Here is a 288,358-nt window from a genome sequence, read left to right on the forward strand (position 1 = left end):
CTTTGGATGGCGGCACAGGCCTCCATGTGCTCGCCAGAGGTAGCCTGACTGCCATTAGGTACCGAGATGATATCCTCAGACCCCTTGTGAGACGATATGCTGGTGCTGTTGGCTCTGGGCTCCTCCTAATGCAGGACAATGCCAGACCTCATGTGGCTGGAGTGTATCAACAATTCCTGCAAGATGAAGGCATTGAAGCTATGGACTGGCCCGTCCGTTTCCCAGACCTGAATCCGATTGAGCACATCTGGGACATCATGTCTCGCTCCATCCAGCAACGTCACGTTGCACCACAGACTTTCCAGGAGTTGGCAGATGCTTTAGTCCAGGTCTGGGAGGAGATCCCACAGGAGACCATCCGCAATCTCATCAGGAGCATGCCCAGGTGTTGTAGGAAGGTCATACAGGCATGTGGAGGCCACACACAATACTGAGCCTCATTTTGACTTGTTTTAAGGACCTTACATCAAAGTTGGATCAGCCTGTAGTGTGTTTTTCCACTTTAATTTTGGGGGTGACTCCAAATCCAGGCCTCCATTGGTTAATAAATTTGATTTCCATTGATGATATTTGTGTGATTTTGTTGTCAGCACATTCAACTTTGTACAGAACAAAGTATTCAATGAGAATATTTCATTCATTCAGATCTAGGATGTGTTATTTGAGTGTTCCCTTTATTTTTTTGAGCAGTATAAATATATATATATATATATATATATATATATATATATATATATATATATATATATATATATAGATAGACTACCGTTCAAAACTTTGGGGTCATTTAGAAATTTCATTATTTTTGAAAGAAAAGCACATTTTTTTCCAATGAAGCTAACATTAAATGAATCAGAAATACACTCTATACATTGTTAATGTGGTAAATGACTATTCTAGCTGCAAACGTCTTGTTTTTATTGCAATATCTACATAGGTGTATAGAGGCCCATTTACAACAACCACCACTCCAGTGTTTTAATGGCACATTGTGTTTGCTAACTGTGTAAGAAGGCTAATGGATGTTTAGAAAACCCTAGAAAACCCTTGCACAAGTATGTTAGCCCAGCTGAAAATGGTTTGGCTGATTTGAGAAGCTATAAAATTGACCTTCCTTTGAGCTAGTTGAGAATCTGGAGCATTACATTTGTTTGTTCTATGAAACTCTCAAAATGGCCAGAAAAAGAGAACTTTCATGTGAAACTCGACAGTCTATCCTTGTTCTTAGAAATGAAGGCTATTCCATGTGAGAATTTGCCAAGAAACTGAAGATTTCCTACAACGGTATGAACTACTCCCTTCAGAGGAGAGCACAAACAGGCTCTAACCAGAGTAGAAAGAGAAGTGGGAGGCCTCGCAGCACAACTGAGCAACAAGACAAGTACATTAGAGTCTCTAGTTTGAGAAATTTATGCTTCACAGCTCCTCAACTGGCAGCTTCATTAAATAGTACACACAAAACACCAGTGTCAACCTCTACAGTGAAGAGGCGACTCCGGGATGCTGGCCTTCAGGGAAAAGTGACAAAAAAAAAGCCGTATCTGAGACTGGCTAATAAAAGGAAAAGATTAATATGGGCAAAAGAACACAGACATTGGACAGAGGAAGATTGGAAAAAAGTTTATGGACAGACGAATCAAAGTTTGAGGTGTTTGGATCACACAGAACATTTGTGAGACGCAGAACAACTGAAAATATGCTGGAGGAGTGCCTGACGCCATCTGTCAAGCATGGTGAAGGTAATGTGATGGTCTGCGGTTGCTTTTGTGCTGGTAAAGTGGGAGATTTGTACAAGGTAAATGGGATTTTGAATAAGGAAGGCTATCACTCCATTTTGCAACCCATGCCATACCCTGTGGACAGCGCTTGATTGGAGCCAATTTCATCCTACAACAGGACAATGACCCACAGCACACCTCCAAATTGTGCATGAACTATTTAGGGAAGAAGCAGGCAGCTGGTATTCTATCTGTAATGGAGTGGCCAGTGCAGTCACCAGATCTCAACCCCATTGAGCTGTTGTGGGAGAAGCTTCCATACTGGAAGCCTGTGCTAACATTTCTTCTGCGGTGTTGCTATCAGTGAGTCAAGAGTGGGAGAAGAGGGTTGCATTGACAATCCAACACGATGGGCAGCACTTTGAACACATTTCATAAGAGGTCATAAACGTTAAAACCAAGCACACCATTGTTTTTCTTATGAAATTCTCAATAACATTGATGTGTCACATGACCCTCTTCCCATTGATAAAAATAAAGTTGGATCCAAAATGGCCAACTTCAAAATGGCCGCCATGGTCACCACCCATCTGGAAAAGTTTTCCCCCTCCCATATACTAATGTACCACAAACAGGAAGTTGATATCACCAACCATTCCCATTTAATTTAGGTGTATCCATATAAATGGCCCACCCTGTATAATATATATAATGTTATATATATACAGATATACAGTGGGTATGGAAAGTATTCATTGTAGCCATTTGGTAAATTCTAAAAAGTTTATCTTTTTCTCATTAAAGTACACTTTGCACCCCATCTTGACTGAAAAAAAAACAGAAATGTAGAATTTTTGCAAATTTATTAAAAAAGAAAAACTGAAATATCACATGGTCATAAGTATTCAGACCCTTTGCTCAGTATTGAGTAGAAGCACCCTTTTGAGCTAGTACAGCTATGAGTCATCTTGGGAATGATGCAACAAGTTTTTCACACCTGAATTTGGGGATCCTCTGCCATTCTTCCTTGCAGATGCTCTCCAGTTCCGTCAGGTTGGATGGTGAATGTTGGTGGACAGCCATTTTGAGGTCTCTCCAGAGATGCTTAATTGGGTTGAGGTCAGGGCTCTGGCTGGGCCAGTCAAGAATGGTCACAGAGTTGTTTTGAAGCCACTCCTTTGTTATTTTAGCTGTGTGCTTAGGGTCATTGTCTTGTTGGAAGGTGACCTTCGGCCAAGTCTAAGGTCCAGAGCACTCTGGAAGAGGTTTTCATCCAGGATATCTCTGTACTTGGCCGCATTCATGTTTCCTTCAATTACAACCAGTTGTCCTGTCCCTACAGCTGAAAAACACCCCCATAGCATGATGCTGCCACCGCCATGTTTCACTGTTGGGATTGTATTGGGCAGGTGATGAGCAGTGCCTGGTTTTCTCCACACATACCACTTAGAATTATCACCAAAAAGTTCTATCTTCGTCTCATCAGACCAGAGAATCTTATTTCTCATAGTCTGGGAGTCCTTCATGTGTTTTTGAGCAAACTCTATGCGGACTTTCATATGTCTTGCACTGAAGAGAGGCCTCAGTCGGGCCACTCTGCCATAAAGGCCAGACTGGTGGAGGGCTGCAGTGATAGTTGACTTTGTGGAACTTTCTCCCATCTCCCTACTCCATCTCTGGAGCTCAGCCACAGTGATCTTGGGGTTCTTCTTTACTTCTCTCACCAAGACTCTTCTCCCATGATTGCTCAGTTTGGCTGGACGGCCAGGTCTAGGAAGACGTCTGGTGGTCCCAAACTTCTTCCATTTAAGGATTATGGAGGCCACTGTGCTCTTAGGAGCCTTGAGTAATGCAGAAATTCTTTTGTAACCTTGGCCAGATATGTGCCTTGCCACAATTCTGTCTCTGAGCTCCTTGGGCAGTTCCTTTGAGCTCATGATTCTCACTGGAAGATCTTATGGCCGGATATAGGCTCAACTCTTTATCGCTCATGCCATCACCCTTCTCCTCTGATGATATCACCTACCTATCACCGCAATCTAATTACTAGATCCTGTTCACCACACAATCCTCATCAATGTTATCATCATCCCTAAGTTGTCTGACAGTTGTCACATTGTGCCCTGACTGGAGCGGGTAAACAAGTGGAGGTTCTTCAGCCGGAGACCTGTGTGAGAACACTTGGCACTGTGACGATGGAGGAAGAAGCAGAAGATGGGATGACCGATGGTTAGTGAGGGGGTGCTACGCCAGATGACCTGGCCTCCACAGTCACCAGACCTGAACCCAATCGAGATGGTTTGGGGTGAGCTGGACCGCAGAGTGAAGGCAAAAGGGCCAACAAGTGCTAAGCATCTCTGGGAACTCCTTCAAGATTGTTGGAAGACCATTTCCGGTAACTACCTCTTGAAGCTCATAAAGAGAATGCCAAGAGTGTGCAAAGCAGTCATCAAAGCAAAAGGTTGCTACTTTGAATAACCTAGAATATAAGACATATTTTCAGTTGTTTCACACTTTTTTGTTAAGTATATAATTCCACATGTATTATTTTATAGTTTTGATGCCTTCAGTGTGAATGTACAATTTTCATAGTAATGAAAATACAGAAAAATCTTTAAATGAGAAGGTGTGTCCAAACTTTTGGTCTGTACTGTATGTGTCGCACAGGTTGCTAGCCTGTGTGAACTGAAACCAGTGGACTTTCTGCCAGCATGTTATATGCTGGTGGGTTAACTCACTTAAAGGACGTGGTTTTAGGGGAATGACATAGAGATGGGATGGACGTCATTTCTCATACTTCCACCTCAGGGTGTGGCTGAGCATCGTTTAAATGTTCAGTCCTGTTTTTTTTTTTCTTTGAGTTGTTTTTGGAGAGGCAAGGTCTCCAGACTGGACAGTCATAGCTCAGGAGGGAGCTGAAGGCTGGACATAACTTGTGTGTGCGACCCGCACACACATATATGGACTGTGCTATAGTTTATCTTTTGTTTTGTTGTTTAGCCAAGTAAGGGTGTATTTATTTTGCTGGAGTGCTGAGCTTTATGCTGTTAATAAAGCCTGCAAAGAAAACCCGGGTTCCTGAATCTACTTCCGGAAGTAGCTGAGCGAGTCGCCCTACCACAGGACTCACAATAAAACATAGAAAAACGAAACCAAAGTGTATTTTCCTGGGAAATATGTTGACTGTGCTATAGTTTATCTTTTTTTTGTTGTTTAACCAAGTATTTATTTTGCTGGAGTGCAGAGCTGTATGCTGTTTTGGTCTGACATGTACTGTGAGCTGTGAGGTCTTATATAGAAAGGTGTGTGCCTTTCCGAATTAAGTCCTATCAGTCTAATTAAGCACAACTTGACTCCAATGAAGGAGAAGACCATCTCAAGGAGGATCACAAGGAAATGGACAGCATGTGACTTAAATATGAGTGTCTGAGCAAAGGGTCTGAATACTTATGACCATGTGATATTTCAGTTTTTCTTTTTTAATAAATTTGCACAAAAATTCTACATTTCAGTTTTTTTTTCAGTCAAGATGGGGTGCAGACTGTACTTTAACCCCTTTACCCCCGAGGGTGGTTTGCACGTTAATGACCGGACCAATTTTTTACAATATAACGCCTCAATGGATCCCCCAGATTCTGAGATTGTTTTTTCGTGACATATTGTACTTCATGATTGTGGTAAAAGTCCTTCAATATCACTTGCATTTATTTGTGAAAAAAATGGAAATTTGCCGAACATTTTGAAAATTTAGCAATTTTCAAAATTTGAATTTTTATGCTCTTAAATCAGAGAGATATGTCACACAAAATAGTTAATAAATAACATTTCCCACATGTCTACTTTACATCAGCACAATTTTGGAACCCAAATTTTTTTTTATTAGGGAGCTATAAGGGTTAAAAATGACGAGTGATTTCTCATTTTTCCAACAAAATTTACAAAACCATTTTTTTAGGGACCACATCACATTTGAAGTTACTTTGAGGGGTCTTTATGGCAGAAAATACCCAAAAGTGACACCATTCTAAAAACTGCATCCCTCAAGGTGCTCAAAACCACATTCAAGAACTTTATTAACCCTTCAGGTGCTTCACAGGAATTTTTGGAATGTGGAATAAAAAAATTAACAATTAACTTTTTTCACAAAAATGTTACTTTAGACCCAATTTTTTTATTTTCTCAGGTGTAACAAGAAAAAATGGACCCCAAAATTTGTTGTGCAATTTCCCCTGAGCATGCAGATACCCTATATGTGGGGAAAAACTACTGTTTGGGCGCACGGCAAGGTTCGGAAGGGAAGGAGTGCCATTTGACTTTTTGATTGTAAAATTTGCTTGAATAATAAGCGGACGCCATGTTGCGTTTGGAGAGCCCCATATGTGCCTAAACAGTGGAAAACCCCCACAAGTGACACTATGTTGGAAACTAGTCCCCTCAGGGAACTTATCTAGATGTGTGGTGAGCACTAGTGTTGAGCCACCCCCGTAGTGTTCGGGTTCGGTTCGGTTCGTCGAACACCGGGATGTTCGAGGAACTGTTCGTCGAACTGTTCGTCGAACACCTTAGAACACCGTCGAACACCGTTAAAACCAATGGCAGGCAAACAAAAACACATAGAAACACATAGAAAACACCTGCAAAGGTGTCCAAAAGCTGACAAACTGCTCAGAAGACACTCTGTTTAAAAAAGCCGGCCGGCAAATTCAGCAGCGGCATACACCGGTACCCGACAATTTAGACAAGAAGGAATAGAGCATCACACATAGATTAGATAGATAGAAACATGTCAGTCACACATATAAGAAGCACAGTGACAGTGTTGGTTACTGCATTTGTCATTTAGTGTAAAGGATTTATTAAAAAAAATATTAGTGTTTTCATGCACCGTCTTTTTAAAAAAGCCGGCCGGCAATTCAGCAGCGGTACCCGACAATTTAGAACAGAAAGAATAGAGCTTCACACATAGATTAGATAGATAGAAACATGTCAGTCACATATATAATAAGTACAGTGATAGTGTTGCTTACTGTACTTGTCATTTAGTGTAAAGGATTTATTTAAAAAAATAATAGTGTTTTCATGCACTGTCTCTTTAAAAAAGCCGGCCGGCAATTCAGCAGCGGTACCCGACAATTTAGAACAGAAAGATAGAGCATCACACATAGATTAGATAGATAGAAACATGTCAGTCACATATATATGAAGTACAGTGATAGTGTTGGTTACTGTACTTGTCATTTAGTATTAAAATAAAGGATTTATTATTAAAAAAATTGGCGTGGGATTCCCCTTAATTTTAGGCTCTAGCGGAGGTTAAGCAGACGGCTGGGGCAGATGTTTGAAGCCTGGGAAGGGGGTAATACCCACGGAGCTTCCCAGGCTACTAATATCAGCCCCCAGCTGAATACATAGCCTTTACTAGCTATTAAAATGGGGGACCCCCCCAAAAAAATGACGTGGGGTTCCCCCTAATTTAATAGCTAGCAAAGGCTAGGCAGACAGCTGGGGGCTGATATTAATAGCCCAGGAAGGGAGCCATGAATATTGGCCCCCTCCCAGGCTAGAAACACCAGCCGTCAGCCGCCCCAGAAATGGCGCATTCATAGGATGCGCCAATTCTGGCACTTAGCCTCGCTCTTCCACGCTGCCCTGGTGCGGTGGCAGGGGGTAATAGGGTTGGGGTTGATGTCAGCTTATAATGCCAGCTGACATCAAGCCCAGGTTAGTAATGGAGAGGCGTCTATAAGACACCCCCATTACTAACCCCATAGTCAAAGTTAAAAAAAACACAAACACCCAGAATAAAGTCCTTTAATTGAAATAAAGACACAATCCTTTATTGTTCTAAATTAAACCATACCTACCATCACGCCCATTCCAGCTGAAGCCAACGATCTCCTGCAATAAAAGAAAAATAATAAAGCAACCTCATCCTTACCTTTCCATGGTTCCCACGACAGCTTCAGCTCTGCTACATCGAGATGACAGGCTGGACCGCAGCAGAACGCTGCCATCCAGCCTGTCATCCCGCAGACACTGAGAAGCGCAGGCTTGCTTGCGCTGCTCAGCGTCTCTCTGTGACGACATCCAGATGAGCCGAGTTCATGTCCAATGAACTCGGCTCACCTCATGCACGTCACTGACAGCGTGGGAAAATTCTCACGCTGAAGCGCTGATTGCAGGAGAATTTTCCCACGCTGTCAGTGACGTGCAGGAGGTGAGCTGAGTTCATTGGACATGAGCTCACCTCATGCACATCACTGACAGCGTGGGAGAATTCTCCTGCACTCAGCACTTCAGCGTGAGAATTTTCCCACGCTGTCAGTGACGTGCATGAGGTGAGCCGAGTTCATTGGACATGACCTCGGCTCATCTGGATGCCGTCACAGCGAGACAGTGAGGAGCGCAAGCATGCCTGCGCTTCTCAGTGTTTGCGGGATGACAGACTGGATGGCAGCGTTCTGCTGCGGTCCAGCCAGTCATCTCGATGTAGCAGAGCTGAAGCTGTCGTGGGAACCATGGAAAGGTAAGGATGAGGTTGGTTTATTATTTTTCTTTTATTGCAGTAGATCGTTGGCTTCAGCTGGAATGGGTGTGATGGTAAGTATGGTTTAATTTAGAACAATAAAGAATTGTGTCTTTATTTCAATTAAAGGACTTTATTCTGGGTGTTGTGTTTTTTTTAAATACTTTACTAGAAATTCATGGCGGTCATGTCTAATACTGGCGTGACCCCATGAATTTTGGGCTTGGGGCCAGCTGATAATACCAAGCTGGCCCTAACCCCTTTATTACCCAGTGAGCCACCGCACCAGGGCCCTGGATGAGTTGGGTACAGCGCCAGAAGATGGCGCTTCTATGAACGCGCCATTTTCCGGGGTGGCTGCGGACTGCAATTTGTAGCGGGGGGGGGCCCAGAAAGCTTGGGCCTCCCTGCGCTGCAGATTCCAGCCCCCAGCTGCCTAGTTGTACCTGGCTGGACACAAAAATAGGGCGAAGCCCCACGTACTTTTTTTTTAATTATTTCATGAATTTCATGAAATAATTAAGAAAAAAAGGCCTTCCCTATATTGTTGTGTCCGGCCAGGTACAAATAGGCAGCTGGTGGTTGGGGGCAGCCCGTTCCTGCCTGCTGTACCTGGCTGGACACAAATATAGTGCGAAGCCCCACTTCAATTTTTTTTAATTATTTCATGAAATTCATGAAATAATTAAGAAAAAAAGGGCTTCCCTATATTGTTGTGTCCGGCCAGGTACAAATAGGCAGCTGGTGGATGGGGGCAGCCCGTTCCTGCCTGCTGTACCTGGCTGGACACAAATATAGTGCGAAGCCCCACTTCAATTTTTTTAAATTATTTCAGGAAATTCATGAAATAATTTAAAAAAAATTGACGTGGGGCTTCGCACTATATTTGTGTCCAGCCAGGTACAGCAGGCAGGAACGGGCTGCCCCCAACCACCAGCTGCCTATTTGTACCTGGCCGGACACAACAATATAGGGAAGCCCTTTTTTTCTTAATTATTTCATGAAATAATTTAAAGAAAATTGACGTGGGGCTTCGCCCTGTTTTTGTGTCCAGCCAGGTACAACTAGGCAGCTGGGGGCTGGAATCCGCAGCGCAGGGAGGCCCAAGCTTTCTGGGCCACCCCCGCTGCAAATTGCAGTCCGCAGCCACCCCGGAAAATGGCGCGTTCATAGAAGCGCCATCTTCTGGCGCTGTACCCAACTCATCCAGGGCCCTGATGCAGTGGCTCACTGGGTAATAAAGGGGTTAGGGCCAGCTTGGCATTATCAGCTGGCCCTAAGCCCGAAATTCATGGGGTCACGCCAATATTAGACATGACCACCATGAATTTCTAGTAAAGTATTTAAAAAAAACACAACACCCAGAAAAAAGTCCTTTAATTGAAATAAACACACAATTCTTTATTGTTCTAAATTAAACCATACTTACCATCACGCCCATTCCAGCTGAAGCCAACGATCTCCTGAAATAAAAGAAAAATAATAAAGCAACATCATCCTTACCTTTCCATGGTTCCCATGACAGCTTCAGCTCTGCTACATCGAGATGACAGGCTGGACCGCAGCAGAACGCTGCCATCCAGCCTCTCATCCCGCAGACACTGAGAAGCGCAGGCTTGCTTGCGCTCCACAGTGTCTCTCTGTGAGGGCATCCAGATGAGCCGAGTTAATGTCCAATGAACTCGGCTCACCTCATGCACGTCACTGACAGCGTGGGAAAATTCTCCTGCACTCAGCGCTTCAGCGTGGGAGAATTCTCACACTGAAGCGCTGAGTGCAGGAGAATTCTCCCACGCTGTCAGTGACGTGCAGGAGGTGAGCTGAGTTCATTGGACATGAGCTCACCTTATGCACGTCACTGACAGCGTGGGAAAATTCTCCTGCACTCAGCGCTTCAGCGTGGGAGAATTCTCACGCTGAAGCGCTGAGTGCAGGAGAATTCTCCCACGCTGTCAGTGAAGTGCAGGAGGTGAGCTGAGTTCATTGGACATGAGCTCACCTTATGCACGTCACTGACAGCGTGGGAGAATTCTCCTGCACTCACCGCTTCAGCGTGAGCATTTTCCCACGCTGTCAGTGACGTGCATGAGGTGAGCCGAGTTCATTGGACATGAACTCGGCTCATCTGGATGTCGTCACAGAGAGACGCTGAGCAGCGCAAGCATGCCTGCGCTTCTCAGTGTCTGCGGGATGAGAGGCTGGATGGCAGCGTTCTGCTGCGGTCCAGCCTGTCATCTCGATGTAGCAGAGCTGAAGCTGTCGTGGGAACCATGGAAAGGTAAGGATGAGGTTGCTTTATTATTTTTCTTTTATTGCAGGAGATCGTTGGCTTCAGCTGGAATGGGCGTGACAGTAAGTATGGTTTAATTTAGAACAATAAAGGATTGTGTCTTTATTTCAATTAAAGGACTTTATTCTGGGTGTTTGTGTTTTTTTTAACTTTGACTATGGGGTTAGTAATGGGGGTGTCTTATAGACGCCTCTCCATTACTAACCTGGGCTTGATGTCAGCTGGCATTATAAGCTGACATCAACCCCAACCCTATTACCCCCTGCCACCGCACCAGGGCAGCGTGGAAGAGCGAGGCTAAGTGCCAGAATTGGCGCATCCTATGAATGCGCCATTTCTGGGGCGGCTGACGGCTGGTGTTTCTAGCCTGGGAGGGGGCCAATATTCATGGCTCCCTTCCTGGGCTATTAATATCAGCCCCCAGCTGTCTGCCTAGCCTTTGCTAGCTATTAAATTAGGGGGGACCCCACGTCATTTTTTTTGGGGTGTCCCCCATTTTAATAGCTAGTAAAGGCTATGTATTCAGCTGGGGGCTGATATTAGTAGCCTGGGAAGCTCCGTGGGTATTACCCCCTTCCCAGGCTTCAAACATCTGCCCCAGCCGTCTGCTTAACCTCCGCTAGAGCCTAAAATTAAGGGGAACCCCACGCCAATTTTTTTAATAATAAATCCTTTATTTTAATACTAAATGACAAGTACAGTAACCAACACTATCACTGTGCTTCTTATATGTGTGACTGACATGATTCTATCTATCTAATCTATGTGTGAAGCTCTATTCTGTCTGTTATAAATTGTCGGGTACCGCTGCTGAATTGCCGGCCGGCTTTTTTAAAGAGACAGTGCATGAAAACACTATTATTTTTTTTGATAAATCCTTTACGCTAAATGACAAGTACAGTAAGCAACACTGTCACTGTACTTCATATATATGTGACTGACATGTTTCTATCTATCTAATCTATGTGTGAAGCTCTATTCTGTCTGTTATAAATTGTCGGGTACCGCTGCTGAATTGCCGGCCGGCTTTTTTAAAGAGACGGTGCATGAAAACACTATTATTTTTTTTGATAAATCCTTTACGCTAAATGACAAGTACAGTAATCAACACTGTCACTGTACTTCGTATATATGTGGCTGACATGTTTATATCTATCTAATCTATGTGTGAAGCTCTATTCTTTCGGTTCTAAATTGTCGGGTACCGGTGTATGCCGCTGCTGAATTGCCGGCTTTTCATGTTTCACTGTGAGCACTGTTCCCATCGATTTGGGCAACCACTGTAATGCCACAACCACCATGGCTGTGGCATTACAGTGAGTGGCAGACAATCCCTGCATGATTGGTGCTCTAAATAGCGCCAGACATGCAGGGCACGCTTTTGGTGCACGAACAGTTATCGAACATAACCTCGAACAGCCGAATTTTTTGCAAATCGTTCGGGTTCGTGGAACAACTCGAACACCGCCCAAAACAGCTCGAATTTGAGATTGGCGAACAGTTCTAGTCGAACACCGCTCATCTCTAGTGAGCACCTTGAACCCCCAGGTGCTTCACAGAAGTTTTAGAACATTGAGCCGTAAAAATAAAATTTTCACATTTTTGCAACAAAAATGTTTTTAGCCTCCAATTTTGCATTTTTATGAGGGTAAAAGGAGAAATTGCACCATGCAGTTTGTTGTGCAATTCTGCCTGAGCACGCTGATACCCCATATGTGGGGGAAAACCACTGTTTGGGTGCACGGCAGAGCTCGGAAGAGAAGTAGCGCCATTTGACTTTTTGAATGTAAAATTTGCTTGAATAATTAGCGGACGCCATGTTGCGTTTGGAGAGCTCTGATGTGCCTAAACAGTGGAAACTCCCCACAAGTGACACTATTTCGGAAACTATACCCCTCAGGGAGCGTATCTAGATGTGTTGTGAGCACCTTGAACCCCCAGGTGCTTCACAGAAGCTTAGAACATTGAGCCGTAAAAATAAAATTTTCACATTTTTCCCACAAAAATGTTTTTCAGCCTCCAGTTTTGCATTATCATCAAGGTAACAGGAGAAATTGCACAATGCAGTTTGTTGTGTAATTCCTACTGAGCACGCTGATGCCCCATATGTGGGGGAAAACCACTGTTTGGGCACACGGCAGAGCTCGGAATAGAAGGAGCGCCATTTGACTTTTTGAATGTAAAATTTGCTTGAATAATTAGCAGATGTGCCCCTGATGTGTCTAAACAGTGGAAAAACCCCACAAGTGACACCATTTTGGAAACTTGACCCCTCAGGGAACTTATTTAGATGTGTGGTAAGCACCCTGAACCCCACAAAAAAAAACCACAAAAATGATGTTTTAGCCCCAATTTTTTTATTTTCACAAGAGTAAAAGGAGAAAATGGACCCCAAAAACTGTTGTGCAATTTCTCCTGAATACGCCAATACCCCATATGTGGGGAAAATACAGTGTTTGGGCACATGGCAGAGTTCAGAAGGAAGGGAGCATTGTGTGACTTTTTGTACGCAAAATTGGCTGGAATTGAGAGCGGACGCCATGTCGCGTTTGGAGAACCCCTGATGCCTAAATAGTGGAAACCCCCCACAAGTGACCCCATTTTGGAATCTACACCCCTCAAGGAATTTATCAAGGGGTATAGTGAACATTTTGAACCCAGAGGTACGACACAGAATTTGATTACATTAGTTCATATTATTGAATAAGTTGTCATTAATCTTGAGCGCAAGTGCTCGCTACTTGAGTTTGCATCAGGTACACGGGTGTGCACCATGTATCGCGTGTGCTCGAGTGACATGCTAGAGTCCCCGCTTGCATGTTTCATGGTTGTTAGACACCCAAAAAAACATGCAGGGATCGCTCATGCATGGCAGGCAATCCCCGCGAGTTTTTTTTGGCCGCGAAGCATATGGGGCGGAGACTCGAGCATGTCACTTGAGCACCCCCAATACTCGAGCATACCCGAGCACCTGATGCAAACTCAAGTAGCGAGCACATGCGCTCAACACTAGTCGCCATATCGTCATCTTTTTTTTTTTACTTTTGAAAAAAATTCCTAGCCCAACCCTAGCCCTACCCTTACCATTGTAACATCCCTGGTGGCATGCTAGCATGGCTTACCATCTCCCACCATGCAAGACCGCCAACTTACCTATCACTCCATGCTGCACACTTTGCTCCATTGCTTGCTGTGTGCATGTCTCTTGTCTGATTGCTTAGGGCGGTGGCCCTGTTACTTCCTGATTCTTAAAGTTACAGTGTGCGCAGTCCTAATGCGTCCCCAGGCTATTGCTGTGAGTCACTGGATACTTAAACCCCCTCCACCCAGTAGGAGGTGCCTGAGCAACACTTTCTTTCAGTGTGTTCTGTGCAACTGAGTTGCCAGGTCCTGTCCTGAATCTTGTCTGTTTCTGCCACCCTGGGGGCAGAGTACCCAGACCCGTTACCTGTATCTGTGACTTATAGTCCTTCCGCCTCCCTGGGGGCTTAGTACTCAGGCCCGTTACCTATATTTGTGACTTCTAGTCTGTTTTCGCCTCCCTGGGGGCTGAGTACCCAGGCTCGTTCCTGTATCTCGTTCCTGTCTGAACTGTGTCCTAGCCTGTTCCCTGTTAGTCTCTGTATCCCTTTTCCTGCAGTGTCTGAACTTCTAGCTAAGTCCAACTCATTGTCTCTGTACTTCTGTTTGTGAGTTTTGTGTCCACTCGCTACTTCATTGTAAGTACCTTGTGTGTATCTGGTTCTGCTTGTCCCATTTCCCTGCCTTCGTATCTACCTTCTGTGTTCTAGCTATCTTCCTGTGTTTTCCAGTCTGTTCCATGTGAACAGAGCCCTGTCCTGTCTGCCTGCACCTGCGGCTCTGCTTCGCTGTGCTCTGCTCCTCTTGACCTCTGCACCTACAGCTTAACTCTGCTCTTCTCCGCTTGTCCTTCGCGCCTGCGGTTCTGCTCTGTTCCGCTTGTCCTCCGTGCCTGCGGTTCTGCTCTGCTCTGCCCCGCTTGTCCTCCACGTCTATGGTTCTGCTCTGCTCCGCTTGTCCTCCGCGTCTGCGGCTCTGCTCCGCTTGTCCTCTGCGTCGGCGGTTCTGCTCTGCTCTTCTCCGCTTGTCCTCCGCGCCTGCAGTACTGCTCTGCTCTGCTCCGCTTGTCCTCCACTCCTGCGGTTCTGCTCTATTTGTCCTCCATGCCTGCTGCCCTGCTCTGCTATTCTTGTCCACCGCACCTGTGGCTCCGTTCCTGTATCCCAGTCTGTACTGGTCCCTATCCAGCCTGTTTTCCTACCTGCCAGTATCGGCCAGTCTGCATACCAGTCGTGCCTGCCAGTACCCGCCTGTCTGCATACCAGTCTTGCCTGCCAGTACCCACCTGTCTGCATATCAGCCGTGCCTGCCAGTACCCACCTGCCTGCATACCAGTCGTGCCTGCCAGCACCTGCTTGTCTGCATTCCAGCCAAACCTGCCTGTTCCTGCATTCCCTGGTGTGGGTCATCAGCTGTGACCGGGGTTTGACCTGGAGTAGCACCTGGGCCACCTCCCATGTCCCTCCTCAGACCACGGAGTCGATTAAGCCGCCGTGTGTTTATGGTCGGATATGGCGAGGCCCCTAGTCACGCCCCTCCAGGCACTCCTCGGTTCGTGGCCCAGTGGGACCACTAACCACGCTCACGCCAGTCAGTCTGGGTGTGAGCGTAACAACCCTAACACAACCCTAACCCTGGAGTTTATTTTTTACGCCGTTTCTCATGCGGTAAAAGTGATTAGACTACTTTATTCTTTGGGTCGGTGCGATTACAGAGATACCAGAATCATATCGGGTTTTTATGATTGACAGCTGTCACACACTAAAAGACGCATTTTTTTGCAAAATCTAGTTGTTGCATCACCATATTTTGAGAGCTATAATTTTTCCATATTTTGGCCGATGTAGTCATGTGAAGGCTTGTTTTTTGCGGGATGACTTGACGTTTTTATTGGTGCCATTTTCAAGCATTTGATATTTTTTGATCGCTTTCTATTCTGATTTTTGGGAGCCAGGATAAACAAAAACCAGAATTGTTTTTATGGGGGTTTTTTATGCTGTTCCGCGTGTGGTAGAATTGATAAGGCAGTGTTATTCTTCGGATCAGTACGTTTGCAGCGGTACCACATTTATATATTTTTTCTATGTTTTGGCGCTTTTACACAATAAAAGCTGTTTTATAGAAAAAAATGTTTTTTTGCATCGCTTTATTCTGAGAGCTATAACTTTTTTATTTTTCAGCTGATGGAGCTGTATGGTGGCTTGTTTTTTGTGGGACAAGATGATGTTTTCAGTGGTACCATTTTTATTTATATTCGTCTTTTTGATCGCGTGTTATTCCATTTTTTGTTTGTCGATATGATGATAAAGCATTGTTTTTTGCTTAGTTTTTTTATTTTTATTTTTCACTAAAGGGGTTAACTAGTGGGACAGTTTTATAGATCAGGTCGTTCCGGACGTGGCAATACCAAATATGTGTACTTTTATTGTTTTTTTTTCATAATAATATTTATTGATGGGTACATTATATTTTTATTTTTGGTGGATTATTATTTTTATTTTTTTTATATTTTTACAATTTTTTTTTTATTTATTTTTTTCATTTTTTAACACTTTTTTGACTTTTATTCTGTGTCCCACTCTGGGACTTTCACTTTTTTTATTCTGATCGCCTGTATAGCACAGGAATGCAGCACCATCCCTGTGCTATACAGGCTGTCAGTGCTGCAGATGCAGAAGATATTTTGGTCATGCACTGCGCATGACCAAAATATCTTCCTGCTGTCTGGTGACCCGGATGTTGTCAAGACGACAATGGGTCGTCATATCAACATCCGGGAAACCGCGGCAGACAGCTCTGGAGGCCGGGAGAGGAGGTGAGTATTACGATCACCTCCCCTTGCCCCCGCAATTGAGGGGGTTAATGTGCCGAGAACGTTGCGGGACCGCTCCCAGCACATAGCACTGGGTGTCAGCTGACACCCGGTGGCGATCGTCCCGCACCGCTTGTGTGCGGGCGCGTTCGCCGTATGACCTAATAATACGTCATTGTTCCAAATGGCCCAGGTCACCATGATGTACTATTAGGTCATATGTCAGAAACGGGTTAATGAGAAAAAAAATGAACTTTATAGAATTTACCAAATGGCTGCTAGAAACAAAAAGTGAAAAATTTAAAGGGGTCTGAATAATTTCCGTACCCACTGTATATAGGACTGCTTACCATATGCAATTCCAATGACTTGTCCCGAAAATCTTACATAAAAAATGTAGAGATTTATTCTTGAATTGTCCATTAAAAAGAATAATTGCAGAAGTTACATAAAATAGGTGAAATAGTTACAAAGAGGTTCATTCATGAATGTCCATCTTTCCCTGGGTCCTGAATGGTAATTTCCGTCTGTCTTTGTCAAACACATGTCTGGATGGACCATGTGTCTGGGCCTTGTCAGCTGTTTCCCCAGCATCTAGATCCTCCGTCTGATGTAGTGTGAAGTGGTAAGAGAGAGAGAGCCCCTCCCTTTGTCTCACATGGGTGATATAGGCCCCTTATAGTACCTGTTCTTCTACATATGGTACTAACTCTTCTCTAAGCTAAATGTAAAACAATAGCCTGAATGTCTTGTCAGCTAAAAAACCTAGCACAAGGCTGATGCAATGTACAAGTACAGAATTCAGATTAATATTTGAATATGTCCCGCTGGGGGTCTGTATGTAGGGGAGACAGGGCAAAAACTTAGAACAAGGATGAATTCTCTTTGCCACACAACAAAAGAAAAAAGAATAGATTCTGCCTATGGCAAAACATTTTTGTGTCCCCGATCACAGCATCACGGATATGAAATTACTGGTATTAAAAGGTAATTTCAAATCTCAGAGAGACAGAAAAGTTTGGGAATATAAACTCATGACACCCTTTGACACCTTCAGAGCAGGAATGAATGTATCGCATGGATTTATGTCATTCTACATCAACTAATGAATGTGCTTCTCAGACGTGTGGGGGCATCCCTGCCCCGGACCAGACTTTAGTCACAGGACAATAAAACTTTCACACTTCTTATCTATGAACTATTCTGATATTTACGGCCACAATTGTTTATCCTTCTCCCATAGTAATAGTTCTGCTTTACGTCAGTTGTCTCATCTATTGCATTATCTATGTGTCTAGCTGTGTATAAATATAGTTAATAAAGCCTGCAAAGAAAACCCGGGTTCCTGAGTCTACTTCTTGAAGTGGCCGAGCGAGTCATCCTACCACAGTTGGTGCGAAAGTGCGTGCAAGATTCCAGGAACATGTGTACCTGCCACAGAGACCAGTGGATGTCCTGGGTAAAGGCCGCCAGCCAGCCAGAGAAGTCCGGCAGCATGGAGGAGCTCATTAAGCACCTGGTCCAAAGCCAGCAGAGCATGCAGCAACTGCACTTACAGACCCATCAGAGCATGCAGCAACTGCACTTGCAGACCCAGCGGAGCATGCAGCAGACCCAGCATAGCATGCAACAGACCCAGCAGAGCATGCAGCAGCAGCACAGAGAGCAGTTTCAGCAGCAACGAGAGCAGCAACAGGAGACAAATAAACTCCTGATACAGCAAATCCAGCAGCAGCAACGACAGATGGAGCTCCTAGCAGGGGAGATCTGTGGCAGGACATCCACTCCACCCCCAAATCCAGGTGAGGACGCACACGTCAGGAAAACGTTAAGGAGAACCTTAAAGAAGATGACCCCGGAGGATGACATTGTGGCGTTTTTGACTGTTTTTGAAAGGGTGGCGGAACGGGACAGATTACCTCATGAGTAGTGTTGAGCCACCCCCGTAGTGTTCGAGTTCGGTTCGGTTCGTCGAACACCCGTGTGTTCGCCGAACTGTTCGTCGAACTGTTCGTCGAACACCTTCGAACACCGTTAAAACCAATGGCAGGCAAACAAAAACACATAGAAACACATAGAAAACACCTTCAAAGGTGTCCAAAAGCTGACAAACTGCTCAGAAGACACAACTAACACATGGAAAAGTGACAAGTACATATAGTCATGCGAAAAGAAAAGAGGTGGAGGAGTAAAAGGAGGGGGAGACACAGATATAGGCATGTCATGCCCTTCTAAAATCCAAAAAGTGAGAAGCCGAGACGGCCAGTCCGCTCCTGCCCGTGCCACCTCCGTGTCGCCGGGTTTGTGCCAGAGCCGCGGTGAACCCTGACGGCCAGCCCCCCTCTCCCAATACTGGTGCCTGTCCGCTGGTGGGTCGAGAGAGCCCCCCTGTGGTGGAGGCAGCTCTAAGCTTTTTAATTTAAATTGTCCCTCTAATTTGAATGAATACACTTTAAATCCATTTACAAGGATCTATTGGAGGGCAAGTCTCATGCCAGCAGCCGCGTAATTCCAGCTCCAGTAGCGTCCACTAAAGCTGCTGCAGTTAAAAAGCTTTTATAAGGATCGAGCTCGGCTGTCCACCGCAAGGCATCCTAGTGCCAGTCCCAGCCCCTATGCCTTGGGGTGCCTCCTGATGCTCTTCACTAAGTATCCCGTGGTCCCGAAGCATTTCCTTTGAAAAAATTAAGTGTCCAAACTACAGGTGGTGTAGCTTGCTTAACAGCCGGGATAATCCGCTGACTAGCAGACACTGCTACTAGGCACAAAGTATTTCCTGGGCTAGATGCAGTTAAAAATTTGTAAGTAGATACTCTCGTTGGATGCTGAGAAAACATTCCATAGAGTCTCCTGGCACGCCATATATGATTCTCTTAAAAAGCTTGGGGTAGGGGTCTAGGGGACCCTTTTATAGCCAAAATCACGGCCCTGTATCACAATACGTCACCTAGGCTGAAGATAAATGGAACTGTAGCACCGAGGGCTCGGTTGCTACAGATGTATTGCACCTCACCCAGAGGTGTGATATCTCACTCTCAGATAAGGATGGAGTGTGGATCAGGACCCGACACCTGCATGCATTACACCACATTGCCGTGGGGCAGGGCGACCAATATGCCCCTGAGATGGGCACGACAGTCCCTGTCCCTGGCTGGAGTGGGGGGAGGGAACACTGAGGAAGGGGAACCCTGCAGTGCAGGAGCAGGGAGGAAGCAGTTCCTGGGTGCATTGAGAAGGGAGTATAAAAGGTGGGCACCATCTTAGTTCAGTGCAGAGAAGTCTGAGCAGAAGTGGCAGGGAGCAGGGGCTCTGCATGAGCTCTGCTCCGGAGGCGGGCCTAGTAACAGAGGCCCAGGCCTGCAAGAGGGAGAAGGAAGGAAGAGGAGCGGAGAAGGCTCCAGGAACGAGGAATGAAGGGATCCCAGGGGTGCGGACGGGCGAGTCGCCACCGCACGCCCGAATCCACCTGCGTGGAGGGGTCAGGCCAAAGGGGGAGACCGGTCCCCGAACTAGTGGAGGCAGGAAACGACCCTCAGCTAGAAACCGGAGGCTCTGACATTTTATGTGGCGCAGCCCCTTGCTCCACCCGCTAGGAAGGCACCACATAGGGTCAGTGAAACTGGCGCCAAGTTTACCAAGAGGAGGCCCGAGGCAGCCGGACAGAAGTGTTGGTAAGAAAGGCCAGACAAAGGACACACAAAGGGGGTCCTGTGAAGCGCTCCAAAGTTATCTGGGAGTTGTCTGAGCCCCTCACCTGGTGAGCACAGTACGACGTGGGCAGCCGTTACCTGCAGACGTGGTCTGGATAATAAGAACTGTGAGTAAAGGCCCTGAACTGCATCACTGACTCCGTGTCGTTACTGCTGCTGCCCTGCACCATCACCCCCATCCTCCGCATACACTGCCCTGAGGCTATACTCCTCCCGTGGGGAGTTATGCTACGCTCTGCTGCACCCACAACACCAGCCTTAGCGGTCTGCCCTGTAGCGGCGGTTCACTCTGACCGCAATCCACGGGTGGCGTAGTCGGACATTTAAACATCAAAACCACATAAATAGTTCCGCCACTGGTTTGACCGCCCTGAGCCACGGAACCGGATCGCCGCCACGAAGACTACAACCACCAGCATCCACCAAAAAGGGTCCGGCTCCGGGTGTCCCAAGGCCCAGGGGGTGCGTCAGAACATTTTCATCACCTTTCACAATCACCAATGGGACAAGGCAGGGATGTCCTCTGTCCCCTCTCTTATACATCCTAGTGACGGAGCACCTGCTCTCATCAATTCGCCATAACCCCAATATTAGGTGGATTGAGGTGGGAGGCACCGAGTACAAGTGCTCTCTATTTGCTGATGATGTCCTAGTATATATCACTCAATCACATATATCCATCCCTGCTGTTATGGCTGAAATAGATCACTTTGTTACATGGTAAAATTTTAAAATCAATGCAGCGAAGTCTGAGGCCCTGGATGTCTCCCTCCCTAAATCCATATAGGATTCCATCCAGTCCAACTTTCCCTTTGCCTGGCCCTCACAGGGTATCAAATACTTAGGAATTCCTATTCATAGAGACCTCTCCCATCTATGTTATCTTAATTTTGTGCCCTTTATTGAACAATTCCATACAGACCACGGTTGGCAAGTTAGAACTGTAAGATTCACTACGTGAACCACTGGTGTTTTGTGGAAAAGCACATGTACACCGCGTTCCAAATTATTATGCAAAAAGTGTTTAGGAGTGATAAGGGAAGAATTTGTTTGTTTGTCAGTTAAACTCATTGATGGTGATGTGTGTCAGGACTCTTTATATCACTGTAAGCAATTGCAGACACCTGTGCTAATTAGTTTGGCAGGTGTGTCCAATGAAAGGCAAGACTACTTAAGAAGGCTCTCTCACATTATTAAGCAGCCTACATTTTCTGCCAAAATGGGAAAGAAAAAGGATGTGTCGGCTGCTGAGAAGCAACAAATTGTGGAGTGTTTAGGTCAAGGCATGACTACAATCAACATTGTGCGATGATCAGGATGAAGTGTCTTGGCAATCAAGAAGTATGTAGCTGATTCACAGTACACACGTGTGCGTGCTGATAAGGGCAAATTGAGGACTCTTTCCTACAGGCAATTACGTCAGGTTGAAACAGCAGCGGCAAAAAAGCCTTGTCATAGCAGCAGACAAGTTTTTGAAGCTGCTTGTGCCTCCAACGTCCCCCGAACAACAAGATGCAGGGTCCTTCAGAGGTTTGCAGCTGTGCATACGCCATCCTGTCGACCTCCTCTATCCACTTCACACAAGCAGAGACGGCTCCAGTGGGCCAAACATTACATGAAGACTGATTTCAAAACTGTTTTGTTCACGGATGAGTGCCGTGCAGCGCTCGATGGTCCAGATGAATGGAGTGGAGGATGGCTGGTTGATGGACACCCCACGCAAACACGGCTACAGCGCCAACAAGGAGGAGGTGGAGTAATGTTTTGGGCTGGAATCATGGGGAGAGAGATTGTCGGCCCCTTTAGGATCCCTGAAGGCGCTAAAGATGAACTCCATAATGTATGTGGATTTTCTCAAACAGCACTTCCTGCCATGGTTCAAGAAGAAGAACCGTGTATTTCACAGCAAGATCATTTTTCTGCATGATAATGCACCATCTCATGCTGCACATAAAACATCTGCATCTCTGGCTGATATGGGCATAAAAGGGGACAAACTTATGGTGTGACCCCCATGCTCCCCTGACCTCTACCCCATTCAGAACCTTTGGAGCATCATTAAAAGGAGTGTCTATGATGGCAGGAGGCAGTTCACATCTAAGCAACAGCTCTGGGAGGGTATTCTGTCCTCATGCAAAACAATTGAAGCAGAAACCATCCAAAACCTGACAAATTCAATGGACGAGAGAGTTCAGAAGCTCCTTTCGAACAAGGGGTCCTATGTGAAAATGTAACATCACCTAGAATAAAGTTTTGAGTTGAAAACTGTTTGATTTCAGTTTCTAACAACCTGCTAATGCTTATAATTTCAAAAATGACCATTTTTTTGGTCTTTATTAAAATGAAAAGGTTGATCGAAAAGTTTGGGGGATCTAAGAGTGTGGCAACCCAGTAGTCATGATTACTTCGAATTCTGACAATATGAGGGTCATGCTGCAGGTAGTGCAGCAAGAAGGCACTTATGTGTCTTGCGCATCTCGGAGCCCCAAAATTATTTTCCGGGCTAGATGCAGCTAAAAATTATTTTTAATTTTAAATCTGGTGAAGCTTATTATAGATGGCCTAATAGGATCAGTGCTGCACACTGCTACAAAGCCCAAATTATTTTCCAGTCAAGATACAGATAAACATGATTAGTAATTTGAAAGCTTAAAACGGTTGGTAGGGTGATTTTAACCAATCATCAAGCTTTTACTCTCCCCAGGATGACACAGGGGTAGAAAAGTCGTTTCGGATCCATGATTTGTTCATCTTTATGAACGTGAGTCTGTCTACATTATCAGTGGAGAGCCGCGTGCGCTTATCTGTCAGCACACCACCAGCAGCGCTGAACACACGTTCAGACAGAACGCTGGCTGCGGGGCATGACAAGATCTCCAAGGCGTAAGTGGCTAGCTCCGGCCATTTATCCAGATTGGAAGCCCAAAAAGAGCAAGGGTCCAGTGACACAGTCGTGGCTTCAATGTTTACTTGGAGATACTCCTGTACCATCGTCTCTAGGCGTTGACTATGTGTCAGACTTCTTGTCTCCTGTGGCCTTGCAAAGGATGGGCTAAAAAAGTGGTGAAATGATTCCGCAAAATTGATGTTACCAGCAGATACTGTGGTTCTGTTACGGTTTGAGTGCTGAACACTTGACGGTCCCACGGTTGGCAAGTTGGAACTGTGAGATTCACTACGTGCACCACTGGTATTTTGTGGAAAAGCACATGTAAGATTCTGCAACAGTCTCTGCTGATACTCCTGCATGCGTGCATCCCTTTCTATGGCAGGAATAATTTCTGCAAATTTACTTTTGTACCGGGGATCTAACAGTGTGGCAACCCAGTAGTCAGGATTATTTCTAATTCTCACAATTCGAGGGTCATGTTGCAGGTAGTGCAGCAAGAAGGCACTCATGTGTGTTGCGCATCCAGGAGCACCAAGTCCCTGTTGTGTTGGTGGCGAGGTAACAATCATGCTTCCTTCCTCTGTCCTCTCCCCCCAACCTCGCACAACAGAAATGTGATCAAGGTCTCCCTCATCTGATGAGTCTTCCATCAGTTCGTCCTCCACTTCTTCCTGGGCTCCTGCACCTTCCTCACTAGTTTGGCTGCTACCATGCGCCCTGGTAAAATCATCTCCCCCACCCTCACATGCCTGCCGCCCTGGTGCTGCCGACCGTCTGGACCTTGCAGATGTTAGCCCTTCCGCATACAACTCCTCCTCCTCTACTTCCTCCACCTCCTCTTGTGCCACCACCTGACTCCGAATTCTGTTTAACATGTGCTCCAGCATGTAAATCACCGGAATAGTCATGCTGATAATGGCATCGTCAGCACTAAACATCTTCGTCGCCATTTCAAAACTGTGCAGAAGGGTGCATAGGTCCCTGATCTGAGACCACTCCTCAAGCGTGATTTGCCCCACCTCTGAATCTCGTTGGCCCAGGCTATACGTCAGAACGTATTGCACCAGGGCTTGTCGGTGCTGCCACAGTCGCTGCAACATGTGCAGAGTTGAATTCCACCGGGTAGGCACATCGCATTTTAGCCGGTGAAGTGGCAGGCCCAACGACTTCTGTAGAGATGTAAGTCGCTGAGCTGCGGGATGCGAACGGCGGAAGTGAGCACACAGCGACCGTGCCCTCTGCAGAAGGCCATCTAGTCTGGGATAGTGGGCTAAAAATTGCTGGACAACCAGGTTCAACACGTGAGCCATACAAGGCACGTGTGTGACATTGCCCCGGCGAAGGGCCGCACCCAGGTTTGCAGCATTGTCGCACACGGCCTTCCCTGGTTTCAGGTCCAGTGGAGACAACCATTCATGAAATTGGTTCTCCAGAGCTGACCACAACTCCTCAGCTGTGTGACTCACATTTCCCAGACATTTCAATGTAAAAACCGCCTGATGACGTTGAGCCCTACTGCCAGCATAGTAAGGAGGTGTGCAGGATCCCTTCTGCGCAGTTAGAAAGCTTGTGGCATGACCAGACAGGCTTTGGGTGCAGGTGGAAGACCGAGAGGAGGTTGAGGAGGCAGAAGCAGTGGAGGAAAAATGACATAAAGAGGATTGACGCACAACTCGTGGGGACGGCAAGACTTGGACAGCAGCCCCTTGTCCTGCTGTCACCATAGTTACCCAGTGCCCAGTCAGCGACATGTAATGCCCCTGTCCATGCCTACTCGTCCAAGTGTCTGTGGTGAAATGCACCCTGTCACACACAGAGTTTCTCAAAGAAGCGGTGATGTTGTGTGCGACATGCTGGTGGAGCGCAGGCACACCTTTCTTTGAGAAGTAGTGCCGACTGGGCATCTGGTACTGGGGCACTGCGACGGACATAAGGTCTCGAAAATCCTCTGTGTCCACCAGGCGGAAAGGCAGCATTTCTGTAGCCAAGAGCTTGCAGATGGTGAAATTCAACCTCTTAGCTTTCTCATGGCTAGGAGGAAATGGTCTTTTACTTGTCCACATCTGAGGGACCGAGGGCTGGCTATTGTGCTTAGACGGGGTTGATAAGGGTGTCCCCGGCAAACTGCCGGTCTGTGAGAAAGATGCAGGCGGACATGTTAGGTTGCCTTGATCCAAAGGTGGTGCTATCGATGTCGGACAGCGCTCAAGACCAGCTGGTGTTACCACCTCCAAAGAAAATGATGACCTGCCAATCACGCTGGCTGTTGCGGGTAAAGAGGTGGCAGGTCTGCGCCCCAAAACAGGTGTGACTGCTGTCCCCCCAGTCACAGAGGATGAAGAGGCCGCGGATGCACAAGATATGGCAGACGGTGGTTGGCCCGGCCGGCTAGACCGCATTGTAGCACACTGAGCTTCCCACTGCAACTTATGCTTCATGTCCATGTGCCGGTTCATGCATGAAGTACTCAAACTATGTATTTTTTGGACTCTACTTAGCTTTTGCTGACAAATGTTACAGATAACACGAGTTGGGTCATCTTTATCGATCTGAAAAAATGCCCAGGCTATGCAAGGCTTAGCACCCATGCGACCTGAAGAGCCACCACGACTTGTGGTGAGAGGCAGAGTTGTGTTTGAGGATGCAGTTGTTGACGTGCTTCCAGTACTACGTCTCTGTCCAGGAAGGCGCAACCTGACCTCGTCGTCACTAGCATCTTCCTCCACCTCCTCTGCTGACCTCATCTCTTGGCTGACTGTGGGTTGACAGTAAGTGGGATCTCCGACCTCATCATCATCACCCTGTGCGTTATCACACCCGTCGTCCTCAGAGCCAACCTGTTCCTGCCCTGACAAAAAACTAAAGTTGTCGCTCCAATCAGGTATTTGAGTCTTATCATCGTCTTCCTCATTGTCTCCACCAACAGGAGTTACAGTTTGGGAATGAGGGTCTACATTATGGTCAGAACCTTCTGCGTCTGGTCCTGGATCCGACTCATAAAGATTCTGGGCATCAGTGCAGATCATTTCCTCGTCTGGATTCACAGAAGCGCTGGAGTCGACCTCTGATTCCCAGGCTATAGTATGAGTAAACAGCTCTGCAGACTCAACCATCTGTTCTACCTCATACTCAGACGGGCAGCTGGAGATTTGGGAGCTGTGAGGAAGCAAGTGCGATTTGGGTGACACCTTTGAGGACTGGAGTATTTGTGATGTTGAAGTTGATGTGGAGGAGAGCCCACTTAAAGGAGCACTTGATATCCGTTGAAGCACCTGCTGTTTTTGTGCCTCATCTGGAATTTGTAGCGATTGGCGTGGCCGTAAGAAAGGGATCTTATCACATTGTCCGCTAAAAGAAGTAGACATTTTAGTTTGGCTGGAAGATGGTCTTTCTTCTGCACCTACCCCACGGACACAACCTTTTTTCCCCTTCCCAACACGCCTATTCCCCTTTCCACCAGCAGCAGGCCTTTTTCCACTCATTTTGGTGGTTAACTAATTCACAACTCTGGAGTTGTTTGCACAAAAAAACAATGGATGGTAACCGAGCAGAGCTGAGTGGCCAAACTGTGGTATTAGGCCAAAACTATTGGCTGGGTTAGATGCAGAAAAAAATTATTTTTAATTTGCAACCTGATGGAGGTCAGTATAGATGGACTAATAGACCAAGTCCCACACACCGCTAGAAGCCCAAATATTTTTTCAGAGCTAGATGCAGAAAATTTTTTTATTCAATTTGCAACCTGATGGAGGTCAGTATAGATGGACTAATAGACCAAGTCCCACACACTGCTAGAAGCCCAAATATTTTTTCAGAGCTAGATGCAGAAAAAAATTATTTTTAATTTGCAACCTGATGGAGGTCAGTATAGATGGACTAATAGACCAAGTCCCACACACCGCTAGAAGCCCAAATATTTTTTCAGAGCTAGATGCAGAAAAAAATTATATTCAATTTGCAACCTGCTGGAGGTCAGTATAGAAGGACTAATAGAACAAGTCCCACACACTGCTAGAAGCCCAAATATTTTTTCAGAGCTAAATGAAGAAAAAAATTATTTTTAATTTGCAACCTGATGGAGGTCAGTATAGATAGACTAATAGACCATGTCCCACACACTGCTAGAAGCCCAAATATTTTTTCAGAGCTAGATGCAGAAAAAAATTATTTTTAATTTGCAACCTGATGGAGGTCAGTATAGATGGACTAATAGACCAAGTCCCACACACCGCTAGAAGCCCAAATATTTTTTCAGAGCTAGATGCAGAAAAAAATTATATTCAATTTGCAACCTGCTGGAGGTCAGTATAGAAGGACTAATAGAACAAGTCCCACACACTGCTAGAAGCCCAAATATTTTTTCAGAGCTAAATGAAGAAAAAAATTATTTTTAATTTGCAACCTGATGGAGGTCAGTATAGATGGACTAATAGACCAAGTCCCACACACTGCTAGAAGCCCAAATATTTTTTCAGAGCTAGATGCAGAAAAAAATTATATTCAGTTTGCAACCTGATGGAGGTCAGTATAGATGGACTAATAGAATGATGCTATGCCCAAAAGATTTTACTTCACTAGGTGCAGTAAAAAAATTGGTATTCTATACACAGGTGGTATATCTTGCAACACAGATAGGCTACTCCACTGACTAACACACTCTGCAATAGGCCAAAAAGGATTAGCTTTGCTAGATTCAGCCAAATGCTGTGAAAAAAACTTGCACAGCACTGGCACAGACCTGCCTGGCAAAAACTGATAGGAACTGATGTAACCTAGTCCTGAAAAGGACTCCAATTACAATTAGTCTTTACTCCCACAATCTATCTATTTAAGAGCACAGACCTGCCTGATAAAAGTCGTAGGAAATACTGTAACCTAGTCCTTAAAAGGACTGCAATCACAACTATTCCCTACTCCCAAGCTATCTGTATATTTGTGCGAAAATTGGCTTGAAATTAACAAGGTATAGCGCACACAGCAACAGCGGTGCCGTCTAACACGCAGCTGCAGCAGTGAGAAAATGGTGGCGACGGGGAAAATGGCTTGGTCTTATAGGGCAAGGACATGTGACATACACTGCCAATCACACATGCCCTTGCTTGTGTGAAAAAAAGCACTTCGCTCCGTGTGTGCGCTGCTGATAGGCTGACAGATTGCACCTCCCCACTGCAAATGCGGGAAAGAGAAAAAAAAATGGAGATCTTCATTGTTCCTGCAGAGATCCATCCCCTGCCCCTCCCCCCGCCCCGCTGTACACTCAAACGGCGTATTAACATTAATTTTCATCATTACTGAGAAAAAATCCAGTTATGATTTTGGTGCACGAACAGTTATCGAACATAACCTCGAACAGCCGAATTTTTCTCAAATTGTTCGTGTTCGCCGACCGGCTCGAACACCGCCCAAAACAGCTCGAATTTGAGATTGGCGAACAGTTCGAGTAGAACAACGCTCATCTCTACTCATGAGCAGTGTGCCGAGGTTCTGGCGCCATATTTGACCGGGGAGCCGCAGAAGGCCTATTATGATCTGACTTTACAAGATGCAAAAGAGTGCGCAAAATTAAAAACCAAGATATTGGCATGCTCAGGAGTGACAATTAGTGATGAGCGAGCATGGTCGCCACTGCTCGGTACTCGCCCGAGCATCTCAGTACTCGAGATGCTCGGAGCTCGCCGAGTATTTGTGCGATGCTCGGGCGGGAGCGCCAATGAACATGCAGGGATTGTCTGCAGCTCACAGTAATGCCGCAGCCATGTTGGTTATGGCATTACAGTGATTGCCCAAATCGATGGGAACAGTGCTCAGTGAAACATGAAAAGCCGGCAATTCATCAGCGGCATACATCGGTACCCGACAATTTAGAACAGAGAGAATAGAGCATCACACATAGATTAGATAGATAGAAACATGTCAGTCACATATATAATAAGCACAGTGACAGTGTTGGTTACTGTCCTTGTCATTTAGTGTTAAAATAAAGGATTTATAAAAAAAAAAAATTGGCGTGGGGTCCCCCGTATTTCTAGTCTCTAGTGGAGGTTAAGCAGACGGCTGGGGCAGTTGTTTGAAGCCTGGGAAGGGGGTAATACCCACGGAGCTTCCCATGCTACTAATATCAGCCCCCAGCTGAATACCTAGCCTTTACTGGCTATTAAAATGGGGGACCCAAAAAAAAATGACGTGGGGTCCCCCTATTTTAATAGCTAGCAAAGGCTAGGCAGACAGCTGGGGGCTGATATTAATAGGCCAGGAAGGGTGCCATGAATATTGGCCCCCTCCCAGGCTAGAAACACCAGCCCTCAGCCGCCCCAGAAATGGCGCATCCATAGGTTATGCCAATTCTGGCACTTAGCCTCGCTTTTCCCACTGCCCTGTAGTGGTGGCAGTGGGGTAATAAGGCTGGGGTTGATGTCAGCTTATAATGCCAGCTGACATCAAGCCCAGGTTAGTAATGGGGAGGTGTCTATAAGAAGCCCCCATTACTAACCCCATAGTGAGGGTGAAATGTAAAAAATATCTGAGTCGGAAGCTTTCGTCCTGCGAGAAAAACTACGCAATAGTAGAAAAAGAGTGTCTAGCCATAAAGTGGGCCGTAGATACACTAAGATACAACCTACTAGGCCGGAAGTTTAAGTTGGTATCAGACCATGCCCCCTTGAGATGGTTGAGGGAAAAGAGGGGTAAAAATGCCAGGGTAACTAGATAGTTCCTAGCTCTTCAGGACTTCAACTTTCACGTAGAGCATAGGCCCGGGAAGTTACACGGGAACGCTGATGCCCTTTCTAGAATTCCCTGTCTGGTATCGGAAGGTGCCCAAACCCGTGGCTTTGGGCAGAGGGGGGGGGATTTGTGACAGAGTCACTGGTATGGTATGTGAGGGGAGGTATGTGTGCACAGTTTGCTAGCCTGTGTGAACTGAAACCAGAGGACTTTCTGCCAGCATGTTATATGCTGGTGGGTTAACTCACTTAAAGGGCGTGGTTTTAGGGGAATGACATAGAGATGGGAGGGACGTCATTCTCCCATACCTCCTCCTCAGGTTGTGTCTGAGCATCGTTTAAATGTTCAGTCCTGTTTTTTTTTCTTTGAGTTGTGTTTGGAGAGGCAAGGTTTCCAGACTGGACAGCCATAGCTCAAGGAGGGAGCTGAAGGCTGGACATAACTTGTGTGTGTGACCCGCACACACATATATGGACTGTGCTATAGTTTATCTTTTGTTTTGTTGTTTAGCCAAGTAAGGGTGTATTTGACGCGCCCCCTGGGCCTGTGTTGTGCAGGGAATACCCGGAGCCGGATCGCTGGTGGGATGCTGGGGGTTGTAGTCTCCGTGTGGCGGCGACCCGGTCCGTGCCCAGGGTGGTCAAACCAGTGGAAGTCTTAGTATTATGATAATTGTCCGACTACGCCACCCGTGGATTGCGGTCAATGGGGACCGCCGCTGCAAGGCAGACCGCTGAGGCCAGTGTTATGTGTGCAGCTAAGAATGGGATGACTCCCCATGGGAGGAGTACAGCCTCAGGGCAGTTAGCGTGGATGATGGGAGTGATGGTGGAGATAGTCCCAATACCAATAGTGCCGGAGGAGCAAGAAGTCACAGACAACGTGTTGCAATCCAATGTTCTTTACTCACAGTTTGTATTCTCCAGGTCACTCTCGCGAAGCAGTGACCACCCAAGCCGTGCTGCGTCCACCAGGCAAGGGACTCGGTCAACTCCCAGGTCTTTCTGGAGTATGTCTCAAAGCTCCTTTCCGTACTTTCTCTGGCTCGTGCCCCACCAGTGACCAAGCTTATGTCCAGCTCCCGCGAGCCTTCTCTTGGGAGGGCTACGTTCCCACGTCCCTGACCCTATATGGTATGCCTTCCTAGCAAGGTGTAGCGAGGGGTCGCACCAAGGGCTGGTCACGACCTCCGGTTCTTGGCTGAAGATGATTTGCTTCCACCAATTTGGGATCCGGTACCCTGTTCTGCCAACCCGTCACCCGCAATCTCCTGGGTCCTTAGGGTTCTCTCTTCCTTCTCGTTCCTGAGCCTTTCTGTTTCACTTGTTCCTTCTCCTCTCTCTCTCTCTGGCTCCGGCCTCTGTGCTAGGCCTGCCCAGGGAGCAGAGCCCATGCAGCAGCTCTGCTCCCTGCCTTCTCCACTTCTCCTCACAGACTGAACTTCTTCTTTCTCCCAGAGCTAAGATGGTGCCCACCTTTTATACCTCCCTCTGACCATGAGCCCAGGTGACTAGCAACCAATGGGCTCCTTCCTATGCTCAGGACCCAACCCCTATCTGCCCCTACAGCACTGGGTATTCCACCCCCCTCCCCACTCCAGCCAAGGACAGATGCTGTCGTGCCTGCACTTCAGTCTAGTGGGAGCACCGTTGAGCTGTCCCTCGGAAATGGGGTGTGTGTGCTGTATGCAGCCTACTGAGCCTTGATCCATACTCCATCCTTACCCGGGAGTGGGATATCACACCTCTGGTTTGAAGTGCAATACCCCTGTAGCAGCCGAGCCCTCGGGGTGCTACATATTTATTTTGCTGGAGTGCTGAACTTTATGCTGTTAATAAAGCCTGCAAAGAAAACCCGGGTTCCTGAGTCTACTTCCGGAAGTGGTCGAGCGAGTCGCCCTACCACAGGACTCACAATAAAACATAGAAAAATGAAACCAAAGTGGATTTTCCTGGGAAATATGTTAAGGACCATCCTTTCCAGGGTAATGACTTGATATAAGGCAAAATAAATTACCAAAAACAAAAAAACTCCTCCATACTTTAGGCTACGTTCACACATAGCATTTTTGATGCGGTTTTGCACTTTTGTATTGCTTTCAACCATGACAAATGCATTCACCGGGAAATGTCATTTTAACATTTTACAACCTTATCTGGCCATGTGGTATGTGAGACATGATCAGACACATCCTGTTTCACTTATGAAGTAGGGACTCTGAAAGTCACAAAGCCTATTTTTATTGGGCCATCAGGCGGTCTTTACTATTCTTAAAAGGCCAGCAGTCGGCCCTCATTATTCTTGGAGTGCCATCAGCCGGCTATGCTATGTTGTTCCCATTACTAAAGAGTGAGTCTCCTATACTGTTATTGTGTATTCAGTGAGTGGCAGGGCTGCCCAAAATTTGGACGCACCCCAATATCCCTTTGAAAAGACTTAGAGGAGGGCCTCCTGAAAACAATGTTCCCATTATTAGGAAGTGGGTCTCCCATACTGTTTTCCTATGCAGTGAATGCAAGGACTGCCAAAAATTTGGACCTACTCCAATGCCCTTTGGAAGAGACGTAGAGGAGGCCCTCCTGAAAACAATGTTCCCATTATTAGGAAGTGGGTCTCCCATTGTGCTTGCTTATGCAGTGAATGCAAGGGTTGCCAAAAATTTGAAGGCACTCCAATGCCCCTTGGAAGAGACGTAGAGGTCAGAGGGCCTCCTGAAAACAATGTTCCCATTATTAGAAAGTGGGTCTCCCATTGTGTTTGCCTATGCAATGAATGTAAGGGTTGCCAAAAATTTGGAGTCACTCCAATGCCCCTTGGAAGAGACACAGAGGTCAGAGGGCCTCCTGAAAACAATATTCCCATTATTAGGAAGTGGGTCTCCCATTGTGTTTGCCTATGCAATGAATGTAAGGGTTGCCAAAAATTTGGAGGCACTCCAATGCCCCTTGGAAGAGACGTGGAGGTCAGAGGGCCTCCAGAAAACAATGCTCCCATTGGAAAAGACATGGAAGAGTGCCTCATAAAAAAATGTTCCCATTAGAAAGGAGCGGGTCTTCTCTACTTGTAATGCACATGCACTAAGTGTATGGGCGGACAAACATTTACCCCTGGGGGATATGCATGAACATACTGTATAACAATTTTTTTACGGGCATCATACACACCCTTTAAAAAAATTATGATAAAACGCTAGCAGCAGGGCTGGCCAGGACCTCCAAGGCGTAGAGAGCCAGTTCATGCCACGTGTCCAGCTTGGATACCCAATAATTATAAGGCACAGAGGAATCATGGAGGACGTTGGAACAGTCGGCAAGATACTCCCTCAGCAACTCCCCAAACTTTGTACTCCTTGTGAGAGTACCCCGTGCCTCAGGGCTTGTGTGATGGGAGGGGTTGAGAAAACTCTCCCAGAACTTTTGGATTGGAATTTTGTCTCTCTCTCCTGAACTCCTTGGTTGTCCAACGAACTGTGAGCTCTGCCGCCAGCGTTTTCAGATGGGAATTTTTTTAATAGTTCCGCAACAATGGCCTCCTGGTACTTCCCCATTTTTGTAGACCTGTCCACTTCAGGAATAAGAGATAGAAAGTTCTCCTTGTAGCGTGGGTCTAGAAGTGTCACCAACCAGTAATGACTGTCACCCAAAATTTGGACAACGCAAGGGTTACGAGAAAGGCAGTGGAACATAAACTCAGCCACGCGTGCCTTAAAGGTGAGACTTCTGTGTCCTGACCATGCTCTCCTCCTCCTCCCTGTCCTCAGGCCATCCACACTGAACAGACGCTATGACAGTTGTGCAGGTAGTACCGTCTATAGCGCAGGAAACTAGCTCCTGTTCTTCTTCCTCCTCTTCCTCATTGTCACCCAATCCACGTTGGGATAAGATGAGGCTGGGCTGTGTGTAATCACCCTGTATGGTTCCTTGCTCCATTTCATCATGCTCCGCTTGCAATGCATTCTCTTTGATTGTGAGCAGAGAGCGTTTCAGAAGACAGAGAAGTGGATTGGTGATGCTAATTATGGCGTCATCACAGCTCACCATCTTGGTGGAGTCCTCACAGTTTTGGAGAATGGTACATATGTCTGACATCCATGTCCACTCCTGAGGTCTTATGTGTGGAGTGTAGCGCCGGCGTCCCTGCCCTCTGCTAGGCAGGGACGCTGTTCCCCTCACCTCTCTGCTCCGTGCCCGGCGTCCTCCTCCCGCTCTGCTGGCAGCGCGCGCTCCTTCCCGGCCACTGTGCTTAGGGCGCGCGCGCTCTCCCTCCCTCTTAAAGGGGCCGCGCGCGCCGTCCTAAGGAGTCCCCGGCCAATGGCCGGAGGACTTCACCATATATAAGGCACCTCCTCCAAAATGGAGGTGCCCGAGCAATGTTGTTGCACTGTTCACTACTCTGCTTCAGCCCTCAGGTCCCGTTGCCAGTTACCTGCCAGATACCTGCCAGATTCCTGCCAGCTTGCTGTCTTATTCCTGCCTGATTATCTGCTACCTGCCTGCTAGTCTGAGGTCCGACGGTCTGCCTTACTACTCCTGTCAGTCTGTCTACGGACCAGCCTGCCCGCTCTCCTGGGAGCGCACATCAGCCACCTGCCTGCTTGCCTGAGGTCCGACGGTCTGCCTTCCAACTCCTGTCAGTCTGTCTATGGACCAGCTTGCCTGCTCACCTGGGAGCACTCATCTGCTACCTGCCTGCTAGCCTACCTGGAGGCTCCGCCGTCACGTGCTGTGACCACCTACCTGTCCAGTGACTCCTGCCCGCTCACCTGGGAGCGCTCATCTGCTGCCTGTCTGCTAGCCTACCTGGAGGCTCTGCCGTCACGTGCTGTGACCACCCGCCTGCCCAGAGACTTCTGCCCGCTCACCTGGGAGCGCTCATCTGCCGCCTGTCTGTTGGTCTTCCTGGAGGCCCCGCCGTCACATGCTGTGACCACCCGTTCATCCAGAGACTCTCGCCTGCTCACCTGGGAGCTCACGTCTATCACCAGCCGCCACAGGTCGTACCAACCCTTTACCTAGAGACTGCCCCGGTCACTTGCCGTGACCATCTGCCCGTTCATCCAGAGACTGCCCCGGTCACTTGCCGTGACCATCTGCCCGTTCATTCAGAGACTGCCCCGGTCACTTGCCGTGACCATCTGCCCGTTCATCCAGAGACTGCCCCGGTCACTTGCCGTGACCTCCAGCCCGTTCACTCAGAGACTGTCCCGGTCACCTGCTGTGACTTCCTGCCCGTCTTCCCTGGTCGCCACCCGCTCCCTTACAAGGACCGCCCCCTTGTATAGTAGCTCAGAGGTTCCGCCACCCAGACCCGTTACAGTTTGCTCGGGCCATGGAACCCGGTGGCACCCAAGCTCCCTCGCTCTCGGACCTGTGTCATGAACTGTCCCGTCAAAGGTCCCAACAGGAGTCCATCCTGGGTCACCTGCGGAATGTCAATACTCGCCTGGACACTCTGACTGCTCCACCAGCAACCTCCGCCAGTGCCATGTCTCGCAATCCGGCAGCTCCGCTGCCCACTAATACCATGGTATCCTACCCTGGACCCCGGCTTTCTGCACCTCCTCGCTTCGGAGGCGACTCCGCCCAGGCTCGGGGCTTCATAAATCAGTGCACCCTGCACTTTGAACTTTTGTCCCACCAGTTTAACTCCGACAGGGCCAAAATTGCATTCATCATGTCCCATCTCACCGGGGAGGCCCTGACCTGGCTAAATCCTCTATGGGAGAGAGGAGACCCCCTGGTGTCCAACTTGCCTGCTTTTCTCACGGCTTTCCGGAAAGTCTTCGACGAACCCGGACGGAAGACCTCATCCGCATCATCACTGCTACGCCTCCGTCAGGGAAGTCTCACCGTGGGCCAATATGCCATACGGTTCCATACCCTTGCCTCGGAGCTGGCCTGGGATAACGACGCTCTGGTATCCGTCTTCTGGGAGGGTCTGTCCGGCCGTATTAAAGATGAACTTGCCGGTCGGGACATTCCTACCACTCTCGATGACCTAATAACTCTTGCCACCCGGATTGACCTACGGTTCCAGGAGCGTGCCAAAGAGGTCACCCGTGAGAGGAGGTTACCACGTCTAGCTCCTACTTTTCAGAAACCCGTCACTCCCTCCGTCTCTACCCAGGTACACTCTCCTGAGCCGATGCAGGTCGACCAGACCAAGATGGTCAAAACCCGTCAGGACTTACGCCGTGCCGAGCGGAGCTGCTTCTACTGTGGCAGTAAGGAGCACCGGATCCGTGCCTGCCCGGAGAGGTCGGGAAACGCCTGTGTCTAGGTTCGCTTAGAGAGGTCGACCTAGACAAGAATAAATCCTCTCCATCTCTGCTGTTGTCAGTCTCAATCGTCTGCGGGGAGAACCGTTATTTCGAACTAGCCCAACTTGACTCTGGAGCAGCCGGGAATCTTATTTCACAGTCCCTGGTAGAGAAATACCGCATCCCCACCAAACCTCTGGCTGTACCCTTGTCTGTTGCTGCCGTGGATGGGGGTCTCTTACCACGCACCATCCAACTCATCACCGAATCCATAACTCTGCAGGTGGGAATGCTGCATTCTGAGAGTATCTCCTTTCATGTTCTGCCTGGACTCTCTCACGCCCTCTTGCTAGGCCTACCTTGGCTCCAGAGACATGCACCCGTACTTGACTGGCAGACCGGAGAAGTCCTTCGCTGGGGACAGGACTGCCATATGACCTGTCTGGTTCCCGTCCATCCCGTCCGTCCTTCTCCTACCCCAGCTAATCTACCTGGACTTCCGATTCCTTATTGGTCTTATGCTGATGTCTTTAATAAAAAGGAAGCAGAGACACTATCCCCTCATAGACCATACGACTGCCCTATCGACCTGTTACCTGGTACTACTCCTCCCCGTGGGCGTATTTATCCATTATCCGCTGCTGAGACCCGGTCGATGTCCGAATATATTGAGGAGAATCTGGCCAGGGGATTCATCCGGAAATCTACCTCCCCGGCGGGAGCAGGCTTCTTTTTCGTCAAAAAGAAGGACGGCTCTCTCCGTCCCTGTATAGACTATAGAGGCCTTAACCAGATCACGGTGAAGAATAAGTACCCCTTCCGCTCATTCCGGAGTTATTTGATCGTCTGAGGGGGGCTAGTATCTTCACCAAACTGGACCTCCGTGGGGCGTACAACCTGGTTCGTATCCGTCAGGGGGATGAATGGAAGACGGCATTCAACACCCGGGACGGCCACTATGAATATCTGGTAATGCCCTTTGGTCTCTGTAACGCTCCTGCCGTCTTTCAAGAGTTGGTCAATGACATCTTCCGGGACCTTCTCTACTGCTGCGTAGTGGTGTACCTGGACGACATCTTGGTCTTCTCTCCGAATCTCCAGACTCACCGGAGGGACGTTTGTCAGGTCCTGCTCAGGCTCAGGCAGAATCACCTCTTCGCTAAATACGAGAAGTGCCTCTTTGAGCAGACCTCGCTTCCGTTTTTGGGCTACATTATTTCTCAGACCGGCCTACGAATGGATCCAGAGAAACTGTCTGCCATCGAGAAATGGCCTCGACCGGAGGGGTTGAAGGCCATTCAGCGATTCCTGGGCTTCGCCAACTACTACCGCCTCTTCATACCACACTTCTCTTCCCGGACTGCCCCAATTTCCGCGCTCACCCGTAAGGGTACTAATCCCAAAGAGTGGCCGCCCGAAGCAGAGGAGGCCTTTCTTTCCCTAAAACAGGCCTTCTCTTCCGCCCCGGTGCTGCATCGCCCGGACGGCAACAAGCAGTTCTTCCTGAAAGTTGACGCCTCCTCCTCTGGAGCCGGAGCGGTACTTACTCAAAAATCATCTTCCGGGAGAATGGTAACTTGTGGCTTCTTCTCCAAACTCTTCTCCTCTTCTGAGCGCAACTATTCCATAGGAGACCGAGAGTTATTGGCCATCAAGCTGGCATTGGAGGAGTGGCGTTACCTACTCGAGGGGGCTCTTCACCCGGTAATAATTTACACTGACCACAAGAACTTGGCTTACCTCCAGCATGCCCAGAGACTTAACCCGCGCCAAGCCCGGTGGTCCTTGTTTTTTGCTCGCTTTGATTTTGTTCTTCATTTTCGCCCGGCTGACAAAAACGTCAAAGCAGATGCCTTGTCCCGATCCTTTCTGGTGTCCGATCTCGAGGAAGAACCTAAACATATCATCGATCCCGCCAGAGTAATGCAGGTGGCTGCCGTGAGTCTAAATCGTCTCCCTCCCGGTAAGACGTTCGTATCGGTACCTGATCGGGAGAAGATCCTACACTGGGGTCACTCGTCTAAACTAGCTGGCCACGCCGGTCAGAAAAAGACCCTCCAGCTTATTGCCCGGCACTACTGGTGGCCTACCCTGCACAAGGACGTAATAGACTTTGTTTCTGCCTGTGTGTCCTGTGCCCGCAACAAAGTCCCGAGACACCTGCCAGCCGGTCGCCTTCTTCCGCTTCCTGTGCCTGCTGCTCCCTGGCAGCATATTGCTATGGACTTCATAACTGATCTCCCCGTCTCTGCCGGTTGTACGGTCATTTGGGTGGTCGCTGACCGCTTTTCCAAGATGGCTCACTTTATTCCCCTGCCAGGCCTCCCATCTGCACCCGAGCTGGCTAAAGACTTTATCCGCCACATCTTCCGTCTTCATGGCCTGCCCCTCCACATCGTGTCGGATCGTGGGGTACAGTTCACCTCACGTTTCTGGAGAGCCACTTGTAAACTGCTAGACGTCACCCTGGACTTCTCTTCCGCTTACCACCCACAGTCCAATGGTCAAGTGGAGCGGATCAATCAGAACCTGACCAGTTACCTCTGGCACTTCGTTAATGCCCACCATTCTGACTGGGTGGATCTCCTACCTTGGGCCGAGTTCTCCTATAACAATCACGAGAGCGAATCCTCCTCCAAATCCCCGATTTTTGTAGTCTTCGGTCAGCATCCTCGGATTCCTTTTCCTGTCTCCACCTCTGTGGACAACCCGGCTGCGAAATCTCTCGTTAGCAAATTTTCCTCCATTTGGGAGAGTACCCGATCCGCACTCCTTCAGTCGTCCGAACGGATGAAAAGACACGCTGACAAAAAACGCCTGGATCCTCCACAATTTCGTCCTGGAGATAAAGTCTGGCTCTCATCTAAATATGTCCGACTCAAGATACCTTCTTACAAGTTAGGGCCTCGGTTCATCGGTCCTCTGGAGGTCATCAGTCAGATCAACCCGGTGGCCTATAAATTGAAACTCCCGGCCAACTTACGGATCCCTAACTCCTTCCATGTATCTCTCCTCAAACCTGTGGTACTTAACTCTTTTTCCAAGTCTACAGGTACGCCTCCTGCTCCGGTTTCTGCTGAGGACGAGTTTGAGGTAGAGAACATTCTTGCCACCAAAAGGGTAAGAGGAAAGACCTTTTTTCTAGTAGATTGGAAGGGGTTTGGTCCTGAGGAGAGAACGTGGGAGCCCCGGGAGAATATCCATGCCCCTCTTATCCTAGCTAAATTTCTGTCTGGCCTAAAAAAGGGGGGCCTAAAGGGGGGGGTACTGTAGCGCCGGCGTCCCTGCCCTCTGCTAGGCAGGGACGCTGTTCCCCTCACCTCTCTGCTCCGTGCCCGGCGTCCTCCTCCCGCTCTGCTGGCAGCGCGCGCTCCTTCCCGGCCACTGTGCTTAGGGCGCGCGCGCTCTCCCTCCCTCTTAAAGGGGCCGCGCGCGCCGTCCTAAGGAGTCCCCGGCCAATGGCCGGAGGACTTCACCATATATAAGGCACCTCCTCCAAAATGGAGGTGCCCGAGCAATGTTGTTGCACTGTTCACTACTCTGCTTCAGCCCTCAGGTCCCGTTGCCAGTTACCTGCCAGATACCTGCCAGATTCCTGCCAGCTTGCTGTCTTATTCCTGCCTGATTATCTGCTACCTGCCTGCTAGTCTGAGGTCCGACGGTCTGCCTTACTACTCCTGTCAGTCTGTCTACGGACCAGCCTGCCCACTCTCCTGGGAGCGCACATCAGCCACCTGCCTGCTTGCCTGAGGTCCGACGGTCTGCCTTCCAACTCCTGTCAGTCTGTCTATGGACCAGCTTGCCTGCTCACCTGGGAACACTCATCTGCTACCTGCCTGCTAGCCTACCTGGAGGCTCCGCCGTCACGTGCTGTGACCACCTGCCTGTCCAGTGACTCCTGCCCGCTCACCTGGGAGCGCTCATCTGCTGCCTGTCTGCTAGCCTACCTGGAGGCTCTGCCGTCACGTGCTGTGACCACCCGCCTGCCCAGAGACTTCTGCCCGCTCACCTGGGAGCGCTCATCTGCCGCCTGTCTGTTGGTCTTCCTGGAGGCTCCGCCGTCACATGCTGTGACCACCCGTTCATCCAGAGACTCTCGCCTGGTCACCTGGGAGCTCACGTCTATCACCAGCCGCCACAGGTCGTACCAACCCTTTACCTAGAGACTGCCCCGGTCACTTGCCGTGACCATCTGCCCGTTCATCCAGAGACTGCCCCGGTCACTTGCCGTGACCATCTGCCCGTTCATTCAGAGACTGCCCCGGTCACTTGCCGTGACCATCTGCCCGTTCATCCAGAGACTGCCCCGGTCACTTGCCGTGACCTCCAGCCCATTCACTCAGAGACTGTCCCGGTCACCTGCTGTGACTTCCTGCCCGTCTTCCCTGGTCGCCACCCGCTCCCTTACAAGGACCGCCCCCTTGTATAGTAGCTCAGAGGTTCCGCCTCCCAGACCCGTTACATGGAGTCTGAACTGAATGCCGACGGCCTTGTTGATGCTTGTAGTCAACAACTGCCCTCTTCTGCTCACAAATCCTTCCCAACGTCTGCAGTGTAGAGCTCCAACATGTGGGGACATCGCACACCAGTCGGTGAGCTGAAAGCTGCAAACACTGCTGAAGCACTGCAAGGACGGCGGAAGCTGTAGCTGACTTTCTAAAATGGGCACACAGGTGGCGTGCTTTGACAAGCAGATCCGGCAGCTCCGGGTAGGTTTTGAGAAACCGCTGAACCACGAGGTTAAGCACATGGGCCAGGCATGGTAAATGTATGCACTCGCCTCAGAGCTGCCACCAGGTTCCGGCCATTGTCACACACCACCATGCCTGGCTGTAGGTTCAGCGGTGTTAGACACAGATCTGCCTGCTCTTTCAGAGCTATCCACAACTCTTCAGCATTGTTCGGCTTGTCACCTAAGCATATTAGCTATGGAGGCCAGAAATGGCAGAATTTTCAGCTGACTTATATGTGATCCGTGTGACGGACGAACTACAGTTTTAAATAGCTGGCCTGTAGGTAACTATTTTTAACAGCAAACTGGGTCAATAACTTCGCTGACACACTGAAACTAAATTTTAATGGAGGCTAGAAATGGCAGAATTTTCAGCGCAATTACATGTGATCCATGTGACGCACAAACCAGTTTTAAATAGCTGAATTTTTAGTGCTGTAATATGGAAAGGACCTGGCTGTATTCTGCAGTGCCAACAAGCAAATGGCGCAGAAAAACTGTGTTGTCCGGATTGCTTTTTAAGCAAATAATCAGGATTAAGATAAAAGAAAAATTATTCCTGGCCCCTGATACCTGGGGCTATTTCTACAAATATCTGTAAAAGCACCAGCAGACAGAACTGGAATGGACCCTCTTGCTATATGCACTGCATTCTGCTATATACCCTGCTTGCCTGCCTAGCACTGGTGTACCTGCATCTGGCTTAGTCCTCAGATGGACTGTTAGATGAGAAGGATATGTAGAGAATCTTGTGGAATACCTACACTAACTAAAAAACAAGCAAATCTCTCCCTAGCTCAGCAGCACCTCTCCCTACACTGCCTTATTGAGGAGTAGACTGTGTTGAGCATGGCGGCGCCAGGTCTGATATAGACCTGATGACGCTGTGCGGCCAGCCAATCACTGTAATGCCACAACCAACATGGCTGCTGCATTAAAGTGTGTGGCAGATAATTCCTGCATGTTGATTGGCTCTTTAAAGGGCGCCAATCGACCCAAGCATCCTCCCGAGCATCTTGGAAGTACTCGGCGAGCTTTCTCTTCTCCTTCCACAGCTGCTTGGCTTCCTCTGGAGCATCCGGATCCATGCGGGCGTCTTCCTGGGTCAGCAGTTCTTTCACCAGACGGATGGCAGGGTCACTATCTTGGGTCTCGGCCCAGCTGTGGTGAGGTAGGGGATTGATCATCACGGTTGTTAGATCCTCCTCTTTCACGCGGTGGGAGTATTGAGCGGCTCCATGCCGGTGAAACGCGGGGAGTTCTACCTCCTCCAGCTCTTCTGGGTCTTCGTCACCTTCAGGTAAGTGAGGCATCCTCGACAGGGCGTCTGCGTTGGCATTGGTTTTGCCGGCCCGGTACTTGATCACGAAGTCATAGTTGGAGAGACGGGCCATCCACCGCTGTTCTAGGGCACCCAGTCTTGCATTGTCCAGGTGTGTCAACGGGTTGTTGTCCGTGTACACGGTGAACTTTGCGGAGGCCAGGTAATGCTTGAAGCGTTCCGTCACGGCCCACACCACCGCCAAGGATTCTAGCTTGAAGGAGCTGTAATTCTCCGGGTTCCTCTCGGTGGGTCTCAGCTTCCGGCTGGCGTACGCGATCACCCTTTCTCTGCCCTGTTGGTTTTGGGACAGTACGGCTCCCAGTCCCACATTACTGGCATCTGTGTGGAGAATGAAAGGCTGGCCATAATCAGGGTAGGCCAGGATCTCATCCCCGGTGAGGGCCATCTTTAGCTGGCGGAAGGACTCCTCTTCCGGTTTATCCCACTTGAAGGGTGGCTTTTGACTTCTGGACTTAGACTGTCCGATCAGGAGGTCCTGCATAGGAGCTGCCATCTTGGTGAACCCGGGGATGAATCTTCGGTAGTAGCCTACCAACCCGAGAAACTGTCTCACCTCTTTGATGTTCGAGGGGCTTGGCCAGCTCTTGATTGCCGTGACCTTGTCAGGGTCGGGTGCCACTCCTTCTGCGCTTACCACGTGCCCTAGGTACTGGACCTTTGGTTTCAGCAGGTGACACTTCGATGGTTTCACCTTCAGGCCATAGCCTGCCAGGGCTTCGAACACCTCAGCCAGGTGTTTGAGATGGTCCTCGTAGGTCTTCGAATAGACGATCACGTCGTCCAGGTAAAGGAGGACTGTCTCGAAGTTTCGGTGCCCTAGACAGCATTCCATCAGCCGCTGGAAGGTCCCTGGTGCGTTGCAGAGCCTGAAAGGCATACAGTTGAATTCGCTCAGTCCCATCGTGGTGGTGAAGGCGGTCTTCTCCTTGTTAGCCTCTGCCACAGGAACCTGCCAGTACCCGCTAGTAAGGTCCAAAGTAGAAAAGAAGTTAGCAGATTTTAGTGCGGCTAAAGACTCCTCTATTCTAGGCAGCGGATATGTGTCTTTGTGGGTGATACGGTTGATTTGTCTATAGTCCACGCACATTCTCATGGTGCCGTCTTTCTTTTTGACCAGAACCAAGGGGGCTGCCCAGAGGCTACAGCTGACTCTAATGACCCCAGCTTCTTTCATTTCTCTTAGCATGCCCTTGGCGTTCTGATAATGTGCAGGGGGTACAGGTCTGTGTCTCTCTTTTATTGGTGGGTGGCTCCCTGTGGGGATGTGGTGTTCTATCCCTTTTACTCTGCCGAAGTCTAGCGGGTGCTTACTAAAGACTCTCTCGTACTCCTGTACCACCCGGTAGACTCCTTGTTTTTGGTGCAGGGGAGTGGAGTCAGCGCCCACGTGGAGTTTCTGGCACCAGTCCTCCTTTTGTTTCTGGAAGCCATTACCCTCCGCCTGAGAAGATGGAGGCAAGGGTTCCACGGCCCTGATAGCTTTGTGTTCGACAACAAACAGTTTGGCGAGTACCTGGGTAAGTGTACCTCCCTCTCCCCAATGTTGAGGATGCGGACGGGCACCCTCCCATGATGGACATCAACCACCCCCCGTGCTGTCAAAATGGTGGGCCTGCTGTCTGAGTACACGGGTTCTACCATGGCTTGGTAGTCTCTACCTCTCAACCCGATTGCAGTCCGACACCAGATCATCATTTCACTTTTGGGAGGCATGGAAATGGGGAATGGGTCACTCAGTCTTACGCTACTGATCTCACCACCAGACAGTTCTACCTGCTGCCGTCTCATCAGGGCTTTTATCTCCTTGTTAAGGACTCTCTGTTGGCTGGAACTAGCATTCACCGCCACCTGTTGTAAGATTACAATTACCTCTGAAAGACAATTTTCAATTACGTTAGTACCCACACTTATTTTAGGGTGACTTTCACGACGGTCAATGTCCACAATAATCACTCCCTGTGCCGGTAGTTCAACTTTACCAATTTTAATGGTCATCTCCTTGAACCCCATCTGCGGCACGGGTAAGCCATTACTGGCGATGATGCTCAAGTTACTGTCTGGATACCGTGTGATATCAGCATTAGTGTTGAGCCACCCCCGTAGTGTTCGGGTTCGGTTCGGTTCGTCGAACACCGGGATGTTCGAGGAACTGTTCGTCGAACTGTTCGTCGAACACCTTAGAACACCGTCGAACACCGTTAAAACCAATGGCAGGCAAACAAAAACACATAGGAACACATAGAAAACACCTTCAAAGGTGTCCAAAAGCTGACAAACTGCTCAGAAGACGCTTTCTTTAAAAAAGCCGGCCGGCAATTCAGCAGCGGCATACACCGATACCCGACAATTTAGACATGAAGGAATAGAGCATCACACATAGATTAGATAGATAGAAACATGTCAGTCACATATATATGAAGTACAGTGACAGTGTTGCTTACTGTACTTGTCATTTAGTGTAAAGGATTTATTAAAAAATATAATAGTGTTTTCGTGCACCGTCTCTTTAAAAAAGCCGGCCGGCAATTCAGCAGTGGTACCCGACAATTTATAACAGACAGAATAGAGCTTCACACATAGATTAGATAGATAGAAACATGTCAGTCACATATATATGAAGTACTGTGACAGTGTTGCTTACTGTACTTGTCATTTACTGCAAAGGATTTATTAAAAAAAATAATAGTGTTTTCATGCACCGTCTCTTTAAAAAAGCCGGCTGGCAATTCAGCATCTGTACCCGACAATTTAGAATAGAAGGAATAGAGAATCACACATAGATTAGATAGATAGAAACATGTCAGCCACATATATACGAAGTACAGTGACAGTGTTGCTTACTGTACTTGTCATTTAGTGTAAAGGATTTATTAAAAAATATAATAGTGTTTTCGTGCACCGTCTCTTTAAAAAAGCCGGCCGGCAATTCAGCAGCGGTACCCGACAATTTATAACAGACAGAATAGAGCTTCACACATAGATTAGATAGATAGAAACATTTCAGTCACATATATATGAAGTACTGTGACAGTGTTGCTTACTGTACTTGCCATTTACTGCAAAGGATTTATTAAAAAAAATAATAGTGTTTTTATGCACCGTCTCTTTAAAAAAGCCGGCCGTCAATTCAGCATCTGTACCCGACAATTTATAACAGACAGAATAGAGCTTCACACATAGATTAGATAGATAGAAACATGTCAGTCACATATATAATAAGTACAGTGACAGTGTTGGTTACTGTACTTGTCATTTAGTATTAAAATAAAGGATTTATTATTAAAAAAAATTGGCGTGGGGTTCCCCGTAATTTTAGTCTCTAGCGGAGGTTAAGCAGACAGCTGGGGCAGATGTTTGAAGCCTGGGAAGGGGTTAATACCCACGGAGCTTCCCAGGCTACTAATATCAGCCCCCAGCTGAATACCTAGCCTTTACTAGCTATTAAAATGGAGGACCCCCCCCAAAAAAATGACGTGGGGTCCCCCCTAATTTAATAGCTAGCAAAGGCTAGGCAGACAGCTGGGGGCTGATATTAATAGCCCAGGAAGGGAGCCATGAATATTGGCCCCCTCCCAGGCTAGAAACACCAGCCGTCAGCCGCCCCAGAAATGGCGCATCCATAGGATGCGACAATTCTGGCACTTAGCCTCGCTCTTCCACGCTGCCCTGGTGCGGTGGCAGGGGGTAATAGGGTTGGGGTTGATGTCAGCTTATAATGCCAGCTGACATCAAGCCCAGGTTAGTAATGGAGATGCGTCTATAAGACACCCGCATTACTAACCCCATAGTCAAAGTTAAAAAAAAAACACAAACACCCAGAATGAAGTCCTTTAATTGAAATAAAGACACAATTCTTTATTGTTCTAAATTAAACCATACTTACCATCACGCCCATTCCAGCTGAAGCCAACGATCTCCTGCAATAAAAGAAAAATAATAAAGCAACCTCATCCTTACCTTTCCATGGTTCCCAGGACAGCTTCAGCTCTGTTACATCGAGATAACAGGCTGGACCGCAGCAGAACGCTGCCATCCAGCCTGTCATCCCGCAGACACTGAGAAGCGCAGGCATGCTTGCGCTCCTCTGTGTCTGACTGTGACGGCATCCAGATGAGCCGACAATGAACTCGGCTCACCTCATGTACGTCACTGACAGCGTGGGAAATTTCTCCTGCACTCAGCGCTTCAGCGTGAGAATTTTCCCACGCTGTCAGTGACGTGCATGAGGTGAGCCGAGTTCATTGGACATAACCTCGGCTCATCTGGATGCCGTCACAGCCAGACACTGAGTAGCGCAAGCATGCCTGCGCTTCTCAGTGTCTGCGGGATGACAGGCTGGATGGCAGCGTTCTGCTGCGGTCCAGCCTGTCATCTCGATGTAGCAGAGCTGAAGCTGTCGTGGGAGCCATGGAAAGGTAAGGATGATGTTGCTTTATTATTTTACTTTTATTGCAGGAGATCATTGGCTTCAGCTGGAATGGGCGATGGTAAGTATGGTTTAATTTAGAACAATAAAGAATTGTGTGTTTATTTCAATTAAAGGACTTTTTTCTGGGTGTTTGTGTTTTTTTTAAATACTTTACTAGAAATTCATGGTGGTCATGTCTAATATTGGCGTGACCCCATGAATTTCGGGCTTAGGGCCAGCTGATAATGCCAAGCTGGCCTTAACCCCTTTATTACCCAGTGAGCCACCGCACCAGGGCCCTGGATGAGTTGGGTACAGCGCCAGAAGATGGCGCTTCTATGAACGCGCCATTTTCCGGGGCGGCTGCGGACTGCAATTTGCAGCGGGTGGGGCCCAGAAAGCTTGGGCCTCCCTGCGCTGCAGATTCCAGCCCCCATCTGCCTAGTTGTACCTGGCTGGACACAAAAATAGGGCGAAGCTCCACGTATTTTTTTTTTAAATTCATGAAATTCATGGAATAATTAAGAAAAAAAGGGCTTCCCTATATTGTTGTGTCCGGCTAGGTACAAATAGGCAGCTGGTGGTTGGGAGCAGCCCGTTCCTGCCTGCTGTACCTGACTGGACACAAATATAGGGCGAAGCCCCACATCAATTTTTTTTTCATTATTTCATGAATTTCCTGAAATAATTAAAAAAAAATTGACGTGGGGCTTCGCCCTATATTTGTGTCCAGTCAGGTACAGCAGGCAGGAACGGGCTGCCCCCAACCACCAGCTGCCTATTTGTACCTGGCCAGACACAACAATATAGGGAAGCCCTTTTTTAAAAAAATTATTTCATGAAATAATTAAAAAAAAATTGACGTGGGGCTTCGCACTATATTTGTGTCCAGCCAGGTACAGCAGGCAGGGACGGGCTGCCCCCAACCACCAGCTGCCTATTTGTACCTGGTTGGACACAACAATATAGGGAAGCCCTTTTTTTCTTAATTATTCCATGAATTTCATGAAATAATTTAAAAAAAAAATGCGTGGGGCTTCGCCCTATTTTTGTGCCCAGCCAGGTACAACTAGGCAGCTGGGAGCTGGAATCCGCAGCGCAGGGAGGCCCAAGCTTTCTGGGCCCCACCCGCTGCAAATTGCAGTCCGCAGCCGCCCCAGAAAATGGCGCGTTCATAGAAGCGCCATCTTCTGGCGCTGTACCCAACTCATCCAGGGCCCTGGTGCGGTGGCTCACTGGGTAATAAAGGGGTTAAGGCCAGCTTGGCATTATCAGCTGGCCCTAAGCCCGAAATTCATGGGGTCACGCCAATATTAGACATGACCACCATGAATTTCTAGTAAAGTATTTAAAAAAACACAACACCCAGAATAAAGTCCTTTAATTGAAATAAACACACAATTCTTTATTGTTCTAAATTAAACCATACTTACCGTCACGCCCATTCCAGCTGAAGCCAATGTCTTCTGCAATAAAAGTAAAATAATTAAGCAACCTCATCCTTACCTTTCCATGGTTCCCACGACAGCTTCAGTTCTGCTACATCGAGATGACAGGCTGGACCGCAGCAGAACGCTGCCATCCAGCCTGTCATCCCGCAGACACTGAGAAGCGCAGGCATGCTTGCGCTCCTCAGTGTCTGACTGTGACGGCATCCAGATGAGCCGACAATGAACTCGGCTCACCTCATGTACGTCACTGACAGCGTGGGAAAATTCTCCTGCACTCAGCGCTTCAGCGTGAGAATTTTCCCACGCTGTCAGTGACGTGCATGAGGTGAGCCGAGTTCATTGGACATGACCTCGGCTCATCTGGATGCCGTCACAGCCAGACACTGAGTAGCGCAAGCATGCCTGCGCTTCTCAGTGTCTGCGGGATGACAGGCTGGATGGCAGCGTTCTGCTGCGGTCCAGCCTGTCATCTCGATGTAGCAGAGCTGAAGCTGTCGTGGGAGCCATGGAAAGGTAAGGATGATGTTGCTTTATTATTTTACTTTTATTGCAGGAGATCATTGGCTTCAGCTGGAATGGGCGATGGTAAGTATGGTTTAATTTAGAACAATAAAGAATTGTGTGTTTATTTCAATTAAAGGACTTTTTTCTGGGTGTTTGTGTTTTTTTTAAATACTTTACTAGAAATTCATGGTGGTCATGTCTAATATTGGCGTGACCCCATGAATTTCGGGCTTAGGGCCAGCTGATAATGCCAAGCTGGCCTTAACCCCTTTATTACCCAGTGAGCCACCGCACCAGGGCCCTGGATGAGTTGGGTACAGCGCCAGAAGATGGCGCTTCTATGAACGCGCCATTTTCCGGGGCGGCTGCGGACTGCAATTTGCAGCGGGTGGGGCCCAGAAAGCTTGGGCCTCCCTGCGCTGCAGATTCCAGCCCCCAGCTGCCTAGTTGTACCTGGCTGGACACAAAAATAGGGCGAAGCTCCACGTATTTTTTTTTTAAATTCATGAAATTCATGGAATAATTAAGAAAAAAAGGGCTTCCCTATATTGTTGTGTCCGGCTAGGTACAAATAGGCAGCTGGTGGTTGGGAGCAGCCCGTTCCTGCCTGCTTTACCTGACTGGACACAAATATAGGGCGAAGCCCCACATCAATTTTTTTTTCATTATTTCATGAATTTCCTGAAATAATTTAAAAAAAATTGACGTGGGGCTTCGCCCTATATTTGTGTCCAGTCAGGTACAGCAGGCAGGAACGGGCTGCCCCCAACCACCAGCTGCCTATTTGTACCTGGCCAGACACAACAATATAGGGAAGCCCTTTTTTAAAAAAATTATTTCATGAAATAATTAAAAAAAAATTGACGTGGGGCTTCGCACTATATTTGTGTCCAGCCAGGTACAGCAGGCAGGGACGGGCTGCCCCCAACCACCAGCTGCCTATTTGTACCTGGTTGGACACAACAATATAGGGAAGCCCTTTTTTTCTTAATTATTCCATGAATTTCATGAAATAATTTAAAAAAAAAATGTGTGGGGCTTCGCCCTATTTTTGTGCCCAGCCAGGTACAACTAGGCAGCTGGGAGCTGGAATCCGCAGCGCAGGGAGGCCCAAGCTTTCTGGGCCCCACCCGCTGCAAATTGCAGTCCGCAGCCGCCCCAGAAAATGGCGCGTTCATAGAAGCGCCATCTTCTGGCGCTGTACCCAACTCATCCAGGGCCCTGGTGCGGTGGCTCACTGGGTAATAAAGGGGTTAAGGCCAGCTTGGCATTATCAGCTGGCCCTAAGCCCGAAATTCATGGGGTCACGCCAATATTAGACATGACCACCATGAATTTCTAGTAAAGTATTTAAAAAAACACAACACCCAGAATAAAGTCCTTTAATTGAAATAAACACACAATTCTTTATTGTTCTAAATTAAACCATACTTACCGTCACGCCCATTCCAGCTGAAGCCAATGTCTTCTGCAATAAAAGTAAAATAATTAAGCAACCTCATCCTTACCTTTCCATGGTTCCCACGACAGCTTCAGCTCTGCTACATCGAGATGACAGGCTGGACCGCAGCAGAACGCTGCCATCCAGCCTGTCATCCCGCGGACACTCAGAAGCGCAGGCATGCTTGCGCTCCTCAGTGTCTCGCTGTGACGGCATAAAGATGAGACAAGCTCATGTCCAATGAACTCGGCGCACCTCATGCACGTCACTGACAGCGTGGGAGAATTCTCCTGCACTCAGCACTTCAGCGTGAAAATTCTCCCACGCTGTCAGTGACGTACATGAGGTCAGCTGAGTTCATTGGACATGAATGAGCTCACCTCATGCACGTCACTGACAGCGTGGGAAAATTCTCACGCTGAAGCGCTGAGTGCAGGAGAATTTTCCCACGCTGTCAGTGACGTGCATGAGGTGAGCTCATTCATGTCCAATGATCTCGCTCACCTCATGCACGTCACTGACAGCGTGGGAAAATTCTCCTGCACTCAGCGCTACAGCGTGAGAATTCTCCCACGCTGTCAGTGACGTGCATGAGGTGAGCTCATTCATGTCCAATGAACTCAGCAGACCTCATACACGTCACTGACAGCGTGGGAGAATTCTCACGCTGAAGTGCTGAGTGCAGGAGAATTCTCCCACGCTGTCAGTGACGTGCATGAGGTGCGCCGAGTTCATTGGACATGAACTCGTCTCATCTTTATGCCGTCACAGAGAGACACTGAGGAGCGCAAGCATGCCTGCGCTTCTCAGTGTCTGCGGGATGACAGGCTGGATGGCAGCGTTCTGCTGCGGTCCAGCCTGTTATCTCGATGTAGCAGAGCTGAAGCTGTTGTGGGAACCATGGAAAGGTAAGGATGAGGTTGCTTTATTATTTTTCTTTTATTGCAGGAGATCGTTGGCTTCAGCTGGAATGGGCGTGACGGTAAGTATGGTTTAATTTAGAACAATAAAGGAATGTGTCTTTATTTCAATTAAAGGACTTTATTCTGGGTGTTTGTGTTTTCTTTTAACTTTGACTATGGGGTTAGTAATGGGGGTGTCTTATAGACGCCTCTCCATTACTAACCTGGGCTTGATGTCAGCTGGCATTATAAGCTGACATCAACCCCAACCCTATTACCCCCTGCCACCGCACCAGGGCAGCGTGGAAGAGCGAGGCTAAGTGCCAGAATTGGCGCATCCTATGGATGCGCCATTTCTGGGGCGGCTGACGGCTGGTGTTTCTAGCCTGGGAGGGGGCCAATATTCATGGCTCCCTTCCTGGGCTATTAATATCAGCCCCCAGCTGTCTGCCTAGCCTTTGCTAGCTATTAAATTAGGGGGGACCCCACGTCATTTTTTTGGGGGGGGTCCTCCATTTTAATAGCTAGTAAAGGCTAGGTATTCAGCTGGGGGCTGATATTAGTAGCCTGGGAAGCTCCGTGGGTATTACCCCCTTCCCAGGCTTAAAACATCTGCCCCAGCTGTCTGCTTAACCTCCGCTAGAGACTAAAATTACGGGGAACCCCACGCCAATTTTTTTTAATAATAAATCCTTTATTTTAATACTAAATGACAAGTACAGTAACCAACACTGTCACTGTACTTATTATATATGTGACTGACATGTTTCTATCTATCTAATCTATGTGTGAAGCTCTATTCTGTCTGTTATAAATTGTCGGGTACCGCTGCTGAATTGCCGGCCGGCTTTTTTAAAGAGACGGTGCACGAAAACACTATTATATTTTTTAATAAATCCTTTACACTAAATGACAAGTACAGTAAGCAACACTGTCACTGTACTTCGTATATATGTGGCTGACATGTTTCTATCTATCTAATCTATGTGTGATTCTCTATTCCTTCTATTCTAAATTGTCGGGTACAGATGCTGAATTGCCAGCCGGCTTTTTTAAAGAGACGGTGCATGAAAACACTATTATTTTTTTTGATAAATCCTTTACACTAAATGACAAGTACAGTAAACAACACTGTCACTGTGCTTCTTATATGTGTGACTGACATGTTTCTATCTATCTAATCTATGTGTGAAGCTCTATTCTTTCGGTTCTAAATTGTCGGGTACCGGTGTATGCCGCTGCTGAATTGCCGGCTTTTCATGTTTCACTGTGAGCACTGTTCCCATCGATTTGGGCAATCACTGTAATGCCACAACCACCATGGCTGTGGCATTACAGTGAGTGGCAGACAATCCCTGCATGATTGGTGCTCTAAATAGCGCCAGACATGCAGGACACGCTTTTGGTGCACGAACAGTTATCGAACATAACCTCGAACAGCCGAATTTTTTGCAAATCGTTCGGGTTCGTCGAACAACTCGAACACCACCCAAAACAGCTCGAATTTGAGATTGGCGAACAGTTCTAGTCGAACACTGCTCATCTCTAATCAGCATCAGTCCAATACTGCTTAAAAAGTACATAAGGGATAGTGGTTACTTGTGACCCAGTATCCAGCAAGGCGCTCATGGGGATACCGTCCAGCACCACGGGTAAAACCGGGCACCCCCCAACGTACTTATTACGCCAATTGTAAGGGCCTGGTGATCTTATGCCTGGGGGTTGGCCCTCTGCCCCAGGTTGGACCCGTTTAAATTACAGTACCTGGAAATGTGTCCAGGCTGGTTGCATCGACGGCAAATGGGCTGTCCATCCTCTGCATAGCGGTCTGTGGGCCTCCCCCGGAACGACGGGATCCTCCTCTGTCGACGCCACGGGACATCCTCCGGACTTGAAGCCAGTTCGATGGGTCTTGACTGGTCCACTTGCAACGCCTGGACGGTCCTGGTCAATGCCGCGACGCTCCTGGTCAGCTCCTCGACTTGATGGTGCAGGTCTTTCGACGGGGCTTGGTTCAGGGCCCACGGGGTCCATAGAGGAGGGCGCCGCCTCCTGGTGGTAGGTGAGAGCAGGGCGCCGGGGGTTTATAGCGCCACTGGTTGCAGGTTCACGGAGCACCCTTATGGCCCTGTCCTTAAATTGGGCAAAGGTCAGGTCGGGGTTCTGAAAGAACATGAGGCGCAGTTGGGCCCTGTGGGCGCTGGACAGCAGACCTTCTATGAATTGTTCTGTTAGCAGCTTATCCGTTTCCTGCACACTGCCAGGGTCAGTTTGTTGAATAGCCCTCAAGGCTTCCTGCAGATTTAGGGCATAGTCTCTGATGCTGTCCTGTGCCCGCTGCTTACATCCATAGAACCTCATTTTAATTTCAGCGGAGGTACGTGTGTCAAAGGTACCCCGCAGCCAGGCCAGAATACCCTTCACAGTTCTTTTCTCCTCAGTGGGCCATGATTTTACCTCCCTCTGGGCTGCGCCAGTTAACTGCCCTGTTAATATGCTGACCTTCTGTTCCTCTGTCAGGGGGTAAATGTGGAACAAACTGTATAGCCTTTCCTTGAAGTCAGTTAGGGCATGGGGCTCCCCTGAGTATTTGGGCAGCCAGGCCGCTCCAGGGATGTAGGGCAGGGAAAAGGGCATCACTGCTGCTGCAGCTGCGTTGGTGGTAGTGGGCGCCTCTGTATCCGACATCTTTCTCCCCCCTAGTTAAGCATGGCCTACCTTCCGACGATCCTCTTCTGTAGGCCGCGGCTTCGCTGCTGCTGCTATGGACGAGGACCTGGCGTTGCGCTCCGATGACGTCAGCGTCGCTCTCTCTCCCTTCCAGGACCTTGCGCAGCGTCGGTGCGTGGGATGGAGCTTCGGATCTCGCGTGGTTTTGACGTCCACGCCCCTCTTCTTTCCGCGCGGCGTCCTGAAGATGGCGTCCGATGGCGGGAAGCAGCTGTGGATGGCGGGAAGACGGCAGAAAATGGCTGGAAACTTTCCAAGATGGCGTCTGATGGCGGGAATCGGCTCCGGATGGCGGGAAACTTCGCCACAGGTAAGTTACAAAAGTCTTTTTCAGGCACGCAGTACCCGGTGGTTGCGAGCACGAAATCCTGCCGACTACGCCAAAGCTGACTCGCCCCCTGGGCCGTGGGGCACTCGGATCCGGGCAATTGGGGGAACGATGGGAGTAGTAGTGACAACCCGGTTCCGTGGCTCAGGGTGGTCAGGCCAGTGGTAGTCCGTTACGTGTTGTTGGTTTTGTCCGACTACGCCACCCGTGGATTTGCGGTCATTAGGAACCGCCGCTGCAGGGCAGACCGCTGGGGCTGATGATATATGCAGCTGGGGTGGTGTGACTCCCCACGGGAAGAGTGCGGCCCCAGGGCAGTGTAGTGGATGGTGGGAGTGATGGTAGTGAGAGTCCCGGTGTTGATAGTGCTGGAGGAGCAAGGAGCACACAGACAACAAGTTGCAGTCCAGGGTCTTTACTAAAACAGGTAAACTGACCCATAAACAGTCCCGGCTAGGAGGGGACCTGGATGTCTGAGAGCAACGGGGAAATTGGCCCTGGTCAGGGTGAGGGTGTAGGCCTACCGTGCTTTCTGCGCTCCTTCTGGCTATCTCCTCCTTATAGGGTAACAGCCCACATTTCCGAGCTTTCCGTGTATTCTCGCCTGTATGGCCTGCGACGTGGGTTCCTTTCTGCTCCCAGCCTTGTACGGCTCTGCTGGTCCCTTCTGTTGTGGCAGGGCCTCCAGGCTTCTTAGGCCAAGGAATATACAGTCCCTTGCGGACTGGTTATCTGCTGGAGGATGTAGAATCCTCTCAGCCTCAGACACCAAAGTCTGGTAAATTAAGTCCTCTTTCTGCCAAGACAGGCTCTCTTCGCCTCTTGTCTCTGGCTTGTGGCTCTCCTCCTGCCACACTTCCTCTTAGGTGCAGTGCAACTGTCTGTCCCTGTTCTGCTCTGGGACAAGTCTCAATGCTGAGACAGGCCATCCAGTTCTCCCTAACCCTGCCCCCAGCACCAGCTTTTATAGGGGCAGCCAGCTCCCCCTACTGGCCTGAGACAGGAGGCATTGCATGCTAATGTTCCCCTGACTAGAGAACCTCCCCCTTGCTCTCAGACACAGCTTTAATTACACTTGTGGCATCCAGGCCAGAGTGACACAACATCATGTCATCATGTTGTTTGACTAGAGCTATCTTCAGCAATGTAGAAGTGGCACTGGGCTTTTTTTAGGAATTAGCGCAAATTGAAAGTCAATAATTAAAATTTACCAGGGACTGCGAATTTCATGAAATTTGACAGGAAGTCAATTCACAGGAAATCTATTCAATGACCGTTAACTATTTTCAGCTATTAATGAAAAGTCATTTTCACTTAATAAATTATATATATTATATATATTTCTTTGTTTTTGATATGTTTTTAACTATTATCACATAAAATGACATATTTTCGGGGGGTTTTTTAGTTTTTTTTAGCAAATTTAGTGAAAAATATGACCTTACATGCAACATTTTTTCAAAGAGAAACAAATTTTTACTAAAAAGAAAAAAACAAAATCCTTTTATTGACCATTCCAGCTCAAAGTTCACCAAGATACCTCAAAGTAATCGATAAGCTGCCATATAAAAAGCAATTCTGTCATTCTACTTGTCACATTTGGGTTTGCTGCAGATCACGTTCTTGGTTACAAATTTGTACAATATTCATTTTGTGGGAATTTTGGGTCAGATTGTGTAAAGTAGCTGAATCTACATTGGGTATAGTTTATTTGATTTCATAGAAAAGCCACAAAAATATAAAAATATTGTAAAATTGCTTAAATAGATTATTTTTTATTAATTTAAGGCATGGTTTTTCCTGGCCAGAACATCAGCTTCATAGCTGCAATATTTCTAATGTTGTTCAGTGGTTCTCTGTCAGACACATCACCTGTGTGCTCTGTAATACAAGGACTACCAGGTCTCAATGGACGGGATGGAAGAGACGGCATCCACGGATTAAAAGGAGATCCGGGTAAGAAATCTAGAGACACTAAAATTTGAAATGGTTACTCATCTTCTGTACTTCTTCTAGTTGAATATGTAAGACATAGTTCATAAAGCTTCATAAAAGTTCATTTAAAGAGATATTAGTTGGGTAGTAATCATCACTACTCTTAGTTTATTTGTTTATTTCTGTGCAGTAGGATTCATAAAAATAGTTACCGTAAATGTTATTATTTTCATTTGCAAGACAGATTGGAAAAACTAAGATATATTCTTGTTTAATATATTTTGAATATTGGTTGGTGAGTTTAGTCAGTTTTTACAGATACTCAAAGAAATTCTGAGCCTGTTTTATATAGTTTCCCTATTTTCCAACTTTCTCTTTATTGACTTACTAAAAATGTGTAATAAGCCACCTTATTTTTTTTGTTCTTTTGTTTTTTCTTCCTCTTCTTCAAAGACCTATAACTGTTTTATATTTCATTCAATGGAGCGGTAAGAGGTTTTTTTTTTTCAGACCGAGCAGCAGTTTTTATTGTTATAATTTAGGGGTGTATACTGTATGACACAGTGTTGATTTTTTTTATTGCATTTTTATTTCAAGACCATCCGTCACTGGAAATCTGCAAATCAGTTTTTTTGTTTTCTTTTTTAGCATTCAACATATACTGTATTTTAAATATTTTTATATTTTGATCGATCAGACTTGTGGACGTGGAGATTCCAAATACGTTTATTACTTTTTTATTTCTTTTTTATTAAAACTGGGAAAAGAGAGGTAATTTAAACGTTGATATTTTTAAAGTTTTTAAGGGACTTTAATCTGCATTGCTTTAATATATATTCTATATTAATGGTATATATAGTATAGTGTATGGCACAAATCGTATCCTTCTTTTAAGCTCAACGTATGCCTGCGCTTCAGGAGATTACCAAGATGGCAGTGATGGGGGCTTTCATGAGGCTGCATGATAATTAATTGGCCCATCACAACCATGTGGGAACGGTGGTCATCCGTATGAATCTGCATCAGCGATCTCACTATTTTATTGCAGCTTAAGAGTCTAATCTGACATATAGTGGCACCAACGAGCTACAATCGATGCTGTTTTGGGCAGATTTGGGCTGTGTATTATAGCTGGCATCTGCCCAGTATGAAGCGGGCACAGCTCCAAAGTCCACTCCATACACGTGCACTATGGCCATGACCTACATTCACGGATAGGTGTGTGAAGTAGTTAATGATATACAGTAATAGTAATGTGTTCAATATTATCCCTACAACATTCAATATCATAGAAGTTCTTTATTTGCAGAACATACTGATGCGAGATGTAATTTAGGAAAATGTCTTATAAATTATTTAATGCAAATTAATTCCTTCTCTGCTGTAATTAGAATCAAAAGAATAATATTTTTAACAGGAAAGTTTGATGTCATATTTGATGGAACATCATAAGTTTGAAGGTCACATATCCATGTAGCTAGATAGACAATATATAGATAAATGCCTCATATCTATCTATCTATCTATCTATCTATCTATCTATCTATCTATCTATTAATTAACAAATCCTTACATATGTCACCAACATCCAACCAGAATACTACTACTGTGATTCTTGTCAAATGATTGAAACAAACTCGCAACACCCTAGAAATGCACCATACTTCTTTTTGTGTCCTGCTTTCTTTGCACCAGGGCTGTATTTGGCATTCATGCTGCCCTAGGCCTTTAAGTGGCCATGCCCCCATACTGCCTCTTCTCTATATTGAACCCCACCTTTCTGGCTCCTCAGGCTGCCTCTTCTCTATGCTTACCCCTTCGTGCTGAACCTTCTACATACTAGGCCCTCCATGATGCCCAACTCTTTATATTGAGCCATCCATGCTGTCTCTTCCCCATACAAAGCCACCCATGCTGTCCCTTCTGCATATTGAGCCACCCGTGTTGGCTCTTCATGTTGCCACTTCTCCACACTGTGTCTCCCTTGCTGCCCCTTCTTCATACTGAGCACACTATGCTGGCCCCCACTCCCTGCAGAGCATGCTCGCATCTTCAATAATATTTGTGTCTTACAAAAACAAGTCGAAATGAGTGCCAGGTACCTCCAACCCCTGTGCCCCTCCAGAAAGATGCCAGTTTTGTTTTTGGTCTAGAAGAGATATAAAAAAAGTTCCTGTCAAGCTGGAAGCACCTTAGGCACCGGCCCTGTTCCTTCTGTGACTGAAAATTTTTAATAACAAGTGATTGCAAAGTCTTAAATACCCAAACTGATACCAATAAAAACTTTAACTTATCCCACAAACAAATCCAAATACAGCTCTGTTGGCAGAAAAAAAACAAAAAAACTTTTAGTTCTCAGAAAATGGTGACAAAAAACATTTTTTTAAATAAATGTATTCTTAGTGTATAAAAGTAGCAAAACATTAAAATCTATGTAAGTCTGGTATCCGGCTGGCACTTTGGACTGCTTCTGACCTCTGTTCTGGCAGTATCACATCTTTTTTGGTGTCTTTTAAGTGCACAAAAGCGTGATTTGTTTGCATACCTAAAAAAGATATACATTTTGTGTATAAATATATATTAATTCAGATTCGATACTCCAAGGAAAATGTCACAATAATTATTATAAAAATATAGTAGTTTATTGGTTTGTCCTCAAAAAGAATTATTGTAGCAAAATACAGAATATGTAAGTAGTTACAATGAAATAGTCCATTTGTCCACGATCAGTTCATTAGATTGGATGAAGGCAGTATCTCACCCATCTTTCCCTGTATGCTGTATTGAAGCCGTGTGACAGATGCTTGTCTGTGGCAGAGTAATAACTTAGGATCTAGCAGGGACAGGAGAATTTGTCAACCCCGGAGTGTGGACCCCCCATTATATTTCATGTGATATTACATACATGTTTCACATAGCAGTAATGAAAAGGTAGTTTTACGGCAACTCGTGAAATTGACTTAAAAAATAGCCTTTTTATTTGCACTATGGTCTCATGTTTTAAATTTTTTCAAAATAAAGGCTATTTTCTAAGTCAATTTCACGAGTTGCCGGATAACTACCCTTTCCTTACTGCCTAATGTCTCCCAAACGGGGATCTTTACAATCCGAGCACCGTGCCTCATGAGAAAGTGGACCGAGCAGGCTGACCCAGGTGAGCGGAAATATTTTTCTACATTACATGTTTCACATAGCACCTGCTGTGTCTATGTATGGAATTTTAAGCTTAAAGTTTGACTTTAACATCCAACTGGGCTACAATATATCACAAAAGTGAGTACACCCCTTACATTTTTGTAAATATTTTATTATATCTTTTCATGGGACAATACTGAAGACATATCACTTTGATACAATATAAACTAGTCAGTATACAGGTTGTATATTAGTGTAAAATTTGGTGTACCCTCTAAATAATTCAACACACAGCCATTAATGTCTAAACTGCTGGCAACAAAAGTGAGCACACCCCTAAGTAAAAATGGCCAAATTTTGCCCAATTAGCCATTTCCCTCCCTGGGGTTATGTGACTGATTAGTGTTACAAGGTCTCATGTGTGAATGGGGAGCTGGAGTGTTAAATTTGGTGTTATTGCTCTCACACTCTCTCATACTGGTCACTGGAAGTTTAGCATGGCACCTCATGGCAAAGAACTCTCTGAGGATCTGAAAAAAAATAATTGTTGCTTTACATAAATATGGCCTAGGCTATAAGAAGATTGCCAACACCCTGAAACTGAGCTGCAGCATGGTGGCCAAGATGATACAGCGGTTTAACAAGACAGTTTCCATTCAGAACTCGCCTTGCCACGGTTGACCAAAGAAGTTTAGTGCATGTGCTCGGCATCATATCTAGAGGTTGTCTTTTTAAAATATACGTATGAGTGCTGCTAGCATTTCTGCAGAGATTAAAGGGGTGGAGGGTCAGCCTGTCAGTGCTCAGACCATAGGCCGCACACTGCATCAAATTTTTGTGCATGGGCATTGTCCCAGAAGGAAGCATCTTCAAAAGATGGACAAGAAAGCCCGCAAAAACTTTGCTGAAAACAAGCAGACTAAGGACATGGATTACTGGAAACATGTCCTGTGGTCTGATGAGAGCAAGATAAACTTATTTGGTTCAGATGGTGTCACGTGTGTGTGTGGTGGCAACCAGGTGAGGAGTACAAAGACAAGTGTGTCTTGCCTACAGTCAAGCTTTGTGGTTGGAGTGTCATGGTCGGGGGCTGCATGAGTGCTGCTGGCTGTGGGGAGCTACAGTTTATTGAGAGAACAAGGAATGCCAGCATGTACTGTGACATACAGAAACAGAGCATGATTCTCTCCCTTCGGAAACTGAGCCGCAGGGTAGTATTCCAATATGATAATGATCCCAAACACACCTCCAAAACAACCATTGCCTTGCTAAAGAAACTGAGGGTAAAGGTGCTGGATTGGCCAAGCATGTCTCCAGACCTAAACTGAAGGTGGAGAAGCACAAGGTCTCTAACATCCACCAGCTCTGTGATGTCATCATGGAGGAGTGGTAGAGTATTCCAGTGGCCACCTGTGAAGCTCTAGTGAACTCCATGCCCAAGAGAGTTAAGGCAGTGCGTGAAAATAATTCTGGCCACGCCAAAAAATGACACTTTGCGCACAATTTAGCCATTTTCACTTAGGGGTGTACTCTCTTCTGTTGCCATTGGTTAAGACATTAATGGCTGTGTGTTGAGTTATTTAGAGGGCACACCAAATTTACACTGTTTTACAAGCTGTACACTGACTACTTTACATTGTATCAAAGTGTCATATTTACAGTGTTGTCCCATGAAAAGATATAATCTATTTACAAAAATGTGAGGGGTGTACTCACTTTTGTGAGATTCTGTAAGTGTTCAGAATAGTGATGAGTCAGCATGCTCGTTTAACCCTTTCACCGAGCATGCTTGGGTGCTTACCGAGTAGCTTCGGTGTGCTAATATATTATGTTCCAGTCCCTGTGTCTGCATGATTTACAGCTGTAAGCCAGCCTCAACACATGCAGGGATTGCGAGTTTGTTAGGAAATCCTCACATGAGATCATCTTACAGCCGTAAATAATGCACACGTAAGGACTGTAACATAATATATGAGCACGCAGAAGCTACTCGGTAAGCACCCGAGCTTGCTCAGAGAAAGGGTTAAACGACCATGCTCACTCATCACTAGTTCAGAAATATCATATGTATGTCAGCATACAGTGGGGAAAAAAAGTATTTAGTCAGCCACCAATTGTGCAAGTTCTCCCACTTAAAAAGATGACAGAGGCCTGTAATTGGCATCATAAGTAGACCTCAACTATGAGAGACAAAATGAGAAAACAAATCCTGAAAATCACATTGTCTCAATACTTTGTTATATATCCTTTGTTGGCAATGACAGAGGTCAAATGTTTTCTGTAAGTCTTCACAAGGTTGGCACACACTGTGGCTGGTATATTGGCCCATTCCTCCATGCAGATCTCCGCTAGAGCAGTTTTTTTTGGGGATGTCGCTGGGCAACACGGACTTTCAACTCCCTACAGAGGTTTTCTATAGGGTTTAGATCTGGAGACTGGCTAGGCCACTCCAGGACCTTGAAATGTTTCTTACGAAGCCACTCCTTTGTTGCCCTGGCAGTGTGCTTGGGATCATTGTCATGCTGAAAGACCCAGCCACCTTTCATCTTCAATGCCCTTGCTGATGGAAGGAAGTTTACACTCGAAATCTCACGATACATGGCTCCATTCATTCTTCCATGTACACGGACCAGTTGTCCTGGTCCCTTGACAGAGAAACAACCCCAAAGCATGATGTTGCCACCCCCATGCTTCACAGTAGGTATGGTATTCTTTGGATGCAACTCAGCATTCTTTCTCCTCCAAACATAACGAGTTGTGTTTCTACCAAACAGTTCTACTTTGGTTTCATCTGACCATATGACATTCTCCCAATACTCTTCTGGATCATCCAAATGCTCTCTAGCAAACTTCAGACGGGTCCTGACATGTAATGGCTTAAGCAGGGGGACACGTTTGGCACTGCAGGATCTGAGTCCCTGGCAGCGTAGTGTGTTACTGATGGTAGCCTGTGTAACGTTGGTCCCAGCTCTCTGCAAGTCATTCACTAGGTCCCCCCATGTGGTTATGGGATTTTTGCTCACCGTTCTTGAGATCATTTTGACCCCATGGGGTGAGATCTTGTGTGGAGCCCCAGATCGAGGGAGATTATCAGTGGTCTTATATGTCTTCCATTTTCTAATTATTGCTCCCACAGTTGATTTCTTCACACCAAGCTGCTTGCCTATTGCAGATTCAGTCTTCCCAGCCTGGTGCAGGGCTATAATTTTATTTCTGGTGTCCTTCGACAGCTCTTTGGTCTTCACCATAGTGGAGTTTGGAGTGTGACTGTTTGAGGTTGCGGACAGGTGTCTTTTATACCGATAACAAGTTCAAACAGGTGCCAGTACTACAGGTAATGAGTGGAGGACAGAGGAGCCTCTTAAAGAAGAAGTTACTGGTCTGTGAGAGCCAGAAATCTTCCTTGTTTGTAGGTGACCAAATACTTATTTTCCACCAAAATTTGAAAAAAATTTCTTTCCAAATCAGACAATGTGATTTTCAGGATTTGTTTTCTCAATTTTTCTCTCATAGTTGAGGTCTACCTATGATGTCAATTACAGGCCTCTCTCATCTTTTTAAGTGGGAGAACTTGCACAAGTGGTGGCTGACTAAATACTTTTTTTCCCCACTGTATGTATTCACTCCTTTTGTGATGAAGACCCTAAAAATTTCTGGTGCAAGCAATTACCTTCAAAAGTCACATGTGTTGTGTTATAAAAAAATATCCCAATCTCTGATGATCCCCTCACGCACCATTAAATCCATTATCATCCCCAAAACTCTCAGCCTGGGAAAGGAAGGCATTAATCAGAGAGCAGCACAGAGACGAAAGGTAACCCTGAAGGAGCTGCAGAGTTACCAAGCAGAAACTGGAGTACCTGTCCATGCAACCACAATAAGCCATACACTCCATAGAGATGGCCTTTATGGGAGAGTGGGCAGAAAAAAAGTCTTTATTTAACACAAAAATTGTAAAGATCTTTTTGAGTTTGCCAAAAGACATGTGACAGACTCCCTTCCTGTATGGGGGAAGGTGCTGTTGTCAGATGACACCAAAATGTAACTTTTTGGCCACCATGGTTAATGCTATTTCTGGCGCCAAACCAATATAGCTCATCACCCAAGAACACCATGCCCAAAGTGAAACATGTTCTTGGCAGCATCATGCTGTGGGGATGTTTTTTGTCAGCACAGACAGGAAAATGGATGGTATGAAATACAGGGCTAATTTTTGAGCTAAAACCTTTTTCAGTATGTCAGTGATTTGAGATTGTGGCAGAGGTTCACTTTCCATCAAGACAATGAGCCAAAGCATACACTTGGGTAGTTTAAGGGGAAATGTGTAAATGTTTTGGAGTGGCCTAGTCAAAGCCCAGACCTTAATTCCATTGAAGGTCTGTGGTCAGACTTGAAGATTGTTCTTCACCAGAGGAAACCACCTAACTTTAAGGAGCTGGAGCAGTTTTGCCTTGAGGAATGTGCAAAAATCTCAGTGTCACGCCGGGTGTGGGAAAGACTAGTGCAACACAGAGGGAAAAGGGAAAGGGAGCCCAGACATTAGGGAAAGGGGGAAGTGGAGACCTCATAGTCTGATCTGGCATCACCCTGTCTCAACTACTGTCCCTATATTGCCTCTTTAGCAATTGCCGCATGCATGCCTCGACCTACTCTCCCTGGCGTATGGCTACAGCTAGGGATAGGAGGAGATGAGCACTAGTCAACCTCCGCTAAACTCTATAGACAAGGGTGGACAAATCAGGGGAAATGGCTTAGCTTTAGATGAAGTCCAAATAAGCACAAGGCCTCAAGCTCCAGAGAGGACAAAGTACTGCTCCTGCTAAGCTTCACAAGTAGAAATGAGTATAACTGGCGACTCCCTCTCAGACACACCAGGTATACATACACCCACGCCAGAGAGCTAATTAGCAAGAGAGAGGTAGCAACTCAGTCCTAAAGACAGCCTCTTATCTAATAAGCTGTCTGCAATGCCAAACGTAGAGATCTCCTGCAACCCACTGCAGGGCGACTGTCCGTCACCTCTGACACACCCGTGACAGTACCCCCCCTCTACGAGTGACCTCCGGACACTATGAACTGGGTTTCTAAGGAAAAGAGAGGTGGAATGAGCGAATCAATCTGGGAGCATTCACCTCTGATGCTGAAACCCACATCCTCTCCTCTGGACCATAGCCTTTCCAGTGCACCAAGTATTGTAGAGAACGACGTTGGAGACGACAATATACTATCCTCTAAATCTGGAACTCCAGATTACCATCAACCATTACTGGGGCCGGTGGTAGAGGTGAGAGCTCAAGAGGTTCCACATACCTTTTGAGTAAGGACCTGTGGAACACATTGTGGACCTTAAGGGAGTCAGGAAGTTGAAGACGAAACGCTGCTGGGTTAATGATGGCAGTTATTTTATAGAGACCAATAAACCTAGGTCCCAGCTTCCAAGAAGGAACTTTCAATCTTATATTCCTGGTAGACAACCACACAAAGTCATTCACATTCAGGTCCGGACCTGGCAAGCGTTTTCTGTCAGCCATACGTTTATACCTATCTCCCATAGTCTTTAACTTACACAGAACACCCTGCCATACCGAGGAGAGTGACGAAGCAAACCGTTCCTCCTCAGGAACTCCTGAAGCTTCTACCCCCCACTGAAGGTACCAACTGTGGATGATAACCGTATGCACCGAAGAACGGTGACCTGCCAGTGGATTCTTGACGATGATTATTGATGGCAAATTCATCAATCCTCCTGATTTTCGGAGACGAAACACCTGAGGTTTGTCTTCAAGTTCTGATTGACACGCTCGGTCTGACCATTCGACTGAGGGTGGAAGGCAGAGGAAAAGGACAGCTGCACCCTCAGTCGAGAACAAAATGCCTTCCAGAACTTGGAAACAAACTGGGTACCCACGTTCGGACACCATATAGGAGGGAACCCCCATGAAGCTTCACAATCACATTTATGAACACCTGAGCAAGTGTCTTGGCATTGGGAAGTGCAGGTAATGCGATGAAGTGAGCCATACTTAACCTCTCTACCATGACCAAAACCACCATTTTGCCTGCAGAAACCGGTAGGTCAGTAATAAAATCCATGGACAAGTGTGTCCATGGCCTACTAGGGATAGGTAGCGGAAGAAGAGTACCAGACAGATTTGTATGCGAAACCTTAGAACACAAGCAAATACTACAAGCAGCTATGTGTTCAATTACATCCCGATGCAACCCCAGCCACCCAAAACGACGATAGAGGAGGTCCGCGGTTGCCTTACCCCCTGTATGCCCAGCAAGCACAGAGTTATGATGTTCCTTGATTACTTTGCGGTGCAGATCAGATGGTACATATAACTTTCCTGAAGGGCAGGAGACAGCGGCGTCCCCCTGAGCCTCCAACACATCACCCTCAAGTTCAGGATAAAGAGCCAAAATGACTACCCCTTTCGTAATATCAGGGCAGGATTCTCATGGTCACCACCATCAGGGAAGCTCCGGTACAAAGCATCAGTCTTGACATTTTTGACCACTGGACGGAAAGTGACAAAGTTGTACCTAGTAAAGAACAGGGACCATCTGGCTTGCCTAGGGTTGAGACGTTTAGCTGACTGGAGATATGACAGGTTCTTATGGTCAGTAATAACAGTAATAGGATGTACAGCCCTCTCCAAACAATGTCGCCATTCCTCAAACGCCAATTTGATCGCCAAAAGTTCCCTATTACCCACGTCATAATTTCTCTCTGCTGATGACAATTTTTTAGAAAAGAAGGCACATGGACACCATTTACCAGGGGACGAACCCTGAGACAACACAGCCCCAACTCCGACGTCTGAATCGTCGACCTCCACAATAAAGGGTTGAGAGAGTATAGGTGCAGTGGCAAAATTAGTCTTTAAGGAAGAAAAAGCCTAGAGGGAAGCATCCGACCATTTGGAAAAATCAGACCCCTTCTTAGTAGAGATGAGCGGTGTTCGACTCGAACTGTTCGCCAATCTCAAATTCGAGCTGTTTTGGGCAGTGTTCGAGCCGTTCAGCGAACACGAACAATTTGAAAAAAATTTGGCTGTTCGAGGTTATGTTCGATAACTGTTCGTGCACCAAAATCATAACTGGATTTTTTCTCAGTAATGCTGAAAATTAATGTTAATACGCAGTTTGAGTGTACAGCGGGGCGGGGGGAGGGGCAGGGGATGGATCTCTGCAGAAATAATGAAGATCTCCATTTTTTTTTCTCTTTCCCACATTTACAGTGGGGAGGTGCAATCTGTCAGCCTATCAACAGCGCACACACGGAGCGAACTGCTTTTTTTCACACAAGCAAGGGCATGTGTCATTGGCAGTGTATGTCACATGTCCTTGCCCTATAAGACCCAGCCATTTTCACCATCGCCACCATTTTCTCACTGCTGCAGCTGCATGTTAGACGGCACCGCTGTTGCTGTGCGCTATACTTTCAGTGTTAATTTCAAGCCAATTTTCGCACAAATCTACAGATAGCTTGGGAGTAGGGAATAGTTGTGATTGCAGTCCTTTTGAGGACTAGGTTATATTATTTCCTACGACTTTTATCAGGCAGGTCTGTGGTCTTAAATAGATAGGTTGGAAGTAAAGACTAATTGTAATTGCAGTCCTTTTGAGGGCTAGGTTAAATCAGTTCCTATCACTTTTTGCCAGGCAGGTCTGTGCCAGTGCTGTGCAAGTTTTTTTCATAGCATTTGGCTAAATCTAGCAAAGCAAATCCTTTTTGGCCTCTTGCAGTGTGTGTTAGTCAGTGGAGTAGCATATCTGTGTTGCAAGCTACACCACCTGTGTATAGAATACAATTGTTTTGACTGCACCTAGTGAAGTAAAACCTTTTGGGCATAGCATCATTCTATTAGTCCATCTATACTAAACTCCACCAGGTTGCAAATTCAAAATAATTTTCATCTGCATCTAGCTCTGAAAAAAATATTTCGGCTTGTAGCAGTGTGAGGGACTTTTTCTATTAGTCCATCTATACTAACCTCCACCAGGTTGCAAATTAAATATAATTTTTATCTGCATCTAGCTCTGAAAAAATATTTCAGCTTGTAGCAGTGTGTGGGACTTGTTCTATTAGTCCATCTATACTAACCTCCACCAAGTTGCAAATTCAATATCATTTTTATCTGCATCTAGCTCTGAAAAAATATTTCGGCTTGTAGCAGTGTGTGGGACTTGTTCTATTAGTCCATCTATACTAACCTCCACCAGGTTGCAAATTCAATATAATTTTTATCTGCATCTAGCTCTGAAAAAATATTTGGCCTTCTAGCAGTGTGTGAGACTTGTTCTATTAGTCCATCTATACTGACCTCCATCAGGTTGCAAACTGAATATAATTTTTTTCTGCATCTACCTCTGAAAAAATATTTGGGCTTCTAGCAGTGTGTGGGACTTGTTCTATTAGTCCATCTATACTGACCTCCATCAGGTTGCAAATTGAATATAACATTTTTCTGCATCTAGCTCTGAAAAAATATTTGGCCTTCTAGCAGTGTGTGAGACTTCGTCTATTAGTCCATCTATACTGACCTCCACCTGGTTTCAAATTCAATATAATTTTTATCTGCATCTAGCTCTGAAAAAATAGTTGGGCTTCGGCTTGTAGCAGTGTGTGGGACTTATACTGTTAGTCCATCTATACTAACCTCCACCTGGTTTCAAATTCAATATAATTTTTATCTGCATCTAGCTCTGAAAAAACGTTGGGCTTCGGCTTGTAGCAGTGTGTGGGACTTGTTCTATTTGTCCATCTATACTAACCTCCACCTGGTTTCAAATTCAATATAATTTTTATCTGCATCTAGCTCTGAAAAAATTGTTGGGCTTCGGCTTATAGCAGTGTGTGAGACTTGTTCTATTTGTCCATCTATACTAACCTCCACCAGGTTGCAAATTCAAAATAATTTTTATCTACATCTAGCTCTGAAAAAATATTTCGGCTTGGGCTTGTAGCAGTGTGTGGGACTTGTTCTATTAGTCCATCTATACTAACCTCCACCAGGTTGCAAATTCAAAATAATTTTTATCTGCATCTAGCTCTGAAAAAATATTTGGGCTTCTAGCAGTGTGTGGGACTTGTTCTATTAGTCCATCTATACTGACCTCCATCAGGTTGCAAATTGAATATAACATTTTTCTGCATCTAGCTCTGAAAAAATATTTGGCCTGCTAGCAGTGTGTGAAACTTGTTCTACTAGTCCATCTATACTGAACTCCATCAGGTTGCAAATTGAATATAACATTTTTCTGCATCTAGCTCTGAAAAAATATTTGGCCTTCTAGCAGTGTGTGAGACTTGGTCTATTAGTCCAACTATACTAACCTCCACCTGGTTTCAAATTCAATATAATTTTTATCTGCATCTAGCTCTGAAAAAATAGTTGGGCTTCGGCTTGTAGCAGTGTGTGGGACTTATTCTATTAGTCCATCTATACTAACCTCCACCTGGTTTCAAATTCAATATAATTTTTATCTGCATCTAGCTCTGAAAAAATAGTTGGGCTTCGGCTTGTAGCAGTGTGTGGGACTTGTTCTATTTGTCCATCTATACTAACCTCCACCTGGTTTCAAATTCAATATAATTTTTATCTGCATCTAGCTCTGAAAAAATAGTTGGGCTTCGGCTTGTAGCAGTGTGTGGGACTTGTTCTATTTGTCCATCTATACTAACCTCCACCAGGTTGCAAATTCAATATAATTTTTATCTGCATCTAGCTCTGAAAAAATATTTGGGCTTCGGCTTGTAGCAGTGAGTGGGACTTGTTCTATTAGTCCATCTATACTAACCTCCACCAGGTTGCAAATTCAAAATAATTTTTAGCTGCATCTTGCCTGGAAAATAATTTTGGGCATAGTAGCAGTGTGTGGTACTCATTGTATTAGGCCATCGATACCAAGCTCCACCAGCGTTGAAATTAATAATAATTTTTAGCTGCATCTTGCCTGTAAAAAATTTTTCTTCCCAATAGTGGTAGCAATAGAAATATGGGGCACGCTCCTGGCTAACAAAAATATACGCTTCATAACAAAAAACACCAGCCTAGCGCACTGCATTAATAAGATGGCATCATCATCTCTCCCAGTGCTAGGCCTACTACGCTGGCTAGCATTCCTGTGCCTAAAACACAATGTATGGGTCTGCGATAGCCCCGATGCTGAGGGGTCTAAAGCTGCTGCTAACGCTTTATCACAATTCAATTGACAGATTTTCACAGAGCTCTTCCCCAACGCCCACCCATCGGGCAACAGTTGCCCACCCTCCCTATGGGATCTAGTGGCAAATAGTTGATGCCAATAATCAGAGCGTCAGTTTCCCCGTCGACGTGGCAAGCATACGGTAAGGCATGGGAAGAGTGGACTCGACTAGTAGCAGGCAGACGGGTTGACCAATGTGAACAAGCCAGATCACAAGTCACCATAGATTTTCTCCACCAGCTAATGATGAGGGGCATATCAGGGGCGCCAGCACAGCGGTGTCTGACCGAAGTAGCATTTCACTTCCAACTACTGAATTGGGGAGATGTGACAAAGATTCATCATCAGACAATCCATAAAAGGGTGGAAAAGGGGTCAGCCTAATCAGGAGTGTAGACGTCCCGTCCCGTGTCACTAAAACTGATTTATCACATCATATCCCTAACACCATTAACATGACACTCACAATTTGAAGCAACACTACTGTCTACTGCATTTGCGATCGTCTTCTTCGGGGCGCTATGCATAAGCGAATTAGTCCCTCAATCCAAAATTACCACCAGTGGAGGCTTATTACACCAGGACGTAGTCATAGCCAATAATGCAATACGTCTACACATACGCCAATCGAAAACGGTTCCAGCGGGCAGGGGCACTTGGGTACTTCTACAACCCACAAACGGTACACTGAGTCGGGTAACAATAGTAAAAACATATATAACCATCAGATCACAAAGTAATTTCTTCCTATCACACATTGATGGAACGCCATTATCAAGATACCAGTTCCAAGCTATATTTAATAAATGCATAACATCGGCAAGGAACCACCCCAAAGATTAAGGGACACACTCATTCCGCATAGGCGCGGCCACGGAAGCAGCAAGAGCAGGACTGTCAGAAACGGAAGTTCAGAGGATAGGGAGATGGCGATCCACGTGTTTGGCAAGATACATAAGACCGGACTTGTTATCCTAACGTGGTTTCTTTCTTATACAGGTGACGCTAAGCCAACAGTGTGGGTGATAGGCCACTCGTATATATATTGGGCAGAAAAAAGGGCGAAAGTCCGCCCAGGTGGAAGGAAATTAGAGTTTCATAACACATATTTCAACTGGAGAGGTATTAGAGGCCTGCTATGGCAACAGGTACTAATGGAGGTAATCAAGGTAGGGAGAGAGGCAAGAGGTCCGGTCATCTTAGTTATACAAGCCCGGGGAAACGGTCATCACAAGAGCGCATAACTAATGGCAATAATGAAACAAGACACTGAGCGCTTCAGAGAATTTTTCACAAAACTAACTATAGTATGGTTAGAGATTGTGCCGATAGCGGTATGGCAAGGTGCGCGAGACATCACGGCCATCGAACGGACAAGGTGGGTAATAAATATTCGGATAGCAAAATTTAGAAGGGACAGAGGCAGTGTAGTGATACAACACCGACAACTGGAAGGAGATAAAGCAGGCCTCATACGGCCCGACGGTGTTCACTTAATGGATATTGGTCTGGACATTTTCCTGTCAGGACTCCAGGACTGAGTGGAACAAGCGTTAAGAGTGATGGATGGGGGTCAGAGTCCTGCATATGAGTACGCAGGATCCTCCATGGCCTGGAAATAGAAAGGACATGTTGAAGAGTTACACTTGTTGGCCAACTTGCCGGTGTGGAGACCCAGGGCATGCTGCAACAAGCTGAATTATTTTAGAAATAAAATGCCTTTCTAATGGAATGAGTATAAAGAGTTAATAAAGCTGTGACCGATCCTCACCCGTCCAGTTGTAAGAGTTATATTATTGTATTGTCAAGGAAAGGGGGGCGGTAGGGCGGCTGAGCGTCTGGGTTTGGTTGGGGGTCCCCACAGTCTGCCTAATTCTTATTAGATACACAGGCGGTGCAGCTTGCTTCGCAGTTGGGCTACTACGCCCAAAGTATTGCCTAGGCTAGATGCAGTTAAAAATTCTACGCTGACTAGCAGACACTGAAGCTTTGGAGCAGACCTCTGAGTAAACAGCTCTTCAGACTCAACCATCTGTGTTACCCCAAGCCATAATGTATGTAGTTTCTTACAGTTAAAAGGAGGGGGAGTGACCCAACCCACCTGGAATTGACGATGCCAACGACACGTAAAACACAGCAAGGGGACTGCAAAAAGAGTCTCCATTTTTTTCAAAAATTGTGGCACAGACACCACTTAAGTTGCATCAATTGCCCCAGAGTTGCTTAAAACGGTTGGTGAGGTGATTTTACCAAATCCTCAAGCTTTTAGTCTCCCCAGGATGACACAGGGGTAAAAAAGTCCTTGCGGATCCATGATTTGTTAATCTTTATGAACGTGGGTCTGTCTACATTGTCAGTGGACAGCCGCGTGCGCTTATCTGTCAGCACACCACCAGCAGCGCTGAACACACGTTCAGAGAGAACGCTGGCTGCAGGGCATGACAAGATCTCCAAGGCGTGAGTGGCGAGCTCTGGCCATTTTTCCAGATTGGAAGCCCAAAATGAGCAAGGGTCCAGTGACACAGTCATAGCTTCGATGTTCACTTGGAGATACTCCTGTACCATCCTCTCTAGGCGTTGACTATGTGTCAGACTTCTTGTCTCCTGTGGTCTTGCAAAGGATGGTCTAAAAAAGTGGTGAAATATTCCACAAAATTGCTGTTACCAGCAGATACTGTATTACTGTTATGGTTTGAGTGATGAAGACTCGACAGTTCCACGGTTTGCAAGTTAGAACTGTGAGATTCACTACTTGCACCACTGGTGTTTTGTGGAAAAGCACATGTAAGATTCTGCAACAGCCTCTGCTGATACTCCTGCACGCATGAATCCCTTTCTATGGCAGGAATTATTTCGGCAAATTTACTTTTGTACCGGGGATCTAAGAGTGTGGCAACCCAGTAGTCGGGATTACTTCGAATTCTGACAATCCGAGGGTCATGTTGCAGGTAGTGCAGCAAGAAGGCACTCATGTGTCTTGCGCATCCAGGAGGACCAAGTCCTTGTTGTGTTGGTAGCGAGGTAAGAATCATGCTTCCTTCCTCTGCCCTCTCCCCCCAACCTTGCACAACAGAAATGTGATCAAGGTCTCCCTCATCTGATGAGTCTTACATGCCCATCGCTAGTTCGTCCTCCACTTCTTCCTTGGCTCCTGCACCTTCCTCAACAGTTTGGCTGCTACCATGCGCCCTGGTTAATCCCTCTCCCCCACCCTCCCATGCCTGCCACCTTGGTGCTGCCGACCGTCTGGACCTTGGAAATGTTATCCCTTCCACATACGACTCCTCCTCTACTTCCTCCACCTCCTCTTGTCCCACCACCAGACTCTGAATTCTGTTTAACGTGTGCTCCAGCATGTAAATCACAAGAATAGTCATGCTGATAATGGCATCGTCGTCAGCACTAAACATCTTCGTCGCCATTTCAAAACTGTGCAGAAGGGTGTGTGGCGCCCCTGAGGGTTCAGTCGCCACAGAGGTACTGCATCTCACCCAGAGGTGTGGTATCTCACCCTCAGGTAAGGAAGGATTATTGATCGGGACCTTAACACCTGCATCCAACACATACCCGCAGTGGGGGTAGAGCGAGATTGCTCCTAAGGGAGAGCACAGTCCCAGGTCCCTAGCTGGTGGGAGAGTCCTATGTAGTGGGTGTGGGTGGAGAAAGCAGCTTAGGGGAGCACATGACAGGGAGAGTATAAATAGGAAGCCATCTAAGAAAGAGCAAGCCAAGTCAGAGGAGGAGAAGTGACAGGAGCAGAGGCTCTGCATGAGCTCTGCTCCGGAGGCGGGCCTAGCCTGGGAGGCTCAGGACTGAAGGAGAGAAGAGAGGAGTGGGAGCAGGAAGGCTCCAGGAACCGAAGGGACCCTAGGGATACGGGCCGTGCAGAAGGCCACCCGTACCCCCGCTGCTACCAGGAGGTAGAGGGGTCAGGCCAGATAAGGGGAACCGGTCCCTCAACTAGCGGAGAAACAGCAAGGCTCAACTAGAAACCGGAGGCTGCAGCATTTCATGTACTGCAGGCCAAAGTCAACACCAGTCTCACTAAGAAGGTAGCCACATAGATCCCAGGGGATGGAACACACGTCGCCCGCCAAGGCCCGAGGATACCGGATAGAAGTGTCACTGGGTGTGAGGTGCAGGGAGAAGGCCAGAGAAAGGACACGCAGAAGGAGGTCCTGCTAAGTACTCCGGAGCTATCTGGGGGTGGACTGAGCTCCTCACTGAGTACGCACAGCACAACGGGGGAGATTGCTCTGGTACCTGTAAACTGGACTGCAACAACTGTGAGTAAAGATCTTGGGACTGCATCACACGGACTCTGTGTTCATTACTGACTCCCTGCACTATAACCACGATCATCCACCCACACTGCCCTGAAGCTACACTCTTCCTGTGGGGAGTAATAATACCATTGCTGCAAAACCACCAGCTTCAGAGGGCTGTTCCGCAGCGGCGGCCCCTTGGGCCGCACTCCACAGGTGGCGTAGTCGGACATTATAAAACCCATATATACAAATTACCCTTGGATTGACCGCCCTGGGTCACGGACCAGGTCGCCGCCACAGTGACTACAACCCCCAGCATCTACCGGCCCGGCTCTGGGTACCCCACGGCCCAGGGGGCGCGTCAACTTCATAGGTCCCTGATCTGAGACCACTCCTGCAGCGTGATTTGCCCCACCTCTTGATCTCGTTGGCCCAGGCTATACGTCAGAACGTATTGCACCAGGGCTTGTTGGTGCTGCCACAGTCGCTGCAACATGTGCAGAGTTAAATACCACCATGTCGGCACATCGCATTTCAGCCGGTGAACTGGCAGGCCCAACGACTTCTGTAGAGATGTAAGTCGTTGAGCTGCGGGATGCGAATGGCGGAAGTGAGCACACAGCGACCGTGCCCTCTGCAGAAGGCCATCTAGTCCGGGATAGTGGGCTAAAAATTGCTGGACAACCAGGTTCAACACGTGAGCCATATAAGGCACGTGTGTGACATTGCCCCGGCGAAGGGCCGCACCCAGGTTTGCAGCATTGTCGCACACGGCCTTCCCTGGTTGCAGGTCCAGTGGAGACAACCATTCATGAAACTGGGTCTCCAGAGCTGACCACAATTTCTCAGCTGTGTGACTCACATTTCCCAGACATTTCAAAGTAAACATCGCCTGATGCCGTTGAGCCCTGCTGCCAGCATAGTAAGGAGGTGTGCAGGATTCCTTCTACGCAGTTAGAAAGCGGGTGGCATTACCAGACAGGCTTTGGGTGCAGGTGGAGGACTGAGAGGAGGTTGAGGAGGAAGAAGCAGTGGAGGAAATTCTAGATAAAGAGGATTGACGTACAACTCGTGGGGACGGCAAGACTTGGACAGCAGCCCCTTGTCCTGCTGTCACCATAGTTACCAGTGCCCAGTCAGCGACATGTAACGCCCCTGTCCATGCCTACTCGCCCAAGTGTCTGTGGTGAAATGCATCATGTCACACACAGAGTTTCTCAAAGAAGCGGTGATGTTGTGTGCGACATGCTGGTGGAGCGCAGGCACACCTTTCTTTGAGAAGTAGTGCCGACTGGGCATCTGGTACTGGGGCACTCCGACGGACATAAGGGCTCAAAAATCCTCTGTGTCCACCAGGCGGAAAGGCAGCATTTCTGTAGCCAACAGCTTGCAGATGGTGAAATTCAACCTCTTAGCTTTGTCATTGCTAGGAGGAAATGGTCTTTTACTTGTCCACATCTGAAGGACCGAAGGCTGGCTGTTGTGCTTAGACGGGGTTGAGCAGGGTGTCCCCGGCAAACTTGCCGGTCTGTGAGGAAGATGCAGGTGGAAAAGTTAGGTTGCCTTGATCCAAAGGTGGTGCTCTCGATGTCGGAGAGCGCTCAACACCAGCTTGTGTTTCCACTTCCAAATGAAATGATGACCTGCCAATCACACTGGCTGTTGTGGGTAAAGAGGTGGCAGGTCTGCGTCCAAAAACATGTGTGACTGCTGTCCCCCCAGTCACAGAGGATGAAGAGGCCACGGATGCACAAGATGGGGCAGACGGTGGTTGGCACGGCCCGCTAGGCCGCATTTGTAGCACAGTGATCTTCCCACTGCAACTTATGCTTCATATCCATGTGACGGTTCATGCATGAAGTACTCAAACAATGGATTTTTTGGCCTCTACTTAGCTTTTGGTGACAAATATTACAGATAACACGAGCTGGGTCATCCTTATCGATCTGAAAAAATACCCAGGCTATGCAAGGCTTAGAGCCCATGCGACCTGAAGAGCCACTACGACTTGTGGTCAGAGGCAGAGTTGTGGTTGAGGATGCAGTTGTTGACGTGCTTCCAGTACTCCGTCTCTGTCCAGGAAGGTGCAACCTAACCTCGTCGTCAATAGCATCTGTGATGCCCAGTTACGCTTGGTATCACAGATCCTAGAAAAGTACATTGATGGAATCCTCCACAAGAGGCCCCCATGAACTTTCACACATCTCCACCTTCCAACTCAGACCAGCAGAGGGAGCCCGTTAGGGATATAAATAGGGAAGGTGGAGCTAGGCAGTTCAGTTGCTCTGAAGAGTTCCTGCAGTAGAGAAGCCTAAGAGAGGTCAGTCTGCAGTGGAGCTCAGTCTAGTCTAGAGAACTCAGTTAATAGTTCAGCAGTGGAGCACGAGGCTCCTGATAGCTAGATTCAGGGAGCCCAGTTAGAGCTTAAGGTGTGCCGGCGCCATAAGATCGGTGAAGCGCGGCAAGTTGCTGTTAGTGTGTATAGCCTAGTGTAGGCCCGAGTAGGCCAAAGGCGAGTGGAGAGTTAGTACATAGGGGGCAGAGGAGCTTAACCAGCTCACCCCGAAGCATTAACCGGACACCGGATCCGAGCTTACCGGGATTTCTATGACCCAGTAAGGCATAACCGGAATCCCTGGAAAACTACAAGTCCCTGGATCGCTAAGGTGCTGATACGTAACAGAGCCAGGAGACGCTTAGGCCCCCCATACTGGGAACGTGAACTCCAAGACAAGGCCCTACCACAAGGTCAGCCAGCGCAGGACAAAATTAGGCCTAGCTCCAGGCAAGTCAGAAACTTACTACGCAGAGGCAAGAAACAGGAGGCCCTACACCCACTCATTGGGGAGGATCCTGATATGCACCCTTCACCCTACAGTGCTCCAGGATGTGCCTGAATTTCCACCAGTAAAAGGTACTGAAGTGACTACCGTGTCCATTCCCGTTCTTGCTCTGACCCAGCTGGGTCTCGCCTGTCCTGCATTCCCCCTGCATACGCTTTTCCGAGGCCTAGCTCCACCTGTGGGGAGCTATCCCATCGAGCTGCCTTATCACCTGCCTCAGTGGACTACTGCAGCGCTGGTGCTTCTCACCAGATACCACAGGTGGCGTCACGAACTCTTATAAAATTAACAATTATCCACCCTTTTAAAGACTGACCCCAGGGTACGGGCCCGAGAGCCGACCACCGCAACATCCCAAAGGACAGGCAAAGGCCCGGGTACCGAGTCATCCCCATCCCCTGGGCTAGTTACATCCTCCTCCACCTCCTCTGCTGACCTCATCGACTGGCTGACTGTGGGTTGACAGTAAGTGGGATCTCCAACCTCGTCATCATCACCCTGTGTGTTCTCACACCCGTCGTCCTCAGAGCCAACCTCTTCCTGCCCTGACCGAAAAGTCAAGTTGTCGCTCCAATCAGGTATTTCAGTCTCATCATCGTCTTCATCATTGTCTCCACCAACAGGAGTTACAGTTTGGAAACGAGGGTCTACATTATGCTCAGAACCTTCTTCATCTGGTCCTGGATCCGACTCATAAAGATTCTGGGCATCAGTGCAGATCATTTCCTCGTCTGGATTAACAGAAGCTCTGGAGCAGACCTCTGTTTCCCAGGCTATAGTATGAGTAAACAGCTGTGCAGACTCAACCATCTTTGTTACCCCATACTCAGACGGGCAGCTGGAGACTTGGGAGCTGTGAGGAAGCAAGTTCGATTGGGGTGACACCTCTGAGGACTGGAGTATTTGTGATGTTGAAGTTGAGGTGGAGGAGAGCCCACTTGAAGGAGCACTTGATATACGTTGAAGCACCTGCTGTTTTTGTGCCTCATCTGGAATTTGTAGTGATGGGCGTGTCCGTAAGAAAGGGATCGCGTCACATTGTCCACGAAAAGAAGTAGACATCTTAGTTTGGCTGGAAGATGGTCTTTCTTCTGCAGATGTTACTCCCCCCCACCGCTGGGGGGGCTCGACCCACCAGGGGACAGGCACCAGTATTGAGAGAGGGGGGCTGGCTGTCAGGGTCCACCGCAGCTCTGGCACAAACCCGGCGACACGGAGGTCGCACGGGCAGAAACGGACTGGCCTTGTCGGCTTCGCACTTTTTTGGTTTTAGAAGGGCATGACATGCCTATATCTGTGTCTCCCCCTCCTTTTACTCCTCCACCTCTTTTCTTTTCGCAAGACTATATGTACTTGTCACTTTTCCATGTGTTAGTTGTGTCTTCTGAGCAGTTTGTCAGCTTTCGGACGAACCGAACCGAACTCGAACACTACGGGGGTGGCTCAACACTACTTCTTAGTCTTGTCAGTAAGGGGTTTCACTATATCAGAGTAATTTTAGATGAATTTCCTGTAAACATTAGTAAAGCCCAGAAATCGTTGTAGAGCCTTCAGGTTCTTGGGACGTTGCCAGTCAAGAACTGCACAGATCTTCTCTGGATACATCCGAAAACCTGAAGATGACAACAAGTACCCCAAAAACTGCTCCTCCTGAACAGCAAAAACACATTTTTCTAGTTTGGCATAAAGTTTGTTATCCCTTAATATCTGGAGCACTTGCTTAACATGCCCCCGATAAGTCTCAAAATCAGGTGAATAAACCAAAATATCGTCCAGATAGACCACCACAAACCTCCCCTACAAAGGATGGAAAATATAATTTATGAAATGCTGGAATACTGCAGGTGCATTGGTCAAACCAAAAGGCATAACCAAACTCTTGAAATGTCCTTCCGGGGTATTGAACGCTATCTTCCATTCGTCCCCTTCTCTGATTCTAACCAGATTGTAGGCTCCCCTTAAATCCACCTTGGAGAATACCTTAGCTCCCACCACCTGGCTGAACAAGATTCTCCAGAACATAGCAAGGGATGATTTCACAATGAACTGACCCCACCCTCAGTTTTATATTATGTACAGTCTGAGTAAATGCTTTCTGTGCCAGTTGCGCTGAGTCGATGGCAAAGATGGGAATAGGTTCAGCTAAAGCACAGCAAGCAAGACCATGAGTTTTCACAAACTCAGCATCAACCATGCTGACTCCGGCTCCACTATCAACAAACACAATTTTTTTTTCCGTTTTGACCTCTCTAGTACCACCTCTGCTGTCAGGACAAAGAGGGAACTGCAGTTTGGCCACAAATGCACCCCTTGTTTATCCAACTCCAGACTACCGAGAGTTAATCGAGCCTCCTTTTGTTTAGAAATTGAAGGAAAGGTCCCAACACAGTGTCCCTTTTTCCCACAAAAAAAAACATACACCTTTTTTCTTATGAATCTCCGGGGAGATGTATGTTGTAGAGACACCCCCCTAACTGCATGGGTTCCTCCACCTCCCCCAGTACTGGTTCACCCCCAGACCACTCCCGTGGCAGAGGTACACAACCCCGACAAGAAGGCCCCGGAGAAGGTGGTCGCACCCGTCTATCCCAAAGGCGTCTATCAAGACGTATGGCCAAAGACATGGCAGCCTCCAAGGACTGAATGGGTTTCATATACAGCCAAAGCATCTTTCAACCTTTCAGTAAGCCACTCACAAAATTGACTTCTAAGGGCTAAGTCCTTCCATTTGGAATCCGGTGCCCCTCTGCGGAATTCTGAATTGTATGTTTCCACTGACCGAACCCTCTGCTGAAGGTGACGCAGCCTAGACTCAGCCAAGGCGACTCGATGAGGGCCAGAGCTCCGAAAAACCCCTACACGGATTGGAGACAAACAGCGTCCTTCGGTAACGAAAACGCCCATGACTGAGGATCGCCCTGCAATAGAGAGATCACAATACCAACCCGTTGCTCCTCATTACTGGAGAAGTAGGGACGAAGTTTAAAATACAATTTGCATGCCTCCTTAAATATAAAAAACTTGTCCCTACCTCCTGAAAATCTGTCCAGGAGGGCAACCTTGGGTTCAGGCTGGACAGGCCTACCAGCAGAGACCCCCATATTGGCAATCTGTAGCCACTGATGCTGCTGCTGTACCTCACTGCGGAGGTCATTCACCTCCAGAGACAGACGGCGGAACTGCTCTGTGAGCTCTGCAACTGAACCCATACCAAAGGAGAAAGGAAAAAAAAAGGTGCACACCTAAAAACACACAAAGAAAAAGCAAAAAACAAAATGTCAGTTCACTTTTATTTTTTCCTTTTCAAAACGTGCTTGGCCGGTTATAATGTCACTCCAGGTGTGGGAAAGACTAGTGCAACACAGAGGGAAAAGGGAAAGGGAGCCCAGGCACTAGGAAAATGGGGAAGTGGAGACCTCCTAGTCTGATCTGGTGTCAACCTGTTTCAACTACCGTCCCAATATTGCCTCTTTAGCAATCGCCTGACGCGTATCTTGCCCTACTCTCCCTGGCGTATGGCTACAGCTGGGGATGGAAGGAGATGAGCACTAGTCAAATTCCGCTAAACTCTATAGACAACAAGGGTGGACAAAACAGGGGAAATGGCTTAGCTTTAGATGAACTCCAAATAAGGACAAAGTACTGCTCCTGCTAAGCTTCACAAGTAGAAATGAGTATAACTGACGACTCCCTCTCAGACACAATAGGTATATATACACCCAGGCCAGAGAGCTAATTATCAAGAGAAAGGTAGCCGCTCGGTCCTAAAGACAGCCTCTTGTCTAAGAAGCTGTGTGCAATGCCAAACTTAGAGATCTCCTGCAAGGCGACTGTCCGTCACCTATGACACACCCGTGACACCCAGTGGCAAGATGTGGAAAGCTCATTGAGCTACTTGCAGCTGTAATTGCCTCAAAAGGAGGCTCTACAAAGTACTGACTTTAGAAGGGTGAATAGTTATGCACACTGAAGTTTTCAGTTATTTTGTCCTATTTGTTGTTTGCTTCACAATGATAAGATAACCAAATGTTCACAGTTGTAGATCCTGTATGTTCTTTACATGATCTGATGCAGACCCTTAAAAAATAAACAGTGAAATTCGAAGTTGTGAGGTAGCAAATCATGAACAATGCCAAGGGGGTGAATACTTTCGCAAACCACTGTATGTACCCAGTACAAAGTTAAAGCAATGTACTCTTTTTGGAAATTAATAATTTGATTTGACTTAATCGATATTTAACTAAGGGTCACTACCCAAACAGATGCCACATGGAATCCAAAGTGACTCCATCTGCCTCATTATAGTGAATAGATCTGCCACGGAATATCATTTTTGGAGATTTAGGAGGAATCCCGCAGTAGTGTAAGTGCTCTGAGGATAAATGTGAAATTAGACATAAAAGCGATCAAAAAATGTTCAGTACCCCAAAATGCTGCTAATAACAATTCATATGTAAAAAGTAATCCCCCATTCGGTTCCATTGTCTGTCAATGGAAAAATTCCAGAGCCATTGTGCTACCACTTTTCCGGTGGCACAAAGGTTCTGAAAAAGCAACATAGCTCCTCCCAAAAAAGTAGAGTGAAATCTGTGCTCCCAAATCCAAATGCCCCATCACTGCTGAGTCCCACAGTGTGCCAAAACCGCAGTTAGGATCTACATGATTGGCATTAATGCAGTGGGAAAAGCTCACTTAATTCATGGGGTACATTTTCTCAGAAGAAAAAGCTTGGCAGAATGTAATAGACGGTAAGCTTGCTTTTATTATAATTATCACTTTGCAATATCCACTGCATACTTTTTTTAAAAAATATTTGTGTGGCCAAAATAATTTACTGTAACCATAGATGAATTTATTGAGTTCTAATTTCCAAAATGGGGTCATTTTGGGGGCATTTCTGCTGTTGTGGCACAAAGAGAGATCTACAAATGACTTCCACAAACAATTCCAGCAAATTCTGCATTACAAAATTTAAGTAACATTCCTGTCTTCTGACCCTTGCTGAGAGCCTAAACATTAGTTTTTGATGGTTGGAATGTTGACAGAAGATGTGTAACAAATGAAGTAAATTTTCTCCTTCTGAAAATGACAAATTTAGGGCAAAAGCAGCTGGAAAATACATAAATTTGTACTTTTTTCATTTTCTATGCTCACCACACCCCTTGATAAATTTCTTGAGGGGTCTAGTTTTCAAAATGCTGTCACTTTTGTGTGGAGTCTCCTGTTTTGGCACTTCTGGGGCACTGCAAATTCTACATGGTGTACATATCATACTTCCAACCAAAACTTGTGCTTTGAAAATCAAATAGCGCTTTCGGCTTTCACTTAGTTTTGCCTTGTGACCAAAGAGACGTTCTTCACCATATACAGTGCCTTGAAAAAACATTCATAGCCTGTGAACTTTTCCACGCTACACCCCCACACCTACATTTATTTTATTGGGATTTTATGTGACATACAAACACAAAGTAGCAAGTATTTGTTAAGTGAAAAGTAAATGATACATTATTTTCTAAATAGTTTAAAAATATACATCTGAAAATTAAATAATTTGAGGGTTTTTTAAGTACTTTCATTTCAATATCACTTCAAAACTGAACAGGTCCATAAAAGTAGGATTTGAAAACAAATTAATAATTGCTGATAAATTGTAACCCCTCCAACACAGTAACAAAATAAAAGGAAGTTTGAAAAATTATGCAAATGTAAAATAGTCATATGTGAAGTGTTGCTTATTAACTAGTTTGTGTAGTATGACTGTCCGGTTTAAGTTTACAAAGTTTGAAAATTGTGCTTTTCTTTTTACATTTTTGTCAAATTTCAGATATTTAATAATAATGCAAAATTTATCACCCTAAACATATTAGCATTATGAAGTATAATACATCGCAAAAAACAGTCTCCAAATCACTGGGATATGTTGAGGCATTCCAGATTTTTTATCACATAAAGTGACACAGGTCAGATTTTAAAAATGAGTCTTTGTAAGGTCAAAATTGTTTCCATCGCTAAGAGGTTAAATAGTCAACTAGCCGACCATGTGAAAATATTTTCCGAAACATGGCCATCAAAGCGCTGGTGCAGTTTTCCATTTTCAATCTCCATTTTCCCACTTTGAGCATGTGCACACTTAGTGTTATTACTGAGCAGAAACTCTCCAAATCCTTCTTAAAAACTATAAACTCTTCATAAACTTGGAGTGTCCTCCCCTTGCTTGCGTGGGTTTCCTCCGGGTACTCCGGTTTCCTCCCCCATTCCAAAGACATACTAATAGCGAACTTAGATTGTGAGCCCCAATGGGGACAGTGCCCATAATGTCTGTAAAGCGCTGTGGAATTAATGGCGCTATATAAGTGAGTAAAATAAATAAATTAAATAAATAGGACCCAATTCATCAAGTGTTGATGAGAGGGTGTGGGGGAGTCAGATGGTCCTGATTCATGAAGAGGTGCACGCCTCCTCAGGAATTTGGAGCATCTGACAAGTAGACCTAGGAGCGCCAAGCCATAAATCTCACTCCAGTCAGGGAGTGGAAGGAGATTCTGGCATAGGGAACGCCAAAGCCCATCATGAATTATACAAGCTGTGATGCCACGACCCCAATGTGCCCCCATCCAACCAGCTTTGCCTATTTTGGTAGAGTTATGAGAAACTAGTGTGAAAACGACAAAAGTCACACAAATTTAGCTAAAACTGCAATAAAATTTTGCGACTGTTTAAGGCTTTAAAGACACTTTTGGGGAATAAACACTTTGATGAATCGAGGCCTGTGTGTGCACATGCTATTATACTGTAGAAGTAAGAGAGGGAGGATCCCTATTCAGTATTCTTATATTTTGACCAGAGTAACCAGTCATAATAATGGGTACTAATCACAATAAATAAAGAAAGAGTCCAGTCCTGCATTTCATAGTAAACCTGTTAATTAGAATGGGCACTGTGCAATTCTTAAATTTAGTGGTGCTGTAGACAGCTCAAACATTCATTGCCAGATTTCCATACCGATAACATAATTATGGTCTAAACAATTGAATTATTCATATTCTTGAATTTTGCTTATTGTCAAGTGACTAATTAGATACATTGATATTGTCCAGAGGAAGGGATTTCTAAAGGGGCTTTCCAACAATAAACAATTGATTATCTATCTGTAGGACCACATCTTGCACCCCCACCAATCAGCTGAACTCTGGCCCAGCGTTTAAAATATATCAGCAATGTATGGAGCAAACAGCAGCACCCTGCATTGTTTATTGTCTGCTGTCATCTACCGCACCTCATATCTTATTCACGTGATAAGTCATCAATTGTTGATAGGTGATAGGTTACATGATAGATCATCAATTCCTGGACGGACCCTTTAAGTCATAGAAACCATTGTGTATCACTTTAAACTTGCTAAACCTTGGTATGGCTGGTAACAATCTATCTTGACCTAGGTTTAAAGTAGGTTTTTTCTATTTCTACTGAGAGAAACATAATATAGGGTAAGAGAGCCAGATTCCAGGGATGTGTCACTTATTAGGCTGTGTGCTGTAGTTTTGTAGTTTCAATATAATCAGCGTTTTATCTAGACTGCAGCTGATTATCACTAGATGACTAGGTCATATGTGCAGGCCGGTCCAGCTAATCCGTGTAACCTCACCCCCCACAACAGATTGGTAGTTTGCTGACAATTCACGGTATACACAGGAAGTTGCCATTCTGTGGTGTTCGTGTGGTTACACAGGACTCAACATTCTCCTCCCTGCTATATCTACAACAGAAAAAACAGGAATTCAATCAAAGCTACATCAACCAGTGCAGTAAGTGATACATCTCTGGAATCAGGTTCTCAGCCTCAACATCATGGTGCTCTCATATTACCTAGCAAAAACCTGGTGAGAGATTCCCTTTAAATGATTATTCCTATTGTATAATAGTAATGAAAAGGTCTTAACAAAGCAGACATACATGTCACACCTTGATTTTTCTTAGGACCTCCTGGAGAGCCAGGGACTCCAGGAATAAGAGGTAGCTTCGGACCACCAGGAAAAGAAGGACCTAGAGGAAATACTGGATTGATCGGTAGGTATCTTAATCTCTCAAATCATTTCCCATATTTACACTGATATAAAAATGCTCTAATTACTATTATATTTTATATTAAAAATAACTTGACTCTATGATTCTGACTAGGATTACCTGGGCATAAAGGTGAAAAGGGAGCTATTGGAGCACAAGGTATGTATAGCTGTTTTAGTAATTTATCGTATTTTTCGATTTATAAGATGCACCTGATTATAAGACGCACCTAGGTTATAGGGAAGAAAAGAAAAAAAAAGCATTTTCAACAAATACTGTGCTAAAACATTTAAGAAAATAACAAAATATTATTTTAACAATGTACTGTATACATGAGTGTATTCTTAAGGATGACGGAGGTGGTAGTCACATTTACAATAAATATTACAGTCCCTCCCTGGAGTGTCTATACTAAATATGACTACAATCACCATCATACTTCAGAATACACCCATTGGTACTGTATTTTCTGAAGGATGATGGGCGTTGTAGTTATATTGCACCTCCCCTTCAGTATCTCTGCTCACCTTGTTTATAAAGTCATAGATTATTAAGGCCGACAGGATCCTTTATACAAGGGACACAATTTTGTCAGGGATAGATCACCGATTGGTGGAGGCAGCTCAGCAGCAGTTCCCTCCACCAATCAGTATCCAGACATGCTGAGGGGGAGGAGAATCGCTCTCCTCTGCCTTAAAGGAGATCCCCGGCTGCACTAAATGGAGGATTAAAAGTGGCTCTGTGACTGCCCGCCATTCCTGCCGCCACGATCCACAACTCACTGCCACGATCCAAAGCCCTCCGCTCACACAGCCACGATTCGCAGCCGTCCACTCCTGCTGCCATGTTTAACCTCACACCACTCCATCCACCATGATTCACCTCCCGTCGCTTCACATGACTGCCTGTCGTACAGCCTGTCCGCCGCCAGCTTCCCCTGGGCCGCGGTGAGTGATAATGCAGTTTCCTCTTTTCTGTAAATGTGTGTGTTCTCTTTATAAGATGCACTGAGTTTTTCTTCTCACTTTGAGGTGAAAATAAGTGCGTCTTATAATGCGAAAAAATACGATAATTATAATTCAGTCAGCATAATGACACAGTGTAGAGAGGTAAACATATAATTAGAAACTTTAGTGACTTTTTCCAACCAAAAACATTTATTATTTGTCCATAAGATACTGTCTTTTAGGAGCCGCACATTTCCTACTTCACGGTAGTATCATGCATGCCATAACTGAAGTCTGCAGCTGACTATGTGCCCATAGATCAAGGGTCAAGAGTTAGAAATGGACAAGTGTATTCAAGTTGAATTTAATTCTACTTGAATATTACAAAATCTGTATTCTCCAGATTGCGCATTTTTTTTGTAAATAGCTTGGTGAGAATTCGGAAGGCCAGTTGGCTGCCATTTTACTAAATGATAGAGGTCACAGCACACAATAAAACATCATGATTTTACAAACTTACCACACACATATGCAGAGACATCCCATTCACTCGGAAATCCAAGCTTAGGATAAAAAGTCCTGGGGTTTCAGCAGCAAGAAGAGAAACCAAGGATCGGATGGGGAACATGGAGCAATAGGGATGGCCGGAGAGATGAGCGATGAGGTATTGGTTGTTTTTTTCTACATCTTATGTTTATTATGATCTGATTTCTGGAGAGACCCCAGTGCATAAAAAGGGACATTCAATCTACAGAGTATAATTTTGCTGAAAAATCCAAGCAATTTGGCAAATTTGAATCTTTGCAAATTTGAGCATCTCTAGCAGGGGACAAAACAGCACAATATAAAAATAATGCAGTTCTTATCGCGGTCTAAAAAATAAAGTTTTTAACCTGCGGTAGGCAAACCTTCTAGGCTGTGCAAAAGAAACATTGGGATCTACGGGGTAACCATTTCTCCTTGTGGAGAGTGACAAGCCAGGCCTGCCATGTCAGAGTGAGGAGACTTATACGCCATGCATGCTCCTCTGGGAAACTGAATATTCAAATTGCATCTTCACAGAGGAAGAGGGCTAGAACTCTAGTGCCATCTTTTAGAAGTAGCAATCCTAAAAATCAATATCTGTTATGTTCTGCTACCAGAGCTAAGGAAAGAGAGGAGATCTGTCCCTACGATAGAACTCAGCTTAATCCCTACGATGTAACAGGGGACCTGATCCTGCGATCAGACCTGCTAAAGTCCTAAGCTAGTCTGTACGGAGACCTATAGATGTGGGGAAGGAATCCCTACAAGTACTAAGGACTGGGAGGAAAATGGGACACCTCCTAACAGAAATAGTAGCAGACAGACGAACAAACAAAATATATAGAACATAGAGGTCCGTAGACCAAGCAAACTAACAGAGTTAGATACAGAGCACAGGCTAGCTAGAAAGTAGTTAAACAATGAAGTCCAGCAAAGCCAGAAGGGCGGAGCAGGATTAAATAGGCCAACAAGGTCATGTGACCAGCAAAGGAAAAAAAACTAAGAACAAGGTTCTAACAGTACCCCCCCTTCTAAGAGGATCCTCCGGATCCCCTAGGACCAGGCTTATCAGGAAATCTCCTGTGAAATGCCCTGATAAGTCTGGACGCGGAAACATCATCCGACCTCACCCAAGAGTTATCCTCGGGTCCGAAACCTTTCCAGGCCACAAGATACTGCAAACTACCTCTATACTGTCTAGAGTTAAGGATGCGAGAAATTTCATATTCCCCGTCCTCCACCACCGGAGGAACAGAGGCAGAGGCGTCACAATCCGATACAACAGCTTTTTTCAACAGAGAGACATGAAATACCGGATTAATTCTCCAGGAGGTAGGAACCGCCAACCTAACAGCAGATTGGTTGACAACCTGAAGCACCTTAAAGGGCCCTACAAACTTGGGACCCAATTTCTTAGAAGGAATCCTCAACCGCAGATTCCTAGAGGACAACCAAACCATGTCACCAACAGCGAACAAAACCTCCTGTCGTTTCCTATCAAAGTAGTCTTTAGATTTTCTGTTGGCCTCCTGAAGATTACCACGCACATCCGTCCAAACTCTCTCCAAATCACCGGAAAAATTCTCCTCCTCAGGCACGGCAGATCCCAACTTGGAGAACGACCCAAACGACGGATGTCTCCCAGAACAACAAAAAAAAGGCGAACAACCAGCAGAAGAAGATGTATGATTGTTCAGAGCAAATTCAGCAAGTGGCAGAAACTCAGACCACCCCTCTTGATTGTCTGCCACAAAACAACGCAAGAACTGCTCAACATCCTGGTTTTTCCTTTCTGTCTGGCCATTAGATTCAGGATGATATCCGGACGAGAACGACAAATGAACTCCCAACCTGTCACAAAAGGCACGCCAAAAACGAGCCACGAACTGAGGACCTCTATCAGAAACAATGTCAGTAGGAACGCCATGAAGTCTGACAATTTCCTTGACAAAGGCCTTAGCGAGAGTTTTAGCGCAGGGCAGTTTGACGAAGGGAACCAAGTGACACATCTTGCTAAAACGGTCCACGACCACCCAGATGACAGTAAAACCCTCAGAGGGGGGAAGGTCAGTTATAAAGTCCATAGCCAAATGTGTCCAAGGAGCACTGGGAACCTCCAAAGGACAAAGCAACCCCGCAGCAGGAGTATGTGAGGACTTAGATCTAGCACAAATAGTACATTGGCGCACCCACTTAATGACTTCCTTCTGCCATCCAGGCCACCAAAAACTGCGACCCACCAGTCTCTTGGTCTCAGAGATTCCGGGATGACCTGCCAACCGAGATTCGTGACACTCAACAAACAAATCTCTCCTAAAGGTCCCAGGCACAAACAACCTCCCATGAGGAGTGTTAGATGGGGCATTCTCCTGTGCTTTAAGAATCTCATCTTCCAAAACGGAGTCCAAAGCAGCTATCACAACACCTTCTTGTAAAATGTTCTCCTCTTTCTCAGCACCGACTATGGGAGAAAAACTGCGAGACAAGGCATCCGCCTTAACATTCTTAGTACCAGGGATGTAAGTAACGGAGAAATTAAACCGCGAGAAAAACAGTGCCCACTTAGCCTGACGGGCATTCAGGCGCTTGGCAGCATCAAGATATATCAGATTTTTATGATCCGTAAGAACCTGAACGGGAAATTCCGCACCTTCCAAGAAGTGGCGCCAGTGTTCAAATGCGAGTTTAATAGCCAATAATTCCCGATAACCAATATCGTAATTCAGTTCAGTCTCCGAAAATTTTTTTGAAAAAAAGGCACAGGGATGTAATCCATCCCCGTTATCCTGAGACAATACTGCGCCAACCCCCACAGAGGAAGCATCAACCTCAACCAAAAACGGCTTAGTCACATCAGGCTGCATAAGGATGGGAGCAGAGGTGAACCTCTCCTTGAGATACACAAAAGCTTCAATGGCCTCAGAAGACCACTGAACCACATCAGCACCTTTCCTGGTGAGATCGATCAGAGGTTTGACAATAATAGAAAAAATTTTTATGAATTTTCTGTAATAATTGGCGAAACCCAAAAACCTCTGTATCGATTTCAAACCAATAGGCCTAGGCCATTCCTGTACAGCTTGAACTTTAACCGGGTCCATCTCAAAACCTTCACTGGAGATAATGTAGCCCAAAACACTAATTCTCTGTACAGCGAACTCACATTTCTCCAGCTTAGCAAAAAGCGAATTGTCCATTAACAACTGTAATACCTCACGTACGCTCCGCCAATGAGACTCCAGATCCGGCGAATAAATCAAAATGTCATCCAAATACACAACCACATTTTTGCCGATCAAAGGTCTAAGGATGTCATTAATAAGATTCTGAAAAAATGCAGAAGCATTAGTAAGACCAAAAGGCATAACCAGATTCTCAAAATGACCCACAGGAGTGTTAAAAGCAGTCTTCCATTCGTCACCCTCCTTCATGCGCAACAGATTGTATGCCCCTTTAAGGTCAATTTTAGAGAACCACTTGGCCCCCATTAACTGGTTAAACAGATCAGGAATCAATGGCAGTGGGTAAGGATTGCGTACAGTAATTTTGTTAATCTCACGAAAATCCAGACAAGGACGTAAACCGCCGTCCTTTTTTTTTACAAAAAAAAATCCAACCGCCACAGGAGACTTAGAGGGCCTAATGTGACCGACGGCCAAACTTGTCTGTATGTATTCCTCCAAAGCCTTTCTCTCAGGAATAGTAAGGTTAAATAAACGACTTTTAGGAAGAGTCGCTCCAGGGACAAATTCAATAGAACAATCTATGGGGAGGCAAAACCTGCGATTCCTTCTCAGAAAAAACTCTCCAAAAATCCTGAATAGGAACAGGCAATTCTCCCCTATCCAAAGCTGCAATACGCCCGTTACAACACTTGTCATAACATTTATGGCTCCAGGATTTAATTTCACTGGTAGACCAATCCAGTACAGGATTGTGAAATTTTAACCAGGGCAATCCCAATATTACTGGAGAAGGCAAGTTATTCAACACTACCAAATCCAATTTCTCATGGTGAACACCATTAATAGTGAGAGGAAATTCACAGACCTTGAGAGTAATATTCTTCAAAGGGGAACCATCCACAGAGACCACAGCAATGGGGGATGATAAAGGTTCGGGTTTTAAATTGAGTCTTTCCAAGAATCCCCCATCAATTACATTCAGAGTAGACCCACAATCAACAAACACCCGAAATTCCATTAATTTTTCCTGAGCAATCGTGGAAGCAGCTAAAAATACACCCTTGGAATTTAAACAGGCAATACGGGCATGACTGACCATTTTTTTTTCTTTCTTGATACGAAGCTCACAGTCTTTAATCAAATGACCAGATTTTCCGCAATAGAAACACAAGACTTCAGAAAATCTGCGATCTTTTTCTTGAGAGCGAGGTGCCATCGCTCCAATCTCCATCGATTCACCACTGTTAGTACACACATTCTCATAACCAGAAACTGACATAGCAGAGGATTTGCTCTCATTAACCCTTGCACGCAGTCTCCTATCCACCCGTATAGCTAATTGCATAGCCTGTTGCAAATCTTCAGGTGTAGGATAAGCAATTAGCAGGTCTTTAACCCTTTCACTGAGCCCAGCAAGAAATAGACTTTTCAGAGCAGAATCGTTCCACCCTGTTTGAGTAGACCATCGACGGAAATGAGTACAATATTTTTCCACATTACCTGATCCCTGTCTCAAACGTCTTAACTCAGTCTCAGCTGATGCGACACGGTCAGGATCATCATATAATAGCCCCAAAGCAGAAAAAAAACTATCCACTGATCTGAAGCATGTATCACTAGGTTGCAAAGAAAAGGCCCACTCCTGAGGCTCCTTGCGCAAAAGTGACATTATAAACCCTATGCGCTGGGAATCATCCCCAGAGGACTTGGGTCTCAAACGAAAATACAATAAGCAAGCATTTTTAAATGAAAAAAATTCTCGGTGTTCACCAAAAAATAAATCCGGCAAACGTACCTTAGGCTCCAAGAAATGTGCTCCAGGACAGTTACTCACGTGCTGACGGAGCTCAGTCACCTCCAAAGAGAGTCCCTGCAGGTGTTTAGCCAAATCCTGAACCGACACCATGATGGAACAGAAAAAAAAATCTTTCCTTAGAGCATTTGCTGGGCTGGACTTACTGTTATGTTCTGCTACCAGAGCTAAGGAAAGAGAGGAGATCTGTCCCTACGATAGAACTCAGCTTAATCCCTACGATGTAACAGGGGACCTGATCCTGCGATCAGACCTGCTAAAGTCCTAAGCTAGTCTGTACGGAGACCTATAGATGTGGGGAAGGAATCCCTACAAGTACTAAGGACTGGGAGGAAAATGGGACACCTCCTAACAGAAATAGTAGCAGACAGACGAACAAACAAAATATATAGAACATAGAGGTCCGTAGACCAAGCAAACTAACAGAGTTAGATACAGAGCACAGGCTAGCTAGAAAGTAGTTAAACAATGAAGTCCAGCAAAGCCAGAAGGGCGGAGCAGGATTAAATAGGCCAACAAGGTCATGTGACCAGCAAAGGAAAAAAAACTAAGAACAAGGTTCTAACAATATCGACTTTAATTTCCCAGAGGCGCATGCATGGAGTATAAGTCTCCTCATTCTGACATACCAGGCCTTGCTTGTCACTCTCCACAAGGAGAAACGTCACATCATGACTTTATTGCAGCATTCCATCCTGAATATTTATAATAGCTTCATCAAATCTTGACTAGCAGAAAAAGAGCTACTCTAGAGCAGAGGTCCCCAACCGCCGGTCCGCAGACCAGGACCGGGCCGTTGGGGTTTTTCAGCCGGTCCACAGCGCCGCTGACAGTTGTAGAGGATCAGCAAGGAGAAAGCCAGCATGTGATCAGTAGCCTATAAGAAAAGAGGAGGAGGGACTGGCAGTGAATAGATAATTAGCCATGCGGCCCTACTCACAGAATGTGCTCAGGCAGGAGCAGGGACAAGCAGGTCATGTGTGTCCAGCGCTCCTTCCCCTCCTGCTAGCTGCGAGTTGGAGTGGGAGGGGCTCTGGATGCTAATGGGCAGCTAGATATGACGTCAGGTGTCCCACCCTTATGACTCCTGTAGCTGTGTTCTGGTGTCGTGCGGCCCAGCAGCAGATTTTCTGGTTAAAGTGAAAAAAGCAAATAACAGTGAAAATTCATAGCAGCAGTGGCTGTGTCCAGTAGCATCAGTAGTGGTCATCATCATCAGATGGGACCTAGATGTGACCGTCTTGTTGCAGGAAAACAAGCCCAGTGCTCCCACTGATCCAGGGAAACAAGCCTGGTGCTCCCACTCATTCTGAACCTATCGTAAGTTGAATCACATTCTCATTATAAATGTCATAATTATATGATAAGTATGCACTAAGCTCCACCCCTCCATAACCCCACCCACATATGACCAAAGCCCCGCCCCCACCCCCACCGGGCCATTGAAAACTGGTCTTGCTTAAAGCCGGTCCCTGGTGCAAAAAAGTTTGCCGACCACTGCTCTAGAGTACTGTATTTATGCATGTCTGCATGTGTTTGTGTCTGTTTGCTGTGTTTACAGCACATAGACTTGTAAATACAGGTATGCAAGTTTGTATATCTGAAGATATTTCTCTACATTACAGACTTATTCACAAAAAAGCTTTTTCAGGCTTTTTTGTGCAGTTGTTTGCAAAATAGCTTTTGTTAAAAGGGGTGGTCTGAAGTCCAAATTCATTTTCATCCTAAATCCATGTTTATTTAATGCCATAGTCTAAACTATTTTCTAAAATATTTGAATTCAAAAATTCCCTATCCTTCCCTATCTACACGATCTAACTGCTTTGCTTTTTTTTCCACTTACTTTTTGATGATGCTTCATTTGAGAATCCCAGTTAAGGGACTAACCCAGCCTCTGAAATGAGAGTCACTAATGGCTCTTCGTTTCCAGGAGGGGGCAGGGGCTGCAGCACTGACTGAGTGACGCCAGTCAAGGTTCCTCACCTAGGTGGCACCGGTTGACAGGACGGGAGCAGGTTGGGGCGGCACGGTTCTCAGACATGTGCGCCAGCGACAGGACGTCGCAGAAGCCCCACATGTTTCAGATCAGAGATTCATGGTCGGGTTGGTGACCAGGAAGGACGTGCGAGACGGGCCGTTACCTCTGACAGGGACATATGGTACCGGGCATGGATAGAGGGAAAGGCAATAGTCAGAAAGGGACCAGCAGATGCCAGACGGCATCTCGCAAGCATATAGAGAGAGACAGGGAAAATGGACAGCGAGCTGTGATAGCAACAGAGTATTATTTTAAAATACCAGCTCCTGAACTCTAGTATATTCTGATAATATATTCTGTTATGTGATTTCCTGCTTATTTTACTGTCAAACATTGTAAAGAAATTACCATATAATATGTGTTTTATAAATAACATTAGTTGTTAATTAGAGATGAGCGTTGTTCTACTCGAACTGTTCGCCAATCTCAAATTCGAGCTGTTTTGGGCGGTGTTCGAGCCGTTCGGCGAACACGAACAATTTGAGAAAAATTCGGCTGTTCGAGGTTATGTTCGATAACTGTTCGTGCACCAAAATCATAACTGGATTTTTTCTCAGTAATGATGAAAATTAATGTTAATACGCAGTTTGAGTGTACAGCGGGGTGGGGGGAGGGGCAGGGGATGGATCTCTGCAGGAACAATGAAGATCTCCATTTTTTTTTCTCTTTCCCGCATTTGCAGTGGGGAGGTGCAATCTGTCAGCCTATCAGCAGCGCACACACGGAGCGAAGTGCTTTTTTTCACACAAGCAAGGGCATGTGTCATTGGCAGTGTATGTCACATGTCCTTGCCCTATAAGACCAAGCCATTTTCCCCGTCGCCACCATTTTCTCACTGCTGCAGCTGCGTGTTAGACGGCACCGCTGTTGCTGTGTGCGCTATACCTTGTTAATTTCAAGCCAATTTTCGCACAAATATACAGATAGCTTGGGAGTAGGGAATAGTTGTGATTGCAGTCCTTTTAAGGACTAGGTTACAGCATTTCCTACGACTTTTATCAGGGAGGTCTGTGCTCTTAAATAGATAGGTTGTGGGAGTAAAGACTAATTGTAATTGGAGTCCTTTTCAGGACTAGGTTACATGAGTTCCTATCAGTTTTTGCCAGGCAGGTCTGTGCCAGTGCTGTGCAAGTTTTTTTCACAGCATTTGGCTGAATCTAGCAAAGCTAATCCTTTTTGGCCTATTGCAGAGTGTGTTAGTCAGTGGAGTAGCCTATCTGTGTTGCAAGATATAACACCTGTGTATAGAATACCAATTTTTTTACTGCACCTAGTGAAGTAAAATCTTTTGGGCATAGCATCATTCTATTAGTCCATCTATACTGACCTCCATCAGGTTGCAAACTGAATATAATTTTTTTCTGCATCTAGCTCTGAAAAAATATTTGGGCTTCTAGCAGTGTGTGGGACTTGGTCTATTAGTCCATCTATACTGACCTCCATCAGGTTGCAAATTAAAAATAATTTTTTTCTTCATTTAGCTCTGAAAAAATATTTGGGCTTCTAGCAGTGTGTGGGACTTGTTCTATTAGTCCTTCTATACTGACCTCCAGCAGGTTGCAAATTGAATATAATTTTTTTCTGCATCTAGCTCTGAAAAAATAGTTGGGCTTCTAGCGGTGTGTGGGACTTGGTCTATTAGTCCATCTATACTGACCTCCATCAGGTTGCAAATTAAAAATAATTTTTTTCTGCATCTAGCTCTGAAAAAATATTTGGGCTTCTAGCAGTGTGTGGGACTTGGTCTATTAGTCCATCTATACTGACCTCCATCAGGTTGCAAATTAAAAATAATTTTTTTCTGCATCTAGCTCTGAAAAAATATTTGGGCTTCTAGCAGTGTGTGGGACTTGGTCTATTAGTCCATCTATACTGACCTCCATCAGGTTGCAAATTAAAAATAATTTTTTTCTGCATCTAGCTCTGAAAAAATATTTGGGCTTCTAGCGGTGTGTGGGACTTGGTCTATTAGTCCATCTATACTGACCTCCATCAGGTTGCAAATTAAAAATAATTTTTTTCTTCATTTAGCTCTGAAAAAATATTTGGGCTTCAAGCAGTGTGTGGGACTTGTTCTATTAGTCCTTCTATACTGACCTCCAGCAGGTTGCAAATTGAATATAATTTTTTTCTGCATCTAGCTCTGAAAAAATAGTTGGGCTTCTAGCTGTGTGTGGGACTTGGTCTATTAGTCCATCTATACTGACCTCCATCAGGTTGCAAATTAAAAATAATTTTTTTCTGCATCTAGCTCTGAAAAAATATTTGGGCTTCTAGCAGTGTGTGGGACTTGTTCTATTAGTCCTTCTATACTGACCTCCAGCAGGTTGCAAATTGAATATAATTTTTTTCTGCATCTAGCTCTGAAAAAATATTTGGGCTTCTAGCGGTGTGTGGGACTTGGTCTATTAGTCCATCTATACTGACCTCCATCAGGTTGCAAATTAAAAATAATTTTTTTCTGCATCTAGCTCTGAAAAAATATTTGGGCTTCTAGCAGTGTGTGGGACTTGGTCTATTAGTCCATCTATACTGACCTCCATCAGGTTGCAAATTAAAAATAATTTTTATCTGCATCTACAGTACCTCTGAAAAAATATTTGGGCTTCTAGCAGTGTGTGGGACTATTTGTATTAGTCCATCTATACTGACCTCCATCAGGTTGCAAATTCAAAATAATTTTTTTCTGCATCTAACCCAGCCAATAGTTTTGGCCTAATACCACAGTTTGGCCACTCAGCTCTGCTCGGTTACCATCCATTGTTTTTTTGTGCAAACAACTCCAGAGTTGTGAATTAGTTAACCACCAAAATGAGTGGAAAAAGGCCTGCTGCTGGTGGAAAGGGGAATAGGCGTGTTGGGAAGGGGAAAAAAGGTTGTGTCCGTGGGGTAGGTGTTAAAGCAACAGTAACATCTGCAGAAGAAAGACCATCTTCCAGCCAAACTAAAATGTCTACTTCTTTTAGCGGACAATGTGATAAGATCCCTTTCTTACGGCCACGCCAATCGCTACAAATTCCAGATGAGGCACAAAAACAGCAGGTGCTTCAACGGATATCAAGTGCTCCTTTAAGTGGGCTCTCCTCCACATCAACTTCAACATCACAAATACTCCAGTCCTCAAAGGTGTCACCCAAATCGCACTTGCTTCCTCACAGCTCCCAAATCTCCAGCTGCCCGTCTGAGTATGAGGTAGAACAGATGGTTGAGTCTGCAGAGCTGTTTACTCATACTATAGCCTGGGAATCAGAGGTCGACTCCAGCGCTTCTGTGAATCCAGACGAGGAAATGATCTGCACTGATGCCCAGAATCTTTATGAGTCGGATCCAGGACCAGACGCAGAAGGTTCTGACCATAATGTAGACCCTCATTCCCAAACTGTAACTCCTGTTGGTGGAGACAATGAGGAAGACGATGATAAGACTCAAATACCTGATTGGAGCGACAACTTTAGTTTTTTGTCAGGGCAGGAACAGGTTGGCTCTGAGGACGACGGGTGTGATAACGCACAGGGTGATGATGATGAGGTCGGAGATCCCACTTACTGTCAACCCACAGTCAGCCAAGAGATGAGGTCAGCAGAGGAGGTGGAGGAAGATGCTAGTGACGACGAGGTCAGGTTGCGCCTTCCTGGACAGAGACGTAGTACTGGAAGCACGTCAACAACTGCATCCTCAAACACAACTCTGCCTCTCACCACAAGTCGTGGTGGCTCTTCAGGTCGCATGGGTGCTAAGCCTTGCATAGCCTGGGCATTTTTTCAGATCGATAAAGATGACCCAACTCGTGTTATCTGTAACATTTGTCAGCAAAAGCTAAGTAGAGGCCAAAAAATACATAGTTTGAGTACTTCATGCATGAACCGGCACATGGACATGAAGCATAAGTTGCAGTGGGAAGCTCAGTGTGCTACAATGCGGCCTAGCCGGCCGGGCCAATCACCGTCTGCCATATCTTGTGCATCCGCGGCCTCTTTGTAACATACCTGGCGGCGTCCTTGCATAGTGGTCCATCTCCCACTGTGCAAGAGCGCGCACTTGATCTCCTGTCCAGAATGTCTCTCTGGCTTCCCTCCATGCTGTCTGTTTGTGTCTGTTTCTGCTGCTTAAGGGCGGCACCCGATCACTTCCTGCTTTTTGTACCTGCTGTGGGTCACACCCCTTGTGCGTCCTCAGCCTATTGCTGTCTGTCACCTGGTATATAGCTCAGCTGCTCCCATCTATCCCTGCCTGAGCATAGTGTTTCATTCAGTGTGTGCTTGCACTCTGAAGGTGCCAGGTCCCGTTCTGTGTTCTCTTGTCTGCCTATCCTGGAGGCTGTATTTCCAGGCCTGTCTGAACACGCTCCTAGCCTGTTCCTCCTGCCTTCTAGGGGCCGATTACCTAGGCCCGTTCCTGTATCTTGTCTGACCTGTCTGAACACGCTCCTAGCCTGTTCCTCCTGCCTTCTAGGGGCCGATTACCTAGACCTGCTCCTGTATCTTGTCTGTCCTGTCTGAACACGCACCTTGCCTGTTCGTCCTGCCTCTCTGGGGGCCGTATTCCCAGACCCGCTCCTGTATTCCGCTGCAGTGTCGGTCTCCTCCGTACACTCAGTTCCAGTCTGAACTCTCTCCTATCCTTTATCTGTTTTGCCTCTATGTCCGTTCCCTTCCTTTTTCTGCAGAGTCTGAACTCATACCTAACTCCTGCTTGTTGTCTCTGTACTCCCGTTTGTGAGTTTGTGGTCCACTCGCTACTTCTCTGCTAGTACCCTGTGGGTGTCTGGCTCTGCCTTTCCCTTCCTGTCTGTTCCGTGTGAACAGAGCCCTGTCCCCCCTACTCAGCCTAGCCTGCTCTGACTCCTTTGCTCACCGCTCCGGTGGTTCTAGCCTGCTCTGACTCCTTTGCTCACCGCTCCGGCGGTTCTAGTCTGCTCTGACTCCTTTGCTTACCGCTCCGGCGGTTCTAGCCTGCCCTGCTTCTGCCCACTTCTCCGGCAGTCCTGTCCTGCCCTGCTTCTGCCCACTGCTCCGGCAGTCCTGTCCTGCCCTGCTTCTGCCCGCTGCTCCGGCAGTCCTGTCCTGCCCTGCTTCTGCCCGCTGCTCCGGCAGTCCTGTCCTGCCCTGCTTCTGCCCGCTGCTCCGGCAGTCCTGTCCTGCCCTGCTTCTGCCCGCTGCTCCGGCAGTCCTGTCCTGCCCTGCTTCTGCCCGCTGCTCCGGCAGTCCTGTCCTGCCCTGCTTCTGCCCGCTGCTCCGGCAGTCCTGTCCTGCCCTGCTTCTGCCCGCTGCTCCGGCAGTCCTGTCCTGCCCTGCTTCTGCCCGCTGCTCCGGCAGTCCTGTCCTGCCCTGCTTCTGCCCGCTGCTCCGGCAGTCCTGTCCTGCCCTGCTTGTGCTCGCTGCTCCTGCAGCCCCGTCCTGCTCTGTTCTTGCCCACCGCTTCGGGCGTTCCCTCTCTGCTGTGGTTGTCTACCGCATCAGCGGTTCTGTGACCCAGTCTGTACTGGGTCTTAACCTTTCTGTGCTCCAGCCCGTCCTTTCGGCCAGTACCTCCCTGCCTGCATACTCGCCTGTATCCACCCATCTGCATACCTGCCGTGTTTGCTTATATCCACCAGTCTGTGCCAGCCTAACCTGCCTGTTCCTGAGTCCCAGTGTGTACTGGGTCCTATCCCGCCTGTGTTCCTACCTGCTAGTGCCTCCCTGTCTGCACTCTAGCTGTGCTTGCCTGTACCCCTCTACCTGTATTGTTCCTGAGTCCCAGTGTGTACTGGGTCCTATCCCGCCTGTGTTCCTACCTGCTAGTGCCTCCCTGTCTGCACTCTAGCTGCGCTTGCCTTTACCCGCCTGCCTGCATACCAGTCGTGCCTGCCTATACCCTCCAGTCTGTGCGCCAGCCTAACCAGCCTGATCCAGTAATCCCTGTGTGGGTCAACCCCCGTGTCCGGAGTTTGACCTGGAGTAGCACCTGGTCCCTCTGCCCGGTTTCTCCCTGGTGCACTGGCGTCGTATGCCGTCATGCCATCTTGGTCGGATCGGCCAGATACTTAGTCACGCCCCTCCAGGCACTCTCCGGTTCATGGTCCAGTGGAATCACTACAATCACACGCACACGCCGCTCAGCCCGGGCGTGTGCATAACAGCATGCTCAGGCCCTGGTTCCCGTTGAGCCCCACGGCCTTCGCTCTCTGAGAAGTTTTCCAGCGAATACATGCATTAAAATAAATAAATAAATATTTTTTTTTTTTTTCCTTTAGCTGAGTTCCAGGCGAATTACGCACCCGTCCAGATGGATCTATCTGCTCTCGTTCCCGCGGATCCGCTACGTTATTATGGGGATCCTAGACAAAGTCGTGCATTTGTGGAGCAATGCATGCTACACTTCAAGTTCTACCCTCTATGTTTTCCCACCGATCGGGTTAAGGTGGCATTCATTATGTCTTACCTGGCGGGTGATGCCTTGGAATGGATCAACCCCCTATATGAAACACAGGATCCGATCCTCCTGGACCTAATGGCCTTCCTGGTGGCCTTTCTAATGGTCTTCGATGATCCTAACCCGGAGGCTCCTGCTGAAGCTTCACTTCCCAATATCCCGGAGCAGCCCCAATGGGTAATGTGTGTGGGTAGCGCAATAGTCCTCCAGCCCAATGAGACTACTGCCCACCCAGAATCCTCACAGGGTGACTACGCTTTCCGGAATACTTCTCCCAACCTCAAGAGGCAGTCCAGACGTGCTAGACGTAGAGGCAAGCCGTCACGCCAGGGTCTGTCCTCCCTGAGACCTCCTGACCCCAACCTTGAAGTCCCTACTGAAGCTTCATCTCCCTGTATCCCGGAGAAGCCCCAACGGGTAATGTGCGTGGGTAGTGCACCAGTTCTCCTGCCCGAAGAGACTTCTGCCCATCCAGACTCCACACAGGAGAACTTCCTGCACCCGGCATCAGATGCTTCACCCACTTTAACCGGTGTGCATGTCCAAGGATGCTCCAAAGCTGTGGTTACCTCAGAGTCTGTGCACCTCTACTACCTGGCGGAGGACCCCCTGTTGCTTCCTGAATCCTCCGGGATACCACTCGATGACAAATGGAGAGAGAATTCTCTACACCCGGTACTCGATACTTTGTCCGCTTCGTCCTGTGAGCCTGACAATGGGTACCCCAAAGTGGTAGTTACCCCCGAGTCTCTACACCCCTCCGACCAGGCGGAGGACCTCCAGTTGTCTCCTGAACCCTTCGGGGTGCTACCTGGTAGCGAAAGGACAGAGACTCTCCTATACTCTGTACCTGATACCTCGCTCGCTTCGTCCAGTGAGTCCAACCTAGTGTACTCCGAAGCAGAGGTTACTCCCGAGTCTCTACACCCCTCCGACCAGGCGGAGGACCTCCAGTTGTCTCCTGAACCCTTCGGGGTGCTACCTGGTAGCGAAAGGACAGAGACTCTCCTATACTCTGTACCTGATACCTCGCTCGCTTCGTCCAGTGAGTCCAACCTAGTGTACTCTGAAGCAGTGGTTACTCCCGAGTCTCTACACTCCTCTGACCAGGCGGAGGACCTCCAGTTGTCTCCAGAACCCTTCGGGGTGCCACCTGGTGGTAAATGGACAGAGACTTTCCTGTATCCTGGATCTGATACCTCGCTTGCTTCGTCCAGTGAGTCCGACCTAGTGTACTCTGAAGCAGAGGTTACCCGTGAGTCTCTACACCCCTCTGACCAGGCGGAGGACCGCCAGTTGTCTCCAGAACCCTTCGGGGTGCCACCTGGTGGAGAATGGACAGAGACTTTCCTATACTCGGTACCCGATACCTCGCCTGCTTCGTCCAGTGAGTCCGACCTAGTGTACTCTGAAGCAGATGTTTTCTCTGAGCCTCTGCACTCTTCTGACCCGGCGGAGGACCTCCAGTTGTTTCCGGAATCCTCCGGGGTACCACCAGAAAACAAAGAGACAGTGACTTTTCCTCATTATGTACCTGATAACCCGTCTATTTCTTCCTGTGAGCTTGACAAGATGTACCTCGAAGCAGAGATTACCCCCAAGTCTCTGTCCCCCTCCAACCCGGTGGAGGACTTCCAGTTGTCTCCTGTACCCTCTGGGGTGCCACCTGAAAATATGTGGAGAGAGACTTCCTTGTGTGCTGTTCCTGGTACTCCACCCGTTTCGTCTGTTGCTAAGGGTGGCTGGATGGGAGGTAGCATCCTATCTTCCCAGAGGAGACCAGTTTTTCCGGTGGACAGGGGAAGTGATCTCTTCGAAGTGAAGAATTGGCCCTCGAATTCCCTGCGGAAGATTCTGGCAGACCTGAAGAAGAGGGGGCGTAAGGGGGGGGGGGGTACTGTAACATACCTGGCGGCGTCCTTGCATAGTGGTCCATCTCCCACTGTGCAAGAGCGCGCACTTGATCTCCTGTCCAGAATGTCTCTCTGGCTTCCCTCCATGCTGTCTGTTTGTGTCTGTTTCTGCTGCTTAAGGGCGGCGCCCGATCACTTCCTGCTTTTTGTACCTGCTGTGGGTCACACCCCTTGTGCGTCCTCAGCCTATTGCTGTCTGTCACCTGGTATATAGCTCAGCTGCTCCCATCTATCCCTGCCTGAGCATAGTGTTTCATTCAGTGTGTGCTTGCACTCTGAAGGTGCCAGGTCCCGTTCTGTGTTCTCTTGTCTGCCTATCCTGGAGGCTGTATTTCCAGGCCTGTCTGAACACGCTCCTAGCCTGTTCCTCCTGCCTTCTAGGGGCCGATTACCTAGGCCCGTTCCTGTATCTTGTCTGACCAGTCTGAACACGCTCCTAGCCTGTTCCTCCTGCCTTCTAGGGGCCGATTACCTAGACCTGCTCCTGTATCTTGTCTGTCCTGTCTGAACACGCACCTTGCCTGTTCGTCCTGCCTCTCTGGGGGCCGTATTCCCAGACCCGCTCCTGTATTCCGCTGCAGTGTCAGTCTCCTCCGTACACTCAGTTCCAGTCTGAACTCTCTCCTATCCTTTACCTGTTTTGCCTCTATGTCCGTTCCCTTCCTTTTTCTGCAGAGTCTGAACTCGTACCTAACTCCTGCTTGTTGTCTCTGTACTCCCGTTTGTGAGTTTGTGGTCCACTCGCTACTTCTCTGCTAGTACCCTGTGGGTGTCTGGCTCTGCCTTTCCCTTCCTGTCTGTTCCGTGTGAACAGAGCCCTGTCCCCCCTACTCAGCCTAGCCTGCTCTGACTCCTTTGCTCACCGCTCCGGTGGTTCTAGCCTGCTCTGACTCCTTTGCTCACCGCTCCGGCGGTTCTAGTCTGCTCTGACTCCTTTGCTTACCGCTCCGGCGGTTCTAGCCTGCCCTGCTTCTGCCCACTTCTCCGGCAGTCCTGTACTGCCCTGCTTCTGCCCACTGCTCCGGCAGTCCTGTCCTGCCCTGCTTCTGCCCGCTGCTCCGGCAGTCCTGTCCTGCCCTGCTTCTGCCCGCTGCTCCGGCAGTCCTGTCCTGCCCTGCTTCTGCCCGCTGCTCCGGCAGTCCTGTCCTGCCCTGCTTCTGCCCGCTGCTCCGGCAGTCCTGTCCTGCCCTGCTTCTGCCCGCTGCTCCGGCAGTCCTGTCCTGCCCTGCTTCTGCCCGCTGCTCCGGCAGTCCTGTCCTTCCCTGCTTCTGCCCGCTGCTCCGGCAGTCCTGTCCTGCCCTGCTTCTGCCCGCTGCTCCGGCAGTCCTGTCCTGCCCTGCTTCTGCCCGCTGCTCCGGCAGTCCTGTCCTGCCCTGCTTGTGCTCGCTGCTCCTGCAGCCCCGTCCTGCTCTGTTCTTGCCCACCGCTTCGGGCGTTCCCTCTCTGCTGTGGTTGTCTACCGCATCAGCGGTTCTGTGACCCAGTCTGTACTGGGTCTTAACCTTTCTGTGCTCCAGCCCGTCCTTTCGGCCAGTACCTCCCTGCCTGCATACTCGCCTGTATCCACCCATCTGCATACCTGCCGTGTTTGCTTATATCCACCAGTCTGTGCCAGCCTAACCTGCCTGTTCCTGAGTCCCAGTGTGTACTGGGTCCTATCCCGCCTGTGTTCCTACCTGCTAGTGCCTCCCTGTCTGCACTCTAGCTGTGCTTGCCTGTACCCCTCTACCTGTATTGTTCCTGAGTCCCAGTGTGTACTGGGTCCTATCCCGCCTGTGTTCCTACCTGCTAGTGCCTCCCTGTCTGCACTCTAGCTGCGCTTGCCTTTACCCGCCTGCCTGCATACCAGTCGTGCCTGCCTATACCCTCCAGTCTGTGCGCCAGCCTAACCAGCCTGATCCAGTAATCCCTGTGTGGGTCAACCCCCGTGTCCGGAGTTTGACCTGGAGTAGCACCTGGTCCCTCTGCCCGGTTTCTCCCTGGTGCACTGGCGTCGTATGCCGTCGTGCCATCTTGGTTGGATCGGCCAGATACTTAGTCACGCCCCTCCAGGCACTCTCCGGTCCATGGTCCAGTGGAATCACTACAATCACACGCACACGCCGCTCAGCCCGGGCGTGTGCATAACACTCTTCATCCTCTGTGACTGGGGGGACAGCAGTCACACCTGTTTTGGGGCGCAGACCTGCCACCTCTTTACCCGCAACAGCCAGCGTGATTGGCAGGTCATCATTTTCTTTGGAGGTGGTAACACCAGCTGGTGTTGAGCGCTGTCCGACATCGATAGCACCACCTTTGGATCAAGGCAACCTAACATGTCCGCCTGCATCTTCCTCACAGACCGGCAGTTTGCCGGGGACACCCTTATCAACCCCGTCTAAGCACAATAGCCAGCCCTCGGTCCCTCAGATGTGGACAAGTAAAAGACCATTTCCTCCTAGCCATGAGAAAGCTAAGAGGTTGAATTTCACCATCTGCAAGCTCTTGGCTACAGAAGTGCTGCCTTTCCGCCTGGTGGACACAGAGGATTTTCGAGACCTTATGTCCGTCGCAGTGCCCCAGTACCAGATGCCCAGTCGGCACTACTTCTCAAAGAAAGGTGTGCCTGCGCTCCACCAGCATGTCGCACACAACATCACCGCTTCTTTGAGAAACTCTGTGTGTGACAGGGTGCATTTCACCACAGACACTTGGACGAGTAGGCATGGACAGGGGCGTTACATGTCGCTGACTGGGCACTGGGTAACTATGGTGACAGCAGGACAAGGGGCTGCTGTCCAAGTCTTGCCGTCCCCACGAGTTGTGCGTCAATCCTCTTTATGTCAAAGTTCCTCCACTGCTTCTGCCTCCTCAACCTCCTCTCGGTCTTCCACCTGCACCCAAAGCCTGTCTGGTCATGCCACAAGCTTTATAACTGCGCAGAAGGGATCCTGCACACCTCCTTACTATGCTGGCAGTAGGGCTCAACGTCATCAGGCGGTTTTTACATTGAAATGTCTGGGAAATGTGAGTCACACAGCTGAGGAATTGTGGTCAGCTCTGGAGAACAAATTTCATGAATGGTTGTCTCCACTGGACCTGAAACCAGGGAAGGCCGTGTGCGACAATGCTGCAAACCTGGGTGCGGCCCTTCGCCGGGGCAATGTCACACACGTGCCTTGTATGGCTCACGTGTTGAACCTGGTTGTCCAGCAATTTTTAGCCCACTATCCCAGACTAGATGGCCTTCTGCAGAGGGCACGGTCGCTGTGTGCTCACTTCCGCCATTCGCATCCCGCAGCTCAGCGACTTACATCTCTACAGAAGTCGTTGGGCCTGCCACTTCACCGGCTAAAATGCGATGTGCCTACCCGTTGGAATTCAACTCTGCACATGTTGCAGCGACTGTGGCAGCACCGACAAGCCCTGGTGCAATACGTTCTCACGTATAGCCTGGGCCAACGAGATTCAGAGGTGGGGCAAATCACGCTGGAGGAGTGGTCTCAGATCAGGGACCTATGCACCCTTCTGCACAGTTTTGAAATGGCGACGAAGATGTTTAGTGCTGACGATGCCATTATCAGCATGACTATTCCGGTGATTTACATGCTGGAGCACATGTTAAACAGAATTCGGAGTCAAGTGGTGGCACAAGAGGAGGTGGAGGAAGTAGAGGAGGAGGAGTTGTATGCGGAAGGGCTAACATCTGCAAGGTCCAGACGGTCGGCAGCACCAAGGCGGCAGGCATGTGAGGGTGGGGGAGATGGTTTTACCAGGGCGCATGGTAGCAGCCAAACTAGTGAGGAAGGTGCAGGAGCCCAGGAAGAAGTGGAGGACAAACTGATGGAAGACTCATCAGATGAGGGAGACCTTGAACACATTTCTGTTGTGCGAGGTTGGGGGGAGAGGACAGAGGAAGGAAGCATGATTGTTACCTCGCCACCAACACAACAGGGACTTGGTGCTCCTGGATGCGCAACACACATGAGTGCCTTCTTGCTGCACTACCTGCAACATGACCCTCGAATTGTGAGAATTAGAAATAATCCTGACTACTGGGTTGCCACACTGTTAGATCCCCGGTACAAAAGTAAATTTGCAGAAATTCTTCCTGCCATAGAAAGGGATGCACGCATGCAGGAGTATCAGCAGAGACTGTTGCAGAATCTTACATGTGCTTTTCCACAAAATACCAGTGGTGCACGTAGTGAATCTCACAGTTCCAACTTGCCAACCGTGGGACCGTCAAGTGTTCAGCACTCAAACCGTAACAGAACCACAGTATCTGCTGGTAACATCAATTTTGCGGAATCATTTCACCACTTTTTTAGCCCATCCTTTGCAAGGCCACAGGAGACAAGAAGTCTGACACATAGTCAACGCCTAGAGACGATGGTACAGGAGTATCTCCAAGTAAACATTGAAGCCACGACTGTGTCACTGGACCCTTGCTCTTTTTGGGCTTCCAATCTGGATAAATGGCCGGAGCTAGCCACTTACGCCTTGGAGATCTTGTCATGCCCCGCAGCCAGCGTTCTGTCTGAACGTGTGTTCAGCGCTGCTGGTGGTGTGCTGACAGATAAGCGCACGCGGCTCTCCACTGATAATGTAGACAGACTCACGTTCATAAAGATGAACAAATCATGGATCCGAAACGACTTTTCTACCCCTGTGTCATCCTGGGGAGAGTAAAAGCTTGATGATTGGTTAAAATCACCCTACCAACCGTTTTAAGCTTTCAAATTACTAATCATGTTTATCTGTATCTTGACTGGAAAATAATTTGGGCTTTGTAGCAGTGTGCAGCACTGATCCTATTAGGCCATCTATACTAAAGCTTCACCAGTTTTAAAATTAAAAATAATTTTTAGCTGCATCTAGCCCGGAAAATAATTTTGGGGCTCCGAGATGCGCAAGGCACATAAGTGCCTTCTTGCTGCACTACCTGCAGCATGACCCTCATATTGTCAGAATTCGAAGTAATCATGACTACTGGGTTGCCACACTCTTAGATCCCCCAAACTTTTCGATCAACCTTTTCATTTTAATAAAGACCAAAAAAATGGTCATTTTTGAAATTATAAGCATTAGCAGGTTGTTAGAAACTGAAATCAAACAGTTTTCAACTCAAAACTTTATTCTAGGTGATGTTACATTTTCACATAGGACCCCTTGTTCGAAAGGAGCTTCTGAACTCTCTTGTCCATTGAATTTGTCAGGTTTTGGATGGTTTCTGCTTCAATTGTTTTGCATGAGGACAGAATACCCTCCCAGAGCTGTTGCTTAGATGTGAACTGCCTCCCGCCATCATAGACACTCCTTTTAATGATGCTCCAAAGGTTCTGAATGGGGTAGAGGTCAGGGGAGCATGGGGGTCACACCATAAGTTTGTCCCCTTTTATGCCCATATCAGCCAGAGATGCAGATGTTTTATGTGCAGCATGAGATGGTGCATTATCATGCAGAAAAATGATCTTGCTGTGAAATACACGGTTCTTCTTCTTGAACCATGGCAGGAAGTGCTGTTTGAGAAAATCCACATACATTATGGAGTTCATCTTTAGCGCCTTCAGGGATCCTAAAGGGGCCGACAATCTCTCTCCCCATGATTCCAGCCCAAAACATTACTCCACCTCCTCCTTGTTGGCGCTGTAGCCGTGTTTGTGTGGGGTTTCCATCAACCAGCCATCCTCCACTCCATCCATCTGGACCATCGAGCGCTGCACGGCACTCATCCGTGAACAAAACAGTTTTGAAATCAGTCTTCATGTAATGTTTGGCCCACTGGAGCCGTTTCTGCTTGTGTGAAGTGGATAGAGGAGGTCGACAGGATGGCGCATGCACAGCTGCAAACCTCTGAAGGACCCTGCATCTTGTTGTTCGGGGGACGTTGGAGGCACAAGCAGCTTCAAAAACTTGTCTGCTGCTATGACAAGGCTTTTTTGCCGCTGCTCTTTCAACCTGACGTAATTGCCTGTAGGAAAGAGTCCTCAATTTGCCCTTATCAGCACGCACACGTGTGTACTGTGAATCAGCTACATACTTCTTGATTGCCAAGACACTTCATCCTGATCATCGCACAATGTTGATTGTAGTCATGCCTTGACCTAAACACTCCACAATTTGTTGCTTCTCAGCAGCCGACACATCCTTTTTCTTTCCCATTTTGGCAGAAAATGTAGGCTGCTTAATAATGTGAGAGAGCCTTCTTAAGTAGTCTTGCCTTTCATTGGACACACCTGCCAAACTAATTAGCACAGGTGTCTGCAATTGCTTACAGTGATATAAAGAGCCCTGACACACATCACCATCAATGAGTTTAACTGACAAACAAACAAATTCTTCCCTTATCACTCCTAAACACTTTTTGTATAATAATTTGGAACGCAGTGTACATGTGCTTTTCCACAAAACACCAGTGGTTCACGTAGTTAATCTTACAGTTCTAACTTGCCAACCGTGGTCTGTATGAAGTTGTTCAATAAAGGGCCCAAAATTAAGATAACATAGATGGGAGAGGTCTCTATGAATAGGAATTCCTAAGTATTTGATACCCTGTGAGGGCCAGGCAAAGGGAAAGTTGGACTGGATGGAATCCTATATGGATTTGGGGAGGGAGACATCGAGGGCCTCAGACTTCGCTGCATTGATTTTAAAATTTTACCATGTAACAAAGTGATCTATTTCAGCCATAACAGCATGGATGGATATATGTGATTGAGTGATATATACTAGGACATCATCAGCAAATAGAGAGCACTTGTACTCGGTGCCTCCCACCTCAATCCACCTAATATTGGGGTTATGGCGAATTGATGAGAGCAGGTGCTCCGTCACTAGGATGTATAAGAGAGGGGACAGAGGACATCACTGCCTTGTCCCATTGGTGATTGTGAAAGGTGATGAAAATGTTCTGACGCACCCCCTGGGCCTTGGGACACCCGGAGCCGGACCCTTTTTGGTGGATGCTGGTGGTTGTAGTCTTCGTGGCGGCGACCCAGTTCCGTGGCTCAGGGCGGTCAAACCAGTGGCGGAACTATTTATGTGGTTTTCATGTTTAAATGTCCGACTACGCCACCCGTGGATTGCGGTCAGAGTGAACCGCCGCTACAGGGCAGACCACTGAGGCTGGTGTTGTGGGTGCAGCAGAGCGTAGCATAACTCCCCACGGGAGGAGTATAGCCTCAGGGCAGTGTATGCGGAGGATGGGGGTGATGGTGCAGGGCAGCAGCAGTAACGACACGGAGTCAGTGATGCAGTTCAGGGCCTTTACTCACAGTTCTTATTATCCAGACCACGTCTGCAGGTAACGGCTGCCCACGTCGTACTGTGCTCACCAGGTGAGGGACTCAGACAACTCCCAGATAACTTTGGAGCACTTCACAGGACCCCCTTTGTGTGTCCTTTGTCTGGCCTTTCTTACCAACACTTCTGTCCGGCTGCCTCGGGCCTCCTCTTGGTAAACTTGGCGCCAGTTTCCCTGACCCTATGTGGTGCCTTCCTAGCGGGTGTAGCGAGGGGCTGCGCCACATAAAATGTCAGAGCCTCCGGTTTCTAGCTGAGGTTCGTTTCCTGCCTCCACTAGTTCGGGGACCGGTCTCCCCCTTTGGCCTGACCCCTCCACGCAGGTGGATTCGGGCGTGCGGTGGCGACTCGCCCGTCCGCACCCCTGGGATCCCTTCATTCCTCGTTCCTGGAGCCTTCTCCACTCCTCTTCCTTCCTTCTCCCTCTTCCAGGCCTGGGCCTCTGTTACTAGGCCCGCCTCCGGAGCAGAGCTCATGCAGAGCCCCTGCTCCCTGCCACTTCTGCTCAGACTTCTCTGCACTGAACTAAGATGGTGCCCACCTTTTATACTCCCTTCTCAATGCACCCAGGAACTGCTTCCTCCCTGCTCCTGCACTACAGGGTTCCCCTTCCTCAGTGTTCCCTCCCCCCACTCCAGCCAGGGACAGGGACTGTCGTGCCCATCTCAGGGGCATATTGGTCGCCCTGCCCCACGGCAATGTGGTGTAATGCATGCAGGTGTCGGGTCCTGATCCACACTCCATCCTTACCTGAGAGTGAGATATCACACCTCTGGGTGAGGTGCAATACGTCTGTAGCAACCGAGCCCTCAGGGTGCTACAGTTCCATTTATCTTCAGCCTAGGTGACGTATTGCGATACAGGGCCGTGATTTTGGCCATAAAAGGGTCCCCTAGACCCCTACCCCAAGCTTTTTAAGAGAATCATATATGGCGTGCCAGGAGACTCTATGGAATGCTTTCTCAGCATCCAACGAGAGTATCTAATTACAAATTTTTAACTGCATCTAGCCCAGGAAATACTTTGTGCCTAGTAGCAGTGTCTGCTAGTGAGCGGATTATCCTGGCTGTTAAGCAAGCTGCACCACCTGTAGTTTAGACACTTAATTTTTTCAAAGGAAATGCTTCGGGACCATGGGATATTTAGTGAAGAGCATCAGGAGGCACCCCAAGGCATAGGGGCTGGGACTGGCAGTAGGATGCCTTGCGGTGGACAGCCGAGCTCGATCCTTATAAAAGCTTTTTAACTGCAGCAGCTTTAGTGGACGCTACTGGAGCTGGAATTACCGTGGCTGCTGGCATGAGACTTGCCCTCCAATAGATCCTTGTAAATGGATTTAAAGTGTATTCATTCAAATTAGAGAGACAATTTAAATTAAAAAGCTTAGAGCTGCCTCCACCACAGGGGGGCTCGCTCGACCCACCAGCGGACAGGCACCAGTATTGGGAGAGGGGGGCTGGCCGTCAGGGTTCACCGCGGCTCTGGCACAAACCCGGCGACACGGAGGTGGCACGGGCAGGAGCGGACTGGCCGTGTCGGCTTCTCACTTTTTGGATTTTAGAAGGGCATGACATGCCTATATCTGTGTCTCCCCCTCCTTTTACTCCTCCACCTCTTTTATTTTCGCATGACTATATGTACTTCTCACTTTTCCATGTGTTAGTTATGTCTTCTGAGCAGTTTGTCAGCTTTTGGACACCTTTGAAGGTGTTTTCTATGTGTTTCTATGTGTTTTTGTTTGCCTGCCATTGGTTTTAACGGTGTTCGAAGGTGTTCGACGAACAGTTCGACGAACAGTTCGGCGAACACACGGGTGTTCGACGAACCGAACCGAACTCGAACACTACGGGGGTGGCTCAACACTATTGTTAATAAAAGAAATATACTGTTGCTCCGCCTGTGTCTCTGCTGTTGTCTGATATAGACCATGGCCAAACATGCGAGTGGGGACTCGAGCACCAGCCCGAGCATCCCGGAAGTTCTCACCGAGCATCTCGAACAGTTAGATGCTCGGGGGAGTACTGAGCAGTAGCGAGCACACTCACTCATCACTACTCATAAACTTAATCTGACACATATCAATAAAACTTGACTAGCTATTGAACCTGTTCTACGCCCGAGTGGCGAGCATTTTTATTGGTATATGGTCTCCTATGCTGGTATGTGCTGCCCCCCTCCTGGTATTTGTGCTGCCCCCATCTTGTCCCCACCATCCTATTCTGGTATGCATGGCACCCATCATCCCCATCCTGGTATGCATGGCACCCCTCATCCCTATGCTGGTATGCATGGCACCCCTCATCCCCAATCCCGGTATGCATGGCACCCCTCAACCCCAATCCCAGTATGCATGGCACCCCATCCCTCATCCTGGTATGAGTGGCACCCCTCATCCCCAATCCTGGTATGTGTGGTACTCCTCATCCCCAATCCTGGTATGCGTGGCACCCCTCACCCCCAATCCTGGTATGCGTGGCACCCCTCATCCCCAATCCTGGTATGTGTGGTACTCCTCATCCCTATCCTGGTATGCATGGCACCCCATCCCTCATCCCTATCCTGGTATGTATGGTATCCCTCATCCTGGTATGCATGGGCCCCTCACCCACATACTGGTATGCATGGCACCTCTCATCCCCAATCCTGGTATGCATGGCACCCCTCAACCCCAATCCCAGTATGCATGGCACCCCTCATCCCTAATCCTGGTATGCATGGCTCCCTCATCCCCAATCCTGGTATGCATGGCTCCCTCATCCCCAATCCTGGTATGCATGGCACCCCTCATCCCCAATCCTGGTATGTATGGCCTCCTCATCCCAGAAACCTGGTATGCATGTCACCCAATCCCTCATCCTAGTATGCATGGCACCCAATCCCTCATCCTAGTATGCATGGCACCCCTCATCCTTATCCTGGTATGCATGGTTCCCCTCATCCCTATTCTGGTATGCATGATGCCCCTCATCCTGATATGCATGGCACCCCATCCCTCATCCTGGTATGCATGGTACCCCACATTCCTATCCTGGTATGTATGGCACCCCTCATCCCTATTCTGGTATGCATGGCACCCCTCACCCCCCAATCCTGGTATGCATGGCCCCTCACCCCCCAATCCTGGTATGCATGGTCCCCTAACCCCCCAATGGATGCGTGATTCTGTCTGGAGCCAGACTACGCGTCGCGCATGCGCAGTCTATCGAGGCTTAAGACAGAGACACGTATCCCCGGTTATATTATAGATTCTGCTTTGCTTCTCTGTTTTCTCAATATTTAGTCAAGCTCTAAACATTAGTGCAGAATATGTTGGCGCTATATAAATAAAAATTATTATTATAATTATTATTGTTACAGAATTATCATTAGTCAAATCATTTTAGCTGCTATGATAGGTAATTGGACCTTTCCAAACTTCCACACTCTATCTCATGTTTTCATCCTGGCTTCACAAGTCACTCCATTTTCTAAAAGATTGGCTTCCTTGGACTGTCTATCCTGTAATGTTTTTGACCTAAAAGATTTATTCTGAGCAAAATGTCAAAATATTCTTGTTTCAAATAAAACTGGTCACAGATATAAAAACAAGCCATTTTTTTATAATAATCATTACAAATTGTCCCATAATTGGATCTTTCCTTTACAGCATCTATAACAAACAGAAATAACATAAACATTGTAACACACATTATTACAATGTTTAATATAATAGATATTTGGAACTTATATTTTCTATTTTCTGCCATCTATGTAATTTTAAATGAATCTTATAACAGAAGCCCACAAAATAATATATTTGTTTCTATAATACAATGGAACTTTGTATTGCATCATTAATTTTAATTTATATTGTAGCAATAAAAAGATAAGAAAAATAAATGAATCTTACTCATCTTTTACTCTTAAACCTAGGATTGCAAGGTTCAAAGGGAGAAAAAGGTGATAACTGTGGACAATCAGGTAACTAACAAAAAAAGAAATCAAACAAAAAAACAATGATGTGTATGTATAGAACATTAAACACTACCATCTATGAAAACAACGGAATAATTGAAAAGCAAAGCATACAAATTCCATGAAAAATGCAAGTCTTTATCAAGGTAAAGGGTAACCGTGCTTTCAAGTAACTAGTCAGAATAAGGTGTTCTGTGTGTGTCCATGAGGAATAACACCATTTCTGGTCATTATATGACTTATATTCTTCATTCTCACCAGTTTCCCCCTCTGCATGGTCTGTCCGTAACTTGCAATACACTGTTTGCTGGGAGGAGATGAGCTGCTGTGATTTATCCCATAAATAGCACAGCATAGAAAGGAGAATGCCTGTTCTTCATTCACTTTTTAGCACACAGAGACAGGTTGCGCAAACAGGGAGGACATTATACAGCAGAGCTCAGCTGTATTGATCTGAATCCCCAACAAAGAGGTAAAAAATCCCTCCCATTAACTATTTTTTTCTTAAATCTGTGCATATGTGTATATACTGTAGTGTAAGTGTGTTAATACTGAGGCACCATAGACTTACATTGTGCATAAAAGAGAATTTTGGCTTACACATAGATCATTGAGTGAGCCAGATAGTTTGAAGAGCGGTGACATCACTAAGAAGATGAACAGACCTGTGCTGGATCCTGGAGAAGATGGCAAAAGCTGAGTATATTAATAAACATACTACACTACATATACATAGACACAGGTTTAAGGAGAAAAAATAATTCATGGGTGGTCTTCTTTAATATAAATACCACGATTATAGCCTCATAGCTAAAGAATAATAAACCTCACTATAAAAACTACAATAAGAAAAAAATATTTGTCAACTCATCTATATGGTCATGTAGTTCTCAGTGTAGACCAGAACCTCACACGGACCAGGGCGGAGCAGCCTTAATGAGAACACATGAAGAGATAGAAGATCCAACGAAGTAGGCTGTGAGTAAGATGCAAGTGTAAGATCATGAGTAAGAAGCAAGTCAAAATGCGTAGGTCCTATCACTAGTTCCAAATGTATATCTATGCTAATATGTGCCAATAAGTGGATTGGATTTTCATCTTAAATGGCTCAATAAAAGTTATATTTTATTATAACAAAACTCACAGCCTACATCGCTGGATCTTCTACTTCTACATGAGTTCACACTACAAAAACTGGTGCAATTCAATCAAGATAAGTCTATAGTTATGTCCAGATATTGGCAATAGAGATGAGTAGATCAGGCAAAATTTGAAGTCACCTGTTTGCGCATATTTTCCACAGAAATTTAATTTGCAGATAAGTTATTCTCCATGAATTTAATGTCCCTTAAAATGCTGTGGGGTTTCTCCAGACTGAAGTGCATTATAAATGTAATATGTAAAAAGTAACAAAAATCTTTATACTCACCTTAATACTCACCTCTCCAAACCCTCTTCTCCTCAACGTCACCTTTCTGGTCCTCAATGACTCTTGAAATTGCAGACTCTCATGCTGAAATCCCCAGGCCTTTTATAGTGGACTGGGAAGTCCGGCTTTGATGGGGCCTGAGAGGATTCTGCTCTTGCGCATGCAAAGTCATGACACATGCTATGACATCATGATACTGTGACCTTTTGTATGCTGGTGTAGATTTCAGCACAAATAAAGGAGATCTGAAGATGCAGCGAGAACCAACGGGTGATCCGAGGATCAGATGGGCCAGATAAGTGAGCAGTAAGAAGAGTATAAGGATTTTTTATTTTAATTTTAAACATTTTGATGGCCACTCTCCGCCATTTTGCTGAATCCACATGTTATTACAAAAAAATATTGATTCTGGCAAATTTGGATTTTTGTAAAATTCAATTAGAATTCAATTCCACTCCAATTTATTTGTTCATCTCTATTTGGCACCAGGTTCTATAACTTCTAAACAGCTCCAATGGTACATTATCAAAGTAAAGAAGATTAATCAAAGGCTGAAGAATCAGTAAAAATAGTAATGAAGGTGCTTATTCATGAAACATATAGAGCTTAATACATTAAGGTGTTTTGCCAGAATTTTTTGTTAGAGTAAAACACCTTAATAGGTCACAATTTTTTTGTGTAAAAATATTGTGACATATGGTATTTACACACATGGGCAATATGTGGCATGACTATGCCAGCATAACAAATTCCTGAGAAGTTTTGTTGCATAATCTACTCCAGAAGTGTACTCCAGTTGACTAGAGTATATTTCTGCAGAAAAAGAAAACAAGGAGTCCATGCTAGTGTTGAGCATTCCGATACTGAAATATCGGGTATCGGCCGATATTCACTGTATCGGAATTCCGATACTTAATTCCGATACTTTTATAATATCGAATACCGGAATCGGAAGTTCCCATAATGCCTGCGCTCTGCAGTGTCTCTGAAGGATGACAAGCTGGATGGCAGCGCTCAGCTGCGATCCAGCTTGTCATCAGAATGCCATCCCAGCGTGGGAGAATTCTCCTGATTGTTTAAAAGCCGGCGCGGTAAAAAGCCGCCGGCTTTTAAACAATCACGCAGCCCCATACTGCTTCCCCGCAGCCTCCCACCCCGATCCTCCGCTCCCCTCGCCACCTCCCATCCCGATCGTAAATTAGGACCGGGCGGGGAGCGCAGCACCAAGGAGCGAAGGACCCGGGCGGGGAAGCCGGCAGTGAAAAGACTTCACCGCCGGCTTTCCCGTTCTGTGCTGCGCTTTCCCGCCGGTTATTTCAAATGAACAGCTGAGGTATCAGGTGATGCCGATCAGCTGTTCATTTGAAGTAGCCGCGGTGCCCTCAGAGGGTTCATGTGAGTTCATGCTTGACTGCATGAACTCACATCAACTTTCCCACGGCCGCACAGGTCAGCCTCACCTCCCGGACCCGTCATGATTAGTGTGTGCGGGGTGTGTGTGCGGGTGTGTGTGCGGGGTGTGTGTGTGCGGGTGTGTGTGCGGGTGTGTGTGCGGGCAGACATAGGCCGATGTGACACTACTACTCCCATCGGCCTATGTCTGTCCCCCGTCCACTCCTGCCAGCAGGATCAGCTCGATGGGAGCAGTAGTTCCCATCAGCCTGATCCTGCTATTTAAATTGCCCTACTGTGTCCCCAATAAATGTTAAATACATGTCATTGGTGGCCAGTGGTTACCTAAAAGAAATTAGTTCATACATTACCTGTCCCCGCCGATCGCCACCTAAAATAAAGTAAAAAATAAAAAACTACACCTATACTCACCAAGACACCTAATTCCCCGAAGCCATCGATCTCCTGTAATAAAATATAAAATAATAAACCACAACCTTATCCTTACCCCTCTGTAGTAGTCCACGAGTGTCCCACGAAGATCTCCAGTTCAGAGCAGCCACATAGAATGTGACCGCTCTGAACCGCTGCCGCCGCTAGAATGACGGGGCCGTAAGGGTTCACCGGAGTTCAGGCAGCGCTGCTCCAGTTAGCTCCTTTACGGCACTGCTGTATCGTGAGAAATTCCCACGGTACAGCACTGCCGTAAAGGAGGTCTCCGGAGCTGCGCTGCCTGAATGCACTCCGGTGACCTCAGTCAGTGGCTCCCGCTGCCGGGAGTGGACGTGTTCCCGGCAGCGTGAGCTTACAGCAGCCATGCACAGCTGTCACCATCTCCAGATGTGACAGCTGTGCATGGGAGATCAGCGCAGGAACGTGGACAGGTAACTATTTTTTTTTTAGTAAACTAAGAATTAAATAAAATGGTGTTTTATTTCAAATAAATTATTTTTTTCTGGGTGTAGTGTGTTTTTTCTTTTTAACACTTTGTAGGTTAGTAATGGGGGTGTCATATAGACGGCCATCATTACTAACCTGGGCTTCATGGCAGCTGGCGCTGACATGAACCCCACCACTATTACCCCCTGCCACCGCACCAGGGCAGCGTGGAAGAGCGAGGCTAAGTGCCAGAATTGGCGCATCCTATGGATGCGCCATTTCTGGGGCGGCTGACGGCTGGTGTTTCTAGCCTGGGAGGGGGCCAATATTCATGGCACCCTTCCTGAGCTATTAATATCAGCCCCCAGCTGTCTGCCTAGCCTTTGCTAGCTATTAAAATAGAGGGGACCCCACGTCATTTTTTTGGGGGGGGTCCCCCATTTTAATAGCTAGTAAAGGCTAGGTATTCAGCTGGGGGCTGATATTAGTAGCCTGGGAAGCTCCGTGGGTTTTACCCACTTCCCAGGCTTCAAACATCTGCCCCAGCCGTCTGCTTAACCTCCGCTAGAGATTAAAATTATGGGGGATCCCACGCCATTTTTTTTTTAAATAAATCCTTTATTTTAACACTAAATGACATTTGAGGACTTAATAAAGATGCAGTCCCTAAATTGTTATTTATTTTTTAATAAATTTTTCCCAAAACTTTTGACGTGGGCTTCGCCATATTTTTGTATGCCAGCCAGGTACAGCATCCAGCTTCTATGAACGCGCCATTTTCCGGGGCGGCCGCGGACTGCAATTTTCAGCGGGGGGGGGAGGGCAGAAAGCTTGGGCCTCCCTGCGCTGCAGATTCCATCCCCCAGCTGCCTAGTTGTACCTGGCTGGACACAAAAATAGGGAGAAGCTCCACGTTTTTTTTTTTTAATTATTTCATGAAATTCATGGAATAATTAAGAAAAAAAGGGCTTCCCTATATTGTTGTGTTCGGCTAGGTACAAATAGGCAGCTGGTGGTTGGGGGCAGCCCGTTCCTGCCTGCTGTACCTGACTGGACACAAATATAGTGTGAAGCCCCACGTCAATTTTTTTTTAATTATTTCAGGAAATTCATGAAATAATTAAAAAAAAATTATGTGGGGCTTCGCCCTATAATTGTGTCCAGCCAGGTACAGCAGGCAGGAACGGGCTGCCCCCAACCACCAGCTGCCTATTTGTACCTAGCCGGACACAACAATATAGGGAAGCCCTTTTTTTCTTAATTATTCCATGAATTTCATGAAATAATTAAAAAAAAAAATGTGTGGCGCTTCGCCCTATTTTTGTGTCCAGCCAGGTACAACTAGGCAGCTGGGGGCTGGAATCTGCAGCGCAGGGAGACCCAAGCTTTCTGGGCCCCACCCGCTGCAAATTGCAGTCCGCAGCCGCCCCGGAAAATGGCGCGTTCATAGAAGCGCCATCTTCTGGCGCTGTACCCAACTCATCCAGGGCCCTGGTGCGGTGGCTCACTGGGTAATAAAGGGGTTAAGGCCAGCTTGGCATTATCAGCTGGCCCTAAGCCCGAAATTCATGGGATCACGCCAATATTAGACATGACCGCCATGAATTTCTAGTAAAGTATTTAAAAAAAACACAAACACCCAGAAAAAAGTCCTTTAATTGAAATAAAGACACAATTCTTTATTGTTCTAAATTAAACCATACTTACCGCCACGCCCATTCCAGCTGAAGCCAACGATCTCCTGCAATAAAAGAAAAATAATAAAGCAACCTCATCCTTACCTTTCCATGGTTCCCAGGACAGCTTCAGCTCTGCTACATCGAGATGACAGGCTGGACCGCAGCAGAACGCTGCCATCCAGCCTGTCATCCCGCGGACACTGAGAAGCGCAGGCATGCTTGCGCTCCTCAGTGTCTCTCTGTGACGTCATCCAGATGAGCCGAGGTCATGTCCAATGAACTCAGCTCACCTCATGCACGTCACTGACAGCGTGGGAAAATTCTCCTGCACTCAGCGCTTCAGCGTGAGAATTCTCCCACGCTGTCAGTGACGTGCATGAGGTGCGCCGAGTTCATTTTACATGACCTCACCTCATGCACGTCACTGACAGCGTGGGAAAATTCTCACGCTGAAGCGCTGAGTGCAGGAGAATTCTCCCACGCTGTCAGTGACGTACATGAGGTGAGCCGAGTTCATTGTCGGCTCATCTGGATGCCGTCACAGCCAGACACTGAGGAGTGGAAGTATGCCTGCGCTTCTCAGTCTCTGCGGGATGACAGGCTGGATGGCAGCGTTCTGCTGCGGTCCAGCCTGTCATCTCGATGTAGCAGAGCTGGAGCCGTCGTGGGAGCCATGGAAAGGTAAGGATGAGGTTGCTTTATTATTTTTCTTTTATTGCAGGAGATCGTTGGCTTCAGCTGGAATGGGCGTGATGGTAAGTATGGTTTAATTTAGAACAATAAAGAATTGTGTGTTTATTTCAATTAAAGGACTTTTTTCAGGGTGTTTGTGTTTTTTTTAAATACTTTACTAGAAATTCATGGTGGTCATGTCTAATATTGGCGTGACCCCATGAATTTCGGGCTTAGGGCCAGCTGATAATGCCAAGCTGGCCTTAACCCCTTTATTACCCAGTGAGCCACCGCATCAGGGCCCTGGATGAGTTGGGTACAGCGCCAGAAGATGGCGCTTCTATGAACGCGCCATTTTCCGGGGCGGCTGCGGACTGCAATTTGCAGCGGGTGGGGCCCAGAAAGCTTGGGCCTCCCTGCGCTGCAGATTCCAGCCCCCAGCTGCCTAGTTGTACCTGGCTGGACACAAAAATAGGGCGAAGCTCCACGTTTTTTTTTTTTAAATTCATGAAATTCATGGAATAATTAAGAAAAAAAGGGCTTCCCTATATTGTTGTGTCCGGCTAGGTACAAATAGGCAGCTGGTGGTTGGGGGCAGCCCGTTCCTGCCTGCTGTACCTGACTGGACACAAATATAGGGCGAAGCCCCACATCAATTTTTTTAAATTATTTCATGAATTTCCTGAAATGATTTAAAAAAAATTGACGTTGGGCTTCGCACTATATTTGTGTCCAGCCAGGTACAGCAGGCAGGAACGGGCTGCCCCCAACCACCAGCTGCCTATTTGTACCTGGTTGGACACAACAATATAGGGAAGCCCTTTTTTTCTTAATTATTTCATGAATTTGATGAAATAATTAAAAAAAAAAAATACGTGAAGCTTCTCCCTATTTTTGTGTCCAGCCAGGTACAACTAGGCAGCTGGGGGCTGGAATCTGCAGCGCAGGGAGGCCCAAGCTTTCTGCCCCCCTCTCTCCCCCCGCTGAAAATTGCAGTCCGCAGCCACCCCGGAAAATGGCGCGTTCATAGAAGCTGGATGCTGTACCTGGCTGGCATACAAAAATATGGCGAAGCCCACGTCAAAAGTTTTGGGAAAAATTAATTAAAAAATAAATAATAATTTAGGGACTGCATCTTTATTAACTCCTCAAATGTCATTTAGTGTTAAAATAAAGGACTTATTTTAAAAAAAATTGACGTTGGGCTTCGCCCTATATTTGTGTCCAGCCAGGTACAGCAGGCAGGAACAGGCTGCCCCCAACCACCAGCTGCCTATTCGTACCTGGCCGGACACAACAATATAGGGAAGCCCTTTTTTAAAAAAATTATTTCATGAAATAATTAAAAAAAAATTGACGTGGGGCTTCGCACTATATTTGTGTCCAGCCAGGTACAGCAGGCAGGAATGGGCTGCCCCCAACCACCAGCTGCCTATTTGTACCTGGTTGGACACAACAATATAGGGAAGCCCTTTTTTTCTTAATTATTCCATGAATTTCATGAAATAATTTAAAAAAAAAATGCGTGGGGCTTCGCCCTATTTTTGTGCCCAGCCAGATACAACTAGGCAGCTGGGGGCTGGAATCCGCAGCGCAGGGAGACCCAAGCTTTCTGGGCCACCCCCGCTGCAAATTGCAGTCCGCAGCCGCCCCAGAAAATGGCGCGTTCATAGAAGCGCCATCTTCTGGCGCTGTACCCAACTCATCCAGGGCCCTGGTGCGGTGGCTCACTGGGTAATAAAGGGGTTAAGGCCAGCTTGGCATTATCAGCTGGCCCTAAGCCCAAAATTCATGGGGTCACGCCAATATTAGACATGACCACCATGAATTTCTAGTAAAGTATTTAAAAAAACACAAACACCAAGAAAAAAGTCCTTTAATTGAAATAAACACACAATTCTTTATTGTTCTAAATTAAACCATACTTACCATCACGCCCATTCCAGCTGAAGCCAACGATCTCCTGCAATAAAAGTAAAATAATAAAGCAACCTCATCCTTACCTTTCCATGGCTCCCACGACAGCTTCAGCTCTGCTACATCGAGATGACAGGCTGGACCGCAGCAGAACGCTGCCATCCATCCTGTCATCCCGCAGACACTGAGAAGCGCAGGCATACTTCCACTCCTCAGTGTCTGGCTGTGACGGCATCCAGATGAGCCGAGGTCATGTCCAATGAACTCCGCTCACTTCATGTACGTCACTGACAGCGTGGGAAAATTCTCCTGCACTCAGCACTTCAGCGTGAGAATTTTCCCACGCTGTCAGTGACGTGCATGAGGTGAGCTGAGTTCATTGGACATGACCTCACCTCATGTATGTCACTGACAGCGTGGGAGAATTCTCACGCTGAAGCGCTGAGTGCAGGAGAATTTTCCCACGCTGTCAGTGACGTGCATGAGGTGAGCTGAGTTCATTGGACATGAACTCGGCTCATCTGGATGACGTCACAGAGAGACACTGAGGAGCGCAAGCATGCCTGCGCTTCTCAGTGTCTGCGGGATGACAGGCTGGATGGCAGCTTTCTGCTGCGGTCCAGCCTGTCATCTCGATGTAGCAGAGCTGGAGCTGTCCTGGGAACCATCGAAAGGTAAGGATGAGGTTGCTTTATTATTTTTCTTTTATTGCAGGAGATCGTTGGCTTCAGCTGGAATGGGCGTGATGGTAAGTATGGTTTAATTTAGAACAATAAAGAATTGTGTCTTTATTTCAATTAAAGGACTTTACTCTGGGTGTTTGTGTTTTCTTTTAACTTTGACTATGGGGTTAGTAATGGGGGTGTCTTATAGACGCCTCTCCATTACTAACCTGGGCTTGATGTCAGCTGGCATTATAAGCTGACATCAACCCCAACCCTATTACCCCCTGCCACCGCACCAGGGCAGCGTGGAAGAGCGAGGCTAAGTGCCAGAATTGGCGCATCCTATGGATGCGCCATATCTGGGGCGGCTGACGGCTGGTGTTTCTAGCCTGGGAGGGGGCCAATATTCATGGCACCCTTCCTGGGCTATTAATATCAGCCCCCAGCTGTCTGCCTAGCCTGTGCTAGCTATTAAATTAGGGGGGACCCCACGTCATTTTTTTTGGGGGGTCCCCCATTTTAATAGCTAGTAAAGGCTAGGTATTCAGCTGGGGGCTGATATTAGTAGCCTGGGAAGCTCCGTGGGTATTACCCCCTTCCCAGGCTTCAAACATTTGCCCCAGCTGTCTGCTTAACCTCCGCTAGAGCCTAAAATTAAGGGGAACCCCACGCCAATTTTTTTTTAAATAAATCCTTTATTTTAACACTAAATGACAAGTACAGTAATCAACACTGTCACTGTACTTCATATATATGTGACTGACATGTTTCTATCTATCTAATCTATGTGTGATTCTCTATTCCTTCTATTCTAAATTGTCGGGTACAGATGCTGAATTGCCGGCCGGCTTTCTTAAAGAGACGGTGCATGAAAACACTATTATTTTTTTAAATAAATCCTTTACACTAAATGACAAGTTCTGTAAGCAACACTGTCACTGTACTTCTTATATATGTGACTGACATGTTTCTATCTATCTAATCTATGTGTGAAGCTCTATTCTGTCTGTTATAAATTGTCGGGTACAGATGCTGAATTGCCGGCCGGCTTTTTTAAAGAGACGGTGCACGAAAACACTAATATTTTTTTTAATAAATCCTTTACACTAAATGACAAGTACAGTAAGCAACACTGTCACTGTACTTCATATATATGTGACTGACATGTTTCTATCTATCTAATCTATGTGTGAAGCTCTATTCTTTCTGTTGTAAATTGTCGGGTACCGGTGAATGCCGCTGATGAATTGCCGGCTTTTCATGTCATTCTACATTATTCTTAGTTGTTTTACTTCATGTAGAATTAACCTACAAGGAAAGAAAGGGTTTATTTTCATTCCGATATTTGTGTCCCATTGACTTGCATTGGTTTCCGGTATCGGAATCGGCGATATCCGATACTTTTTGGGTATCGGCCCGATCCAATCCGATACGATATTTCCTGATATCGGAAGGTATCGCTCAACACTAGTCCATGCTACTCAATATATAAAAATTGTTTATTTAAACAAATAGATAAAATTATCACACATAGTGTGGGTAACAGTGAAGAATAAACCCAGTATCATGGCCAGGAATTGTCACGTAAGGTGTGGGAAAGTCTTAGTGCAACACAAAGGGAAGAGGGAAAGGGAGCCCAGACTCTAGGGAAAGGGGGGAGTGGAGACCTCCTAGGCTGGTCTAGTGTCACCCTGTCTCCCCTAACGACCCTATATTGGCTTTTCACCAATCGCCGTATACGTGCCTTGCCCTGTCTTTATCCGGCGTATGACTAAGGCTAGGGAAAGGAGGAGATGAGCACTAGTTGATCCCCACTGAACACTAAAGACAACAAGGGAGGACAAACAGGGGGAAATTTCTTAGCTTTACATGACTCCAGACAAATGCACACACATCCTCAAGCTCCAGAGAGGAAGAAGTACTGCTCTTGCTAAAGTCTTCACAAGGAGTAATGAATATCGCCGGCACCTCCGTCTGCAACACAGCAGATATTTATACAGCCAGACCAGGGTGTTAATTAGCCAGAGGAAGGTAGCCTCTGGGTCCTAGAGACAGGCTCTAAGAAGATGTCTGTAATGCCAAACGTAGAGATCTCCTGGAGCACACTGCAGGGCGACTGTCTGTCACTTCTGACACGCCCGTGACAGGAATTCCACCAATCACAGAATGTTTATGATAATGAGTCAAGCAAAAACTTGTAAAGGGCTCCCATTGCTTAATAGGGGGAACGTGGTCAGAGGGTATGGCTATGTGCACACGGTGCATTTTTGGTGCGTTTTCGCTGCTTTTTTACTCGCGGAAATGGCCCAAAAACGCTAGGTAATCCATGTGCCAGCTAGTGCAATGGCAATCCTGAAGTGCTGTGCACATGAGCATAAATTTTCCTGTCAGGATTCTAATTGCTGCATTGAGTCACTGCAATTTTGTGGGTATAATTGAGCTATACAAGTATACAAGTTGTATATATACAAGTTAAGATGATTAACTGGAACTCCTTTGATATTAGAGTATATTTCTGGTGGCAGGACATGCCAGTTAACACTTGTGCCTGCCTAATTCTTTAGGTAGCATGTGCCTTTTAATGAATTATGTGCATTGTGCCCCAGTGAGCTCGTTCATTGAAATGTTTGACCCAAGTGCAAAGTACATTTTAATCAACAGATCTTGGAATAATAATAAGTTCCATAATTAGATGTATTAAAAAAATGTTCTCCTTGTAGCGTGGGTCTAGAAGTGTGACCAACCAGTAATTAGTGTTGGCCAAAAATGCGAGGGTCACGGGACAGGCAGCGGAACATAAAGTCAGCCTTGTGTGCCAGACTGCCAACAGTCAAGACTTCCCTTTCCTGACCAAGAGGACGACTGTCCATGCTTTTCTTCTCTTCATCCTCCTCCTGGTCCTCCTCCTTGTTCTCCCTTCCCTCAGGCCATCCACGCTGAACAGCCGGTATGAATGTTGTGTGGGTAGTACCGTCTGTAGCGCAGGTAACCAGCTCCTGTTCCTCCTCTTCCTTCTCAATATCATCCAATCCACGTTGAGATGAGATGAGAGTGGGCTGTGTAGCATCATCCTGTATAGTTCCTTGCCCAATCTCATCGTGCTCCGCCTGCAATGCCTCCCCTTTAATGGTGAGCAGTGATCGTTTCAGTAGAAAGAGAAGCAGGATGGTGACACTAATTATGGCATCATCACTGCTCACCATCTTAATAGAGACCTCAAAGTTTTGAAGGATGACACAGATGTTTGACATCCATGCCCACTCATCAGCTCTTATGTGAGGAGGCTGACCAACGAGTGTGTTGAAGCTGGTACTCAAAAACTGCCCTCTTCTGCTCGCAAATCCTTCCCAACATGTACAATGTTGAGTTTCAACGTATCGTAACATCGCACACCAGTCAGTGAGCTGGAAGTTGCCAATGCTGCTGAAGCACAGTGAGGGCGGCGGAAGTTGTAGCTGACTTTCTGAAATGGGCACACACGTCGCATACTTTCACAAGCAGCTCAGGCAGATCTGGTTAGGTTTTAAGAAACCACTGAACCACTAGGTTGAGCACATGGGCCAGGCATGGTACTTGTGTGAGGTTACCAAGCCTCAAAATCCCCACCAGGTTCCGGCCATTGTCACACATGACCATGCCTGGCAGTAGGCTCAGTGGTGAGAGCCACAGATGTGCCTGCTCTGTTACAGCTTTCAACAACTCGGCAGTGGTGTGCAGTTTGTCACCTAAGTATATTAGCTTCAGCACAGCCTGTTTCCGCTTGGTCGAGGCAGTGCTGCAGTGCTTCCAGCTTCCTACTGATGTGGTCATTTCGGAGATGGACACTGAAGAGGAGGAGGAGGCGCAGGAGCTGTAGAATGTGAGGGCAACTCTGATTGACCCAGGGCCTAAAAGGCAACATTTCCAGTGCAAGCAGTCGAGAAATGTGGCAGTTTAGTATTGTGGCCTGTGGGTGGCTGGCTGCGTATTTGCGCTTGCGTTTAAAGGACTGGGGTAAGAACAACTGAACGCTGCTATGGGACAAGGACGTGGACACTGGTGGTGATGGTTGCAAGTGTACAACGACAGGTGCAGGGTGGGAGACATCTTCGCCTGCGCCATAGGCGGGGGTTATGGCGTGCACACACAACAGCGGAACAGGCAGTGGTGTCATCCTGGCGTTCGGCTCAACTAGTTCGATGCTTTGCTATCATGTGCCTGAGCATGCTGGTGGTAGTCAGGCTGGTAGTTTTGCTGCCCCTGCTGATGCTGGCATGGCAGATGTTGCAAATGGCCTTTTTGGTGTTAACTAGACAGTCTTTAAAAAAGAGCCATACTCGGGAAGACCTAACAGTTGGACTGGCAACTTCCCTCGTGTTGGTATTCTAGGGAACAGTTGCCACCTTGTATCTGTGGCCATCCCACTGCTTCTTCCTGCCTGCTGTGGTGCAACAGCTCCCTCTCCTTTGTGCTGCTGTCCTCACTATGCATGTCACCTTGTCGGGTTGGGTCAGTGAGTTCATCGTCCACCACCTCGTCTTCCATGTACTCACCCTGGGCCTCCTCCTGACTTGATGGCAATTGTGTCTCATCATCATCCACCTCTTTTGACAGTAAATACATTTTCCCACCGTCACCTTCATGTAACTGTGGCTGCTCAAATATTTTTGCATCGCTACATGCGATCTTCTCATGCTCCGCTTCAAGCTGGCGGGGCAGAGACCTGAATCTATAAATGGAAAAGTGAAAAGCTCTTCGGAGTATCCAAGTGTGGGATCACTTGTCTCCGGGCACTCGGCATGGTGGGTAGAAGGAGGATCAGGGTGAGGAATATGTGGTTCAGACTCACGGCTACTGAGACTGGACCGTAGGAAAGACAGGGTGGTGGCAGTGGCAAACTGACTGGAAGCATTATCTGCTATCTAACCAGCAACCTTTTCTCACAGTCGCAGTCTCTCCAGCATATGCAAGGTGAAATTCCATCTTTTTGGTTTGTCGCATATTATTATTATTTATTATTATAGCACCATTTATTCCATGGCGCTTTACATGTGAAAAAGGGGTATACATAGCAAAAACAATTACAATAATCTTGAACACAATGTGACAGCGACTGGTACAGGGGGCACGAGGACCCTGCCCGCGAGGGCTCACAATCTACAAGGGATGGGTGAGGATACAGTAGGTGAGGGTAGAGTTGGTCTTGCAGCGGTATCGTGGAGCGGTGGTTACAGCAGGTTGTAGGCTTGTCGGAAGAGGTGGGTCTTCAGGCTCCTTTTGAAGGTTTCCACGGTCGACGAGAGTCTGATGTGTTGGGGTAGAAAGTTCCAGAGTAGGGGGGATGCATGGGAGAAATCTTGTATGCGATTGTGGGAGGAGGAGATAAGAGGGGAGTAGAGAAGGAGATCTTGTCAGGATCGGAGGTTGCGTGCGGGTATGTAACGGGAGACTAGGTCAGAGATATATGGAGGAGACAGGTTGTGAATGGCTTTTTATGCCATGGTTAGGGTTTTGAACTGGAGTCTCTGAGCAATGGTGAGCCAGTGAAGAGATTGACAGAGAGGACAGGCCGGGGAATAGTGGGGAGACAGGTGGATTAGTCGGGCAGCAGAGTTTAGGATGGATTGGAGGGGTGCGAGAGTGTTGGAAGGGAGGCCACAGAGCAGGAGGTTGCAATAGTCAAGGCGGGAGATGATGAGGGCGTGCACTAGTGTTTTTGCAGATTCATGCTTGAGGAATCCGGGAGATATTTTTGAGTTGGAGTTGGCAGGAAGTGGAAAGGGCTTGGATATGTGGTTTGAAGGAGAGATCAGAGTGCAGGGTTACCCCAAGGCAGCGAGCTTGAGTGACTGGGGAGAGTTGGCAGCCATTGACGTTGATAGATAGGTCAGTTGGGGGGGTTGAATGAGATGGCGGAAAGATGATGAATTCTGTTTTGTCCATGTTAAGTTTTAAAAATCTAGCAGAGATGAAGGATGAAATAGCAGACAGACATTGTGGGATTTTGGTTAGTAAGGAGGTGATATTGGGTCCAGATAGGTAGATCTGTGTGTCATCAGCATAGAGGTGATAATGAAAGCCATGAGACTCTATGAGCTGTCCCAGGCCTAAGGTGTAGATGGAGAAGAGTAGGGGTCCTAGAACTGAACCTTGGGGGACACCGACAGATAGGGGGCGAGATGAGGAGGTGGTGTGTGAGTGGGAGACTGAATGTCTGGTCTGTTAGGTATGAGGAGATCCAAGATATGGCCAAGTCTGTGATGCCGAGAGATGAGAGAGTTTGTAGTAAGAGGGAATGGTCCACTGTGTCAAAGGCAGATGACCGGTCTAGGAGGAGGAGGACAGAGTAGTGTCGCTTGGATTTGGCGGTTAGTAGGTCATTGGTGACTTTAGTCAGTGCAGTTTCAGTAGAATGGTGCTGTCAGAAACCAGATTGTAGGCGGTCGAAGAGGGAGCAGGAGGAGAGGTGGGAGGACAACTCAGAATGGACGTGTTGTTCCAGTAGTTTTGAGGCATAGGGGAGAAGTGATATGGGGCGATAGCTAGTCAGAGAGGATGAGTCAAGGGAGGGCTTTTTGAGGATGGGTGTGATTGAGGCATGTTTGAAGCATGAGGGGAAGATACTAGTTGTTAGTGACAGGTTGAAGAGGTGGGCTAGGGGTGGGATGAAGATAGTGGTAAGGTTTGGGATGAGGTGGGACGGGATTTGGTCAAGCTTACAGGTAGTGAGGTGTGATTTGGAGAGTAAAGAGGAAAGTTGATCTTCCGTAATGGTGGAGAAGGTGGTTTTGGAGGAGGAGGGTTGAGTAGGTGTGGGGAGGGGCTGTGGTGGCTTTATGCAAAAGCTTTGTCTGATGGTGTCAATCTTCTGCTTGAAGTATGAGGCAAAGTCTTCAGCTGAAATAAGAGGAGAGGGAGGAGGCACTGGGGGATGAAAGAGAGAATTAAAGGTGTTGAATAGTTGTTTGGGATTGTGAGACAGGGAGGATATGAGAGATGCAAAGTATGTTTGTTTTGCTGCAGTGAGTGTGGATTTGATGGTAGTGAGGGACTGTTTTAATGCGATGAAGTGCTCATTGGAGTGGGACCTTTTCCATCTACGCTCAGCAACCCTGGAGGTCCGTCGCAGTTCTTTAGTTAGGCTGGTGTGCCAGGGTTGTCTGATTGTGCGAGTTTTGGTATGTGTAAGTGGGCGACCGAATCGAGAGCAGCAGCTGTTGTGGTGTTGTATAAAGTGGCAGCAACATCTGCATCATGTAAGGAGCTAATGTCTGTAAGAGGGAGAAGGGATTCAGAGAGTGAGTGTAAGTCAAGGTGTTTGAGATTTCTGTGAGGGTATGCAAGTTTGTGGAGTGGAGATTGTTGCCCTGGAGAGGAGAGGGTAGAGAATGTAAGTAGAATGTGGTCAGAGAGAGGGAGAGGTGAGTTAGAGAGGTTAGATAGGGAACAGAGGTGGGTGAAGATGAGGTCAAGTGTGTGGCCCTCTTTGTGGGTGGGTGTGGAAGACCACTGAGTAAGACTGAAGGAGGAAGTGAGGGATAGAAGCTTAGAGGCAGCTGAGAGGGAAGTGTCAATGGGGATGTTAAAGTCGCCCATGAGGATATTGGGGATGTCAACGGAGAGGAAATGAAGTAGCCAAGTGGTGAAGTGGTCAAAGAAAGTGGTGGTTGATCCTGGGGGGCAGTAAATGACAGCCAGTTGGAGGTTGGAGGGGGAGTAGATGCGCACGCAGTGCACTTCAAATGAGGAGAGAGTAATGAAGGGCGGCAGAGGGATATGGGTGAAAGAGCAGCTATCTGAGAGGAGGAAACCTATTCCTCCACCATGCTTGCCGGTGGGGCGGGGGGTATGGGAGAGGTGGAATCCGCCGTACAAAAGTGCAGCAGGAGAGGCCGTGTCAGAGGGGGTGAGCCAGGTTTCAGTGATGCAGAGGAAGGAAAGCTTGTTAGTGATGAAGAGGTCATGAATGTAGGAAAGTTTGTTGCAGACGGAGCGAGCGTTCCATAGAGCTCCTGTTAGAGGGACTGGGGAAGCAGAGGCTGGGCGAATGGGTATAAGGTTAGAAGGGTTACGAGAGTTTGGGATAGATCGAAGGTAGGAGGTGGAAGTAATTGTAGGGATGTGGTGAGAAGGGCCGGGATGTGGAGAGATGTCGCCGGCAGTGAGGAGAAGCAGAGAAAGCGTTAGTAGGTGAGAGCAGGAGAGGGCATGAGGTGGCTGTCTGTGTTTGAAGACAAAGGTTTGTATGTTGAGGAATAGCTCTGAGGAGGAGGTGAGATGGGTGGGGAGAATGGAGGGAGAGATGAAGAGTTCCTTACTAGGTGTAGGGATTAGGGGTGGTTGGAAAATGTGAAGGATTAAGGGGATGAGAGTGAAAACAAAGACAAACGTTGTTTACCGTGACTTAGTATCCAGTTACCTTCAGTTCCCTTCAGGTTCAATTCAGGATTAATTCATATTTCTCACATTTCAGCAATGGCCACACTTAAGGTGATGGACACAGATTAAAGTCTAACAGACTCCTAGTTCACAAAATTTGGGCTACAGAATGCATTCAGCTGTGAACCAGAGTGGAGTGGTCTGTGCTCATCAGTCAAAGGCTAAGTAAATAAGGTCATAAATGAAAGTGGGGGGTAGCTGATGTAACTTGGAGAACATACCATTAGTAAATAGGAGCAGAGAGGTATAGAGAAGTCTGCATGGAAGTCAGGATGGGAAAGCTGAGTCACGTACCATTAGTAAATAGGAGCAGAGAGGTATAGAGAAGTCTGCATGGAAGTCAGGATGGGAAAGCTGAGTCACGTACCTGTAAGAGGAATGGATAAACAGAGATGCTGATTAGACTGCGGTGGTGGCAGGTAAGGTACAGTCTGCATGCATCATATTATTCAGGATTAAATCATATTTCTCACACTTCAGCAATGGACCAAGCAAGAGATGTGCGTCAAACTGGCTAGTCCCAGAGCTGCTACGAGATTTTGCAAGTGATCATACACCACCAGGTCGGGCTTGAGGTTCTTCGGCTCCAACGACTCCTGTTTATCCACGTCCACATATTGGGCTATGGGACATGGGCTAGAACGCCTTCCACCTCTGTCTCAGCCCCTACCATATTTACCCATTGGGCAGTTATGGAGATGCACATTTGCTTTGGTAAGCAATATGTGTGCGCAGGGCAGAGATGGCATGCTTGGAAAAGTAGTGGTATTTGGGAACAATGTACTGTGGGACATCCACCGCCATCAGTTTTTTTAAAACTGTCCATATTCATCAGCCGGAATGACAGCATTTCAAAGGTCAGTAATTTTGAAATGCTGTTATTCAGGACCATGACTAGTGGGTGGATAGGTGGGTATTTTCTATTTCTCTCGAGGGTTTGGAGGATGGAGAGCTGAACACTCCCATGGGATGGTATGGAGATGCTCAGTGGCACTAGTGGTGATGATGGTGGTGGTGCTGTCACATTCTCTCTTTGCGGGGAGACAGGTGGCCCTGCTAATTGTGAGCGGGAGGTAGAGGCCAAGTCCGCATCAGAAGAGAGAGCAGAAGGAGGCTCATATCTGTCATGCATTTTAAGGTGTGTACTCCACTGCGGCTCATGATTGGAATTCAGATGTCTTGTCATGAAGGTGGTGCTCAGGTTCAGAACATTTATGCCTCGCTTCAGGCTCTGATGGCACAGTGTGCAAACCACCCTTGCCTTGTCATCTGCATATTGCCTGAAGAAATGTCACACCAACGAGCTCCTTTGAGCTGGCTTTGGTGTTTTCATTTTTTCTGCGTGGTGGAGAGTAGCAGCTGACGTACGCGCTAGGGGCCGCCCATTGAGCTTTTGCACCCTGCTCCCTCTTTTGCTGTGCTGCTTGGGCAGCATGACCACCTTCTCTTCCTCAGAACTGCGCACATCACTAGGATGACCTCCACTCCATATGGGGTCTAGGACCTCACTAGCCCTCCCACATACTCATCTTCCAACCTAACAAATGGTTGTGCATCAGTGCACTCAGTCTCTTCCACTTCTGTGCCAGAGCCAGGTGGATGGGCCACAGAACCCCAGCCAGCGGACTCATCAAAAAGCAGAAGAGATTGCTGTATGATTTGGGGCTCAGACTGCTTGGGTGATTTGCAGGGGGGTGAGGTGGAAGCTGAGTGACCATGGCCATCATGTGCCAGCTCTGCACTTTCTGCAGGGTATCAGGTGGAAGATAATGCGAAGGAACTGGAAGTACTCTCAGCCATCCAATCTAACACTGCCTCGACATCTTGTGGCCTTACCATTCGTGTAATAGTACTCAGTCCCGTGAAATGACGCAGAACGTCCTCTTACCTGCATGCACCAGAGGAAAGGGTTTAATTTGGGCACGTAACATGCACAGAACAACCATGTCCTCTCTCTGCAGCAGCTACATCACCAGCAGCAGCTACACCAGCACCACCGTGGCCACATCCATGTCCTATATTTCTTGCTTTCCTCATTTTTGGAAGTAGATTTTCTGCACACTATTCGCACAGTAGGCAGAGTATAATTTTTTTTAGGCCCACTACTCACACAGACAAGTCTGCAGAGTAAAATTATTTTTTAGGCCCACAACTGGCACAGGCACTGCTGCAGAGTATAGCTATTATTTAGGCACACTACTCCTACAGAAACGGTTGCAGAGTATAGTTATTTTTTGGGCACACTATTTGTACAGACACGGCTGCCGAGTATAATTATTTTTTAGGCCCACAACTGATACAGACACAGCGGCAGAGTATAATTATTTTTTAGGCACCCTACTTGTACAGACGGTTGCTATTTTTTAGGCACACTGCTCCTACAGAAATGGTTGCAGAGTATAATTATTGTTTAGGCCCACTACTCATGCAGACATGGTTGCAGAGTACACAGAGGATTTTTGACATAGTACCCCCACAGACACGGGTGCAGAGTACATACAGAGGCTTAAAAGCTCAGAACTCCCACAGATATAAGTAAAGAGTACACACAGCGACTTTTTCACACAGTACTCCCACTGAGGCTCGTGCAGAGTACACACAGTGACTTAAAGGCAGAGTACTCCCACAGATATGGGTGCAGAGTACACACAGCGGCTTTTTCACACAGTACTCCCACTGAGAAGCAAGCAGTGCGCACACACAAAGTATAATACTGCCCCTCATTCCAGCTGTATCCTTTCTCTACACTAATCAGAGGCTGCACCCATGATCCAACATTTACACAAGCCATGTCATGTGGTGCACCGGCACATCACAGCCACGTCAATACTTGGCATGGCTGTGATGGCTCCAGAAGTGCCCACAGCTTAAACGCTTGTTGATTGGCTTCACTACAGCCTTTCAACAAACTTTATTCGGCATCCGAACCTGGACAGTAAACCGGACATTAGATTCCGGTACAAACCCCCGAACTTTACAGTTCAGGTTTGCTCATTCCTAGTGATGACAAATGATAGGTTATGAATAGATGGAGAATATAAACATTACTAATGAGGCGGATGAGTATTTTTACCAGCCAGGGATGGAAGTTTATTTCTTCGTGGAAGCCAAGTATTAACAAACTAGGAATGTGTATACATGTGTATACATTTTCCAAATGGAAACTTCTTTCAAATGAAAAAATAAATGGGCTTTAGAAATCAATTCAGAAAGAGTTGGAGGATTGGGTTGTTTCCGATGTGATGGAATAAGATGATTAGTAGTAGCTCACCTGCTATCGCTTCTTCATTTAGCAAATTGCACAGCTCTTTATTTTCCCAAAACAGGAAATTGTTGCACTCGACTGTATAAATAGGCCACGGATTCTTCTGTTTGCACCTTCTGTCTATAAACAACAGCATTGCATTCCAAAAGAGATACATATTAGACTTCATTCATTTTAGGTAACCCAAAAATTCTAACTATCATGCTATATAGTTTATTCATGTATATAATTATTTTAACATTATTGTTTAGAATTAATTATATTAATTAATAGTAATTGAAACAAATACTGCTGCATATAGCATTGTATTTCTTTTAATTGTAAAGGAGAAGTATCAACTAGAAAAGACGTTTCCCCCAGATATGACTTCTCAAACGTGTAACTAATTTGACTCCTGATATGTGTCAATTTATTATATTTTTAAATCTTTTCTCCATACCCATAAGTCATAGAATATATATTTAAAAGTTGTTTCATGTAAACTTTTGGTAAACATTTACTGCAATAACTTTAGAAGTACGATTAACCGTTATTATGGAATTTCTTTTATATCAGCACATGAAATAAGTCTAATGGATGAAAGAATAATGAAACTACAGTTAAACCTTGCAACACTTAGGAAAGGTTAGTAAAGAAAATTTTCATTTTCAAGTTTCTTTATTGTAAATTGTTCTATGTAGAGATTTTTAAGAATGTGGACAACATATGTAGAATTAATACCCAGAAGAGATAAAATTAGATCTTTAATGTTTAATGATTTTACTTTTTTTAGTTTTTGACTCTCCTCATTTTAGCCCCATTTTCTTTACTACTTGTATGAGGCTTTGTATTATGTGGGACAATTTTTTTTTAAAAAAATATTGCTGTTCTATGGTACATGTACATTAAAGAGTAATTTAAATAATTTTTCTTTGCAATACAAATATAGAAAAAAACAAATTTTGGTTCAGTTTTTTTTTGTTATATCTTTTACTGTCCACATTTCATACATGTAACACAATGTATTTTATATTAAAAATATATATTCTTGTCTTTGGGACTTTTTTTTCTGCTGATGTTTTACACATTTTTATTTTTGGGATATTTTTGAAAGTTGTATTATGAACTACGTGCAGAAACTATATCCCACCTTAAAGGACTAATTTAGGTTTAAAATGTTTTTTTTCAGTAGATATCCTCTATATCAAATTAACAAAATGAGTCTTAACACCATGTCACTACAGTGCTGTTTCTTTACTGCTGCCTTAGCTCTTTTTTGAATAAGCTGCAGAATTTGTTATGAATAAAGCACACGAACACTGCAAACAATCACTTGTCTCAGTAGAGATGCCAATATATATGGCATGAAACTGCTGAGTCCAGTGATTATATTTTAATGTCATTATTATAATTATACTAGATCCATTGTTAATTAAAACTATAGACCAATTTCATTTTAATCCCTTCCCGCCAAAACCTGTTTTCACGTTCCTGACCAGGTACAATTCTTTAATTCTGGCATGTATCACTCTATAACCCTCTATGGCTAAGTGCACACGTTGAGTATTTGGTACATTTTTTTACCTCAGTATTTGTAAGCCAAGAGTGGGTAAAAAATGCAGGATTGGTGCACGTGTTTCTATTCGGGCTCATACCCATATGTGAAAAAAAAACAACTCCGATATGGACAAGTGTCATGCGATTTTCATGTGAGTGCTATGCAATTTTCTCATTTAGCATCCGTAAAACATCCGTATGACATCCGTATGCAATAGTGTTATATGAGAGGGGGGATATGTTTTGCTACGGCTGCTTGCCTTAGTGAACTGAACCTACAACTATTCTCCAGCATGTTATATGGTGGGGGGTTAATTCACCATAGTAAAGGGAGTGGTTTTGTGCGAATGACATAGAGATGGGAGGAAAGTCATTCACCATACCTCCACCTCCGGTTGTGGCTGAGCAAGGTTAAATGCTGAGTCACTGTTTTTTTTCTGTGGTTGTGAGTATGTGCTCCTCAGTGTATCTGCAGGATGGCAGGATGGATGGTCGCATCCAGCTACTATACAGCCTGCCATTCAGATGTAGCAGAGCTGGACCCATTGCTGGCACATGGATTATATTCTTCACATCGGAAAGTGGAGGATGAGGTTGGTTTATTATTTTATTTTTATTACAGGTGACATGGGATTCAGGGGAATGGGTGTAATGGTAAGTAGGGTTTAATTAAGAACTATTAAGGAGTTTGTGTATTTATTTCAAATAAAATATTTCATTCTTGGTGTCGGTGTTTTTATGTAACATTTCACTTTCACTATGGGATTACTAATGAGGGCGTCTTATACACGCCTCTCCATTACTAACCTGGGCTTGACGTCAGCTGGCATTCTAAGCTAATATCAACCCCAGCACCCATAACCCCACTTGCTACCACCATAGGGCAATGAGAAGAGCGGAGGCTAAGTGCCAGATTTGGCGCATCTTATGGATGGGCCATTTCTGGGGTGGCTGGGGGCTGGTGTTTGTAGTCTGGGAGGGGGCCAATATTCATGGCCCCTTCCTAGGCTATTAATATTAGCCCCCAGCTGTCTGCCTAGCCTTTGCTTGCTGCTAAAATAGGGGGACCCCACATCAATTTTTTTTTTTAGGGTTCCTTATTTTCATAGCCAGTAAAGGCTAAGTATACAGCTTGGGACTGATATTAGTAATCTAGGAAGCTCCATGGGTATTACCCCCTTCCCAGGCTGCAAATATCTGGCCAAGCTGCCAAATTAACCTCTGCTAGAGAATAAAATTATAGGGGACCCCACGCCCATTTTGTACAAAAAAAAAGCTTTAATTAAGTTTCTTAAACAAAAAAAATTGTAATGTTTGGTTTTATTAAACAAAAAACAGAGAAACATTTTGAGAAACAAAAGCATTTACTGAATACAAGAGAACATGTCATTGTTTCAAAAAAATATATATATTTGCATGTTGCAAAGGAGGACAACAAAAATAGAACCTAACATAAATCTAATAATAAAACATTATAAATTATGATATTTGGGGGGCGACATAATATGCGTACCTGAGCTGGGGGTTGGGAAAGGTGAGGGAGCACATATGGGAATTGAGACATGGGGGGTTCCAGACGGCGGGGGAGTAAAGGGTGGTAACAACGCTGGGTCCGGAGTGGCAGGGTGAGGTGTTCTGTTAGTATCCCAACATTGCTGAATTACATTTGTCCCAGGTGATTCAAATGATGGCACATTTTTGATATTTGATTTTGTATTGGCCTCGGATTCGTGGTATGGCAAAAAAAAATGGACCAGGACTTTGAGGAGGATGTGGTGGGGAAAAATGGACCAGGACTTGGAGGAGGATGTGGTGGGGAAGAATATGGTCCAGCATTTGGAGGAGGATGTGGCAGAGAAGAACATAGTCCAGCACTTGGAGGAAGCTGTAGGGGAGCACAAAAAGGGGATGGCCTTGGAAGAGGCTATAGGGGAACAAAAAATGTGGTCGGCCTTGGAAGAGGTTGCGGCGGAGCAGAATGAAGAAGGTGCATGTGACGAGGCTGGGCCTGTAGAGTCTGGCACCCAGGAGCAAGAGGCTGAGGTAGGGCAGTTTGCAAGGCTGCCTGCCCTTGTGTTGTGGCCAATGGTTGTATCTGATTTCCAATAGAAAGTTGCCACATTTCCAGAAAATCAAATACAATCATTGGCGTGTTTGGAGGGTTGGCAGCACTAATGACAATTTGGATAGCTGCCCTGGTCCTCAGCCTCACGTGAAAGGAACCTTCTCCATATATTGGGCCAGACTTCTACAAAACCCCTCCTCACCTTCCTCAGCCACAACATCCTCGTGGTTGTTTGTTTTGGGGTTCTTGTGGACCCTTCTTCGCCGGCTTAAATCACAAAGGCTCATGGGTGGCTATGGGGAACTGTCCTGAGAAACACTTGGACTGCTGTTTCCAAGTGACTGGTCCTCAGTAGTGTTGAGCCACCCCCGTAGTGTTCGAGTTCGGTTCGGTTCGTCGAACACCCGTGTGTTCGCCGAACTGTTCGTCGAACTGTTCGTCGAACACCTTCGAACACCGTTAAAACCAATGGCAGGCAAACAAAAACACATAGAAACACATAGAAAACACCTTCAAAGGTGTCCAAAAGCTGACAAACTGCTCAGAAGACACAACTAACACATGGAAAAGTGACAAGTACATATAGTCATGCGAAAAGAAAAGAGGTGGAGGAGTAAAAGGAGGGGGAGACACAGATATAGGCATGTCATGCCCTTCTAAAATCCAAAAAGTGAGAAGCCGAGACGGCCAGTCCGCTCCTGCCCGTGCCACCTCCGTGTCGCCGGGTTTGTGCCAGAGCCGCGGTGAACCCTGACGGCCAGCCCCCCTCTCCCAATACTGGTGCCTGTCCGCTGGTGGGTCGAGAGAGCCCCCCTGTGGTGGAGGCAGCTCTAAGCTTTTTAATTTAAATTGTCCCTCTAATTTGAATGAATACACTTTAAATCCATTTACAAGGATCTATTGGAGGGCAAGTCTCATGCCAGCAGCCGCGTAATTCCAGCTCCAGTAGCGTCCACTAAAGCTGCTGCAGTTAAAAAGCTTTTATAAGGATCGAGCTCGGCTGTCCACCGCAAGGCATCCTAGTGCCAGTCCCAGCCCCTATGCCTTGGGGTGCCTCCTGATGCTCTTCACTAAGTATCCCGTGGTCCCGAAGCATTTCCTTTGAAAAAATGAAGTGTCCAAACTACAGGTGGTGCAGCTTGCTTAACAGCCGGGATAATCCGCTGACTAGCAGACACTGCTACTAGGCACAAAGTATTTCCTGGGCTAGATGCAGTTAAAAATTTGTAAGTAGATACTCTCGTTGGATGCTGAGAAAGCATTCCATAGAGTCTCCTGGCACGCCATATATGATTCTCTTAAAAAGCTTGGGGTAGGGGTCTAGGGGACCCTTTTATAGCCAAAATCACGGCCCTGTATCACAATACGTCACCTAGGCTGAAGATAAATGGAACTGTAGCACCGAGGGCTCGGTTGCTACAGACGTATTGCACCTCACCCAGAGGTGTGATATCTCACTCTCAGATAAGGATGGAGTGTGGATCAGGACCCGACACCTGCATGCATTACACCACATTGCCGTGGGGCAGGGCGACCAATATGCCCCTGAGATGGGCACGACAGTCCCTGTCCCTGGCTGGAGTGGGGGGAGGGAACACTGAGGAAGGGGAACCCTGCAGTGCAGGAGCAGGTTGGAAGCAGTTCCTGGGTGCATTGAGAAGGGAGTATAAAAGGTGGGCACCATCTTAGTTCAGTGCAGAGAAGTCTGAGCAGAAGTGGCAGGGAGCAGGGGCTCTGCATGAGCTCTGCTCCGGAGGCGGGCCTAGTAACAGAGGCCCAGGCCTGCAAGAGGGAGAAGGAAGGAAGAGGAGCGGAGAAGGCTCCAGGAACGAGGAATGAAGGGATCCCAGGGGTGCGGACGGGCGAGTCGCCACCGCACGCCCGAATCCACCTGCGTGGAGGGGTCAGGCCAAAGGGGGAGACCGGTCCCCGAACTAGTGGAGGCAGGAAACGACCCTCAGCTAGAAACCGGAGGCTCTGACATTTTATGTGGCGCAGCCCCTTGCTCCACCCGCTAGGAAGGCACCACATAGGGTCAGGGAAACTGGCGCCAAGTTTACCAAGAGGAGGCCCGAGGCAGCCGGACAGAAGTGTTGGTAAGAAAGGCCAGACAAAGGACACACAAAGGGGGTCCTGTGAAGCGCTCCAAAGTTATCTGGGAGTTGTCTGAGCCCCTCACCTGGTGAGCACAGTACGACGTGGGCAGCCGTTACCTGCAGACGTGGTCTGGATAATAAGAACTGTGAGTAAAGGCCCTGAACTGCATCACTGACTCCGTGTCGTTACTGCTGCTGCCCTGCACCATCACCCCCATCCTCCGCATACACTGCCCTGAGGCTATACTCCTCCCGTGGGGAGTTATGCTACGCTCTGCTGCACCCACAACACCAGCCTTAGCGGTCTGCCCTGTAGCGGCGGTTCACTCTGACCGCAATCCACGGGTGGCGTAGTCGGACATTTAAACATCAAAACCACATAAATAGTTCCGCCACTGGTTTGACCGCCCTGAGCCACGGAACCGGATCGCCGCCACGAAGACTACAACCACCAGCATCCACCAAAAAGTGTCCGGCTCCGGGTGTCCCAAGGCCCAGGGGGTGCGTCAGAACATTTTCATCACCTTTCACAATCACCAATGGGACAAGGCAGGGATGTCCTCTGTCCCCTCTCTTATACATCCTAGTGACGGAGCACCTGCTCTCATCAATTCGCCATAACCCCAATATTAGGTGGATTGAGGTGGGAGGCACCGAGTACAAGTGCTCTCTATTTGCTGATGATGTCCTAGTATATATCACTCAATCACATATATCCATCCCTGCTGTTATGGCTGAAATAGATCACTTTGTTACATGGTAAAATTTTAAAATCAATGCAGCGAAGTCTGAGGCCCTCGATGTCTCCCTCCCTAAATCCATATAGGATTCCATCCAGTCCAACTTTCCCTTTGCCTGGCCCTCACAGGGTATCAAATACTTAGGAATTCCTATTCATAGAGACCTCTCCCATCTATGTTATCTTAATTTTGGGCCCTTTATTGAACAATTCCATACAGACCACGGTTGGCAAGTTAGAACTGTAAGATTCACTACGTGAACCACTGGTGTTTTGTGGAAAAGCACATGTACACCGCGTTCCAAATTATTATGCAAAAAGTGTTTAGGAGTGATAAGGGAAGAATTTGTTTGTTTGTCAGTTAAACTCATTGATGGTGATGTGTGTCAGGGCTCTTTATATCACTGTAAGCAATTGCAGACACCTGTGCTAATTAGTTTGGCAGGTGTGTCCAATGAAAGGCAAGACTACTTAAGAAGGCTCTCTCACATTATTAAGCAGCCTACATTTTCTGCCAAAATGGGAAAGAAAAAGGATGTGTCGGCTGCTGAGAAGCAACAAATTGTGGAGTGTTTAGGTCAAGGCATGACTACAATCAACATTGTGCGATGATCAGGATGAAGTGTCTTGGCAATCAAGAAGTATGTAGCTGATTCACAGTACACACGTGTGCGTGCTGATAAGGGCAAATTGAGGACTCTTTCCTACAGGCAATTACGTCAGGTTGAAACAGCAGCGGCAAAAAAGCCTTGTCATAGCAGCAGACAAGTTTTTGAAGCTGCTTGTGCCTCCAACGTCCCCCGAACAACAAGATGCAGGGTCCTTCAGAGGTTTGCAGCTGTGCATATGCCATCCTGTCGACCTCCTCTATCCACTTCACACAAGCAGAAACGGCTCCAGTGGGCCAAACATTACATGAAGACTGATTTCAAAACTGTTTTGTTCACGGATGAGTGCCGTGCAGCGCTCGATGGTCCAGATGAATGGAGTGGAGGATGGCTGGTTGATGGACACCCCACGCAAACACGGCTACAGCGCCAACAAGGAGGAGGTGGAGTAATGTTTTGGGCTGGAATCATGGGGAGAGAGATTGTCGGCCCCTTTAGGATCCCTGAAGGCGCTAAAGATGAACTCCATAATGTATGTGGATTTTCTCAAACAGCACTTCCTGCCATGGTTCAAGAAGAAGAACCGTGTATTTCACAGCAAGATCATTTTTCTGCATGATAATGCACCATCTCATGCTGCACATAAAACATCTGCATCTCTGGCTGATATGGGCATAAAAGGGGACAAACTTATGGTGTGACCCCCATGCTCCCCTGACCTCTACCCCATTCAGAACCTTTGGAGCATCATTAAAAGGAGTGTCTATGATGGCGGGAGGCAGTTCACATCTAAGCAACAGCTCTGGGAGGGTATTCTGTCCTCATGCAAAACAATTGAAGCAGAAACCATCCAAAACCTGACAAATTCAATGGACGAGAGAGTTCAGAAGCTCCTTTCGAACAAGGGGTCCTATGTGAAAATGTAACATCACCTAGAATAAAGTTTTGAGTTGAAAACTGTTTGATTTCAGTTTCTAACAACCTGCTAATGCTTATAATTTCAAAAATGACCATTTTTTTGGTCTTTATTAAAATGAAAAGGTTGATCGAAAAGTTTGGGGGATCTAAGAGTGTGGCAACCCAGTAGTCATGATTACTTCGAATTCTGACAATATGAGGGTCATGCTGCAGGTAGTGCAGCAAGAAGGCACTTATGTGTCTTGCGCATCTCGGAGCCCCAAAATTATTTTCCGGGCTAGATGCAGCTAAAAATTATTTTTAATTTTAAATCTGGTGAAGCTTATTATAGATGGCCTAATAGGATCAGTGCTGCACACTGCTACAAAGCCCAAATTATTTTCCAGTCAAGATACAGATAAACATGATTAGTAATTTGAAAGCTTAAAACGGTTGGTAGGGTGATTTTAACCAATCATCAAGCTTTTACTCTCCCCAGGATGACACAGGGGTAGAAAAGTCGTTTCGGATCCATGATTTGTTCATCTTTATGAACGTGAGTCTGTCTACATTATCAGTGGAGAGCCGCGTGCGCTTATCTGTCAGCACACCACCAGCAGCGCTGAACACACGTTCAGACAGAACGCTGGCTGCGGGGCATGACAAGATCTCCAAGGCGTAAGTGGCTAGCTCCGGCCATTTATCCAGATTGGAAGCCCAAAAAGAGCAAGGGTCCAGTGACACAGTCGTGGCTTCAATGTTTACTTGGAGATACTCCTGTACCATCGTCTCTAGGCGTTGACTATGTGTCAGACTTCTTGTCTCCTGTGGCCTTGCAAAGGATGGGCTAAAAAAGTGGTGAAATGATTCCGCAAAATTGATGTTACCAGCAGATACTGTGGTTCTGTTACGGTTTGAGTGCTGAACACTTGACGGTCCCACGGTTGGCAAGTTGGAACTGTGAGATTCACTACGTGCACCACTGGTATTTTGTGGAAAAGCACATGTAAGATTCTGCAACAGTCTCTGCTGATACTCCTGCATGCGTGCATCCCTTTCTATGGCAGGAATAATTTCTGCAAATTTACTTTTGTACCGGGGATCTAACAGTGTGGCAACCCAGTAGTCAGGATTATTTCTAATTCTCACAATTCGAGGGTCATGTTGCAGGTAGTGCAGCAAGAAGGCACTCATGTGTGTTGCGCATCCAGGAGCACCAAGTCCCTGTTGTGTTGGTGGCGAGGTAGCAATCATGCTTCCTTCCTCTGTCCTCTCCCCCCAACCTCGCACAACAGAAATGTGATCAAGGTCTCCCTCATCTGATGAGTCTTCCATCAGTTCGTCCTCCACTTCTTCCTGGGCTCCTGCACCTTCCTCACTAGTTTGGCTGCTACCATGCGCCCTGGTAAAATCATCTCCCCCACCCTCACATGCCTGCCGCCTTGGTGCTGCCGACCGTCTGGACCTTGCAGATGTTAGCCCTTCCGCATACAACTCCTCCTCCTCTACTTCCTCCACCTCCTCTTGTGCCACCACCTGACTCCGAATTCTGTTTAACATGTGCTCCAGCATGTAAATCACCGGAATAGTCATGCTGATAATGGCATCGTCAGCACTAAACATCTTCGTCGCCATTTCAAAACTGTGCAGAAGGGTGCATAGGTTCCTGATCTGAGACCACTCCTCCAGCGTGATTTGCCCCACCTCTGAATCTCGTTGGCCCAGGCTATACGTCAGAACGTATTGCACCAGGGCTTGTCGGTGCTGCCACAGTCGCTGCAACATGTGCAGAGTTGAATTCCACCGGGTAGGCACATCGCATTTTAGCCGGTGAAGTGGCAGGCCCAACGACTTCTGTAGAGATGTAAGTCGCTGAGCTGCGGGATGCGAACGGCGGAAGTGAGCACACAGCGACCGTGCCCTCTGCAGAAGGCCATCTAGTCTGGGATAGTGGGCTAAAAATTGCTGGACAACCAGGTTCAACACGTGAGCCATACAAGGCACGTGTGTGACATTGCCGCGGCGAAGGGCCGCACCCAGGTTTGCAGCATTGTCGCACACGGCCTTCCCTGGTTTCAGGTCCAGTGGAGACAACCATTCATGAAATTGGTTCTCCAGAGCTGACCACAACTCCTCAGCTGTGTGACTCACATTTCCCAGACATTTCAATGTAAAAACCGCCTGATGACGTTGAGCCCTACTGCCAGCATAGTAAGGAGGTGTGCAGGATCCCTTCTGCGCAGTTAGAAAGCTTGTGGCATGACCAGACAGGCTTTGGGTGCAGGTGGAAGACCGAGAGGAGGTTGAGGAGGCAGAAGCAGTGGAGGAACTTTGACATAAAGAGGATTGACGCACAACTCGTGGGGACGGCAAGACTTGGACAGCAGCCCCTTGTCCTGCTGTCACCATAGTTACCCAGTGCCCAGTCAGCGACATGTAACGCCCCTGTCCATGCCTACTCGTCCAAGTGTCTGTGGTGAAATGCACCCTGTCACACACAGAGTTTCTCAAAGAAGCGGTGATGTTGTGTGCGACATGCTGGTGGAGCGCAGGCACACCTTTCTTTGAGAAGTAGTGCCGACTGGGCATCTGGTACTGGGGCACTGCGACGGACATAAGGTCTCGAAAATCCTCTGTGTCCACCAGGCGGAAAGGCAGCATTTCTGTAGCCAAGAGCTTGCAGATGGTGAAATTCAACCTCTTAGCTTTCTCATGGCTAGGAGGAAATGGTCTTTTACTTGTCCACATCTGAGGGACCGAGGGCTGGCTATTGTGCTTAGACGGGGTTGATAAGGGTGTCCCCGGCAAACTGCCGGTCTGTGAGGAAGATGCAGGCGGACATGTTAGGTTGCCTTGATCCAAAGGTGGTGCTATCGATGTCGGACAGCGCTCAACACCAGCTGGTGTTACCACCTCCAAAGAAAATGATGACCTGCCAATCACGCTGGCTGTTGCGGGTAAAGAGGTGGCAGGTCTGCGCCCCAAAACAGGTGTGACTGCTGTCCCCCCAGTCACAGAGGATGAAGAGGCCGCGGATGCACAAGATATGGCAGACGGTGATTGGCCCGGCCGGCTAGGCCGCATTGTAGCACACTGAGCTTCCCACTGCAACTTATGCTTCATGTCCATGTGCCGGTTCATGCATGAAGTACTCAAACTATGTATTTTTTGGCCTCTACTTAGCTTTTGCTGACAAATGTTACAGATAACACGAGTTGGGTCATCTTTATCGATCTGAAAAAATGCCCAGGCTATGCAAGGCTTAGCACTCATGCGACCTGAAGAGCCACCACGACTTGTGGTGAGAGGCAGAGTTGTGTTTGAGGATGCAGTTGTTGACGTGCTTCCAGTACTACGTCTCTGTCCAGGAAGGCGCAACCTGACCTCGTCGTCACTAGCATCTTCCTCCACCTCCTCTGCTGACCTCATCTCTTGGCTGACTGTGGGTTGACAGTAAGTGGGATCTCCGACCTCATCATCATCACCCTGTGCGTTATCACACCCGTCGTCCTCAGAGCCAACCTGTTCCTGCCCTGACAAAAAACTAAAGTTGTCGCTCCAATCAGGTATTTGAGTCTTATCATCGTCTTCCTCATTGTCTCCACCAACAGGAGTTACAGTTTGGGAATGAGGGTCTACATTATGGTCAGAACCTTCTGCGTCTGGTCCTGGATCCGACTCATAAAGATTCTGGGCATCAGTGCAGATCATTTCCTCGTCTGGATTCACAGAAGCGCTGGAGTCGACCTCTGATTCCCAGGCTATAGTATGAGTAAACAGCTCTGCAGACTCAACCATCTGTTCTACCTCATACTCAGACGGGCAGCTGGAGATTTGGGAGCTGTGAGGAAGCAAGTGCGATTTGGGTGACACCTTTGAGGACTGGAGTATTTGTGATGTTGAAGTTGATGTGGAGGAGAGCCCACTTAAAGGAGCACTTGATATCCATTGAAGCACCTGCTGTTTTTGTGCCTCATCTGGAATTTGTAGCGATTGGCGTGGCCGTAAGAAAGGGATCTTATCACATTGTCCGCTAAAAGAAGTAGACATTTTAGTTTGGCTGGAAGATGGTCTTTCTTCTGCACCTACCCCACGGACACAACCTTTTTTCCCCTTCCCAACACGCCTATTCCCCTTTCCACCAGCAGCAGGCCTTTTTCCACTCATTTTGGTGGTTAACTAATTCACAACTCTGGAGTTGTTTGCACAAAAAAACAATGGATGGTAACCGAGCAGAGCTGAGTGGCCAAACTGTGGTATTAGGCCAAAACTATTGGCTGGGCTAGATGCAGAAAAAAATTATTTTTAATTTGCAACCTGATGGAGGTCAGTATAGATGGACTAATAGACCAAGTCCCACACACTGCTAGAAGCCCAAATATTTTTTCAGAGCTAGATGCAGAAAAAAATTATTTTTAATTTGCAACCTGATGGAGGTCAGTATAGATGGACTAATAGACCAAGTCACACACACTGCTAGAAGCCCAAATATTTTTTCAGAGCTAGATGCAGAAAAAAATTATTTTTAATTTGCAACCTGATGGAGGTCAGTATAGATGGACTAATAGAACAAGTCCCACACGCTGCTAGAAGCCCAAATATTTTTTCAGAGATAAATGAAGAAAAAAATTATTTTTAATTTGCAACCTGATGGAGGTCAGTATAGATGGACTAATAGACCAAGTCCCACACACTGCTAGAAGCCCAAATATTTTTTCAGAGCTAGATGCAGAAAAAAATTATTTTTAATTTGCAACCTGATGGAGGTCAGTATAGATGGACTAATAGACCAAGTCCCACACACTGCTAGAAGCCCAAATATTTTTTCAGAGCTAGATGCAGAAAAAAATTATTTTTAATTTGCAACCTGATGGAGGTCAGTATAGATGGACTAATAGACCAAGTCCCACACACTGCTAGAAGCCCAAATATTTTTTCAGAGCTAGATGCAGAAAAAAATTATTTTTAATTTGCAACCTGATGGAGGTCAGTATAGATGGACTAATAGAACAAGTCCCACACGCTGCTAGAAGCCCAAATATTTTTTCAGAGATAAATGAAGAAAAAAATTATTTTTAATTTGCAACCTGATGGAGGTCAGTATAGATGGACTAATAGACCAAGTCCCACACACTGCTAGAAGCCCAAATATTTTTTCAGAGCTAGATGCAGAAAAAAATTATTTTTAATTTGCAACCTGATGGAGGTCAGTATAGATGGACTAATAGACCAAGTCCCACACACTGCTAGAAGCCCAAATATTTTTTCAGAGCTAGATGCAGAAAAAAATTATTTTTAATTTGCAACCTGATGGAGGTCAGTATAGATGGACTAATAGACCAAGTCCCACACACCGCTAGAAGCCCAAATATTTTTTCAGAGCTAGATGCAGAAAATTTTTTTATTCAATTTGCAACCTGATGGAGGTCAGTATAGATGGACTAATAGACCAAGTCCCACACACTGCTAGAAGCCCAAATATTTTTTCAGAGCTAGATGCAGAAAAAAAATATTTTTAATTTGCAACCTGATGGAGGTCAGTATAGATGGACTAATAGACCAAGTCCCACACACTGCTAGAAGCCCAAATATTTTTTCAGAGCTAGATGCAGAAAAAAATTATTTTTAATTTGCAACCTGATGGAGGTCAGTATAGATGGACTAATAGAACAAGTCCCACACGCTGCTAGAAGCCCAAATATTTTTTCAGAGATAAATGAAGAAAAAAATTATTTTTAATTTGCAACCTGATGGAGGTCAGTATAGATGGACTAATAGACCAAGTCCCACACACTGCTAGAAGGCCAAATATTTTTTCAGAGCTAGATGCAGAAAAAAAATATTTTTAATTTGCAACCTGATGGAGGTCAGTATAGATGGACTAATAGACCAAGTCCCACACACTGCTAGAAGCCCAAATATTTTTTCAGAGCTAGATGCAGAAAAAAATTATTTTTAATTTGCAACCTGATGGAGGTCAGTATAGATGGACTAATAGACCAAGTCCCACACACCGCTAGAAGCCCAAATATTTTTTCAGAGCTAGATGCAGAAAAAAATTATATTCAGTTTGCAACCTGATGGAGGTCAGTATAGATGGACTAATAGAATGATGCTATGCCCAAAAGATTTTACTTCACTAGGTGCAGTAAAAAATTGGTATTCTATACACAGGTGGTATATCTTGCAACACAGATAGGCTACTCCACTGACTAACACACTCTGCAATAGGCCAAAAAGGATTAGCTTTGCTAGATTCAGCCAAATGCTGTGAAAAAAACTTGCACAGCACTGGCACAGACCTGCCTGGCAAAAACTGATAGGAACTGATGTAACCTAGTCCTGAAAAGGACTCCAATTACAATTAGTCTTTACTCCCACAATCTATCTATTTAAGAGCACAGACCTGCCTGATAAAAGTCGTAGGAAATGCTGTAACCTAGTCCTTAAAAGGACTGCAATCACAACTATTCCCTACTCCCAAGCTATCTGTATATTTGTGCGAAAATTGGCTTGAAATTAACAAGGTATAGCGCACACAGCAACAGCGGTGCCGTCTAACACGCAGCTGCAGCAGTGAGAAAATGGTGGCGACGGGGAAAATGGCTTGGTCTTATAGGGCAAGGACATGTGACATACACGGCCAATCACACATGCCCTTGCTTGTGTGAAAAAAAGCACTTCGCTCCGTGTGTGCGCTGCTGATAGGCTGACAGATTGCACCTCCCCACTGCAAATGCGGGAAAGAGAAAAAAAAATGGAGATCTTCATTGTTCCTGCAGAGATCCATCCCCTGCCCCTCCCCCCGCCCCGCTGTACACTCAAACTGCGTATTAACATTAATTTTCATCATTACTGAGAAAAAATCCAGTTATGATTTTGGTGCACGAACAGTTATCGAACATAACCTCGAACAGCCGAATTTTTCTCAAATTGTTCGTGTTCGCCGACCGGCTCGAACACCGCCCAAAACAGCTCGAATTTGAGATTGGCGAACAGTTCGAGTAGAACAACGCTCATCTCTAGTCCTCAGCTGCCGGACGAGTTTCTGCAATCTGGTGGGAAGGACCACCTGCGACCCAAACCTCAGACACCGATGAAGTTCACTTTTTTGATCTGCATTTAATGAAAAAAAAAACATTGAGGGTACGCAACATGAGTATTTACAACTAAAAAAAGCTGAATTTTTAAAACTTATAGTTGCTGATCAATTACTGGTGCCAAAAATTTAAGCAGGTCAAAATAAAGATATTCACGCTTTTTCAAACCAGCAACACCACTCTGGGATCACATCTGCCTCTCCCGCTGTAACTGATTCTAGCAGCATTACCAGCGTTTCTGCACTGTAAGCACTGAAAAAAACATAACATATTAAGGACATTGATGATTATGGCAAGTACTTTAGAAAGATAAAAAATGAGGCACACTTACTTATGGCTTCCTGATCTTTTTTGGACATCTGTTTGAAGTTGGGGTAAAGGATACTACAGATCTCGCACCATGATGCATTCCGCTTGGTGAGATCCTGATATCCCACATGTCTACTGTCCCATAACTTGGGCTGTTGCTGCACCAACGAAATCAGGCTTTTCACATTCATGATGTGGGGCTACTTCCTATTTATGACATCACTTGTGTGAATTAATGTGCTTCCTGGGTTGTCATGATCAATTTGGTGGGATTTGGATTTTTTTTATTGGATTGCACTCGTCCGTTTTTCTTGGATATTGGTATGAGCAATTACACTTTTACTCTGATTACTCCACTCCTAGCTTTAGCTTACAAATACTGAGGTGAAAAACTCAGTTAACAGTTAACACATTGCACTTTATGTTAGTGGTAAATTAAGGTCGATATAATTTTCATTTATTTATGAAAATATCAGAAATTTTATGAAAATTTAGAAAAGTTCTCAATTTTTTCATTTTGAATTTGTATGCCCTCAGTACAGATAGTTATACTGTAGAAAATATTTAACCCCTTTAAAGCCCAGGGCATACTAATACGTATCTGCGCCCTGGGACTTAAGAGCCTGATATGTATTTGTATGCCGTGTTGATTTTGCCCGCACACAGGCTTTGCGGGTGCGATTGCCGCCGGATGTCAGCTGATTGTCACAGCTGACACCCAGTGCTATGTGCAGGGAGCGGTCCAGCAATGCTGCGTTCAAAGTCAATCGCAGCATTGCAGAGGTAAGCGCCAATACTCACCTCTTCCCCACCATCCCGCGCTGTCTGAGGCCAGGTTCTGTGGTTGTCATGGTGACCCAGATGTCGTCATGACAACATCCCGGTCACCAGACAACAGGAAGATACTTTGATCATTCGCAGTGCATGACTAAAGTATCTTCTGCATCTGCAGCGCTGACAGCCTGTATAGCACAGGGATGGTGCTCCATTCCTATGCTATACAGGCGATCAGAGTAAAAAAAAGTGAAAGTCCCATAGTGGGACAAAGTATAAAAGTAAAAAAAGTGTTAAAAAATTAAAACAAAAATAAAAAAAAAATTGTAAATATATATATATATATATAAAAAAAAATAATAATAATCCACCAAAAATATAAATATAATGTACCCATCAATAAATATTGTTATGAAAAAAACAAACAATAAAAGTACACATATTTGGTATCGCCGCGTCCGGAACGACCTGACCTATAAAACTGTCCTGCTAGTTAACCCCTTTAGTGAACACGGTAAAAAATAAAAATAAAAAACGAAGCAATAAACAATGCTTTTTCATCATACCGTCAAACAAAAAATGGAATAAAACGCGATTAAAAAGATGAATATAAATAAAAATGATACCGCTGAAAATGTCAACTTGTCCCGCAAAAAACAAGCTGCCATACAGCTCCATCAGCTGAAAAATAAAAAAGTTATAGCTCTAAGAATAAAGAGATGCAAAAAAATATTTTTTTCTATAAAATAGCTTATATTGTGTAAAAGCGCCAAAACATAGAAAAACGATATAAATGTGGTACCGCTGTAAACGTACTGACCCGAAGAATAAAGCTACCTTATCAATTTTACCACACGTGGAACAGCATAAAAAAAAAATCCTGAATTCTTGGTTTTTGTTTATTCTGTCTCCCAAAAATCGGAATAGAAAGCGATCAAAAAATTTCACGTGCCTGAAAATGGTACCAATAAAAACATCAGCTCATCTCGCAAAAAACAAGCCATCACATGACACTGTTGGCCAAAATATGGAAAAATTATAGCTCTCAAAATATGGCGATGCAAAAACTAGATTTTGCAAAAAAATGCATCTTTTAGTGTGTGACAGCTGTCAATCATAAAAACCCGATATGATTCTGGTATCACTGTAATCGCACCGACCCGAAGAATAAAGTCATCTAATCACTCATACCGCACGAGGAACGGCGTAAAAAATAAACTCTAGGGTTAGGGTTAGGGTTGTGCTAGGGTTAGGGTTGGCATTAGGGCTAGGGTTGTGCTAGGGTTAGGGTTGGGCTAGGGTTAGGGTTGGGGTTGTATTAGGGTTGGGCTAGGGTTAGGGTTGGGCTAGGGTTAGAGTTCGGGTTGGGGTTAGGGTTGGGCTAGGTTTGGGGTTGGCATCACGGCCAAAAAAAACTCTCAGGAATTGCCCACTTGTTTTTTTTTGGGTGTCTAATAACCGTGAAACATGCGGGCGGGGACTCGAGCATGTCACTCGGGCATGCACGATACATGTTGCATACCTGAGTACCCGATGCAAACTCAAGTAGCGAGCACTTGCGCTCAAGACTAATGAAAACATATTCGATATGATGACCTAATGTTATCAAATTCTGTGTCGTACCTCTGTTTTCTAAATGTTCACTATACCCCTTGATAAAATCCTTGAGGGGTGTAGTTTCCAAAATGGGGTCACTTGTGGGGGGTTTCCGCTGTTTAGGCACATCAGGGGCTCCCCAAAAGCAACATGGCATCCGCTAATTATTCAAGAAAATTTTACATTCAAAAAGTCAAATGGCGCTCCTTCCCTTCCGTAACCCTGCCCTGCACCCAAAGAGTGGTTTTCCCCCACATATGGAGTATCTGCTTACTCAGGAGAAATTGCACAACAAACTGCATGGTGCAATTTCTCCTGCTACCCTCATGAAAATGCAAAATTGGGGGCTGAAAAACATTTTTGTGGGAAAAATTTGAAAATTTTATTTTCACGGCTCAATGTTATAAACTTCTGTGAAGCACCTGGCAGTTCAAGGTGCTCACCACACATCTAGGTAAGTTCCCTGAGGGGTCTAGTTTCCAAAATGGTGTCACCTGTGGGGGGTTTCCACTGTATAGGCACATCAGGGGCTCTCCAAACACAACATGGCGTCTGCTAATTATTCAAGCAAATTTTACATTCAAAAAGTCAAATGGCGCTCCTTCCCTTCCGAACCCTGCCGTGCGCCCAAACAGTGGTTTTTCCCAACATAAGGGGTATCTGCATGCTCAGGGGAAATTGCACAACAAATTTTGGGGTCCATTTTTTCCTGTTACCCCTGCAAAATTAAAAAATATGGGTCTAAAGTAACATTTTTGTGTATTTTCTGTCATAAAGGCCCCTCAAAGTCAACCAAAAATGGTTTTGTAAATTCTGCTATAAAAATGAGAAATCGCTGGTCAACTTTTAACCCTTATAGCTCTCTAATAAAAAAAAATTTGATTCCAAAATTGTGCTGATGTAAAGTAGACATATGGTAAATATTATTTGTTAACTATTTTGAGTGACATATCTCTCTGATTTAGGGAAAATAAAAATTACAATTTTGAAAATTGCAAATTTTTTAAAACTTTCACCAAATTTCTGATTTTTTCACAAATAAACGCAAGTGATATCGAAGAAATTTTACCACTATCATGAAGTACAATGTGTCATGAAAAAACAGTCTAAGAATCAGCAGGATCCATTGAAGCGTTCCAGAGGTATTACCTCATAAGGTGACAGTGGTCAGATTTGTAAAAATTGGCCCGGTTATTAATGTGCAAAACACCCTCGAGGGTAAAGGGGTTAAAGAGCTGGTCTCCTATACTGTTATTGAGTATGCAGTGGCTGCAAGGCCTGCACAAAATTTTGAAAAAAAACAATACACCTTTGAAGAGACATTGAGGAGGGCCACAGTAAAAAAAATGTTCCCATTATAAAGGAGTGGGTCTCATATAGTGGTAATGCCCATGTAGTGACTGCATGGGCTGCCAAAAAATTGGACACACTCCAATACTCCTATGAAGAGACGCAGAGGAGGTCCTCATTAAAAAATTGTTACCATTGTTCAGGAGTGGGTTGAAAAACATTTATCAGTGGGGGGTATACATGAACATACTGTATTATATGCAGAATATTAGAGGTAGGACTCTAAAAACATTTCCTATGGGCATCATAAACACCCTTAAAAAAAATTATGTGGGTGTTGCATCACGGTCACCCTCATGATATGGTTGCAGAGGATGAGGAGAAGGAGAAGGAGGAGGACAACAGAGACTTGACAAAATCAGGAAGCGTATACCCATGTGTGGATGTGAAGAGGTGCATGGGAATAGACTACCCCCCCAAATTAAATTGAATTTGAATTTATGTTCTGCTGCTATCATCCGGTGGTGTTGAGAAGTCTGGCCCAATCCAGCCCTTGTTAATTTTTATAAGACTCAGTCTATTCAGAATTTTCAGTTGACGAGCAGATGCCCAGTTATAATGCCCCTAGCGGCACTAAAAATCCGCTCTGACAAAACGCTAGCGGCAGGGCAAGCCAGGACCACCAAGGCGTAGAGAGCCAGTTCTTGCCACTTTTCCAGCTTGGATACCCAATAATTATAAGGCACACAGGAATCACGGAGGTCAGTAAGGTACTTTTTCAGCATCTTCCAAAATATTTCCCTTCCTGTCAGAGTACCCCACACCTCAGGGCCTGGGCCCTGAGAGGGTCTGAGAAAACTGTCTCACACCATTGACAGTGTTTCCCTGCCTCTGCTGCATCGTATTTGTGTCTCCCTCGCCTGTACTCCTTGGTTGTCCAAGGAACTGTGACCTCTGCCGCCAGCATTTTCACATGGGAATTTTTTTAATAATTTGGCAACAAGGGCCTTCTGGTACTGCAACATTTTACTAGGCCTCTCTGCCATGCAAAGGAGAGAAAGAAATTTCTAATTGTAGCGTGGATATAGATGTGAGACCAACCAGTAATTACTGTCAGCCAAAATGCGTACAACAAGAGGGTCACGGGAAAGACAGAGGAACATAAAGTCAGCAATGTGTGCCAGACTGGTAATAGCCAAGTCTTCTCTGTCCTGACCAAGATAACGACTGTCCATAATCTCCTCCTCATCCCCCTCCTTCTCCTTCTCCCTTTCCTCAAGACATCCATGCTGAACAGACGGTATGACAGTTGTGTGGGTAGTGCTATCTGTAGAGCAGGAAAACAGCTCTTGTTTCTCCTCCTCTTCCTCCTCCTCATTATCACCCAATCTGCATTAGGATGAGATGAGGCTGGGCTGTGTGGCATCACGCTGTATGGTTCCTTGCCCCATCTCATCGTGCTCCACCTGCAATGCCTTTAATTGTGAGCAGTGAGCGTTTCAGAAGACTGAGAAGTGGGATGGTGACGCTAATTATAGCTTCATCTCTGCTCACCATCTTGGTGGAGTCCTCAAAGTTTTGGAGAATGGCACAGATGTCTGACATCCATGCCCACTCATCAGCTCTTATGTGCGTAGGCTGACCTGAATAATGACGGGCATGTTGAAGCTGGTACTTAACAACTGTTGAGTTCCAACACGTGGTGACATCGCACACCAGTCAGTGAGCTGGAAGCTGCAAACGCTGCTGAAGCACAGCAAGGGTGGCGGAAGTTGTAGGTGACTTTCGAAAATGGGCACACACACGGCGTACTTTGACAAGCAGCTCTCGTAGATCTGGGTAGGTTTTGAGAAACTGCTGAACCACTAGGTTGAGCACATGGGCCAGGCATGGTACTTGTGAGGTTGCCTAGCTTCAGAACTGCCACCAGGTTCCAGCCATTGTCACACATGACCATGCCTGGCTGTAGGTTCAGGGATGACAGCCACAGACATGCCTGCTCGGTTACAGCCATCAACAACTCTTCAGAGGTGTGTGGTTTGTCCCCTAAGCATATTAGCTTCAGAACAGCCTGTTGCTGCTTGGCCAAGGCAGTGCTGCAGTGCTTCCAGCTTGCGACTGATGTGGTAATTTCGAATATAGAGGCCGAAGAGGAGGAGGAGGCGCAGGAGCTGTAGAATGTGGGGGCAACCCTGATTAACCCAGGGCCCCTGATTGCCGTCGGGAGACTGGGTCCCGGCTTCCACTATATTAACCCAGTGTGCCGTCAGCAAGATGTACCATTCCTGGCCACAAGCACTTGTCCACGTGTCTGTTGTTGGGTGGACCTTCCTAGTAACTGTTGTCCTAGCTTTGTTGAGGGCACGGCTAATCTTCTGGGACAAGTGATTGTGTAATGTGGTGACGGTACACTGGGAGAAATAGTGGCAGCTGGGGACCGAGTACCGAAAGACGGCCGCTGCCATCAGGTTTCAGAAAGATTCTGTCTCCACGAGCCTAAAAGCAAACATTTCTAGTGCAAGCATTCAAGAAATGTGTGAGTTTAGTAGTGTTGCTTTTGGGACATTGGCTTTGTATTTACGCTTGCATTCAAAGGACTGGGGTAGGGACAACTGAATGCTTTGCTGGGACAAGGACAAGGACATGGACACAGACTGTGATGGTTGCAAGTGTGCAATGACAGGTACCGGGTGGGAGGCATCTTCGCCTGCACCATTGACAGGGGAATGGCGTGTACACAAAACAGCGGAACAGGCAGTGATGTCACCCGCAGACACTGTTTCTGGACCCTGGAATTCGGCCCACCTAGTCGGGTGCTTTGCTGTCATGTGCCTGAGCATGTTGGTCAGACTGGTAGTTTTGCTGCCCCTTCTGATTCTGGCCTGGCAGAGGGTGCAAATGGCCTTTTTGGGGTTATCTGGACAGTGTTTCAAAAAAAGCCAGACTCTGGAAGACCTAACAGTTGGAGTGGAAACTTCCCTCGTGCTGATGTTCCGAGGAGCTGTTTCCCGCCTTGTGTCAGTGGCCACCACACCGCTTGTTCCTAAGCCCCCCCCCGTGTGCTGCTGTCCTTGCTATGCATGTCACCTTGCCAGGTTGGGTCAGCAACTTCATCGTCCACCACCTCGCCTTCCATGTGTGCACGCTAGGCTTCCTCCTGACTTGGTGGCAATTGTGTCTCATCATCATCCACCTCTTGCAACAGTTTCCCACTGTCACCTTCGCGTGACCATGGCTGCTGAAATATTTGGGCATTGCTACATGAGATCTCCTCCTTCTCCATTTGAAGTGGGCCAGGCGAGAGGCCTGAATCTATAAATGGAAAAATAAACAGCTCTTCTGAGTGTCAAAGTGTGGGATCACTTGACTCCAGGCACTCGGCATGGTGGGAGAAAGGAGGATCAGGGTGAGGAATATGTGATCCAGACTCATGGCTACTGAGACTTGACCGTGTGGACGACAGGGTGGTGGTGGTGGCAAACTGACTGGAAGCATTATCTGCTATCCAACCAACAACCTTTTTACATTGCTCTGGTTTCAATAGTGGTGTTCCTCGACCCCCTATTAATTGGGACAGGAAGGTAGTTTGACATGATGTGAGTGTTTGTTGTGCAGGCACAGTTTCATCTTGCCCACGGCCTCAGTCTCTGTATGCACCATCAATATCACGTCCACTTCCCCGTCCCTTGCCACACATCTTTGCCATTTTAAATGGAGCGTAATATTTGGCCCGCTCCACAAAATGTCTTTATTATTACCAAAGTAGTATAGAATCACATGTGATAACCACAGTTTTAGGAAGTGGCCTTATAGATGTGGTATTGGTCAGCAACCAAGTGTGAATAGACGCAACAATACACAGCTGGCTAACTTTAAAAGGAGGGTAACATTTGGCACGCTGCAAAAAATGTCACAATTATTTCCAAAGTTATATGGGAGCACGTGTGATGACCACAGTTTTAGAAACTAGCCTTATAGATGTGGTATTGATCAGCGTCGAAGTGTGAATAGTTTTAACAAAACACAGCTGGCTGACTTTAAATGGAGGATAATATTTGGCACGCTCCAAAAAATGTCACAATTATTACTGCAGTAATATGGGATCACGTGTGATGACCACGGTTTTAAGAAGAGGCCTAATAGATGTGGTATTGGTCAGTGACCAAGTGTGAATAGGTTCAACAAAACACAGCGGGCTGACTTTTAATGGAGGGTAATATATGGCACTTTCCAAAAAATGTCACAACTATTACCGCAGTAATATGGGATCTCGTGTGATGACCACGGTTTTAGTAAGTGCCGTTATAGATGTGGTATTGGTCAGCGACAAAGTGTGAATAGGTTCAACAAAACACAGCTGGCTGACTTTAAAAAACAAGGTTGTGCTCATTGTTAGAAGAATGTGTGGGCACTTCAACTTTTCTAGGATTTGCAGCATCAAAGCGGTTTTTACTTAACCACCGGCAGATTTTCAAAGTGATGGAATTTTTCCACTGCACATGTTATAGCACCTGTACAAGCAACATTAGGCAATGAAGTGAAAGATAATATTATGCAGAAGAGAAACTGTACCTTGTATTACTTTTAAAACCATCATTGATAGGTGAGGAGGACCTCGTGTCACTTACTGAGGCATTTGACAAAGGGTACACATTTGTTTGTCTTACATAATTTTTTGGAATATTTCAGCATACTCCTCATTTTTACTGAAATTAATTTTTGAGATGAAACATCTGGGGAGAATACCCTATTAGTTATGATACTGTGCAGAATTAAGCCCCTGCCAGGTCTGGACACAGAATGGGCGCAACATTTTTTAAAATCAGAATCCTTTGTTGTTTGTGACGCGTCTTCCTCATGGTCAATTACTTTCATTTTTTTCTGGATAGCATCTAGGGTGGAATTTCCTAAGTAGAACTCTGCGCAGGATTGGGCCCCTTTGCAGGAATTAGCATAAAAGAAAAAATTGTTGTAACTAAGCAAAAGAAAATTCTTGGTATACCATTAATGTAATTCACTTTAACAAAATTCTCAAGTTTTGTTTAAATAATGATTTGATTGGGGCGAGTGAAGTTACTCAATAGAAACCAGCGTAGGATTGGGTCCTTGTCAAGGACTGTGAACTGTCTCTGGTATTTTATTTTTAATTATATTCCCAGTATTCACTAGGAAACAAATGTCAGGTAGCATTGGAGACAGATGGACCCTGCTCAGTGCTGTCAGATACATCTACCAGAAATAGCAATATTAAACAGTTATCTTTAGAAGGCATCACTTCTCCAAGGGTTTCAGATTTAACAGAATTTAATTTACTTTAGTAGTGGCTAATTGTTCTGATGCTGCAGTACATACTGCAGTTCTTTTGCTAGAACATCACAATTTTCCGAGAAAGCTTCAGCATTCAACAGTATTGTTTGTTGGCACTAAATCACATGGATGAAGGGGGTGATGGCTCGAGGACTAGAACACTGATTCTCTGTCTGGACACCCGCAGAAAGTACCATTGAAGCTTGAACGAACACACTGATACAGTGGCGTTGCAACAAGAAAGGATGGTCATCATCAAGTCTAGAACCCTGCGTGCATGGTTTATAAAATACATGGTCAAATAGGTTTGGCACAGACCACAGGCTAAAAGTAAGACGTATAATTTTTGGACAGCTTTTTTTATTTCCAGAAGCATGAAAAGTTTGTTTATGCTTTGTGTTATTATACAGGCTGTTGGTTACTGCCAGTTACTAACCGTCAATCTGTGACAAGATACAGGTGCTTCTCACAAAATTAGAATATCATCAAAAAGTTAATTTATTTCAGTTCTTCAATGCAAAAAGTGAAATTCAAATTATATAGAGTCATTACAAACAGAATGATCTATTTCAAGTGTTTATTTCTGTTAATGTTGATGATTATGGCTTACAGCCAATGGGAAACACAAAAGTCATTATCTCAGTAAATTAGAACTCTTTATAACTAGTAATGAGCGAGCATGCTCGCTACTGCTCGGTGCTCGCCCGAGCATCCTACTCACTCTTGTGGTATCATGTTTAGTGATGAGCGAACATGCTCGCCACTGCTCGGTACTCACCCGAGCATCACTGTGCTCGACAAGCTCGGCGCTCGTCGAGCGTTTCCGGGGTTGCTCAGCGGGAGCTCAGGTCCCCTCTCTGCATGTTTTGCGCTCTTTACAGAGCCAATGAACATGCAGGGATTTGTTTCAGTGTGTCAGTGAAGCTATTGACACCAGTTTGCTGTTCAAAATAGTTACCTACAGGCCAGCTATTTAAAACTGTGTTTTCTCGGTCACACGGATCAGTTATACGTTTTCATAAAATACTGCCATTTCTGGCCTCCATTAAAAATTTGTTTCAGTGTGTCAGTGAAGCTATTGACATCAATTTGCTGTTCAAAATAGTTACCTACACACCTGCTATTTAAAACTGTGGTTTGTCTGTCACACAGATCACATATAAGTTCACTCCAAATTCAGCGATTTGTAGTGAGCGTGGAAGATATTGTCCTCCATTTAAAATGGGCAAGGCACGTGGCAAGGGACGGGGAACTGGACGTGATTGTGATAGTGCATGCAGAGGCAGAGGCCGAGGCCATGGGCAAGCTGAAATTGTGCCACAACAAACACCCACATCTTCTAGCCCGACCTTCCTGTCCCAATTCCTAGGGGACTGCAGCACACCACTATTGAACAGAGAGCAGTGTGAATAGGTTATTGCTTGGATAGCAGATACTGCTTCCAGTCACTTAGCCACCACCACCCTGTCTTCCACACGGTCAAGTCTCAGTAGACGTGAGTCTGGACCGCATATTCCTCACCCTGAACCTCCTTCCTTCCACCATGCCGAGTGTCCAGAGACAGCTGATCCCACACTTGGATACTCCGAAGAGCTGTTCACTTTTCCATTTATAGATTCGGGCCTCTCGCACTGTCCACTTGAATCGGGGCAAGAGTAGATCGCATGTAGCGATGCCCAAATATTTGAGCAGCCACGGTCACACAAACGCGACGGTGGGAAAGTGTCACAAGAGGTGGACGATGATGAGACACAATTGCCAGAAAGTCAGGAGGAGGACCAGGGTGCGGAAGTGGAAGATGAGGTGGTGGATGATATAGTAACTGACCCAACCTGGCAGGAGGATATGCAGAGCGAGGACAGCAGCACACAGGGGGAGGGAGGCAGAGCACCCCAACAGGCAGGAAGAAGCAGTGTGGTGACCACAGACAGAAGGCAGGCAACAGTTCCCCGTAACACCAACACGAAGGAAGTTGCCAGTACAACTGTTAGGTCTTCCCGAGTCTGGTTGTTTTTTAAAGACTCTTCCAATAACCCCAAAAAGGCCATTTGCACCACCTGCCAGGCCAGCATCAGCAGGCATGACAAAACGACCAGCCTGACCACCACCAACATGATCAGGCACATGACAGAAAAAGCACCCGACTTTGTGGGCCGAACCCCAGGGTCCAGGAACAATGTCTGTGGGTGGCATCACTGCTTCTTCCGCTGTTGTGCATGCTAGCCAATCCCCTGTCCATGGTACATGCGAAGATGCCTCCTGCCCTGCACCTGTTGTTGCACACTCTCAAGTAGCAGCATCAGAAAGCATGTCCACGTCCTTGTCCAAGCGCAGGGTTCAGTTGTCCATACCCCACTCCTTGGAATGCAAGCGCAAATACGCAGCCAATGCCCCACAGGCCACACTACTAAATTGCCACATTTCGCGACTGCTTATTCTCGAAATGTTGCCTCTTAGGCTCATGGAGACGGAAGCATTTTGCAAAATGATGGCGGCGACCATCCCTAGGTACTCGGTCCCCAAACAGCCACTATTTCTCCCGGTGTGCCATCCCCACATTACACAAGCATGTTTCCTAAATGATTAGCCATGCCCTCAACAATGCAGTTACTGGGAAAGTCCACCTAACCACGGACAAGTGGACAAGAGCTTGTGGGCAGGGACGGTACATCTTGCTGACGGCACACTGGGTTAACATAGTGGAAGCCGGGACGCAGTCAGACCTTTAGACGGAACACGTCCTCTCAATGCCAAGGATTGCGCGCCCTAGGTCAATCAGGGTTGCCCAAACAGTGTACAGCTCCTACACCTCATCCTCCTCCTCCTCTTCAGCCTCTATCTCCAAAATAACCACATCAGTCACAAGTTGAAAGCACTGCAGCACTGCCTCGGCCAATCAGCAATAGGCTGTGCTGAAGCTAATATGCTTAGATGACAAACCGCACAATGCTGAAGAGATGTGGACAGCTCTGAAAGAGCAGGCAGATCTGTGGCTCACGCTGCTGAACCTACAGCAAGGCATGGTCATGTGTGACAAAGGCCGGAACCTGGTGGCGGCTCTAAGGCGAGGCGAGCTCACACACGTACCATGCCTTGCCAATGTGCTTAACCTTGGGGTTCAGCGGTTTCTCAAATCCTACCTGGAGCTGCCGGATCTGCTTGTTAAAGTACGCCACCTGTGTGCCCATTTTAGAAAGTCAACTACAGCTTCCGCCCCCCTTGCCGTATTTCAGAAGCGTTTGCAGCTTCCGGCTCACAGACTGGTGTGTGATGCACCCACGTGTTGGAACTCTACACTGCAGATGTTGGGAAGGATTTGTGAGTAAAAGTTGGCAGTTGTTGAGTACCAGCATCAAGAAGGCCGTCGGTATTCAGTTCAGACTCCACACATAAGACCTCAGGAGTAGACATAGATGTCAGACATATGTACCATCCTCCAAAACTTTGAGGACTCCACCAAGATGGTGAGCGGCGATGACGCCATAATTAGCATCACCATCCCACTTCTCTGTCTTCTGAAACGCTCTCTGCTCACAATCAAAGAGGATGCATTGCAGGCGGTGCACAATGAGATGGAGCAAGGAACCATACAGGGTGATTACACACAGCCCAGCCTCATCTCATCCCAATATGGATTGGGTGACAATGAGAAAGAGGAGGAGGAGGAAGAACAGGAGCTAGTTTCATGCGCTGTAAACGGTACTACCTGCACAACTGTCATACCTTCTGTTCAGCGTGGATGGTCTGAGGACAGAGTGGAGGAAGAGGAGGAGGAAGAGGAGAGCATGGTCAGTCATCCTCTTGGTGAGGACACGGAAGTCTTGCCTGTTAGCAGTCTGGCACGAGTGGCTGAGTTTATGTTACGCTGCCTTTCCCATGACCCTCTCATTCTCAAAATTTTGGGTGACAGTCATTACTGGTTGGTGACACTTCTAAACCCACGCTACAAGGATAACTTTAAATCTCTTATTACTGAGCCGGACAGGTCTACAAAAATGAGGTAGTACCAGAAGGCCCTTGTTGCGGAACTATTAAAAAAATTCCTATCTGAAAACGCTGGCAGAAGAGGTCACATTTCGTTGGACAACCAAGGACTACAGGCGAGAGAGACACAACTCCAATCCAGCAGAGGCAGGGGAACACTGTCAAAATTCTGGGAGAATTTTCCCTGCCCCTCCCATCGCACAGGCCCTGAGGCGCGGGGTACTCTCAGAAGGAGTGCAAAGTTTTGAGAAGATGCTGAGGGAGTACCTTCCCGACCGTACCAACGTCCTCCGTGATTCCTCTGTGTCTTATAATTATCTAGTATCCAAGCTGGATACGTGGAATGAACTGGCTCTCTACGCCTTGGAGGTCCTGGCCTGCCCTGCCTCTAGCATTTTATTAGAGCGGGTTTTTAGTGCCGCTGGTGGAATTATAACCGATAGGCGCATCCGCCTGTCAACTGAAAATGCTGACAGCCTGACTATTATAACAATGAAATAGGGCTGGATTGGGCCAGATTTCTCAACACCACCGAATGATAGCAGCGTAATATAAACTCAAATCCAGTGTCTTTTTTTGGGAGGTGTATTCCCCTGCACCTTTTCACACCCACACATAGGTATACGCTTCCTGATTTTGGCTATTTGCTCTTGTCCTCCTCCTTCTCCTCAACCTCATCCTCCACCACCATATAATTTTTCTAAAGGGTGTTTATGATGGCCGTAAAAAAAAATAATTATACAGTATGTTCTTGTATACCCCCCCAGGGGCAAATGTTTGTTAGCCCATGCAGTGCATGGACATTACAAGTATAGGAGACTCGCTCCTTTCTAATGGGAACATTATTTTATGAGGCCCTCCTCCACGTCTCTTCCAAGGGGCATTGGAGTGCCTCCAAATTTTTGGCAACCCTTGCATTCACTGCATAGGCAAACACAATGGGAGACCCATTTCCTAATAATGGGAACATTGTTTTCAAAAGGCCCTCTGACCTCCACGACTCTTTCAAGGGGCATTGGAGTGCCTCCAAATTTTTGGCAACCCTTGCATTCACTGCATAGGCTAACACAATGGGAGACCCACTTCCTAATAATGGGAACATTTTTTTTCAGGACGCCCTCCTTTACGTCTCTACCAAGGGGCATTGGAGTAGGTCCAAATTTTTGGCAGCCCTTACATTCACTACATAGGCAAACAGTATGGGAGACCCACTTCCTAATAATGGGAACATTGTTTTCAGGAGGCCCTCCTCTAAGTCTTTTCAAAGGGGTACTGGGGTGCGTCCAAATTTTCAAATGGGTATTGGGTTGCGTCCAAATTTTGGGCAGCCCTGCCACTCACTGCATACACAATAACAGTATAGGAGACCCACTCTTTTGTAATGGGAACAACAAAGCATAGCCGGCTGATGGCTCTCTAAGAATAGTGAGGCCCGACTGCTGGCCCTTTAAGAATAGTAAAGGCCACCAGATGGCCCTATAAAAATAGGCTTTTTGATTTTTAGAGTCCCTCCTTCATAAATGAAACAGGATGTGTCTGATCTAGTGATGAGCGAGCACTAAAATGCTTGGGTACTCGTTGCTCGGGTCAAGCACATTGGAATACTCTGGTGCTCAACCCGAGCAACGAGCCCGATGTAAGTCTATGGGAAGCTCAAGCATTTTTCAGGCTGCTCCCCCCGGCAGTCTGCAGAGGGCCTAAAAATTGCCCAAATCGATGGGAACAGTGCTCAAATGACATGGGAACAGCATGGGGAAGACCCCTGGAAGCATCTCTGACTCCCAGATCACTGCTGTTAACAACGTTGTCAGACTATTATGCCACTTTTTCGGACTCACAATAAAACATACAAAAACGAAACCAAAATGGATTTTCCAGGGAAATATGTTAAGGAACATCCTTTCCAGGGTAATGACTTGTATATAAGGCAAAATAAATAACCAAAAACAGAAATACTCCTCCACACCTTGGGCTACGCTCACACGTAGCGTTTTTGATGCGTTTTTGCACTTTTGCATTGCTTTCAACCAATACAAATGCATTCACCAGGAAATGTCATTTTAACATTTTACAACCTTATCTGGCCATGTGGTGTGTGACACATCATCAGACACATGCATACAGTGCTGAAAAGACATGGGAACAGCATGGGGAAGACCTCTGGAAGCATCTCTGACTCCCAGGTCACTGCCTAAAAATGTGCCCATCATAAGTGATCCTTGGCGCATACGAAGATGCCTCCCGGCATGCATGTCATTGCAGACTTGCAACAATCACCGTCCACGTCCTTGTCCCAGTGCAGCGTTCAGTAGTCCATACCTCATTCCTTGGAATTCAAGCACAAGTATGTAGCCAGCCACCCACCCACAGGCTGCAATACTAAACTGCCAGATTTCTGGGCAGCTGCTTGCACTTGAAATGTGGCCTTTTAGGCTCGTAGAGGTGGAAACTTTTCACAACCTCATGCCTCATGTCACGTGTCCATACTCGGTCCCCAGCCGTCACTATTTCTCCCGGTGTTGTCTCCGCCTTCCACAAACGCGGGTCCCTGAACATTACTGCTGGTACTTTTCTGTGGGAATTTGCTTGCCTCCTACCAGCCTGGAATATTTCCAGTAAACTATGTTATGATGCCATGGTAGTAGCACTGCCCCCAGTAACAGTAGCGAAGCCATCCCCAATTTCCTTCACAGGAATTTTATTTGGTAGACTGAGTGGCTACCCAAATACATTAGTTTTCTCACAAAGGAGCTGAAGATAGAGTGGCAGTAGGTGCAAGTTTCTCCAGCCTGTTAGATATTAGAAGGTGAAAGGTAGCATATTGGATCAGTGGTTAGCACTGTAGCCTTCCAGGGCTGGGATCCTGGGTTCAAATTCCAGCAAGGACAAAATCTGCAAGCACTTTGTATGTTCACCCAATGTTTGCGTGGGTTTCTACCTCTTAAAAAAGCAGCCATAGAGTGTCCGGGAACCTTCCCACACACTTTTCTTAGCCAGGACTGCTTCTCGGCAGGGTTGGATGGTTCCTCCAGAGAATCCTCTTTTGTGCCCTGGATTCTACATCAGGAGTGTTCATGATAGCCCTAACTTTGCAGCTGCTCTGGGGCTCTTGAGTGGGGGAGAAAGGTGATCCCTCAGAATCAAATCCTCTAGTGGGCCCAATGTTTTTCAATCTGAAACAGCTTCTCAGTGGAAGTTGTATTCCACCACAGCCATATTCTTTAGCTCGGTGAAAGGACTGGCATAGAAGGAAACCATATCTACTCCGGCTGTCATTTCTCTGTCACCAGGTTCCCCCATTGTCACACACGACCATGCCTAGCTGTATGTTTAGCGGTGAGAGCCACAGATCAAGCTGCTGTGCTACAGATTTCAACAACTCTGCAGCTCTGGGCTGTTTGTCACCCAAGCTTTAAGCATGCTATTGGCAACACAGCCTGTTGCCGCTTTGCCAAGGCAGTGCTGCACTGCTTTCAGCTTGTAACTGATGTGGTCATTTCGGAGATGGAGGAGGAGGTGCTGGAGCTGAACAATGTGATTACATCGAGGTTACATTGGCGACTCTGTTTTTATACTAAAGAAAGATCCTACTGTTTTTTTTTTACGTTATTTTTTAAGGCAAATGCATTCACCGGAAAATGTCATTTTAACATTTTAAAACCTTATCTGGCAATGTGGTGTGTGACACATCATCAGACACATCCTGTTTCATTGATGATGGAGGGACTCTGAAAGACACATAGAGCCAGGCCACAGTAACGAGTACGACATGTTCCCTTTAGAAAGGAGAGAGTCTGCTATACAGTTATAGGGTATGCAGTGAGTCCAACAGCTGACCAAATTTAGGAAAAACCCCACTAAGAATTTAAAAACACATAGAGCAGGGCCACAGTGACAAGTATGACATGTTCCCATTAGAAAGGAAAGGGTCTGCTATACAGTTATAGGGTATGCAGTGAGTCCAACGGCTGACCAAATTTAGGAAAAACCCCGCTAAGAAATTAAAGACACACAGAGCAGGGCCACAGTAATGACAAATTCCCATTAGAAAGGAGAGAGTCTGCTATACAGTTATAAGGTATGCAGTGAGTCCAACGGCTGACCAAATTTAGGAAAAAACCCACTAATAATTTAAAGATACATAGAGCAGGGCAACAGTAACAAGTACGATATGTTCCCATTAGAAAGGACAGGGTCTGCTATACAGTTATAGGGTATGCAGTGAGTCCAACAGTTGACCAAATTTAGTAAAAACCCCACTAAGAAATTAAAGACTAGTGTTGAGCTACCCCCGTAGTGTTCGAGTTCGGTTCGGTTCGTCGAACACCGGTATGTTCGCCGAACTATTCGTCGAACTGTTCGTCGAACACCGTTTAAACCAATGGCAGGCAAACAAAAACACATAGAAACACATAGAAAACACCTTCAAAGGTGTCCAAAACCTGACAAACTGCTCAGAAGACACAACTAACACATGGAAAAGTGACAAGTAAATATAGTCATGCGAAAAGAAAGAGGTGGAGGAGTAAAAGGAGGGGGAGACAGAGATATAGGCATGTCATGCCCTTCTAAAACCAAAAAAGTGAGAAGCCAACACGGCCAGTCCGTTCCTGCCCGTGCGACCTCCGTGTCGCCGGGTTTGTGCCAGAGCTGCGGTGGACCCTGACGGCCAGCCCCCCTCTCCCCATACTGTCCGCTGGTGGGTCGAGCCCCCCCGCGGTGGAAGCAGGTCTAAGCTCTGTAATTTAAATTGTCTCTCTAATTTGAATGAGTAATCTTTAAATCCTTTTACAAGGATCTATTGGAGGGCAAGTCTGATGCCAGCGGCAGTGGTAATTCCAGCTCCAGTAGCGTCCACTAAAGCTGCTGCAGTTAAAAAGCTTTTATAAGGATCGAGCTTGGCGGTCCACCGCAAGGCGTCCTACCGCCAGTCCCAGCCCCTGTGCCTTGGGGTGCCTCCCCTGATACTCTTCACTGAGTGACCCGGGGGCCCAAAGCATTTCCTTTGAAAAAATGAAGTGTCCAAACTACAGGTGGTGTAGCTTGCTTAACAGCTGGGATAATCGGCTGACTAGCAGACACTGCTACTAGGACCAATGTATTGCCAGGGCTAGATGCAGTTAAAAATTTGTAATTAGATCTACAGGTGGTGGCTACTCCGCTGACTAGCAGACACTGAAGCTTTGCAGCAGATCTCTGATTCCCAGGCTATATTATGGGTAAACAGCTCTTCAGACTCAACCATCTGTGTTACCCCAAGCCATAGTGTATGTACTTTCTTACGGTTAAAAGGGGGGGGGTATAGACCCGACCCACCTGGAATTGACGATGGCAACATCATGTAAAACACAGCAAGGGGACTCCAAAAAGAGTCTCCACTTTTTCCAAAAATTGTGGCACAGACACCACTTAAGTGGCATCAATTGTCCCAGAGTTGCTTAAAATGGTTGGTGAGGTGATTTTTCAAAATCCTAAAGCTTTTAGTCTCCCCAGGATGACACAGGTGGGGCAGATGGTGGTTGGACCGGCCCGCTAGGCCGCATTGTAGCACGGTGAGCTTCGCACTGCAACTTATGCTTCATATCCATGTGACGGTTCAAGCATGAAGTACTCAAACTTTTGTTTTTTTGGCCTTTACTTAGCTTTTGGTGCCAAATGTTACAGATAACATGAGTTGGGTCATCCTTAGACATCTCAAAAAATGCCCAGGCTATGCATGGTTTAAAGCCCATGCGACTCTGCTGCTTGCAATACTATCAAATGATTGGCTGGGTTAGATGCAGTAAAAAATTCTTATTAGATACACAGGCGGTGCAGCTTGCTTCGCAGCTGGGCTACTACGCCAAAAGTATTGGTAGACTCTATACTAAATAAGGAAGGATTCACTGACTGTGGTGGCCCCTCCGTGGGCCGTGGCGATTGGTCATCCACTTTCGCTGCCCCTTTCTCAACGAATTCACAAACATCTCCCGTCGGTTTGGAGTCCCATTATGCCCAACCAAAAACATAGGCCCCACAACAAAGATATCATTCTTAGGCATCAAAATCGACACCACAGCAAGGTTGTTCCACCTCCCATGGGAAAAAATACCAAAACATTACACCTGATCTAGGTTTTTTGCGCAGTATGGAAAGTAACACTACAGCAGATGCAAGTATTACTAGGTCTCCTCGTGTTTGCGAGCCGGGTGATGCTAGTCGGAAGGGTTTTTTCTCTTCATTTATCGCCCGCAACAAAAGGGGCATCTAAACCGAGTCATACAATCAGAATCAGCAGGCAGCTACGGGCGGACTTAGAGGTGTGGAAAACTTTCTTATAATCATTTAATGGTCACACGTTATTTACGTCAGCAGAACAGTCCAACACTGAACTAAGATTATTCACCGGGGCGGCAGAATCAGGCGGATATGCAGCGATACTAAATAACCAATGGTGCACAAGCTTACGGCCTCCGTATTAGGCAGAACAAGTGCTGACAAAAAAACAGACAGTCCTGGAACTGTTTCCAATAGTGGTAGCAATAGAAATATGGGGCGCGCGCCTGGATAACAAAAATATACGCTTCATAACAAAAAACACCAGCCTAGCGCACTTCATTAATAATATGGCATCATCGTCTCTCCCAGTGCTAGGCCTACTACGCCGCCTAGCATTCCTGTGCCTAAAACACAATGTATGGGTCCACGCTAGCCACGATGCTGAGGGGTCTAGCGCTGCAGCTAACGCTTTATCACAATTCAATTGGCAGATTTTCACAGAGCTCCTCCCCAACGCCCACCCATCGGGCAACAGTTGCCCAGCCTCCCTATGGGATCTAGTGGCGAATAGTTGATGCCATTAATCAGAGCGTCAGTTGCCCCGTCAATGTGGCAAGCATACGGTAAGGCATGGGAAGAGTGGACACGACTAGTAGAAGGCAGACGGGTTGACCAATGTGAACAAGCCAGATTACAAGTCACCATAGAATTTCTCCACCAGCTAATGATGAGGGGCATATCAGGGTGTCAGCACAGCGGTGTCTGACCGGAGTAGCATTTCACATCCAACTACTGAATTGGGGAGATGTGACAAAGAGATTCATCATCAGACAATCCATAAAAGGGTGGAAAAGGGGTCGGCCAAGTCAGGAGTGTAGACATTCCATTCCGTGTCACTAAAACTGATTTCTCACATCATATCCCTAACACCATTAACATGACACTCACAATTACAAGCAACACTACTGTCTACTGCATTTGCGATCGCCTTCTTCAGGGCACTATGCATAAGCGAATTAGTCCCTCAATCCAAAATTACCTCCAGTGGAGGCTTATTACACCAGGACGTAGTCATAGCCAATAATGCAATACATCTACGCATACGCAAATCGAAAACGGTTCCAGCGGGCAGGGGCACTTGGGTACTTCTACAACCCACAAACGGTACGCTGAGTCGGGTAACAATATTAAAAACATATATAACCATCAGATCACAAAGTAATTTCTTCCTATAAGACATTGATGGAACACCATTATCAAGATACCAGTTCCAAGCTATATTTAATAAATGCCTAACATCGGCAGGGAACCACCCCAAAGATTATGGGACACACTCATTCCGCATAGGCGCGGCCACGGAAGCAGCAAGAGCAGGACTGTCAGAAACTGAAGTTCAGAGGATAGGGAGATGGCGATCCATGTGTTTGGCGAGATACATAAAACCGTACTTGATATCCTAACATGGTTTGTTTCTTTTACAGGTGACGCTAAGCCAACAGTGTGGGTGATAGGCCACTCGTATATATATTGTGCAGAAAAAAGGGCGAAAGCCACCTAGGCGGGAGGAAATTTGAGTTTCGTAACACATATTTCAACTGGAGAGGTATTAGAGGCCTGCAATGGCCACAGGTACTAATGGAGGTAATCAAGGTAGGGAGAGAGGCAAGAGGTCCGGTCATCTTAGTTATACAGGCCGGGGGAAACGACATAGGTTATCACAAGAGCGCATAACTAATGGCAATAATGAAACTAGACACTGAGCGCTTCAGAGAATTTTTCACAAAAATAAATATATTATGGTCCGAGATTGTGCTGAGAGCGGTATGGCAAGGTGTGCGAGACATCACGGCCATTGAACGGACAAGGCGGCTAATAAATATTTGGATGGCAAAATTTATAAGAGACAGAGGCGGTGTAGTGATACGACACCGACAACTGGAAGGAGATAAAGCAGGCCTCATACGGCCCAACGGTGTTCACTTAATGGATATTGGACTGGACATATTCCTGTCAGGACTCCAGGACGGAGTGGAACAAGCGTTAAGAGCGATGGATGGGGGTCAGAGTCCTGCATACGAGTACGCAGGATCCTCCGTGGCCTGGAAATAGAAAGGACATGTTGGAGAGTTACACTTGTTGGCCAACTTGCCTGTGTGGAGACACAAGGCATGCTGCAACAAGCTGAATTATTTTAGAAATAAAATGCCTTTCTAATGTCATCAGTATAAACAGTTAATAAAGCTGTGACCGATCCTCACCCATCCAGTTGTAATAGTTACATGATTGTATTGTCAATGAAAGGGGGGCGGAAGGGGGGCTGAGCGTCTGGGTTTGGTTGCGGGTCTCCACAGTCTGCCTAGGATAGATGCAGTTAAAAATTATTATTAGATGCACAGGCGGTGCAGCTTGCTTCACAGCTGGGTTACTACGCTGACTAGCAGACACTGAAGCTTTGGAGCAGACCTCTGAGTAAACAGCTCTTCAGACTCAACCATCTGTGTTGCCCCAAGCTATAGTGTATATAGTTTCTTACGGTTAAAGGGGGGGGGAGACCCAACCCACGGGAATTGTCGATGCCAACGTCACGTAAAACACAGCAAGGGGACTCCAAAAAGAGTCTCTATTTTTTCCAAAAATTTGTGGCACAGACACCACTTAAGTGGCATCAATTGCCCCAGAGTTGCTTAAAATGGTTCGTGAGGTGATTTTACCAAATCCTCAAGCTTTTACTCTCCCCAGGATGACACAGGGGTAGAAAAGTCCTTGCGGATCCATGATTTGTTCATCTTTATGAACGTGACTCTGTCTATATTCTCAGTGGACAGCCGCGTGCGCTTATCTATCAGCACACCACCAGCAGCACTGAACACACGTTCAGAGAGAATGCTGGCTGCGGGGCACGACAAGATCTCCAAGGCGTGAGTGGCGAGCTCAGGCCATTTTTCCAGATTGGAAGCCCAAAATGAGCAAGGGTCCAGTGACACAGTCATGGCTTCAATGTTCACTTGGAGATACTCCTGTACCATAGTCTCTAGGCGTTGACTATGTGTCAGACTTCTTGTCTCCTGTGGCCTTGCAAAGGATGGGCTAAAAAAGTGGTGAAATGATTGCACAAAATTGCTGTTACCAGCAGATACTGTGTTTCTGTTACGGTTTGAGTGCTGAAGACTCGACAGTCCCACGGTTGGCAAGTTAGAACTGTGAGATTCACTACGTGCACCACTGGTGTTTTGTGGAAAAGCACATGTAAGATTCTGCAACAGTCTCTGCTGATACTCCTGCATGCGTGAATCCCTTTCTATGGCAGGAATTATTTCTGCAAATTTACTTTTGTACCGGGGATCTAAGAGTGCGGCAACCCAGTAGTCAGGATTATTTCAAATTCTGACAATCCGAGGGTCAAGTTGCAGGTAGTGCAGCAAGAAGGCACTCATGTGTCTTGCGCATCCAGGAGCACCAAGTCCCTGTTGTGTTGGTGGCGAGGTAACAATCATGCTTCCTTCCTCTGCCCTCTCCCCCAACCTCGCACAACAGAAATGTGATCAAGGTCTCCCTCATCTGATGAGTCTTCCATGCCCATCGCCAGTTCGTCCTCCACTTCTTCCTCGGCTCCTGCACCTTCCTCAACAGTTTGGCTGCTACCATGCACCCTGGTTAATCCCTCTCCCCCACCCTCCCATGCCTGCCACCTTGGTGCTGCCGACCGTCTGGACCTTGCAGATGTTAGCCCTTCCGCATACAACTCCTCCTCCTCTACTTCCTCCACCTCCTCTCTTCCCACCACCTGACTCCGAATTCTGTTTAACATGTGCTCCAGCATGTAAATCACCGGAATAGTCATGCTGATAATGGCATCGTCAGCACTAAACATCTTCGTCGCCATTTCAAAACTGTGCAGAAGGGTGCATAGGTCCCTGATCTGAGACCACTCCTCCAGCGTGATTTGCCCCACCTCCGGATCTCGCTGGCCCAGGCTATACGTCAGAACGTATTGCACCAGGGCTTGTCGGTGCTGCCACAGTCGCTGCAACATGTGCAGAGTTGAATTCTACCGGGTAGGCACATCGCATTTTAGCCGGTGAAGTGGCAGGCCCAACGACTTCTGTAGAGATGTAAGTCGCTGAGCTGCGGGATGCGAACGGCGGAAGTGAGCACACAGCGACCGTGCCCTCTGCAGAAGGCCATCTAGTCTGGGATAGTGGGCTAAAAATTGCTGGACAACCAGGTTCAACACGTGAGCCATACAAGGCACGTGTGTGACATTGCCCCGGCGAAGGGCCGCACCCAGGTTTGCAGCATTGTCGCACACGGCCTTCCCTGGTTTCAGGTCCAGTGGAGACAACCATTCATGAAATTGGTTCTCCAGAGCTGACCACAACTCCTCAGCTGTGTGACTCACATTTCCCAGACATTTCAAAGTAAAAACCGCCTGATGACGTTGAGCCCTACTGCCAGCATAGTAAGGAGGTGTGCAGGATCCCTTCTGCGCAGTTAGAAAGCTTGTGGCATGACCAGACAGGCTTTGGGTGCAGGTGGAAGACCGAGAGGAGGTTGAGGAGGCAGAAGCAGTGGAGGAACTTTGACATAAAGAGGATTGACGCACAACTCGTGGGGACGGCAAGACTTGGACAGCAGCCCCTTGTCCTGCTGTCACCATAGTTACCCAGTGCCCAGTCAGCGACATGTAACGCCCCTGTCCATGCCTACTCATCCAAGTGTCTGTGGTGAAATGCACCCTGTCACACACAGAGTTTCTCAAAGAAGCGGTGATGTTGTGTGCGACATGCTGGTGGAGCGCAGGCACACCTTTCTTTGAGAAGTATTGCCGACTGGGCATCTGGTGCTGGGGCACTGCGACGGACATAAGGTCTCGAAAATCCTCTGTGTCCACCAGGCAGAAAGGCAGCATTTCTGTAGCCAAGAGCTTGCAGATGGTGAAATTCAACCTCTTAGCTTTCTCATGGCTAGGAGGAAATAGTCTTTTACTTGTCCACATCTGAGGGACCGAGGGCTGGCTATTGTGCTTAGACGGGGTTGATAAGGGTGTCCCCGGCAAACTGCCGGTCTGTGAGGAAGATGCAGGTGGACATGTTAGGTTGCCTTGATCCAAAGGTGGTGCTATCGATGTCGGACAGCGCTCAACACCAGCTGGTGTTACCACCTCCAAAGAAAATGATGACCTGCCAATCACGCTGGCTGTTGCGGGTAAAGAGGTGGCAGGTCTGCGCCCCAAAACAGGTGTGACTGCTGTCCCCCCAGTCACAGAGGATGAAGAGGCTGCGGATGCACAAGATATGGCAGACGGTGGTTGGCCCGGCCGGCTAGGCCGCATTGTAGCACACTGAGCTTCCCACTGCAACGTATGCTTCATGTCCATGTGCCGGTTCATGCATGAAGTACTCAAACTATGTATTTTTTGGCCTCTACTTAGCTTTTGCTGACAAATGTTACAGATAACACGAGTTGGGTCATCTTTATCGATCTGAAAAAATGCCCAGGCTATGCAAGGCTTAGCACCCATGCGACCTGAAGAGCCACCACGACTTGTGGTGAGAGGCAGAGTTGTGTTTGAGGATGCAGTTGTTGACGTGCTTCCAGTACTACGTCTCTGTCCAGGAAAGCGCAACCTGACCTCGTCGTCACTAGCATCATCCTCCACCTCCTCTGCTGACCTCATCTCTTGGCTGACTGTGGGTTGACAGTAAGTGGGATCTCCAACCTCATCATCATCACCCTGTGCGTTATCACACCCGTCGTCCTCAGAGCCAACCTGTTCCTGCCCTGACAAAAAACTAAAGTTGTCGCTCCAATCAGGTATTTGAGTCTCATCATCGTCTTCCTCATTGTCTCCACCAACAGGAGTTACAGTTTGGGAATGAGGGTCTACATTATGGTCAGAACCTTCTGCGTCTGGTCCTGGATCCGATTCATAAAGATTCTGGGCATCAGTGCAGATCATTTCCTCGTCTGGATTTACAGAAGCGCTGGAGTCGACCTCTGATTCCCAGGCTATAGTATGAGTAAACAGCTCTGCAGACTCAACCATCTGTTCTACCTCATACTCAGACGGGCAGCTGGAGATTTGGGAGCTGTGAGAAAGCAAGTGCGATTGGGGTGACACCTTTGAGGACTGGAGTATTTGTGATGTTGAAGTTGATGTGGAGGAGAGCCCACTTAAAGGAGCACTTGATATCCGTTGAAGCACCTGCTGTTTTTGTGCCTCAGCTGGAATTTGTAGCGATTGGCGTGACCGTAAGAAAGGGATCTTATCACATTGTCCACTAAAAGAAGTAGACATTTTAGTTTGGCTGGAAGATGGTCTTTCTTCTGCAGATGTTACTGTTGCTTTAACACCTACCCCACGGACACAACCTTTTTTCCCCTTCCCAACACGCCTATTCCCCTTTCCACCAGCAGCAGGCCTTTTTCCACTCATTTTGGTGGTTAAATAATTCACAACTCTGGAGTTGTTTGCACAAAAAAACAATGGATGGGAACCGAGCAGAGATGAGTGGCCAAACTGTGGTATTAGGCCAAAACTATTGGCTGGGTTAGATGCAGAAAAAAATTATATTCAATTTGCAACCTGATGGAGGTCAGTATAGATGGACTAATAGAGAAAGTCCCACACACTGCTAGAAGGCTAAATATTTTTTCAGAGCTAGATGCAGACAAAAAATTATTTTCAGTTTGCAACCTGATGGAGGTCTGTATAGATGGAATAATAGAACAAGTCCCACACACAGCTAGAAGCCCAATATTTTTTCAGAGGTAGATGCAGAAAAAAAATATATTTAGTTTGCAACCTGATGGAGGTCAGTATAGATGGACTAATAGAGAAAGTCCCACACACTGCTAGAAGGCCAAATATTTTTTCAGAGCTAGATGCAGACAAAAAATTATTTTTAATTTGCAACCTGATGGAGGTCAGTATAGATGGACTAATAGAGAAAGTCCCACACACTGCTAGAAGGCCAAATATTTTTTCAGAGCTAGATGCAGAAAAAAATTATATTCAGTTTGCAACCTGATGGAGGTCAGTATAGATGGACTAATAGAACAAGTCCCACACACAGCTAGAAGCCCAAATATTTTTTCAGAGGTAGATGCAGATAAAAATTATTTTTAATTTGCAACCTGATGGAGGTCAGTATAGATGGACTAATAGAGAAAGTCCCACACACTGCTAGAAGGCCAAATATTTTTTCAGAGCTAGATGCAGACAAAAAATTATTTTCAGTTTGCAACCTGATGGAGGTCAGTATAGATGGACTGATAGAACAAGTCCCACACACAGCTAGAAGTCCAAATATTTTTTCAGAGGTAGATGCAGAAAAAAATTATATTCAGTTTGCAACCTGATGGAGGTCTGTATAGATGGATTAATAGAACAAGTCCCACACACAGCTAGAAGCCCAATATTTTTACAGAGGCAGATGCAGAAAAAAAATATATTCAGTTTGCAACCTGATGGAGGTCAGTATAGATGGACTAATAGAGAAAGTCCCACACACTGCTAGAAGGCCAAATATATTTTCAGAGCTAGATGCAGACAAAAAATTATTTTTAATTTGCAACCTGATGGAGGTCAGTATAGATGGACTAATAGAGAAAGTCCCACACATAGCTAGAAGCCCAAATATTTTTTCAGAGCTAGATGCAGAAAAAAATTATATTCAGTTTGCAACCTGATGGAGGTCAGTATAGATGGACTAATAGAACAAGTCCCACACACAGCTAGAAGCCCAAATATTTTTTCAGAGGTAGATGCAGAAAAAAATTATATTCAGTTTGCAACCTGATGGAGGTCTGTATAGATGGATTAATAGAACAAGTCCCACACACAGCTAGAAGCCCAATATTTTTTCAGAGGTAGATGCAGAAAAAAATATATTCAGTTTGCAACCTGATGGAGGTCAGTATAGATGGACTAATAGAGAAAGTCCCACACACTGCTAGAAGGCCAAATATTTTTTCAGACCTAGATGCAGACAAAAAATTATTTTTAATTTGCAACCTGATGGAGGTCAGTATAGATGGACTAATAGAGAAAGTCCCACACACTGCGAGAAGGACAAATATTTTTTCAGAGCTGGATGCAGATAAAAATTATTTTTAATTTGCAACCTGATGGAGGTCAGTATAGATGGACTAATAGAGAAAGTCCCACACACTGCTAGAAGGCCAAATATTTTTTCAGAGCTAGATGCAGAAAAAAATTATATTCAGTTTGCAACCTGATGGAGGTCAGTATAGATGGACTAATAGAACAAGTCCCACACACAGCTAGAAGCCCAAATATTTTTTCAGAGGTAGATGCAGATAAAAATTATTTTTAATTTGCAACCTGATGGAGGTCAGTATAGATGGACTAATAGAACAAGTCCCACACACAGCTAGAAGCCCAAATATTTTTTCAGAGGTAGATGCAGAAAAAAATTATATTCAGTTTGCAACCTGATGGAGGTCTGTATAGATGGATTAATAGAACAAGTCCCACACACAGCTAGAAGCCCAATATTTTTTCAGAGGTAGATGCAGAAAAAAAATATATTCAGTTTGCAACCTGATGGAGGTCAGAATAGATGGACTAATAGAGAAAGTCCCACACACTGCTAGAAGGCCAAATATTTTTTCAGAGCTAGATGCAGAAAAAAATTATATTCAGTTTGCAACCTGATGGAGGTCAGCATAGATGGACTAATAGAACAAGTCCCACACACTGCTAGAAGCCCAAATATTTTTTCAGAGCTAGATGCAAAAAAAAATTATATTCAATTTGCAACCTGATGGAGGTCAGTATAGATGGACTAATAGAATGATGCTATGCCCAAAAGATTTTACTTCACTAGGTGCAGTAAAAAAATTGGTATTCTATACACAGGTGGTATATCTTGCAACACAGATAGGCTACTCCACTGACTAACACACTCTGCAATAGGCCAAAAAGGATTAGCTATGCTAGATTCAGCCAAATGCTGTGAAAAAAACTTGCACAGCACTGGCACAGACCTGCCTGGCAAAAACTGATAGGAACTGATGTAACCTAGTCCTGAAAAGGACTGCAATTACAATTAGTCTTTACTCCCACAATCTATCTATTTAAGAGCACAGACCTGCCTGATAAAAGTCGTAGGAAATGCTGTAACCTAGTCCTTAAAAGGACTGCAATCACAACTATTCCCTACTCCCAAGCTATCTGTAGATTTGTGCGAAAATTGGCTTGAAATTAACAAGGTATAGCGCACACAGCAACAGCGGTGCCGTCTAACACGCAGCTGCAGCAGTGAGAAAATGGTGGAGACGGGGAAAATGGCTTGGTCTTATAGGGCAAGGACATGTGACATAAACTGCCAATGACACATGCCCTTGCTTGTGTGAAAAAAGCACTTCGCTCCGTGTGTGCGCTGCTGATAGGCTGACAGATTGCACCTCCCCACTGTAAATGCGGGAAAGAGAAAAAAAAATGGAGATCTTCATTATTCCAGCAGAGATCCATCCCCTGCCCCTCCCCCCACCCCGCTGTACACTCAAACTGCGTATTAACATTAATTTTCAACATTACTGAGAAAAAATCCAGTTATGATTTTGGTGCACGGACAGTTATCGAACATAACCTCGAACAGACGAATTTTTCTCAAATCGTTCGTGTTCGCCGAACGGCTCGAACACCGCCCAAAACAGCTTGAATTTGAGATTGGCGAACAGTTCGAGTAGAACAACGCTCATTTCTAATACACATGTGTGGGTGTGAAAAGGTGCATGGGAATACACCTCCCAAGAAAATACACTGGATTTGAGTTTTTGTTACGCTGCTATCATTCGGTGGTGTTGAGAAATCTGGCCCAATCCAGCCCTTGTTCATTTTTATAAGAGTCAGCCTGTCAGCATTTTCAGTTGACAGGCAGATGCGCTTATCAGTTATAATTCCAAAAGCGACACTAAAAACCCGCTCTGATAAGATCCTGGTGGCAGGGCAGGCCAGGACCTCCAAGGCATAGGGAGCCAGTTCATTCCACGTATCCAGTTTGGATACCCAATAATTATAAGGCACAGAGGAATCACGGTGGACCTTGGTACGGTCGGCAAAGTACTACCTCAGCATCTTCCCAAACTTTGCACTCCTTGTGAGAGTACCCCGCGCCTCAAGGCCTGTGCGATGGGAGGGGCAGAGAAAACTCTCCCAGAATTTTGACAGTGTTCCCCTGCCTCTACTGGATTGAAGTTGTGTCTCTCTCGCCTGTTATCCTTGGTTGTCCAACGAAGTGTGCCCTCTGTCGCCAGCGTTTTCAGATGGGAATTTTTTTAATAGTTCTGCAACTAGGGCCTTCAGGAACAGCCCCATTTTTGTAGACCTGTCCGCCTCAGGAATAAGAGATATTGATTGTGAGCAGAGAGCGTTTCAGAAGACAGAGAAGCGGGATAGTGACGCTAATTATGGCCTCATCGCCGCTCACCATCTTGGTGGAGTCCTCAAAGTTTTGGAGAATGGTACATATGTCTGTCTTCCATGTCCACTCCTGAGGTCTTATGTGTGGAGTCTGAACTGAATACCGATGGCCTTGTTGATGATGGTACTCAACAACTGCCCTCTTCAGCTCACAAATCCTTCCCAACATCTGCAGTGTAGAGTTCCAACACGTGGGAACATCACACACTAGTTTGTGAGCCGGAAGCTGCAAACGCTGCTGAAACACGTCAAGGGCGGCGGTAGCGGTAGCTGACTTTCTAAAATGGGCACACAGGTGGCGTACTTTAACAAGCAGATTCGGCAGCTAAAGGTAGGATTTGAGAAACCGCTGAACCACGAGGTTAAGCACATGGGCCAGGCATGGTACGTGTGTGAGCTTGCCTCGCCTCAGAGCCGCCACCAGGTTCCGGCCATTGTTACACACGACCATGCCTGGTTGTAGGTTTAGCTGTGTGAGCAACAGATCTGCCTGCTCTTTCAGAGCTGTCTACACCTCTTCAGCATTGTGCGGTTTGTCACCTAAGCATATTAGCTTCAGCAGAGCCTTTCGCCACTTGGCCGAGGCAGTGCTGCAGTGCTTCCAGCTTGTGACTGATATGGTCATTTCGGAGATGGAGGCTGAGGAGGATGAGGTGCAGGAGCTGTAGACCATGGGGGCAACCCTGATTGACCTAGGGCCCGCAATCCTTGGCGTCGGGAGAACGTGTTCCGTCCCAAGGTCCAACTGGGTCCCGGCTACCACTATGTTAACCTAGTGTGCCGTCAGCGAGATGTACCGTCCCTACCCTAATAGCGATCATGCTATTATAGAATTTTGGATAACTAGAGGAGGAAGACATGTGAAGACTCAAACTTCAAGGTTAGATTTCAGAAAGGCAGATTTTAAGCGACTCAGTAAGAGAATAGGAGGGATCCAATGGCTGGATGTACTTAAGGACAAAAATGTCCAGGAAGGATGGGAAATTTTTAAAAATGAGATTCTCAAAGCGCAATTGTTAACAATCCCGAAAAGTAGGAAGAATGGGAAGCATTTATGGAAACCAGGATGGATGAACACAGAACTTAAACACATGCTAAAAAGAAAGAAAGAAATATTTATCAAATGGAAAGAGTGAGGCATATCTAAAGAAGATTATAATGCAGTCTGAAGATCCTGTAGGGCACGTATCAGGTTAGCTAAAGCTGACAATGAATTAAGGCTTGCAAGAGATGTCAAAAGCAATAAAAAAGGATTTTGGGGGTATGTCAAAAGTAAAAGAAAAGTCAAAGATGCTACAGGATTTTTACAGGATGAAAATGGTGAAATGGTAAGAAAGGATGTTGAGAAGGCCGAACTTTTTAATTCCTATTTTGCATCTGTTTTCTCTCAGAAAGAAAATGTAACATCATCTGATCTTCACTGTCCTATTAAAGGAATAGAAGAATCCAAGTTATCTGTAAACAGAGAGATTGTGAGGGAATATTTAGCTATCATAAATGAGTTATAGTCTCCAGGTCCAGATGAATTACACCCCAGAGTACTGAAGGAGATCGTAGAAGAAATTTTAGAACCACTCTCCATAATCTTTGAAAATTCTTGGAGAACAGGAGAAGTCCCAGAAGACTGGAGAAGAGCAAATGTTGTACCTATCTTCAAAAAAGGGGAAGAAGGTGGACCCAGGGAACTATAGGCCGGTGAGTCTGACTTCTATACCAGTAAAGATCTTTGAACAAATTATTAAACAACATGTATGTAAGTGTGGCACCCCAGGGGTCTGGTTTCCACAGTAATAGCAATATTACGTCTGTGAGCAGGTGGGAGGTCTCCTGGGCAGGAATCCTAAGCATGCCACACCTCCTGCCCAGTCCTGGGAGGGGAAGAACTTCCCCTATATAAACTGGGGCTGAGGCAGGGTTAGGGAGAGGAGTTCCAGACAGAGACGGAGTCTGGTCTGGACACGCAGAAACAGGGACAGATAGACATCAGGAGCTCTGTATGAGCCAAGGAGAAGCGCCAGGGGCTGGAGCTGTGCAGAGCTCGCCCTGGGAGAAGGTACAAAAACCGGACACAGGAGTCCGAGGCTGTGGGGACTAAGATATACCCAGCAGCAGAATCCATCCGGCAGGGGATTCCAGGTCCTCTGGCCATAAAAGCCCGGAGGCTCAGTCACAACAAAGGGACCAGCACCGCCATCCCGGAGCGGAGGCTAACAGGAGGCCCCAGGTCACCAGCCATACGGGTGAGCACCACACGGTATACCCAGGGACGTGGGCTACTTGTAACCGCCGAAAGCAGGGTAGCCAGGAAGGGTACAGACTAACGGGAAGGCCTACAACTCCACCTGGCCAGGGGAACTCCGGCTTACTCGCAGACTAACCAGGCCCCAACTACTAGCCAGTACTCCCGGGGGAATTTGCCTTGTACCATCAGTAAAGACCCTGAACTGTACCCTCGCGTCTCCGTGCTTCCTTGTCGCACCATTAGTGCTGGGACATCCACACCATCACTCCCAACATCAACCTCATCCTCTGCCCTGAGGCCATACCCCTCCCGTTGGGGGTTATACCATCCACGCTGCACATCCGTACCACCGGCCTCAGCGGACTGCCCTGCAGCGGCGGCTTCATAGCCGCATTCAACGGGTGGCGTAGTCGGACACTAATACCATCATACCAATAACTGCCACTTAGTTTGACCACCCTGGGCACGGACCGGGTCACCGCCACACGAAGACTACTACCCCCATCGGATCCGGCTCCGGGTATTCCCCGCGCGCACGCGCGCCGCACTACAGCACTGGCCCAGGGGGTGCGTCAACTTTGGCGTAGTCGGCAGGATTGCGTGCCCGTAACCACCGGGTACTGCGTGCCTGAAAAAGAGACTTTTATACTTACCTGTGGTGAAATTTCCCGCCGTCCGGAGTCGTTTCCCGCCATCCGGAGCCGTTTCCCGCCATCAGACGTCATCTTGGACCGTTTCCCGCTGTCTTCTGCCTTCTTCCCGCCATCCGCAGCTGCTTCCCGCCTTCGGACGCCATCTTCGGGATGCCGCACGGGAAGAAGAGGGGCGTGGACTCCGAAAGCCCGCGAGAACTGAAGCCCCGCCTCACGTCCGGACGTTGCGTAAGGTCCTGGAAGGAGCCCAGCAGACGCCGACGTCACAGGAGCGCGACGGAAGGTCCTCAACCCTGACGATCCACTGCGGAGCCGCGGCCTACGGAAGAGAATCATCGCAAGGTAGGCCACGGTCCACTAGGGGGGAGGAGGATGTCGGATACGGAGGAGAGCTTCACCGCCACAGCCGCCGCCAGCGCCACCGCTGCTGCGGTCATGCCTTTCACCATGCCCTATATCCCGGGGGCAGCCTGGCTACCCCAGTACTCAGGGGAGTCACATACCCTAAATGACTTCAGAGAAAGGCTGGATAGCCTCTTCCAGGTGTATCCCCTCACGGAGGCGCAAAAAGTGAGCATCCTGGTGGCCCAATTAATCGGGGCAGCCCAAAGGGAGGTAAAGTCCTGGCCACCTGGGAGGAAGAGGACTGTCAGAGACATACTAACCCGGCTGAAAGACACATTTGACACCCGCACCTCAGCCGAAATAAAACTAAGATTTTATGGGTGCAAACAACGGGCACATGAGAGTATAAGAGACTATGCTCTAAACCTACAAGAGGCCCTGAGAGCCATTAAGCAGGCAGACCCTGACAGCGTGGGAAATGAAGATAAGCTGTTGACTGAACAATTCATTGAGGGTCTACTGTGCAATGCCCACCGAACCCAGTTGCGGGCAATGGCCTTACAGGACCCTGACCTGGACTTTGCACAGTTCAAGGACAGAGCCATCCGGGTGCTCCGAGAACCGGCACCAGGTGGCGCTGTGACCCACAGGCGCCCTGCTATCACTTATCACCAGGAGACGGCGCCCTTGTCTGCAGGGCCTGTGGGTGCTGATGCGCAGGCTTTAAACAGTGACCCGGCTACAGACCTGCACCATCAGGTCCAAGAGCTAACTAAAAGCGTTGCCGCGCTAACCCGAACTGTGCAGTCTTTACAGGTTTCTACTGCAGGGAAGATCGAGCTGGCATCCGGACCGGAGGACATCCCGTGGCGCCGACCAAGGAGGACCCCACCGGCCAGAGGAAGACCCAGCGATCGATACAACGAGGACGGACGACCTATATGCCGCCGCTGCAATCAACCCGGACATGTGGCAAGGTACTGTCATTTAAACGGGCACAACCTGGGGTAGAGGACCAACCCCCAGGCATAAGACCATCAGGCCCATCAAACTGGCGTGATAAATACGTAGGGGGACGTCCAATCTTGTCTGTGGTACTGGATGGCATTCCTATGAGTGCCCTACTAGACACTGGGTCACAGGTCACCACCATCCCGTACGTGCTCTTCAAGCAGTACTGGAATGATTCGGACATAACCCGCTACCCAGACGACGACCTGAGTATCATCGCCAGCAGTGGTCAGCCCGTGCCGCAGGTGGGATTCAAGGAGGTGACCATTAAAATCGATAAAGTCGAACTAGCGGCACAAGGACTGATTATAGTGGACATCGACCGTCATGAGAGTCACCCTAGAATCACCCTGGGAACCAATGTAATTGAAAATTGTCTTGCAGAGGTGATTCTCATTTTACAGCAGGTTGCCAAGAACGCCAGTTCCGGCCAGCAGCGTGTGCTCCAAAAAGAGATCCGGGCACTGATGAAGCGGCAACAGGTGGAACTATCTGGTGGTGAGATAGGTAGCGTGAGAATGTGTGACCCGTTCCCTATTGCCATGCCCCCAAAAAGTGAGATGATGATTTGGTGCCGGGCGGCTATTGGTCTAAGAGGTAGAGACTACCAAGCAATGGTAGAACCCGTCTACTCAGACAGTAGGCCCACCATTTTGACAGCACGGGGGGTGGTCGATGTACGCCATGGGAGGGTGCCCGTTCGCATCATAAATATCGGGGAGAGAGAAGTCCACCTGCCCCGGTATGCCACGCTAGCCAAATTGTTCACCATAAACCAGAATTCTGTACAGGCCGTGGAACCCTTGCCTCCATCTCAACCAGAGAAAGGTAACGGCTCTAAGAAACCAATGGAGGACTGGTGTCAGCAACTACATTTGGGTACTGACTCCACTCCCTCACACCAGAAACAGGGAGTCTATCGGGTGGTTCAAGAGTATGAGAGAGTGTTTAGTAAACACCCGTTAGACTTCGGGCGAGTAAAGGGGGTAGAACACCACATCCCCACGGGAGACCATCCTCCCATAAAGGAGAGATACCAACCCGTACCCCCTGTACACTACCAACACGCCAAGGGGATGCTTAGAGACATGAAGGAGGCCGGGGTAATCAGGGACAGCTGTAGCCCCTGGGCAGCTCCACTAGTCTTAGTGAAAAAGAAAGACAACACTATGAGAATGTGTGTAGACTACAGGAAGGTCAACCGTATCACACACAAAGATGCGTACCCGTTACCAAGGATAGAAGAGTCCTTAGCTGCGTTAAAATCTGCTAACTTCTTCTCTACTTTGGATCTCACTAGCGGGTACTGGCAGGTTCCTGTAGCAGAGGCGGACCGGGAGAAGACCGCATTCACCACCCCGATGGGTCTCAGCGAATTTAACTGTATGCCGTTCGGGCTCTGCAACGCACCAGGAACCTTCCAACGGTTGATGGAATGCTGTCTGGGACACCGGAACTTCGAGACGGTCCTGTTATACCTGGACGATGTCATCGTCTATTCCAAGACCTACGAGGATCACCTGAAACACCTGGCGGAAGTGTTTGAAGCTCTGGCAAACTACGGCCTAAAGGTGAAACCCTCCAAGTGTCACCTCCTGAAACCAAAGGTGCAATACCTGGGACACGTGGTGAGTGCTGACGGAGTGGCTCCCGACCCTGATAAGATCACCGTAATTAAGGACTGGCCAAGACCCTCCAGCATAAAGGAAGTGCGGCAGTTCCTCGGGTTGGTAGGCTGCTACCGAAGATTCATTCCCGGTTTCACCAAAATGGCAGCCCCTATGCAGGACCTCCTGATAGGTCAATCTCGGAAAGCCAAAAACCAGAAGCCGCCCTTCAGGTGGGAAAAGCTGGAAGAGGAGTCCTTCTGCCAGCTGAAGATGGCCCTCACGGGGGATGAAATCCTGGCATATCCAGACTACAGCCAGCCCTTTATCCTCCACACGGACGCAAGCAACATCGGGCTAGGAGCCGTACTGTCCCAGATCCAGCAGGGGAAAGAACGGGTAATCGCTTACGCCAGCCGAAAGCTACGGCCCACGGAGAGGAACCCTGAGAATTATAGTTCATTTAAGCTGGAGTTCCTGGCAGTAGTGTGGGCAGTGACCGAACGTTTCAAGCATTACCTTGCCTCCTCCAAATTCACTGTGTACACGGATAACAACCCGTTGACACACCTGGACACTGCAAGGCTCGGTGCCCTGGAACAGAGATGGATGGCCCGCCTGTCCAACTTTGAATTCACCATCAAATACCGGGCAGGACGACCAAATGCCAACGCGGATGCCCTGTCTAGAATGCCGAACTTACCGGATGTAGGGGAAGATCCAGAAGATCTGGAAGAAGTTGAGCTCCCTGCGTTCCACCGTCATGGGATTACCCTGTATTCCCACCGTGTGAAGGACAGGCGCTCCGTGACGTTCAATCCCTTGCCCCACTACAACTGGGCGGAGACGCAAGACAGTGATCCCGCAGTCCGTTTGGTGAAGGAAATGCTGACCCAGGCCGATGCCAGTCTTGACCCAGACGCTCCAGAGGAGACCAAGCAACTGTGGAAGGAGAAAAGTAAGCTGTTCCTCTACAGGGAGAAGCTGTGCCGGAGAATGGTTAACTCTCGAACACATGAGTTAACCTGGCAGGTAGTGGTCCCAAGACGAGACACGGCTATGATTCTGGAGGCATACCACAACGGAGCGGGGCATTTCGGATGGAAGAAGCTGGAGTTCTTGTTGCGTGAATGGTTCTACTGGGTAGGCATGAGAGGAGCCATCGAGAGGTGGTGCAGAGACTGTGGACCGTGCCACCTAAGAAGGAAGGACCATGCCAGCCAGAAGACTCCCTTGCAGCCCATCATCACCCGACAGCCACTGGAACTGGTAGCCCTGGACCATGTGAAACTGGCTCCAAGCAGATCTGGGTATGTCTACGCCCTCACAATCGTAGATCATTACTCCCGGTTCCTGGTGGTGGTCCCGGTCAAGGACTTAACGGCTCAAACAGCAGCTAGAGCCTTCCAGCAGCACTTCTGCCGTCCACACGGGTACCCGGACCAAGTGCTGACAGACCAAGGGCCAGCCTTCGAAGCGGAAGTCTTCCAGGAGTTCTGCAACCTGTATGGCTGCACGAAGATAAGAACAACGCCCTATCACCCTCAAACCAATGGACTCTGCGAGAAGATGAACCAGGTGGTGATAGACCTCTTGAAAACATTGCCCCTGGAAGAACGCAATATGTGGCCTGAGAAGCTGCCTGATCTGGTGGACCTATACAACCACATCCCTGTAGGTTCTACCAACTGTACCCCGGCTTACCTAATGAGAGCGAGACCTGGTAAGCTGCCTATCGACCTGGATATGGGAGTCCTGACGCCCGAGGACACCTCGCCAGAGGCAGACTGGGATACAGAACGGCAGCAGCAGTATCGGAAAGTACAGGAGAGCGTCGAGCGAAGTCTGTCTCAAGCTAGAGAAAGGCAAGAGAGGGCTTATAATCAGTATGCTCCCGCTGTTCCCCTGGTACCTGGAGAGCAGGTCTTGAAGAGGAAAAGACGGCTTCAAAAGTTGGACGACCAGTGGGAGAAGGACCCGTACACCGTATTGCCATCAAGCCATGAGAACCCAAAGATTTGCGTGATCAGTAAGGATGGAGGAGAAACCACAGCCGTTGTCTCCAGAGACCACCTGAAGAAGTGTCCCGAGCAGCTGCAAAACCCTGAAGAAGAAGATCAAGAAAACCCTCTACCCGCAGAGGAAAGGGAAGAAATGATCAGGACTGTACTCGGAGACTTCCCCCGGTCTTGGACACAAGTAAACGGTGCTGTCATGGTACCCGTCCTCACCTTTCTCCAACCAGCCCCGCAAGTGCCTACAGAGGAACCGGAAGAGCTGGAAGAGCAGCCGGCCCAAGAGGCAGAAGAGTCCACACCAGCAGTACAGGAGGATCAACCCTCTGCTAGTAGTGAGCCTGCCGTGCCCCTAGTGAGCCAAAGAGTGCGCAGAAAGCTGCCCAGCTTGCCCATAACACCTCCTACACCCTGTAGTGCAGGACCAGTGAGTGAGCTCCGTAGGTCCACTAGGGTTACCAGAGGCCAGATGCCCGTACGTTGGAGAATCTAAGTTGGCTAGTTGCTTTAACTATTTTATGGTTACCTGTTTTGTTGGAGCCGTTGCTAATTATGTTTTTCAGTTGCAGATTTCTTTACGTGGACTGACAGGTTATGGACAATGAGCAACCGGAACTCTGTTGTACATATGTTTGGAGCGTAACCCAGGAATGGACTAAAGACTGTTAAAGACTCGGGGCAGGACAGACCCCTACCTGGTTACGGCTCCCTGTTCTTTGGTGAAATGGACACCCTTATTGCTTCCCGGTTACGGACACGCCGTGACCATCTCATGTATTTAATTGTTATTGTTAATACCCTGTTATGTTTAGTCCGGGAGTACTAAATTTCACTAGGGGGGAATGTGGCACCCCAGGGGTCTGGTTTCCACAGTAATAGCAATATTACGTCTGTGAGCAGGTGGGAGGTCTCCTGGGCAGGAATCCTAAGCATGCCACACCTCCTGCCCAGTCCTGGGAGGGGAAGAACTTCCCCTATAGAAACTGGGGCTGAGGCAGGGTTAGGGAGAGGAGTTCCAGACAGAGACGGAGTCTGGTCTGGACACGCAGAAACAGGGACAGATAGACATCAGGAGCTCTGTAGGAGCCAAGGAGAAGCGCCAGGGGCTGGAGCTGTGCAGAGCTCGCCCTGGGAGAAGGTACAAAAACCGGACACAGGAGTCCGAGGCTGTGGGGACTAAGATATACCCAGCAGCAGAATCCATCCGGCAGGGGATTCCAGGTCCTCTGGCCATAAAAGCCTGGAGGCTCAGTCACAACGAAGGGACCAGCACCGCCATCCCGGAGCGGAGGCTAACAGGAGGCCCCAGGTCACCATCCATACGGGTGAGCACCACACGGTATACCCAGGGACGTGGGCTACTTGTAACCGCCGAAAGCAGGGTAGCCAGGAAGGGTACAGACTAACGGGAAGGCCTACAACTCCACCTGGCCAGGGGAACTCCGGCTTACTCGCAGACTAACCAGGCCCCAACTACTAGCCAGTACTCCCGGGGGAATTTGCCTTGTACCATCAGTAAAGACCCTGAACTGTACCCTCGCGTCTCCGTGCTTCCTTGTCGCACCATTAGTGCTGGGACATCCACACCATCACTCCCAACATCAAGCTCATCCTCTGCCCTGAGGCTATACCCCTCCCGTTGGGGGTTATACCATCCACGCTGCACATCCGTACCACCGGCCTCAGCGGACTGCCCTGCAGCGGCGGCTTCATAGCCGCATTCAACGGGTGGCGTAGTCGGACACTAATACCATCATACCAATAACTGCCACTTAGTTTGACCACCCTGGGCACGGACCGGGTCACCGCCACACGAAGACTACTATCCCCATCGGATCCGGCTCCGGGTATTCCCCGCGCGCACGCGCGCCGCACTACAGCACTGGCCCAGGGGGTGCGTCATAAGTACCTGGATAAGAATGAAGTGACTAACCAGAGTCAGCATGGGTTTGTAACTAACAAGTCATGTCAGACTAACTTAATTTCCTTCTATGACAGAATCACTGACTGGGTGGATCAGAGAAATGCTGTAGATATAGTATATCTTGACTTTAGCAAAGCATTTGACATAGTATCTCACACCATCCTTATTGAAAAAATGACCAAGCATGGAATGGACAAGGCAACTGTTAGGTGGATTCATAACTGGCTTAGTGATCGGACTCAAAGAGTGGTCGTAAATGGTTTCACATCCAGTTGGATGAATGTGTCAAGTGGGGTACCACAGGGCTCTGTCCTGGGACCTGTATTGTTCAACATCTTTATCAATGATTTAGATGAAGGAATTGAGGGTAAACTGATTAAATTTGCTGATGACACAAAGCTAGGAGGGATACGTAACACTAGAGAAGAGAGAGAGAGGATTCAAAAAGACCTACATAAACTTGAGCAGTGGGCAGTAACTAACAGAATGGTTTTTAACAGGGAAAAATGCAAAGTACTACATCTGGGCAATAAAAATGAAAAAAGCATATACAAAATGGGAGGAATAGAGCTAAGCAACAGTACATGTGAAAAAGACTTAGGTATACTAATAGATCATAGACTGAATATGAGTCAACAGTGTGATGCAGCAGCAAAAAAGGCAAATACAATTCTGGGATGTATAAACAGAAGCATACAGTCTAGATCACGTGAAGTCATTATCGGACTTTACTCCTCTTTGGTCAGACCTCATCTGGAATACTGCATCCAGTTTTGGGCACCACATTTTAAAAAAGACATCGACAAATTGGAGCAAGTTCAGAGAAGAGCGTCCAGAATGGTGACCGGTCGGCAAACCATGTCCTATGAGGAACGGTTACAGGATTTGGGAATATTTAGCTTGCAAAAAGAAGACTGAGAGGAGACTTAATAGTTGTCTACAAATATGTCAAAGGGCTGTGTTACGCGCCGGTCTGTGGCTGGATTCGAAATGGGTCCACGACCTTATGTGGTCTCCCATTTCAGTCCAGCCAGGGATGATGCTGCTCAGCATCGTCATCAGCCCCAACGCCTAGCTGGTCCATGAGACGTACAGATTGTCTCCTGTGTATTGGTACCTGGCAATGTTAAGCATGGGTTGCAGAGGGAGACAGGGCATTTGGAGTCTAAGTCCAGGATTCGCCGCACTGAGCATGCCCGTGACCTGGCGGATCGTGATTGGTGGTTTGGCACCCACCTGACTCGATGACCTGGCACCCCCTGATTGGTCCACGGGTGGCGTCACCAATGGCGTGTCGGTGAGCAGGGCTTAGTCTTTAAAAGGCCTGCCCACAAACATGGCTGCGCGCTCTGATCATTGAGCAGTGATGCAATTGTGTGGATGACTGTGCTCCACGAGTAGTTTCTGTCAGGCAGGCTAGTTCCATAGAGGCAGGTAGTTTCGTTTAGCAGTCTGGCTCTGCCAAATGGGTCGCCTAACACCCTGACGTCCTATCCACGGCTATCGCCTGTCAGCCACGTGGAGTAGTACCCTTCAGTCCGGTAGCTCGCCAGCTGGAGGCACATGTACCCGTCGTCGTAGTCACACACGCATCCTAGCGCCGCCACTGTAGTCCCTGTGCTGTAACAGGACTACAGATAGTTTTTCTCCGCCTATCTCTCGTGCTGCTAACGGAGATAGTGCGATTTGCTATACCCGTTCCAGTGTGCAGAAACACGGAAGGGTTTTACATTTAAGTTGGTTGCTTTCCTTTCCACCCGGAAAGTGTTCGGCAGCAGTCCAACAGGCTGCATCGCGGACCCCGGGGTCGGTTGCGTTCCATTATATTAAAGTTGTCTGCAACCGCCCTCCTAACAGGCTGTCACATTGAAGAAGGATCATCTTTATTCTCATTTGCACAAGGAAAGACTAGAAGCAATGGGATGAAACTGAATGGGAAGAGACACAGATTAGATATTAGAAAAAACTTTTTGACAGTTAGGGTGATCAATGAATGGAACAGGCTGCCACGAGAGGTGGTGAGTTCCCCTTCAAAGGACGTCTTCAAACAGAGGCTGGACAGACATCTGTCTGAGATGATTTAGTGAATCCTGCTTTGAGCAGGGGGTTGGACCAGATGACCCAGGAGGTCCCCTCCAACTCTACCATTCTATGATTCTATCCACAAGCACTTGTCCACGTGTCCGTGGTTAGGTGGACTTTCCCGCTAACTGCATTGTTGAGGGAACGGCTAATGTTTTGGGACACGTGCTTGTGTAATGTGGGGACGGCACACTGGGAGAAATAGTGGCTACTGGGGACCGAGTACCGAGGGACGGCCGCCGCCATCAGGTTGCGGAATGCTTCCATCTCCACAAGCCTAAAAGGCAACATTTCGAGCGCAAGCAGTCGTGAAATGTGAGAATTTATTAGTGTGGCCTGTGGGGCGTTGGCTGCATATTTGAGCTTCTGTTTCAAGGAGTGGAGTATGGACAACTGAACGCTGCGCTGGTACAAGGGCATGGATGTGCTTCCTGATGCTGCTACTTGAGTGTGTGCAATGACAGGTGCAGGGCAGGAGGCATGTTCGCATACACCATGGACAGGGGATTGGCTTGCATGCACAACAGCGGAAGAAGCAATAGCGCCACCTGCGGACATTGTTCCTGGACCCTGGGGTTCAGCCCACAAAGTCGGGTGCTTTGCGGCCATGTGCCTGATCATGCTGGTGGTGGTCAGGCTGGTCGTTTTTCCACCCCTGCTGATGCTGACCTGGCAGGTGGTGCAAATGGCTTTTTTGGGGTTATTGGCAGAGTCTTTAAAAAACATTCAGACTCGGGAAGACCTAACACTTGTACAGGCAACTTCCTTCGTGTTGGTGTTACGGGGAACGGTTGCCTGCCTTCTGTCTGTGGCCACCACACTGCTTCTTCCTGCCTGTTGGGGTGCTCTGCCTCCCTCCCCCTGAGTGCTGCTGTCCTCGTTCTGCATGTCCTCCTGCCAGGTTGGGTCAGTTACTATATCATCCACCACCTCGTCTTCCACTTCCGCACCCTGGTCCTCCTCCTGACTTTCTGGCAATTGTGTCTCATCATCGTCCACCTCTTGTGACACTTTCCCACTGTCGCCTTCGTGTGACCGTGGCTGCTCAAATATTTGGGCATCGCTACACGCGATCTCCTCTTGCCCCGCTTCAAGTGGACCGGGCGAATCTATAAATGGAAAAGTGAACCGCTCTTCAGAGTGTCCAAGTGTGGGATCAGTTGTCTCCATGCACTCAGCATGGTGGGAGGAAGGAGGATCAGGGTGAGGAATATGCGTCCCAGACTCACGGATACTGAGACTTGACCATGTAGAAGACATGCACATGGGAAAGAAAAACAGCAGTCACCCATACATACAGTTATATGAAAAAGTTTGGGCACCCCTATTAATCTTAAGCTTAATGTTTTATAAAAATTGGTGTTTTTGCAACAGCTATTTCAGTTTGATATATATAATAACTGTTTGACACAGTAATGTTTCTGCCTTGAAATTAGGTTTATTGTACTAACAGAAAATGTGCAATCTGCATTCAAACAAAATTTGACAGGTGCATAAGTATGGGCACCCTTATCATTTTCTTGTTTTAAATACTCCTACCTACTTTTTACTGACTTACTAAGGCACTTTTTTGGGTTTTGTAACCTCATTGAGCTTTGAACTTCATAGCCAGGTGTATGCAATCATGAGAAAAGCTACTTAAAGTGGCCACTTGCAAGTTGTTCTCCTGTTTGAATCTCCTCTGAAGAGTGGCATCATGGGCTCCTCAAAACAACTGTCAAATGATCTGAAAACAAAGATTATTCAACATAGTTGTTCAGGGGAAGGATACAAAAAGCTGTCTCAGAGATTTAACCTGTCAGTTTCCACTGTGAGGAACATAGTAAGGAAATGGAAGAACACAGGGACAGTTCTTGTTAAGGCTAGAAGTGGCAGGCCAAGAAAATCATCAGAAAGGCAGAGAAGAAGAATGGTGAGATCAGTCAAGGACAATACTCAGACCACCTCCAGAGAGCTGCAGCATCAACTTGCTGCAGATGGTGTCACTGTGCATCGGTCAACTATACAACGCACTTTGCACAAGGAGAAGCTGTATGGGAGAGTGATGCGAAAGAAGCCGTTTCTGCAAGCACGCCACAAACAGAGTCAGCTGAGGTAAGCAAAAGCACATTTGGAGAAGCCAATTTCTTTTTGGAAGAAGGTCCTGTGGACTGATGAAACCAAGATTGAGTTGTTTGGTCATACAAAAAGGCGTTATGCATGGCGGCAAAAAAACACAGCATTCCAAGAAAAACACTTGCTACCCACAGTAGAATTTGGTGGAGGTGCCATCATGCTTTGGGGCTGTGTGGCCAATGCCGGCACCGGGAATCTTGTTAAAGTTGAGGGACGCATGGATTCCACTCAGTATCAGCAGATTCTTGACAATAATGTTCAAGAATCAGTGATAAAGTTGAAGTTACGGCAGGGGATGAATCTTTCAGCAAGACAATGATCCAAAACACCGCTCCAAATCTACTCAGGCATTCATACAGAGGAACAATTACAATGTTCTGGAATGGCCATCCCAGTCCCCAGACCTGAATATCATTGAACATCTGTGGGATCATTTGAAGAGGGCAGTCCATGCTCGGCGACCATCAAACTTAACTGAACTGGAATTGCTTTGTAAAGAGGAATGGTCAAAAATACCTTCATCCAGGATCCAGGAACTCATTAAAAGCTACAGGAAGCGACTAGAGGCTGTTATTTTTGCAAAAGGAGGATCTACTAAATATTAATGTTACTTTTCTGGTGAGGTGCCCATACTTATGCACCTGTCAAATTTTGTTTGAATGCAGATTGCACATTTTCTGTTAGTACAATAAACCTCATTTCAAGGTAGAAACATTACTGTGTCCAACAGTTATTACAGATATCAAACTGAAATAGCTGTTGCAAAAACACCAATTTTTAAAATACAATAAGCTTAAGAGTAATAGGGGTGCCCAAACTTTTTTCATATAACTGTATTAAATGGGAAACCTTTGGGGAAATCTGACATGGAGAAGGACCTGGGCGTCTTGGTTAATAGCAAATTAAATTGGAGTGCGCAGTGTCAGGCAGCAGCTGCGAAGGCAAATAGAGTCATGGCATGCATCAGAAGAGGAATAGGGGCATATGATGAGAACCTTGTTCTTCCTCTGTATAAAGCGCAGGTAAGGCCGCACTTAGAATATTGTGCACAGTTCTGGGCTCCGGTGCTCAGGAAAGACATATTGGAGCTAGAGAGGGTACAAAGGAGGGCGACTAAGGTAATAAAGGGAATGGAGGGACTAGAATACCCAGAGAGGTTGTCAAAATTAGGCCTATTTACGTTGGAAAAGAGAAGGCTTAGGGGAGACCTCATAAACATGTATAAATACATCAGCGGGCAGTACAGAGATCTCTCCCATGACCTGTTTATACCAAGGATGGTGACAAACACGAGGGGGCACACTATGCGTCTGGAGGAAAGGAGGTTCCTGCACCAGCATAGAAGGGGATTCTTTACGGTCAGAGCCGTGAGACTCTGGAACTCTCTGGGAGAGGAAGTGGTGATGTCCAACTCACTTAATGAGTTCAAGAGAGGCCTGGACGCCTTTCTTGAGAACAATAAAATTACATCTTATGCTTAGGGATAGTTAATTAATCCAGGGATTTAATTTGACTGCCAGATTGGTGTCGGGAAGTGAATTTTTCCTCAATGATGTAAATTGGCCTATACCGCATGGTTTTTTGTTGCCTTCCCCTGGATCAACGCTGCGGAATAGCTGCAGTGCACAAGAAATAGGCTGAACTGGATGGACGCTTGTCTTTTTTCAGCCTTATAAACTATGTAACTATGTAACTATGTAACAGGGTGGTGGCTAAGTGACTGGAATCATTATCCGCTATCCAACCAACAACCTTTTGACACTGCTCTGGGTTCAATAGTGGTGTGCTGCGGTCCCCTAAGAATTGGGACAGGAAGATCGGGCAAGAAGATGTGGGTGTTTGTTGTGGCATAATTTGAGCTTGCCCACGGCCTTGTCCTCGGCTTCTGCATGCACCATCACCATCACGTCCAGTTCATCGTCCCTTGCCACGTGCCTTGCCCATTTTAAATGGAGGACAGTATCTTCCACGCTCACTACAAATGATTGAGCTTGGAGCGAACGTATATGTGATCCGTGTGACAGAGAAAACAGAGTTTTAAATACCTGGCCTGTAGGTAACTAGTTTGAACAGCAAACTGGTGTGAATTGCTTCACTGACACACTGCAAGAAATTTTTAATGGAGGCCAGAAATGGCAGTATTTTCTGACAACGTATATGTGATCCGTGTGACGGGGAAAACACAGTTTTAAATATCTGGATTTCTAGCGCTCTAATATGGAAAGGACCTGGCAATATTCTGCAGTGCCAACAAGCAAATGGCACAGAAAAAAAGGTGTTCTCTGTATTGCTTTTTAAGCAAATAATGAGGATTAAGATCCAAAGAAAAGTATTCCTGGCCCCTGAGACCTGGGCCTTTGTATAGAAATATCTAACAGCAGCAGAAGGCAGAATTGGAATGGAGCCTCTTGTGCTATATGCACTGCAGTCTGCTATATACACTGCCTGCCTATACACCCTGCCTGCCTGATATCTCTGCAGATGGATTAGTCCTCAGAAGGACTGTTTGTTAAGATGGATATGTGTAATGTACGGTTTTTCTCCCTACACTACCTAATATACAATCAAATCTGTCCCTGACGCAGCATCAGTTCTCCCTACACTGTCTGATCCAGAGTGACTGTGACGAGCATGGCGGCGCCAGGTCTGATATAGACCTGATGACGCTGTGCGGCCAGCCAATCACAGTAATGACCACAACCAACATGGCTACGGCATTACAGTGCATGGCAGGCAATCCCTGCATGTTCATTGGCTCTCTAAAGAGCGCCAAACATTCAGGAAGGGGACCCGAGTTCCCGTCCCAGCAACCCGGAAATACTCGGCGAGCGCCAAGCATCTCAAGCAGTGAGATGCTTGGGCGAGCACCGAGCAGTAGCGAGCATGCTTGCTCATCACTAAGCAGCACCTCACCCTACTCTGCCTGATTCCAGAGTGACTATGACGAGCCCAGCGGTGCCAGGTCTGATATAGAGCTGATGACGCTGTGCGGCCATCCAATCACTGTAATGCCACAACCACCATGGCTGCGGCATTACAATGAGTGGCAGGCAATTCCTGCATGTTGATTGGCGCTCTAAAGAGCGCCAAACATGCAGGGAGTGGACCCGAGCTCCCACCGAGCAACCCCGGAAATACTCGGCGAGCGCCGAGCATCTCGAGCAGTGAGATGCTCATGCAAGCACCGAGCAGTAGCGAGCATGCTCGCTCATCACTAGTCTGATCATGTTTTGCACACTACATGGCCAAATAAGGTTGTAAAATATTAAAATAACATTTACCGGTGAATGAAAACTCATCAAAAATGTTACGTGTGAACATAGCCCAAGGTGTGGGGGAATATTTCTGTTTTTGATTATTTATTTTGCCTTCTATACAAGTCATTACCCTGGAAAGGATGTTGCTTAACATATTTCCCAGGAAACTCCATTTTGGTTTCGTTTTAGTATCTTTTATTGTGAGTCCGTAAAAGTGGCGTAATACCTCTGACAACGTTGTTGACAGTAGTGATCTGGAAGTCAGAAATGCCTCCAGTGGTCTTCCCCATGCTGTTCCCATGCCATTTCAGCACTGTTCCCATCGATTTGGACAATTTTTAGGCCATCTGCAGACCGCCAGTGGGAGCCGCCTGAAAAATGCTCGAGTTTCCCATAGACTTACATTGGGCTCGTTGCTCGGGTCGAGCACCCGAGTATTCAAATGTGCTCGACCCAAGCAATGAGCACCCGAGCATTTTATTGCTCACCCATCACTATTTATAACACCAGCTTGAAAAATTATTTTAAAATCCAAAATGTTGGCCTACTTAAATGTATGTTCATTAAATGCACTCAACACTTGGTCGGGGCTCCTTTTGCATCAATTACTGCATCAATGCGGTGTGGCATGGAGGCAATCAGCCTGTGGCACCGCTGAGGTGCTATGGAAGCCCAGGTTACATTGATAGCAGCCTTCAGCTCGTCTGCATTGTTGGGTCTGGTGTCTCTCATTTTCCTCTTGACAATACCCCATAGATTCTCTATGGGATTAAGGTCAAGTGAGTTTGCTGGCCAATCAAGCACAGCGATACTGTTGTTTTTAAACCAGATAGTGGTACTTTTGGCAGTGTGGACAGGTGTCAAGTCCTGCTGGAAAATGAAATTTCCATCTCGAAAAAGCTTGTCGGCAGAAGGAAGCATGAAGTGCTCTAAAATTTCCTGGTAAGCGGCTGCGCTGACTTTGGTTTTGATAAAACACAGTGGACCTACACCAGCAGATGACATGGCTCCCCAAACCTTCACTGATTGTGGAAACTTCACACTAGACCTCAAGCAGCTTGGATTGTGTGCCTCTCCACTCTTCCTCTAGACTCTGGGACCTTGATTTCCAAATGAAATGCAAAATTTACTTTGCATTTACTTAATGTGTCAAAGACTGCCTTCTGGACATCTGTCAAGTCAACAGTCTTCCCCATGATTGTGGAGCCTACTGAAACAGACTAAAGGACCTTGTTAAATGCATAGGAAGCCTTTGCTGGTGTTTTTTGTTAATTATTCTAACTTACCGAGATAATGACCTGTTTTCATTGGCTGTAAGCCATAATCATCAACATTAATGGAAATAAACATTTGAAATAGATCACTCTGTTTGTAATGACTCTATATAATGTATAAGGAGCACAGTGGCTCAGTGGTCAGCATTGCAGCCATGCAGCACTGGGGTCCTGGGTTCAAATCCCACCAAGGACAACATCTGTAAGGAGTTTGTATGTTCTCCCCATGTTTGCATGGGTTTTCTCTGGGTTCTCTGGTTTCCTCCACACTCCTAAGACATATTGATAGGGAATGTAGATTGTGAGTCCCAATGGGGACAGTGCCAATAATGTCTGTATGTGTGTGTTGGTGCTATATAAATAAGAATATTATTATATGAGTTTCACTTTTTGTATTGAAGAACTGAAATGAATTAACATTTTGATGATACTCTAATTTTTAGCCCCTGTATATTGAGGTCACTTGGACATTACCAATATTATGTTTACTATACAAAATAAGAGAAGCATGTCGGCACCATGCCGTATGTAATGATTTATTCACTTTGGCTGGTCTCAGACAGAATACTCGAAGCTTATCCCGGCGGTGCAGCAGCCGAGTAAATGTGCAATGTCCAGAAAAGAAAGAATAAAGGTGGCACTCCTCTGATCTTCTTAAAATATGTCCTTCATTGTTACATACGGGACATGTCAAATATCAACGTGTGGCAGGAGCCCCAAAGGGTGTGCGGGGGAGACAGGTGCAAATGACAACGGCCGTTTTGCTGCCTTCCGATGCTTCAGTGGGTCCAAGGTCATGGACTATAAGGTCATGTTTGCTATAAACGACTCAAAAGACATTTAATACAGTCCTAGGAGACCTCAGAGTGTTACACTTCTTTTCCAGGTAATTAGAGACCTTGGATTAATGAGATTTGCATCAAATCAATTAGCTTATACAAAATATTCAAACCCAGCATACTTAAATTTCAAAGGGCTCGATCACCTCTAGTCACCACCTCTCGAGGTTAGAGAGGTTAATCAATAAAGACCCTGAACCCTGATTTTACATGAGCTGTAATTAGCTTTGATCCAGGGTTTTATTACTGATCGCCTTTCTAAGGGTCAAGAAGGAATTTTTCCCAGTGACGGAAATTGGCTGAAGGTGTCCTGGGGTTTTTGCCTTCTTCTGGATCAATATATTTAGGCATAGGGATTTTAGTAACACTCTCAATAGAATCACAATAGTAATACCTAATATAAAACTAATTTAAAAATTATAAAAGGGTTCATTTTTAAATGTAAAAGAGCAGCAATAATAAAATGGTAATAATAATACATTATGAGGCCTAGTCCCAGTTAGATAGCAAGTTAGTGTAATGTTAGAGTAGGGAGTACAATTGGGGGAGGAAGGTTGAACTTGGTGGATCTAAATCTTTATTCAACCTACAGTATATTACTATGTTACTATGTATCTGCTCAACTTATTAGCCAAAGAAAGCAACATGCAAAGTTGATAGGGCAGATAGTGACAGACGAGTTGATCGTCATTATGTCTTTTGCTTTCTTAGTTTCTTGATCCAATCAGACATAGACAGGGCAACGCTATTCCTAATCATAAAGAAGTGTAAAATTTGGAACCTCTTTTATTTTAGAAAACATAAAAGGTATTTCTCTATAATATCTGATTAAACAGGCTGTTTGTCACACCAGCAGTCTGGTTACCCATAGCCATATACTGCATGTTGAGGACACTCACTTTGACATTTGTAAAACTATCCTCAGCGTCTTATACAGGGCATTTAAGATAGAGAGATATGAGAGATCTATGAAATAGAGCAGTACATTTAGCTACCTGATGCACTGCTAGGACGTATCAGCTGAGATTTTCAATGTTCCCACTGTCCCAATACTGCAGAAATTTGTCTAGATACCTATGCTAAAGAGCTGGTATGTTTTCCTTTTGGTGTTTGTTGATTGACAGTTTTTATTGAATATGCTTTTTTTTCTCTATTTCAGCTTTTGCATTTTTTATAGGTTTAAAACAATCTGGTGACAAGATCTATGTTTCAGATGGCACCAAAGCCACTTATGATGTTGCCAAAACAATTTGTACCAGTGCAGGAGGTCAACTGGCTTCACCGCAAAGTGATGATGAGAACCAATCTATGCTTTCTCTTCGTGCCAAGTATGGAGTTTCCGCATATCTAGGAATAACTGACATGCTGACTGAAGGCACATTTAAATATGCAAATGGTGATTCACTGGTTTACACAAATTGGAACAAGGGTGAACCAAATCAAGCAGGAGAAGAGGATTGTGTGGAAATGCAGGACTCAGGAAAATGGAATGATAGGAATTGTGAGGAACAACGTCTCATCATCTGTGAATTTTATTCATTCAATGCATCATGAATATCTGTACATTTATCACAAATATAATGTTGCAGACATGTTTTCTTTGCAGTAAATACTGTAATATATGCAGAATAGGTTTTGTTTCATTTGTTTATCTTTTTTATTTTTAATATGCTCCCTTGCCTGTGTTTTACAAAGATGCATATCAGAGGGTGCCTAAATGTTTACTATGCCGCCCCAAAAAAGGAGACCAGTACTATAAATGATGTCTGGTAGTCTGGAAGTTGTATGGTGTATTTGTTTACATACTGTAAAAGCTACGAAAATGTATTGGGCTACTCTAACATATCACCTTGCAAGTGACATAATGATATTATGGTAATGGCTGCTATTACCAAAAGCAGCCAATAACTACTAAGTGCCTGGAAGGTGCAGAGGGCGGTAGTTGTAGGCGAGGGGCTGCTGTTCTCCCACACCCTGGCACCCTACAACTAGGCAATATCCCATCTCACTGGAAGTGTGTGTGTACATGATAACACTCACTGTTTGGCTGGTAGCTTTCACTAACTCCTCCATTCCGGTTCCAGGATTAGCCACACATTGCACAGGAGACACTGATTTCTTTTCCAACAAATGAACTTTACTGAACAGTCCAAACTCCATCTTATTCATAGTACAGTATGATGTTACAGTCGTTTCTGAGTTATCCCTTTCTAATCCAGCAACCCTGGCCTCTGCAATACTCTGTCTAGCTCTGCAGCTCTCATCAGTTCTGACCCGCTTTTCTGACAAGGTTTCCCCTAAGGCTAGCCCTTCTGGAAAGTGAATAAGGCACTCACTTCTGTTCCTAATTCGGGCCGTAGGCCCCTGAAACCCCGAGAAGGACCGCTGAAGTTAATGGCGACCGTCCACGTGATGCTCCCAAAAGATTGTACTTTTTCTGTTCTTCTCAGCCCACTGGCCTAATCACTTCTTCATCTAATCTCTCATCTCTAGCTAACTACAATCAAGAAGTCCTCACTCTTTTAACTACCTCTGTCCCTTCCATACTGGGTCTGTTCCTGAGTACATTAACTGTTCCTATGCTAACTTATCTATTTCCTGATCCTAGTGTGCCCTCTACTGCACTTCCCATTCCTATATATATATAACACTTTATCCTAATCCTATACCTATGTCCTAATTTCCTATCCTCATACTGTCCCTATGCTCAATGCAATACACATTACATACCTTTACATGCCCAGGGAACAAACAGAATGGTCCCAATCTGGCAACTCTTGTGACTGGTCAGTCTGTTCTGGCAAATGCAATGTTATAGGTTAAATGATGAAGGATAAATTTACAAGCCTGAGGTTCTGCATTTGGCTCAATGAAATAGTTAGAGTAGATGCTTTTATGCTGATCAGTGATACTAACAGTAATTTGTGTGAAAGAAAAAAAAACAACACAAATTACAACTGTCATTTTCTGTGATACCCCAACATCTGTGAAAACCCCTCAATGTGATTAACAACTTCACACCCCCAATGATCATTTAACATCATCATTCCTATCATCTGCCTGAGATCATGACCCCAGTGATCTCTTCACATTGTCAGGTGAATCATCTACCTTTAATCACCTCCCAGTCCCTACCATTCTCACCTCACTTCATTACCACCATCAGCCTTTGAATCACACACCCTTCCCCCTGGTAAAATCCATTTTCAGCTAGTGATTAACACTGTCATAATTTATCTTAGATCATCACTCCCTATCCTCTCTTATAATCACCTTGTGTACTACACATTTTGTAGCATCAAACCAGTAGCATTAATTTGCACAATATTAGATCAGTTTTAGTACACATTTCTATGTCTGTAGGGAATTCTTTTAGTATACATTTTTACACTACTAAAACAATTTTATTACAGAAATTGTAGGCCAGTAGGAAAACTTTCAGACCAAATTTGCATGATTGCCAATAGATAATTTCTAGCACACATTTGTATGCAGGTAGGTAATTTTTTTTTTTGCATAGAAATTCTATACATGTAGGTAATTTTTAGTACACTATTGTAGCCCATTAACCACACTTCCATACAGAACTGATGTCCATTTATTTTATTTTTTTATTTTACTTATACTTGTATAAAAAATCAGAGATGGGAAAGAACAAATGGAAGGGACACGTTCAGAACCACAATGTATGATATAGTCCAGTGACGGCGAACCTTTTGGAGACCGAGTGCCCAAACTGCAATCCAAAACCCATTTATTTATGCTAACATGGCAATTTAACCTGAATACTGAGGTTTTAGTTTAGAAAAACAACTCATACATTAGCGCGCTATAAAGTCTATAGCAGAGAGCTTGTAAGCACTGCACTCCAAGCCTAAGATACTAGCCACCGATTGCAGAGGATTTTTAATCAAAAGTAAAATTGCAAAGTTGTTTGTTTTCACAATCTCTTTCAATTGTAACCTTTAATCTTGATGAGAATAACCCTTTAAGATAGGGATATCAAACTCAAATACACGAGGGCTAAAGTTAAAAGCTTGGACAAAGTCAACCGTGATATTTGTGAAAAAAAAGTATACAATTGAGGAAGTTTTTCTTATCAAATAAAACAATTAACTTTTGGAATTATAGTTTAATAATATAATATGTTGTGTAAAAGCAGTAAAAAGCATATGGCCCAATTTAAATATGTAATAACAAAGGATAAAAAACCTTGAATAATACAGATAATAAAGTATGATGCAAGCAAAACTGTCCCCAAACACAGTATGACACCCCACAATGAATTCCTCATCACGCACAGTATGATGACCCTACTGTACCCCTCTCTCTCAATCCCCCCAAAAAACAATGGTGACCCCCATCACAGTATGATTCTCCAACTGTAATCCCCCCCACAGCCCTCCATACAGCACAAAGGGTCCCACATAGTGCTCCACACAGTGCAACAGGCCCCACAAAGCACTCCACACAGCACAACGGGCCTCACATAGCATTCCACACAGCGCAACGGGCCCAACATAGCCCTCCACACACAGCAACTGGCCCCACATAGCCCTCCATACAGAGCAAAGGCCCCACATACAGCTCCACACAGAGCAACGGGCCTCACATAGTGCTCCACACAGAGCAACAGGCCCCACATAGCGCTCCACACAGAGCAACAGGTCCCACATAGTACTCCATGCAGAGAAACGGGCCCCACATAGTGCTCCACGCAGAGCAATGGGCCCACATAGGCCTCCACACAGAGCAACGGGCCCAACATAGAGCTCCACACAGAGCAACGGGCCCCACATAGAGCTCCACACAGAGCAACGGGCCCCACATAGCTCTCTATGCAGAGCAACAGGCCCCACATAGCGCTCCATGCAGAGCAACGGGCCCCACATAGTGCTCCACGCAGAGCAATGGGCCTCATATAGAGCTCCACACAGCGCAATGGGCCCCACATAGCGCAATGGGCCCCACATTGCACTCCACATAGTGCATTGGGCCCCACATAGCCCTCCACACAGAGCAACGGGCCCCACATAGTCCTACTTGCAGAGCAATGGGCCCCACATAGAATAGAGCTACATGCAGCGCAACGGGCCCCACATGGTGCTTCAGGCAGTGCAACGGGCCCCACATGGTGCTCCACTCCGTGTAATGGGCCCCACATGGTGCTCCACACCATGTAATGGGCCCCACATGGTGCTCCACGCCGTATAATGGCCCCAGATTTAAATTATAATAATAACTACTCACCTCTGCCCGTTCCAACGCTGATCTGGATTTAACATATTACAGTCCTATCTGTCAGCACTTTCATCATCTCCTTACCCTCTTCAGTGCTTCACTAGTATCACAGCCACTCTCTTCAGGCCACGTGACCGGCTCCCATGAGGCCGCACGCCCGGCACCCATCAGGCCGCGGCTCTAGTGATAGGGGGATGGTGCGCGGGCTGAGTAGAGTGGTGGCGGTGGCAGTGCTGAGGAAATAGCACGGGTGCCCACCAGGAGGGTTCTGCATGAACCCTATGGCACGTGTGCCATAGGTTCACCACCACTGATCTAGTCCACCCAAAAGAGATCATCTTTCCCACCAGATTTCAATTGTTGATGCACTGGATCAAATATTCAGACAATTTACACAAGTATTTATTATTTTTTACTAAAACAAGCTCCAAATCTTTTTGAAACCATCAATTTGAGATGATATGATTAGCTCGATCTACAAAGAATAATTCGCAGGTCCTCACAAATACGAAGAGTTTTGCTATTTGATTCCTACTGGTTGTCCCCCTGAAAATGCCTGGTACCATTTCACGCATTGCTGAAAAGACACAGACAAGACTAATGATGTCAGGAGCAGCCTGGAGGACTTCCTTATAACATCCTGCAGCTGTCACATCACATGGTTTAGCACAGCCAATGAAGGGGGGCTATCACAGACAGTATAAAAGATGAGGGCCAGCAAAGCAGCACCATATCATGCTTTTGCAGTGAAGGCATAGGAGGTCCGGATGCACAGCTCATTATTAGTGTTGAGCGAGCACTAAAATGCTTGGGTGCTCGAAGCTCGGGCCGAGCTCGCCGTGATACTCGGGTGCTCGACCCGAGCAACGAGCCCAATGTTAGTCTATGGGAAACTCGAGCATTTTTGCGGTGGCACCCCCGGCAGTCTTTAAAAGCCTAACAAGTGCCCAAAACGATAGTGACAGTGCTCAAATGACATGGGGACGGCATGGGGATCGCCCCAGGAAGCATTTCTGACCCCCAGGTCACTGCTGTCAACAACGTGGTCAGAGGTATTAAGCCACTTTTACGGGCTCACAATAAAACGTTCAAAAACGAAAGTGAAACTTTTTTCCTGTGAAATATGTTAAGGAACATCCTTTCCAGGGAAAAGACTTGTGTATAAGTTAAAATAAATGACCAAAAACAAAAATACTCCTCCACACATTCGGCTATGTTCACAAGTAGCATTTTTTATGCGTTTTTGCACTTTTGTATTGCTTTCAACTATGACAAATGCATTCACCGGGAAATGTCATTTTAACATTTTACAAACTTATCTGGCCATGTGCTGTGTGACACATGCATAAAGTGCTGAAAAGACATGGGAACAGCATGAGGAAGACCCCTGGAAGCATCTCTGACTCCCAGGTCACTGTCTAAAAGTGTGCCCATCATAAGTGATCCTTGCCGCATAAGAAGACGTAGACTTGCAACTATCCCCATGCAAGTTCTAGTCCCAGAGCAGTGTTCAATTGTACCTCCCCCATTCCTTGCAATACAAGCGCAAGTATGCAGCCTGCCACCCACCCACCCCCAGGCTGCAATACCATACTGCTTGTTTGAACTTGAAATTGGGTCTTTTAGGCATGTGGAGGCGGAATCTGGTCACCACGTCATGGCTGTGTTGGCGGCCTGGAATCCATACTCAGTCCCCAGCCGCCCGGCGGCCGGGTGTCCATACTCGGTCGCCAGCCGCCCCGTGGCCGGGTGTCCACACACGATCCCCAGCCGCCTGGGGGCAGCCAGGTGTCCATAAACGGTCCCCAGCCGCCCCTATTTCTCCTTGGAACATCCCCCCACACACTTTTCTTAGCCCGGCCTGCTTTAGGCAGCATTGGACGAGCCCACCAGAAAACCAGACTCCTCCGGTGGGCCTTGACTTCTCCATCGGTGGAGTTGAGAGTGCCAAGGTGAGGAGCATGATGATGATGACAGAAGTTAGCATATGCTATGTTTTCTTTTAATGCAAATGTAAGTGTGCAGCCTGCCACCCACCCACCCCCAGACTGCAATTCCATACTGCTAGCTTGCACTTGAAATGGGGCCTTTTAGTTTGGAGGAGGCCGAAGCTGGCCACTACCTCATGGCTGCTTCGGCAGCGAGGTATCCATACTCAGTCCCCAGCCGCCCCTATTTGTCCTGGTGTGCCTTATACATAAGATTAAGTGCGTATACCAAAACATTACCTGTGCCCTCCCCAGTGCATTTAGTGGGAAGGAGAGCCTATTCCGCTGTAGTGTGTGCATGCCAAACCCCTGTTCATGGTACATGCGAAGATGCCTCCCACCTTGCACCTGTCGTTGCAGACTTGCAACTATCCCCATTCAAGTCCTTGTCCCAGGGCAGTGTTCAATTGTACCTCTCCCATTCCTTGCAATGCAAGCGCAAGTATGCAGCCTGCCACCCACCCACCCCCAGGCTGCAATACCATACTGCTTGCTTGCTTGCACTTTAAATTGGGCCCCTGTGGATGCAGAATCTGGCCACCACGCCATGGCTGTGTCGGCAGCCTGGTATCTATACTCAGTCCCCAGCCGCCTGGTGGCCGGGTGTCCCCGCTTGCTCCCCAGCCTCCAGGGGGTGGCCGGGTGTCCATACTCGGTCCCAAGCCACCCCTATTTGTCCCAGTAATTTTTCCCACACTTTTCTTAGCCTGGCCTGCTTTAGGGCAGCATTGGCGGAGCCCACCGGACTATCAGACTCCTCCGGTGGGCCCTGGCTTTTCCATCAGGGGAGTTGAGAGTGCCAAGGTGAGGAGCATGATGAGGATGATAGAAGTTAGCATCTGCTTTGTTTTGTTGTAATGCAAGCGCATGTATGTAGTAGCGGCTAGGCCTGAGGTGGTCAGCATTTTGGCGCATATCCTACCTCCTCCTAGCATTGCTGGATGTTTTCCTGCTACTATCCAAGTTCTATGACTCCCGCTAAAACAAAGCTTCAGGTGATAAATGATGGATGAGGTAGTGGCAAAGGAGAAAGAGCAGGAGGAACAGGAACCATTCACATTAATATCAGGCCAGTCAACCAGATATGTCTTGTAGGATATGTTTCTGTAACAAAAGGAGCGGTTCGGCTACACAGTTATAGGGCATACAGTGAGTGCAATGCCTACCAAAAATTTCGAGGCACTCCAATGCCCCTTGGAAATGACATGGAGGTCAGAGGGCATTAACTAAACCTTTTTTTCCATTTATAGCAACTGGGTCTCCTGTGCACTGTTGGCCTAAGCAGTGAATGGAAGGCTTTCCAAAAATTATGAGGAACTGCAATGCCCCTTACAAGAGCCATGTGTGGCACCCCAGGAGTCTGGTCACCACAGTAATAGAGATATTACGTCGGAGAGCAAGTGGGAGGTTTCCTGGTCAGGATCCCTTAAACATGCAACATCCTCCTGCCCCAGTCCTGGGAGGGGAGAATTCTGCCCTTATAAACTGTATCTGGGGCGGGGTTGAGTGAGTCAGAGGACAGAGAACAGTCAGAGTCAGAGAGAGAGCAAGGGAAAGTAACAGCAAGGAGCTCTGTAGGAGCTAGGAGCTAAAGACCAGGGGCTTGAAGCTGAGCAGAGCTCGCCCTGGCAGAAGACAATAGGAACCGGACACAGGAGTCTGAGGCTGTGAGGACTTATATATCCAGCAGCAGAAACCAGCCGGCAGGGGATTTCAGGTCCTCTGGCCATAGAAGCCCGGAGACTCAGTCACAAGCAAGGGACCAGCACCGCCGTCGTGGAGCGGAGGCTAACAGAAGGCCCCAAGTCACCATCCATACGGGTGAGCACTACACGGTACACTCAGGGACGTGGGCTACTTCTACCCGCTTACAGCAAGGTAGCCAGGAAGAGTGCAGACAGACGGGGAGGCCTACAACTCCACCTGGCCAGGGGAACTCCTGCTTTCTCACAGACTGACCAGGCCTCTTATGCTAGCCAGTATTCCCGGGAGGGTCTACCTTATAATCATCAGTAAAGACCCTGAACTGCACTGGAAAGACTGAGTCGTTCCTGCTGCGCTCGTGCACCATCACCCCCATCATCCACACTCACTGCCCTGAGGCTATACTCCTCCCATGGGGAGTTATCCCATTCTATGCTGCGCACACAACACCAGCCTCAGCGGTCTGCCTCACAGCGGTGGTACTCCCTGACCGCAATCCACGGGTGGCGCAGTCGGACAATTAACCTCAAAACCTAAGAAAGACTGCCACTTGTTTGACCAGCCTGAGCCACGGGACCGGGTCACCACCACGGAGACTACAGACCCCAGAGACCCGGCACCGGGTATCCCACACACGTGTACACACGGCCCCGGGGGTGCGTCACATGCAGTACAGCATATTACAAACATAAGTCCCATTATAGGGGAGTGGGTCTCCCATAGTATTTGCTTATGCCTTGCAAGCAAAAGCTGCCAAAAATTAGGATGGAGCAACTTGCAATGCCCCTTACAAGAGCCATGCAGTACAGCATATTACAAACATAAGTCCCATTATTGGGGAGTGTGTCTACCATAGTATTTGCTTATTCTTTCCAAGCAAAAGCTGCCAAAAATTAGGACGGAGCAACTTGCAATGCCCCTTACAAGAGCCATGCAGTACAGCATATTACAAACATAAGTCCCATTATTGGGGAGTGGGTGTCCCATAGTATTTGCTTATGCCTTGCAAGCAAAAGCTGCCAAAAATAAGGACGGAGGAACTTGCAATGCGGGCACCCTGGTGGTATAGTGGTGGTGGAGGCTGAGGATAAGGAGAAGAAGATAAAACAGCCGAAACGAGGAAGCGTATACCCATGTGTGGGTGTGAAGGGGTGCATGTGAATACACCTGTCGAAATAACACAGTGGATTTGACTTTATGTTACTCTGCTGTCATTTGGTGGTGATGAGAAGTCTGGCCCAATCCAGCCCTTGTTCATTTTGATAAGGGTCAGCTTGTCAGCATTGTCAGTTGACAGGCGAGTGCGCTTATCAGTTATAATTCCCCCAGCGGCACTAAAAACACGCTCCGATAACACGCTAGCGGCAGGGCAGGCCAGGACCTCCAAGGCGTACAGAGCGCGTTCATTCCAAGTGTCCAGCTTGGATACCCAATAATTAAAAGGCACAGAGGAATCACGGAGGATGCTGGTACGGTCGACAAGGTACTCCCTCACCATCTTTTGAAACTTTCCACTCCTTGTGAGAGTACCCTGCGCCTCAAGGCCTGTAAGCTGGGCGGGTGTCAGAAAACTGTCCCAGAACGTTGACAGTGTTCCCCTGCCTCTGCTGGATTGCAGTTGTATCTCTCTCGCCTGTACGCCTTGGTTGGGCAACGAACTGTGACCTCTGCTGCTGGCGTGTTCAGATGGGAATTTTTTTAAGAGTTCTGCAGCAATGGCCTTCTGGTACTGCCCCATTTTTGTAGACCTCTCCACCTCAGGAATAAGAGAGTGAAAGTTCTCCTTGTAGCGGGGGTCTACAAGTTTCACCAACCAGTAATGACTGTCACCCAACAATTTGACAACGCGAGGGTCACGGTTAAGGCAGCGTAACTTAAAGTCAGCCATGCGTGCCAGACTGGTAACGGGCAAGATTTCCGTGTCCTCACCAAGATGACGACTGACCATGCTCTCCTCCTCCTCCTCTTCCTCCTCCCCCCTGTCCTCAGGCCACCCACGCTTAACCGACGGTATGACACTTGTACAGGTACTACCGTCTACAACGCATGATAGCAGCTCCTGTTCTTCCTCCTCCTCCTCCTCCTCTCCCTCATTGTCCCCCAATGCACGTTGGGATGAGATGAGGCTGGGCTGTGTGTAATCGCCCGCTACGGCTTCTTGATCCATCTCATCATACTCTGGCTGCAATGCCTCCTCTTTAATTCTCTGCAGAGAGCGTTGCAAAAGACAGACAAGTGGGATGCTGACACTAATGATGGCGTCATCGCCACTCACCATCTTGGTGGCCTCCTCAAAGTTTGTCAGGATGGTACATATGTCAGACATCCAGGTCCACTCCTGAGGTCTTATGTGTGGAGTCTGACCTGAATATCGACGGCCTTGTTGCAGCTGGTACTCCACAACTGCTCTCTTCTGCTCACAAATCCTTTGCAACATGTGGAGGGTAGAGTTCCAACGTGTGGGGACATCACACACCAGTCGGTGTGCCGGAAGCTGCAAACGCTGCTGCAACACAGCAAGGGCGGCGGAAGCTGTAGCCGACTTGCGAAAATGAGCTGACAGGCGGCGTACTTTCACGAGCAGATCTGGCAACTTGGGGTACGATTTAAGAAACCGCTGAACCACGAGGTTAAGCAAATGAGCCAGGCATGGTACGTGTGTGATCTCACCTCGCCTCAGAGCCGCCACCAGGTTACGGCCATTGTCACACACGACCATGCCGGGATGTAGGTTCAGCGGTCTCAGCCACAGATCTGCCTGCTCTTTCACAGCTGTCCACAATTCACAAGCAGTGTGAGGTTTATCACCTAAGCTTATGAGTTTCAGCACAGCGTGTTGTCGCTTGGCGGAGGCAGTACTGCAATGCTTCCAGCTTGTAACTGATGTGGTGATATCTGAGATGGAGGCTGAACATGAGGAGGAGGAGGAGGAGGAGGATGCGCAGGAGCTGTACACTGTGGGGGCAACTCTGACTGACCCGCAATCCTCGGTGTGGGGAGGATGTGTTCCGTCCCAAGGTCCGACTGGGTCCCGGCTTCCACTATGTTTACCCAGTGTGCCGTCAGAGAGATGTACCGTCCATGGCCACAAGCACTTGTCCACGTGTCCGTTGTCAGGTGGACTCTCCCAGTAACTGCGTTGTTGAGGGCACGGCAGATGCTTTGGGACACGTGCTTGTGTAGTGCGGGGATGGCACACCGGGCAAAATAGTGTCGGCTACCTACCGAGGGACGGCCACCGCCATAAGATTGCGGAAGGATTCCGTCTCCACCAGCCTAAAAGGCAGCATTTCCAACGCAAGCAGTCGTGAAATGTGCGAATTTAGGACTGTGGCCTGTGGGGCGTTAGCTGCGAATTTCCGCTTTCGTTCAAAGGTCTGGGATATGGACAGTTGAACGCTGCGGTGGGACGTGGACGTGGACGTTGATGCTGTTTCTTGAGAAACTGCCATAACAAGTGAAGACTGAGAGGAGGGGGCATCTTTACATGCAGTATGGACAGGGGATTGCCTTGCACACACAACAGGGGGTTCTATTGCACGCACAACAGTGGAAGAAGCAGTGGTGACACCCGCTGACACTGGTCGTGGACCCTGGGTTTCGCCCCACCAAGTCGGGTGCTTTGCTGCCATGTGCCTGATCATGCTGGTGGTGGTCAGGCTGGTAGTTTTGTCACCCCTGCTGATGCTGGCATGGCAGGTGGAACATATGGCCTTTTTGGGGTTATCAGCAGAGTCTTTAACAAAATTCCAGACTCTGGAAGACCTACCGCTTGTACTGGCAACGTCCCTCGTGTTGGTGTTACGGGGAACGGTTGCCTGCCTTCTGTCTGCGGCCACCACACTGCTTCTTCCTGCCTGTTGGGGTACTCTGCCGCCCTCCCCCTGTGTGCTGCTGGCCTCACTCTGCATGTCCTCCTTCCACGTTGGGTCAGTTACTAGATCATCCACCACCTCCTCCTCTTCCACTTGCGCACCATGATCCTCCTCCTCACTTCCTGGCAATTGTGTCTCATCATCGTCCACCTCTTGTGACAGATTGCCAACGTCGACTTCCTGTGGCCGTGGCTGTTCAAATATTTAGGCATCGCAACATGGGATCTCCTCTTCCACCACTTCAAGCATATCAGGCGAGGGGCCCAAATATGGAAATGGACCAGTGAACAGCTCTTCAGAGTGTCCAAGTGTGGGATCACTAGCTGTCTGACGACACTCGGCATGGTGGGAGGAAGGAGCATCAGGGTGAGGAGGAGTATGCGGTTGAGACTCACGGCTACTAAGAGTTGACCCTGTGGAAGACAGACCGGAGGTGGTGGTGCCCAGGTAACTGGAAGTATTATCTGCTATCCATTTAATAACCTGTTCACACTGATCAGTTCTCAATACTGGTGTTGTTCTGTGCTTCCCTAGTAATTCGGTCAAGAAGTAGGAGCGAGAATATGTGGCTGTTGGTTGTGGCACATTTTCACCTTGGCCACGGCCCCGTCCTCTGCATGAACCATCACCAGAACGTCCACTTCCACGTCCCTTGCCACGCGCCTTGCCCATTGTAAATGAAGTAAAATAGCTTACACTTGCACTATCAATGTAAAAAGCGTAATAAAGAGTAGATTAGAACCGTGGAAGAGGAAAACCACAGTTATTGTTTACTGGGGTATACCACACTTTTTTAAATAGAGATATTTGCAGCTGAACAGTGAGCGACACACTCAAACCGCTTTTTTTTTAGATACCAAAGGCCCAAAACTCTATAGTACAGCGATTTGACCGGTGGAACTGCGAAACCACACTGGGATGTCGGGCCTACACAAGACTATTTTCAACAGATATATTTTTGTGTCACAACAGTCAGGAGACACTACTGTTTTTCTTTATGGAAAAAACTACCAAAAGCTGAATAATAGAGATTTTTTACTGTGGGATGGTAAAACCACAGTTATTGTTTACTGGGGTATACCACACTTTTTTAAATAGAGATATTTGCGGCTGAACAGTGAGCGACACACTCAAACTGCTTTTTTTTAGATACCAAAGGCCCAAAACTGGATAGAACAGCGATTTGACCCGTGGAACTGCGAAACCACACTGGGATGTCGGGCCTACACAAGATTATTTTCAACAGATATATTTTTGTGTCACAACAGTCAGGAGACACTACTGTTTTTCTTTATGGAAAAAACTACCAAAAGCTGAATAATAGAGATTTTTTACTGTGGGATGGTAAAACCACAGTTATTGTTTACTGGGGTATACCACACTTTTTTAAATAGAGATATTTGCGGCTGAACAGTGAGCGACACACTCAAACTGCTTTTTTTTAGATACCAAAGGCCCAAAACTGGATAGAACAGCGATTTGACCCGTGGAACTGCGAAACCACACTGGGATGTCGGGCCTACACAAGACTATTTTCAACAGATATATTTTTGTGTCACAACAGTCAGGAGACACTACTGTTTTTCTTTACGGAAAAAACTACCAAAAGCTGAATAATAGAGATTTTTTACCGTGGGATGGCAAAACCACAGTTATTGTTTACTGGGGTATACCACACTTTTTTAAATAGAGATATTTGCGACTGAACAGTGAGCAACACACTCAAACTGCTTTTTTTTTAGATACCAAAGGCCTAAAACTGGATAGTACAGCGATTTGACACGTGGAACTGCGAAACCACACTGGGATGTCGGGCCTACACAAGACTATTTTCAACAGATTTATTTTTGTGTCACAACAGTCAGGAGACACTACTATTTTTCTTTACGGAAAATATACCAAAACCTGAATAATAGAGATTTTTTACCGTGGGATGGCAAAACCACAGTTATTGTTTACTGGGGTATACCAGACTTTTTTAAACATATAGATTTGCGGCTGAACAGTGAGTGACACACTCAAACTGTTTTTTTTTTAGATACAAATGGCCCAAAATGGATAATACAGAGGTTTGAACCGTGGAAGTGCAAAACAACACTTCTGTTTCTCTAGCCTACACCAGACTATTTTCAACAGCTATATTTGTGTCTGAAAAATCAGAGACACGCTTTTTTTTTTGGGGGGGGGGACACACCAAAAGGTTAATAAGAAGGGTATTTGTACAGTGTGAAGGAGGAAAAAAAAAGGAGGATTTAGATGAAAAAAAAGGATTTTTCCTGGCCCCCGACACTTGGTGCTAAGTCCAGCAATTTCAGCAACAGGAGCACACAGGACTGTAATGCAGCGTTTGCTGGTATAACCACTGTGTCTCCTATACAGCCTGCCTTGTATCTGGGATGGATATTAGTCCTGAAAAGGACTGTTTGTTTGTTCTGGCAGCCTTTACAGACCCTACACTAACTATTTCGCAGTTTATATCTCTCCCTAAATCAGCAGCGCTGTCCCTACACTGTCTAATCCAGAGCGACTGTGTCCAAGATGGCGGCGCCCGGTTTTAAATACTCGAGGTGACGCTGTGCGGCCAGCCAATCACTGTAATGCCCACAACCAACATGGCTGCAGCATTACAGTGACTGGCTGGCAATCCCTGTATGTTCATTGGCTCTGTAAAGAGTGCCAAACATGCAGGGCAGAGACCCGAGCTCCCGCCCGAGTAACCCGGAAATGCTCGGTGCTCGCCGAACATACCGAGTAGCGTGATGTCCGGCGAGTACCGAGCAGTGTCGAGCATGTTCGCTCAACACTACTCATTATACTTAGAAAATAGTAAAAGGCCAAAACTGGATTTGGTTGTACCACTGTACTAGTGAAGCATATTGAAGATAGGAGTGATAGTCAGTCTATCAACAATAATCCAAAGGTTCAAGTGTGGTAGTCAATGTGACTGTGAATTGATTAATCTGTGCTACGCTGAAAATCAATCAATTCATGGTCACACTGACAGTGCAACATAGTCACAGTCACCATAGTCAGCATTATTATTTTAATCCTCACACACTGTAATTGCAAATCATATCGACATTTCAATTCCCTGTGTCCTAATTTTTCTAGTAATTAAGAAGCCTGAAAGTTAGGATTGTGCATCATAGACAGGCAAGCCATATACACCGCGTGCAGAATTATTAGGCAAATGCGTATTTTGATCACTTTGATACTTTTTATACATGTTGTCCTACTCCCAGCTGCATTGGCTTGACAGCCAACTACCAATTAAGTAAATCTGGTGATGTGCATCTCTGTAATGAGAAGGGGTGTTGACTAATGACATCAACACCCTATATAAGGTGTGCTTAATTATTAGGCAACTTCCTTTCCTTTGGCAAAATGGGTCAGAAGAGAGATTTGACGGGCTCTGAAAAGTCCAAAATTGTGAGATGTCTTGCAGAGGGATGCAGCAGTCTTGAAATTTCCAAACTTTTGAAGCGTGATCACCAAACAATCAAGCATTTCATGGCAAATAGCCAACAGGGTCGCAAGAAGCGTGTTGGCCAAAAAAGGCGTAAAATAGCTACCCATGAATTAAGGAAAATCAAGCGTGAAGCTGCCAAGATGCCATTCGCCACAAGTTTTACCATATTTCAGAGCAGCAACATTACTGGATTATCAAAAAGCACAAGGTGTGCGATACTCAGGGACATGGCCAAGGTAAGGAAGGCTGAAAAACGACCACTTTTGAACAAGAAACATAAGATAAAACGTCAAGAATGGGCCAAGAAATATCTTAAGACTGATTTTTCAAAGGTTTTATGGACTGATGAAATGAGAGTGACTCTTGATGGGCCAGATGGATGGGCCAGAAGCTGGATCAGTAAAGGGCAGAGAGCTCCACTCCGACTCAGACGCCAGCAAGGTGGAGGTGGAGTACTGGTATGGGCTGGTATCATCAAAGATGAACTTGTGGGACCTTTTCGGGTTGAGAATGGAGTGAAGCTCAACTCCCAGACCTACTGCCAGTTTCTGGAAGACAACTTCTTCAAGCAGTGGTACAGGAAGAAGTCGGTATCGTTCAAGAAAAACATGATTTTCATGCAGGACAATGCTCCATCACATGCATCCAACTACTCCACAGTAGTGTTGAGCCACCCCCATAGTGTTCGAGTTCGGTTCGGCTCGTCGAACACCCGTTTGTTCGCCGAACTGTTCGTCGAAAAGCTTTTATAAGGATCGAGCTCGGCGGTCCACCACTAGGAGTCCTACTGCCAGTCCCAGCCCCTATGCCTTGGGGTGCCTCCTGATGCTCTTCACTGAGTATCCCGGGGTCCCGAAGCATTTCCTTTGAAAAAATGAAGTGCTCAAACTACAGGTGGTGTAGCTTGCTTAACAGCTGGAATAATCCGCTGACTAGCAGACACTGCTACTAGGTACAAAGTATTTCCTGGGCTAGATGCAGTTAAAAATTTGTAATTAGATACTCTCATTGGATGCTGAGAAAGCATTCCATAGAGTCTCCTGGCACGCCATATATTATTCTCTTAAAAAGCTTGGGGTAGGGGTCTAGGGGACCCTTTTATAGCCAAAATCACAGCCCTGTATCGCAATACATCACCTAGGCTGAAGATTAATGGAACTGTAGCACCCCGAGGGCTTGGTTGCTACAGAGGTATTGCACCTCACCCAGAGGTGTGATATCTCACTCTCAGGTAAGGATGGAGTGTGGATCAGGACCCCGACACCTGCATGCATTACACCACATTGCCGTGGGGCAGGGCGACCAATATGCCCCTGAGATGGGCACGACAGTCCCTGTCCCTGGCTGGAGTGGGGAGAGGGAACACCGAGGAAGGGGAACCCTGTAGTGCAAGAGCAGGGAGGAAGCAGTTCCTGGGTGCATTGAGAAGGGAGTATAAAAGGTGGGCACCATCTTAGTTCAGTGCAGAGAAGTCTGAGCAGAAGTGACAGGGAGCAGGGGCTCTACATGAGCTCTGCTCCGGAGGCGGGCCTAGTAACAGAGGCCCAGGCCTGGAAGAGGGAGAAGGAAGGAAGAGGAGCGGAGAAGGCTCCAGGAACGAGGAACGAAGCGATCCCAGGGGTGCGGACGGGCGAGTCGCCACCGCATGCCCGAATCCACCTGCGTGGAGGGGTCAGGCCAAAGGGGGAGACCAGTCCCCGAAACTAGTGGAGGCGGGAAACGACCCTCAGCTACAAACCGGAGGCTGTGACATTTTATGTGACGCAGCCCCTCGCTACACTCGCAAGGAAGGCACCACATAGGGTCAGGGAAACTGGCGCCAAGTTTACCAAGAGGAGGCCCGAGGCAGCCGGACAGAAGCGTTGGTAAGAAAGGCCAGACAAAGGACACACAAAGGGGGTCCTGTGAAGCGCTCCAAAGTTATCTGGGAGTTGTCTGAGCCCCTCACCTGGTGAGCACAGTACGACGTGGGCAGCCGTTACCTGCAGAAGTGGTCTGGATAATAAGAACTGTGAGTAAAGGCCCTGGACTGCATCACTGACTCCGTGTCGTTACTGCTGCTGCCCTGCACCATCACCCCCATCCTCCGCATACACTGCCCTGAGGCTATACTCCTCCTGTGGGGAGTTATACTACGCTCTGCTGCACCCACAACACCAGCCTCAGTGGTCTGCCCTGCAGCGGCGGTTCACTCTGACCGCAATCCACGGGTGGCGTAGTTGGACATTTAAACATCAAAACCACATAAATAGTTCCGCCACTGGTTTGACCGCCCTGAGCCACGGAACCGGGTCGCCGCCACGGAGACTACAACCACCAGCATCCACAAAAAAGGGTCCGGCTCCGGGTGTCCCAAGGCCCAGGGGGCGCGTCAGAACACTTTCATCACCTTTCATAATCACCAATGGGACAAGGCATGGATGTCCTCTGTCCCCTCTCTTATACATCCTAGTGACGGAGCACCTGCTCTCAACAATTCGCCATAACCCCAATATTAGGTGGATTGAGGTGGGAGGCACCGAGTACAAGTGCTCTGCATTTGCTGATGATGTCCTAGTATATATCACTCAATCACATATATCCATCCCTGCTGTTATGGCTGAAATAGATCACTTTGTTACATGGTCAAATTTTAAAATCAATGCAGCGATGTCTGAGGCCCTCGATGTCTCACTCCCCAAATCCATACAGGATTCCATCCAGTCCAACTTTACCTTTGCCTGGCCCTCACAGGGTATCAAATACTTAGGAATTCCTATTCATAGAGACCTCTTCCGTCTATGTTATCTTAATTTTGGGCCCTTTATTGAACAACTCCATACAGACCACGGTTGGCAAGTTAGAACTGTAAGATTCACTACGTGAACCACTGGTGTTTTGTGGAAAAGCACATGTACACTGTGTTCCAAATTATTATGCAAAAAGTTTTTAGGAGTGATAAGGGAAGAATTTGTTTGTTTGTCAGTTAAACTCATTGATGGTGATGTGTGTCAGGGCCCTTTATATTACTGTAAGCAATTGCAGACACCTGTGCTAATTAGTTTGGCAGGTGTGTCCAATGAAAGGCAAGACTACTTAAGAAGGCTGTCCCACGTTATTAAGCAGCCTACATTTTCTGCCAAAATGGGAAAGAAAAAGGATGTGTCAGCTGCTGAGAAGCAACAAATTGTGGAGTGTTTAGGTCAAGGCATGACTACAATCAACATTGCCAAGACACTTCATCCTGATCATCGCACAATCAAGAAGCATGTAGCTGATTCACAGTACACATGTGTGCGTGCTGATAAGGGAAAATTGAGGACTCTTTCCTACAGGCAATTACGTCAGGTTAAAAGAGCAGCGGCAAAAAAGCCTTGTCATAGCAGCAGACAAGTTTTTGAAGCTGCTGGTGCCTCCAACGTCCCCCGAACAACAAGATGCAGAGTCCTTCAGAGGTTTGCAGCTGTGCGTAAGCCATCCTGTTGACCTCCTCTATCCATTGCACACAAGCAGAAACGGCTCCAGTGGGCCAAACAATACATGAAGACTGACTTCAAAACTGTTTTATTCACCGAAGAGTGCCGTTCAACGCTCGTTGGTCCAGATGGATGGAGTGGAGGATGGCTGGTTGATGGACACCCCACACAAACACGGCTACAGCGCCAACAAGGAGGAGGTGGAGTAATGTTTTGGGCTGGAATCATGGGGAGAGAGATTGTCGGCCCCTTTAGGATCCCTGAAGGGGTAAAGATGAACTCCATAATGTATGTGGAGTTTCTCAAACAGCACTTCCTGCCATGGTTCAAGAAGAAGAACCGTGTATTCCACAGCAAGATCATTTTCATGCATGATAATGCACCGTCTCATGCTGCACATAACACATCTGCATCTCTGGCTGATATGGGCATAAAAGGGGACAAACTTATGGTGTGACCCCCATGCTCCCCTGACCTCAACCCCATTCAGAACCTCTGGAGCATCATCAAAAGGAGTGTCTATGTAACATCACCTAGAATAAAGTTTTGAGTTGAAAACTGTTTGATTCCAGTTTCTAATAACCTGCTAATGCTTATAATTTCAAAAATGACCATTTTTTTGTTCTTTATTAAAATGAAAAGGTTGATCGAAGAGTGTGGGGGATCTAAGAGTGTGGCAACCCAATAATCAGGATTACTTCGAATTCTGACAATCTGAGGGTCATGATGCAGGTAGTGCAGCAAGAAGGCACTCATGTGTCTTGCGCATCTAGGAGACCCAAAATTATTTTCCGGGCTAGATGCAGCTGAAAATTATTATTGATTTGAAAGCTGGTGGAGCTTAGTATAGATGGCCTAATAGAATCAGTACTGCACACTGCTACAAAGCCCAAATTATTTTCCAGCCAAGATACAGATAAACATGATTAGTAATTTTAAATCTGGTGGAGCTTAGTATAGATGGCCTAATAGAATCAGTGCTGCACACTGCTACAAAGCACAAATTATTTTCCAGCCAAGATACAGATAAACATGATTAGTAATTTTAATGCATAAAACGGTTGGTGAGGTGATTTTAACAAATCATCAAGCTTTTACTCTCCCCAGGATGACACAGGGGTAGAAAAGTCATTTCGGATCCATGATTTGTTCATCTTTATGAACGTGAGTCTGCCTACATTATCAGTGGAGAGCCGCGTGCGCTTTTCTGTCAGCACACCACCAGCAGCGCTGAACACACGTTCAGACAGAACGCTGGCTACAGGGCATGACAAGATCTCCAAGGCGTAAGTGGCGAGCGCCGGCCATTTATCCAGATTGGAAGCCCAAAAAGAGCAAGGGTCCAGTGACACAGTCATGGCTTCAATGTTTACTTGGAGATACTCCTGTACCATCGTCTCTAGGCATTGACTATGTGTCAGACTTCTTGTCTCCTGTGGCCTTGCAAAGGATGGGCTAAAAAAGTGGTGAAATTATTCCGTAAAATTGATGTTACCAGCAGATACTGTGTTTCTGTTACGGTTTGAGTGCTGAACACTCGACGGTCCCACGGTTGGCAAGTTGGAACTGTTAGATTCACTACGTGCACCACTGGTGATTTGTGGAAAAGCACATGTAAGGCTCTGCAACAGTCTCTGCTGAAACTCCTGCATGCGTGCATCCCTTTCTATGGCAGGAATAATTTATGCAAATTTACTTTTGTACCGGGGATCTAACAGTGTGGCAACCCAGTAGTCAGGATTATTTCTAATTCTCACAATTCGAGGGTCATGTTGCAGGAAGTGCAGCAAGAAGGCTCTCATGTGTCTTGCGCATCCAGGAGCACCAAGTCCCTGTTGTGTTGGTGGCGAGGTAACAATCATGCTTCCTTCCTCTGTCCTCTCCCCCCAACCTCGCACAACAGAAATGTGATCAAGGTCTCCCTCATTTGATGAGTCTTCCATCAGTTCGTCCTCCACTTCTTCCTGGGTTCCTGCACCTTCCTCAACAGTTTGGCTGCTACCATGCGCCCTGGTAAAACCATCTCCCCCACCCTCACATGCTTGCTGCCTTGGTGCTGCCGACCGTCTGGACCTTGCAGATGTTAGCCCTTCTGCATACAACTCCTCCTCCTCTACTTCCTCCACCTCCTCTTGTGCCACCACCTGACTCCGAATTCTGTTTAACATGTGCTCCAGCATGTAAATCACCGGAATAGTCATGCTGATAATGGCATCGGCAGCACTAAACATCTTCGTCACCATTTCAAAACTGTGCAGAAGGGTGCATAGGTCCCTGATCTGAGACCACTCCTCCAGCGTGATTTGCCCATCCTCTGGATCTCGTTGGCCCAGGCTATACGTCAGAACGTATCGCACCAGGGCTTGTCGGTGCTGCCACATGTGCAGAGTTGAATTCCACCGGGTAGGCACATCGCATTTTAGCTGGTGAAGTGGCAGGCCCAACGACTTCTGTAGAGATGTAAGTCGCTGAGCTGCGGGATGCGAATGGCGGAAGTGAGCACACAGCGACCGTGGCCTCTGCAGAAGGCCATCTAGTCCGGGATAGTGGGCTAAAATTTGCTGGACAACCAGGTTAAACACGTGAGCCATACAAGGCACGTGTGTGACATTGCCCCGGCGAAGGGCAGCACCCAGGTTTGCAGCATTGTCGCACACAGCCTTCCCTGGTTTCAGGTCCAGTGGAGACAACCATTCATGAAACTGGTTCTCCAGAGCTGACCACAACTCCTCAGTTGTGTGACTCACATTTCCCAGACATTTCAAAGTAAAAACTGCCTGATGACGTTGAGCCCTGCTGCCAGCATAGTAAGGAGGTGTGCAGGATCCCTTCTGCGCAGTTAGAAAGCTTGTGGCATGACCAGACAGGCTTTGGGTGCAGGTGGAGGACCGAGGAGCTTGAGGAGGCAGAAGCAGTGGAGGAATTTTGAGATAAAGAGGATTGACGCTCAACTCGTGGGGACGGCAAGACTTGGACAGCAGCCCCTTGTCCTGCTGTCACCATAGTTACCCAGTGCCCAGTCAGCGGCATGTAACGCCTCTGTCCATGCCTACTCGTCCAAGTGTCTGTGGTGAAATGCACCCTGTCACACACTGAGTTTCTCAAAGAAGCGGTGATGTTGTGTGCGACATGCTGGTGGAGTGCAGGCACACCTTTCTTTGAGAAGTAGTGCCGACTGGGCATCTGGTACTGGGGCACTGCGATGGACATAAGGTCTCGAAAATCCTCTGTGTCCACCAAGCGGAAAGGAAGCATTTCTGTAGCCAAGAGCTTGCAGATGGTGAAATTCAACCTCTTAGCTTTCTCATGGCTAGGAGGAAATGGTCTTTTACTTGTCCACATCTGAGGGACCGAGGGCTGGCTGTTGTGCTTAGACGGGGTTGAGAAGGGTGTCCCCGGCAAACTGCCGGTCTGTGAGGAAGATGCAGGCGGACATGTTAGGTTGCTTGATCCAAAGGTGGTGCTATCGATGTTGGACAGCGCTCAACACCAGCTGGTGTTACCACCTCCAAAGAAAATGATGACCTGCCAATCACGCTGGCTGTTGCGGGTAAAGAGGTGGCAGGTCTGCATCCCAAAACAGGTGTGACTGCTGTCCCCCAGTCACAGAGGATGAAGAGGCCGCGGATGCACAAGATGTGGCAGACGGTGGTTGGCACGGCCGGCTAGGCCGCATTGTAGCACAGTGAGCTTCCCACTGCAACTTATGCTTCATGTCCATGTGCCGGTTAATGCATGAAGTACTCAAAAATTATATTGAATTTTCAACCTGATGGAGGTCAGTATAGATGGACTAATAGAACAAGTCCCACACACTGCTACAAGCTGAAATATTTTTTCAGAGCTAGATGCAGAAAAATATTATATTGAATTTGCAACTTGATGGAGGTCAGTATAGATGGACTAATAGAACAAGTCCCACACACTGCTACGAGCTGAAATATTTTTTCAGAGCTAGATGCAGAAAAATATTATATTGAATTTGCAACCTGGTGAAGGCTAGTATAGATGGACTAATAGAACAAGTCCCACACACTGCTAGAAGTCTAAATATTTTTTTAGAGCTCGATGCAGAAAAATATTATATTGAATTTGCAACCTGGTGGAGGTTAGTATAGATGGACTAATAGAATGATGCTATGCCCAAAAGGTTTTACTTCACTAGGTGCAGTAAAAAAAATTGTATTCTATACATAGGTGGTGTAGCTTGCAACACAGATAGGGTACTCCACTGACTAACACACTCTGCAATAGGCCAAAAAGGATTTGCTTTGCTAGATTTAGCCAAATGCTGTGAAAAAATCTTGCACAGCACTGGCACAGACCTGCCTGGCAAAACGTGATAGGAGCTGATGTAACTTAGCCCTGAAAAGGACTGCAATTACAATTAGTCTTTACTCCCAACCTATCTATTTACGAGCACAGACCTGCCTGATAAAAGTGATAGGAACTGATGTAACCTAGCCCTGAAAAGGACTGCAATTACAATTAGTCTTTACTCCCACAACCTATCTATTTAAGAGCACAGACCTGCCTGATAAATGTCATAGTAAATTATGTAACCTAGTCCTTAAAAGGACTGCAATCACATCTCTTCCCTACTCCCAAGCTATCTGTAGATTTGTGCGAATATTGGCTTGAAATTAACAAAGTATAGCGCACACAGCAACAGCGGTGCCATCTAACACGCAGCTGCAGCAGTGAAAAAATTGTGTCGACGGGGAAAGTGGCTGGGTCTTATAGGGCAAGGACATGTGACATACACTGCCAATGACACATGCCCTTGCTTGTGTGAAAAAAAGCAGTTCGCTCCGTGTGTGCGCTGCTGATAGGCTGACAGACTGCACCTCCCCACTGTAAATGCGGGAAAGCGAAAAAAAAATGGAGATCTTCATTAGAGATGAGCGTTGTTCTACTCGAACTGTTCGACAATCTCAAATTCGAGCTGTTTTGGGCCGTGTTCGAGCCGTTCGGCGAACACGAACGATTTGAGAAAAATTCGGCTGTTCGAGGTTATGTTCGATAACTGTTCGTGCACCAAAATCATAACTGTATTTTTTCTCAGTAATGATGAAAATTAATGTTAATACGCAGTTTGAGTGTACAGCGGGGTGGGGGGAGGGGCAGGGGATGGATCTCTGCAGGAATAATGAAGATCTCCATTTTTTTTTCTCTTTCCCGCATTTACAGTGGGGAGGTGCAATCTGTCAGCCTATCAGCAGCGCACACACGGAGCGAAGTGCTTTTTTCACACAAGCAAGGGCATGTGTCATTGGCAGTGTATGTCACAAGTCCTTGCCCTATAAGACCAAGCCATTTTCCCCGTCGCCACCATTTTCTCACTGCTGCAGCTGCGTGTTAGACGGCACCGCTGTTGCTGTGTGCGCTATACCTTGTTAATTTCAAGCCAATTTTCGCACAAATCTACAGATAGCTTGGGAGTAGGGAATAGTTGTGATTGCAGTCCTTTTAAGGACTAGGTTACAGCATTTCCTACGACTTTTATCAGGCAGGTCTGTGCTCTTAAATAGATAGATTGTGGGAGTAAAGACTAATTGTAATTGCAGTCCTTTTCAGGACTAGGTTACATCAGTTCCTATCAGTTTTAGCCAGGCAGGTCTGTGCCAGTGCTGTGCAAGTTTTTTTCACAGCATTTGGCTGAATCTAGCAAAGCTAATCCTTTTTGGCCTATTGCAGAGTGTGTTAGTCAGTGGAGTAGCCTATCTGTGTTGCAAGATATACCACCTGTGTATAGAATACCAATTTTTTTACTGCACCTAGTGAAGGAAAATCTTTTGGGCATAGCATCATTCTATTAGTCCATCTATACTGACCTCCATCAGGTTGCAAATTGAATATAATTTTTTTCTGCATCTAGCTCTGAAAAAATATTTGGGCTTCTAGCAGTGTGTGGGACTTGTTCTATTAGTCCATCTATACTGACCTCCATCAGGTTGCAAACTGAATATAATTTTTTTCTGCATCTACCTCTGAAAAAATATTGGGCTTCTAGCTGTGTGTGGGACTTGTTCTATTAATCCATCTATACAGACCTCCATCAGGTTGCAAATTGAATATAATTTTTTTCTGCATCTAGCTCTGAAAAAATATTTGGCCTTCTAGCAGTGTGTGGGACTTTCTCTATTAGTCCATCTATACTGACCTCCATCAGGTTGCAAACTGAATATATTTTTTTTCTGCATCTACCTCTGAAAAAATATTGGGCTTCTAGCTGTGTGTGGGACTTGTTCTATTAATCCATCTATACAGACCTCCATCAGGTTGCAAACTGAATATAATTTTTTTCTGCATCTACCTCTAAAAAAATATTTGGGCTTCTAGCAGTGTGTGGGACTTGTTCTATTAGTCCATCTATACTGAACTCCATCAGGTTGCAAACTGAATATATTTTTTTTCTGCATCTACCTCTGAAAAAATATTGGGCTTCTAGCTGTGTGTGGGACTTGTTCTATTAATCCATCTATACAGACCTCCATCAGGTTGCAAACTGAATATAATTTTTTTCTGCATCTACCTCTGAAAAAATATTTGGGCTTCTAGCTGTGTGTGGGACTTGTTCTATTAGTCCATCTATACTGACCTCCATCAGGTTGCAAACTGAAAATAATTTTTTGTCTGCATCTAGCTCTGAAAAAATATTTGGCCTTCTAGCAGTGTGTGGGACTTTCTCTATTAGTCCATCTATACTGACCTCCATCAGGTTGCAAATTAAAAATAATTTTTATCTGCATCTACCTCTGAAAAAATATTTGGGCTTCTAGCTGTGTGTGGGACTTGTTCTATTAGTCCATCTATACTGACCTCCATCAGGTTGCAAACTGAATATAATTTTTTGTCTGCATCTAGCTCTGAAAAAATATTTGGCCTTCTAGCAGTGTGTGGGACTTTCTCTATTAGTCCATCTATACTGACCTCCATCAGGTTGCAAATTAAAAATAATTTTTATCTGCATCTACCTCTGAAATAATATTTGGGCTTCTAGCTGTGTGTGGGACTTGTTCTATTAGTCCATCTATACTGACCTCCATCAGGTTGCAAACTGAATATAATTTTTTGTCTACATCTAGCTCTGAAAAAATATTTGGCCTTCTAGCAGTGTGTGGGACTTTCTCTATTAGTCCATCTATACTGACCTCCATCAGGTTGCAAATTAAAAATAATTTTTATCTGCATCCAGCTCTGAAAAAATATTTGGCCTTCTAGCAGTGTGTGGGACTTTCTCTATTAGTCCATCTATACTGACCTCCATCAGGTTGCAAGTTAAAAATAATTGTTTGTCTGCATCTAGCTCTGAAAAAATATTTGGCCTTCTAGCAGTGTGTGGGACTTTCTCTACTAGTCCATCTATACTGACCTCCATCAGGTTGCAAACTGAATATATTTTTTTCTGCATCTACCTCTGAAAAAATATTGGGCTTCTAGCTGTGTGTGGGACTTGTTCTATTAATCCATATGTACAGACCTCCATCAGGTTGCAAACTGAATATAATTTTTTTCTGCATCTACCTCTGAAAAAATATTTGGGCTTCTAGCTGTGTGTGGGACTTGTTCTATTAGTCCATCTATACTGACCTCCATGAGGTTGCAAACTGAAAATAATTTTTTGTCTGCATCTAGCTCTGAAAAAATATTTGGCCTTCTAGCAGTGTGTGGGACTTTCTCTATTAGTCCATCTATACTGACCTCCATCAGGTTGCAAATTAAAAATAATTTTTATCTGCATCCAGCTCTGAAAAAATATTTGGCCTTCTAGCAGTGTGTGGGACTTTCTCTATTAGTCCATCTATACTGACCTCCATCAGGTTGCAAACTGAATATATTTTTTTTCTGCATCTACCTCTGAAAAAATATTTGGGCTTCTAGCTGTGTGTGGGACTTTCTCTATTAGTCCATCTATACTGACCGCCATCAGGTTGCAAATTGAATATAATTTTTTTCTGCATCTAACCCAGCCAATAGTTTTGGCCTAATACCACAGTTTGGCCACTCAGCTGTGCTCGCTTCCCATCCATTGTTTTTTTGTGCAAACAACTCCAGAGTTGTGAATTAGTTAACCACCAAAATGAGTGGAAAAAGGCCTGCTGCTGGTGGAAAGGGGAATAGGCGTGTTGGGAAGGGGAAAAAAGGTTGTGTCCGTGGGGTAGGTGTTAAAGCAACAGTAACATCTGCAGAAGAAAGACCATCTTCCAGCCAAACTAAAATGTCTACTTCTTTTAGCGGACAATGTGATAAGATCCCTTTCTTACGGCCACGCCAATCGCTACAAATTCCAGATGAGGCACAAAAACAGCAGGTGCTTCAACGGATATCAAGTGCTCCTTTAAGTGGGCTCTCCTCCACATCAACTTCAACATCACAAATACTCCAGTCCTCAAAGGTGTCACCCCAATCGCACTTGCTTCCTCACAGCTCCCAAATCTCCAGCTGCCCGTCTGAGTATGAGGTAGAACAGATGGTTGAGTCTGCAGAGCTGTTTACTCATACTATAGCCTGGGAATCAGAGGTCGACTCCAGCGCTTCTGTGAATCCAGACGAGGAAATGATCTGCACTGATGCCCAGAATCTTTATGAATCGGATCCAGGACCAGACGCAGAAGGTTCTGACCATAATGTAGACCCTCATTCCCAAACTGTAACTCCTGTTGGTGAAGACAATGAGGAAGACGATGATGAGACTCAAATACCTGATTGGAGCGACAACTTTAGTTTTTTGTCAGGGCAGGAACAGGTTGGCTCTGAGGACGACGGGTGTGATAACGCACAGGGTGATGATGATGAGGTTGGAGATCCCACTTACTGTCAACCCACAGTCAGCCAAGAGATGAGGTCAGCAGAGGAGGTGGAGGAAGATGCTAGTGACGACGAGGTCAGGTTGCGCCCTCCTGGACAGAGACGTAGTACTGGAAGCACGTCAACAACTGCATCCTCAAACACAACTCTGCCTCTCACCACAAGTCGTGGTGGCTCTTCAGGTCGCATGGGTGCTAAGCCTTGCATAGCCTGGGCATTTTTTCAGATCGATAAAGATGACCCAACTCGTGTTATCTGTAACATTTGTCAGCAAAAGCTAAGTAGAGGCCAAAAAATACATAGTTTGAGTACTTCATGCATGAACCGGCACATGGACATGAAGCATAAGTTGCAGTGGGAAGCTCAGTGTGCTACAATGCGGCCTAGCCGGCCGGGCCAACCACCGTCTGCCATATCTTGTGCATCCATGGACTCTTCATCCTCTGTGACTGGGAGGACAGCAGTCACATCTGTTTTGGGGCGCAGACCTGCCACCTCTTTACCTGCAACAGCCAGCGTGATTGGCAGGTCATCATTTTCTTTGGAGGTGGTAACACCAGCTGGTGTTGAGCGCTGTCCGACATCGATAGCACCACCTTTGGATCAAGGCAACCTAACATGTCCGCCTGCATCTTCCTCACAGACCGGCAGTTTGCCGGGGACACCCTTATCAACCCCGTCTAAGGGTGGACAAGTAAATGACCATTTCCTCCTAGCCATGAGAAAGCTAAGAGGTTGAATTTCACCATCTGCAAGCTCTTGGCTACAGAAATGCTGCCTTTCCACCTGGTGGACACAGAGGATTTTCGAGACCTTATGTCCGTCGCAGTGCCCCAGTACCAGATGCCCAGTCGGCACTACTTCTCAAAGAAAGGTGTGCCTGCGCTCCACCAGCATGTCGCACACAACATCACCGCTTCTTTGAGAAACTCTGTGTGTGACAGGGTGCATTTCACCACAGACACTTGGACGAGTAGGCATGGACAGGGGCGTTACATGTCGCTGACTGGGCACTGGGTAACTATGGTGACAGCAGGACAAGGGGCTGCTGTCCAAGTCTTGCCATCCCCACGAGTTGTGCGTCAATCCTCTTTATGTCAAAGTTCCTCCACTGCTTCTGCCTCCTCAACCTCCTCTCGGTCTTCCACCTGCACCCAAAGCCTGTCTGGTCATGCCACAAGCTTTCTAACTGCGCAGAAGGGATCCTGCACACCTCCTTACTATGCTGGCAGTAGGGCTCAACGTCATCAGGCGGTTTTTACTTTGAAATGTCTGGGAAATGTGAGTCACACAGCTGAGGAGTTGTGGTCAGCTCTGGAGAACCAATTTCATGAATGGTTGTCTCCACTGGACCTGAAACCAGGGAAGGCCGTGTGCGACAATGCTGCAAACCTGGGTGCGGCCCTTCGCCGGGGCAATGTCACACACGTGCCTTGTATGGCTCACGTGTTGAACCTGGTTGTCCAGCAATTTTTAGCCCACTATCCCAGACTAGATGGCCTTCTGCAGAGGGCACGGTCGCTGTGTGCTCACTTCCGCTGTTCGCATCCCGCAGCTCAGCGACTTACATCTCTACAGAAGTCGTTGGGCCTGCCACTTCACCGGCTAAAATGCGATGTGCCTACCCGGTGGAATTCAACTCTGCACATGTTGCAGCGACTGTGGCAGCACCGACAAGCCCTGGTGCAATACGTTCTGACGTATAGCCTGGGCCAACGAGATCCGGAGGTGGGGCAAATCACGCTGGAGGAGTGGTCTCAGATCAGGGACCTATGCACCCTTCTGCACAGTTTTGAAATGGCGACGAAGATGTTTAGTGCTGACGATGCCATTATCAGCATGACTATTCCGGTGATTTACATGCTGGAGCACATGTTAAACAGAATTCGGAGTCAGGTGGTGGCACAAGAGGAGGTGGAGGAAGTAGAGGAGGAGGAGTTGTATGCGGAATGGCTAACATCTGCAAGGTCCAGACGGTCGGCAGCACCAAGGCGGCAGGCATGTGAGGGTGGGGGAGATGGTTTTACCAGGGTGCATGGTAGCAGCCAAACTAGTGAGAAAGGTGCAGGAGCCCAGGAAGAAGTGGAGGACGAACTGATGGAAGACTCATCAGATGAGGGAGACCTTGATCACATTTCTGTTGTGCGAGGTTGGGGGGAGAGGACAGAGGAAGGAAGCATGATTGTTACCTCGCCACCAACACACCAGGGACTTGGTGCTCCTGGATGCGCAACACACATGAGTGCCTTCTTGCTGCACTACCTGCAACATGACCCTCGAATTGTGAGAATTAGAAATAATCCTGACTACTGGGTTGCCACACTGTTAGATCCCCGGTACAAAAGTAAATTTGCATAAATTATTCCTGCCATAGAAAGAGATGCACGCATGCAGGAGTATCAGCAGAGACTGTTGCAGAATCTTACATGTGCTTTTCCACAAAACACCAGTGGTGCACGTAGTGAATCTCACAGTTCCAACTTGCCAACCGTGGGACCGTCAAGTGTTCAGCACTCAAACCGTAACAGAACCACAGTATCTGCTGGTAACATCAATTTTGCGGAATCATTTCACCACTTTTTTAGCCCATCCTTTGCAAGGCCACAGGAGACAAGAAGTCTGACACATAGTCAACGCCTAGAGACGATGGTACAGGAGTATCTCCAAGTAAACATTGAAGCCATGACTGTGTCACTGGACTCTTGCTCTTTTCTTGGCTTCCAATCTGGATAAATGGCCAGAGCTAGCCACTTGCGCCTTGGAGATCTTGTCATGCCCCGCAGCCAGCGTTCTGTCTGAACGTGTGTTCAGCGCTGCTGGTGGTGTGCTGACAGATAAGCGCACGCGGCTCTCCACTGATAATGTAGACAGACTCACGTTCATAAAGATGAACAAATCATGGATCCGAAATGACTTTTCTACCCCTGTGTCATCCTGGGGAGAGTAAAAGCTTGATGATTGGTTAAAATCACCCTACCAACCGTTTTAAGCTTTCAAATTACTAATCATGTTTATCTGTATCTTGACTGGAAAATAATTTGGGCTTTGTAGCAGTGTGCAGCACTGATCCTATTAGCCCATCTATACTAAGCTCCACCAGATTTAAAATTAATAATAATTTTTAGCTGCATCTAGCCCGGAAAATAATTTTGGGGCTCCGAGATGCGCAAGACACATAAGTGCCTTCTTGCTGCACTACCTGCAACATGACCCTCATATTGTCAGAATTCGAAGTAATCATGACTACTGGGTTGCCACACTCTTAGATCCCCCAAACTTTTCGATCAACCTTTTCATTTTAATAAAGACCAAAAAAATGGTCATTTTTGAAATTATAAGCATTAGCAGGTTATTAGAAACTGAAATCAAACAGTTTTCAACTCAAAACTTTATTCTAGGTGATGTTACATTTTCACATAGGACCCCTTGTTCGAAAGGAGCTTCTGAACTCTCTCGTCCATTGAATTTGTCAGGTTTTGGATGGTTTCTGCTTCAATTGTTTTGCATGAGGACAGAATACCCTCCCAGAGCTGTTGCTTAGATGTGAACTGCCTCCCGCCATCATAGACACTCCTTTTGATGATGCTCCAGAGGTTCTGAATGGGGTAGAGGTCAGGGGAGCATGGGGGTCACACCATAAGTTTGTCCCCTTTTATGCCCATATCAGCCAGAGATGCAGATGTTTTATGTGCAGCATGAAATGGTGCATTATCATGCAAAAAAATGATATTGCTGTGAAATACATGATTCTTGTTCTTGAACCATGGCAGGAAGTGCTGTTTGAGAAAATCCACATACATTATGGAGTTCATCTTTAGCGCCTTCAGGGATCCTAAAGGGGCCGACAATCTCTCTCCCCATGATTCCAGCCCAAAACATTACTCCACCTCCTCCTTGTTGGCGCTGTAGCCGTGTTTGCGTGGGGTGTCCATCAACCAGCCATCCTCCACTCCATCCATCTGGACCATCGAGCGCTGCACGGCACTCATCCGTGAACAAAACAGTTTTGAAATCAGTCTTCATGTAATGTTTGGCCCTCTGGAGCCATTTCTGCTTGTGTGAAATGGATAGAGGAGGTCGACAGGATGGCATATGCACAGCTGCAAACCTCTGAAGGACCCTGCATCTTGTTGTTCGGGGGACGTTGGAGGCACCAGCAGATTCAAAAACTTGTCTGCTGCTATGACAAGGCTTTTTTGCCGCTGCTCTTTCAACCTGACGTAATTGCCTGTAGGAAAGAGTCCTCAATTTGCCCTTATCAGCACGCACACGTGTGTACTGTGAATCAGCTACATACTTCTTGATTGCCAAGACACTTCATCCTGATCATCGCACAATGTTGATTGTAGTCATGCCTTGACCTAAACACTCCACAATTTGTTGCTTCTCAGCAGCCGACACATCCTTTTTCTTTCCCATTTTGGCAGAAAATGTAGGCTGCTTAATAATGTGAGACAGCCTTCTTAAGTAGTCTTGCCTTTCATTGGACACACCTGCCAAACTAATTAGCACAGGTGTCTGCAATTGCTTACAGTGATATAAAGAGCCCTGACACACATCACCATCAATGAGTTTAACTGACAAACAAACAAATTCTTCCCTTATCACTCCTAAACACTTTTTGCATAATAATTTGGAACACAGTGTACATGTGCTTTTCCACAGAACACCAGTGGTTCACGTAGTGAATCTTACAGTTCTAACTTGCCAACCGTGGTCTGTATGGAGTTGTTCAATAAAGGGCCCAAAATTAAGATAACATAGATGGGAGAGGTCTCTATGAATAGGAATTCCTAAGTATTTGATACCCTGTGAGGGCCAGGCAAAGGGAAAGTTGGACTGGATGGAATCCTATATGGATTTGGGGAGGGAGACATCGAGGGCCTCAGACTTCGCTGCATTGATTTTAAAATTTGACCCTGTAACAAAGTGATCTATTTCAGCCATAACAGCATGGATGGATATATGTGATTGAGTGATATATACTAGTACATCATCAGCAAATAGAGAGCACTTGTACTCGGTGCCTCCCACCTCAATCCACCTAATATTGGGGTTATGGCGAATTGATGAGAGCAGGTGCTCCGTCACTAGGATGTATAAGAGAGGGGACAGAGGACATCCCTGCCTTGTCCCATTGGTGATTGTGAAAGGTGATGAAAATGTTCTGATGCACCCCCTGGGCCTTGAGACACCCGGAGCCGGACCCTTTTTGGTGGATGCTGGTGGTTGTAGTCTTCGTGGCGGCGACCCGGTTCCGTGGCTCAGGGTGGTCAAACCAGTGGTGGAACTATTTATGTGGTTTTGATGTTTAAATGTCCGACTACGCCACCCGTGGATTGCGGTCAGAGTGAACCGCCGCTGCAGGGCAGACCACTGAGGCTGGTGTTGTGGGTGCAGCAGAGCGTAGCATAACTCCCCACGGGAGGAGTATAGCCTCAGGGCAGTGTATGCGGAGGATGGGGATGATGGTGCAGGGCAGCAGCAGTAACGACACGGAGTCAGTGATGCAGTCCAGGGCCTTTACTCACAGTTCTTATTATCCAGACCACGTCTGCAGGTAACGGCTGCCCACGTCGTACTGTGCTCACCAGGTGAGGGGCTCAGACAACTCCCAGATAACTTTGGAGCGCTTCACAGGACCCCCTTTGTGTGTCCTTTGTCTGGCCTTTCTTACCAACCCTTCTGTCCGGCTGCCTCGGGCCTCCTCTTGGTAAACTTGGCGCCAGTTTCCCTGACCCTATGTGCTGCCCTCCTAGCGGGTGTAGCGAGGGGCTGCGCCACATAAAATGTCACAGCCTCCGGTTTCTAGCTGAGGGTCGTTTCCTGCCTCCACTAGTTTCGGGGACCGGTCTCCCCCTTTGGCCTGACCCCTCCATGCAGGTGGATTCGGGCGTGCGGTGGCGACTCGCCCGTCCGCACCCCTGGGATCCCTTCGTTCCTCGTTCCTGGAGCCTTCTCCGCTCCTCTTCCTTCCTTCTCCCTCTTCCAGGCCTGGGCCTCTGTTACTAGGCCCGCCTCCGGAGCAGAGCTCATGCAGAGCCCCTGCTCCCTGCCACTTCTGCTCAGACTTCTCTGCACTGAACTAAGATGGTGCCCACCTTTTATACTCCCTTCTCAAGCAGATAGGATGACCTTGCAGAAACTGAAAAACAAAAATAGACAAAAAAATTCTATCAGAGATCACATAAGTCAGGAAAATGAGGGCAAAAGCGTCTATCCACTTAAAGTCCCACAAGGATACCATAATCAATAATAAGATTTTCCTGCCCTCATTTTCGTGACTTATGTGATCTCTGATAGAATTTTTTTGTCTATTTTTGTTTTTCAGTTTCTGCAAGGTCATCCTATCTGCTTCTAATTGATTTAATATATCACTTATTAATTTGCTAATGAGTATATGTTATATAAATATATCTTTTTGTATGATTATATATTTATGACCTTATACTTGGATGTTTCTTTAGATAACCTTGATAAAGGCAAATAGCCTTTAACAAGCATTAAATAGCATTAACACTGTCAGCTGTTTCTTCCTCTCTGCTCACTCCTGCCTATATTTAAACAGCCATTAGCTTACTTTTCACACACAGACATGCTCTACATGCAGTGACAATACCACATTTTTGAGCCCCGAGCCTCAACCCAGGTAATTTATGATCTTTGTTTGCCTTTGCTTTTTTTTCTTTTAGGCTGGGTGCCCACGTAGCGTTTTTCAAGTGTTTATGCTGCGGAATTTCCGCAGCGGAAACGCTTGTGAAACGCTAGGTAATCCGCACCCCATGGTCCCCAAGGGGATTCCGCATGTTCTATGCACATGCTGCGGATTTTTCCGCAGCGTTTATGCTGCGTACAAAAATCCGCAGCATGTCATTTAATTTTGCGGAAGCGCAGCGGAACTCCCGCCATTGACTTGCATTGAGACGCATAGAAACCGCGACTGTACATTTTTACTAGCGGCTTCTATGCGTCTCTATGTGCGGATGGTACCCAATTCTGGAGGAGAGGAGACTCTCATCCAGACCTGGGTACCATTGTACCTGTAAAAAAAGAATAAAATAACAAATAAAGTTTATATTCACCTGTCCGGCGGCTTCTCTCTGAATGCCGGCATCGTTTGAGGACCTGCGGTGACGTCATGGTCATGTGACCGCAGGCCCTTCACCGCTCTGTCTCGCGAGATGCCGGCATCCAGGAACCAGACAGGAAGCAGCGCTGCAGCCACGCCGGGGCCTCGGGGGTGAGTATAGCTTTATTTGTTTTAATTTTTACGGTTCACACTGTATAAATCCATGCTGTTTGCATGGATTTATATAGTGTGACCTAGTTGTCAAGCACTTTCCAAGTGATGCTATCGCCTGGAAAGCGCTTGTCAATCTGCATGCAGAAACGCATGTGGATCCGCATGTATTCTGCAGGAAAAACGCATGCACAATCTGCATGCGTTTTTTCTGCCAGGGAGATGCAGAAATGCTGCAGAAATTTTCTGCTTCATTTCTGCATCGTGGGCACATAGCCTTACATGTGTTTGATTCTTATTATTGATTATGGTATCCTTGTGGGACTGGGACTTTAAGTCGATAGACGCTTTTGCCCTCATTTTCCTGACTTATGTGATCTCTGATAGAATTTTTTTTGTTTTTCAGTTTCTGCAAGGTCATCCTATCTGCTTCTTATTGATTTAATATATCACTTATTAATTTGCTAATGAGTATATGTTATATAAATATATCTTTTTGTATGATTATATATTTATGACCTTATATTTGGATGTTTCTTTAGATAACCTTGATAAAGGCAAATAGCTGAAACGTTGGATGAATTGCACTGTTTTCCATTTTTTTGGGGTCGCTCTGAATAAATTTTCTTTTTTGACATTATACTAGTAATCTCTTTTTGTGCCGAGGGTATCTAATATATATTTAAGCTGGATGATGCTATAGGGGGAGAGTGAGGAGGAAACGAGAAGGCGATTCCTGAAGCTACCATGGGTGTCAAGCTTTGCTTTGCTGGGACCGGGGATGCCCGGGTCAAGAATGCTTTCCGTGTCAATGTCTCGGAGGAGAAGAAGGACCATTTCTTGTTGTTATATTTGGTCAATGCCATTTTCTATGAAATACTGAAGATCCAGAAGTCGGAGATCATCTGTTTGCAGGAGTTCAGAAGGGAGCATAGGTACGTCTTGGTGCTTTCCTCTATGGCAGCTTGCCAAAACCTCTTCAAAACTCTTAAAGTTCTTTCAGAGCACTTATTTTCACTGTTCTCTACTCTAAGGGGGATATCCTGGTGGTAGTGTTCATGCACAACCCCTTTATCTCCCGGGATATCACTGCATTCCTGAGAAGACACTGCATTTTTGTGCAATTCTCCCATAAAATCTTAAATGGGGAAGGGCTGTGGACTGGGAAGTATAAAAACTTTGTGAGGTTTGGGATAGACTATCATGGTCCTGGAGGTATTCACTATCCTCCCCTGAACTTTACAAAGGAAGAGACTCTGGATTTCAGTTTTTTCCCGAGGCGCCATTGTTCTGCAGGAGATGCAACATGTTCGGCCATGTCCAGGATTTCTGCAAGGAATTGCCAACCTGCAGAAAGTGCAACATGTCCGGTCATCTGGCTAAGGATTGTTCCAACTCGGTGGTATGTGATGCTTGTGGGGAGGAAGGACATGTGCTTCGGGATTGTAAGGCTAAAGTCAAGCCTAGGGCCTTTTCCGAAATGACCAAAGGTAGGCCTACTGTCCCTGCTGTTACTCCACAGGTGACTACTGCAGAGATCCATGAGGAGACTGAGCCCCCTGAGGTTGAATATCTACTGGGTGAGGCCCAGACTCTGTTGGACCCTCCAGCCCCTGCTGGGCCAAGTATGGAGTTCTCTGAGTTGGATGTGGACCTCCCTCATCAGTCTGAAATATGTGGTGATGGGGACATGGATATGTCTCTAGCTCGAGCTCCTGCATTGTCCTGGGGTGATACAGCCAGAGAGGGTGGCAAAGGAGACTTTACTTCTGGGAGGTCTTTTCATGATGATGATACTCCAGAGCTGGCCAATAAAAAACCCAGACGAGAGTATTCACCTGCCAGCGAAGCGTGTGACAGTCCTGCAAGTGACGGCATTTACCCGCATGATGTCTTCTCCCCTGATGCTCCTTACCTTGGCATCCCTGAGAACATCAACACCTTTGGGGTGCTCTCCCAGTCTGATGATAATGGATGAGCATGGAGTGATCAACATTGAGTCATGTATTTAATTTCATTAATTAATGTCTTGCCAATCTAGTTGGGATGTAGTGTAGTAAGGCAGATCAGATCTAAAATCAGAAGAATAACTGTCCTGGACTATCTGAAACATTTAGGTGCTGATGGTTTTTTGCCTTCAGGAGTGTGGGATTCAGCTTCCTTCTAGTGACAAAGACTGGCCTTATGGTCAGCATGTCTGGTCTGGGTCTAATCATAATAAAAATGATGGGTTGGGAATAAAAGAAATCTCTATTGATGGTTATATTGTGGTGGAGGTGGGCCGATGTCTAATTGCATTTTTGAGTTATAGATGGTGGCGGGTCAGAATTATTAAATTATATTGCCCTACAGGGAAGGAAGAGCGGCTTGCTCTTCTTGAAAAGTTAAGTTTTTTTCTTCCAGGGAAATCTCCCACTATTTTTGTTGGGGAAGTCAATTGTGTCACAGAAGGAAAGTGTGACATAACAGGAAATAAATTGTCCGATTTAATTGTGATTTTTTTTTTTTTTTTTTCCTTTCTAGATGCAGCACAACATACCATGCTGACCGTGGTGAGATTCATTCTAAAATTGATGTAATGTTATTTTCTAAAAATATGCTATGTTTGGATTTTTGTCAACACAAGGTACCTTTTTCGGACCATGAATGTTTGAGAGGCGTGTTTAGTGCAAATGGTGACCAAGTGTATGGAGGTCGGGTATGGAAATTGAATACAAGGCTGTTAGAGGATGAAGAGGTGATGAATGAGTTTAATGTAAAGTATGAAAGATGGAGAATACGTAAGAAGGATTTTGTGTGTGTGCTTGACTGGTGGGACTGGGTGAAGGTGCAATTTAAAACTTTCTTCAAAACATGGGGCTATAGAAAAGCTGCAGATATAGGAATAGATTTAATGACCTTAATAGACGGATTGACTGGTTGAGTAAGCGTGTTGCAAGTGGTTTGGAGATGTCTGATCAACTTACTGAGGCTAAGAATGAGTTGAAGCGTGTGTGTGGCACCCTTGAGGGTTCGACCGCCACAGGGATGCTGCACCTCTTCAATGGGGTGTAGTGTTCCTCCTTTGAGGTAAGAACAGTGCGATGGTCAGGACCCTTCCTCCACATCCAACACCACACTTCTCCCACCAGAGGGGGCTAGTAGGCACTAGGTGCTGCCCCTACTGGAATCGGGAGACTGGGGAACCAAGAGATAGGGGAACCAATTAGTGGGTGAGGGTGGAAGATTCACATTTTAGTGACACTTTAAATTTCATATTTAATACTCAGCCATCTTGGTTCTCTTTTGATCGTTCTTCGTTCGTGACCTTCCTCCCTGAGTGTGGATCCTGTGTGGACCTGCAGAGGATGGAGGCACGGCCCTCATACCCTGGCCTTGGGTCGAGGGGCAGGTTTCAGATAATGTATGTCTCAGCCCGGTCAAGGACCATGACCAAGAAGGCCTGGAGCTCAGGAGTGTAGCTCCTCCGCAAATGGGTCCCGGGGAGGATGCAGACGGAGCGGTATATGCCACCTGTCCTTGCCTATCTGATCTATTCAGAGGGATTCCGGCTGCAAGAGGGGTACCGGCCCCCGACTCCTGACCTTGCTACTCTACGTCCTGGTCAGGGAAGTCCGGTAGGCCCCGAGGATCCCACTGGGTATCGGAAGGAGCAGAGCTGCCACCCGTACCCTTTTTCTGAGTGAAGTTCAGAGGGAGACCCGGCCTATCTACACACACACAGACAGGAAAAGACCCGGTCTGAAGTCTAGGAACACTCTGGTGCGGGGTCCTGATTGAACACTGGACTTGCTCAGAGGTTGTCGGCGGGCCCCCCCCTGTCTCAGGTGACCGCAGAACTCCGTGAGGAGCAGGGAGAAGCCTTCCAACTGCCATCTCCACCGTGAGTAAAAAACCCTGGAAGTTAACCCCTATGGCCTCCGGACTTTTTATTCTGCATTACACCGCACTACGCAGCACCAGACCTTCTAGACTACAACCCCCTCCATCCTATCTCTCTTCCCTGAGGCCCTGCTCCGCCGAGTAGTAACAACGATGGCTGCAATAACACCCTGCCTCAGCGGACTGCAGCAGCGCTGGTGGCCTTCACCAGGTGCCACAGGTGGCGTAGTCAAGATCAGCCACTCAACCTGGATAAGCCCATACCATCCTTTTTAGTGCGACGGCCCTCGGCAAGGAGCGGGTCCGGGCCACGGCTGAACCCCATCTACAACATTAGGACCCGGCTCCGAGTCCCCCATCTCCCAGGGTAGGGCTTCCAAGCGTCACACATGTGCTGGATGAGAAAGGAAAAGAAATTATATATCGTACTAAAATTGAACACCTGGACAAAAATGAGAAGTGTACGAGGTTCTTTTTTAAAAAAATGAATGGTAGGAAGATTGATATGAATGACGTTGTGAATGAAAGTGGAACCAACTGTATGGGTGAGGATGTGCTGAAAGAAGTGAATAGGTTTTATAGCAAGTTGTATGATGAGAAATGGATTGACCCTGGGCTTGTCATATGTTCTGAATAGTGTGGAGAAAAAACTTAATTCTGAGGAGCGTGACATGTTGTGTGAGGATGTAGTTTTGGATGAAGTGAAGAATATGGTGTGGAGTGCTAAGAAGAGACTCCTGAGAAAGATGGTATACCTATAGAGTTGTATGTGAAAGCATGGGAGGTTTTGGGAACAGATTTGACTGAGGTATGTAAGTATATGTGGGTGAATGGTAGGTTGTGTGAATCAATGAAAGAAGGAGTGGTTGTGCTTGTGTATAAAAAGGGTGAGAGGAAACGTTTGGAAAACTGGAGACCAATGGCACTGCTGAATTCTGATTATAAGGTCTACAGTAAGTTACTGGCAAATCGTATGCGTGAAGTGATTGGAAGTGTTGTTGATGAGGACCAAGTATGTGCTGTGCCTGGAAGAAGTATGAGTGATAATTTGTTATTGTTGAGAGATATGATTGGGGATTGCAAGGATAGAAAGGAGAAATGTATGGTTTTAGCTATTGATTTTGAGAAGGCGTTTGACAGGGTTTCGCATGTGTTTTTGTTTAAAGTACTGGAAAGAATGGGCTTTCCTAGAGAATTTGTGAATTGTGTAAAATCATTGTATGATTGTGTGTCAAGTGAGTTCTTGGTTAATGGTTGGCTGTGTGACAAAGTGAAGATTAGGTCAGGAGTAAGGCAGGGGTATCCTATGTCCCCTGTCTTGCTTGCATGTGTACTAGAACCATTGTTATGTCTGATTAGACGGGATAAAATGATGAGAGGTTTGTTGGTGCCTGGTAGTGGTGGTAAGCATGTGAAAGTGTTAGGTTATGGATGATGTTGTGGCTGTGAGTGAAAGTATGGCTTCTTTGAGTAGAATTAAGTTGCTTTTGGATTTTTTTGTTGGTGCGTCTGGTTATAGGGTAAATTGGAATAAATGTAGTTTTAAATGTTTTGGAGATAGTAGTATTCGTATGGATCATATAACATGTGAAGAGGGTGTAATCAAGATTTTGGGCGTATTATTTAATGAAGACTTAAAAGGGAATGAAAGTTGGGAAGAGTGTGGTATGCGGGTTGAACGTAAATTGAATTTTTGGCGAATGAGAGAACTGACTCTGCGTGGTAAGGTTTTAATTATCAGAGCAGTGATTCTCCTTATCCTGCTTTATGTGGTGACTGTTTTTCCTTCTCCTTACAGGAAAATTAAGAGAATAGAGAAGTTGGTATTCACATTCCTGTGGTGTAGTAAGATGGAGAAGTTGAAGCGGGAGAGCCTTTTTAAGGCTTGTCAGCATGGAGGGCTGGCCTTTCCCAATATTGAAGTCTTTTTAGGTCTTAATTATATTAAGACTGCGGTTATTTTGCTGGGTAAAGGTGCTTTTATGGCTAATTATTCTGCTGGATTGATGTTGTATGGCTTATGCTGGAGGAAAAGAGATGCGAGTGTGCCTATGGTCTTTAAGTATCCTGTTTGGTATGAGGTGATTGAGAGAGCATGATTTGTTGAGTGTGGGAATAAATGATTTTAGAATGAGTGCGAATGAGGTAGAGTGTAATATTGTTGGACTGAGAGGGAATGAGGTTTCAGATGCATGGAAGAAGTTAGATACGTATGGGATGTCAAACAAACAGAAGGATGTGGTGTGGATGACTTCACATAATATTTTACCTGTGAGAGAAGTGAGGAAAAGAGAGTTGATAAGAACAGATGTGTGTCCGAGAATGGGATGTGGTGGTTGTGAGACTGTGAGGCATGTTATGTGGGATTGTGAGTATGCGTACAGTATGTGGAAGTGTGTAGATGGATTGTGTATAGGTTTAGCAGGTGTGAATTTTGTGGATTGGCGTGTGGCGATGTTTGGAATTGGTGCATGTAGTCGCTCTAAAGACAGAATTTTATGGTTGATAATGGCTTGTGTGATGGAGAGTTTGTGGGATGCAAAGAACCTTGGACTTTTCAAGAGGAAATCTTTATCAGTGAATTAATGTGTTAGACTTATTCTTTCAAGACTATACCTGATATATAAGTTGGACAGCAGAGGCGGTGGTGGTACAGATGCCGAAGGAATTTGGAAATTTAAAAAGTGGCATCACCTTATCAAATACCAGTGATTTATTTTTCTTTGTGGTTCCCATGAGGTTTCTGCATTTGTGTTATGTATAAGATGTCCCCTTGTGATTATATTTTTTTTTCTTATACTACTTCTAAATAAATAGAACAATGATGATGAGAAGTTTTAAGCAGCAAATTTTGGAGAAATTCATACTGTTTGTTAAAAAACTAAACTGGTTTTAAAAAAATCTTTTCTTTATCAGTTTATCTGATATGTCCCCTATACGTCCACATATTTTCACACATTCTCCTCTCCTCTCGCCCCTAATGTCCCACACGCCTCAAGAACGGGAAGGGTGGGGGGTAGAGAGGGTAACTAATTATTGAACAAACGAGTACCGGTCCCCCCTGCTTCCCAGTCTGTAGGCTCCCTACAGACTGAAGCTGGCTGCTACAGCACAGCTTGATAATAGCCAGGAGCCCATTATGACATGTGCAATTTCTGTTCCTTTTTTCCATTCTTGCATTATTCCATTGTCCCATTATTAGGGGGCATTGGAACAATGGGACAATGGAATAATGCAAGAATGGAACAGACATTGCATGTGTCATAATGGGCTCCCGGCTTTTATCTGGCAATGCTGCAGCAGCCAGCTTCAGTCTATAGGGTGCATACAGAGTAGGAAGAAGGGGAGAATGCTGCTTGTTTGTTCATTAATTAGTTATCCTCTCTACCCCCCTACCTTGGTCTTGAGGTGCGTGGGACATTGAGGGGGGGGGGGGGGCGGCATGTGTGAAAATAGGTGAACTTATTCAGATTAAAAACGTGTGGGGTGCATCTGCAACAAGCAGTATAGTTGTGGGTTTTAAGGTGTCTATTGATGAACAACATGTCTGCCTAAAGGGAGTCTTTGTCCTTATCCCTACAATGGGTGCCTTCTTGGGGCCAGGGTGCAAACTTAGGCCAAAACCAATTCAGGTAATCGCTTCTCGGCCTTTTGGCTAAGATCAAGTGTAGTATCTTTTCTTATCAGTTTTATATCTGATACGTCCCATATATGTCCACCTATTTTCACACATTCTCCTCTCCTCTCCCCCCTAATGTCCCCCGCACCTCAAGAACAGGAAGGGTGGGGGGTAGAGAGGGTAACTAATTATTGAACAAACGAGCAGCAGTCCCCCCTGCTTCCCAGTCTGTAGGCCCCCTACAGACTGAAGCTGGCTGCTGCAGCACAGCTAGATAAAAGCCAGGAGCCCATTATGACACATGCAATGTCTGTTCCATTCTTCCATTCTTGCATTATTCCATTGTCCCATTGTTAGGGGACAATGGAAGAATGGAACAGACATTGCACGTGTCATAATGGGCTCCTGGCTTTTTTTCTGGCAGTGCTGAAGCAGCCAGCTTCAGTCTGTAGGGAGCCTACAGACTGGGAAGCAGGGGGGACCGCGGCTCGTTTGTTCATTAATTAGTTTTCCTCTCTACCCCCTTCCCCGGTCTTGTAATTAGTTATCTTCTCTCCCCCCCCCCCATGGTCTTGAGGCAGGTGAGACATTGGGGGGGTAGAATGTGTGAAGATAGGTGGACTTATGCAGATTAAAAACGTGTGGGGTGCATCTGCAACAAGCAGTATAGTTGTGGGTTTTAAGGTGTCTATTGATGAACAACATGTCTTCCTAAAGGGAGTCTTTGTCCTTATCCCTACAATGAGTGCCTTCTTGGGGCCAGGGTGCAGCCATAGGGCAAAACCAATTCAGTTAATCGCTTCTCGGCCTTTTGGCTAAGATCAGGTGTGGGATTTGACGGTTTTGCACTTGGTCTTGGCCGGAGCTGTCTGGAGTACCCGGCTCATTGGCTTCGGAGAATTGCCCTTGCTTAATTGTGAGGGCTTCACCCCCATGCTGCTTTTGGCAAGTCGGATTAGTCCCCAGACAACGAGGAGTGATCACCTTACTCTGCAGTCCTGTAGTGTGGAGGTTTATTTTCGATGAAGATGGCTGGACCGGATGGAGGGAGCTTTTCGGTCCCTGAATTTGCTAGAGTCAAACATGGACTACGTTTGTACGTTTTGGAAGATTTCCGGGATGCCATCGACTACCAGTTTGTGATTGAAAGAGATCGTGCTGTGATTGGCTGAGTTGAAACCTGAGGAGGTTCTTGCAATTTTGGACTATCTGAAGAAAGGTTATTATGACATTATTTTTTTTTTTTATCAAAATCATTTCAGGTGGTGAGGAACCTATTAGCTTCTAAGGACTCTAGATTGGATGATGTTAAAATAATGCCTCATTTTCTGTTTTCAGAGAAGATAATGGTTAAAATGTTCTCCCCATTTGTGGCGGAGGAAGATCTAATTACACTTTTGAAGTATTACTGTAGTTCTGTTGTGCCTAAAGGCAAAATTTTGAACCAAGTTGGGTTCTGGACTTCTAAGTGGAGATTCATATTTAACATGAAAATGAATGAAGCGGGTTTTTATTTGCTTCCTCGAGCAAAATTTCATCTGGGTAGTGTAAATGGAGAATTATATTATGATGGAATGAGAGATTTTTGCAGACCATGTAACCTGTATGGCCATATAGAAGAGAATTGTACCAATGAGGGGTGTGGCTTGTGCTACAAGACTGGTCATTCGCCCTTTAAGAATGAGATGCGATTTATGTAAAGAGGTATCACACCATTTTAAGAATTGTCCTAAGAGGAAGGGAAAGGATGGAGGGGGTAGAAAGGTGGAAGAGAATAAAAATCAGAGGAAAGTGGAGGTTAAAAAAGTAACTATTCAAGAGTAAAGTGAAGAAGTAAGTATGGAAGTAATTCTCAGGGGATTGTTGAAGCAAGTAGTGGAGATGTTCCTCCGGAGAAGGGGGCTTTTTCAGTGGTCGGTCAGAAGACAGTGGCGATGGAGATTATTCGTTTGAAGAAGGAACGTGTGGATTTTCAGTATATGCGGATAAAGTGATAGTGAATTTGAAAGCAGATAAGGGTAGACTTTTTTTCTACCTATAAAGTGTACAAAAAGGATATTACGTATGTGTAGGAAAATTTTGACCTAGTGAGTGGTACTTTGAATCAGCAGATATTGGCGCGCTTGTGCTATTATGGGTGGAGAGGAGGGATGTCAAGTTCATAGGTTTTGCTTAGGTGATTCTGTTTAATTTTTTTATGTGTATTATGTATTTTTAGGATTACTGTAATGTGAAATAATGTTGTATTTGTTTTTTTTTTACGTTTTTTGGTTTTGAAATGATGATTATCAGCCTTAACAATACTTTTTAAGTTATTGAGTGCTTGATATTCTGATGAAACCTCATCTTTACTTATCAGTTTAATATCTAAGGGTCCCCTATAAGTCCACCTATTTTCACATATTCTCCCCTCCTCTTGCACCAAATGTCCCATGCGCCTCAAAACCGGGAAGGGTGGGGGGTAGAGAGGGTAACTAATTATTGAAAAAATGAGCAGCTGTCCCCCCTGCTTCCCAGTCTGTAGGCTCCCTGCAGACTGAAGCTGGCTGCTGCAGCACAGCTAGATAAAAGCCAGGAGCCCATTATGACATCTGCAATGTCTGTTCTATTCTTCCATTCCTGCATTATTCCATTGTCCCATTGTTAGGGGGCAATGGGACAATGGAATAATGAAAGAATGCAAGATTGGAACAGACATTGCACGTGTCATAATGGGCTACTGGCGTTTATCTGCAGTGCTGCAGCAGCCAGCTTCGGTCTGTAGGGAGCCTACAGACTGGGAAGCAGGAGGGACAGCTGCTCGTTTGTTCATTAATTAGCTCTCCTCTCTACCCCACCTCCTCCAGTCTTGAGGCGCGTGGAACATTTGGGAGGGAGAATGTGTGAAAATAGGTGGACATAAGCAGATTAAAAACGTGTGGGGTGCATCTGCAACAAGCAGCATAGTTGTGGGTTTTAAGGTGACTATTGATGAACAACATGTCTGCCTAAAAGGGAGTCTTTGTCCTTATCCCTACAATGGGTGCCTTCTTGGGGCCAGGGTGCAGCCTTAGGCCAAAATCAATTCAGGTAATCGCTTCTCGGCCTTTTGGCTAAGATCAAGTGTAGTTTCTTTTCTTATCAGTTTAATATCTGATACGTCCCGTATACGTCTACCTATTTTCACACATTCTCCTCTCCCCCCTACTGTCCCACGCGCCTCAAGACCAGGAAGAGTGGGAGGTAGAGAGGATAACTAATTATTGAGCAAACAAGCGGTGGTCCTCCCTGCTTCCCAGTCTGTAGGCTCCCTACAGACTGAAGCTGGCTGCTGCAGTACAGCTAGATAAAAGCTAGGAGTCCATTATGACATGTGCAATGTCTGTTCCTTTCTTGCATTATTCCATTGTCCCATTGTCAGGGGGCAATGGAACAATGGGCCAATGGAACAATGAAAGAATGGAATAGACATTGCACGTGTCATAATGGGCTACTGGCTCTTATCTGCAGTGCTGCAGCTACCAGCTTCGGTCTGTAGGGAGCCTACAGACTGGGAAGCAGGAGGGACAGCTGCTCGCTTGTTCATTAATTAGCTCTCCTCTCTACCCCACCTCCGCCAGTCTTGAGGCATGTGGAACATTGGGGAGGGAGAATGTGTTCTGTCCTCCCAAAGACCTCCTGTTCCCCAGCCTGTGGAGGCAGCTATCCACACAGAGTCCATGAAGGATGACTATGTTCGTCAGGCAAAGCAGAGGCCAAAACTCAGTCACAAAGTCAGATTGCGGTCCCGCTGCGGTTGTTTGGGACCCCCGGACGGTCTTTGTCCAGCAAAGGTTGGAGAATCCCAAGACATTAGGCCTGTGGGAGAAGTTGCCCTTGGCATTAGTGTTTCCTCTCCACAGATGACCATGACTGTCTCCATGGCAAGTGAAGGCCTCGGATTAACCGGAAGTTTCGGGCTTAAAGCCTTGAAGAGTCAGTGTCTGATTCCCGTCCGACAACTCCAGAAGCCGGTTTGGGCATTGTCAGCGGAAGGATGAGCCCTACTCAGAAGCAGTCAAAATATGTCTGTACAAATTAAGCTCCAGATTGGATCATTACACATGAAGTTCACATTTCAGGTGCTGTCTGGTTTACCCACAGGTCGTCCAGAGCCGAGAGATCTAGTGCCCGCTCAGGTCTGGACATCCTGCATGGTGTTTCCTGGGGGACTGCTGAGGTGCAAGGGGTGTCCAGTCCCCATATCTTCAGGACAGTCGGCAGTTTCTTCTTCTTCTTCACCAGATCTGCTAGTCGCTGACTCGCTGTGCGCTGAAGTCTCCGAAGGAAGGGAAGCGGAGGCATTGTCCCCACACAGTCTCGATGATTGTACCAATGATCTGGCTTTAGGCACCGCCCCGCCTCGCAGACGTGTCATTTCAGAAACCAGACTGAAGTTGGTCCCTAAGCAAGGATCCTCTATCTTTAACAAATCTGGCAATAAGTCCATCAAGGCGGTGGCTACCTCAAAGTCTCTGCACCACTCCAACCAGGTGGAGGACCTCCAGTTGCCTCCTGAATCCTCCGGGGTGCTATCTGATAACAAATGGAGAGAGAATTTTCTGCACCCTGTACCTGGTACTTCGCCCACTTCATCCAGTAAGCTTGGCAAAGTGTACGTCAAAGCGGTGGTTAACCCCGAGTCTCTGCACCCCTCCAACCTGGTGGAGGACCTCCAGTTGTCCTGTGAATCCTTTGGGGTGCTACCCGATATTAATAAGTGGAGAGAGACTTTCCTGTGTTCTGTTCCTGGTACCTCGCCCACTTCATCTGTTGCTGAGGATGGCCCGATGGAAGGAAGCATCCTAGTTACCAAGATGATGAGACCAGCTTTGTTCCCTCTAGTGGACAGAAGAGGAAATCTTCTTGAGGAGAAGGATCGGTCTCCAAATTCTCTGCAGAAAATCCTTGCTGGCTGGAGGAAGAGGGGGCGTAAAGGGGGGGGGGTACTGTAACATCCCTGGCAGCGTGCTTGCATGGTGCACCACCTCCCACCATGCAAGACCGCAATGCTACCTGTCAGTCCATGCTGCACTCTTTGCTCCATTACCTGCTGTGTCCATGTCTCTTGTCTGATTGCTTAGGGCGTCGGTGCGGCTTTCTGCCTGTTTCTTATAGCTACTGTGTGCACAGTCCTAATGCATCCCCAGCCTATTGCTGTGAGTCACTGGATACTTAAACCCCCTCCATCCAGTAGGAGGTGCCTGAGCAACTCTTTCACTCAGTTTGTCTTTTGCAACTGAGGTGCCAGATCCTGTCCGGACTCTAGTCTGTCCGCCACCCTGGGGGCTGAGTACCCAGGGCCTTTTCCTGTACTTGTGACTTCTAGTCTGTTTCCACCGCCCTGGGGGCCGAGTACCCAGGGCTGCTACCTGTATCTCTGACTACTAGTCTGTTTCCACCACCCTGGGGGCTGAGTTCCCAGGCTCGTTCCTGTATCTTGTTCCCCGTTCAGTTCCTGTCTGAACAGTGTCCTAGCCTGTTACTTGTTTCTCTCTATGTCCGTACCTTCCCTTTGCCTGCAGTGTCTGAACCTGCACCTAACTCCAACTCGATGTCTCTGTACTTCTGTTTGTGAGTTTTGTGTCCACTCGCTACTTCATTGTAAGTACCTTGTGTGTATCTGGTTCTGCTTGTCCCCTTTCCCTGCCTCCATATCTACCTCCTGTGTTCTAACCATCTTCCTGTATTTTTCAGTCTGTTCCATGTGAACAGAGCCCTGTCCTGTCTGCCTTCACCTTCTGCTCTGTTCTGCTCTGCTTGCTCAACACTCCGGCGGCTCCGCTCTGCTCCGCTTGTTTACCGCACCTGCAGTTCTGTTCTGCTCTGCTTGTTCACCGCTCTGGTGGTTCTGCTCTGTTACGCTTGTTTACTGCACCTGCGGTTCTGTTCTGCTCTGTTTGTTCAACGCTTCGGTGGTTCCGCTCTGCTTTGCTTGTTTACCACACCTGCGGTTTTGCTCCGCTCTGCTTGTTCTCTGCACCTGCGGTTTTGCTCTGCTCTGCTTCCTCACCGCACCTGCGGTTTTGCTCCACTCTGCTTGTTCATCGCACCTGCAGTTTTGCTCCGCTCTGCTTGCTCACCGCACCTGCGGTTTTGCTCCGCTCTGCTTCCTCATCGCACCTGCAGTTTTGCTCCGCTCTGCTTGCTCACCGCACCTGTGGTTTTGCTCCGCTCTGCTTGCTCACCGCACCTGCAGTTTTGCTCCGCTCTGCTTGCTCACCACACCTGCGGTTTTGCTCCACTCTGCTTGTTCACCGCACCTGCGGTTTTGCACCACTCTGCTTGTTCACCGCTCCTGCGGTTTTGCTCCGCTCTACTTGTTCACCGCACCTGCGGTTTTGCTCCGCTCTGCTTGTTCACCGGTTTTGCTCTGCTAGTCCACCGCACCTGCGGCTCTGTTCCTGTATCCCAGTCTGTACTGGTCCCTATCCAGCTTGCGTTCTTACCTGCTAGTATCTGCCGGTCTGCATTCCAGCCGTGCCTGTCAGCACCCGCCTGTCTGCATACCAGCCGCGTCTGCCAATACCCACCTGTCTGCATACCAGCTAACCTGCCTGTTCCTGCATTCCCCAGTGTGGGTCAACAGCTGTGACTGGGGTCTGACCTGGAGTAGCACCTGGTCCCTCTGCTCGGTTCCTCCCTGGTTCACGGAGTTGACTGAGCCGCCGTGTGACCTTGGTCGGACCGGGTTGATATTTATTTACGCCCCTCCAGGCACTCCTCGGTTCATGGTACAGTGGGATCACTAATCACGCTCGCGAGAGTCAGTCTGGCCGCGAGTGTAACAGTGGCATAATACCTCTGACAACGTTGTTGACAGCAGTGACCTGGGAGTCAGAAATGCTTCCAGGGGTCTTCCCCATGCTGTTCCCATGTCATTTGAGCACTGTTCCCATTGATTTGGGTAATTTTTAGGCCCTCTGCAGACCGCCGGAGGGAGCCACCTGAAAAATACTCGAGTTTCCCGTAGACTTACATTGGGCTCGTTGCTCGGGTCGAGCACCCGAGTATTCCAATTTGCTCAACACGAGCAACCGAGCATTTTAGTTCTCGCCCATCACTATCTGTGACTTCTCACTATATCAATGTGGGGGGAATCCTCTGGGTTCAAAATTTTGGAGAAAATCTCTAGTAGTGTTAGCATGATTACTTCAGATGCTACAGATTCAGGTAAGCCTTTTATGCGTAAATTATTTAGTCTTTCTCTATTTTCATGGTCTTCTAAAACAGAATATATTTGATTTGGCCTTCTTGAGATTGAACACAGGTTATGGTGGCACTGGTTTGTTGAATTATAGAGGAGTGTGTAGATTCTAGTGCGTCTACTCTTTGGCCTATTTGTGCAATTTTTTCTTAATGTCCGATAGATCTTTTACATCAGGTTCCTGTGATTTGGCTACGATCCTTGTTTTAAAAGACCTGGATACAGGATGTTCACTTATAGATCTACTGTCTTCTATATCACTTTCCGCTTCTGAGTCCGAGTCTCGTATTGAGGGCAGATCAAAGGGCGGGGGTGATGTGGGCTTAGACAGTGATGATTTAGGCTGTTGCTTGCTGAGAAATTTGTCCATATCTATTTGAGTGAGAGATGTGGATGACCTAGAGGTTGCCCCTGCTTCTTTATTACCGATTTTGACCATTGTGGAGTATTCAGATTGACCTTGGAGTAGATTGAAATGGCACCAGTTACATTCCCAATGCATACAGTTAGAGGGGGAGGGGTTTTATTATATTTTCAGAAGTGTTGGATTGTAATATGTTTCCTCTTATTTTTTCTTGCAGAGGTCTAGTAGTGAAGGGAGACTTACGGGTATAATTTTAAAATATATGATGGGCCTTCCATCACAATTACCTCTTTTGTCGATAGTTGTAGGGGCAGGTAGTTATCCGCCCACCCCACTTCCCATCTTGTGGTTTATATTACGTTTCTGTACAGAACTTAGAGTGTAATTCTTGGAATTTCCACTGGATGTCACCCACAGTCTAATAATAAAATCTGTCTTGAGAAGTTATGGGATGTCTCTAGCCTCTTTTTTTTTTTTTCAATTTGTAATGGTGTTCTGTGTGATATTATTTACTGAATTAACCCTTTGTTCAACAGGTGTGGATGAAGAGGCCTGTTTTCTCATTTCAGAATGGTCTTTTGCGGTGGGTGGGGCTGATAAGTTCCTCTTTTGTGTTAGTACTGTGACATGCAGAAGTAGTCCTTTTGCAGAGTGTGACATGCAGAAGTAGTGCTGTTGCTTTAAAAGCATTCAGCAACTATAAGGCTGTGTGCCCACTATGTGTTTTTTAAGCAAACAAAAAACACTTGGTAGAAGGTCTGCAATGTTCCCCAATGATAATCCGCATGTGCTGTGCACATGCTGCGGAAAATTCCCCTGCAGATTATCATTGCGGAAAAATCCGCAGCACTACCAATTATTTTGCCTAATCGCAGCGTTTTCGCCGCCATTGACTTGCATTGAATCTCATAATATGACTACATGTGCACATGCAAATATTAAGCGATTCAATGTGCGGATGGTACCCAGGTCTGGAGAAGAGGAGACTCTCCTCCAGACCCGAGTACCATAGTACCTATAAAAAAAGAATTAAAATAAAAGATATACATTATACTCACCTTCTGATGGCCCCTGGTCTAAATAGCGATGGGTCCAGGCTCCCCGGCAGCTCGCGATGGTCTAAATGGACCTGCCATGATGTCATTTAGTTATGTGACGGGTCACGAGACCGTTGACATCGGCGGTCGCGTAACCTGTCACATGACTAAATGACATCATGGAAAGTCCTTTTACACAACCGCGAGACACCGGGAAGACCGGAAGCATCGGATAAGGAGACCCAGGGCCATCGAAAGGTGAGTATAATGTTTTGTTGTTTTTTTTTACCATTTTTGTTCTTTTTTTTAACTAACTTGGTCACACTATATAAAATCCATGCCGGTTGCATGGATTTATATAATGTGACCAAGTTGTCAAGCACTTTCCAAGTGATGCTAAAATCGCTTGGAAAGCGCTTGACAAAAGCATGCAAAATCACATGATCAAAACGTTTCACTTACACTTGTCCCTGGCAGGAAAAATGCATATAATATCCGCATGCGTTTTTTCTGCCAGGGAGATGCAGAAACGCTCAGGAAAAATCCGGAGCATTTCTGCATCGTGGGCACTTAGCCTTAGAAGTAACACAAGCACATGAGACAGGAAGTGTTGTGCTCCAGAAGCATCCTGCAACTAGAGGGGTTTACACAGTCACAGGACAAGGGGAGTGTTTTAGCAGAGCCACAGGGGGAATATGGGGAAGTTGTTTACTGTCTGGCTGGAGCCGAAGAGAAAGGTGGTGTGTGTGTGTGTGTGTTCTGTATCTCACAGAAGTGCCCCTGCAAGTGAAAATGATTCAATTCAGGAATGAAGCTAAGCATAGGTCAGGTAGAGTTCCTGAACTAACAGTGCAGAGTATTGTCAGGCAGAAAGATAAGTACTGGACGAAATGGTGTCACAGGGATCATCTCCCTCAGCAAACCCTCCCCCCCACTCCATCTCACTGTGATGTAAAGAATGCTGTGTTCATTAATGTGCCTTTGCATTAGAACTGTGCTGTGCTGTACTGTACTACTGGGAACACTGTCAATTGCTGTGCTGCTAAGGAAAGTGTACTGTTTGTCACTGGAGCCTGTTGCTCATTAGACTTAACTTTCACTGGCTGTGCGGGTTCCTATTAAATGCTACTGTTCTAACATTTATGAGAACTCTTGTCAAGTGTGTCTGGTCAGCAAGTGAAACAACCTACGTGTCTGTGCCTGAGGATCAATACCCATATGTGCCTGAGAGAAGTTGCAGCACATGGTCTATGGTTGCCCTGAGTAACGGTTCCCCCAGGATTCCAAAGAATTCATGTAACCTGTCTCGCTCCTATCTGAACCTAGCGGCATGCGTCTAACATTGGTGGACCATACGGGGAGTCCTGAGTGGAGTTGAGCCACCCCCGTAGTGTTCGGGTTCGGTTCGTTTCGTCGAACACCGGTATGTTCGCCGAACTGCTCCTCGAACACTGTCGAACACCGTTAAAACCAATGGCAGGCAAACAAAAACACATAGAAACACATAGAAAACACCTTCAAAGGTGTCCAAAAGCTGAAAAACTGCTCAGAAGACACAACTAACACATGGAAAAGTGACAAGTACATAAAGTCATGCGAAAAGAAAAGAGGTGGAGGAGTAAAAGGAGGGGGAGACACAGATATAGGCATGTCATGCCCTTCTAAAACCAAGAAAGGCTGGAGTAAAAATCTAAAATCAGCCTACCAACACCCAGATGTCGTGACAAGAAAATTAAAAAAATAAATATCTTTAGGTAGAATGGCGGTTCCATTCAGAACACTTTCCTTACAAGACGTAGAGGTATCCCCATTGGGAGTCGAACCAAAAACGGAACCCAATACATTCGGACTAATCAACCATTTGTCATATCCAAGGGACAGGTCAGTAAATGACAACATCGACGCGGAACCAAGTACAGTAATATATACTGTACATCCTTTGACAAGGCAATCAAGCGGGTCAAGAAGTTGGGAAGGGGCACCCTAATGGCCAAAACAGACATTGAGGGGGCGCCTATTGAGCTGCTTCTGGGAAGGAGCATACTATATAGATCGCTGTTTGCCCATGAGGTGCTCCTGATCCTGCTCACTATTTGAGGCGTTTAGTTGCTTCCTCGAATGGGTTGTCATGGACGTTTCTAAGGGGCCACAGATTATCCATTACCTCAACAACTTATGCCTGGGCCCAAAAGATTCGCCACAGTGTGAATACACGCGGTAGTCCACCTGTGAGAAGGAGAGAGCAGGAGGGAGAGCGGACACCACAGAGCAAAGGGGTTAGATGGAGAATGGAAGAAGGAAAGAGGGCGATTGAGGTAAGTGAGAACGGTGGAAGGCCGACCTGAGCTCCCCCACATTCCTGCTGGACGGGGAACAGCCCTTGGAAGAAAAGCTGCTTGCGCATCCCTTTGAGGTAACGGGCGCGAGCGGGCAGAGGGACTACGCTGGAGTGCGAACCCGACACGGCCAGTCCGTTCCTGCCCGTGCGACCTCCGTGTCGCCGGGTTTGTGCCAGAGCCGAGGTGGACCCTGACGGCCAGCCCCCCTCTCCCAAAACTGGTGCCTGTCCGCTGGTAGGTCGAGACCCCCCACGGTGGAGGCAGGTCTAATCTCTGTAATTTAAATTGACTCTGTAATTTGAATGAGTACACTTTAAATCCTTTTACAAGGATCTATTGGAGGGCAAGTCTGATGCCAGCAGCCGCGGTAATTCCAGCTCCAGTAGCGTCCACTAAGGCTGCTGCAGTTAAAAAGCTTTTATAAGGATCGAGCTTGGCGGACCACCGCAAGGCGTGCTGCCGCCAGTCCCAGCCCCTTTGCCTTGGGGCGCCTCCCCGATGCTCTTCACTGAGTGACCGCTGACTAGCAGACACTGCTACTAGGCCCAAAGTATTGCCTGGGCTAGATGCAGTTAAAAATTTGTAATTATTAGATCTACAGGCGATGGCTACTCCGCTGACTAGCAGACACTGAAGCTTTGCAGCAGACCTCTGATTCCCAGGCTATAGTATGAGTAAGCAGCTCTTCAGACTCAACCATCTGTGTTACCCCAAGCCATAGTGTATGTATTTTCTTACGGTTAAAAGGGGGGGGGAGCGACCCAACCCACCAGGAATTGACGATGCCAACGTCACGTAAAACACAGCAAGGGGACTCCAAAAAGAGTCTCCATTTTTTCCAAAAATTGTGGCACAGACAACATTTAAGTGGCATCAATTGCCCCAGAGTTGCTTAAAACGGTTGGTGAGGTGATTTTACCAAATCCTCAAGCTTTTAGACTCCCCAGGATGACACCGGGGTCGAAAAGTCATTGCGGATCCATGATTTGTTTATCATTATGAACGTGAGTCTGTCTAAATTCTCAGTGGACAGCCGTGTGCACTTATCTGTCAGCTCACCACCAGCAGCGCTGAACGCACGTTCAGAGAGAACGCTGGCTGCGGGGCATGACAAGATCTCCAAGGCGTGAGTGGCAAGCTCAGGCCATTTTTCCAGATTGGAAGCCCAAAATGAGCAAGGGTCCAGTGACACAGTCATGGTTACAATGTTCACTTGGAGATACTCCTGTACTATCGTCTCTAGGCGTTGACTATGTGTCAGACTTCTTGTCTCCTGTGGCCTTGCAAAGGATGGTCTAAAAAAGTGGTGAAATGATTCCAAAAAATTGCTGTTACCAGCAGATCCTGTGTTACTGTTATGGTTTGAGTGAAGACTCGACATTCCCACGGTTGGCAAGTTAGAACTGTGAGATTCACTACGTGCACCACTGGTGTTATATGGAAAAGCACATGTAAGTTTCTGCAACAGCCTCTGCCGCTACTCCTGCATGCGTGAATCCCTTTCTATGGCAGGAATTATTTTGGCAAATTTACTTTTGTACCGGGGATCTAACAGTGTGGCAACCCAGTAGTCGGGATTACTTCGAATTCTGACAATCCGAGGGTCATGTTGCAGGTAGTGCAGCAAGAAGGCACTCATGTGTCTTGCGCATCCAGGAGCACCAAGTCCTTGTTGTTTTGGTGTCGAGGTAAGAATCATGCTTCCTTCCTCTGCCCTCTCCCCCCAACCTCGCACAACAGAAATGTGAACAAGGTCTCCCTCATCTGATGAGTCTTCCATGCCCATTGCCAGTTCGTCCTCCAGTTCTTCCTGGGCTCCTGCACCTTCCTCAACAGTTTGGCTGCTACCATGCGCCCTGGTTAATCCCTCTCCCCCACCCTCCCATGCCTGCCACCTTGGTGCTGCCGACCGTCTGGACCTTGGAGATGTTATCCCTTCATACGACTCCTCCTCTACTTCCTCCACCTCCTCTTATCCCACCACCTGACTCCGAATTCTGTTTAACATGTGCTCCAGCATGTAAATCACCGGAATAGTCATGCTGATAATGGCATCGTCAGCACTAAACATCTTTGTCGCCATTTCAAAACTGTGCAGAAGGGTGCATAGGTCCCTGATCTGAGACCACTCCTGCAGCGTGATTTGCCCCACCTCTGGATCTCGTTGGCCCAGGCTATACGTCAGAACGTATTGCACCAGGGCTTGTCGGTGCTGCCACAGTTGCTCCAACATGTGCAGAGTTGAATTCCACCGTGTCGGCACATCGCATTTCAGCCGGTGAACTGGCAGGCCCAACGACTTCTGTAGAGATGTAAGTCGTTGAGCTGCTGGATGCGAACGGCGGAAGTGAGCACTCAGCGACCTTGTCCTCTGCAGAAGGCCATCTAGTCCGAGATAGTGGGCTAAAAATTGCTGGACAACCAGGTTCAACACGTGAGCCATACAAGGCACGTGTGTGACATTGCCCCGGCGAAGGGCCGCACCCAGGTTTGCAGCATTGTCGCACACGGCCTTCCCTGGTTGCAGGTCCAGTGGAGACAACCATTCATGAAACTGGGTCTCCAGAGCTGACCACAACTCCTCAGCTGTGTGACTCACATTTCCCAGACATTTCAAAGTAAAAACCGCCTGATGCCGTTGAGCCCTGCTGCCTGCATAGTAAGGAGGTGTGCAGGATTCCTTCTGCGCAGTTAGAAAGCGGGAGGCATTACCAGACAGGCTTTGGGTGCAGGTGGAGGACCGAGAGGAGGATGAGGAGGCAGAAGCAGTGGAGGAATTTCTAGATAAAGAGGATTGACGCACAACTCGTGGGGACGGAAAGACTTGGACAGCAGCCCCTTGTCCTGCTGTCACCATAGTTACCCAGTGCCCAGTCAGCAACCTGTAACGCCCCTGTCCATGCCTACACCAAGTGGAAAGGCAGCATTTCTGTAGCCAACAGCTTGCAGATGGTGAAATTCAAACTCTTAGCTTTGTCATGGCTAGGAGGAAATGGTCTTTTACTTTTCCACATCTGAGGGACCGAGGGCTGGCTGTTGTGCTTAGACGGGGTTGAGTAGGGTGTCCCCGGCAAATTGCCATTCTGTGAGGAAGATGCAGGCGGACATGTTAGGTTGCCTTGATTCAAAGGTGGTGCTCTCGATGTCGGAGAGCGCTCAACACCAGCTGGTGTTTCCACTTCCAAATGAAATGATGACCTGCCAATCACACTGGGTGTTGCGGGTAAAGAGGTGGCAGGTCTGCATCCAAAATCATGTTCCCCCAGTCACAAAGCATGAAGAGGCCGCGGATGCATAAGATGGGGCAGACGGTGGTTGGCCCGGCCCGCTAGGCCGCATTCTAGCACAGTGAGCTTCCCACTGCAACTTATGCTTCATATCCATGTGACGGTTCATGCATGAAGTACTCAAACTATCAATTTTTTGGCCTCTACTTAGTCTTTGGTGACAAATATTACAGATAACACGAGTTGGGTCATCCATATCGATCTGAAAAAATGCCCAGGCTGTGCAAGGCTTTGAGCCCATGTGACCTGAAGAGCCACCACGACTTGTGGTCAGAGGCAGAGTTGTGGTTGAGGATGCGGTTGTTGACGTGCTTCCAGTACTCCGTCTCTGTCCAGGAAGGCGCAACCTAACCTCGTCGTCAATAGTATCCTCCTCCACCTCCTCTGCTGACCTCATCGACTGGCTGACTGTGGGTTGACAATAAGTGGGATCTCCAACCTCGTCATCATCACCCTGTGTGTTCTCACACCCGTCATCCTCAGAGCCAACCTCTTCCTGCCCTGACCGAAAAGTCAAGTCGTCGCTCCAATCAGGTATTTGAGTCTCATCATCGTCTTCATCATTGTCTCCACCAACAGGAGTTACAGTTTGGGAACGAGAGTCTACATTATGCTCAGAACCTTCATCATCTGGTCCTGGATCCGACTCATAAAGATTCTGGGCATCAGTGCAGATCATTTCCTTGTCTGGATTCACAGAAGCACTGGAGTCGACCTCTGATTCCCAGGCTATAGTATGAGTAAACAGCTCTGCAGACTCAACCATCTGTGTTACCTCATACTCAGACGGGCAACTGGAGACTTGGGAGCTGTGAGGAAGCAAGTGCGATTGGTGTGACACCTCTGAGGACTGGAGTATTTGTGATGTTGAAGTTGAGGTGGAGGAGAGCCCACTTGAAGGAGCACTTGATATCTGTTGAAGCACCTGCTGTTTTTGTGCCTCATCTGGAATTTGTAGCGATGGGCGTGTTCATAAGAAAGGGATCGTATCACATTGTCCACGAAAATAAGTAGACATCTTAGTTTGGCTGGAAGATGGTCTTTCTTTTGCAGATGTTACTGTTGCTTTAACACCTACCCCACGGACACAACCTATTTTTTCCCTTTCCAACACGCCTATTCCCCTTTCCACCAGCAGCGGGCCTTTTGCCACTCATTTTGGTGGTTAACTAATTGACAACTCTGTAGTCAGGTGCTTCAACGGATATCAAGTGTTCCTTTAAGTGGGCTCTCCTCCACATCAACTTCAACATCACAAATACTCCAGTCCTCAAAGGTGTCACCCCAATCGCACTTGCTTCCTCACAGCTCCCAAATCTCCAGCTGCCCGTCTGAGTATGAGGTAGAACAGATGGTTGAGTCTGCAGAGCTGTTTACTCATACTATAGCCTGGGAATCAGAGGTCGACTCCAGTGCTTCTGTGAATCCAGACAAGGAAATGATCTGCACTGATGCCCAGAATCTTTATGAGTCGGATCCAGGACCAGACGCAGAAGGTTCTGACCATAATGTAGACCCTCATTCCCAAACTGTAACTCCTGTTGGTGGAGACAATGAGGATGACGATGATGAGACTCAAATTCCTGATTGGAGCGACAACTTTAGTTTTTTGCCAGGGCAGGAACAGGTTGGCTCTGAGGACGATGGGTGTGATAATGCACAGGGTGATGATGATGAGGTTGGAGATCCCACTTACTGTCAACCCACAGTCAGCCAAGAGATGAGGTCAGCAGAGGAGGTGGAGGAAGATGCTAGTGACGACGAGGTCAGGTTGCGCCTTCCTGGACAGAGACGTAGTACTGGAAGCACGTCAACAACTGCATCCTCAAACACAACTCTGCCTCTCACCACAAGTCGTGGTGGCTCTTCAGGTCGCATGGGTGCTAAGCCTTGCATAGCCTGGGCATTTTTTCAGATCGATAAAGATGACCCAACTCGTGTTATCTGTAACATTTGTCAGCAAAAGCTAAGTAGAGGCCAAAAAATACATAGTTTGAGTACTTCATGCATGAACCGGCACATGGACATGAAGCATAAGTTGCAGTGGGAAGCTCACTGTGCTACAATGCGGCCTAGCCGGCCGGGCTAACCACCGTCTGCCATATCTTGTGCATCCGCGGCCTCTTCCTCCTCTGTGACTGGGGGACAGCAGTCACACCTGTTTTGGGGTGCAGACCTGCCACCTCTTTACCCGCAACAGCCAGCGTGATTGGCAGGTCATCATTTTCTTTGGAGGTGGTAACACCAGCTGGTGTTGAGCGCTGTCCGACATCGATAGCACCACCTTTGGATCAAGGCAACCTAACATGTCCGCCTGCATCTTTCTCACAGACCGGCAGTTTGCCGGGGACACCCTTATCAACTCCGTCTAAGCACAATAGCCAGCCCTCGGTCCCTCAGATGTGGACAAGTAAAAGACCATTTCCTCCTAGCCATGAGAAAGCTAAGAGGTTGAATTTCACCATCTGCAAGCTCTTGGCTACAGAAATGCTGCCTTTCCGCCTGTGGACACAGAGGATTTTCGAGACCTTATGTCCGTCGCAGTGCCCCAGTACCAGATGCCCAGTCGGCACTACTTCTCAAAGAAAGGTGTGCCTGCGCTCCACCAGCATGTCGCACACAACATCACCGCTTCTTTGAGAAACTCTGTGTGTGACAGGGTGCATTTCACCACAGACACTTGGACGAGTAGGCATGGACAGGGGCGTTACATGTCGCTGACTGGGCACTGGGTAACTATGGTGACAGCAGGACAAGGGGCTGCTGTCCAAGTCTTGCCGTCCCCACGAGTTGTGCATCAATCCTCTTTATCTCAAAGTTCCTCCACTGCTTCTGCCTCCTCAACCTCCTCTCGGTCCTCCACCTGCACCCAAAGCCTGTCTGGTCATGCCACAAGCTTTCTAACTGCGCAGAAGGGATCCTGCACACCTCCTTACTATGCTGGCAGTAGGGCTCAACGTCATCAGGCGGTTTTTACTTTGAAATGTCTGGGAAATGTGAGTCACACAGCTGAGGAGTTGTGGTCAGCTCTGGAGAACCAACTTCATAAATGGTTGTCTCCACTGGACCTGAAACCAGGGAAGGCCGTGTGCGACAATGCTGCAAACCTGGGTGCGGCCCTTCGCTGGGGCAATGTCACACGTGCCTTGTATGGCTCACGTGTTGAACCTGGTTGTCCAGCAATTTTCAGCCCACTATCCCGGACTAGATGGCCTTCTGCAGAGGGCACAGTCGCTGTGTGCTCACTTCCGTCGTTCACATCCTGCAGCTCAGCGACTTACATCTCTACAGAAGTCGTTGGGCCTGCCACTTCACCGGCTAAAATGCGATGTGCCTACCCGGTGGAATTCAACTCTGCACATGTTGCAGTGACTGTGGCAGCACCGACAAGCCCTGGTGCAATACGTTCTGACGTATAGCCTGGGCCAACGAGATCCAGAGGTGGGGCAAATCACGCTGGAGGAGTGGTCTCAGATCAGGGACCTATGCACCCTTCTGCACAGTTTTGAAATGGCGACGAAGATGTTTAGTGCTGACGATGCCATTATCAGCATGATTATTCCGGTGATTTACATGCTGGAGCACATGTTAAACAGAATTCGGAGTCAGGTGGTGGCACAAGAAGAGGTGGAGGAAGTAGAGGAGGAGGAGTTGTATGCGGAAGGGCTAACATCTGCAAGGTCCAGACGGTCGGAAGCACCAAGGCGGTAGGCATGTGAGGGTGGGGGAGATGTTTTTACCAGGGCCCATGGTAGCAGCCAAACTAGTGAGGAAGGTGCAGGAGCCCAGGAAGAAGTGGAGGACGAACTGATGGAAGTCTCAGCAGATGAGGGAGACCTTGATCACATTTCTGTTGTGTGAGGTTGGGGGGAGAGGACAGAGGAAGGAAGCATGATTGTTACCTCGCCACCAACACAACAGGGACTTGGTGCTCCTGGATGCGCAACACACATGAGTGCCTTCTTGCTGCACTACCTGCAACATGACCCTCGAATTGTGAGAATTAGAAATAATCCTGACTACTGGGTTGCCACACTGTTAGATCCCCGGTACATAAGTAAATTTGCAGAAATTATTCCTGCCATAGAAAGGGATGCACGCATGCAGGAGTATCAGCAGAGACTGTTGCAGAATCTTACACGTGCTTTTCCACAAAACACCAGTGGTGCACGTAGTGAATCCCACAGTTCCAACATGCCAACCGTGGGACCGTCGAGTGTTCAGCACTCAAACCGTAACAGAACCACAGTATCTGCTGGTAACATCAATTTTGCGGAATCATTTCACCACTTTTTTAGCCCATCCTTTGCAAGGCCACAGGAGACAAGAAGTTGGACACATAGTCAACGCCTAGAGACGATGGTACAGGTGTATCTCCAAGTAAACATTGAAGCCATGACTGTGTCACTGGACCCTTGCTCTTTTTGGGCTTCCAATCTGGATAAATGGCCGGAGCTAGCCACTTACGCCTTGGAGATCTTGTCATGCCCCGCAGCCAGCCTTCTGTCTGAACGTGTGTTCAGCGCTGCTGGTGGTGTGCTGACAGATAAGCGCACGCGGCTCTCCACTGATAATGTAGACAGACTCACGTTCATAAAGATGAACAAATCATGGATCCTAAATTACTTTTCTACCCCTGTGTCATCCTAGGGAGAGTAAAAGCTTGATGATTGGTTAAAATCACCTCACCAACCGTTTTAAGCTTTCAAATTACTAATCATGTTTATCTGTATCTTGGCTGGAAAATAATTTGGGCTTTGTAGCAGTGTGCAGCACTGATTCTATTAGGCCATCTATAATAAGCTCCACCAGATTTAAAATTCATAATAATTTTTAGCTGCATCTAGCCCGGAAAATAATTTTGGGGCTCCGAGATGCGCAAGACACATAAGTGCCTTCTTGCTGCACTACCTGCAACATGACCCTCATATTGTCAGAATTCAAAGTAATCCTGACTACTGGGTTGCCACACTCTTAGATCCCCCAAACTTTTCGATCAACCTTTTCATTTTAATAAAGACCAAAAAAATGGTCATTTTTGAAATTATAAGCATTAGCAGGTTATTAGAAACTGAAATCAAACAGTTTTCAACTCAAAACTTTATTCTAGGTGATGTTACATTTTCACATAGGACCCCTTGTTCGAAAGGAGCTTCTGAACTCTCTCGTCCATTGAATTTGTCAGGTTTTGGATGGTTTCCGCTTCAATGGTTTTGCATGAGGACAGAATACCCTCCCAGAGCTGTTGCTTAGATGTGAACTGCCTCCCGCCATCAGACACTCCTTTTCATGATGATCCAGAGGTTCTGAATGGGGTAGAGGTCAGGGGAGCATGGGGGTCACACCATAAGTTTGTCCCCTTTTATGCCCATATCAGCCAGAGATGCAGATGTTTTATGTGCAGCATGAGATGGTGCATTATCATGCATAAAAATGATCTTGCTGTGGAATACACGGTTCTTCTTCTTGAACCATGGCAGGAAGTGCTGTTTGAGAAACTCCACATACATTATGGAGTTCATCTTTACCCCTTCAGGGATCCTAAAGGGGCCGACAATCTCTCTCCCCATGATTCCAGCCCAAAACATTACTCCACCTCCTCCTTGTTGGCGCTGTAGCCGTGTTTGCGTGGGGTGTCCATCAACCAGCCATCCTCCACTCCATCCATCTGGACCATCGAGCGTTGCACGGCACTCATCCATGAACAAAACAGTTTTGAAATCAGTCTTCATGTAATGTTTGGCCCACTGGAGCCGTTTCTGCTTGTGTGAAGTGGATAGAGGAGGTCGACAGTATGGCGTATGCACAGCTGCAAACCTCTGAAGGACCCTGCATCTTGTTGTTCAGGGGACATTGGAGGCACCAGCAGCTTCAAAAACTTGTCTGCTGCTATGACAAGGCTTTTTTGCCGCTGCTCTTTTAACCTGACGTAATTGCCTGTAGGAAAGAGTCCTCAATTTGCCCTTATCAGCATGCACACGTGTGTACTGTGAATCAGCTACATACTTCTTGATTGCCAAGACACTTCATCCTGATCATCGCACAATGTTGATTGTAGTCATGCCTTGACCTAAACACTCCACAATTTGTTGCTTCTCAGCAGCCGACACATCCTTTTTCTTTCCCATTTTGGCAGAAAATGTAGGCTGCTTAATAATGTGGGACAGCCTTCTTAAGTAGTCTTGCCTTTCATTGGACACACCTGCCAAACTAATTAGCACAGGTGTCTGCAATTGCTTACAGTGATATAAAGAGCCCTGACACACATCACCATCAATGAGTTTAACTGACAAACAAACAAATTCTTCCCTTATCACTCCTAAAAACTTTTTGCATAATAATTTGGAACACAGTGTACATGTGCTTTTCCACAAAACACCAGTGGTTCACGTAGTGAATCTTACAGTTCTAACTTGCCAACCGTGGTCTGTATGGAGTTGTTCAATAAAGGGCCCAAAATTAAGATAACATAGATGGGAGAGGTCTCTATGAATAGGAATTCCTAAGTATTTGATACCCTGTGAGGGCCAGGCAAAGGGAAAGTTGGACTGGATGGAATCCTATATGGATTTGGGGAGGGAGACATCGAGGGCCTCAGACTTCGCTGCATTGATTTTAAAATTTGACCATGTAACAAAGTGATCTATTTCAGCCATAACAGCATGGATGGATATATGTGATTGAGTGATATATACTAGGACATCATCAGCAAATAGAGAGCACTTGTACTCGGTGCCTCCCACCTCAATTCACCTAATATTGGGGTTATGGCGAATTGATGAGAGCAGGTGCTCCGTCACTAGGATGTATAAGAGAGGGGACAGAGGACATCCCTGCCTTGTCCCATTGGTGATTGTGAAAGGTGATGAAAATGTTCTGATGCACCCCCTGGGCCTTGGGACACCCAGAGCCGGACCCTTTTTGGTGGATGCTGGTGGTTGTAGTCTCCGTGGCGGCGACCCGGTTCCGTGGCTCAGGGCGGTCAAACCAGTGGTGGAACTATTTATGTGGTTTTGATGTTTAAATGTCCGACTACGACACCCGTGGATTGCGGTCAGAGTGAACCGCCGCTGCAGGGCAGACCGCTGAGGCTGGTGTTGTGGGTGCAGCAGAGCGTAGCATAACTCCCCACGGGAGGAGTATAGCCTCAGGGCAGTGTATGCGGAGGATGCGGGTGATGGTGCAGGGCAGCAGCAGTAATGACACGGAGTCAGTGATGCAGTCCAGGGCCTTTACTCACAGTTCTTATTATCCAGACCACGTCTGCAGGTAACGGCTGCCCACGTCGTACTGTGCTCACCAGGTGAGGGGCACAGACAACTCCCAGATAACTTTGGAGCGCTTCACAGGACCCCCTTTGTGTGTCCTTCGTCTGGCCTTTCTTACCAACCCTTCTGTCCGGCTGCCTCGGGCCTCCTCTTGGTAAACTTGGTGCCAGTTTCCCTGACCCTATGTGGTGCCTTCCTAGCGGGTGCAGCGAGGGGCTGCGCCACATAAAATGTCACAGCCTCCGGTTTCTAGCTGAGGGTCGTTTCCTGCCTCCACTAGTTTCGGGGACCGGTCTCCCCCTTTTGGCCTGACCCCTCCACGCAGGTGGATTCGGGCGTGCGGTGGCGACTCGCCCGTCCGCACCCCTAGGATCCCTTCGTTCCTCGTTCCTGGAGCCTTCTCCGCTCCTCTTCCTTCCTTCTCCCTCTTCCAGGCCTGGGCCTCTGTTACTAGGCCCGCCTCCGGAGCAGAGCTCATGCAGAGCCCCTGCTCCCAGTCACTTCTGCTCAGACTTCTCTGCACTGAACTAAGATGGTGCCCACCTTTTATACTCCCTTCTCAATGCACCCAGGAACTGCTTCCTCCCTGCTCCTGCACTACAGGGTTCCCCTTCCTCAGTGTTCCCTCCCCCCACTCCAGCCAGGGACAGGGACTGTCGTGCCCATCTCAGGGGCAGATTGGTCGCCCTGCCCCACGGCAATGTGGTTTAATGCATGCAGGTGTCGGGTCCTGATCCACACTCCATCCTTACCTGAAAGTGAGATATCACACCTCTGGGTGAGGTGCAATACCTTTGTAGCAACCGAGCCCTCAGGGTGCTACAGTTCCATTTATCTTCAGCCTAGGTGACGTATTGCGATACAGGGCCGTGATTTTGGCTATAAAAGGGTCCCCTAGACCCCTACCCCAAGCTTTTTAAGAGAATCATATATGGCGTGCCAGGAGACTCTATGGAATGCTTTCTCAGCATCCAACGAGAGTATCTAATTACAAATTTTTAACTGCATCTAGCCCAGGAAATACTTTGTGCCTAGTAGCAGTGTCTGCTAGTCAGCGGATTATCCCGGCTGTTAAGCAAGCTACACCACCTGTAGTTTGGACACTTAATTTTTTCAAAGGAAATTCTTCGGGACCACGGGATACTCAGTGAAGAGCATCAGGAGGCACCTCAAGGCATAGGAGCTGGGACTGGCAGTAGGATGCCTTGCGGTGGACAGCCAAGCTTGATCCTTATAAAAGCTTTTTAACTGCAGCAGCTTTAGTGGACGCTACTGGAGCTGGAATTACGCGGCTGCTGGCATGAGACTTGCCCTCCAATAGATCCTTGTAAATGGATTTAAAGTGTATTCATTCAAATTAGAGAGACAATTTAAATTAAAAAGCCTCCACCACAGGGGGGCTCGCTCGACCCACCAGCGGACAGGCACCAGTATTGGGAGAGGGGGGCTGGCCGTCAGGGTTCACCGTGGCTCTAGCACAAACCCGGCGACATGGAGGTGGCACGGGCAGGAGCGGACTGGCCATGTCGGCTTCTCACTTTTTGGATTTTAGAAGGGCATGACATCCCTATATCTGTGTCTCCCCCTCCTTTTACTCCTCCACCTCTTTTCTTTTCTCATGACTATATGTACTTGTCACTTTTCCATGTGTTAGTTGTGTCTTCTGAGCAGTTTGTCAGCTTTTGGACACCTTTGAAGGTGTTTTCTATGTGTTTCTATGTGTTTTTGTTTGCCTGCCATTGGTTTTAACGGTGTTCGACGAACCGAACCGAACTCGAACACTACGGGGGTGGCTCAACACTACTCTCTAACACCACAAATCACCATAAGGAAAGAATTCACGATCCTGGGACAGATTGGAGAGTGTGAACAGAAAGAGAAACTGTCTTATATGAACTTGTTGCAACAGATCGATGCAGGCTTACAGAAAGGCTACCAGCCAGATGAGATCATTGAGGGGGTTGTGAAAGCAATCAGCCCAGGACTGAACCTCCATAGTATGCTAGAAATGAAAAGTCAATTGACCTTGTGACGCTCCCCCTGGGCCGTGTGTGGGGGAATACCCGGAGCCAGGTCTCTGTGTAATGCTGGGGGTTTGTAGTCTCCGTGGCGGCGACCCGATCCCGTGGCTCAGGGTGGTCAAACCAGTGGCTGATCTGTTTATTTGTTTTTTAATGTTTAAATGTCCGACTATGCCACCCGTGGATTGCGGTCACTGAGAACCGCCGCTGCGGGGCAGACCGCTGAGGCTGATGTTGTGTGCGCAGCAGAGGGTAGTATAACTCACCATGAGAGGAGTATAGCCTCAGGGCAGTGAGTGCAGATGGTGGGGGTGATGGTGCGCGGGAGCAACAGTAATGACTCAGAGTCCAGTGATGCAGTCCAGGGTCTTTACTCACAGTTTTACACTTCAAGCCACTTCTGCAGGTAATGGCTGCCCACATCGTACTGTGCTCACCATGTGAGGGGCTTGGCCAACTCCCAGGTACCTTTTGGAATGCTTTTCAGGACCCCCTTCGTGTGTTCTTTCTCTGGCCTGTCGTACCCCACAATTGACCACGTTTCTGTCCAGCTGCCTCGGGCCTTGGCGGGCAAACGTATGTTCCGTTTCCCTGGGCCCTATATGGTGCCTTCCTAATGGGTGTAGTGAGGGGCCGTAACACGTGCAACACCACGGCCTCCGGTTACTAGCTGAGGGTAGTTGTTCTCCTCCACTAGATGAGGGATCCGGTTCCCTTTCTTGGCCTGACCCCCCTACTCTGGTAGCGGCGGGCGTACGGTGGCGACTTGCCGGTCCGCACCCCTGGGGTCCTTTCACTCCACTCCTGGAGCCCCCTCCGTTCCTCTCCTCGCCTTTTCCTCTCCTCCAGGCCCAGGCCCTGTGACTTGGCCTGCCCGCGGAGCAGAGCTCGTACAGAGCCCCTGCTCCCAGTCTCCTTCTCTCTCTGCTCTCTTTCTCTACTCTCTCTTGACTCCAAGATGGTGCCCACCTTATATACTCCTACTTTTCAGTGCACCCAGAATCTACTCTCCCCACCCACACACTACTGGGTTCCCCCTTTCTAGGTGTTCCCTCCCCCCACTCCAGCCAGGGAGAGGGGAAGTTGTTCTCACTCTTGGGAGCATTGTCGCCCTGCCCCCCGGAAATGTGGTGTAGTGCATGTGGGTGTTAGGGTCCTGAGCCACACTCCATCCTTACCTGGAAGTGAGATACCACTCCTCTGGGTTAGATGCAATACCTCTGTAGCGACTAGTGTTGAGCCACCCCCGTAGTGTTCGAGTTCGGTTTGGTTCGTCGAACACCCGTGTGTTCGCCGAACTGTTCGTCGAACTGTTCGTCGAACACCTTCGAACACCGTTAAAACCAATGGCAGGCAAACAAAACACATAGAAACACATAGAAAACACCTTCAAAGGTGTACAAAAGCTGACAAACTGCTCAGAAGACATAACTAACACATGGAAAAGTGACAAGTACATATAGTCATGCGAAAATAAAAGAGGTGGAGGAGTTAAAGGAGGGGGAGACACAGATATAGGCATGTCATGCCCTTCTAAAATCCAAAAAGTGAGAAGCCGACACGGCCAGTCCGCTCCTGCCCGTGCCACCTCCGTGTCGCCGGGTTTGTGCCAGAGCCGCGGTGAACCCTGATGGCCAGCCCCCCTCTCCCAATACTGGTGCCTGTCCGCTGGTGGGTCGAGCGAGCCCCCCTGTGGTGGAGGCAGCTCTAAGCTTTTTAATTTAAATTGTCTCTCTAATTTGAATGAATACACTTTAAATCCATTTACAAGGATCTATTGGAGGGCAAGTTTCATGCCAGCAGCCGCGTAATTCCAGCTCCAGTAGCGTCCACTAAAGCTGCTGCAGTTAAAAAGCTTTTATAAGGATCGAGCTCGGCTGTCCACCGCAAGGCATCCTACTGCCAGTCCCAGCCCCTATGCCTTGGGGTGCCTCCTGATGCTCTTCACTGAGTATCCCATGGTCCCGAAGCATTTCCTTTGAAAATATTAAGTGTCTAAACTACAGGTGGTGTAGCTTGCTTAACAGCCGGGATAATCCGCTGACTAGCAGACACTGCTACTAGGCACAAAGTTTTTCCTGGGCTAGATGCAGTTAAAAATTTGTAATTAGATACTCTCGTTGGATGCTGAGAAAGCATTCCATAGAGTCTCCTGGCACGCCATATATGATTCTCTTAAAAAGCTTGGGGTAGGGTTCTAGGGGACCCTTTTATAGCCAAAATCACGGCCCTGTGTCACAATACGTCACCTAGGCTGAAGATAAATGGAACTGTAGCACCCTGAGGGCTCGGTTGCTACAGAGGTATTGCACCTCACCCAGAGGTGTGATATCTCACTCTCAGGTAAGGATGGAGTGTGGATCAGGACCCGACACCTGCATGCATTACACCACATTGCCGTGGGGCAGGGCGACCAATATGCCTCTGAGAAGGGCACGACAGTCCCTGTCCCTGGCTGGAGTGGGGGGAGGGAACACTGAGGAAGGGGAACCCTGTAGTGCAGGAGCAGGGAGGAAGCAGTTCCTGGGTGCATTGAGAAGGGAGTATAAAAGGTGGGCACCATCTTAGTTCAGTGCAGAGAATTCTGAGCAGAAGTGGCAGGGAGCAGGGGCTCTGCATGAGCTCTGCTCCGGAGGCGGGCCTAGTAACAGAGGCCCAGGCTAGAAACCGGAGGCTGTGACATTTTATGTGGCGCAGCCCCTCGCTACACCCGCTAGGAAGGCACCACATAGGGTCAGGGAAACTGGCGCCAAGTTTACCAAGAGGAGGCCCGAGGCAGCCGGACAGAAGGGTTGGTAAGAAAGGCCAGACAAAGGACAAGCAAAGGGGGTCCTGTGAAGTGCTCCAAAGTTATCTGGGAGTTGTCTGAGCCCCTCACCTGGTGAGCACAGTACGACGTGGGCAGCCGTTACCTGCAGACGTGGTCTGGATAATAAGAACTGTGAGTAAAGGCCCTGGACTGCATCACTGACTCCGTGTCGTTACTGCTGCTGCCCTGCACCATCACCCCCATCCTCCGCATACACTGCTCTGAGGCTATACTCCTCCCGTGGGGAGTTATGCTACGCTCTGCTGCACCCACAACACCAGCCTCAGCGGTCTGCCCTGCAGCGGCGGTTCACTCTGACCGCAATCCACGGGTGGCGTAGTCGGACATTTAAATCACATAAATAGTTCCGCCACTGGTTTGACCACCCTGAGCCACGGAACCGGGTCGCCGACACGAAGACTACAACCACCAGCATCCACCAAAAAGGGTCCGGCTCCGGGTGTACCAAGGCCCAGGGGGTGCATCAGAACATTTTCATCACCTTTCACAATCACCAATGGGACAAGGCAGGGATGTCCTCTGTCCCCTCTCTTATACATCCTAGCGACGGAGCACCTGCTCTCATCAATTCGCCATAACCCCAATATTAGGTGAATTGAGGTGGGAGGCACCGAGTACAAGTGCTCTCTATTTGCTGATGATGTCCTAGTATATATCACTCAATCACATATATCCATCCATGCTGTTATGGCTGAAATAGATCACTTTGTTACATGGTCAAATTTTAAAATCAATGCAGCAAAGTCTGAGGCCCTCGATGTCTCCCTCCCCAAATCCATATAGGATTCCATCCAGTCCAACTTTCCCTTTGCCTGGCCCTCACAGGGTATCAAATACTTAGGAATTCCTATTCATAGAGACCTCTCCCATCTATGTTATCTTAATTTTGGGCCCTTTATTGAACAACTCCATACAGACCACGGTTGGCAAGTTAGAACTGTAAGATTCACTACGTGAATCACTGGTGTTTTGTGGAAAAGCACATGTACACTGCGTTCCAAATTATTATGCAAAAAGTGTTTAGGAGTGATAAGGGAAGAATTTGTTTGTTTGTCAGTTAAACTCATTGATGGTGATGTGTGTCAGGGCTCTTTATATCACTGTAAGCAATTGCAGACACCTGTGCTAATTAGTTTGGCAGGTGTGTCCAATGAAAGGCAAGACTACTTAAGAAGGCTGTCTCACATTATTAAGCAGCCTACATTTTCTGCCAAAATGGGAAAGAAAAAGGATGTGTCGGCTGGTGAGAAGCAACAAATTGTGGAGTGTTTAGGTCAAGGCATGACTACAATCAACATTGTGCGATGATCAGGATGAAGTGTCTTGGCAATCAAGAAGTATGTAGCTGATTCACAGTACACACGTGTGCGTGCTGATAAGGGCAAATTGAGGACTCTTTCCTACAGGCAATTACGTCACGTTGAAAGAGCAGCGGCAAAAAAGCCTTGTCATAGCAGCAGACAAGTTTTTGAAGCTGCTTGTGCCTCCAACGTCCCCCGAACAACAAGATGCAGGGTCCTTCAGAGGTTTGCAGCTGTGCATACGCCATCCTGTCGACCTCCTCTATCCACTTCACACAAGCAGAAACGGCTCCAGTGGGCCAAACATTACATGAAGACTGATTTCAAAACTGTTTTGTTCACGGATGAGGGCCGTGCAGCGCTCGATGGTCCAGATGGATGGAGTGGAGGATGGCTGGTTGATGGACACCCCACGCAAACACGGCTACAGCGCCAACAAGGAGGAGGTGGAGTAATGTTTTGGACTGGAATCATGGGGAGAGAGATTGTCGGCCCCTTTAGGATCCCTGAAGGCGCTAAAGATGAACTCCATAATGTATGTGGATTTTCTCAAACAGCACTTCCTGCCATGGTTCAAGAAGAAGAACCGTGTATTTCACAGCAAGATCATTTTTCTGCATGATAACGCACCATCTCATGCTGCACATAAAACATCTGCATCTCTGGCTGATATGGGCATAAAAGGGGACAAACTTATGGTGTGACCCCCATGCTCCCCTGACCTCTACCCCATTCAGAACCTTTGGAGCATCATTAAAAGGAGTGTCTATGATGGCGGGAGGCAGTTCACATCTAAGCAACAGCTCTGGGAGGGTATTCTGTCCTCATGCAAAACAATTGAAGCAGAAACCATCCAAAACCTGACAAATTCAATGGACGAGAGAGTTCAGAAGCTCCTTTCGAACAAGGGGTCCTATGTGAAAATGTAACATCACCTAGAATAAAGTTTTGAGTTGAAAACTGTTTGATTTCAGTTTCTAACAACCTGCTAATGCTTATAATTTCAAAAATGACCATGTTTTTGGTCTTTATTAAAATGAAAAGGTTGATCGAAAAGTTTGGGGGATCTAAGAGTGTGGCAACCCAGTAGTCATGATTACTTCGAATTCTGACAATATGAGGGTCATGCTGCAGGTAGTGCAGCAAGAAGGCACTTATGTGTCTTGGGCATCTCGGAGCCCCAAAATTATTTTCCGGGCTAGATGCAGCTAAAAATTATTATTAATTTTAAATCTGGTGAAGCTTTAGTATAGATGGCCTAATAGGATCAGTGCTGCACACTGCTACAAAGCCCAAATTATTTTCCAGCCAAGATACAGATAAACATGATTAGTAATTTGAAAGCTTAAAACGGTTGGTAGGGTGATTTTAACCAATCATCAAGCTTTTACTCTCCCCAGGATGACACAGGGGTAGAAAAGTCATTTCGGATCCATGATTTGTTCATCTTTATGAACGTGAGTCTGTCTACATTATCAGTGGAGAGCCGCGTGCGCTTATCTGTCAGCACACCACCAGCAGCGCTGAACACACGTTCAGACAGAACGCTGGCTGCGGGGCATGACAAGATCTCCAAGGCGTAAGTGGCTAGCTCCGGCCATTTATCCAGATTGGAAGCCCAAAAAGAGCAAGGGTCCAGTGACACAGTCGTGGCTTCAATGTTTACTTGGAGATACTCCTGTACCATCGTCTCTAGGCGTTGACTATGTGTCAGACTTCTTGTCTCCTGTGGCCTTGCAAAGGATGGGCTAAAAAAGTGGTGAAATGATTCCGCAAAATTGATGTTACCAGCAGATACTGTGGTTCTGTTACGGTTTGAGTGCTGAACACTTGACGGTCCCACGGTTGGCAAGTTGGAACTGTGAGATTCACCATGTGCACCACTGGTATTTTGTGGAAAAGCACATGTAAGATTCTGCAACAGTCTCTGCTGATACTCCTGCATGCGTGCATCCCTTTCTATGGCAGGAATAATTTCTGCAAATTTACTTTTGTACCGGGGATCTAACAGTGTGGCAACCCAGTAGTCAGGATTATTTCTAATTCTCACAATTCGAGGGTCATGTTGCAGGTAGTGCAGCAAGAAGGCACTCATGTGTGTTGTGCATCCAGGAGCACCAAGTCCCTGTTGTGTTGGTGGCGAGGTAACAATCATGCTTCCTTCCTCTGTCCTCTACCCCCAACCTCGCACAACAGAAATGTGATCAAGGTCTCCCTCATCTGATGAGTCTTCCATCAGTTCGTCCTCCACTTCTTCCTGGGCTCCTGCACCTTCCTCACTAGTTTGGCTGCTACCATGCGCCCTGGTAAAACCATCTCCCCCACCCTCACATGCCTGCCGCCTTGGTGCTGCCGACCGTCTGGACCTTGCAGATGTTAGCCCTTCCGCATACAACTCCTCCTCCTCTACTTCCTCCACTTCCTCTTGTGCCACCACCTGACTCCGAATTCTGTTTAACATGTGCTCCAGCATGTAAATCACCGGAATAGTCATGCTGATAATGGCATCGTCAGCACTAAACATCTTCGTCGCCATTTCAAAACTGTGCAGAAGGGTGCATAGGTCCCTGATCTGAGACCACTCCTCCAGCGTGATTTGCCCCACCTCTGAATCTCGTTGGCCCAGGCTATACGTTAGAACGTATTGCTCCAGGGCTTGTCGGTGCTGCCACAGTCGCTGCAACATGTGCAGAGTTGAATTCCACCGGGTAGGCACATCGCATTTTAGCCGGTGAAGTGGCAGGCCCAACGACTTCTGTAGAGATGTAAGTCGCTGAGCTGCGGGATGCGAACGGCGGAAGTGAGCACACAGCGACCGTGCCCTCTGCAGAAGACCATCTAGTCTGGGATAGTGGGCTAAAAATTGCTGGACAACCAGGTTCAACACGTGAGCCATACAAGGCACGTGTGTGACATTGCCCCGGCGAAGGGCCGCACCCAGATTTGCAGCATTGTCGCACACGGCCTTCCCTGGTTTCAGGTCCAGTGGAGACAACCATTCATGAAATTGGTTCTCCAGAGCTGACCACAACTCCTCAGCTGTGTGACTCACATTTCCCAGACATTTCAATGTAAAAACCGCCTGATGACGTTGAGCCCTACTGCCAGCATAGTAAGGAGGTGTGCAGGATCCCTTCTGCACAGTTAGAAAGCTTGTGGCATGACCAGACAGGCTTTGGGTGCAGGTGGAAGACCGAGAGGAGGTTGAGGAGGCAGAAGCAGTGGAGGAACTTTGACATAAAGAGGATTGACGCACAACTCGTGGGGACGGCAAGACTTGGACAGCAGCCCCTTGTCCTGCTGTCACCATAGTTACCCAGTGCCCAGTCAGCGACATGTAACGCCCCTGTCCATGCCTACTCGTCCAAGTGTCTGTGGTGAAATGCACCCTGTCACACACAGAGTTTCTCAAAGAAGCGGTGATGTTGTGTGCGACATGCTGGTGGAGCGCAGGCACACCTTTCTTTGAGAAGTAGTGCCGACTGGGCATCTGGTACTGGGGCACTGCGACGGACATAAGGTCTCGAAAATCCTCTGTGTCCACCAGGCGGAAAGGCAGCATTTCTGTAGCCAAGAGCTTGCAGATGGTGAAATTCAACCTCTTAGCTTTCTCATGGCTAGGAGGAAATGGTCTTTTACTTGTCCACATCTGAGGGACCGAGGGCTGGCTATTGTGCTTAGACGGGGTTGATAAGGGTGTCCCCGGCAAACTGCCGGTCTGTGAGGAAGATGCAGGCGGACATGTTAGGTTGCCTTGATCCAAATGTGGTGCTATCGATGTCGGACAGCGCTCAACACCAGCTGGTGTTACCACCTCCAAAGAAAATGATGACCTGCCAATCACGCTGGCTGTTGCGGGTAAAGAGGTGTCAGGTCTGCGCCCCAAAACAGGTGTGACTGCTGTCCCCCCAGTCACAGAGGATGAAGAGGCCGCAGATGCACAAGATATGGCAGACGGTGGTTGGCCCGGCCGGCTAGGCCGCATTGTAGCACACTGAGCTTCCCACTGCAACTTATGCTTCATGTCCATGTGCCGGTTCATGCATGAAGTACTCAAACTATGTATTTTTTGGCCTCTACTTAGCTTTTGCTGACAAATGTTACAGATAACACGAGTTGGGTCATCTTTATCGATCTGAAAAAATGCCCAGGCTATGCAAGGCTTAGCACCCATGCGACCTGAAGAGCCACCACGACTTGTGGTGAGAGGCAGAGTTGTGTTTGAGGATGCAGTTGTTGACGTGCTTCCAGTACTACGTCTCTGTCCAGGAAGGCGCAACCTGACCTCGTCGTCACTAGCATCTTCCTCCACCTCCTCTGCTGACCTCATCTCTTGGCTGACTGTGGGTTGACAGTAAGTGGGATCTCCAACCTCCTCATCATCACCCTGTGTGTTATCACACCCGTCGTCCTCAGAGCCAACCTGTTCCTGCCCTGACAAAAAACTAAAGTTGTCGCTCCAATCAGGTATTTGAGTCTTATCATCGTCTTCCTCATTGTCTCCACCAACAGGAGTTACAGTTTGGGAATGAGGGTCTACATTATGGTCAGAACCTTCTGCGTCTGGTCCTGGATCCGACTCATAAAGATTCTGGGCATCAGTGCAGATCATTTCCTCGTCTGGATTCACAGAAGCGTTGGAGTCGACCTCTGATTCCCAGGCTATAGTATGAGTAAACAGCTCTGCAGACTCAACCATCTGTTCTACCTCCTACTCAGACGGGCAGCTGGAGATTTGGGAGCTGTGAGGAAGCAAGTGCGATTTGGGTGACACCTTTGAGGACTGGAGTATTTGTGATGTTGAAGTTGATGTGGAGGAGAGCCCACTTAAAGGAGCACTTGATATCCGTTGAAGCACCTGCTGTTTTTGTGCCTCATCTGGAATTTGTAGCGATTGGCGTGGCCGTAAGAAAGGGATCTTATCACATTGTCCGCTAAAAGAAGTAGACATTTTAGTTTGGCTGGAAGATGGTCTTTCTTCTGCAGATGTTACTGTTGCTTTAACACCTACCCCACGGACACAACCTTTTTTCCCCTTCCCAACACGCCTATTCCCCTTTCCACCAGCAGCAGGCCTTTTTCCACTCATTTTGGTGGTTAACTAATTCACAACTCTGGAGTTGTTTGCACAAAAAAACAATGGATGGTAACCGAGCAGAGCTGAGTGGCCAAACTGTGGTATTAGGCCAAAACTATTGGCTGGGTTAGATGCAGAAAAAAATTATATTCAATTTGCAACCTGATGGAGGTCAGTATAGATGGACTAATACAACAAGTCCCACACACAGCTAGAAGCCCAATATTTTTTCAGAGGTAGATGCAGAAAAAAATATATTCAGTTTGCAACCTGATGGAGGTCAGTATAGATGGACTAATACAACAAGTCCCACACACAGCTAGAAGCCCAAATATTTTTTCAGAGGTACTGTAGATGCAGATAAAAATTATTTTTAATTTGAAACCTGATGGAGGTCAGTATAGATGGACTAATAGAGAAAGTCCGACACACTACTAGAAGGCCAAATATTTTTTCAGAGCTAGATGCAGAAAAAAATTATATTCAGTTTGCAACCTGATGGAGGTCAGTATAGATGGATTAATAGAACAAGACCCACACACAGCTAGAAGCCCAATATTTTTTCAGAGGTAGATGCAGAAAAAAATATATTCAGTTTGCAACCTGATGGAGGTCAGTATAGATGGACTAACAGAGAAAGTCCCACACACTACTAGAAGGCCAAATATTTTTTCAGAGCTAGATGCAGAAAAAAATTATATTCAGTTTGCAACCTGATGGAGGTCTGTATAGATGGATTAATAGAACAAGACCCACACACAGCTAGAAGCCCAATATTTTTTCAGAGGTAGATGCAGAAAAAAATATATTCAGTTTGCAACCTGATGGAGGTCAGTATAGATGGACTAATAGAATGATGCTATGCCCAAAAGATTTTACTTCACTAGGTGCAGTAAAAAAATTGGTATTCTATACACAGGTGGTATATCTTGCAACACAGATAGGCTACTCCACTGACTAACACACTCTGCAATAGGCCAAAAAGGATTAGCTTTGCTAGATTCAGCCAAATGCTGTGAAAAAAACTTGCACTGCACTGGCACAGACCTGCCTGGCAAAAACTGATAGGAACTGATGTAACCTAGTCCTGAAAAGGACTCCAATTACAATTAGTCTTTACTCCCACAACCTATCTATTTAAGAGCACAGACCTGCCTGATAAAAGTCGTAGGAAATGCTGTAACTTAGTCCTTAAAAGGACTGCAATCACAACTATTCCCTACTCCCAAGCTATCTGTATATTTGTGCGAAAATTGGCTTGAAATTAACAAGGTATAGCGCACACAGCAACAGCGGTGCCGTCTAACACGCAGCTGCAGCAGTGAGAAAATGGTGGCGACGGGGAAAATGGCTTGGTCTTATAGGGCAAGGACATGTGACATACACTGCCAATGACACATGCCCTTGCTTGTGTGAAAAAAAGCACTTCGCTCCGTGTGTGCGCTGCTGATAGGCTGACAGATTGCACCTCCCCACTGTAAATGCAGGAAAGAGAAAAAAAAATGGAGATCTTCATTGTTCCTGCAGAGATCCATCCCCTGCCCCTCCCCCCACCCCGCTGTACACTCAAACTGCGTATTAACATTAATTTTCATCATTACTGAGAAAAAATCCAGTTATGATTTTGGTGCACGAACAGTTATCGAACATAACCTCGAACAGCCGAATTTTTCTCAAATTGTTCGTGTTCGCTGAACGGCTCGAACACCGCCCAAAACAGCTCGAATTTGAGATTGGCGAACAGTTCGAGTAGAACAACGCTCATCTCTAGTAGCGACCAAACCCTCGGGGCAATACATTCCCCCCTGGTAAATCACAGCACGTCCGCGGGCTGGAACAGAGCAAAAGACAATTGATTTCAAGACATGCAGAAATAAAGTTGTTGTTTTTTTGTTTGTTTTTTTTTAACGTTACTTGTCATAAAACTTTTCTCTTTTCAAAAATATTATAAGACATTATAAAACTGTTTTCACTTGCATAAACACATTTGTCACATATAAAACATTTTTCTTCATAATCATTCTTAATGTAACACTTTTATCAACTGGTCACAGTGTACTTTACAACCAGGTGTCCATCTTTCCATAAAGTGCAAATTTGCGAACATGAGGGACCCGTCCCAAACCCTCAACGTAGGCCCTGGGGTGGCTGCAGGGCATAGATGATCCAGGTGTTGGTCCACGTCTTCGGCCACCTCCAACGGGTTTTTGTTCTGAGGTCATAGGTTGTATTAATATAAAACCAATGGGGTGCACTTTAATAAGTGCAATTATTTACAAGGAAAGTTTTTCAGGAGATCACCGTCCTCTTCCCTATTGTCTTTATACCCTCACGGGTAACTAATTACACAGACACAAAACCAGTCAAACTTGCAAAGTTTCCTGCACCCATACGGGTAACTTATTTACAGTTTCTGCTGCTGCTCTCTCGTAGCGGTGTCCCCCTTGTGGACGTTCCTGCTCATCCAATTCTTCAGACCCGTCCGGGTCCTCCGTGTAGCAGAGCTCAGGGTAGCCCTGTTCTTCTACCCGCTGAACGTTGAGGGCGTACCACCCCCGCAGACCTCGGTGTCGGGTGTATGACACCTGATCCCCCGGAAACAGATCCCGTTTCGGGTGTCCCGCGGGCAGGCGACTCTCCACATTCCTCCGGTTGACAAAGAGGTCTGTGTTTGTCGTCGGGTCCCGAATGAACCCCCACCACCTCTCCTGGTGGAACCTGACCACAATCCTGGTGACTTTGGGACTGCGTGCAGCCTGGGGGTCTCGGCGGGTCCGGTTCTTTTCCTCCGCACTCCGGGCCTGTAGCTGCTCCTGTTTTTGGCGCCGCACCTGCTTCTCCCTTTCCAGGTGCGCTATCTCATGGCGACAGAATTCTCGCCTGCGGGCTGCGTCCGCCCGCGTCTCTTGCGAGAACCCCATCAGGTCCTCCCTGGTCTAATCCCACTCCATTTGGACCTCTTCATCCGGGAGCTGGGGAATGGTGATTGGCTGCGGAGTGGGTAGGAGCGGAGGAAGCGAGGCTTTTGCGTCCGTGGACAGGTCTCTCAAGTGGCAAGGGCAAACCCATCTACGTAGTAGGGGGACCGGCTCTCCATCAGGACCGGTAATCTGACTGTACAAGTCCGTGCCCAGGGGTGGTAACGTTGGGACCGGGGGCGCTAGTTGGTGGAAGGCGCCCGGGGGCATCTGACCTTGCGACCAGGCTTGGAGTGGGCCGCTTTCGGCCGCACCCGGGATCAAGGGGCACGGCGTAGGGGGTGGTCCGGTGGCTGCGCTCGGGGCTTGGGGCCTAGGTGTAGGCGGCGGGAGCGGAGGAGGTGCAGCGACTTCCGGGGCGATCGGCTCCGCGACGGGGTCCAGGGGCAGGCTAGTGGCATCAGGGCTTGTAGCAGGGGCGTCCCCCTTACCTGCTCCCATTGTAGCGCTGCTCTCAGCCTCCAGTGGTCTTCCTCTGTCCTCAGGGACAGGCATGCTGTTGGGTGCTTGCAGCGCCACTAGCTGCCGGGTCGCGACCCGCCGGTCCATCTCCTCTTTCCACCCCGCGATGGCCTCCCGCTGCGCCTGGACCATTCTCCTGTCCAAATCCTCCAGCCCAGCCCAGAGGAATTCAGGGTCCTCTCCGGGGAGCTGGGCCATCAGCTCTGCGAGGCTGTATGGAGCCGCTTCGGCCTGCAGCAGGCCACTGGTAAGGGTACCGGGGCTGGCGCTCCTCGCCATCTCTGGGCGTGGTCTGCCAAGACTAATCCAAACCATACCCTGCCCTTCGGTTTTCTTTCCCTTCCGCCCCTGTTGGGGGTGGTCTCGGGGCAATCTGCTGACAATCACTCTCAGGGGCAGCCCCCCCACGTTGATGGACATCTCTACAGCCGCACTCATGACCGTTGGGGGTGGGCTCCATCTTTGGCGCCATTCTGGAACCTGGCCCACGATGGGAGGTGGCTTCTTGTTGTCTTTTGGCGCGCACATAATGGCGTCCGTTCTGCTGGGGCGGGCGCCACATTCAATACAGTGAAACAGTCTCTAGGCACACAATACCCGATGATAACGGGTTGGTTTCGAATCCTGCCGACTACGCCAAAGTTGACGCGCCCCCTGGGCCGTGTGTGGGGGAATACCCGGAGCCGGGTCTCTGTGTAATGCTGGGGGTTTGTAGTCTCCATGGCGGCGACCCAGTCCCATGGCTAAAGGTGGTCAAACCAGTGGCGGATCTGTTTATTTGGTTTTTAATGTTTAAATGTCTGACTACGCCACCCGTGGATTGCGGTCACTGAGAACCGCCGCTGCGGGGCAGACCGCTGAGGCTGATGTTGTGTGCGCAGCAGAGGGTAGTATAACTCACCATGAGAGGAGTATAGCCTCAGGGCAGTGAGTGCAGATGGTGGGGGTAATGGTGCGCGGGAGCAACAGTAATGACTCAGAGTCCAGTGATGCAGCCCAGGGTCTTTACTCACAGTTTTACACTCCAAGCCACTTCTGCAGGTAATGGCTGCCCACATCGTACTGTGCTCACCATGTGAGGGGCTCGGCCAACTCCCAGGTACCTTTGAAATGCTTTTCAGGACCCCCTTCGTGTGTCCTTTCTCTGGCCTGTCGTACCCCACAATTGACCACGTTTCTGTCCAGCTGCCTCGGGCCTTGGCGGGCAAACGTATGTTCTGTTTCCCTGGGCCCTATATGGTGCCTTCCTAACGGGTATAGTGATGGACCATTTCACTCGATTTGCTCAAGCATATGCCATCACCAATAAATCGGGTCGAACAGCAGCAGCGAAGATCTTCAATGATTTTGCTTTGAGGTTTGGGTTCCCTAAGAGGTTACACTACGACCAAGGAAGAGAATTTGAGGCCAGCTCTTTGCCAAGCTAGGAAAGTACTGTAGAATACAGAGATTCGACACAACACTTTATCACACAGAGGGTAATGGACAAGTGGAACGTTTTAACAGGAAATTATTGTCGATGTTGCGCACTTTAACAGCTGATGAGAAGAAAGACTAGAAGAGTTCTCTGTCAAAAGTTGTACATGACTATAACTGTACAAAGAGCGATGCAACAGGTTACTCACCCTTTTTCCTATTGTATGGACGGTCGCCAAGACTGCCAATCGACATCATGTTCGATACTCCGGTATCAGAGACTTACAGAATGTATCCGGTGTACATTCGGAAATGGAAGGAACGGATGGCAGAGGTATACAACATAGCATTCAAAGTGGTTATGCAAGGACAGAGTAAGGAATACTATGATCGAAAATGTTATGGAGCAGAATTGGCACAGGGAAGCCGGGTGCTAGTCAAGAACGTATGTGAGAAAGGCGGTCCAGGAAAACTTCATTTGTACGGGGAAGACAAGGTGTATGTGGTCGTAATTAGGAAAGCTGATGACAGCCCAGTGTATGAAATCCGATTGGAAATGGGAGACAAGAAAACCAGAACAGTCCATCCGAATTTACTACTACCCTATGATTATCTCCCACCACAACAAGACTTCCCAGAAGTAGACCAACATCGTCCGAGATCGACCAAGGGGCCACCACAGACTGAAGCTCTGGAGGTGGATAGTGACCTTGAAAGATCCGATGGAGAAGAACACACCGTTGTATTTCTCAGACCGGCAAGGAGAGGGATGTACCATCCTCAGGAGAGTGAACTAAGTCCTGAGGCTTCAGAGTTCCAAGGAGTACAGATGAAGTCCAATTCAGATCTGATGATCGAACACCGGCCCCTGAAGAGACCGATCGACACTCCGGAGGAGCAGAATTACCAGACCGTGTGGAAACAAGCAACTCAGGAGAAGTACAGGAACTTACAGAGGCAGCTCCAAGAGCATCTGAGGAAGCACGGGAAATGAGTGTGGTGGAAGAAAGTTCTGTGACGTGTGACCGAAGAAGCTGTGGTCTCTGAGAAACAACCCACCAGTAGGATGTCGACTCGAGAAGTGAGGAGGCCCATGATGCTGACGTATGAGACACTTGGTGAACCGAGTCAAGTGCCAAGGACTGTCGACTGGAAACAGGTATCTCTGCCTGCAGACCAGGTAAGCCCACTTGAGTGGTATTCACCATCAAGAGGCAGTATGGAAGATGTTGCCAGGTGGAAAGACTTGTTTTCATGCTTTGATTTTCCTTAAAAGACTTTGTAGAAACAAAGAACTGTTAAAGCATAGAGAGAGAGCTGGTTGAAGACGTAAGAAACGCTCCAGCTGAAGAGATGCTGATTGTTTTAATTGTGTTGTTTATTTCTTACAGGCATCCTACAAGAAAAAGGTCATAAGATTAGGTTGTTATCAATGTTTATGAACGTCATACCAATTTGACAATGCCAATTTGAATATAAAGTTATCCAACTTTCACCACTGTCTCAGAATTGGTCAGCTTGACCAATTAAGACGAATGTCAATGACGACATTCAAAGAGGAGGGAAGATTGTGACATGCAGAAGTATTGCTGTTTCAGAGTGTGACATGCAGAAGTAGTGCTGTTGCTTTAAAAGCATTCAGCAACTATTAGAAGTAACAAAAGCACATGAGACAGGAAGTGTTATGCTCCAGAAGCATCCAGTAACTAGAGGGGTTAACACAATAGCAGGAGAAGGGGAGTGTTTTAGCAGGTTGATGTGCGATGTGCTAACATGGTGAAATTCCACTTTGCACATGTTGCAGTGACTGTGGCAGCATCAACGAGCCCTGACGCAGTATGTCATGTCTTATAGCCTGGGCCAACTCAGTACGGATGTGGGGCATATCACGTTTACGAAGTGGGCACAGAGTAAGGACCGCTGCACACTTCTGCACATTTTTGAAATGGCAACTAAAAAAATAAGCGCTGACGATGCCGTCATCAGTATCACTATACCGGTCATCTACATGCTGGAGCAGACTTTGAATAGCCTGAGTCAGGAGGTGGTGGTCCCAGAAGAAGAGGAAGATGCGGAAGAGATAAGAATGTCTCAAAGTTCCAAACTGTCGTCACACAGGCAGATACCAAGTGAGGGTTGATGATACCAGACAAACTGTTAGTGAACGTGCAGGAGCCAAGGAACAAATGGAGGAGGAAGAGGTGATGGGCAAACAAAAGTCAGAAGATGAATAATATATATATATATATATATATATATATATATATATATATATATATATATAATGATAATCATCCCCTCTCTGTTGATCGTGGTTGGAGGAAGGGGACAGAGGAAACAAGCATCAGTGTTACCCAGCTATCAATGCAGCCTGAATTTGGACCTCCTGGAAGAGCCCGACATAAGAGTGCCTTCTTGATGCACTATCTGTAACATGATGCATGTATAGTTATGATTCGAAATAATGATGACTATTGGGTTGCCTCTCTGTTAGATCCACATTATAAGAGTAAATTTTGCCAAATGCTTCCTGCCCTTGAAAGGGACCCGGTAATGCTGGAGTATCGAAACAAGCTTTTAAGCCACCAAGAGAGGTTTTCCCCAAGATAGCAGTGAGGCACACCGTGTGCATCGCAGCTGTAGACTTTCAACCTCCGGCACGCCAATTCATCAACGCCAAAACATTATCAGCAGATTAAGTGGCAGAAGCACTTTCTTTGAGTCTTTTCACACATTATTTACAACAGCAGATTATAGTGGAGGACTAACTGTCATGCCTTGGAGGTTTTATCATGCCCGGCAGCCAGTGTTCTCTCAGAACGTGTCTGCAGCGCTGCTGGTGGTATCCTGATGGATAAGTGCAGCCAGCTGTCCCATGAAAGTGTAGACCGCCTAACGTTCATCAAGATGAACAAGTCATGGATCTCAAAGGACTTTTGCACCCCAATAGCAGACTGTACAGAGTAGGCAATGGTGTAGTTTTTAGTGTGCTGCATTAATCTCACGTAATTGCAGTCTGTGATATGGCTTCTGGTCTTGCTGCTGCTGCTGCTTTGGGTGTTAACACAAATTTTTGGAAATGTGAACACTCCTGATTGGGTCTCCATCTGCTGGGCTTGCTGCAGTGGAAGATATGTTGGCTCTAATTATACTATTTCTACTGTAGTGAAATTGATTCCACTTCGGTGGTGTTAGGCCCTAATTTAGGGAAATGTGAACACTCCTTGTTAGGTCTCCATCTCCTGCGTTGGCTGTAGTTGAAGAGGTGTCGGTCCTAATTATACTATTTCTATTCTAATGAAATTGATGCCACTTCGCAGGTGTCTACCACAAATTTTTGGAAATGTGGAGAATCCTGAAGGGTCTCCATTTGCTGCGTTGGCTGTAGTGGAAGAGGTTTTGGTCTCTTTGCAATAGTTATACTTTAGTGAAATTATTTTTTTGGAGCAGATATTGTTCTCCACACAGGGGTGCACAGACATGATAAACTTAAAATTTATTTCTTTTACTACTGTGGTATATTAAGCAAGCTACATCTCAGCTTAAAATTATTTGGTGCAAATGTTGTTCTCCATACAGTGGAAAAAAAAAGTAGGGTCCGCGCAACTTCCTGATCCGGTAGGTTATCCTGATGAGACTCAGATACCTGGGGCTCATGCAGACTGTGCTGTGCTGTCAGGACAAGAAGAGGAGGCGGGAGACTCTAAAAGCGAGGAATGGGATAACACATTGGATGGTGATGAGGTTGTAGAACCCACTTGGTGTGAACCCTGAGGCAGGGTAGCTCATCTAAGGAGGTGGAGGAGCAGGAAGACAAGGAGGTGATGCAACCGCGATGAGCACTACATCCTTAGCCACAACCATGGCAGTGAACAGCAGTCTGCAGCTCGCATTGGCGGCAAGGTTTGTCTAACCTGGGCCTTTTTTGATGGAAAGGATGAGCCAGCTCACGTTATCTGCAAAATTTGCGATAAAAAAAATCAGTAGAGGGAAAAAGTGCAATAATTTGACTATTACATGCATGAACCTTCACATGCGAAATCAACATGCGTTTCTCTGACAATCTCACTGCGATAAAATGCAGACCTCAACAACCATCAGCTGCCCCATCAACTGCACCTACTGCTTCTTCCTCCTCCTCTGTTGCTGTGCCAAGTATTGCTACACAGGTCTCTGACTGTAAAACCAATGGTTGCATACCCACTAGTGATGAGCAAGCATGCTCGCTACTGCTCGGTGCTCACCCAAGCATCTCATTGCTCGAGATGCTCGGCGCTCGCTGAGTATTTCCGGAGTTGCTCGGTGAGAGCTCGGGTCCCCTCCCTGCATGTTTGGCGCTCTTTACAGAGCCAATGAACATGCAGGGATTTCCTGCCACTTACTGTAATGCCGCAGCCATGCTGGTTGTGGCATTACAGTGATTGGCTGGCCGCACAGTGTCATCAGGTCTATATCAGACCAGGCGCCGCCATGCTCGTCACAGTCACTCCTGAATCAGATAGTGTAGGGAGAGGTGCTTCTGAGCTAGGGAGAGATTTGCTTGTTTCTAGTTAGTGTAGGTGTACCAAACTATATTAGAGACACATATCCATCTCAACAAACAGTCCTTCTGAGGACTAATCCATCTGCAGAGATATCAGGCAGACAGTGTAAATAGACAGGCAGGGTATACAGCAGACTGCAGGGCACATAGCACAAGAGGCTCCATTCCAGTTTTGTCTGCTGCTGCTGTCAGATATTTCTAGAAATAGGCATAGGTCTCAGGGGCCAGGACTAATTTTTTGGGGATCTTAATCCTCATTATTTGCTTAAAAAGCAATCCAGAGAACACAGTTTTTCTGCGCCATTTGCTTGTTGGCACTGCAGAATACAGCCTGGTCCTTTCCATATTACAGCACTAAAAATCCAGCTATTTAAAACTGTGGTTTGTCCGTCACACGGATCACATATAATTGCGCTGAAAATACTACCATTTCTGGCCTCGATTAAAAATTTGTTTCAGTGTGTCAGTGAAGCAATTGACACCAGTTTACTGTTCAAAATAGTTACCTACATGCCAGGTATTTAAAACTGTGGTTTGTCCGTCACACGGATCACATATAAGTTCGCTCCAAATTCAGTCATTTGTAGTGAGCGTGGAAGATATTGTCCTCCATTTAAAATGGGCAAGGCACGTGGAAAGGGATGGGGAACTGGACGTGATGGTGATGGTGCATGCAGAGACCGAGGCGGTGGGCAAGCTGAAATTGTGCCACAACAAACACCCACATCTTCTCGCTCGACCTTCCTGTCACAAATAATAGGGGACCACAGAACACCACTATTGAACCCAGAGCAGTGTGAAAAGGTTATTGGTTGGATAGCAGATAATGCTTCCTGTCACTTAGCCACCACCACCACCCTGTTTTCCACACGGTCAAGTCTCAGTAGCTGTGAGTCTGGACCGCATATTTCTCACCCTGAACCTCCTTCCTCCCACCATGCTGAGTGCCCAGGGACAACTGATCCCACACTTGGACACTCCGAAGAGCTGTTCACTTTTCCATTTATAGATTCGGTCTTCTCAACCGGTCCACTTGAAGCGGGGCAAGAAGAGATTGCATATAGCGATGCTCAAATATTTGAGCAGCCACAGTCACACGAAGGCGACAGTGGGAAAGTGTCACAAGAGGTGGACGATGATGAGACACAATTTCTAGAGAGTCAGTAGGAGAACCAGAGTACGGAAGTGGAATACGAGGTGGTGGATGATATAGTACCTGACCCAACCTGGCAGGAGGTCATACAGAGCGAGGACAGCAGCACACAGGGGAAGGGAGGCAGAGCACCCCAACAGGAAGGAAGAAGCAGTGTGGTGGCCACAGAAAGAAGACAGGTAACCATTCCCATAACACCAACAAGAAGGAAGTTGCCAGTACAACTGTTAGGTCTTCCCGAGTCTGGTTGTTTTTTAAAGACTCTGCCGATAACCCCAAAAAGGCCATTTGCACCACCTGCAAGGCCAGCATCAGAAGGGGTGGCAAAACGACCAGATTGACCACCACCAGCATGATCAGGCACATGACAGCAAAGCACCCGACTTTGTGGGCCGAACCCCAGGGTCCAGGAACAGTGTCTGCGGGTGGCACCACTGCTTCTTCTGTTGTTGTGCATGCAAGCCAATCCACTGTCCATGGTGCATGCGAAGATGCCTTCTGCCCTGCACCTGTCATTGCACACTCTCAAGTAGCATCATCAGGAAGCACGTAAACGTCATTTTCCCAGTGCAGCATTCAGTTGTCCATACCCCAGTCCTTGGAACACAAGCGCAAATACGCAGCCAACGCCCCACCGGCCACACTACTAAATTCCCACATTTCATGACTGCTTGTGGTAGAAATGTTGCCTTTTAGGCTCGAGTAGATGGAAGCATTTTGCAACCTGATGGTGGCGGCCGTTCCTCAGTACTCGGTCCCCAGCCGCCACTATTTCTCCCAGTGTGCCGTCCCCGCATTACACAAGCATGTGTCCCAAAACATTAGCTGTGCCCTCAACAATGCAGTTACTGGGAAAGTCCACCTAACCACAGAAACGTGAACAAGTGCTTGTGGGCAGGGATGGTACATATCGCTGATGGCACACTGGGTTAACATAGTGGAAACCGGGACCCAGTCGGACCTTTGGACGGAACACATCCTCCCGACACCAAGGATCGCAGGCCCTAGGTCAATCAGGGTTGCCCCCACAGTCTACAGTTCCTGCACCCCATCCTCCTCTGTCTCCTCCTACTCTTCAGCCTCCATTTCCGAAATGACCATGACTCGCCCCCAGGGGCCGGTGGCAGATCACTGGGGTTATCACGGTGGCTGGCCCAGGGCGGTCAGTGCACAAAAGGGGATACCGATTATTAGCTAATGTTCAAAGAGTTTGTGACGCTAACTGTGGTGTCTGGTGAGGATCACCAGTACTGCAACAGTCCTCTGAGGCAGATGTCAGGGCAGCTAAAGATGGTACGGCACCCCACCGGCAGAGCAGGCCTCAGGGCAGTGTAAAGATAGATGGATGGTGCGCTGGGCGTTGTAGTGCAGTGAGGATTAATGGCGCCGGTGAAGAAACAGACAGAGGCTGTTTAATGCAGTCGTCCAAGGTTTTACTTACAGCTCTTAGGCAATTCACAAGTGCACTTTACAGGTGAAGGCCTCCCTCGTCGCGCTGCGTTCACCGGGCAGGGGTTCAGTCATTCTTCAAGCAGCTGAGGAATGCCTGGCGGAACCCCACTTTCTCGTATTCCTACTTTGACCATCTTCACACTTGGTCCTTCTCACCGCTGCCCTATGCTGCCCACTCTCAATCCCGCTCGGGTATGCTGAAGTCCTTCCTGTACGTCGGATCCGGGACCAACCTGACCCCCTGGAGATTAGAATGAAGCAACCGATCCCTCCTGACACCTGGCAGGAGCGGGGCGTACGGGTGCCGTCCTGCACGCGACATACCCCCTGGGATCCTTTCCTTAGAACGGAGTCTACTCCCTGCTCCCCTCCGGGGCCTCTATCCTAGGCCCTAACTTGTGGAGCAGAGCTCTGACTGAGCCTCTGCTCCCGGACTGTTCCTCAACTACTAGACCACCACGCTAAGATGGATTCTCTATTTTATATCTACTGTATAAGTGCTTCCTGTATCTGCTTCCTCCACCCACACCCACTATTGGTTCCCCCTACCTTTGGGTTCCCCCCTACTCTAGCCAGGGTCAGGGATCAGCAGAAAACTACATTGCGTCTTGCCCCTTCTGCTGGCCTGGAGCAGTGTGGTGTTGGATGTAGGTGTTTGGGGTTCCGTACAGCACTCCCATCTTACCTGAGAGAAGGGAGACACCACTCCTCTGGGTGAGGTGCAGTATCTCTGTGGCGACTGAACCCTCAGGGGCGCCACTACCACATCAGTCACAAGCTGGAAGCACTGCAGCACTGCCTCGGCCAATCGGCAACAGGCTGTGTTGAAGCTAATATGCTTAGGTGACAAACTGCACAATGCTGAAGAGTTGTGGACAGCTCTGAAAGAGCAGGCAGATCTGTGGCTCACATCGCTGAACCTACAGCCAGGCTTGGACCTGTGTGACAATGGCTGGAACCTGATGGGCTCTGAGGCGAGGCGAGCTCACACACGTACCATGCCTGGCCCATGTGCTTAACCTCGTGGTTCAGCAATTTCTAAAAACTTACCCGGAGCTGCCGGATCTGCTTGTTAAAGTACGTCGCCTGTGTGCCCATTTTAGCCGTGCCATGTTTCAGCAGCATTTGCAGCTTCCTGCTCACAGACTGGTGTGTGATGTCCCCATGCGCTGGAACTCTACACTGCAGATGTTGGGAAGGATTTGTGAGCAGTAGAGGGCAGTTGTTGAGCACCAGCATCAACAAGGCCATCGGTATTCAGTTCAGACTCCACACTTAAGACCTCAGAAGTGAATATGGAAGTCAGACATATGTACCATCCTCCAAAACTTTGAGGACTCCATCTTGAGCGGCGATGATGTCATAATTAGCATCAACATCCCGTTTTCTCTGAACTTTCTATCTCTTATTCCTGAGGCGGACAGGTCTACAAAAATGGGGCAGTACCAGAAGGAACTATTAAAAAAATTCCCATCTGAAAACACTGGCGGCAGAGGTTATAGTTTGTTGGACAACCAAGGACTGCAGGTGTGAGAGACACAACTCCAATCCAGCAGAGGCAGGGGAACAATGTCAAAGTTCTGGGAGAATTTTCTCAGCCCCTCCCATGGCACAAGTCATGAGGCGCCGGGTACTCTCACAAGGAGTACAAAGTGTGGGGAGTACCTTGCCGACCGTACCAACGTCCTCCATGATTCCTCTGTGCCTTAAAATTATTGGGTATCCAAGCTGGAGACGTGGAATGAACTGGCTCTCTACGCCTTGGAGATCCTGGCCTGCTCTGCCACCAGCGTTTTATCAGAGCGGGTTTTTAGTGCTGCTGGTGGAATTATAACTGATAAGCGCAACATAAAATGCTGACAGGGCTGTGGCCCTGCTCTATGTGTCTTTAAATTCTTAGTGGGGTTTTTCCTAAATTTGGTCAGCCTTTGGACTCACTGCATACCCTAAAACTGTATAGTAGACCCTCTCCTTTCTAATGGGAACATGTCGTACTTGTTACTGTGGCCCTGCTCTATGTGTCTTTAAATTGTTAGTGGGGTTTTTCCCAAATTTTGGCAGCCCTTTCAGTCACAGCATCGGCATTACAACTATAGGAGACCCGCTCCTTTATAATGGGAACATTTTTTTTACGGAGACCCTCCTGTATGTCTCTTCAAAGGGGTATTGGGTTGCGCCCGAATTTTGGCAGCCCTTGCAGTCACTGTATGCGCAATAACAGTATAGGAGACCCACTCGTTAATAATGGAAACAACATAGCATAGCTGGCTGATGGCTCTCTAACAATAGCGAGGGCCGAATGCTGGCCTTTTAAGAATAGTAAGAGCCACCTGATGGCCCTATAAAAATAGGCTTTGTGACTTTCAGAATTCCTCCATCATAAATGAAACAGGATGTGTCTGATGATGTGTCACACGCCACATTGCCAGATAAGGTTGTAAAATGTTAAAATGACATTTCCCGGTGAATGCATTTGTCTTAAAAGTCAGTCAGTTACAAGCTGAAAGCACTGCAGCACTGCCCTGGCCAAGCGGTAACAGGCTGTGCTGAAGATAACATGCTTAATGCTTAGGTGCCAAACAGCCCAGCGCTGCAGAGTTGTTGAAAGCTGTAATACAGAAGCCTGATCTGTGGCTCTCACCGCTGAACATACAGCCAGGCATGGTCGTGTGTGACAATGGGCGGAACCTTGTGACAGAGAAATGACAGCCGGTGTAGATACGGTTTCCCTCTATGCCAGTCCTTTCACCGAGCTAAAGAATATGGCTGTGGTGAAATACAACTCCCACTGAGAAGCTGTTTCAGATTGAAAAACATTGTGCCCACCAGGGGATTTGATTCTGAGGGCTCACCTTTCTTCCTTGCTCAAGAGCCCCAGAGCAGCTGCAAAGTTAGCGCTATCATGAACTCTCCTGATGAAGAAGCCAGAGCATACTAGAGGATTCTCTGGTGGGACGGTCCAACCCTGCCGAGAAGCAGTCCTGGCTAAGAAAAGTGTGTGGGAAGGTTCCCGGACACTCTATGGCTTCTTTTGTACTGAGATGGAAACCCACACAAACATGGGGAGGACATACAAAATCCTTGCAGATGTTGTCCTTGCTGGGATTTGAACTCAGGATCCCAGCCCTGCAAGGCTTTAGTGCTAACCACTGATCCAATGTGCTGCCGTTCACCCTCTGATATCTAACAGGCTGGAGAAACTTGCACCTACTGCCACTCTATCTTCAGCTCCTTTGTGAGAAAGTAATG

The 288,358-nt window shown here is 47.1% G+C and overlaps 1 protein-coding gene and 2 pseudogenes across 2 annotated transcripts; all 3 read left to right on the top strand.

The window, feature by feature from the left end:
- Positions 1-55,402: 55,402 nt before the first annotated feature.
- On the top strand, positions 55,403-198,852 carry LOC141273719 (pulmonary surfactant-associated protein D-like). 2 transcript variants are annotated; one of them, XM_073685992.1, is made up of 7 exons: positions 55,403-55,550; positions 55,639-55,806; positions 84,224-84,313; positions 84,425-84,469; positions 112,342-112,389; positions 133,255-133,323; positions 198,232-198,852. In XM_073685992.1, exons 2-7 carry the CDS (start codon positions 55,641-55,643, stop codon positions 198,624-198,626), a joined length of 813 nt encoding a protein of 270 aa, XP_073542093.1. In that variant the 5' UTR covers positions 55,403-55,550; positions 55,639-55,640; the 3' UTR covers positions 198,627-198,852. The 2 variants fall into 2 exon arrangements, with proteins under 2 accessions (XP_073542093.1, XP_073542094.1); XM_073685993.1 differs by having other exon boundaries at positions 55,413-55,806.
- Positions 198,853-240,372: 41,520 nt separating this feature from the next.
- LOC141150860 (U2 spliceosomal RNA) lies at positions 240,373-240,578 on the top strand (annotated as a pseudogene).
- A 2,850-nt stretch (positions 240,579-243,428) lies between these two features.
- LOC141150872 (U2 spliceosomal RNA) lies at positions 243,429-243,529 on the top strand (annotated as a pseudogene).
- Positions 243,530-288,358: the final 44,829 nt, after the last annotated feature.

Source organism: Phyllobates terribilis, unplaced genomic scaffold, assembly GCF_046119375.1.
Source record: "Phyllobates terribilis strain yellow unplaced genomic scaffold, ASM4611937v1 Scaffold_5__5_contigs__length_657084704, whole genome shotgun sequence".
NCBI classification, from domain to species: Eukaryota; Metazoa; Chordata; class Amphibia; order Anura; family Dendrobatidae; genus Phyllobates; species Phyllobates terribilis.

Excerpts from the sequence above, each read along its gene's own strand:
- LOC141273719 (XM_073685992.1), top strand. The coding sequence starts at position 55,641 with ATGGTTTTTCCTGGCCAGAACATCAGCTTCATAGCTGCAATATTTCTA. Across the intron at positions 84,314-84,424 it reads AGGAAATACTGGATTGATCG|GATTACCTGGGCATAAAGGT; the intron begins GTAGGTATCTTA and ends GATTCTGACTAG. Across the intron at positions 133,324-198,231 it reads CCTTGCAACACTTAGGAAAG|CTTTTGCATTTTTTATAGGT; the intron begins GTTAGTAAAGAA and ends TCTCTATTTCAG.